The sequence below is a fragment of the Callospermophilus lateralis genome, chromosome 3 (assembly GCF_048772815.1).
Source record: "Callospermophilus lateralis isolate mCalLat2 chromosome 3, mCalLat2.hap1, whole genome shotgun sequence".
Classification (NCBI taxonomy): Eukaryota; Metazoa; Chordata; class Mammalia; order Rodentia; family Sciuridae; genus Callospermophilus; species Callospermophilus lateralis.
This window is the reverse complement of record NC_135307.1, coordinates 17,121,117-17,409,474: the sequence shown is the minus strand read 5'-3', so window position 1 is coordinate 17,409,474 and position 288,358 is coordinate 17,121,117. Positions and strand designations below refer to the sequence as shown.

Below are 288,358 nucleotides of genomic sequence, written 5' to 3'. Positions count from 1 at the left end.
AGTATCTGCTTCATCAAACCATCCTTTCTTGTGGTTATTTTCAGCAAGGAAGGAAACACTTCTACAGCTCAAGAAATTCATTCTATTGAGAACTTGATAAACTCTTCCACAATCATTTTGTCCATTGTATCCTTTTTTTTTAGAGGAAAAATGTAACTTATTGAGTAACATTGAGAAGGGGTACACACGGCCATCTTCCCACAGTTGTAATCCCGGTCCCATGGGAGAATGTTTTCAGGGTCCAAGTGTGTCAGCCTCGTGGGGAACACCGTGTGGTGTCTTCTTCAGGTTTCGTCTTCAGTAGCTTCATCAATTCTTGGTGCTTCTCAGACTCCTCTATGGTCCTTCAATTATATCCTACAGAAGCTGCTGAAGTGAGAAATTCAATGGGAGTAAATTTTCTCAGTGGTAGTTGGTCTTAAAATGTTCTTATTTTTTCTCCGGTTCTAACAATTTAGTTCTGTTGTGTACACAGCTATAGGTGACATATATTTTCTTAGCTGTTTAGGACTATTAATCCTCTGTCTACTATTATTGTTTTTATTAAATCCTTTGTCAGTCTAAATTTTATCCTCTGTAGGTGATCCATCTTTTCTCTCTGGCTATTTTTTATTAGTCTTTGGTGATCTGCAGTTTGATATAGATTTCCATTTCTGTTTGTTTTAATCCTATTTGGAATTTGTAAGTCTTCATAAATCTGAGGATTCCATATCCTTCATCAGTTCTAGAAAGTGCTGAAATATTATCTTTGCAAATATTGCCTCTTCCCTATTCTGTCTTCTCTACTTTTGTGCCACTTGAGTTACACACATGCTGACCATTATTCGCCATGTCCCTTTGGTGTTTTCTCATCTCTTTAACACTGACCATTTCATCTTCTTTCTTTAGTTCTGTCTTGCAAAATACTAATTCTCTCTTTAGCTATGTCTAATCAATTGGTTGATTTTCAAATTTAAAGTATTATGTTTTTATGTCTAGACACTTTATTTCAATCTTTTAAAAATACAACCGGTCATTTTTATCTTCTCTTGCTCCTCACTTATGTGTTCCAATTCCTTCTTTCATTTCTTTAAACATATTAAACACACTTGTTTTTTGTTATATACTAATTTGCCTCTAAATCTTTAGTGGATCTAGTTCTTTCTTGTTTCTGCTCAGTCTCACACGTAGTGCCTTATTTCTGTGTGGGTGTGGGCGTGGGTGTGTACGCACATGTGTGTTTTAGTGAGGTCATAATTGTTAGAACCCTATCTATGGGATTTTTTTTTTTCTTTTTTGGTACCAGGGTTTGAACGTAAGGGCCTTAAACCACTGAACCACATCCCCACCCTTTTTTTTTTAAAATTTAACTTAGAGACAGGGTATTGCTGTGTTGCTTAGGGCCTCACTAAGTTGCTGATGCTGGCTTTGAACTTTTGGTCCTCCTACCTCAGTTTCCTGAACCACTGGGATAATGTGTATGCACCTGGCTCTCTGGGCTTCTTTGAAGGGGATGTTAAGAAAGTTTTTCTCAAGGGAGGTTTTGTATTTACTTCTTCCAAATGCCTAGAATCTATTTATTTGTCATATCATAAACCTTTATTTTTGGTGAATTTATTTCCACAACTATTTAAATTATTTTTTGTTCTGTTTTAATTAATTTTTATGTTTTAAAAGAAGAAGAATCGTATTTCCTAGGAAGGCATACATACTCCACCCGCATGTGCAATAGATGTTGTTTGTCAAGGTGCCTCACATCTCATCTCACACAGCTTTCCAATACCACTTTTTCAGGCAGGAAAAAAAAAAAAAAAAAAGCACATTTCCCAAGCAAGCAGACTGATAAATTTTTACACACTGGGCGTGGAAGCAGCACTATTCCAAGAAACAGAACATCACCAAAATCTCAGAAGTTCCCATTCTCTCTTTGCATGGTATCTGGTCCCTTCCCAAATTCTAAATTCTAGCAGCATATATTAACTTTGCTTGGCTTTTATTAGCACATACTTTGCTGTCTTTGTCTTTCCTTTCACTCTGCATTCTTTTTGTGAGTTTCACCTATGTCATTAAGTGTAGCAATAATTTCTTCATTTTCATCAATATGTAGATTTCAATTGTATTAATATGCCAAATTTTACTTTTCTAATCTACTGCTAATAGGCATTTAATTTGAAGGGTTTTACACATAATGCTACTGTGAATATTTTAATCTTGTGCACTGCTGTGGTAAACACATATGCACTCATATATACCTAGAATTGCATGAACACTCAGGGAAGCATTCTTTTTTTATAGCTCCTCACAGAGACTAAGCTGAGATATGGAACTTGCCAACTTTTCTCTGCTGTCTGCAAAATGTCTGTGGAGTTTACTATTTTACTTTGTTTTCTGGCTCACCCTTCTGAGGGTGGAGGCTCCTGTTTACCAATGTGTGTGGGATGGTCGAGGACCTCCCTCCCTGCGTGGGTCCAAACAGTGTTTATCTGCTCCAGAGGCTTTAGCTATTTCCTCCAAAGCCACAGATGCCTTTAGATTCTCCAGAGCTTACCCTGCTCACTGACCTCCCTCATCTCAGCTCCAACTTTTATTTTTCCATCAGAATTATTTTTCTCTCTGGAAGAGACTGTTTTGATTTGACAAACTGTTTTTCACATTTCATTCATATTTGAGGTGTGATGAGACTGGAAGATCTCAGGAGGTTTTCTCCATTTTGTTTTGAGTGAGATATGTCATGTACCCTGGATGTGGCTTGCACTACAAGCAGGTTCCTCATGCCTTATGAGGGCAGGTCCCTAGTGTGCTCAGGTTCCATCGGCACTTGGAAGGCAAGAGATTTGATGCCCTGTCTGGTGTCCTCGCAAAGCTTTCTTTGAAGGCCCCCATCAGGTAAATCTTCCAAATCACCAAGAGGCACCACTAACAGAGGAATACCAGAAGTATTTCTCCACCCCAGGATGGGGAGAAGAATGAATCCTTTACTCCTGTGTGGATCCATGACATCATAGCTTCACAAAGAAACCACCCTAATAAATAACCTGTGATATCAGCAGAAATTGTTGATCACAAGATTTTACCTAGAATGCAGAACATTCTATCCTCTGGTTCATGGAAGTATAAAAGCCTTATGAAAGTTTCTCTTGATGGTGAAAGACAAAATGTAATAACTCACAAAGGAAGAAAAAGCTAAAAAACGTGGGCTCATCTATGTATTAAGGCTCAAAAAGCTGTTGTATTTTAAAATTAAACTTTATTGTATTTCTTAGGAAAATATTCGCTTGGCTAAAATGATTACTTTGAAAGTGCTTTACACCTAAATTGTATATGAAATTAAAAATGTAAAAGTGTATAACTACAAAGTGTGTCACACACTTGGAGGCATGTACTGATCACAACCAATAACTAAATTTTCTATTTTTAGCCACTTAAAATTGCCTGTTGGCTTTAGTTTGGGTTGTTATCTCATGTCTGGTGAGAAACATAATTCCCTTGGGTAATTCTTATTTGCAGTAAGTAAAATATCTCAGCTTGATTTTATTTACTAAAGTCTACTAAGTAATTTTCCCATTTAAGCACCTTTATTGTGATTTAAAGCATTTGCAAGATCTTCAATAATGAAATACAAGAATTCTTTAAAATCATGATTGTAAGGAGGTTATATATCTTGTAGACATCTAACCTATTCTAGTTCATCTTTCATTACAGACACAAAGGCATTTAAAAAGGGGTGTCAATCTGTGTGAAAATGAATCGTTTTTGCACCAATCTCTGTGAGATTCATGAAGAAAATTAAATAGAGACAATTCTCCATGGAAGTTGAAGGATATTCCAGTTGATCCTGGAGGGCTCTTTGCCAGCATTCTGTCCTTATGGACACATGGACTTGTCTTCATTGAATTTAGCTAACGGCCAGGAGTTTGGATTCTGACTTCCAACAATGCACCAACTGTGAAAACTGATCTGCACCCACCCTTCAAAAGCAGTGATGGATCAATTAGAACCTTAGAAACCAAAGGAAAATTGGGGAGAGGGGGCGTGGTGTACACAGTAAAAGAGAATTCGATGTTGAAAACAAACTACAAAAGACTCATTTCCCTGTTCTTACATCCCAAGAATTAATGTCATTGCCACCTGAAGAAGAAACAATGAACAGCACGTGCATTGAAGAACAGCACGACCTGGAACACTATCTGTTTCCAACTGTTTACATATTTGTGATTTTTGTCAGCATCCCAGCCAATATCGGGTCTCTCTGTGTGTCTTTTCTGCAAGCCAAGAAGGAGAACGAGCTGGGAATTTACCTCTTCAGCTTATCGCTGTCGGATTTGCTGTACGCCTTAACTCTCCCTCTGTGGATTGATTACACTTGGAATAAAGACAACTGGACTTTCTCGCCTGCCTTGTGCAAAGGGAGTGCCTTCTGCATGTACATGAACTTCTACAGCAGTACGGGCTTCCTCACCTGCATTGCTGTTGATCGGTACTTAGCCGTGGTCTACCCTTTGAGATTCTCTTTTCTCAGGACCAGAAGATTCGCCTTCATGGTCAGTCTCTCTATCTGGGTGTTGGAATCTATCTTTAATGCTGTCATTTTGTGGGAAGATGAAACAACCATTGAATATTGTGATGCCAGACAGTCTAATTTCACCTTATGCTATGACAAATACCCTCTGGAGAAGTGGCAGATCAACCTCAACCTGTTCAGGACCTGCACGGGCTACGCAGTACCCTTGGTCGTCATCGCGATTTGCAACCAGAAAGTCTATCAAGCTGTCAGGCACAATCAAGCCACAGAAAGTCGTGAAAAGATAAGGATCATTAAACTGCTGGTTAGCATCACCCTGACTTTCATCCTCTGTTTCACTCCCTTTCATGTGATGCTGCTGGTCCGCTGCATCTTAGAGCGCAACATGAATTTGGAGGACAAGTCTGGGAGGCAGACATACACCATGTACAGAATCTCTGTGGCCCTGACGAGTCTCAACTGTGTGGCGGACCCGATTCTGTACTGCTTTGTAACCGAAACAGGGAGATCGGACATGTGGAGCATACTGAAATTCTGTACTGGGATCCGCAATAAATCCCAAAGGCAAAGGAAATGCACACTTTCCATGTCTACAAAAGACACTGTAGAGCTAGAGGTCCTGGAATAGAAAGAAGGAGGGGGCAGGGAGGGGAGGTCTGTGGCATCATTGCATCCAGATCACATTTTGCAAAGGGAATCAATCGCAGCCTGGGAGGCGACAGGTGTTCTCCAATGGAAATGTTTGAAAGCACATTGTACATCTTCCTGCTTGCCTTTTATTAAATGAGATGGATTAATAAAACCTAATATTTTCCCAATGAATTGGGATCATTATTGTTGATGATAATTTTTTGGGGGGGCGGGGGCCTATCTGAGCTGTAATCCCTCAGAGGATAGTAAGATAGGTGCATAGGAATGTTAGTCCTTTAAATGAGTGCCCTTTGTGTCTATTTTTTGTTGTTGGTTTGTTTTGCTTGGTGCTAGAGATTGAACCCAAGGCTGCTTTACCACTGAGCTACATCCCCAGCCCCTTTTTTTATATTTTTATTTTGAATCAGGACCTCACTAAAATGCTGGCCTCCAACAACATGTGATCCTCCTCTCTCAGGCTCCCAAGTCTTAGGGATTACATTTGTACACCACCACCAAACCAACCCATGTCTGGATTTTGTGGGTTTTCTTTCTTTGGATTTTGGGCCATCAACCATCAGATCTCTCGATTCTGTGACTGTCTCCCACAATCCCAACTACTACTAACTACTGCTTCTTTTCTTCTCGTTTATTCACAAATATTTATTGAACCTACTCTACCACTAGATACTGGAGTCACAACAGAAACGATCTGGTGAAGCCTTCTGAGGTTTATGTCAGTATGGAAACCTAGTCACTGAGCTTGTAAGGTTTTACAAGAAGCAGAAACAAGTGAACTCCCAGTTTTGATTTGATTCTTTTTTAGTCTACAGCTGAGTATGTGGTAGTTGAAATTACCAGAAGTTCATCTTTAGACAAGTAGACAGTTATGTCAAATCTTCTACCCACAGTCTTCTTTGAGGACTTGGAATATTTGGAGTCTTGATAGATCATTTTGAATCTTCATTGAGGAAATTGCTCTACTCTAGAATTAGGTAGGCACTGGGTAAACATTTGTCCTAACCAAAGTGATTTTTAAGACTCTTTATCCTACTCTTTCCCTTTCTCCTTTCCTTCCTTCTCTTCTTTATTTGCTCTTTCTACTCCTCCAAAAATGATCAGACAGCTACTGTCATGATACCATGTTGTGCCCTCACTTTCCAAAACAATATCCTGATAATGAGATCAGCATTTTCTCAATAATGAATTTTTCAACATAAACTGACGGTGATACATGAGCACAATAGAAAACTGCCTGGTTTTGAGGCCATATGCCCCTTCTCTGTTCAATGCATTTTTCTGATTATAATGATGTTAGAGAATTGAAGAGATTCTGTGCAAGCACTCTGAGTGAGACACACTCACAACTGCTTAAGAGATAAAGATTCAGCATTAAAACAAATAATAAAATAGTGTGAACTGCTTAATTATGAATACGTTATTGGCAACCTTTGAGTCAAACACATTTAAAGGTAAAAGATCCAGAAAGGACCACACGGTTGACTGATAGTGTCACTGCTGTTTACTGGTGAGTACTTGCTTCTGGGAATGCTGGAGCATAACACCAGAGAAGCACGGCAAGGGTAGAGTGGAAAGTGGAAGCTTTATTCAAGGACAGCAGAAAAGACTTCTCCCCGAGGAAGAAGGGGACCCAAAAGGCGGAATCCGTGGAAGGGGGAGGTCTTCCCTTTTTCATATCTGAGGTCTTCTTCTAGTCCTCCCCCATTCCTGCCCTTTGTTTCCCTCCATCCTGCAGTGATAGAATGCAGGTGGGAAGGCCAGAAGGTCAGGGTCAGGGCCGGGCAGGAAGGGCCTGGGGTGGTTGATTAGCACCTCCCAGTTTGCTGTGAGCTACTTCATTAACAGTTGTTTCGGATGGATTTAGGGCCTTGGGGACATTAACATTTCAATTTCCCCAGTTGCTGTTCTGGTTCCCTGGACTCCATTCCCGATAATGATCTCCACTTTCGTTTTATACTCTACCTTAGACCCGATTTACCTAACTACACTAACTACCTATCTTTAAACCTGGCTTCAAAAGCAGTGTCAGACCTTGAAGCCAAGGACCCTGAATTGCCTCCAGAGTAGATTTTCCCCCTTGAAATTTTTTTAAAAAGATACTTCTACCCTTTCTTTCTGTAGGTGTGATGCAGACGTGTGCATAAAGAGTTGATCCGAGTCATTGTTGGGTTGAGGTCAGGATAAGGGAAAGGGGAGAGTTAATCTCATTAATTATTACCTCTGAGAATGTCATAAGTCTTATAGATAGTAATTAAAATGATCTGTTACAGATACCTGATTGGGATTTTTCTTCAGTTGGTTATGTGAGGAGACTGGCAAATACAAATTTGTGCCACCTTAACGAGAATGTCCTGTTGAACAACTGATAGCAAAACACTGTTAAGAGGTGGGATTAGTTCCCAAGTGAGTCAAGCTGCCAAAATCTTCTCAGAGGAGGACCAGTCAAGGAGAGGCTGAACTGGGAGGATGCTCAGGTGATTTAGGACAGAGGACACTAGACACAATCTAAAATTTTCAACAGTGGAGAGTGAACCCTTTCGTTTCTAAAGACTTTTAGGTTCCAAAGTTCTCCATTAAGATGAAAATAATTCTGAAAGGGATAAGACCTTCCAGCTATTATTGCCTGGATCTTCGTCATCAGGAGACCCAGATTGGAATACCAGATCATCTACCGACTAGCTCTTTGAAAAACTTTCTTGAAATTGTTTTTTTTTTTTTTTTGTCCCAAACTGCAGGGACAATTGTAACACTTGCTTTTTAACAAGTAGATTTGAAAATGCTTTATCCACTGTGTGGAGATAATGGTTCATTATTATGAGTTATTCCCATTTTATCAGGATACGGCCAACTACCTGAGAGAAAATTCCCTGGAAGGACACGGGGCATAAGGACATAGTGATGTGGACTGGTAGGAGCTGGTCCCAGGACACAATTGTCATGGTCACTTTCTCTGGAGGGTTAAATACCTCTGTTAAGGTAGTTCAAGAACCTTCATGGTTTATGGTTCTATAGGATATCCTCAGTGGCGCCTGCTCCTTGCCCACAATTCTGTGGAGACACAGTTGACATCTATTTTAAATTTATTTACATTTTGAGTTTTTATTTTCTTATTCAAAGTGTTATTTTTTAATTTAAGTAACTCAAAATAGACATCTTGGATAGGCTGGAAATGAGACCAAGTTCAGGTCTGGGGGATCTTTATGGATGAAGAACTTAAACAACATAAAAAATAATCACCTCATTTCATCCAAATTACACAGCATTATCTCCCCAGGAGCATCCAGAGCAAATCTGCTTACCCACAATGATTATGCCTTTTCCTCTTCTCAAGCTGAGCTGACAGATCTCTCCAGGATATTAGATATCTATTCTTTAGAGTAATGATCAAATAAACAATTATTTATCAATCACCTCCATTGACTTCCTTAACTTGTTTTTAGTTAGAGGCGTTGATTTTAAAATAGCATTTGCAATACAGAGTGAGCAGGCATTTCTTCTTACAGTATATTTTCCTTTTCGCCCTGCCATCATTCTGTTATCTATGCAGGGCCTCTGTTCTTTTCCGGTTAAACCGGTCCATGGGTTGCTATGGAAACACAACCGCTATAAAACCCCAACCCAATAAAGCTTTTGAGATAATAGACTTCTTTGTCGATGTCCATCCAGTGACCCTGCCAGGAACCAGAATTTCTCCAGCAGACACAAAAAGACTCAGACACACACAAACCACTTACTCCATCTCACAAAAACTAAGAAAAAAAAATCTCCCAAACCACTTGGTTCTTTGGCATGTGTTTGCACCATTTTGTAGGGTGTCTAATGCCAACCAGGGGAACACCTGTTGCCTCCTGAACTTTTGAAAACCACCTGGGCTTTTTATTTTCGTGTTTACTATATCAGCAGTCAGGGGAGAGATTTTATTTACATTCTTTTTTTCTCCCAGGAAGTAACTGCCAAGGGAAATGAGGCAGGAAAACTCACATCTGCCTTTTTCATTGCATACTGCTCTGAAAAAAATCTAGTTCTGACTGTGATGTTTATTTACCTCTACTAAATGGACACATCTGGGGGGGAGGTAACGAAAAATTAAACTTAAAATTTAGCAATATACAAATTTTCTTTATTCCTTAGTGTAAACCCCCTGACTTCATTCAAATAAAAAGATATTTGAGCATTGTATCTCTTTTATTCTTTGAGGTTTATAACAGCTTTAAGATGGAGCACACTGAGATTAGATTAGTGTAATTAGTTACATTTAGTTAATGCACCTGGTTTGAATTAATTAGCTGAAAATAACAAAAGCAGGTCAAATTGGAGGTGATATGGGGTTTAAGATTCTCTTTTCCAGAGGTCCTATTCTCGCCACATCATTTGTTGTTCATCTTACTTATGGCCACTAGGTGGCGATGATGCTCTATCATGGAACCTTGTAGTTCGCCGCTCCCTTCGTTACTCTTGAAGAGCCAAGAGTAGCCCAGGCTGGCATTTTCCTATCCAAGAGACTGCTCCCTAGGAGCTGGAAATGAAGGGAGGGAGATGCTGCAATCCTCTGCACCATTTATTCCTCTGCACTCTGAAAAGCTCAGCAATCATCAGATGCTTTCTCTTAGTTTAAACTCCAAATGTCTTTTCAGTATTTTTTTTTTTTCCTAAGCTGGTTACATACAATTGGTCGGTCAAGGTGTAAGAAAACTTAGGCTAAATTGTGTAATTTCTGCAAGATTGTGGCTATATAGCCTTGACAATTTGTCTTGTTTAGTTTTCCTACCTATGTAAGAAAATACTAGCTACCTTTCAAATAAAAAGCAAAATTAAGCTTTAATCAGTTTGTCTTTTTGTCTACTATAAAATTAATATCTATGAAAGCCAAGAAGTAATTCAATATGTATGGTTTTTAATTCTAATTTGATATTGTTAGATCTCTGCACCAAAAAACACCCCCACAAAACCTTAACATCTGTTGTTTTGAATTGCTTAAAACCCTTTTTCCCCAAAGAACATTGATACAATCATGTTCTAATTTAATAGCATTTGCATATCATTAAACATATAATGTCCTGTAACCTATTTTTCTTCTGCTTATAATTTTCTGAAGCCCTGTATGCAGCACTAGTGGAATTTTACACGCTAAAAAAATAGGTTGCGATTCCTCAAATGATGTTGCAATTAGGTGTTTAAAAAGCCAACCGTGTACTCATCCAATAAGGGAATGAACTGGAGACTTCTCCGTGTCGTTCAGAGTCAGTTATGGAATGGAAATCCAAATTTAATTATCCAAACTGTGATCAAGAAACCCTAATCCACATTGACTCGCCTAGCCCATGCTATGAAAATAATAACTTAGTTCTCTGCATTTCATTGAAAGTTCTTAGATAGTTAAATGGACATGGAAATCTTTTCAGAAGTGTCCTAAAAGTTCTGGCCCTGCCTCCAAGACTATTGACACTATTGAAACTCCAATTGAAAATTGGGTAACAACTATCATTCTGAGCTGCAAAGTGTTGTGCGTGTGTGTGAGTGTGTGTGTGTGTGTGTGTGTGTGTGTGTGTTGCTGGGGATTGAACCAGGGGTTGATCTATCACTGAGCTATATCCCCCCAAGACCCTTTTATTTTGAGACAGGGTCTCACTAAGTTGCCCAGGCCTCCAAATTGCAATCTGCCTGCCTCCTGAGTCACTGGGATTACAAGTGTGGGCCACCACACTTGTTCCAGAAAGACTCAATTCTTATGGGTATTGTCCCTAGTAATTATGATTGTTTGTTGAATGAATAAACAAACAATATGTTGATTAATGGAATAAACTAAGAAGTGAATTTCAATATCAGAGTTTGATTCTTGAAACTCTTGCAACTATTTTGTATTGGGGCTTGAACAATTTTAGGATTATATGGGAAAATATGATGAGCAAAAGAGAGAAAGAGTAAAACAATAGAAAAAGACACTATCAGTGACCTTGTATTCACTGTCACTTGGCAGTTATAGGAGTTCTCATGTGGTTTCCTGATACCACCCCTTATGAGAAACATTTTTAGGATGTTTCACCCCTAAATTTTTGGTAAGATGTTCATAAATCGACTTGATTTTGTTGCAGACTACGCAGTGGCGTCAATCTCTGTTGACAGTCAGTGCTACCAAAAGTACTGCTTCATTTTTTCCTTGTTAACTTCATCTTAACTGCCAGCCCTCGTGCCGACCAGCCACAGAGAATCCATCGCAGTCGTGACAGAACTTTCTTCCTCTTCTGGGTTCACACCAGCATCAGGGAAGTTTACTTAATACTATGAAAATCATGGAGAAATAGGAATTCAAATTTAAAAAAAAAAATTTTAAATAATTTAAAATTTTTAAAAAAGGTGGAAGGTATCCCATAAAAATAGAAAGGAGACCCAGAGAGTGGAGGAAGGAGATCCTGAGGGAGGAGGGGAGGGCAGGGGGAAGTTTACGAATAAAACATAATGAATCCCACTGTTAAGTGTAATTATAATGCACCAATAAAATAAATTATGAAATTGAAAATAAAATGGAAGCGTGGAGGGACTTTTGATTGACAGTCTCTGACACTCACCCACACCATCGGGTTGCCTAAGGTTTCAGTGGTCTTTGAATCATCACTGTGGTTCTATTCTCTTTGAATATTAGGGCACAGGGTTCATTGGGGGAGACTGCGTAGGGACCCAGTTATTTACAGATTCCTGTACACTGGGTAGACATCACATCCTCCAGAGATGCCTCTTTGGAGAGATGCCTAACTTCCAGACTTGTGAGTTTTTTGGCTTTAGGAATGGAACATGTTCCTCATTAGCTAACTGAAACCATCAAAATGGTCAAATCCCCTGACCACAGTGTAGGTTCAGTGGTGGGCATGTGACAACCTGCTTAGGTGCTGGTACAAAGGCTCTTTCTTGGCTCATGATGATGTGGTATGCAGATGAAGTGCCTGACTGCTTTGTGGGTCATTTTGTCATCATGAAATAGCCGACACATAGAAGTAAGGAATCGCAGAACTCTGGGGCTGTATCCTAGTGACAGGGTGAGTCTCTGCAAGTTGCAGTTACATGAACCAAATAAACCTTCTTATGATTTACTTTAATCTGAACCAGATTTTTTTTTTTTTTTGGTCTCCTGAACACCAAAGGTCCTAATTTGGACCTTTGGAGATGGAGTGACGTTACATTGTTGAGTAGGCAGAGATGGAGAGATCTAGCAGAGAGGGCAAGGAGGGCATCTCCAGCTGGTGAAAGGAGCGGCTCTCATTAAACAATAGCAAAATGGTTCGTTAAACCCCTTGGACTAAGACGATGTCTACCAAGACTCCATCAGAGAAATATTGGGGGAAAAAGTCAAGACATGAGAGTCTTTTGGTTTCTTCTTAGAGCTTTCTCTGTTTTCAAATCCAGAAGATGCTGCTTCCCTGAGGGGCCTGGGCACTGGAGTAAGTGTCTTTTCATGCTTCAGGAAGAGGGTGAATTTTTGCTAGAAAATAGGAAGTCAACATTGTGAATCACTAAAGAGTGAAGTCTCAAAAACCAGTCATTGTGGAGAAAGAAAAGAATTTTGAATACCCCCCAGGCTCTGGTTTCATATGAAGAAGCAGGCCTGGGCTTAAACTTGGAGTTTTCTGTCCATCAAAGGGAAATGAGGACCTACTATGATGTCCAAACTTGGATCACGCGGAATCTGCCTGTGCTCCTGATCCTGTGCACTGTGGGGAAGACACAAAGAACAGCCGAAAAGAAGAGTCAGAGAGAAATGTTCACCTCATGGTCTTCAGAGTAGTAGAAATTTCTAGAGGGGGTGAGATAGTTAATGCTTTTGCAAGACTTTGGGAGAAACCTCATGTTCCATCTGATGCACATCATTAAGGTAAAAAATAGGGAGACGGATGAAGAGTTGTGCAGACTGAGCACAGCACAAAAAAAAAAAAAAAAGAAAGAAAAAGAAAACTGCATCTATGGAAACATGATTCAGTTCAGACATTGTCAATTTTCACATTTACTGTGGCAGTTTTAAAGTATATGACAGTGATGTGTTTATTCCAAGAAAGTAAACATGACAATTTTCCAACAACTGAATAGAGTGTTATAAGGAACATACACCTTTTCCTCTTTTGCACAGAATGCCATGTGAACAGCATAACCCCACCTGCCCCTGGCACCACAAGGTCATGTAAGTCTCTCCTACCCAGAGCCATCATGGGAGGAGCTGGCATGGTTGGAGTTTATCTGAAAGGCTCAAAATTTCCCCCAAAGAGTTACCCTATAGAGATAGTTAAGGCAGGAAGAGGTGACAATGTCTTTAATTTACATGTGAAATAATTTTTGACACCCTACTACCCAGCAGGTTGGTCAGATAGGAGGAAGAAGAACAACAATAGAAATAAAGCTACGTTTTTGGTTTGTGCACAAGTGAGTTATAGTCTAACCACTGTCTCCCAGATGTCCAACCTTGGACTGGAGGTGGCCTGCTGGACAGAGAGAGAAGAAAAGTTCCCTTCAACACTATCCACCTCTAATTTACAATCCAGTGTGATTACAGGTCCAATCATCAAGTAATGGGTCTCCAATTGGCTGTTTATAAGAATCACTGCAGAATCTTATTTCAAAGTTCTTAGCAATAATCTCAAGTGGAGCCTGACACTCTGCATTTCTAAATAATTTTCAGGCAAGGCCAGTGCTGCTGAGCCCAGGGTTCAAGCACTGAGTTGCCTGGTTGAGAGTCTGAAGAGTGGTTCTCAGATTTAGGTCTCAGATTCAGGTCAGAATCCCCTGGGGAGCTTGTTAAAACTGAGTGCTGGGTCTTGTCCCTAGAGAATCTGATTTGATAGACCTGAATTTGGACCTCAGAATTTGTATTTTTTAAATCTTTTTTTTTTTAGTTGTAGATGGATGCAATATCTCTTTCTCTCTCTCTCTATTTCTTTCTTTCCTTCCTTCCTTCCTTCCTTCCTTCCTTCCTTCCTTCCTTCCTTCCTTCCTTCCTTCCTTCCTTCCTTCCTTCTATGTGGTGCTGAGCATGGAACACAGTGCCTTACACATGCTAGGCAAGCACTCTGCCACTGAGCCACAACCCCAGCCCCCGAATTTGTATTCTTGATGAGTCCTCTAACAACACTGATGTTAATGGACTGTCTGATTCTAGGAGGAAACCATGAGAAGACAGGTTCCTGAGGTCAGATCAAGAGAGGTCAGCAAAGAAATCTAGAAGCAGAGAAGATCCATGCCCCATTTTGATAAAGCTCAGGAAGAACATCACCTTTCAGTGACCCCCTGCACCAGAGCAGGAGAACTGAAACATAACTGAGAAGTAGACGTGGGGCACATTGTGCTTAAGCAAAAGAAGATAGTTGAGAGAAGGCCAGCTAGTGTGGGGCATTATCACACGCTCCCAAGGGTGGAAGGGTAAGAAATAGATGAGGGCTGGTGGGCTATCATGGATCATTGTAGAGAAACCTGGTTTAAATATCAAGGTAAAGGAGTATAACAAGAGGGGGGCACACCAGACCCCCACCAGGCCACCAGATCACGAGTTACATTATTGTGGGCATCAAGAGGTTCTGACCAGTGAATAGGAAGGACATCTCAAAGGTCATAGAAGACCAGGACCAGCAGGTAGACATCACTCTTTTTCTCATCACAAAATGTAAGATACCCTTTTCTCACCACCTAGGCGAAATCTAATGGAAGACTCCTGTGGAAATTGTCTCTCGCAGAAGGCGCCATCTTGTGGATGTCTAAGATGAGAAATATCACTCAGAGGGACATGAACTTTTAAAATTGCTTGATTATTTACCCAGAAGATAGTAAACAAGTCTTTAAAAGACTGCTTTAGCCAACAGAGAATGAAATGTCTTCCATGAGCTACTTTAGATACTTTCCCACCATCATCAGGAATGGGGTTTTTAGGGCTAGGTGACAAATAGTGTCTTTCCCACATCTAAATGTGGTGTGCAAATATGTGACCTCTCAACTCAACAAATGTTAGATAAATCACGCAAGACAATGCTGTTGCCCTCGTCTTCCATAGCCTAGTTTATTTTAGCTAAATTTTCATTCAATGGAAAGCAGTAGCAATCAATCAATCAATCAATAGAGTTAAAGTAAAGAGCCCCAAAGCAATGCCCTAGCCATTGGGTAGCGGAAGAATGAATGGATGAACAATGAAGAGGATTAAGTACTGTTCAAAAATTTCCTTCATCTTTTTACTTCAAAACTCATTTGTCTCCCTGGCATTCATTTGATGAAAATGAATTCCGTCCCTTCCAAGGAGGATACACAAAAAGACGGGCTAATAAAATAATCACAGTACCTAGCACCTCATTTTACTTAGGTTATGCATTGAATATTTATTTGGTAATTTGACATGCTGAGTAGATTTGAGGAGAGAGATCATTAAAATTACATAGTGTGCTTGGTTGGTTGAACTGACGTGAAGAAGATGAGATGAGATCTCCTGGGAAGACCAATGGGACTGACAAGAGCAGGGTGTGGTCAATGTTCACAGCAGCCTGTATTGCATGGTCAGCAGTGACTGACTGTCTGCTATGGTGAGTGTCTGGGAATAGAGAATGAGCTCACTTGGAAGCACAACTTTTGCCTTAGTTCCAGCTGAGCTGGATGATTGGCCGCTGTTTTCCTTCTTCATATTTAGCCCTAGAAAGACATTTGAAGAGCCTTCAATACAAAATTCTCATTTTGAACATGAAGTAGGTGTGCCCCGAGAGGCAAAGTAATTTGCCAAAAGTCACACGACTTCTAAGTAACAGACTGGGATAAACTTCCCATCTGTCTAATCAGGAGTTTTTCCTTTATTGCAGATTCTTCTAGATGAAGATGACAGCATACTGTCTATGAAAAAAAATGGGGGTCCAGGGAAGAAAATTCCAGGTATGGCTGAATACTCATGTTCACCCTGTGTTGCCAGGAAGAGATTTTTGATACCTTCTGCTCTTTGACTTTAATATGATGTGAAGGAGGATTACCAGCATTTCCCAGTTTAGGTTCCACAGCTTAGAAAACCAGGGGGAAGAGGGAGTTTCTTTTCTGGTGAAAGTCATGACTCTGGTTCACCTGCCCTGTAGTTCACCTCAGCAACCGATTGATCCATTGATAGCTGGACAGACGTCAGGAGGTGGTGGTGGAGGCCATGAGGTCAGCCTAGTTGGAGGAAGTAGGTCACTGGGGGAATGACTTGGAAGAGTATTGCTTATCTCTGGCTTCTTTCTTGCACTAATGCAGTTTCCCCTCACACTCTTTCTCCTTGTCTCTCTCTCTCTCGCCATGAACTGAGCAGCTTTCCTCCACCATGCCCTTCCATCATGATGTTCTGCCTTACCTCAGGCCCAAAAGCAATGAAGCTGGGTAACTGTGAACTGAAATATTTGAAATCGTGAGCCAAGGTAAAATGTTTCACCTCTACGTCATTTCTCTCAGGTATTTGTCAGATTGAAAAAAAAGCTAACACCTGACCACAGCATTAGGATGGTCCATTGGGGCTTCTTGATTTGGAGTTGTGAGGACATTGGTCCTCAAGACTAGTCGCTAGTGTTCTTTCATTTCCAAGCCATGGGACCTTGAACAAATAAGATAACCATTTAGAAACTGTTTTCTCAACTTTAATATGAGGATGATACAATTCCCTCATGCACCTAATGATATCTGTTATTCAATGCAAATGAGATACGGAATATAAGTATTTCTAGTGATAAAGTATTAATTTTATATTGAAAATATCAACTTCAATATGTGAGCATAAGAAATAGAATAACATGGTGTGTTTTTTTCGTTTTTGTTTTTTTGCAATTTTTATGTCAGGAGAAGTTCTACAGACCATTTGGCTCCTTCCACATGTGAAAGCTGAAATGATTTAATGACAAATCGACCTCCAGTTAACTCCAAGCTTACATTAAGGACGTGATTTACTATGATTCTGCTTATTGTGGAAAAACATTAATCAAGTTTTCTGTCTGACAGGTGAGTCACTGTGTTTATGTCTGTTTATGACTAGGCAAAAGCACAGAATGCCCCATGCATCCCAGTGAATTATGAAAGTCCTCTAGAAGACGTGCTTTGGCCATGGATCTTCCTGCTATCTCTCCCCTGCAGCAGACTGAAAATGTTTTTCCTACTAGAACTAGGCTCATCACAGTTCATTTCTGCTTTGCTGGATCCTAGGATGATCCCCACGAGTTCTGAACCCCAGATTGGAAGCTGTAGTTTAATAAAAAAAAATACATTGGAGAAAATGGCCATACCTACCCCTTCCCATCTCACCTCTCTCAGTTCCTTGACGCTGCCACCCACCACCTTGCCTCCTTAAATATTCTGGTTCCTAAGGATCTTTTAGTCTGATGTTCTCTTTGTGCCATGTTTTTAGAAATCCATCAGTGATCACTGCCATTTCTATACTGGAGTACACACATGCCAAGACCATCACATTCGATATTTAATTCCCCCCCAAATCTTATAAAACAGATATTATTTTTCCCACTGTACATGAAGAGTATGAAGGCTAGAGAGACTAAAAACAGCATAAGAATTTGAGCTCAAATGTTTGAGTTGAGAGCCTGTGAACTGAACACCAGACAGGTAGCCTACCTGTTTCCATGCTCTCTTACAGCACAATGTGGCTAATCACTTTTGAGCAATAGATCTTAAATGGGTTGAAGTGAAGAGGGAGTTTTGCTCCTATAATTTCAGGAGATCCTTGGATACACATACTATTGCAAATAGATGGCATTTTATTAGGAAAGGGGTTATCAGGACTCCCTAGAGACCTCCCTTTAACAGCCAAGAAGGGGAACAGTCTTATTTGACTGCCATTTTCTATCAGTCACTATGAAGTCTGAATTCTAATCATGATATCATACAAGGTTCAATGCCACCAGTGAGACAGATGTTTAAGAGCTCTGTGAGGCACTATTTGAGATTTTTAAAATACAAAACTATGGAAAGGGTAATAAATGGTTGTGAATCTATGTTTGAAACTTAACCTATTTTTCTGAAATTGCTGACTGCTGTGGTTTAAAAATGGTTTGTTTTCCCCAAAGGCTTATGAGTTGGAGGTTTGGTTCCCAATGCATTGAGGGGGTAGAACTTTTAGGAGGTGGGGCCCTGTATTAGGTCTTGGGAGCTCCACCTTCTTGAATGGATTAATGCTTTCTCTCTTGGAAGTGGACCAGATCCCACAGGGATGGATTAGTTTCCATGACAGTGGGTTTTATAAAAAGAAGGAGCCTTGTCCACCCCCCCCTCCCCGCCCCCGTCTTGCTTTTTCATTCACACATGTATCCCTCTGCCCAAGGCCGGCTCCCTTTCTTCCCTATCATATCATGACACAGCCAGGGGACCCTTGCCAGGATTCTAGCACCATGTTGTCTGGGCCCTGCAGGCACTATAATCATGAGTCAATAAAGGTCTTTACTTTTTAAAGTTCCTAGACTTAGGTATTTTGTTATTGCAACACAAAACAGGCAAAGATACTGATTGTAAGAGGTTAAGTCAAGTGATTTAAACTACCTCTGGTGAAGTTTCCAGTCAATTTCATATTGTTCATATACAATTTCATTTGCTTCTTAAGTATATAGGAGACATATGTGAGGGAAAAAAGGATACTTATCTCTTTTAATGATATTATAAAAGATGGTGAAATATTTAATAGGAAGAAAAACACATGATTCATTTATTAACTATTTCAACAAACTTTTGTCAAGTGTTTAATTTTTAAAACATACCAGTAGGATTGGAAAGCCTTCAGTCTGATAGGGGATCCAAAGATAAATGATACAAGAGAGTGAATATACCAGTTGGACAGAAGGATGAATGGAGATGGCCAGTGCTTGCTCAGTCTTGAAGAGTCAGAAAATGTCCCAGCACCATAAAAGGGGCGTAGGCCTTAACCAAGAAGGAAGAGCATTTCCTGCGAAGGACTTGAACGGGCGGAGCCCTGGCTCCATTTTAAGGAAATGAAAGTAGTTCACTGCTATTGGAACTGACTATGAAGGAGGAAGTAGCAAATGACAAAGGAAATAAACAGAAGTTAACTTTTAGCAGCGATTCATAATTTGGACTTTTATGTTAAGGTCACCAAGTTGCCATGAAAAAGTGCTAAGCAGCGAATGACAACAGATTTGTCCATTATGAAGATGACTCTGGCTCAGTATCCAGGCATGAAGGAAGGAGATGAGCTCTGGACACTGAGAGCTATCGATGTTGGGAAGGAGAGCCATGGAAACAGTGAGGCAAGACTTAGTGCAGGCCTGAGTGAGGCGGTGGCATCTGGGATAGCAAGAAATGGACAGATGCAAGAGGTCTTAGGAGGACCAGTGGGTATTTGGGCTCAGCGGCATATGCATCAAAAGTGTAAGAAAGAAAAAAAAATGATGTGGAAATAGTATCCAGACAGCCAGCAGCCTTCATTTGACCACACTGCAATTATCCTTAGAAAACATCCACATTTCACCTAAGGTGCAATTAGAGGGACTGTTTGTTGTGACAGTCAAATCCCCAGAGGGCACATGTGGATCAGGTTGGGAGGTGAGACTATTCTAGCCTGAATGAGGTTGCCCAATCCCAGGTAGTGAGAGTGAGGAGCGAGGGAATGGAGGAGAGGAAGAGAGAAAGCAATATGACACCAGATCAGAGAGCTGACACTGTTTAGTGTGACAGATTGCTCCATCCCACTGATGACAGGTGGGTCTGCTGAGAAGGTGTATAATTTCAACATGAAGAAATAAAAAGGAAAAATTCAACCACTGCCCCCTATCTCCTGCTGGCCAAAGCTTTATTTCATAGGGCACAAACCTCCCTGCACTTCCATGATGGAAGCATGTCATGTGGAGATATCACAGGGTGGCCCCAGGCAGGAGGTGAAAAGCTGAGGTGCTGTCCAGTTGCACCTTCATGAAAGTAGTCAGAACATACCTCAAGAGTGGGCTTTGAAGGAAACAGGTGGAACAAAGAACAGAAAGTATCACATAAAAAGCACCAAATACAGTTGTGCCCCTTGTACTGTCCAGGTCCTCTTTGCCCCACTGCTATATCCAGCTCTCCAGGAGGATTGGAAAGCATTAGTCCAATCTGGCACAAGGTCCCCTTCAAGGTTAAGGTCAGTCATTGTGTTTGAAGCTAAGTAAAGCAAACTTCAGTCTACACAATTCTAGCTGGATCTGCAGTCATCATTAAGATTTATCTCCAATCTCTTCCAATAGCCTCTACGTGCCTCACCATCATCCAGCACGTTAGCTGTATGGGTTAATGTCCTGGTAGGGCTGTATAGACCTTCAGTTTTAGGGGCTGGTGCCCTTATTTTCTTTGTTTTTAGTGGGCATTGTTGCAACACAACTATATGTCAACTTGTCAATATGCAACTATTGTCTCACTAGACATTGAATCACCAAGATGCACACATATTATGAAACCCTTGGGTTCCACACATGCTTCTCCCCATCTCCATAAGGTACAGCAGACCTAGTTCTTCAGGATAATCAAGGGCTATTACTTTTATAAGCAGAATATTTTTTTCTTAGCTGCTGCCTACAGGCATGCTGAATCCAACTGGCATCTCAGCTTCAAGTTCAGTAGATTTATACCTTTCTCCTGGTAGAATTGTTCTCTTCCCCATCCACCACTATCAAGACTTCTCATCCAATAGAGGCTAAGGTTGCAGGATAAGAAGCACAAAACCCTTAACCATTCAATTCTTGGTCCTGTGAAACTGAGCTACTGAGGACTTGGAGCTTAATATTTATCTCCATATATGTCCATAGCACATCCTGGAAATCTGCATTCCATCCCTCCTGTTGTCCTCAAACTGGCTTCTTAAGTGAGCTTTTAACAGGATTTCTACCACTCTATTAAAATGTCCACTTCTGAATGACAGGGTACAAGGAATAATTAGTGGATCCTGTGTGCAAATACCCACGGCTCTGCCTTTCCTACTAAAGAATATAACCTTTGGTGTGAGCAATGTTGTGTGAGACCTCATGTTGATAAATCAAGCATTGTCTAGAGCTTTGGATGTAACTTTAGACAACAATGCAAACCCCTATTTTCAATTAAGGATTAAGTCCTATAAAAACAAATTTTTATATACCCAATCCAGGATAAAAGATGTCTAATTGTAATCAACCTGATACCAAGAGACTGACTGATCTCCTCGGTCTGTGCTACTGACAGTTTGGGCATGCAAAAGTAACACAAGCTAGAGGAGAGGGATCCCATACAAGCCTCTATCCCTGCCAATGACCACCTTGTTTGGGGGCCGCTGTCCAGTACAGGGGCAATCAATGACAGAGATGGACTGAAATGTATGAGGCGTGTCCTTCTTAACCAGTTGTTGATTGACCCTTCCTTCAGCAGTGCATGTTCGCATGTTCTCTGGTAAGTAGTAATATCTATCTCTATCTCTATCTCTATCTCTATCTATCTATCTGTCTATCTATCTATCTATCTATCTATCTATCTATCTATCTATCTATCTATATAGTTTGCCTGCCTCTGATATAGAAGAATGAATTCTCCAGTTCAGTAGCTGCATATGAAGAGCCAGAGATTGTGTTGATCTGCTCCATTAATGGTTCCATATTTTGCATGTAAGCCAAAATGGGAATTATTATCCAATTAAATTTATAGTAGAGTTTACCATTGCTTGCCATAAGCCATATTTTTTTTTTCAGGACTCAGGCAAATTAACTGAATGGGGATATGGTGCAAACACCACCTCTGCATACCTACAGTCTCTGATGACAGTTGAAATGTCTGCAATCCTCCTGGATACAGACTGCTTCTCATTTACCATGCAGGTCAGGAATGTGTATGTAGGGTGTGTGTGTCTGTGTGTGTGTGTGTGTGTGTGTGTTTAGGAGAAGTTTTAGGGGTTTCTATTTGGCCCTTCTTACCATGATGACTCTCACTCAGGGAAATAATGTGTGTGAAAGTTCTGCCAGATGCCCAACATAACTGTATACTTGGTGACTAGGAAAAAAACTGAGATAAACTCAGGCTAAAATTTCATTTAGCAGCTAGACTCCATATACCACTACTCTAATCAATTTCCATACTTAACATTGCTCAAAAAAATCTATGTATTTTCCCTTCCCCAGAGTACAGTACTCTATCAACTGGCCTTGGGTCTCTCTGGTGGAAATATATATGCTCACACAGTGTGCCAAGGTTATTCTTCAAGGGTACTCAGCTTCCTTTTCAATAAGTGGATTCTAGGTCTTGAAACTGAAATAAGGGCCATAAATTTCCATTGTGGTGACTGATGTCGCACTTCTGCTCCGTGGTTCTCAATATTTATAAATATAACCACACAAGTCAGCAACCCTAGTTAGCAGTCTAGCCGTCTCAAGTCTAGGAACATCATGGTTTATTAGGCAACAACAAAGATCCCTGTTAAAGCATTTTGATTGACAGTCTGACTTTGCTGCCCATTATAGACATAATGTCTATAATGGATGGACAATCAGAGGCCCTCAGAGGCCCAGACTCTGCTCTTCTGGAATCCTGTCATCCCCAATGATAATGTGGAAACCAGTTTTATGGCAATACCTCCGACCACCAGTCCTGTTTATGAAGACAGCTTCTATCAAATTTCTAGACTGTCAGTACCCCTTCTCACCTTTGTATTCCTTATTGATTTGATTAAGGGAGTATTTTCCAGGTCCCCTCAGTGACCATAGCCAGGTAATAGGTTTCTAGATCTTACATAATATACTAATTCTAACAGCCCCATCTCCAAAAAAAACAAAAAAGTTCTAGCATCCCTTCCTCATTAACTGGAGCCCATTGGCACATACAAGCTTTAAGGACTCAGATTTTTAGAATTCTCTTGAGATATTTATTGCCCAGCATTGAAATCCAAGTCATGAATGAACTCTCCTTTGTCAATAAATGTTCCCTCTCCAGTCTTACCATCTGCTTTCCTGTTCTAGGTTAGCACTCCTGAGATCTACCTCCCTGGGTTCTGCAAATGCTTGGGAATGCAGATCAACCCTCCTGAAGCACAGATTGTGCTGATCAGACTGGGAGGCAGGCCTGGGGGTATTGAGGAGGGGGTGTAAGGGAGAACCAGTTCCATAGTGGGGGGTACCTCAGGTGGTACCATTTCACTGACTCGAGGAAAGGGGAGGCTGCTGCCTTCTAGCAGGACAGAGGTATGCTTCAGCCAGCCTGGAGAGCTGAGGGGAATCTGGGGCTCACAATTCCCATGCATCCACCCAAATAGCCCTAACATGAATCACATCAGGGCATTGACACTGACAGATAAGACTTGTTGGAGCTCTGAGCTGAATCACCTGAGCAGCTCTGTTACCTTTAAAATTAGAGACTTTTCAGCACGGTCTTCAGGAAATGAGAGTCTCCTTTGAAGTTACCACAGAACACACCGGCTTTTTAAAGAATGTTTTTCACTCAGCGTTTGGTTGTCATAGCATCTCATTTTCTGGTGCAAGTCTTCAGTGCAGTTATCCCAGTCAAAATGATCTTGTAATTATCTCAGCCCTCAGAAGGGTCAAGTACCTCATCTTCTACCTGTACCTCACCTCAGTCAATTTCAGGTGAATGCCTTGGTAATTGTATGTCACTGCAGGTCACAACAGGCGAGGGATTATCACCACCCCACTCACCTCCAGCAGCGGAGTACTTAGTTACTGCCACCAGATCACTGAGTAATCTAGTTGGAAAGCTCCATCTAGGTGGTTTGATTGATAGGGCACTCTTGATACTAGTTGTTCAAGCCTGGGCTCCCTATTGTGGCACAGCTTAAAGAGGTGGCTTGAGTACAATCCCAGAGGTCAGAAGTGAAGGACAAGAAGAAAGAAGGGAGCAGAGGAGAGCCCATGGCAGGATGTGTTAGCAAGCAGGTTGCCTCTAGTGTGACTGATTGCTTAGTGAGTTGTGTCCATTCCTGAGAAGCTGTTAAAAAAAACCCCTACATATCATCATTGTCTATTGATGGGGAGAGAAAAAGGGGAAGAGTGTATTTATTCATCTGTCTCCCACCTCCCATTGGTTAAAGCTTCACATTGGGGACCGCTGCACTTCCAGCTCTGCCTATCCGTGTGCCCAGCAGAGGCCCCAGCAATGTCAACAGGGAAGCCGCAGTCAGAAGATGAAAGGCCTGAGGCTGGCTATGCGATGAGGGCCTATCAGGCTGGCCTGCATGAAATCAGCCAGAATCCATGCCCCGTTGGTTGTCACAGGGGTGAAACTAGTGAGGCATAGAGGACCTCACGTTAGATAAGGTAGGAAAGTCAGAGAGAAGTGTGGGTGCGAATGCAGGAGCCAAATGGCTGCATCAATTGGACGTCTACGCCTTCGGAATACATTTGACAATAGGTGCATTTTGTCTGGAACACCCTGAAAAAAATTTGAATCTGAACGTCTTTAGACAGAGCATACATTTTCCCACTTACCAGGCTCCCGACTCAGCTCTGTGTGTGTTACACACTTCACACATTCCTGTTCCCTGCCTAACTCCTGAAGGCATTTGGGCTTAAGTCCCCTGAGGGTTGGGATCATAGCCTGCTAACAAGGCATGGCAGATTTAGCTGCTGCACATCTCCAGCTGGCTTGTTCTCAGAAGCCTGTGGATGGGACTGACTCAGGCCTGCAGGGGAAAAATAAGCCCAAGGCCTGATGCAAGGTTTGTAGTCCAGGTGAGCCGGAAAGTGAGGGGATTAGTTGGTTCCCAGAACACTGTCCACGTGCTGGAAAGAGCAGAGCCGCTGTCTCCTTTTAAGAAAACACCTGAACACTTTCCAGAGGATCAGACGAAGACATTAGAGTGTTTCTGATGTTTTTACAGTGTGGGGATCAAGCCAAGGGCCTCCACATACTAGCTACACTAGGCAAGAGCTCTACCCTGAGCCACATCCTAGCCCTGCACTAGAGTATCATCAAGCAGGCTTCTGTAGTAAAGAGGTTTCAACCCTGTTTTCATTAAACAATGAGGTTGGGCCTGGCTCTCTTCCCTTCCATTTTTCATGCTCAGCAGTGGCCTTCATTTCAGTAATCATTTTCCCTCTGTTTCAAAAACAAGTTATAGATGCTATATCATCAAAGCAGACCTTGAAGTCTGATAATAAGATAACTCCATTCTGTTAAGTGAACCGTCTGGATTTGTAAGGGATATTGAATTTCTTAAGTACATTATGAGGTGGACAGTAGATACTACAGACATTTTATCAGGAAATTTATGTCATAGAGATATTTGAGGCATTGTATCAAGCCCTGTTGATACAAAATGAGGTAAGATATGAGAAGCAGCCCTTGGGGAACTGGGAAGCTAGTAAGAAAACACATGACATCCTGTGAGGTCTGGGCAGGGTGTTGTGGAGGACCCAGGAAGGAGGGAAGGCTTTGCTGAGGAAGTGACGTTTGTTCCAAGTCTTGAAGGGTAACTTGCTCCTGAGGCTGCAGCGGGAAGATGGAATGACCATTCAGAAGGGCGAGGCAAGGACAAGATGTGGGACCTCTTGCCCTTCCGTCTAACGGGGCTGCCTTGACCACTATGGCCACTGCTCATCACCCCAGGTAGGGTGCTGCTATAGTCACCTTCATTAATAATCTCGGCCAAACTCTGCCTTCCCACACCTCAGAGGCAAGAAAGCTGTACCTGCTGCCTGCAAGGAGCAGGTTGGTCACCAATGCCTGGACTGGGTGCATAGGTACTGGCTGAATATCCATCCCTGGCTGGAAGTTTCCAAGTGTAAGATCACACCAACGACAGTTATCAGTAAAGTCATAAATGTTCTGAATTTATTCTCCCATTTTCACAAGTATGGAGTTCAATGGGAAGACATGAATTACTATGTTGTCACACTTTTCTGAGCATTCAGAAGGAAAGCTGTATCTGAAAAGCTGTGGGTGACCAGGTAAATAGCTGAGTAGGTGCTGTGGGTCATCAGGTATACGGATTCTTGGTGGAGTATCTGTTTCCTCTTTTTGATGATTTGATAACTGATGGCTATTTTCCAACTTCTGGATTCTGTTATTGGTGCTTAAAAAGTTGTTGTGTGGACTCCATCATTTAAATCAGTATGTCTATGAGCCCGGCTCTGATATTTGTATTTTAAGAGCTCCTTTGTAAAGCTCACAGGGTTGTAATGCGCAGCCAGAGTTGATTACCACACTTCTAGATCCAGAGAAAAAAGGAAGGGGTAGGGGAGCAAGAACTATTCAGTGAGCAAGAACTATTATCTTCCCTATATAGTTTCAATGACATGGGGACCTGTAATCAGGAGCAATCCATTAGTTTGAAACAAGTATTTTGATAAGCTGTTTGGAGTAAAAGTAAGTCCTCCCAAGAATATGTTTAAGAAGCAAAGCAGTTACCCAAATCACATGTATGTGACAAACCAGGAAATAGATGGCCTTTAAGCAGGGAAGAAAATGGGGGGAAAAATGGATAAGAAAAGAAGAGGGGGGAAATGAACTACTGTGAGCCTCTAGACCTCCCATGGCTGAACTCCTGGTGCTTGGGGAAAGGATTTCTTGTGGATACAATTTGAGTGGAAGGTTTCTGCATGATTGATGGGGGAGGTCATGGAGGCAGGAACTGGGTCAGCAGTCTGTATGGAAGTCCGAGTCTCATTATGTCATAGCCGATGTTCACATCATACATTCAGGAAGGGGCAAAGGTACAAGGTACTGTCACATTGTGACAGAATAGAATTTGCTGATGTCAAGAAGTCACCTTGGTGAGCCATGTTTATGAGTTTCCACAGAGAGCCACTGTGACCAAAATTTCCCCGCTAAGCATTAAGTGTCCAAGGAGGAGTCCTAAGACAGGACTCCCAAAGAGCATTCTGTGGCTTTCCAATTCTAAAGTTACATGAAAAAGAAAGAAAGAAAGGGTTCCACAATCAAAGAAATTAAAGGACTTCCAAAGCATTTCATTTGCTAATGTGCATAGTGACTTTCTAAGAGGTGAGGTATAGACACAGGTCTCTTTTTGTTCTCTTTCACTATCTCAAAGAACCAGAATTTCTTGAATCACTTTGGAAAACACTATTGCAGTTCTATATCTCAGTAACTCCTGCTGCATAGATTTTTTTCTTTTTCCAGAAATGACCAGGAGACACACATATATAAAGACACACACTAATACATTTTAAATGTGCTTATTTTCTTTTTAAACCAAAAAGTTGTTTTCCTTTTGACTATCCTTTCCTAGAAAGAACACTTAAAAACAAATAAAAGCAAGTTGTTGTTGCTGCCAGAGACATTGTGCAAGTCTCTGGATGTTTGTGCCCAAATCATTGTTCATGATGTAATGGCTCTGCGGGGTTTATTTCACTCCTTGAAAACAAAGCTCCCTCTAGAGAATTAGAACAAGACATTTGAGGACAGGAGGGAGCCAGAAAATTAAGGATTCATCCTGCTGCATTTCTTTTGCTGAACCTTCATGATGTGAATAGGTAAGTGAAATGCAGAGTGAGAAACAGTTGGCATTTCATAGCAGGAGGTTAGGAACAGAGTGTGCTACTGCATCAAGGTAACTTCAGTGAAACGGAAGTGTGTGACAGAGGTGGAGTAGAAGGCAGAAGACCCAAATTCTAGATCCAGGGATATCACATTTTGGGTATGTGACCTTGGCCAAATTCTCCATAAAATGATCCTGAATGCAAATGAATGTAAGTGTATCTGGATAATGACAGATTCATAAATGTAAACTATTTCAAAATTACTAGGAAAAAAATTCTGGAGAAACCAGAACCTGCAAAAAGGGCCCATCTGAGGGCTCCAGGATTTTTACAGCCATGATTCTGTGGGGGTGGGGTAGGGATAGTGCAAAGCCTTCTTCTCTCAGAGAGCTTTCCCACCCTGTGAAGTTTTTGAGGCATCAGCCACTCCTGGGCACCGACCCCTAATCCACTGGATCCCACAAAGTCCTGGGGTTACCTGTTGCTAGTAAAATGGTGGGAGGTCCTGGCCCTGGGCCTCCACATGATGTTGCTGTTGAGCTCTGGTCTTTGACTTAATTGCCTGGCCTGCTGCCCCTGCTCTTGGCTCTGCTGGCCCAGTGTCCCCCATGCCTGCTGTGTCCTCTCCAGCACCCTTGTGGCTGTTCCTGACATGGGACACTGTCCCTCTGCCCTTTATTTTTTCACAGATCACTGGGGATCGCACAATGAAGCAAAATATGTTTCTGTGGCTTGTGAAGAGTCCATTCTTTATAATTATAACTTTTCTCCCAACCCCCAAGAATAGTCAGCAAGCCTTTCCTTAGAAATACTAAGCCAACACTACGGTTGGATTTTCCGTGTGTTGTAATTTATTAAATGATCAATAATTCTCCCGATTTTGTCCCCCAGTAGAATTTCTGATATCTGAATTGGATAGTTAAGGTGTCCAGAATGTACATAATTTGAATGAAGCTCTCCCAGTCATTCTGGTATTCTATCTCTTCTTTTCCTTCTAAGCATAAGGAAGCAGGCCATTTTTTTAAAAAGTTTTTTAAATTTATTTTTTAGGAATAGATGGACACAACACAATGAATTTATTTTTATGTGGTGCTGAGGATCGAACCCGGGTCCCGCCCGTGCTAGGTGAGCGCTCTACCGCTGAGCCACAATCCCAGCCCAAACCACAATCCCATCCTGATCTTTTTTTAAAACTTAGCAATTTTTTAAAGATTGCTTTCATTTGAGGCTTTACTCTCTCTTTCTAAAATTGGGAGGAACTGTAATAAAATACATTTTTGCTCACGTGATCTTTTCCCATCTTAGGTTATTCCTCCAGAATGTCAAACTCTCTCCTAAGACCACAGCTACCTCCACAGTTCAAGCCCTGGGCAACTGATTAGCCTCCATGTGGTCTTTCCATGTGGACTCTTGTTCTTAGCCTTTCTTCACACTGCAGCTAGAGGGGTCTTTTTAAAAAATCTGATCAGTTCTCGTTCCCCTGAAAACTCTTCTGTTGCTCTTAAGAAGGATTCTTTCTCTTTAACATACATAAGTGCTCTTCAAATCTCAGAGAATTATTATTCTTTGAAAAATTGTTAAAACTTGCCGGTGACATCATCTTGAAAAGTAAGTAGTTCTGTATGTTCCCCCCATTCCTTATTTTCTTTTACATTTGCAGATTTTCTTCCTTCTTTCTGAATTCAGCAAGCATGTTTTCACTTATATATAGAATCTTGCATTTCTACAGGTTATATAAATCTTTGTATTAATTTGGTGTTAACTTGTATTAACTTAATATAAATCATCTGACCACTTGTTCCTATTCCCTAAGATTCAATGATGCTACACTTCATCCAAGCCTTGCCTGCTCTTTGTTGCATCAGGGTAAATGCTTGTCTTCTGTTCTAGAACCCTCTTTCCTGTACTTCTTTCTGTCACCAATTATAAATCATCATGTTGAGTTTAAGTACACCTCTTCATTAGTATGGGGAGCCCATGATAACCACTCAACGGTGTGAAATTTATTTTAGTGAGTAGTGTATGGTAGCAATCAAAGTTACACTTTTATCTTTTGTATTTGTCCATATGGGAAGCCATTCTTGGAGCACCATGGATAGAGCAGCCCACCTCCTCTTCCTATGCAGACACCCTTCCCGTGTTTCTTCATTCTGGTATGTGCCTAAGTCTGCACCTATGTTTTCCATTCTCTTTTATTCAATTTTTAAATCTACTCTTGCACCATTACTGCACTGAGTTAATTACCATACAACTTTATAATCAATCTTTGTATTTTACAAGGAGAGTCCCTGTTGGCCCTTACTAATTTTTCTTCTTCAGATTTATCTTTGCTATTCTTGGCCCTTGATATTCATTAGACTTCTAGGATCACTTTTTCAAGTTCTGTAAGTAAAACTTGCTGATTTTAATTGGAATTGCATGAAATATTAGATAAATTTTGGGCAATCTTACATTTTCCGATTTTCATCAAGGAAGTATGCATATATTTCTATTTTATATAAATCTCTTATGCCCTTCAAGAAAATTTTATAGTATTCTTCATAAAGACCTAAAGCATCTCTAATAAACGTATTCCTAGGTTTCTTATGAACTGACACTGTAAAAGGTATTTTTAAATTTATCTTTTAATTGTTGATGTATAGGATTGAATTCATTTTTCATAAGGTAATCTAGTATCTAGCAACTTTAGTGAAATCTTAATAACTCAAGTTTTTTTCTTTAAATTTGCTTAGGTTTTCTATGGAGATATTAATTTTGAGCACAAATAAAGAAAGTTTTATTTTCTTTATCTGTCCTCTTAATAGTTACCTATTTAATAAATATTGTGCTAACTGGGACTTCCAAAATAATAATGTTGAATAAAACTGACATGGTAGATATTCTTGTCAGGTCTCACCTTTAAATACAACATCTGCCCTTAGGGTTTTTTTTTATGATTTTCTTTCTCAGGCTAAAGAAACCTATCATAGTTTCTTATTATGAATTTTTATTGAATTTTACCAAATTCTTTCTCTATACCTATAGAGAAGTAAGATGGATATTGTTCCTTCTTTTTCTATTTACTGAGTTAGGATGCATGAGAGAATTATTATTCTTTGAAGAATTTTTAAAATGTGCCTGTAACATTAACTTGACTTGTAAGTAGTTCTATATGTTCACCTACCCCATTTTCTTATTTTCTTTTACACCTGCAGATTTTCTTCCTTCTTTCTGAATTCAGCATGCATGTTTTCACTTATATATAGAATCTTGCATTTCTACAGGTTATATAAATCTTTGTATTAACTTGGTTTTCTAGCTTTCTAAAATCAGAAGTCCAATTATTTAAGAAAAAAATATTTTAATTACTTTTGTAAATGAGTCCTGTATTACATATTCTTGCTAGTGAGTGCTGACAAAGAGAAGGCATATTTGCATTCTTGTCCCGTCAGTTCTCTAAAGTCCTCACTAAATACCCAGAATATTCCAGATTCAGTAGTCTATAAGTGCAAAGTATTCTTTTATTTTATTTTGTATTAAAAATGTAGAATATTTCTAGCTCATTGTATGGTCTATTAGAAATTGATGCTTCTTCAGGATTTCCCAGGAGACTTTTGGGAATCCCCAAGGAATATACCCGAACAAATAACTCTTTTCTTATTGAATTGCTTCTGCAACCATGTTCTGAACCACCACTTCTTCAGAGCAAGGAAAGTGTCCTCCCAGCACCTCGTGACGCATGTTGTACCCCTCTCAGGTTTGACACCATTCTGTCTCATAATTCCCAAGGTAAAATTAAGAACAGCCTCTTGTATTTAACAAAATGTATTGGTGAATATCTAGAGAAGATGTTCAAGTGACTTACGATGGAAAGAAAATTAGAATGTCATCAGACTTTTCAAAAAGTAATATACTTAAGATACTCAAAGAAGTGATTAAGTAATATACTTAAGATACTCAAAGAAGTAATTAAGTAATATACTTAAGATACTCAAAGAAAAAGAAGGTGAGCCAAAAGTTTTATAACCAGCCAACTGACTTTCAAAATTAAAGGCTGTAGACAAATCATTATCAACATCTGAGAATTCAGAGATCCTTTCCCCCTTAATCCTTTGCTGAGAAATCTGCTGGAGAACAAACTTCAGACATTCTCCAAGTAGAGATGGTTACATGAATACAGGTAACAAGCATGAAATTCATCGTCACTTACACAGAGCTAAGTTGAGGTTAAAGTTTAAAAGACAAGCTTATAGTGCGTAATAGTTATATGCTCTGATAATATAATTATAGAATCATTAAAAATGCAAATAGAATAGGTAGAGCATACACATAGTTTTTGAAATTGTTTTCAGTAATCCTTTGGTGGAGGGTATTGATATAGGTATTGTGAGACAACCATTGTGTACGTAATGAAGAAGAAAACAAATGATACTTGTGGCCTTTTCTAACTCTATAATACATTGTCTACCTGAGAACCAAGATTCATAATATGGAGGAAAGAAGATACAGATTAAACAGAAGAGGTTAAGTAAAAACTCACTTGTCCTGAAGTTGAATTGGATGAGGTTATCATTCATATTTATACTTATGAATATATAGGTAAGTGTGCATGGGTATTCAAGATGTCCTCATTTCAAGGTGGCAATCTAGGTACTGGGAATCTCTCTCAGTTCTGGACATGTTCACTGAAAATTTTTGGAAACAATCAACTCAGTAACAGAAAGCATCCCTAACACCCAGAATATTATTTGAAATGAAGGCTTCTTGGTGATACAATTAATTTTGAGGCAAAAGCAGGAAATATACAAATTGATCACAGAATGTGTTGTTATATCCCAAGAATCATGCCAAAAGCCATCAATTTAAAGGACCTCCCTATTCATCTTGAAGGGCATCTAGGTTGGTTCCACAGTTTAGCTATTGTGAATTGTGCTGCTGTAAACATTGATGTGGCTATGTCCCTGTAGTATGCTGTTTTTAAGTCCATTGGGTATAGACTGAGAAGAGAGATAGCTGGGTCAAATTGTGGCTCCATTCCAGATTTTCCAAGAAATCTCCATACGAATGGATGAAAAAAAGGTGGCATATATACATAATGGAATATTACTCAGCAATAAAAGAGAAAATCATGGCATTTGCAGGTAAATGGATGGAGTTAGAGAAGATAATGAAAGTGAAGTTAGCTAATCCCCAAAAACCAAATGTAGTTTTTCTTTGATATAAGGAGGATGGTTGGTTAGGGAGTGGAAGCATGGGAGGTATAGATGAACTCTAGATAGGGCAGAGGGATCGGAGGGGAAGGGAGGGGACATGGGGTTATTAATGATGGTGGAATGTGATGATCATTATTATCCAAAGTATAGGTATGAATTGGTGTGAATATACTGTGTATACAACCAGTGATATGAAAAATTGTGTTCTATATGTGTAATAAGAATTGTAATTGCATTCTGCTGTCATATATAAATTAAAAGTAAATAAAAATTTTTTTTAAAAATAAAGGATCTTTCTATGGCCAAAATGGAGCCATTCAAGTTTTAAGAAAGAGCTGGGCACAATGGCACACACCTGTAATCCCAGTGGCTCATAATACTGAGGCATGAGGATGGTGAGTTCAAAGCCAGCCTCAGCAATTTAGAGAAGTTCCAAGTAACTCAGTGAGACCTGTCTCCAGATGAAATACAAAAAAGAGTTGAGGATGTGGTTCAGTGGTTAAGCACCCCTGGGTACAAAACAAAAAGTTTTAATGAAGACATTAAAAGCAATGGATTGCTACATATCAAATATATTTAAATTCATAAATTTATACTAATTTTTTTTAAAAAAATGATTGGTCATATTTGGAGAAGGATTTGAGAACCAACTCATTATTATGAAAACTAATAAAGGGGAAAATCAATTACTCATTAGGTCTCCCTATATGAATTTTATCTCAGTAACCAAATAGTAGATGAGTAAAGTGACCCTTCATAGAAAGATTTCAGTTAACTAAGAATGAATGAAATCTCCACCTTACAGCTCCTATTCAAACCACAGATCTAAACACTGGGCAGCAGTAGCTGCCAACTTCACCAAAGGAAAGGCAACCAGACAGTCTAGGCTTCCTGATGAAACAACACAGTATCACCAATGGTCTTATCAAAGCAAATAAACCTGAGTCAGATGGAACTACCAATTGATGGGGAACGCAGAGGACAGAGGAACACGTTAAACTCCACCACGGTGGCATAACCAGTAGAACCCAGATCATGAGAAGCTCTGACATCCAACATTTCAACAAATACCTTGCAAAGGATAAAAGGGGCATGGGGCAAAAGTTGAGATTAAAAGCAAATTTTAAAACAAACACAATTAAACTACAGTGTTTTGGGGTGCTCAATTGAATGGTAAAACTACTTGTTAAAAAGGGAAGTGACTTCAATAAAATTAGGATAATGGTTTCTTTTAGGGAAGAGGGTCCCAGCATGTGAGGGGCTTCTTAGGTAGCTAGCAAAGTTCTGAATACAAGAGGATATGCCTCTAATGATTCAGTGAAACAGAATTTTGTATCATGGAGTTGTCTGTATTTATGCTTCATTTCATAGTGAAAAAGAGTTTTAAAAATCATTTGAACATGCTTAGGAGGGAATAATAGTACCACCATTCAAACTATGACTAAGTGCTATTAAAACTAATCAACTTTCAAGATCACAAGCCAACACCTAAATCTCAGCATTCTTGTCCAGCTCCTACTGGGTTTTAAGAAATAAAAACTAGTTTGAGTCTCACACAACCAAATGACCAAGCCTCTTTAACCTTCCACCTCCTGTTCTTTCATGTCAGCAAGAGGAAGTAGTCCGCCCTTTCCCTGGAAAAAAGCGTATTCATTCATCCCTGCCTTGGAATGATTGACACTGGGAACATCCAGTTCCTTTTTTAAAAACATCCACTTCCATTTACAAGGTGAAATCTGGCTTCAGGGTCTCAGAAAAAAAAAAAAAAAAAAAAGACTGTTGATGTGTTTCCCCACATCTGGGTCATTCAATATAAACAACAGCATGTGAGAGATGCCATCACTTGAGTCCAATCATATAAAGAAAAATCATTTCTTTACCCGTTTAAAAGAATATTCAGATTAAAGCTGACTTTATGTCATAACCAAGGCATTATCTTTCTATTCTGAAATGCATATTAAGATGTATAATGCACTGTTTCTCCTTTAAAATAACTCCCCTTTGGGGATTTCCCTTCCTCAAATCCTATCTTGAGATTTTCTGAAAATAAGTTCTCAGAACAAAGGAAATCTCAAATTTTATAAGAAGAGAGTTCAGCCCTCAGAAGAGAGTTCCCTCCATCCACTCCTATAGTCGCAAACTGGATAAAGTCCTAAGTTTTACAGGTACTCATTTTAACTAATTCCAGTCATCGATTTGAAAAAAATTTCCATCATTTAGCCCTTAGCTCTATGTATAAATCTTATAACCTCCTCTAATTTTCCCAGAGTAATTATGACATGGTGTGAATCCATCCTATAGGAAACATTTTCCCCTTTGTTTGTTCTCACCCTTTACCATTGTCTGCGATAGAAACCACAAGCTGGCCACAACATCCACTCTTTTTTCTCCTTCCTGGAGCCGAGGCTGAAGTAGATTTCTCTATTTTTGTTGCACTTATTCCAGGGGACTAAGTTCTCACCAATGGAAACTCAACAAAAAAATTCTCCACTTACAGAATTTGCCCATTAAAACCTCCCACTCACACTGTCCAGCTCTTTCCTCTTTTTGGCCAGCTGGACTTGTGACCTGAAGGAAACCTTGGCAACTGAGGGTCAACATGACAAATTCACTGTCCCATCCCAATCCCTGAAGACTGTGATGTGCTACTGCTGACCTGAACTGCCTCCTTGAGAGAGAAATACACTGATATTTCAGCTGCTGACTTTTTAAGGGTGTCTTTGCTTGTTACCTTCCTAATCAATATGGGAAGAGGCACCTAAAAGAGAATTAAAACACCTGAAGTACACAGTGTTGGCTTCATGTGTGGACTGAAGGCAGATAGGAGATGGCTATCAATGGCTATAGAAAGCCAGAGCCCCAAGTTAACCATGAAAAACACTTTTAAAACACTTCATCTCTGATAGCTTGGAAAGCAGACCAAGAACTTACTGAGTCTGAAGCTCTAGGGAACATAGCTGGAAAGAGTAAGAATGCTCTTACTCTTGTGTGTGGCTGAAAGCTGTTACTTTTAGCCCAGAAAACGCAAAAAAGAGAAGAGTTCAGGCAAAAATTGACTAGATTGTCTACTGAAATGGAACAATCACTAAAATAATAATAATGGGACAGCCACAATAATAATGATAACGATCACAACAATAATAATAATTCTTCAAGACTGCTCTGGGCTGGAAAAAAAATTGATGGTTTGTATAGCTCAAACAGTAGAAGATAAGATTTATAGGTTCAAAGAATAAAAGGAGATCCAGCCCAGTGGCAAAGATAAATATCAAGAGCGTTGGCACCCAAGCCTGTTTCAGACGTCAGTGAAGAGCCTGTGATGATTTGATCAAGGAAGACAAACCTCAGAAAAGATCAAGAAAATACTTTGGGGTTTATTTGCTAGCACATGAAACAGAATGGAAACAAGTAGGCCAGAAGCCCATCATATTTTTGACAAAACAGTAATGCCCCAGGAAACCACAAGCTTGAATCTGTAAAATCACCCTCATGCAACAGCAGAGAGTGAGCTCTGAAAGGTGTCAGCTCCTAAACCCACATTTCCCCATGTCCACCTCTTACGTGGCCATGGAGGATAGCGGACAAGATTGTTCTCCAGGAGGACAGAGTCAAGGGCCACAGAGAATGCAGGCAAGGAAGTACCTTGCACAGGACGACACTCAGTATATTGACATATTATTCTAGGGTTTGGAGGGTCTTTGCAATACCTACCCAGCAGGAGTTCATCAGTGCTATGGCCCAGGACTGCTGTGGGCATTTCTATTCTTGTCTGCTTTTGTATATTGGGTAGGCAGTTGGGCCCGGATAACTTGTCTTTCAGCTCACAGGGTGCCAGATCTTGAGGAACCGCATCTGGACCTCAAGAAGAGATCTGAACACCATCTGGAGACTCCAGACTTTGATATAGATGTAATAACTGGAGAAAAAAAAATATTTTTTTCATGAGAAGTAGGCGAATATGGCTTAATAAGGGATGATAGTGGCCAAAGGGACCACCTATGTTAGAGATGCTAGTTGTCTACCAAAAATACATTCTTCTTTCTGGGCACCCAGCTGGACTGCATTTCTCAGCCTCTCCTGCAGGGAAGTGACTAAGTTTTCTTCAATGGAATATGATTACAGGGATAAATGGCACTTCTACTCTTGGACCCATAACAGTCTCTCACAATTGTCCCAATATGTCCTTACCTTCTACTTGCTGACAGAAGGGGCAAAGCCTGGAATGACCTCCGGATACCACAAGCTAAGGATGACACAGCCATCATCACCTGGGTCTTTAACTGACTGTGGAGGAGCTCTGCTATCAGTCCAAATCCTATTATAATGACTTCTGATTTTTTAAGCCACAGAAATTTGAATTTTATTTTAACAGCAGTGTAGCATAATCTAATAGATCCCATTAAAAAAATAGCAATTCCTTTTTTTTTTAACAGAATTAACTGTATCAAGAAAGGCTACAGCTGACACATTGAATTGAAAACCTTGACATTGTCCCTATTGGCCAGATGAGATTGTGTGATCCCTTCTCAAGACTCCTACCTGGAATAACTACAATCCTAATCTTTTTACTCCTCTTTTGCCTCTTCTTTACCCCTTCCCTGACCCCTCTGTTGTACTCTCCTGGCAAAACCCCAGCTCTGGTTTCACCCAACCCTGCCTTCTCCCATGCTTGCAAGCTTCCCACGGCTGGTTCCACTTTAAATTCACGATTGCTGACGTAGTACTGATAGCCACAGTACTGTCCCAGCAATCTCACTGCATTCCCTTAGTTCATTCATTCATCGAATCCCACATACAGCTTTTCGGATGTTTTTTGTCTCTCTACAAATCTCCAGTTCCTTTCCCTTCCTCCTCACTGTTAGCTGATGAGTTTAAATTCTACTTCATTAAGAAAATAGAAGCCATCAGGGCCCGTTTCCATTAGCTCCCACCATCTTCTCCTCGACTGCCTACCTGCATCTGTTCCTGTGTAATGTGCCTTCCTTCTGGATGAATTATCTGTTTTTTCTAAAGCCAAAACCTCCATATGTGCACTGGGCACCATTTCCTCTCACCTACTGAAGGCTCTTACTCCAAAAACTCTCTCCTCTTTTTTGCATCTTCAAAATTTCTCTCTGAATTGGATATTTCCCATCATCACACAAGGCATCTGGAAATCCTCTTATGTTTCAAAAAGAGTCAAAAGAACTTGACTCCACCTTGTCACCAACTCCCATCCATATGCTATTTAAATAGATATATTTCTGAAAATAAATGTTCCAATCCACTCCTTCTTTCTTTCTTTCTTTCTTTCTCTAATCTCATTCTCTCTTGAGCTCACCCCAGGCAGGATTTTCTGTTGAAATAGCTTGTATGAAGATCATCAGTGACCTTCATGTTACCAAATCCAATAGCCGATTGTCCATCTTCACCTTTCCCAACCTGTCAACAGCAGTTGATACGGTACATCACTCACTTTTTAAAAAGTGCTTTATTCTTCTGGCTTCTCAGGGATGCTTCTTTCTTGGTTCTTTGATTTTTTTTTTAGTAGTTGCTCCTCTTAATCTTTGAAATTACATTTAACATACCGCAGCACCCCATGCTTACTCTCTTATGTTGATTCTTTCCCACCTGCACTAGATGATCTGTTGAATTTGATAGCTTTAATATGGTGTCTATTAAATGGATGGATTCCAAATTTCTATTTCTGAACTGAATATCTCCACTTAACTCCAAACTTGCCTATCTAGTTGCCTGTTGATATCTCTTCTTGGATGTCTAGTTATTTCAAAATTAACATTCCCCAAAATCAAATTCCTGATTATCTTTATCCTCAAGGATGCTCACTAAAAGTAACTCCATTTTTCAGCTATTTAAGCCAAGGCCTTCATCATTCTCTGTTTTTCCCAACACTCTCAACCGGTACAACAACTCATCCTCTCGCCTATACCTCAAACTAAATCCAGAATCTGCTCACTTCTCTCCACCTCCATCACCATCATCTCTCATCTAGATTACTGTGATAGCATCCTGTGGCCAAAACTGCCAATTTGCTCCCAATCTTCTTATCTCCTCCATCCTTTCATACTAGTAGAATTTCTACCTGGGCATCCGTCTACCAGAATGTACATGATACTTCCTAACATTTTTTGCAACTTGGTGTAGGTAAGGGTCTGTCTGTAAAAATGACTATGGAAACTTCCTTAAAAGATAGATCAGAGATACCCTTTGTTGTTTCTTCTTTATCTTTTCCTCCATCCTGCTTTCTGGTACAGACATGACTCCTTCCACCTGAAGAATGCACCCTTTGGTTAACTCTTTCTTCTCTGTACTCAAGCCCAGGATGAGTGCTTAGAGCCATGGGTTGGAATGTCTTTTGACTCACCAGGGGCTTGATCAAACAAAGCTGAATTCAGACCTCTAGATTCAGACTCCTGGAATTGTAAGTCAGAAACCAACTTCTTGTTAAAGTCCCAGTCATTTGAGTTTTACTGTCACCCTTGAATTTTATCCCAAATAATACATCCCCTAACTGGTCTTCTACTTCTGCTCTTGCTCCTTTCAAACTATTATTCCCACAGCATCAGTCAGAGACCAGGTTACTATACTACCCTTGAACTCAAAGCTCTCTGGTAGCTCCTCTTGCTAGTCCCGTGTGCTCTCTAACTGGACATGTCTGTGTGTCCATGCTCTGTCTCCTCCTCCTCCTCTTTTGTTCTTGTCTGTCCATTCTTCACTCCATTTTGTGCATTACAGACAGCATGGCCCATGCACTATCTTGCAAACACATTTCTGCTGCAGGAACAGGCATTTCTTCCCTTTTCTTGGAAGACTCAAAACGTAGCACCCAAAATGTTACTTTATCCAAAAGGTCTTTTCTGACCACTCAAGTCTACATCATTACTATCACAACCAGAACAGGTCTAATAAAAATTGGGATGCTCAGCTTCTTTAGAAGTGAAATTTTTTTCCTTCCTGACAATACTGGGCCTAATTCTCACAGGGCAATAATGAACTTAAGCCAGGGAAAGTTTTGGGAAGGGGCTTAGTGGAGCCTTCTTGGTATGGACAATGGATGTTGTTTATTTAACATAAACTTCTATGACAACTTAGCTTCAAACGCTACCATTCCCACTCCATCCTCTCCATTCCTCTTCCTCTACCACCCTCACCCACCCCTGGCTGGATAATCCTCCTAATAAAGTTCTACTGGCTATAAAATTGATGCATAGGTCATGGTCCTGCAGTTGCCTGTCATCTTATACTCACTTGCTTTACTAATTCACAATAGTCACCTGGTTCTGGAAGGCATATGATTAGTAAACAAAGACTTATGGTATTTTAGTTCTTTTAGATTTATAGGGAAAACCCCAAATGATTAAAAGTCTCTATGAAACCCAGAGGAAAGACTCTTCAGTATAGCATTCCAGGCATCTCAAGAGCCAGTCACTCCACATAGCAGGTTTCTGTATCTGCTGTCCTTAAAACTGACCTCCATCTACCAGGTTATTTAACAAAGACAAAGAATGACTCATCCCTGGGGAGTTGTTTGATTTGGTGCAGAATCAAAGTCTTTTTTCTTTTGAAATGTCAAAACAGGCCAACCAGGCTTTGAAACTGCACAGAGATTATTGAAAACAGATTAATCTTTCCCAGGAAGGAATCAAGGAGCTAATATTTTAAACAAATAAAAGGTGAATTGCATTACTTAGCTGTCAAATGTTATATTTAGAAGTTACTAAAGACATAAATTTGAACAACTGTCAGTTTGAGTGTAATTTAAATTCTTCAAACAGAATAACTCATAAGAGGTTTATATAGAGTTCAGTTTTCCCTATTACACATTTATGTTGAATTTTTATTCATGAAAACTGTTGCTGGTAGCTCTGGTACTTTACCAGTATTCTTTTTTTTTTTTTTTAATTAATTTTTATTGTAGGTTGTTCAAAACATTACACAGTTCTTGACATATCATATTTCACACTTTGATTCAAGTGGGATATGAACTCCCATTTTCACCCCATATACAGATTGCAGAATCACTTCAGTTGCACAAGCATTGATTTACATATTGCCATTCTTTACCAGTATTCTTTATGAATGCTTTCAAAACCAAATTCTAAGGAAATGGTTAAAAAAAAAAAAGGCAGGGGCGGACTTTGAATGGAGCTCATCAACTTTATTATTTAAAAGTTTGTCTGGGATTAAGAATTATGAGATAATTTCATTCATCCATTTATTCATTCAGCAAAATCATGTAACAGATGTTTATCTAGGAAAGACAGTCATTGTTCTAGTCACTAAGTTCACAGCAGAAACAAAAGATCTAAGTCCCTGCTCTTATGGAGATTATAGTACCATTCAATTAAAAAGTATGTGATATAAATGGACTAAAAAAAAAGTGCTCACAATGCCAGTATGCATGGAATTTTCCTCACATTTCTATCACCAGAATCTGGACTTTAAGGGGATGAACAAATTAACAATGTAACCCATTAAGTCCCACATTTTCAATTCTGTGACTATTTCTTTCTTTTTTTTTTTTTTTTAGGAGAAACTTTTTTTTTTTTTTTAGGTGTAGATGGACACAACACAATACCTTTATTTTTTATGTGGTGTTGAGGATCAAACCTGGGTCCCACCCGTGCTAGGTGAACCTCCATGTTGAGCCACAATCCAAGCCCAATTCTGTGACTATTTCAATGAAATTGACATGGATACATTAAAATGGGCTGGAAATCAGAATGTAGAATTTATATATATTATTATATTAACTAATATTAGCCAACATTATAACATTATGATTACTATAGTTATATCACTGCATAATTACATTATGTTATTATAATACAATGATATTGTTACATGTTATTATATTATTACATATTATAGCATGTTATGTTATATTATTATATAATATATATTAAATACTATTTCAGTTTTTATAAGTATTTCACATCTGGGACAAGGGGACCCAAATGGGCTAATATTATCAACTGCAGAATCTGTGATCTGAGAACATCAGCTCCATAATAAAACGGGGTGGTGTGGGGATACGCATGCTTTTAGCTATTTCTCCCACAAACTGCTGCCTTCTAAAAGGACGCATTTGGGAACAAACAGTTCATTTCTTGGATTTCTGCTCTTCTCACACACTGAGAGCTACAGAGAAACTTCTTTACCTCCTCTAAAAAGTTGAGACTCCTGAAAATTGAGAAATTCCCCCAGCTTGATTTTCTCTGTTATCTAAAGCAAATCAGACCTCTGTGTGAAGAAAAGGCTATCTTGTTGGATAAGCTTGCTTTCTTGTTTCTGATAAGCTTGGTTTGCTCTTCTGGGTTCCTTTATGGGGAAGTAATCATTGCCCGGGGGCCCTTTCGTTCTCTCTGAGTTAGCTTATTCATCTAGTCATTTCTGGTAGTTTCTAATTGCCTCATCAAACAAAGTCAGCACTTCTTGTTTCCAGCACTATGCTGCATTGGCGGAGCTCCACTGGGTGTTCTTTCCCTCAACAGTTTCAGGAAGATGTTTACGTGTAGACTTGTAAACTACCTGTTTACCCCAAGCAGAAGAAGAAACCCATCCAACGGCTGAACCTGACGTCTCTGTGAAAATCATGAACAATAATATCACCTTTAGCTTTGTCAGGAGACTCTGACAAATCCACCTACAATCATCTCCATCAATGACAGAGGACATAGTTGCCCCCCAGGTCAACCCAGGAAGCTGAGAAATGGGGTGACCTAATTCATGGCCAGTGAATCTCACAGGAGGGACTAGATTATAAAGTCAGCAAAGTTTCTCATGCATGCCCTGCCATGAGTACTTTTGCTATCACACCCTCTTTCTCTACTAAATAGCATTAACAATTATATTTTATTACTGTGCCCATATACAGATGAAAATAACCCTAACTGGATTCATTATTGTAGATTCCTTATGCCTATAGTCATTTTGTTGTTGTTGTTGTTGTTGTTCTTTTTTAAAAATAAGTGAAATTTAAAACATTTTTGCTGTTCCTGGACACTGTACCTCCTGTACCTAATGGAGAAGTGGCCGCCTTCTGCCACGGCTCTTTACAGAAAGATGCCTCAGGCATCAAACCTTTCCATTCCCATTGCCTGTCCTGCCCACTGACCTGATCAAAACATCGTGGTCAGCAGCAGTTAGCAAGGCTGTGACAGTGGAGATGGGAAGGTCTCTTCTTCCTCTTCAGCCACTTGGGACTGTCTGCTGTTGCATTTCTCCACTGAAATGTCCCCATGAGATCACCAGTGACCTCTAGGTGGACAAAACTCTTGGACGGGGGTCAATCCTTAGACTCTAGACATTTCTGCCTCATTTAATGGAGTGATCATGATATTTCAGACTGTGCCAGATTTTGAGGCAAAGTTATCAAATAAACAGACAAGATTCCAGCCCTCAGAGAGCTCTCATCTGCTAGGGGTTACAGGTAAATAAACAACAAAGATATGTTTGGGTATACTTGAGGCACACAGGAGTCTCTTACTTGAATTTGAGAAGCCCCGACATCCTTCCTAAATTGGCCAACACTTAAGACCTGAAAGGTGAATTTAGCCTGGTAAGGAGAGAGAAGAACATTCTGAGAAGGAAGAGCGGCTTGCACAGAGCCCCAGTGATAAGAGAAATGGCCGAACACTCTGTTAATAGAAAGCAATTACACCCAGCTGTGTGTGGGTATATGCTATGGTATGAATGCTGCCCCCAAAGTTCTGCTGTGGAAACTTAATCCTCAATGTGGCAAATTTGGAGGAAGGATGTTTTAGTCTGATTTTTTTATTGCGATGACCAAAAAACCTGACAAGGACAATTTCAGAGAGGAATATTTATTTGGGGCTCATGGTTTTAGAGGTCCCAGTCCATAGACAGCCAACTCCATAGCTCTAGGTCTAAAGTGAGGCAGAACATCATGATAGAAGGGCATGCAGGAGGAAAGCCTCTCAGGACATGACAATCAGGAAGCAGAGAGTGAGCTCCACTGAACAAGGACAAATATAATTCCCCAAGGCACACCCCCCAGTGACCCACCTCCTCCAGCCACAGCCCATCTACCTACAGTTACCACCCAGTTTAATCCATTCAAGTGGATTAGCACATTGATCAGGTTAAGGCTCTCATAACCCAATCATTTCACCTCTGAACATTCTTGTGTTGTCTCACACATGAGCTTTTGGGGCACAGCTCCCATCCAAACCATAAAAAGGTCCTTTTAAGAGGTACTTAAGTGGTGAGGTGAGGGGTCCATCCTCATCCATCCTGATGAATGCATTGATGCATTTATTGCAGAAGTGAGTTCCTCTTAAAAGGGTGGATTTCCCCCCATTTACTCTCCTCCTGCCCATGTGATGCTGTATACCACATTATGACGCAGTAGGAAAGCCCTCCCCAGATGTAGGCTCCTTGATCTTGAACTTCCTAGACTTCATAACTGTAAGAAGATAAATTTCTGATCCTTATAAAATTACCCAGATGGGCTGGGGTGGTGGCTCAGTGGTAGAGCCCTTGTCTAGCATGTGTGAGGCACTGGGTTCAACTTTCAGCACCGCATATAAATAAGTAAATAAAATAAAAGTCCATGAACAACAAATAATTGTTAGGGTCTGTAAACAAGTCAGGATGGCGCCTGGCATTTTGCCAGAGGGAGTGGTTTGTGAAGTAACGCCAGCAAGCCATTAAGGGTGGAGATTCCTTATTGGTTGACTGCTGTATCTAGTTTATGTTAATTAAGATAAGCTGTGTGGAATGTATATATACCCCTCCTGTTCTACAATAAACGGCTCCCACTCCTGCTGTATCAATGTACACAAGTTGTTCGTCACCCCCCGGTTATTTTGCTGCAGCCAGACTGCAGCAAATAATAATTTTTTTAAAAATTACCCAGATACTGGTATTTTATTATAGTAGCACAAAACAGACCAAGAAAGTGTGGGAAAGGAGTTTGTGCTGGAGTATGTCAGGAGAATAATGGCGTTTAAAAAAAGAGCTGACTCTGGCATCAGGGTGGAGAATTAATTGGACTAAGGTGATACTGAGATCAGAGAGAGTCATCAGGAGGCTGTTGAAGGAAGACTGTGGCTGGGACCTGGGTAGGACATGGTAGTGATTTGAACCAGGAAGCAGCAGAGGGAGGAGAGAGAGGTAGATTCAACCCCAGCTCCTCTTGCTGCTTTTTTATAGTTACCTCTTCACCTACTCTCAACTCCTGACCACTATTTGTGTGTTTTCTCTCTCCATAGTTTTCTAGTTTGGGTTTTGATAATTGAAACTGTCCTATCCATATTTCAGTATAGACACAATATAAAGGAGAAGAGAAAGCAAGAAATAAAACAGGTGGTCTCAACAGGTCCTGGGGATACATTATATTTGAGGGTGCAGGGGAAGAAAGAATTAAGAATGACACTTGTGTCTGGTCTTTTACTGGGAGAAAATAGAATTCCTTTAGCTAGTGAAGCAGAAAGAGGATCTTCAGACAACAGTAAGAGGCAACAGAAAATCTGATTTGGAAGACCCACAACCAGGAACAAAACAGTGGGGAGAAATGCCCGGCCACATACCACAGGACTTGTGGGCAGAATCACTGCTGCCTGTGGCTTGTCCACTGGGGAGAACAGGAAATGCACACCAGAGCTCTGCTACATGTACCAAATGCTTCCAGATTTGCAATTGCCACAAAGTCTGCAGCCTCTCACTCTGCAGCAGGGTGTGTTGCTCACTTCTGCCCCCTGGTCCCAGGAAGGAGCAAATGCTTGACTGAACCTGCAAGGGAGCTTGGGAAATGTGGTTTCTAGCTTTCCAGAAAGAAACCACAGAGCACTAGGGATGGGTCCTGAGTGAGCCCCCTTGTAACATCAGCCACAGTTGGCCTCTGCACCACCCTCTCACTAGAGAAATAAAAGGAAAATGTTAGTGCTGTCTTTCAGAGATGAGACTCAGGGTAGGTCATCCCAGGTCAGTGGTGGGTGCCAGCATCTGGATGTTTGTTACTCCCCAAATTCATGGGTTGAAACCTGATACAATAGTATGAAGAGGTGGGCAGTTAGGAGGTGACTAAGTCCTGAGGGCAGAGTCATGGTGAGGGGGATTAGTGCCCTTAAAATAGAGGCCTGAGGGGACTCATCTATCCCTTCTGCTATGCGAGGACACACCATGGAAGCGCAGAGAATGAGCCCTCACCAAATACCGAAGGTGCTGGCCCATTAATCTTGTAGCTCCCAACCTCCGGAACTGTGAACAATAAAATTCTCTCGTTAATAAATTACCCAGTCTGTGGCGTTTTGTCAGAGCAGGTTGCATGGATCCAGACAGTGGGGCAGAGATTTGAAGTCAGGTTTCGTTGACTCCACAGCCAGCCTCTTTCAGCTCTCCCCTGCTGTTCTTGACCTCCCCTGGAAAGGCTGTCCCCACTCCCAGACTGAATATTGGGTGAGATGTCCTTCTACTGAGCTTCCCTGATGCCCTGAACAGAGAACGCTGCGCACCTTCTATTACACTTTATTCTCTGTTTTAGTTATATGTCTGTTTCTCCTTTTAAGGTATCTCCTATTAAGGTATTAGGAGACAGTTGCACAGGTGTCTCTGAGGGGTAGATCTATGCATGCCAATGACAGTGCTAAATGCTGGGGAAACACTGCAGAAGGGAGGGCACAGAGGCTGGCTGCTTGACTCTGTAGAAAGAGGCTCCCCGAATTAGGAATTCGGAGGAGGAAATATGTTAATTGTGAAAGAACAAGTCTCGACACCCAGGGATCCCATGGCAATAATTCTTATGCCCAGCAATATTGTTTGAGCCAAAAGCCAAAAAATGGAAGCTCCAGGATCCATCCTAAACTTTGCCGAAAAGGATCATCTGGTTTCACTGTACCACTCTCCTTAACGAATGAGAAAGGGCTGAAAATGGAACCATAAGTCAAGGTAGAGTCTTCAGATGCTTGGAAAAAAAGATGGGGTGGGAGGAGTTTGTGTAGACAAGGAAGGAACACAGGTGGAATCTTCAAGCTAGTTTTTAATATGTCTTTGCATTCCCCAATATTTAATATTTTAATGAGGATTGAATGAGCATGCAAAGCTCTGGGTACAGTAACTGCTACCTGGAAATTGTTGTTAGTGCTTTTGTTATTCCTTCTGGCACCTAGTACTTAGTGAGCCCAAGGGACTGACTATGATAGATCTTCTGTCTCTTTCAGGTATATTGACCTATTTAAATGAGGGCTCTATTCTTCCTTGAGAAGGCTGAAGTTACAATGGGGCAATGCTGGGCTCTTGGGTCAGGTATGTATTTCTGAAGGTCTTCCTTGAGTCACTGCAGTCACACACCATCAGCTACCTGGATGGGAAGCTCCCTAGCTTTCCGTCCAATGCTAGGTTTTGAATTGTTCAGCTCTTAGAGAAGACAGTTAGCCAGCAGCATTTTCAAACACAAGCCCCACTGAGTAGCCCACGTCCTCAGGCTCTGCACCTTCCCAGTGCAAGGACCTTGCACAGTGGACTTCAGTCTCACCCACCGAAACTGCGCTGGTGTTTTTCTATTTATTGTTAAGAATTTCACATGTGCACGAAGCAGAGGGAGGCATGTGAGGAGCCCCTGTGCACAGCATGCAGCTTTGACAAGATCTACATTTTGCCATGTATGACGTCCCAGTGTTCTTTATTTTGCCTTTGCCAGGACTCCTGGGCTGGCCACTTTTCTCAACCCTTGTTCTCTGTTCTGTGAACCTTATATCTTGACTCTGCAAACCTTGGAAGCTAACAGTTCCTTGTCTACACAAACTCCTCCCACCCATCTTTTTTTCCAAGCATCTGAAGACTCTACCTTGACTTATGGCTCCATTTTCCCAGCCCTTTCTCATTTGTTAAGGAAAGTGGTACAGTGGGACCAGATGATCCTTTTCGGCAACAAAGTTTAGGATGGATCCTCGAACTTCCATTTTTTGGCTCAAACAATATTGCTGGGCATAAGAATTATTGCCATGGGATCCCTGGGTGTCGAGACTTGTTCTTTCACAAGTAACATACTTCCTCCTCTGAATTCCTAATTCGGGGAGCCTCTTCCTACAGCATCAAGCAGCCAGCCTCTGTGCCCTCCCTTCTGCAGTGTTTCTCCGGCATTTAGCACTGTCATTGGCATGCATAGAGCTTCCCCTCAGAGACACCTGTGCAACTGTCTCCTAATACCTTGCCTGCCACTCAAGTCCTAGGAAGCCAAATTCTTTGACATCTGGCAATAGGAAATCAGGTCCTACGGATGGAGCTGAGTCCCTAATTTGGACTAAAAAATGGTGTGGGCTTTGTTAGGGAAACATTTTCAATTCAGATGCAGAAATCTAGTTTCTAGGAAAAGATAGAAAGCAGTGAGCACTTGAACTGGGAACTGGTCCTCTCATCTACCATACCTCCAGAGCAATGGAGTGACTTTTTCACAGCTGAGGCACAGATGGGAGATGATACCCCACAAGGATGAGTGCCATCCTCCAGAATGTAGTGTGATTCTTAAATAAATGACCACTGGCACCACGACCAGTGTTAGAATCCACCCTCTATGTGCCAAGAAATAGAAGTAGGAGCACTCTTTGCTGACTGTCAGCTGATACCATGGTATCCGTAGCCTGCTGGGAAATGTGTGCCTCTACGCCTCAGTTGCCCAGGGTACACACACTCACTCTTCTTTTTACCCATTCTGGCTTCCTCCCTCCCTCGAGTCATTTCCTAGCCCCTTACCTACCACACTCCTGAAACTATCTTCCGGATAAAGTACTTGAACCTGAACTTTTGCCTAGGTGTGTTTTAGGGAGACCCAAACTAAGGTACAGGGATAATTCTAGTATTCACCTCACAGGTTTATCAGGAGAAACAAGTAAAAGAAGGAACACATTGGTTTAGAGTGTGTGCTCAATAAATGTCAACTAAATGCTGTCATCATCATCATCATCATCATCATCTTCTTAGAGAGCTGAGATTCTTCATTCAAAGTGCTAAGAAAGGAATATTAACACACTGGGTTTACTCCCTCCTTCTCTTCCATCCAAGAAATAAATTGCTGATAGTATTAATGTCTTTCATTTATTGAGTGCCTACTCTGCAGCTGGGTACAGTGCCAGTTGCTTTGCATTCACTGCCTGTAGCACAAGGTTATCTCAGTGACTAACCAGATTACAGTAATTAGAAGCATAATTATAATAATAATGGATAACGTATATTGAGATTTTACTTTAAACTGCTATGTCTTCTGAGTTCTTCACATGCAGGGAGTATCTTTTGATTTTAGGGAATAGAGTCAGATGGGGAGTGACTTGGGACAAGGGATTGGTCCCTTGTTCACTCAGCCTGGATAAGAGACCACAACCAAGGCCTGATTGACTCCAGAGGGCTTGCTTTTTCCACCAGACCAATCTTCTCATGACAGCTTGTATTTCTCTAAAGGGAGCTGTGTATGTGTGTGATTTATTGCCGCAGTCTCTGGCTGGGCACAAATCACGAGCCACCACACAGCTTGTAGATTCAAACAGCAATTCTTTATTCCCGATCTCACACCGGCCGTCTACAAACACGTTCTGGGGAAATCCACGTTCTCTGCCCAAATCCACACCTCATGGGCTTCTGTCTCCCAAATATACTGTCTGACCCTAAGAACTCAAGAGGAACTCAGGCAGCAGGATACGCCCTATTCTAAAGGGGGAACACCCTAATCTCCTATTATGCTAAACCGCCCTATTCTAAAGGGGGAACACCCTAATCTCCTATTATGCTAAACCGGGGACATCCTTGAGCAAGGTCACCTTTCAGGAGTCCTTCCACTAGACAGCATGGGAGTAGCTGGCAAGGAAATTGTCATACCTACTTGGCTGATGGCTCCCAGCATCTCCTTCCTTCTGATTAATTAAACAACAAGTAATGTGGCTTAAGGACCGTGCCTGGTAGGTTGTCCAGTTCAACATATGGTTCTTACCCGTCATCGGAAAACTGATCTTTAGGCGTCAGCCTCCTGTCTTAGGTTGATACCACTGCAATTGGATCATACCCGTCACTGACTACCGGTCCAGCATATAGCCATTGGCCCCCAAATTTTAGACCATCACTAGCAGAAGGGAGGAGGATACAGAAATGCCACGACACCAAGCCAATTGACAGTTCCTTTGGAAAAATTGTATCACTGGTGACACCATCAGCAAAGATATGCCAGCATTACCACAATTTAAACTTTTGAGGGTAAAAAACTTTGTTTCTCAGGAGCTGAAAGAAGACGACGACTCAGCCCAAGCAAGCCGAGTTCACCGGAAATCTCACCCTGAGACAATCACTTTAAGGAACAAGGAGACATGAGTCACAATCTAAAATAGCAAAAATAAAGCACAAGATTCTGCTTATGTCAAAACATTGTCTCTGTAATTTATACAGACGTGGGAACTTAGTTTCCACAGCAGTGGTGAGAAGAGGGAGAACCTCTGCTGCAAGGTGGGTGTCTGCAGAAAAATGGATACCACGGTCAAGGTGGATACTCACGGAAACGGTCAAGGTTAACACGTCACTAAGAGATGGAGATGGATGCATTTATTCATAAATTCTTGTCCTATTCTACTTAGAATAATTATACTTAATAAATTGTGCTGATACAGAATCATTCCTAGAAAATTAAAATCTGACCTTACAAAACAGTTCACTGAAATGTTCCAAGTTAAGATTATACCTGTCTGACCCTATCTCAAAAATAAAAACATAAATAAAATAAAATAAAAGGTCTGGGCAAGTAACTCAGTATTAAAGGATCCTAGGTTCAATCCCCAGTACAAAAAGAAAAATTATACACTATCCCAAAGCATTTTTAGTACATATAATTACAATAGGGAAACAGTCATTTTACCAGCTCTTTGGGCCACAGGAAACCAAATGTTATGAATTTTACTTCCCCCAATGATATTTACAATCATTGCAATAATTGATATTTTTCAAGAACTTGTTTATTGCCAACTGAGCTAAGAAATTTACACTATTGAATTCTTGTGATGATATTAAGAGGAAAGTACTATTATTATCTTCAATGTAGAGAAAGAAAATTATAGATAAAAGACATTAGAGTTTTGCATAATATCATTCAATTAGCATGTAGAGAAACAAGACTCAAAATATAACAAATCAATGTTCTGGCTTAAAATAATTATTCATTCAGTCAGGATTCTTTCTATGTGGACTAAACATCCAAGTTCCAAGGTGGCTGAATTCAGGGTAGACGAAAGTGACTCAATATACGACTGGGTTCTGAACACAAAGATGAAAGTCACTTCTCCAAGTGATGTCTAAATAAACTGCTCTGTGAGTCGGCTTCTCCAAAGCGTTCATTCTTCCTCATGGTGATTTTGGATAAGTTGCCACCCTGTCAGAATGAAAGCCATCACGACGGGCTCAAAATTGCATTCTTTTCCAGAAAGAGGCAGGATTCACTCCCACAGCATGAAGTTACAAATATCCTGCACCACCCAGAGACCCTGCACCAAAGGTACAAGTGATCAAAGATGACTCTAGATTGGCAGGATCCAGGGAATGAACTGTACAAATACCTCAACAACCTTGTCCCACCTGAGATGTGCTGTTTCCATGTTGATGGTTGAAAACGGAAATGTAAACTTGAAGAAGTAGAGGCACAAAATACACTAGCAGATATAAGGATCCCCCATTCGTCCACGACCATCACTGTTTTTCATTGTCTGTTTCCTTGCCTGCTCCTGTCTCCCAGCTACATGAGTAGTTCTGGATGCTTCCACTAGAGGGCTTCTGCTTATGGTTTTTGGAGTCCACAGGCAGATGGATGAACATCCCCCAAACAAAGTTTACCCTCCTTCCCATGGCAGCCGCTCACTGCAGAGGACAAAACCCATGACATACATCATCCATTAAAATCAGAGGTGGCCTTTTACTTTAAAAACAACAAAAGCTATCTCAGAGTTCTGTGGGTTTTGAGGAAAGATTGTTCACAAGAAGGCAACAGATTGCTACTCACAGCTAGTGATGGTGTAGTCTGCCCATTTGGAGAACAAATTTGTCTTCCTCGTAAAACTGTTAAATATCACGGCATGCTAAACCACTGATGAGATGATTCTAGGCCTGCTCAGAACCTTGAGGAAAATGATCCACAGCAAAATTCTTCAACCCTAATAATAAGCACAATATGCTCTGGGGTGATCAAATCTGTTTCCTATTCTACACAAGAGAGACTAAGAGACAATCAAGTTACTCATTTATAGTTCACCCTAGAAGGCAGAAGTGGAAATCCAGCAAAAGACTTTTAACAGGGCTGTGGCTGTGGCTCAGTGGTAGCGCGCTTGCCTAGCATGTGCAGGGCCCTGGGTTTGATTCTCAGCACCACATAAAAATAAGTAAAAAATAAAGGTATTGTGTCCAGCTACAACTAAAAATTAAAAAAAAAAAGACTTTTAACATCAAAGCTGTTCCACTTCATGCCTGCCAGATACATTGCTGATATCCCAACGTACTCCCTATTCAGCCATGACCCAAAGGTAATGCCATGTTCCCACAGGCCTTTCCTTGGTTGCTATCAGGCAGAGGTGAGATAGCTCTTGGATGGAGCAGTCTGGTGGCCCAGGGTCTTAAGTGAATGAATTTCTGATTTCTCTTCTAACAGGGCTCCTCTGTTAGATGGGCTCCTGTCACAGTCCTGTTGAAAGCACTGCGATCTACATCAAGGAGAAATGTCTCAAGGGGCATCCTAACCAACTCTTCTCTAACTCCAGCAGGTTTATCCCAGACTCTTCCACTACAATCTAGTTTTATTCCCTTTGTCTTCAGGAGAAAATAGTCACAAACAATACAAGATTTTTAGCGTCTCTAGTAACCTGTCTTTGGCTATTAGGGATACTAATAAAGATCATGCTTCATAACCTAAATTGCAAGAGTCAAAAGATTTTAGGTGAAACCTCAAATATGTAAGAAGGTGGTTTGAAAATCCCAGGAGAGTTTTTGTCTCCCCTCCCCCTTTTCCTTTTTAGATTTTTTGACTCGTAACTTGATCCCATTATTAGACTTACCATCTGCCAAGAATAAAAAGAGGAAAACAAGCATTCATACATCCATGTACCATACGTGTTAGGGTTTAGATTTGAGGTGTCCCCTGAAAGCTCGTGTGTAAGACAATGCAGGAATATTCAGAGGTGAGATGATTAGATGATGAGAGTTGTGACCTAATCAGTGGATTGATCCACTGATGGATTAGCTGGGTGGTGACTTTAGGCAGGTAAAGTGTGGCTGGAAGAAGGAGGTCACTGAGGGCACTTTGGGGTTTCTATTTTGTTGTGGTAAGTGGAGCTCTCTTCCTGCTTCCTCACTGCATGCACTGAGTAGCCTTCCTCCACCAAGCACTTCCACCATAATGTCCCGCCTCAGCTCAGGCCTAGAGATATAGGGTCAGTCCCACATGGATGGAGCCTCTGAAACTATAAGCCAAAAAATCCCTTCTTCCTGTAAGATTGTTCTTGTTGGGTGTTTTAGTCAAGTGACAAAAAACTGACAAAGACAATATGGGTTTTTAAAACTATGGGTCTCAAATAGGAGTGACTTAAACCAACAGGTGATCTCATGAGGCAGCCTTTGCAGAAATAGGACTGCTGGTCACCTGGCCACTCTTGGGAGTTCTACTGCTTGGCTGATGCTTCCTTTAACTGTTCTCCTGGTGACTTGCTAAACCATTAAACAACTGGCTGCATTTCACAGAGATGTCCCCTTTCAGTCATGACTGAATGTGAGGTCTTGGCCACAGGGAGAATTTTTCTGCTACTTGCGGAAAAAAAAGAAAAAAAAGTAAAATGTTGTTGACAGCATTTGAATGTCCTTCATTTAAGAATCTATGTTTTGAACAACCTACAATAAAAATTAATTAAAAAAACATATAAATGAAAAAAAAAAAAGAATCTATATTGTGGGCTGGGGGTGTGGCTCAAGCGGTAGCGCACTCGCCTGGCATGTGTGTGGCCTGGGTTCGATCCTCAGCACCACATACAAAGATGTTGTGTCCGTCAAAAACTAAAAAATAAATATTAAATTTTTTTTCTCTCTCTCTCTCCCCTCTCTCTCTCTCTTAAAAAAAGAATCTATATTGTAAATTCCACTTAGAATTTAGATCAGAAAACCTTAATATCCACAAATGTTTGTAATAAAACCGAAGTGTTTCTTGTAGTTTTTAGAAAAAAAAGAGAGAAACAAATGAAATCAGTATATCTTCCCTTTAAAACACAATTATTTGTCCATTCTCCCAAATAATTTCCAATATTCTTTTATTTTTGCTTAACTACCTTGTGTATATTCTATACATAATGGATGTGTTTATACAGCATATGTATTTTTTATTATAATCATCTATTAATTCTTCTGTAAATGATAAGTAAATGCCTATATACCATAGGTATTAGACCTCACCATAAAAAAATCCAGAGGTGGTAGAAACAGATCATTCATTTCTGGTCTCTCTAACTAACCCAGCTCCTGAGTTAATATCAGGTAACCTTGTGAAGACCTTCTTAATTCTAACCTCCTCCATTCCCCTCTGGTTATCTATTGCTTTATAATAAGTCACACCCAAAGAAGGGTTTAAAAGCAGTAACCAATTATATATTTCACTTATAATTCTGGAGGTTGAATGGGAACAGCTAGTCAATAGTTCTCAACTAGGGGTGATTTTTCCCCAGGAGACATTTGTAAATGTCCTGAGACAAATTCCTGAAGCAATGTGCAGCACTATCAGAGAGGTGGAAGTCAGATAAAATGCACCATTTAAGTAAGATTTAGATTCTTAGAACACCCAAAATGTCCTGATTTCATATGAAAACCACTTACACCAAGAACAAGGAAGATCTAGAACTGAATGAGAGAAGAGCATCATCAGATACCAGCACAGGATGACACAGATGTTAGATCGCCTGATAAGGGTTATAAATCAACCTTCACAAAAATGCTTCCCCAAGCAACCATTAAACACTTAAGACAAATAAAAAAGTAGAAAGTCTCAGCAAATAAATAGAATATACAAAGAAGAAAAAATGCAGATTTGGGAATTTAAAAAAATACAAAAACTGAACTTAAAAACTCAATGTCTGGGCTCAAAAAAAATGGAGGAAACAATGGAGAGAATCAGCAAACTTGAAGACACATAAAACAGAGAGAAAACAGATTGGGAAAAAATAAAACCTCAGAAAAATGGAAAGAAAAAAAAGTGGAACTGAAAAAGTACACAAAGAATGGTGGTAAAAAAAATTCCTAAATGTGGCAAAATATCTATATCTACATCTGTATATCTATATCTGTATCTATACCTATATATCTGCAGAGTCCAAAAGCTGAGTAAATCTCAAACAGGATAAATGCAGAGAAATGCACTCATTCATATCATAGTCAAATTTCTGAAAACTAAAGACAAAGAAAAAGTCTTAAAAGCCACAGAAAGAAACAATGTGTTATCAACAAGGAGAAAGACAATTGGCCCAGCAGCGGATCTCCCACCAGAAACCATGCAGGACATTGGAACATTTCTCAGGTGTTAAAAGAAAAGAATTCTCAACCCAGAAATCTGCATCTAGCAAAAACGTCCTTCAAGAATAAAGGGGAAATCAAGATGTTCTCAGAGGAAGGAAACGAAGAGACTTTGTCCCCAGCAGACCTCCCCACAAAAGAATGGCCAATAGAGTTCTCTAAACCCAAAACAAATAATAATAAGAATAAATTATAAGAAAGAGTCATGTAAATTAGGAAGAAGAAAGAACACGATGAAAAGGGAAATATGGTAAATGCAATAGAATTTATTTCTGTTCTTGAGTTTTCTGAATTATGCTTGGTGGTTGAAGCAAAAATTTAACACTATCTAATGTGGTCCTCGATGTATGTAGAAGAAGTAGTTAAGATAAACTTATTATTAGAAGACAATGAAGGGAGGTGATGGGAAGTAAAGTTTCCATACTTCACTGATAAAATGTCAACACCAGAAGGATTCTGTGTTATGTAATACCTGGAGGAACCACAAGAAAATGCTATACAAAGGTAGACATTTGAAAACACCATAACTACAAATGAAGTTCTCAAAATGGTCAAGTAACACATATGAAGCCAGGAAGAAAACTGAACATTTTGTTCATTATAAGTAAGGGAAAGTTGAACTGATTAGACACAGTCTCTGAGCAGAACAGAATATTGCTTTTACATTGTGTTTTATATTGGGTGTGGGGGTGGCATGGAGTTCACAGACTAGAGGTGTAAGGGGTTGACATCATTTGTAGAAGCAGGATTACTCAGGTGAGATCCTTGCTAATTGGGCTGCAGAATCCTTCGCTGATTGAATGGCTTTTAGAAGCAAGGAACTGACTGACTTGCTGGGGAACCCATGGTTCACTGAAGTGAGTTGCCTTGATCTATGGGATAGGTTTAAAGCTGGCTGTGGTAGTTACTTGCTATCACTGCTATAGGAAAAAAATCTATCATTTTTTTTGCCTTTTTGAAAGTATATATTTCAAGCCTAATTCCTATTTGTTCAAGACTTTGTCCCCTAATAAAAATACATCTGATATGGTGAAGTACCATGGGGCAGAGTGAGAGAAGGAAGAGACTTTGTTGCCACAATCAAATAACCTCACATTTGTGCAACTTTTTAGCTGACAGTGGGCTGGGGTTGTGGCTCAGTGGTAGAGCATTTGTCTAGCTTGCATGAGGCACTGGGTTCGGTCATCAGCACCATACAAAAATAAAATAAAGATATTTTTAAAAAAATGTGTTTTCACTCACATGGCTTCTTTTAATAGACTTAGAGATGGAAAAGACAGCTCCTAATTTTTCCAACTGAGCAGCTTCAGCAGCACGCAGCTGGCACAGGGAGGCCAAATCTCAAAAGGACTCCTGACAGATCCTTGTGGGGGTTCCCTGCCCACATGCTGTTGTACTGAACTTCGTGTGTTCATTTTCTTGTTGCTCTATAACAGTGACTACAGACTTAGTGGCTCAAAACAGAACAGATGTATTGTTTTTCATTTCTGGAGGTCTAACTGCACGTTCAGGGGGCCCAAGTGAAGGTGTGAGACGGCTGCATTCCTGCTGGAGGCTCTGGGAGGAGAATCCATGTCTTTGCCTTTCTCAGCTTCTAATAGCTGTCTCTGTGACCTTCACTTATGACCCCTTCCTCCATCTTCAAAGCAGATGGCTCCCATCTATGCTTGCGTGGTAACATCACATCCCTCAGACTGATTTCTCCTGCTCCCTCTTATATGAACCATTGTGGGGACACTGGATTCAGTCAGGGAATCCAGGATGTTCTCTCCATCTCAAGCTCCTTATAATCACATCTGCAAAATCCTTTTGCCATGTAAGTTAACGTCATCTAGAGTTCTGGGGATTAGGACATGGACACATCTGGGGGTCATTATTCAGCCTATCACAGCTGAGGAGCAAATACGCCTATCCTGAGGTCCATATGTGACCACTCTGACACCCACCCAGTCATCATGGGCTAACGTCTTCTTAGTAGTTGACTTGCTTCTTCCTTTATGTGGCATGCACAAGTTTGCCAAAATCAAAAGTAACAATCTTAATTAGTGGTTACTTAAACATGAGGAGATGCATCATTACAATGAAATCCCATAATTACCAGGTAAAGAGACCATTCTGGCAACTGCAAGGATCATCGGAGCCTCCCCAGTCTCTCTCAAGCACCTCCATTCTGTCACAACTGCTGGAATGGTGAGGCCAGTGACTGCCAAGTCCAGGGGGTGTCAGCCAGCTGCGTTATCTGGGACAGCTCTGTACTTTCTGCAGACATTAGGGCCACTGCCCAGACTGGCCCCGTATTCATAAACATTGGGCATTCTGAGTTACAGGCTACAACTGTTTCCCTAAGAACCCCCAAGCAAAAAAATGGGGTGTAACATCAGTGACCAGTTGGATAGACCTCAGATGTCAGTAACACTCTAAGCCTTTCTCTGCCTGTGCCCCATGGGTGTATCCCAGGCTGGCTGAACGAAGATAGGAGCTGAGGTTAGAATATCTTCCTAGGACCTCATCCCTGCTCAAAACTCAGACCAAGTATTAAAAAGCATGGGGCTAACTTCAACGTTTATAGCAGCACAATTTGCTATTGCCAGACTGTGGAAGCAAACTAGATGCCCTTCAATAGATGGATGGATAAAGAAACTGTAGTATAATGGAATGGAATATTACTCAGCATTAAAAGAGAATAAAATTATGGCATTTGCAGGTAAATGGATGGAGTTGGAGAATATCATGCTAAGCAAAATAAGCCAATCTCAAAAAAAACAAACAAACAAACAAGGGGCTGAATGTTTTCTCTGATAAGTGGATGCTAATCCATATGGGAAAAGTGGAGGAATTTTGGATGGGGCAAAGGGGAGGGGGCAAAGGGGTAGGAATGAGACACACATCATTACCCTAGGTAGATGTATGATTGCACGAATGGTGAGACTCTATTTCATGCACAACCAGAGAAGTGAAAAATTCTGCCCCAGTTGTGTACAATGAATCTAAGAGCTTTCTGCTGTCATACTGTCATGTATAACTGATTAGAACTAATAAGTAATTTTTTTTAAGGCATTGGGCTAATAGGAGTCAAGGTACTAGTCATTCAACTTCTCTGACCCCAGTGTCTTCATCTGAGAAATGAAATAGCCCTTTGCTGGTCTGATGCCCACAATTTTACCGCCTGTGTCACGATTGGAAAGTACGTGCAGTCTCAGACTATTGCTATGACCATGAGACCGTCCTAAGTCTGAGCATGGGTAGTCCCTTTCCTCCAGTCTTTTGTCTTCAGAACAATCTGCGTATAAGAGAGTGTTCAGGAGCTGTGAGATGAACTACATGAAATCCTCCAGTAATTCAGGGTCTGACCCCTTTGGAAATTATCAACTCCAAGCTCACTGACTGGTGAGAGATGACACTTTGGGATGGACTGGGCACATCAGTGACCGCCTGGCTCCAACAGAAAATGTCTCAGCTTTCAAGGTGTTTCCTTCCTATCCCTTCTTATGAATTTCATGTGAATTTTCCTGAAGGTAATATACTAACCAATATTACTGGCAGTGCAATTACACAGAATTGGAGCAGTCTTTGATGATGCGTTTTAATGAACAGTGATGATAAATAGTCACAGTCTTCATGTTTTATGACATCAGCCAAAGTTATCATTATGTTAAAGAATTAATAATGCTCACAAAAATGTATTTGAATGTCAGTGAAGAAAAATGAAGTCCACAGATGCTATCTCCCTTCTGGAAGTTATTAAAAATGTCTTTCTTAGGAAAAGATGCTGAGTTAAAAATCTTGTCATCCTTGCTTCTCTCAGATATGTATAAAATATAGTCCAAACTTGGTTTTTTTTTCATTCCTGAATAAAGAAAAATGGATTGTTGAAAGAAATAATGCAACATTACAAAATATTAGAGCAAAAACGGAATTCTCTGAACTGTAAAAGGAGTAATCTACACATAATGGTAATACCAAAAGGAGAGAAAGGTATAAGAGAACTGTCTGAAGCACTAATAACAGAAGTTCCTCAGAGTAATCTCAGACACCACACCACAGACGCACGAATTTCAAAGAACACCAAGCAGGGTAAGAGAAAACAAAGAAATGAAAAAACTATTCCAAGACATATCACTTGCACTCTTCAGAAAATCAAAGATAAAGAAAAAAATCCTAAAAAGAATTCAGAGAGAGAGACAGAAAAAAACACCTTATCTATAAAGGAGCTAAGAAAGAAATTATATCAAATTTCTCTTCAGAAACCATAAGAAATCCGTTAAGAATGAATTGAAATATTAAAATGTTGAAAGGAAAATCCTAGGTTGGTGAAATGGTCAATCTTGAATTCTGTTTCCTGTTAAATTATCCTTCAAAAAAAAAAAAGGGAAAAAAAAGAATTATCTTAGATGAACAAAAACTGAAGGAAGTCGTTCCTAGGAGACCTTCTATATATATAAAGTTCCTCAGAAAGAAGAAAATGATATAGGCCAGAAACTCATACTTACATCTAAAAAGAAGAAGAGCATCACAGAAAGAATAAATTAAGGGCTGGGGATGTGGCTCAAACAGTAGTGCGCTCGCCTGGCGTGCGTGCAGCCCGGGTTCGATCCTCAGCACCACATACAAACAAAGATGTTGTGTCCGCCGAAAACTAGAAAATAAATATTTAAAAATTCTCTCACTCTCTCTCTCTTTAAAAAATAAAAAATAAAAAATAAATTAAAGTAAAATAAAAGCTTTTATGTTTCTTCTTCTTACTTAATGCAACCAATAACAGTTTGTTCAAAATAATAATACAAGCCAGGCTTAAGTCTGAAGCAGGAGGATGGCCAGCTTGAATCCAGCATGGGCAACTTAGCAAGACCCTGTATCAAATTTTAACAAAAAGGGCAAGAATGTAGCTCAGGGGTAGAGAACTTGTCTAGCAACAAGGCCCTGTATTCTACCCCAAGTTGAACTGCAAAGATGATGATGATAATAATAATAATAATAATAATAATAATAATAATAATAATAATAAATTTGGCTACATGTACTTGTGTGTGTGTGTCTGTGTCTGTGTGTGTGCACACTCATGTGTGTGTGTGTGTACTCATGTGTGTATGTGTGTAAGCTTATGTACAGGTGAAAAGAATGATAGCTATGATATGAGGGACAGGAGAAAGAAATTAGTAATACTTTCTTTTTATTATAAGTTATTTGCATTACCTATGAAGTGGTATAGTGCTAACTGGATTAGTAAATGTGTGTGTGTGTGTTGCAAATTCTATTGCAATCACTAAAACCTGGAAGTATAATTGATATGCTAGGAAAGGAAAGAAAAAAATCAATCATATAAAAGGCAGAAAAGTTATGGAAGACAAAAATAAGGACAAAGCTCAAGAAAACACTAACAAATATGGCAAGTATTAATCAAACTATAATAATATTCATTTTAAATGCCCAAATATACCAATTAAAAGACAGAGATTGTCACTGTGGATTTAAAAAAGACCAAACTATATGTTGCCTACAAGAAACCCACCTTAAATATAAAGATATATGTATATATAAAGACATATGTAGATTATAACCTTCCTATGTACATATATGAATTCACCACAGTGAAACTGATCATATGTATATCCATAAGATGGGGAATCTGATTAGAATAAGTTATGTTCCATGTTTGTATAAATATATCAAAATAGATTCTACTGTCATACATAACTAAAAAAACAAATAATTTTTTTTTTAAAGTAAAGGAATGGGTAATAAATGCTGGTGAGGATGTGGAGAAAAGGGAATCCTCACATATTAGTGGTAATTAAGTAAATACAGCCACTATGGAAAATAGTATGGAGGTTCTTTAAAAAATTAAAAATGGAAGCACCATTTGATTCAGCAACCCACCAATGGGCATATGCATTCAAAGGAAATGAAATCTTTATATCAAAGAAATAGCCGAATTCCTATGTTCTTACAGAACTATTCTTACAAAACTATTACAGATGAGAAATGGAACAACTTAACTGCCCATAATTTGATGGATGCATAAAGAAATTATAGTGCATAGTCTAAATGGAATAATATTCAGCCATAAGAAGAATAAAATTCTGTCATTTGCAACAATATAAATGAAACTGGAGATTATTGTATTAAGTAAAATAAGCCAGGCACAGAAAGAGAAGTACTTTGTGATCTTACTAATCTGTGAAATCTAAAAAAGTTAATCTTATAGAAATTAGGAGTCAAATAGTGGTTACTAGAGGTTGGGAAGAGAAGGCAGAGGAGGGCAAAGTTTGTTAAATAGGTACTAAGTTGTAGTTAGATAGCAGCAAGTCATTTTGTCCTATTCCATAGCAGGGTTACCATACGTAATACTAATGCATTATACATTTCAAAAAGCTAAAGAAAGGATTTTAGCACAAAGAAATGATAAATCCTTGAGGAGATAGATATTTTTAAATTCATTTAAGCATTACACAATGTTTATGTATATCAAAACATGTTACCCACAGATATGTACAATTTTGTGTTTATATACCAGTTAAAAATATTTTTTTCAAAGACAGTAGAGGACTAGAAAAATAAATCCCAAGCAAGCTATTTTGTGGGTATCAACAAAAGGATTTTAAATGTAGGAAGAGGCAAAAGAATAGGAAACTCAATATTGAAGAAGAACATAGTTAGAATATTGCACTACCCAACTTCTAAATTAACTATAAACCAAGATCTCATGGTATTGGAGAAAAATTAGACAAATATTTCAATGGAGCAGAATAGACAGGCCAAAAATAGACCCATATAGGGTCAACCCATCTTCAGGAAAGGAGCACAGACAATACAAAGGGAACAAAGAGAGTCTTCAACAACTAGTGTCAGAATAACCAGAGATTTATATAAAAAGTGTAGAAAAATTGCTATGGTTTCCACATGAACTCATGTTGAAATTTAATCACATTTGTGAGATATTGAGTGGAAATTTAGTTCAAGTATCATTTTGACAGATGAGTCTTTGGGAGATGATTAGGATTAGGTAAGTTCATCATGGTGGAACCCCATAATGGAACCCAGTGTTTCATGGGAAGGAGAGACCAGGGCTCACCTGTCTTCCCTGTCTTTCACTATGTGATGCTGTTATGGTTTAGATGTGGTATCCCCCAAAAGCTCATGTGTAAGACAATGCAAGAAGGTTCAGAGGAGAAATGATTGGGTTTTAAGAGTCTTAACCCAATCAGTGAATTAATCCCCGGATAGGGATTACCTGAGTGGTAACTGAAGTAGTAGGGTGTGGCTGGAGGAGGTGAGAATTGGGATGTGGCTTGGGATATATATATATATTTTTATCTGGCCAATGAAGTCTCTCTGCTTCTAATCCTTATTTGAGCAGCTTCCTTCTGCCATACTCTTCCATCATGAAGTTCTGCCTCATCTTGAGCTGTGAGGAATGGAGCCAGCTTTCTGTGGATTGAGACCTCTGAATCCGTGAGCCCCTAAATAAACTTCTCCTCCTTTACAATTGTTCTGGCCGGGTTTTTCAGTTGCAGTTGCTAGAAAGCGGACTCAAACAGATGTCTTGCACTGCTTTGGAGTTCTGCCACCAAAAAGGTCCCTGGACTTTAGACCAGAACTATGAGCCAAAATAAACCTCCTTTCTTTATAATTGACCCAGTGTATGATATTATGCTATTAGCAACAAAGATGGACTTAGACCCACATACCTTACATCCTTCTCAAAACTTAACTCAAAATACATAATAAACCTAAATGTAAAATACCAAAATGGGGGCTGGGGTTGTGGCTCAGCAGTAGAGCAATTGCCTAGCATGTTCAAGATCCTCGGTTTGATCCTCAGCCCCACACTAAAATAAATAAATAAAATAAAGGTATTCTGTCCAACTACAACTAAAAAAATAGTAAATAAATTAATAAATAAATAAAATTCCATAATGGGAAATTCCTACAAGATAACATAGGATAAAATCTAGATGACCTTAGGTATGGCAATGACTCTTAGGTACAAAACTAAAGGCAGGATCCATGAAAGAAATAACTGATAATCTGGACTTCATTAAACTTATAAACTTCTGCTCTGCAAAAGACAATGTTAGAAAAATAAGACAACAGGTTGCAAACTGGGGAGAAAATACTTACAAATAAAGGACTTTTATTCAAAATATACAAAGAACTTTCAAAACGCAGCAATGCGCAAAGAACATGATGCTAGGGGAAATAAGCCAGTCTCAGAAACTCAAGGGTCAAATAATTTCCCTCATGTACAAAAGCTAGAGATAAGAAAGGAATGAAAACAGGGGATCTCACAAAATTTGAAGGGAGATAAGTTGAGAAAAAGCAGAGGAACAAAAGTAGAAGGAGGAGAGTAAAGGAATGGGAAGAATTAAGGAATAAAGTTGACCAAATGATGCTATATGCATATATTAAAATATCACCATGAATTCTAATTTTATATGTAACTGTAATACAACAATTGAAAAATAAACAAATAGAAGGAAGACGTGTTGAGTAGAGGAAGGGGAAGGGGAAGGAAATGGGAAGGGAAAGAGGAAGTACTAGGGATTGAAATGGAGCAAAGGATGTTATATGCATTTATAAATTATCAAAAAGAATCCCATTATTATGTATAATTATAATGCATTAATTTAAAACTCAGCAATAAGCAACAAATGCTTGTTTAAGAAACCTTTAGAGACACCTCACAAAACACGATACACAAACAGCAAATAAGTATATGAAAAGATTTCAACAACATGTCATTAGAGAATTGCAAATCAGAACAGTGGGTGGTCACTACATACCTATTGGAATGACCAAAATCCAAAATACTGATGACATCAAATGCCAGAGAAGATATGGAGCAACAGGAATTCCCATTCTTGCCTGTGGAAATGGAAACTGCTACAGCTACTTTGGAAGGTAATTTGGCAGTTTCTTAAACATTAACCATACTTTTAACATATGATCCAACTCTTGTGTTTATTTACCCAAATGAGTTGAAAACTTATATCCACACCAAAACCTGCACATAAGTGTTGGTAGCTGTATTGCAAGCAACCACGGTGCCCTTCACTAGATTAATGGAAAAATAAATTGTGATAAATTCAGTAGTCCACCAGCTTTTTACTATCACATCAGTTAATATGTGGGAATGAATCAAAGAAGAGCAGATTAAAAGCAAAAAGATTGATTAGGTGCCCCCACTTAAATAGTGGCAATAGAGGTAGAGAAAAGAGGATTAATTGAAAATATGTTTTGGAGATAGAGTCAATAGGATAGCTGGTGGATTAAATGTCCTTGCCTTCAAAGAATTCCCACTTGAACAGACCACTGGAGCAGAGACTGTCAAAAGGCCAATACAGTTTAAAAATATGAAATGCTGTTACTCCTTAGCTTCTACCACAATTCTACCGTGGAAGGACCATTTCAAAGGAAGCTTTTAACTCCATTTAATCACACCCTTCCTGTTGTGATTCCACAAAAGGGCCTGTCACTTCCATTTTCATCTATTAATATTTTTTTTACATTTCTTTTCCAAATGAGCTCATCTACTAAAAGCAAATGCAAACTCAAAATCATTATTTAAAACCATCTGGATAATAATGGAAGAGCTCAGAAGTTTTCAATTAGGTAGAAGACAATGTCCCCATATACAAAATTCACTTGAAGTTTGTGAAGAGGGTATAAAAAGCGCACACCGAATCCCATTGTGAGCTTTTCATGTCTGACACCCAAGATACCCTACTGACTTTTCCATTGAGAATCCAGGTTTGCCTTCAGAAACTATCTTTAGTTTCTTTTTTGAGCACAATTCTTGCTTTTCTTAGCTTAAATGAAAGTGTATTCTATCAGATGAAGCTCAACCCGTAAACCTAGCTCAGACTTTTTTCTTGGAAAAAAGAGGTCTACAGCGAGTGTGCACAGATGTCTGCAGCCTTCCCCTGCACTCCCACCTCAGGGCCACACCCCGCATGTCAGGAGTCACTGAAGTGCCTCCAGGAGGGGCACGCTAATTTGTGTCTAGAGAGGGGAGAATGAGCACCATGAGGAAAATCAGAACCAACAGCTCCACAGACATGGAAGAGACTCGGAAAAGAGAAGCCCCTCTGGCGAGGATGTTGGGGGCAGTGAGCTGTGTGTGGTGTGAGTCCCATCTCCACCTCACCATGGATTCTTTGGTGCTGTCTACATTAGCATGTTCTAGGGAATCTCCTTTCTCCTCCTTTTGGTGACAAGTCCAATGATCTTCTAATTACTGATCACTGGTATATTTCTCCCATGGACAATCTCTTTTTAGTCTTAAAAATTTATTTTCAGATACTTTAATGTCATGTCCAACCTAAAACAAAACTCTCTAATTCTATGCTTCACCCTTTTCTGTCTCCCTGTCACCCGCCTCCTCTGCCCACTCTTCCCCCAGCCAGGCCTCACTTTGGCTGAGGGACTGGCAGTGGAGGTTGATCTTGACCTGTTCCTTCACCTTCTCTTTTGGCCCTTTCAGAGCCAGTACCCAGAGTACAGGGACTAGGAGAGGAGGGAAATGTCTTTTTCTTTTTTACCCTTAGACGATCACTGGTATATTTCTCCCATGGCAATCCTAAGTACCACTTCTGTATGGCCCCCACTCAGACGCTGGCTTCTTGTGAGACATGGGAATGAGTTCTTCAGGGCCATGGTGGGAATCCTGCACTGTTCAACTCCTGGGTGGCTTGATGTGCTCTCCAGTTGCTTGCTCTCTGTGGAACACTTTTTAATGCCTAGCCTCCATGATACTTCCCACAGTGGAGTCCCTTCCCACATGTACTGCTCTATTGGGAAGATTCCTTCCAGATGGCTTGAACCTGGTTGACTTATATAGAGGGAAATGCAGGATTGATGCCATCTATCTCCTCCTCCTTCTCCTTCTAGCCATTGCATACAGAACCATGAACCCTCAGACATCCAGAATTCTCCAGGCTGAAATTAAGTCCTATTCTCTATATTCATGGAGTCCTTCTCCCAAACTCTAGCATCAAGGAGACAAGTCCTCCAAGAATTCTCTCCCCCCGTTCCCTGTTGGCAGAGCTGGAATGGATGCCATGTTTCTGGGCTCAGCCAGTATCCTTTCAGGAAGTGAGATAGCAGCCTCCCATTCTTGAAGACCAACTCCTAAACTCGATGACAGTTCTCTTGGAATCCTTATTTGGCTCTGAAGGTGAGAACTGCCTCAGCATTCCCCACTAAACCTGAATTCCCCTCATCAATGAACTGTTGGATAAGCTCCTTTCAAATGTCACATCTTCACTTTATATGGGATGGCTATGGTGTTTATGTGAGGGGGTGATATTTGTAGGATCAATGGATTATCCCAGAAAAGCCATAAAGAGCACATAGACCAGCTCCCTGGCAACCTCTTAAGAATGGGGAATGGGGGGTTGTGTGTTTTCCTCAACTTTGAGATTTTACAGGAAACTGAGAAAACAGATAAAGTCTAGATATGTGTAAACAGGCTGAGTACACTAATGCCTTGGTGTGAGTGACTCATTCTTGTCAATATATAGAGATGTGGAGGCTGTGTGTCAAGGTTGACTCTAGTTGTGAATCGAGACTTCTGGGGTCAGGGAGGCATGTACAATGAGTACTCACATAAAGATAACTTTATAGCTAGTTCCTGAGCATCCCCGTGTCCGATGGGTAAAAACACAACACTACATAATGAAGATATTTTTAATCAGTCAGTAAATATTAGCAATCCCACCCCCCACCCCGTGACAGCACTCTGGCAGGTGATGGAGATACAGAAATTAACATAACCCAGAGGTTTGGGGACTCATCTTCGAAACATTGTCTAGGCATCAAAAGGTTAAGTGAGAGCCAATGAAATCCCAATCATACTCTTTCCTAAATGGATTTGTAATGGCATTCATTGGGAGCAGATTGCAATATCAATAACTACAATATAATGAACTGACATTCTATTCAACTTTCATGTGGAACTTTGCAGCTTTTCCAATAAACTATGAATCATGTCTATTTGAAGACCAATTTCACCCCACCCAGTATCCACAGGAAGAAGTGCACTCATCAGAGAGGCTCAATTACTCTCTCCTGCTTCCCAGCACCAGTCTGGAGAAAGCTCCAGCACCACACATCATTGCCTCGGAACTGTGGCTAATTTCTCAGAGCGTTTAGGACTCATGCAAATGGTTATCTTTAAAGATGCATCAACAGGGAAGAAAATGAATAATATCCTGTAGTCAGGATGCTATCAATTCATTCAGTGAGCATTTCCTTTTGCTGGTTAACTCTTCAATTACTGTGATTCATACTATCCAATTTCCACACATAATGACTAGATTCCATTTGCTTGCACAAGAAAGATTGGGAGAATTTTTCCTCGGTATGGCTCCTTAGATATGAAATCCTATAAGGTTCTGGAAACATAGGTAATGTTATCCCCATTTAATAAATAAGTAAATGAGACAAAAAAAGTGTTCTTGTGTTATGCAATTAACAAGTGTTGACAGAAAATTTCAAGCTAGTTTTCACTAATCTAGAGCCTAGACTCTTTTCATATGCCTTCTCTCTATAGAAAATTAAAGAAAAATCTCCTGAGAAGTATCACCAAGCAATGGGAAGAAAATTCATGCACATCTACCAAGTAATCATCACACTCCACTTTAGATATGGTGTGTGACAAATACTCAGGAATTCTTCTCTCAAGAGCCCCAAGATGAGTAACAATGGTGAATTTCCACAGCTCTCAATGCTGCCATGTTTATCGTTCTCAGAATCAGTGAGTCACCTATTTAAGGTCAAGGCATCATCTGGACCCACAGCAGCTTCCAGAACCCTCTGAATCTCCCCCAAGAGGTCCTCAAGCCCCTGCTCCAGCACAGTTGAGGATAGGGTCATGGTGACTCCTCAACTTCACCTACCCTGTTCCTTCTTTGCACAGATAAAATGCTTTCTTCTTCTGAGTACAAGGCTCTACCCATGGCTCTATCTTTTGGGATTCAGAATAATTTTGGTCATCTTTTACTTGACAGACTTTCATAGTTTTGAAGGCATGTCTCATATTCCCAATTAAAACGTCTACACATCACTTGGCTTTTTAAAACACAAACATGACAGAATTTTAAATCCTTTCATTATTCTGATGAGTTACTGCATACTATGTCTAGATCCTAGCCTGGCCAATTACACTTTTGCATTGGCCTTCTTGCTTCATGCATACACTATAGTCTAGTAGTTAGGTATGGAAGTACATGTTGATAATCCCAGTGATTTGGGAGGCTGAAGCAGGCAGATCACAAATCCGAGGCAAGTCTGAGCAATTTAGCAAGACCCTGTCTCAAAATAAAAAATAAAAAGGGCTGCGGATGTGACTTAGTAGTAGACTGCCTCTGGGTTTAAATCCCTATACCAAAAGAAAACAACAACGGAAAAAGCCTATAAACTATAGTCTAAAGTCCATTCAGCCCCTGGGATATTTCTTTTAAGTGTTCAATAACTTCACATTCCAGAACAAAATCCCCAGTCCTTACCTCTCTACACAAGGAACTTACTCTTTTGTTTTCAGGGTGTAATGAACAACTGACCTGCAACAATCAAGCTTCACCAATGCCAGACAATTTTACAATTGCTCTGGATTTTACTCACATTTAGATAAATATGTGTGTGCAATATGTCCAGAGCAGATTCAAGGATTCAAAGATTTCAAGGCTCAACAAGACATGTAAGCATGTCCAAGAGTAAAACACCTTAACCTCTGACAAGGGAACATGTATGTATTTCCTGATCCCCTTGGACCTCCCAGTGCTTCTGACACAGACTCTAGCTTTCCTTTATCATAAACATCTAACATGTAAAAGGATTTTTGATCTTCTTGTTAAAGGACATTCTCCAGGTATTCTAAGTAAACTCAAAGTAATAAGCCCACAGATACGAGGGTAACGTGTTTTATGCTACTGTAACTAAAGCAGAGGTTCTTACTCTGGAATCCACGTACCCCTGAAATTATGCAGGTGTTAGTCAGCTTTACATCACTGTGACCAAAATACCCGACGAGAACAACATAGAAGAAGAAGAAGAGTTTATTTTGGCTCACGTTTTCAGCGGTTCAGCCCATGATCAGTGGACGCCATTGCTCTGGGCCCAAGGTGAAGTGCAGCATCATGGCAGAAGGGCATGGTGGAGGAGCTGCTCACCTCAGAGTCACCAGGAAGCAGACCTCTGTTCTGGAAGAGGGAAGAGCTACAGGGAAGATGACACCTTCCAGGGTATGTCCCAGTGACCTACTTCTTTTAGCCACACCCCACATGCCTGCAGTTACACATTTCAAGTCTATCCTTATTGTTGGCTAGACAGGAGTGAGTGAAACTGTCTTAGGCAAGCCCTGCCTCATCTTAGACTTGAGTCTCTGCCAGAGACTCCGCCAGTTTCTGCACAGCTGTGGTTTCCAAACCCTTTATGTAAGGATGACTCTCAGGCAGGTACAGGTGGTGTTTCTCTTTCTCCTGATGGGCAGTGTTATTGTCACAGTGGGCAGTGTTATTGTCAATTTCTTGTTTTTCAGGATCCAGTATTTGCTGGAGGAGACCCTCCCCCGCACCCCCACAAATTCAGCTGGTGTTATGTCCTTCCTATGAGTGGAAAGTGGGGAGCAAGGGAGCGGGAAGAGAAAAGGAGGAAGCATGTCTTGAAATGGGTAGGAATGTTTTTGTTTGCACATTTTCATTATTAATAGCCATGTTTAGCACAATTCGTTACCTTCCCAAGTTTACACACAACACGCAGTGTTTATGCTTCCAGTTGATAGCTACCCCATCAGCAAAGCAGTCCAGTTCCCTGAAGGCTGAGTGCAGGTGGGTCTGAGTGCTGCAGGATGCCAGTTGCTCAGAAAAACAGGATACACAAGCTTTAATGGTTGCTAAAAATATATTAGCTGTAAGAATCATACTCCTTCTGTCTGTCTGGAGTGGATAAAAGCAACCATGGATTTATCAGTCTTAAGAAAGGCTCCGTAGAACAAAGGAAAAGTTGGACAAATAGAAAGAAATGAACTTTATAAATGGGGCAAAACAGATAGCTAATACAGAACAATACTACTTCTCTTTATTCAGATAATTGGCAGTCCATTTTACTTGGATAATAACTATTGCTTCAAAATGTGATTTCAGGCTCAACAAAGTAGTGCAATTTAAGTTCTGTCATGCGTCCTTGTCATGCTTCATCGGGCAGCCAGGAGGAAGTAATTCAACATCCCATACAGAATCATAGGCTATTAAAGCTGAAAAAGAGCTTTGAGGCAAATGTATGCACTATATGATATATTAGTGTAGGATGTATTATTTGCATTAAATTATTATATGCATATTTCAGGGGCCTGAGTTCATTTTTCATCAGCTGCTAATTCATTACTCACAAAGAGCTATTTGTGAAAAAAAATAATCCATTTTTGACTTGTTGGAAAAGAGTCAATAGTAAAAGAATGTACACATATAATGGTGTATGATAGTGATTCTTCTTTATCTGTAGACTAGGACCTGTGGAAATTCTGGTCAAATAATATTCTCAGCAAGTACTAATATAATGCTTATTATGTGATGGAACTTGTCCTCAGTGTTATCTATGTATTAATTCACTTATTCCTTAAAAACGTAGGTACTATTGTGATCCCATTTGATGGTTAAGGAAACTGAGGCATAAAGGTTAAATAAATCACCCAAGGTCATGCTGTTGGTAATTGTCAGAGTCAAGTTTTGGGACCTGGCAATCCAGTGAAAACGTCCATGTGCTTCATCAGCCACACTTCACTGCCTCTCAATCCCAAGTGGGTCATTTCTATATTTATTAGTTGTCAGCCTTATTTTACCATAAAATGAATTATTACGTCCTTTTTTTTTTTGCACTTTCACATACGTTCTTTGATCTTTACATTTCACATAAGCTTTGAGAAGTAAGCACATCAGGAATTATCTTTACAATTTCCATATGGTGGAATTTTGCAGTCATCTTCTTCAACTTCTTTATATTTCTGACAAGGAAAGTAAAGCTGTATCTATAAAGAGTGCCTACAAATAAATACTAAAATAACACAGACAACTTAATAAAAATGGGCAAAGCCATAGATAGATATTTCACAGAAGAAACAACACATGGCCAACAAGCATATGAAGAGGTGTTTAATATTATCAGTGAGCAGGGAAATGCAAATTAATACCCAGAATAGGGTAACAATTTCCATGCCTTTTACAGACAAAATGTAAAAATATATGTATGCCAGATGTTAGAGATAAAATAAAGCCCAAATGTCTATATGCTGCTGATGGAAATGTGATTTGGGAAAAGTTTGACATTATCTATTAAAGTTGAAATTCATATATTGTGTGACCTGGAAATTTCATTCCTACATATATTCTCAAAATATATTCTTATACATCAACAGGAGAAAGATATTAAAATGTTTGCATCAACATTTCTCACAATAGCAAAAAATCTAGAAACAACCCAAATGTCTGTCAAAGTGATAGTGAGTAAAGATAGCATGTAAAATTCATTTGATGGAACATTAAATGATAGTTTAGAATGAGTAGAGTTTAAAACCATATACCAATATATATGAATCTTAGTAATATAATACTAAGGGACAAAAAAAAAGTACATCTCAAGATAAATAAACCTACAGAAGAAAAGGAAGGTGAGGGAATGGCACATGAAAGATTCAGGAGAAAAAGAGAGGAGTGCATGGGGTGTTGAAGGAATTCCATACAGGGAGTGGGGTGGTCAGAAGTCTAAAACAACCCCTAATGCCCCACAATATTGTAGAATCCCCTTTCCTTAAGTGTGGGTGGTACCTGTAACTTGCTTCTAACTAATACAACATAGCAAAGTTAATGGACTTTCACTTCTGTGATTCAGCTCTGTTGGATGGCAAAGGCAAAGGGATTTTTAAAATGCAACTGAAGTCCCTAATAGTAGACCTCAATCAAAAACCAGATTTTTCACCAGGCATGATGGTGTGTGCCAGTAACTCCAGCTACTCCAGAGACTGAATCAGGAGGATCACAAGTTCAAGACCAGATTCAACCAGCAACTTAATGAGACCCTGTTTCAAAATAAATATTTTTAAAAAGCCTGGGGCTGTAGCTCAGTAGTAGGGCACCTCTGGGTTCAATCCCCAGCATCTGAAAACAAAATTCCTGGATGGGGTTGACCAAATCAGTTGGGCCCTTAAAACAGGGTTTAGACATCAGAGATTCAAAACAGCAGAGACTCTTTTGTCCCCATTGCTGACTTCCAAAACTTCAGCTTCCATGACTTCTGTAGTCTAAAGAAAATAAATTTAGTCAGCCCTTTGAAGGAGCTTACCTCCTCAAGTCTCTAGAGATCACAGCCTGTCAGACAATACGCGAGACCCAGAGCAGAAGAGCCCAGACTCCCCACCTGCAGAACCTGTGACAAAGTGTATGGGTGCTACTCAAAATTGCTATGTTTGTGGAAATTGTTATGCAGCAACAGAAAACAAATACAAGTACATAGGAATGAGTGTCAAAAACTTAGTTTCTGGTTTAGAATGTCATTGGCCAGTGTGGTTCCCATAAGATCACTGAACAAAGCCATTCCAAATCAATCATAAGAGAACACCATAAGCCAAAGATTATATTTCATCTATTTCTGCACACCTGTAATAAAAATAAAGAAGGATAAGGAAATGAAAGAAAAGACAGGAAACCTGAAGCCTCTTCTCTTCCCTGGGCCAGCAGCTCAGATCAGAATTTCCAATCCAATGCAATTTTCTTTTATTTATTATTATTTTAATTGTTTGAATCAGAGCAGTTAACATTTCCAATGTTGTTTTAACAACTTTTTTGTTTGTTTGTTTCCTTTTGTCATAACAGGGACCTAACCCAGTACCTTCTGCATAGTTGGCAAGTGCTCTATCACTAAGTCACACGCACACACACATAGCCTTAATTTTTTTTTATTAACACATAATAATTGTACCACTCATCAGATACAAAATATATAACCCAAAGCCACTCCCCCAATGCCCACCTCCTCCAGCCTCACCCTACACATCTTCCACCACCCAATTAATCCCATCAAAGGATTAATTCACTGATTGGATTAGGTTCTCATAACCCAAGATCATTTCTCCTCTAAACCTTCTTGCATTGTCTCACATGTGAACTTTTGGGGGACACCTTACATCCAAGCCACAGGATACATTCAGATCAACCTTTTTTAAAACATCCACATGTTGTTAGTTTAATTATTTGAATCAGAGCAGTATTTTTCTGTATCTGATTTATTTCACTTAACATAGTGTTCTTTGGTTCTATCCATTTTGCTAGAAATTGCAGGTATCGTTCTTTTTATGGCTGAATAATATTCTATTTTGTATATAGATCACATTTTCTTTATCTGTGCATCTGTTGATAAGTCACTAGGTTGATTCAATTAGTAGAGTCACTATGGAGAACAACACAGAGGTTTCTCAAAAAAATGAAAAAAGGGAGCTACCATATGATCCAGTCATTCCAATTCTGAGTACATAGCCAAAGGAAATGATATCAGCATGCCAAAGACACGGGTGTATCCAGTTCTCTTTTTTACTGCAGTGGATTATCTTCTAATTTAAATTCTAAATAGCTAAAGTTCCTAAGAGTTCAGAAAATGGTGGTTATGCAAAAGTCTATTCAGCCTATGAAATCCTGAGTGGATATACCCATCTTTCCCCGTAGTCTTCCTCGCTGTGTTTTGTCTCCTGTTGCTACTTTCAGAGAAGAGTCTGTGAAGCAGTGTCTATGGTGCTTGGACAGACCAGAAGAATTACAGTCTCCATGCTTATTCATACCCAACTACTGTGGTCACAATAGATCACATCAGGGTGGTTATCGATCCAGAGACCCCTCACTGGGTGAGGGTGGTACCTGTGACTTGCTTCTAGTATAACATAGCAAAGTTAATGGACTATCACTTCTGTGATTAAGCTCTGTTGGATGGCAAAGGCAAACCACCTGTAAAGAAGTCTGTGCAATGGTTGAACTCGATGGAGGAGGTGTGAGTGAGAAAATATCTTTGGATGCATGTTCAAAACTCATTCTATATCCATTTGATGAGATATAGGAAAAGAAAGAGCAAAAGTTGAATATCCCATGTACATCTCTTGCTATGATGATAACGATTCAAACTGCCTCTCCTGCTCATATGTAAGAAAGAATAATGAGAAGAAAGAATAATGAGGAGAAAATAAGAGGGACAGCACCCTCCGACTCTCCGTGGGCATGCCTCCTGACTGAAGTGGGTGAGGAGTTTCCTGTAGCACTCTTGCTGACTTGAGAGACTGACAAAAGTCTTACCTAACTGTGCAGTGAGTACTGGAAATAGCTGGTTAATCCTGTTCAGAGAAGACAATGACGTCAATGGACGATAGGAAAGACAAACGGAGGAAGCCAAGGGGAGTGGAGGACCATCATAAGAAGATGCCATGTGATTAAGGGCAACGGGAGAGCAGATTCCCGAGAAGTGGTGACTAGCAATACAGAGAATAACAGTGACAGTAATGGTGGCACCAAAGTAATCATGGATGCATGCTGATGAGGGGACAACTAGACACCAGGGCACCCTAAGTGATCACAACGTCATCCATTACTTTTGTGACCTCTTCTTTAATTCTAAATGCAATCTTCCCTTGTTCCAAGTATCATGAGAATGTCTCTCGTCCTGTCCCTCATAACCTACTGCCCAGGGTAGTCATAAAACACATGGTCTCTAGAGCTGGACTGCCTGGGTTTTCATCCAAGCTCCATTACTTCCAAGCCATGGGATCAGGGTCAACTTACCTGTCTGTTTCTTCATCTGTGAAATGGAGATATTATTAGTAGCTACCTTGAAGGATTACTATGAAGATTAAGTTAATCAACAGTTGTCAAGAACTTAGAGCAGTGTTTGACAAGCGAGTGGAATACAATTATTTGTTGAGTGAATAAACTTGTCAGGATGGAGATTCTCTCTCCCTAATCCCTAATACTCCTTTAGTGTGAAGGGACAGCAGTCAGTGTGACATTCCTGCCCATTGTCACCTCCTTATCATTCCATCCCTCACACAGTTCTCAAGGATATTGAATGATTTGTCTGACTGGAGAATATGTCAGTTAGAATAAATCTCAGCCTTAAGGGACAGGAGGCCCAAAATAATAGTGGCTTAAACAAGATAGAGGCCTTATGAACAAAATCCAAGATAAGTGGTCCAGGGATAGAAGGACATCTCCAGGGCCCCAAGAGACTTCTAGTTTGTTTTCTACCCTCAAAATTCAGTTTCCATTCCATGGTCCAAAGGGGACACTTCTCATTCTTGCCATAAGGAAGGAGGAAACTGGAGGAAAACTCAGACCTTCAGTCTTCCTAGAAATTGGACACAGCTCTTGTCACCTGAAACCAAAACCCATCGCCACATCTGGCTGCAAGAGAGACTGGGAAATGCGATGCTTATTCTGAGGAGTCACTATGCCCCACCAAAAGGGGGGGTAGTTTATTCCCAAAGAAGAAGGAGGTTAGAAGAGATTTGAGGAGATAATTACCAGTCTGCCGTGGTGAGTTTGGGAGGAGAAGGCGAGCATATTTAATTCACACTCTTGCTAGGAGAAAGGCTCATCTTAATCTAGCAGGGCTGCGGAAATGTCGGTCTGATTCTAGGGCTCAGTACTAGGAAGCTGACTTGGCCACACATATAAGCCATATTCTCCAATGTCGTCTTTAACACCAACAAAGAGGATATATTTATCTCCATCTGCTGAACAGTTTTGTCTTATTTTCAATCATTTCAGAAGCCAGGTGAAGAAACAGGGTGGTGTTATGGAAAGCCTTCAAGCTTCCCAAGGTATCTCAATAAAGAAAAGACCTACATGAAACACAGAATGTGTTAACACACACAGGTGTTGTACAGAATTCCCCATCCTGTGAACTATGTCATAGAGACAACCCAGGGCGTGTTTACGGCTGCATTTCTATTACTATATTTTCAGATCCAAAAATCGATTTGGTAGCTAAATATATCTGGATGCAATCTTTTAAACAATATAATTTCATACCTTCCAATATGGAATAGTCTTATATGAGTAGGATCCAGGGCCTTATTGTTTACCCTTTAGCAGAGTAGTGGGTTTAAAAAAAAATCTAAGCTATTCTCTAACATGTACTGTTTTAACATTTAGAAAGCATCCATTTTTAGCAAAAATCACAGCTGTGTAAATGTAGCATATTGGTGTGGAGGAGGGTTACATTTCAACTTGCTATATTGGAAAGTAAGAAAATCACTGACTTTTAGATCTGGGAAAAACTTAGGAATAATTGGGCCAGTCCCTTCTATTGTGGATGAAAAAACAAGCCCAGGGAGGGAAAGTGGCATGTCCCTGGCTACTCAGGCTAATAAATTATAGAATTGCTGGAGAGTCCAGGAAGTGCCACTCCAATATATTTTCCAACGGGACAGTGTACAAAACTCTTCTCTCTCCACCATCCACTTTCCCTACGGTCAAGAAAATTAACTCTTCCAACTGTAAAATGAGAATAATAATTCCTACCTCCCCGGGGCTGTTCAGAAGAATTAAACAACTATGCTAATATTCTAACATAATCAGCATAAATGTGCCTCAAACAGAGTAAGTGCTCATTAGTCATTTTAATAAAAAGAGGAATCGACATAAAAGGTAAAAAGTGTAAAGTGTTAAGAGAATGCAAAAGAATCCTTATGTCACTTGCTCATTCATTCATTCATTCATTCTATGGAGACTGAAGGAGCAGTTATTGAACTGCTCTGTGGCAAGGGCTGTGCTGAGCTCAACAGGTGAACAGATAAACAACTACATGATAAGGTCCAAAGTAGAAGAGGAAAGAGTAAATATGGGGCAAGGAGTGACCAGTTGATGTTCTTGGTTGGGGTAGGGGATGATAGGCTAACAAAGGTTTCCTATTGAAAATGACTTAGAAGTTTAGCTTATCAAGTCAACTAGAAATTCGTTAGGTGGAAAACCATCCCTATATAAGGAAATATCATGTGCAAAACACTGAAGCAAAAGGCCTATGCTATTCATTAAACAGACCCAGAGAACAGTTAGAGAATAAAGCACAAAGTTGCTTCAGATCAAGCTGGGAGCTGAAAGTTCATCTGCAGGTAGCAGGGAGCTTGTCGAATGCTTCTCAGCAGAGAGAGGTATGGCCAGACGGCCTTTGGTGTCAGGTGAGGGAAAGGGGCAAATTTAATCAGGAGGAAGGGAAGCAGGATAGATAAAGCTGAGACCGCAGGATGTCTATCTGAATCCATTCTCCCGTCTCACACAGGGATGGAATTTCTACCTGGACACAAGGTGGCCCAGAATGAACTATCCCCTTCACTGAAGTACACGCCTTTGTCCTAGTCACACACATTGAGGTGAGGCTGTGTGACTAATCCTGCCCATTGGGATGTAAGTTCAAATCATGTGTGGAACCTCGGGTTTCATGGGCTTATGATGGTGAGCCATCTGGGACCATATGATGAGAGCAGCAGCCCAGCATGTTGGAGCAAAACAGAAGCAACGTGAGCCCCTGCGCAGTAAGAGACCCCACCAACCTGGATCATCATGTGACAGAGAAAAATCACATCCAGCTTCAGTTTTAAGCCATTAGAACCAGGTTTAACCCAGCCAAAATCTATATTGTACAAGTCCATGAGGCCACCTAGATGAAAGGAAATGGTGAGAGGCAAGGGCAGAGGGAGCAAAGGAAGATAACGAATTTGAGAAAATTTGCTGGATTTATTGACAGAAAGTAGGACACAAGACAGAGGAAAGCGACAGTTGCGCCCCATGTGCCTTTGTCTGAATAATGAGGGGTTCAATGGAGATGTCATCAAAGAACAAAGAGGACGGAGAATAAATTAAATTACTTTCAAAGACTTTAAAGCAGTTTGAAGCTTTCTGGGAAAGATGTGTTTTCAGTTCATGCATCAATCCATCCACAAAACCTTTTACTGGACTAGTACTGTGAATAAGAAACAAAGGATTTTTTTTTTTTAACAGTCACTGGATGGTCATTATCAATCACGATGCTGTGACAAGGGATTTTTTATAAGAGGTGTGCATTAGACACAGAGTAGGTTTTGTTTGTTTGTTTTAAGATGGGCATTTCAGTTGGAAAGGTAGTAGACTACAAGGCGACAGATGTGCAGGTGTGTTGGACCCTCTGCTGTTTGCACTATTAAGAGAAGACCAGCCATCGCCTGCTTTAGGGTTGTTTCAGGTTCAAAGAGCAGACAGCCTGGACAAGGGGAAGAGTGTGAGACACGTTTCTAAGATTTCATTAAGAGTCTGCTTGTTTGTGGTTGAGGTGGTGTGAGAAACAGAAGGTCCCTTGAGGGAGAATGATTCCAAGTAGCCACTAATGTGGTTGTTCTGCAATCCTACGTATCCTTAGGAAATTAATTCTAAATAAAGTGACAAGGACCAAAAATATGGATATACACACTCCATACATTTTAAAACAGAGCCCCATTTGAATCATCTTTGCACATTTTCATGGTAGACTTTCTTTTTTACACGATTTATCCTCCTCCACCAGCAGTTTAAATAATCACCCACACGATGTTGTGGACTTCCTGAGCAGAATAACTTTTGTCATATTCATTAAAAATTCAAAGTATATATATAAATCATGAAAGTCACTTAACATTCATGTTGGCATCCATAAATGTTAGGCTGCCTCAAACATATCCTAAAATAGGTTTCTTAAACATAAAATGTGCATGAAGGAAAAGTCAAATCCACTTATTTATTCTAAGTTTCTCAGTGGTGCTTCACTAAGGCGGTCAACAAAGGAATTTCCCAACTAAAACCTACCAAAGAAAAATATCGGTTTAACTAACTGGCATTCGGTGTGGTTCAAGGGATTATTTATAGAACACCTACTATGTGCTACATCCTGTCCAAGACATACGGGGATGCATAATTAAAACATAATGTTGCTCTGACACAGATACAAGCAATGAATCCTAGGAGCCTAAAGAGAGAGATGAGTTCCTTATGAATTTTGGGAGATTAGAAAAAACACTTTCCTAAGATTACATTTGGACTTTGGAAAGGAGGAAGGGTAGGACATTGCAGCAGAGCAGACTACTTTTCATGGGTGTTGGAAGAACAGTACAAAGTTCAGTAGGAGAGGGCTCTGGATGTGATGGAGGAGTGTCCCCACAAAATTCCTATGTTGAAGTCCAAACCCTCAGTGTCTCATAATGTGACTGATTTAGAGATAGTACCCTTTAAAGAGGTAATTAAGATTAAATGAAGTCTTTGGGGTGAGTCCCTATTCAATATGACTGGTATTCTTACAAAAAGAGGATGTTATTATTCAGTCTTAAAGAAGAATGAAATTATGGCATTTTCCTATAAATAGATGGAGCTGGAGTAAATCATGCTAAGCAAAATAAGCCAATTCCAAAAAAACTGAAGGCCAAATCTGATAAACAGATGCTGATCCATAATGGGGATGGTGGGTAGGGAAGAATAGAGTTACTTTAGTTAGAGGGGAGTGAAGGGAGGGGAAGGGTATAGGGTTAGAAAGGATAGTAGAATGAATCAGACATTATTGCCCTATGTACTTATATAACTACATGACCAGTGGGTTTCTATATCATGTACAACCAGAAAAATGAGAAATTATACTCCATTTATATATGAAGTATCAACATGCATTCTACTGTCATGTATAACTAATTATAACAAATTTTAAAAATTTTTAAAAAGAGAAGGCTAGGACAGACATGCACAGCAGAAAGACCATGTGAAGACAATTCACAAGCCAAGGAGAGAGGTCTCAAAAGAAACAACCCTCCCACACCTGATCTCAGACTTCTAGCCTCCAGAATTTTAAGAAAATAAATTTCTGTTGCTCCAATTGCACAGACTATCATACTTTATTACAGCAACCTGGAAATCCAAGGTAAACTATGGCTTGTCCACATTTTATACAGAATTGTCAAGGACACCATTTTTAATCCCCACATTACCCTTACAAGATGCATATTATGTATACATTTAAGGAAACTGAGGCTCATAGAGGATACGTAACTTGATCAAAGTGACATATCTATAAGTAGTAGAAAGATAGAGAACCACAGTGTACATATTTTTATCTGTTTTTTACAACAGTGAAATTTCATGGACATGTCCCATATTACTAAAAAAATCCAACTTTGGCAATTTAGGTCTGCCTATCTCCACTTTGAGTAAGCTGCCTAGGTAAGCTATAATGTTAGACAAAAACATCTTGAAAAATAAAAATGAACCATAGCATATTAAGAAATCGAGTACTCATCCAAGAAGTCCAAATGCCATAACTAGTGAGCATGTGACTGTCACATCTAGGACATTGGAAAAGCAATACTAGCTTAGGTGGAAACCCTGGGGAGGATTTTATCATCTTCCTGGACCCAGCAGGAGTGGGATCCCTCCCTAGCGGTGCATTTGCTAGAGTAAAGGGAATGATGGGGCTAGTGCTTATCTTGCAAATAAAGGGTTCACAGCAATAAATGGGAAATTTTGAAAATATAATTTGGAAGTTAAAAGTAGTTCTAGTCTTGTTTTTTACATGTATCCCCTTCCTTCTTTCCTTCCTTCCTTCCTTCCTTTCTTGGTACCAGGGATTGAACTCAAAGGTACTTAACCACTGGCCTAAGTTGAGTCATGAAAATGTCAATTGTAATATATATATATATATATATATATATATATATATATATATATACCTTGATGGGTTCCAAAATGGTGTCATATTAATGTATATAAAATACCTGGCCCATAGTCAGGGCACTATAAATGGAAACTTTTATTTTGTGTGAGATTCATTATTAGTTTCTTAGTATTCAAACTGGATGGCTAAGAGAACAGATATTTATTTCTCACAGTCCTGGAGGCTAGCAGGCTAAAATCAAGTGGTTGAGTTTTTTTCAGGAGCCTGGAGGGAGGATCTATTTCATGCCTCTTATAGTTATGGTGTTGGCTCCAACCCTTGGTGTCCCTTGGATAATAATCTTTCCTCTATGTCTCTCTCCTTTTCTTGTAAGGACACCACCCCTGTTGGATTAAGGGCTCACTGTACACCGATATGGCTTTCTCTTAACCGGTCTTATCTGCAGCAACACTATTTCCAAAAAGGTCACATGTCTGAGGTACTGGGGGCTGTCACTTGAACATATTGAATTGGGAATTGGAGGAGGGGTGTGATTCAAGCCACAATAGGGGCTGATGTCTCCAGTCTCATCCCAATCTATCACAAACCACCTAAGTGACCTTGAAAGAGACGCTGACTCCAATCCTCAGAGTCTTCACTTATAAATGGAGTTAATAATGCCACTCGTAGCATCATCCTAAGATTCAAAGGAGGCTATGAGTGGGATGTTTCGTAAAGGGCAGAGTACGGTTTGCTTTAAATTAATCATGAGCATTCCTTTAAATTAATCATGAGCATCCAATGCCTCTTCTACTCGTAACATCCAGTTCCTTTGAGCCATCTAATATATAGCACAATTTATTGTTTGCATTCAACAATCCCAAGTAAGACATTTTATTAATCATTTGTTCTCTTAACTCTAAGTGAACTAAATTATGCCTGCAAATGATTGGGCCCTGGCAATTGAGTTAACTGACAATTTCCATGTGAGTCACAATGTTAATGTAATGCGACGCGACAGCTTTTTCCTGCAGCACATTCTTGAAATTTAATTATTCTGAGTAAGAAAATATTCACAGGGAGGCTCATCAGGATTGCACAAGGTCTGTTTAGTATCTGACTGTAAATATTGAGCTTCGGAAGTAAGGGCCTGGAGAGCAGCCAGCCTGCTATCAATCATCCTTCTGGGGTTCCAAATTGAGCAGAATTGATACGTACCTGGTTCTGTAACCTTCCTCTGCGGAATTAGTCTATGAATAATGAAATCTGCTATTAGTCAGAAATTGGTGGAGACAGTCTATTTTGACTCCAAGGAATCAATTTAAAAGGAAATAGGCCCTTGACACTTTCATAGACCAAACATAGGAAGGCATTCAAAATAGCCTTCACTCGGATTCTTCATTCCACTGGTAATTATTAGATATGGCCATGATGTGTCCTTTCAGAAATGATTTCAAAAAGTAGTCCTCGGGATCTTGTTCATTCTTATTCAATAGGTTCTTCACTAGAAATGTGATACTATCCACCCCATACTCCATCCCTGAAAGCCTCCAATCAACCAACACTCCACAATGAACATTTAGTATCATAAAAATTAAGCCAGAGTATTTGCCAGTCTGAAATGAGTGATCCCAATGAGGAAAATTCGAAGAAGTGATTTCAAAGAATGGATCTCACTGGATACTAAGTCAAGGCAGAAAGACAGGGCTGGACACTGCTCCAACCCCAGCTCTTTTTTAAATTAACATGTAATAACTATACATAATAATAGGGTAAAGTACAACATTTCGAAGCATATTACAATGGGTGATGATTAGATCAGTGTACTTGGAATACCTGTCACCTTAATCATGTATCATTTCTTTGTTTTAGGAGCATTTGAAATCTTCTCTACTAGCTAATTTGAAATACACAATTAAATATTAACTGTGGTTATCCTGCTGTGCTATAGAACATTAGGAGCTATTCTTCTTATCCCCCTATCCCACACTCATTAGGCATCCTTTCTTCACCACTTGAGAAATACCAGGACAACAGCAATTGCTGTAGGCCATGTGGCCTGAAGTTCTACCACCAGAAGCCTCCCATGGGACCTTCTAAGTGTTAGGTGCAGGACAGGCTGAACTATGTTGTCTGCAGGGCAGGCTGAACGAATGTTAGCTGCAGGATAACCCATGCACTCAAACCCCGCTCTGTCTGGTCCTTTATCACCTGTTTGCATCAAGTCTGAACACTCAACCCCACTCAAGGCTGAACACTCGACCCCCTCCTGTCTGGTGCAACAGAAACCCACATCTGACCCCTGCCCCATCTACCTGAAGGCAGAAGATGACACCCTTAGCAACTACTGTATGATCCAATCCAACAAGGCAACTTGCAGACCCAGAGACCCCATTAGATTTGGGCTATAAAAAACTCCTCCTGCCGGGCCCCTCTCTCTTGCTCTTGCTCTCTGTCTCCCTCTCTTGCTCTTGCTCTTTGTCTCCCTCTCTTGCTTTCGCTCTCCCTTGCTCTCTCTTTCTTCTCTCACTCTCTCTCTCTCTCTCTCTTTCTCCTCTTTTGCACTGCTGCAGTAAAGCTCTCTTGGTCGCTCCGAGTGTTGTGGTCACTTTCCTTTCACTAAGGAAGCATGGTATCTTTTGTATACATTACTTAGCCTGAAACCAACTCTTTAAGGTCAAGGTTAGAGCAAAATAATGCCAGATGTCCATGTGAATTGTTCCTGAGAGATAGTCTTAAAACTCAGTTGGAGAGGTTCAAAATACTACACAGAGTCTCAACAACTTCAAACTATATGAGGGTTACAATCACCCCCTCCCCAAGGAGAATAAATATAGACCTGGGTTGTAACCAGCACAATTATTAAGGTACCCATCTCACTCCCACACCCAATTGCTATCCCCTGGTTATTCATTCAAGCATTAATACAGGCATTGCCTTGAAGGAGTCTTAAGATATAGTTCAAGTCCCACTACCACATAAGTTGACCTTAAGATAGGGACTAATCAGATCACAGGAGCCTTCTACAAGCAGAGAGCTTTTCTCTGACTGGTAACAGGAGTCAGGAACTTGAAGTACCCAGCACATCATCTGGCCGGGAAACCGAGGGGAGTACTAGATGAAGAAGGCAGGTGGCCTCTAGAAGCAGCAAGCAGCTACCTTCTGATGTGCGGTGAGTAAACAGGGGCCTCAGCTCTGCAAGTGCAATTCTGCTGATGACAGGCATAATCCTGGGAAAGAACTCTGAGCTGCAGTCAAGCACCTCATTGCACCTTGAACAGAGCAGGCAGCCACTCCATGCCAGAAGACTGACCTAGACAGCGACAAGCTAACAAATAGGCTTTCAACTTTTTTATGAGTGCATTATAATTATACACAATAGCGGGGTTCATTTTGTTATATCCGTACATGCACATGACATAATTTGATCGATTTTGTTCTCAATACCTCCCCTTTCCCACCTCTCCTCTCTCTTTCCCGGTCTCCTTCTTCTACTCTACTCTAATCCCATCTGTTTTTTGAGATATCTCCTCCCCACGATTTTTTTTTCTTTTTTTCTCTTTAGATTCCACATATAAGAGAAAACATCTGACCCTTGATTTTCTGAGTCTGGCATATTTCACTCAACATCACGTTCTCAAGTTCAACCCAACAAGCAGGTTTTTTAAAAAAACAGGCTTATTGATGCATATGTTTTTTTATTGGTTGTTCAAAACATTATAAAGCTCTTGACATATCATATTTCATACTTTAGATTCAAGTGGGTTATGAACTCCCATTTTTATCCCATATACAGATTACAGAATATTTTATTTACTAAAAAACTTGCCATTTTTAAAGTGTGCAATTCAGCGGTTTTCAGTATCTACTCAGAGATGTGCAACCATCACCACATCTAATTTCAGAATATTTTTTTTCACCCACAAAAGGAATTCCATATCTTCTAGCAGTGACTCTTCTTTCTCCCTACCCCTGGTGCCTGAAAACCACTAGGCCAGTTTCTCTTTCCATGGACTTGCCTATTCCGGGCATTCTCTATACTTGGGATCATACATCATGTGACCTTTTGCTTTTTGCTGCTTGTACTCAGCACAGTGCTTTCAGAATTTACCCGGGTTGCACTGGTATCAGTGTTTCATTCCTTTTCTGATTGAATAACATTCCTTTGTACAAATAAATCATATTTTGTTTATCCATTTATCAGTTAATGGACATTCATTGTTTTTCATTTTTTAGCTGTTATAAATCATGCTTCTATTAACATTTGTATACAAGCTTTTCTGTGGGAATAAATTTTGAGTCTCTTGAATATATACCTTGAGTGGAATCACTGAATGGAAGAGTAATCCTGTTTATTTGTGTGTGTGTGTGTGTGTGTGTGTGTGTGTGTGTGTGTGTATTATAAATATATATAGGATCTCACTATATTTCCCAGGCTGGTCTCAAACTTCTGGGCTCCAGAGGTCCTCCTGCCTCAGCCTCCTGAATTGCTGGGACTACAGGTATGCACTATTTCACCCTGCTTATGTTTAACCACTTTGACAGCATCATTTTTACAATTCCCTTAACAATGCTTGAGGATTCCAGTTTTCCTACATCCTTGCCAATACTTGTTCATGTCTGCCTTCTATATTTTAGACATCCTGATAGGTACAAAGGAATATCTTTTTATGGTTTCAATTTACATTTTCCTAATGGCTAATGATGTTGAGCATCTTTTAATGTGTTTATTGGCCATTTATGTATCTTTTTTTAGAGAAATTTTCTGCTCTAATACTTTGCCTAGTTTTTAATTGGGTAGTTGTAGGACATCTTCATATATTTGACAGTAATCCCTAACCGGAAATATGATTTGAAATATTTTCTTCCATTCTGTGGGTCATCTTTTCATTTTCTTAATAGTGTGCTTTGAGGCACAAAAGCTTATGATTTCCTCAAAGTACAATTTATCTAAGTTTTTCTTTTGCTGTTGACATATCATAGTTCATACTTTAGATTCAAGTGGGTTATGAACTCCCATTTTTATCCCGTATACAGGATAAAAATGGGAGTTCATAACCTTTTTGTGTCATACATAAAAAACTATTGCCTAATCTAAGGTCACAAAGATATATTTCCATTTTCTTCTAACCTGCAACATTTCAGTGTTTGGTCCATTTTTACTTAACTATTGCATATGGCGTGAGGTTCAACTTTATTGTTTTGCTTGTGGATAGTTGTCCCATCAACATTTGTTTGACTATTCATTGCTTCATTGAACTGTTTCGGATCCCATGTCAAAATCAGTTGACTGTGAATGTAATAGCCTATTTCTGGACTCTCAATTCTATTCCATCAATGTATGCTATCCTTATGTCCATATCACGCAGACTTAATTACAATAGCTTTGTAGTAAGTTTTCAATTCAGGAATGGGAGTCCTTCACTTGGTTCTTTGTTTTCAAATTTATTTAGCTATTCTGAGTCCCTGACATAGCCACATGAACTTTAGAATGAGTTTGTCCACTTCTGGGGGGCAGGGAAGGCTGGAGATGTGTTAAATCTGCAGAAAGATTTGGAGGGGATAACATTTTACCAATTTTCCAAAACATGAGCACTTGATATCTTAACAATTATTTGGGTCTTCTTTAACTTCTCCCAATAATGTTATATACAGTTTTCAGCATAAATAGTTTGCACTTTACTATAGTCTAAACTTCGTAAGTTGACATCCTTGCCCTCAAGGTGATGGTATAAAGGAGTAGGGGCACTGGGAGATGACTAGGTCATGGGGGTAGACTCCTCATGACTGGGCTTAGTGCCCTTCTGAAAAAAAGCCCAAGAGAGATTTCTTACCCCTTTCTTTATATGACATTGGAGTAAGAAGACAGCTATCTATTTAGAGGCAGGTCATTACTGGACACCAAATCTTCTGGCACCCATGGCTGGACTTCCCAGTGAGAAATAAATTTTTGTTGTTTATAAGCTGTCCCATCTATGGTGTTTCTTTGCAGTAGACCAGATAAACTAAGACACACTCATTTTTAAAAATTTATTCCTAAGCATTTCATCATTTTAAAGCTATTATAAATAGAATTATGTTTCTAATTTCATTTTTAGATTGTTTATTGCTAGCATATAGAAATGAAATTGATATTGTATATAAATATTGCATCTCACAATCCTGCTGTACTCATTTACGGGCACTAATAGTCCTGTTTTAATTTTTGTTTTTGGTAGACTCTTTAGGATCTTCTATACACAATATCCTATCATCTACAAATAGAGATAGTTTACTTTTCTTTCCAACCTGTACATAATTTGTTCTTTTCCTTGCCCCCAACATTATGAATTGAAGTAGTGAGAATGTACATCTTTGTTTCTGATCTTCAGGGGAAATTTTTCAGTCTTTCCCATTGTTTATGTTATCTGTGGGTTTTCCATGGAGACCATTAATCACATTGAAGAAATTTCTCTTTACTGCTTTGTTGAGTGTTTTATCATTAAAGGTTTTAGATTTTTTCCAACCATATTTCTGCATCTTTTGAGAAGATCAGAAGATTATGTGGTTTCAGTTCTTACTACAACATAATATTGTGTATTATGTAAGTTGATTATGTATATTGAAGCAATCTTATGTTGCTGGAGTCAATCCCATTTGGTTACTTATACTACTTCTTTTTTTTTATTATTTTTCTGGGGATGTGGCCCAGAGACACTTAACAACTGAGCCACATCCCCAGCACTTTTAAATTATATTTTGAGACAGGGTCTTGCTAAGTTGTTTAGGGCCTTGCTAAGTTGCTGAGGCTGGCTTTGAACTCACAATCCTCCTAGCTCAGCCTCCCAAGCAACTAGAATTACAGGATGTACCATCATGCCCAGCATATACTATATTTTGTATGTTGCTGAATTCAGTAATATTTTCCTAGTAATATTTAGACGAGGATTTTTTGTGTCTATATTTATAAATCATATTGGCCTATAGTTTTATTTTTGATGCTGTTTATTATTTTGGTGTGAGGATACTGCTTAACTTACAGAATGCTTTACAAAATGCTCCTTTCTCTTGTGCTTTTTAGAAGAATTTGTGAAGAAATGGTATTAAGTCTTTATTAAATGTTTGGAAGAATTTACCATTCTGAGCTTAGCCTTTTCTAAGTGTATAGTTTGTAAATTTATTATTATTCTTATTCTTATAATTATTATTATTAATTTAATCCCTGTAGTTGTTATAGGTCTATGCAGATGATCCATTTCAACTTGAATCAGCTTCAGTAGTTAGGTGTTTCTAGGAATTTGTCCATTTCATCTGAGCTTTCTAATTTGTAGGGATATTGTCTATAGTACCCTTTTATTGTTCTTTCTATTTTTGCAAATGCAATAACAATGTTTCCTCTTTCATCTCTGATTTTAGTAATTTGAGTCTTCTTTTTTATTGGCAAGTTTAGCTAAAGGCTTGTCGATTTTACTGATCTTTTCAAAGATTCTGTAGGTTAGTCAGCTTTCTTGTCAGTATGACAAGATGTCTGAGATAAATAAACTTAATAGGAAGAAAGTTCATTTTGGCTCATGGTTTCAGAGGTTTCAGTCCATGATCACTTGGCCCTATCACTTTGGGCCTGTGGTGAGGCAGAACAACATGGCAGGGAGCCCATGACGGATAAAAGCTATTTACCACATGGTAGAGGTTTTCCCAAGCTGCCAGACAGAGATGAGAGAACTATCTATAATAGTTCTACAATAATTTTCCACAATTATTCTGTCCTCCCTGGTAAAGGCAAGGCTGCTAGTGTTCCTAGTCACCATGGTTGTAAGGCTGTCGGTTTTCAAGGGTACTGTGGAACTTGAGAGCAGGAGATAGAACAAGCATGATTTTAAATGCCAAATCTATTTATACCATAATTCAGCTGTTATTCTTAAATAAATTATCCTCATATCATTGCAAGTGTTTGGTTAATATGCAGAGTTCATGGAAAAGGTAATTTTGAGGACTTTTGCCAATTTCTCTTTGCTTTTATTAGGGAAAGAATTTTCATAGGTGCTGACTCTGTCATTGAAGAAGTATTTCTCCCTGGGTGATATTTTAAACTATTGAGTATGTGGTGACTTTTTATGCAACAATAGAAAATTATACATGGGTCAAGGTCAGGGACAGAATTGGACACAGACGTGGATCTGAGGTTCAGAAATGTGAAGGGCTGTGTGTGTCTCCAGGGTGGTCTCTGGTTACCTCCTTTGTGGTTTTATCTTTAGGAGAGCTCTCGTGTGCCCTGATACACTTGCAAGTCCTTCTACCCTACTCCAAGGAAAAGCTAACCCTGACAAAATCTTCACGTTTTAGAAATACATGATTTGGGGTATATGTCTCCATGAATCTTGCTTCCAAAATGAAAAGCAGTTCTTTTGTTCGTTCATTCAGTAATGGGTGGGGTGACCAACCATACTAGTTTGCCCAAGACTTTCTGGTTTTTAGCAATGGAAATTCTGCATTCCAGAAAATACCTGAGTCCTGAAAACTTGGGATGGTTGTTAAACTCTAGGATAGCAGAGGCCTTATGATCCAGGGCAGCGGTCAGAATGATCTTTCCGTAAAAGGCTATATTTACTCCAGAAGTATACTGGACTCTGTGGCCCAAATGACACTCTTGCAACTATTCAAACTTCACAGTTATAGCACAAAAGCAGCCATAGACAATGTGTTAAAAAAAAAAAAAGCAAGACTATTTCAACAAAACTTTATTAAAAAATGGAAATGGAAATCTAAAAATATGCATGTGGGGAAATGCAGATCAAACCATAATGAGACACTGCTTCACACGAGAATGGCTACAATCAAGCAGAAAGATGATAACAAGTGTTAAAGAGGTGAGGAAATTGGAATCCTCATATTTTACTGAATGAAATGTAAATTAGTGGAACGCCTTTGAAAAACAGTGTGATAGCCCCTAAAATGTTGAACATAAAATTACTGCTTAACCTAGCAATTCCATTCCTAGCTATATATAAACAAGAGAAATAAAGACCTATATTCAGGCAAAAAATGTGTATACTAATATTAATAATAGCCTTATTCATAACAGCCAAATATTGGAAACAATGTATCCTTCAACCAATGGCTGGATACACAAAATGTGGCATTTCTAATCCACAGAATATCACTCAGCCACACAAAGTGCTAGTTCATTGAATGACGTGGATAAGCCTTAAAACCTCTTATGTGAAAAGAAAGGAGCCAGACATAAAAGGCGACATGTTGTAATATTCCCTTAATGGAACATCCAGAAAATGTAGATCTATAGAAACAAATTAGTGATCAGAAGTTAATAACTAACGGATACATTGTCTTTTTGGGGGTGGTAAATATGTTCTAAAATTGATTGTGGTGATCATGGTGACACAGCTCTGTAAACACACCAGTGGCCATTGAATTACACAGTTTTAAGTGTACCTGGGTGGATGGCCTCGTATGTGAATCATATCTCATAAAGCTTTGTGAGAAACAGATGGTGGACAGAATTTGCCCACAGATACAGTTTACCAACCTCTGGTCACAGGAAAGATGACCAGGAGGTCACTCTGTGTTCTTTCATTGCCTTTGTTCTATGGAGGGGGAAAGACACAAAGGTGTCTGACGCTCATATCAGACAACACAGGGGACTCATAGGTGCATAAAGATTTGAGACAAACAGGCTAATAAAAATGGGTTTGCATTTTTCTGATGTTCCCTCTGTATATTGTGAGGCAGAGAGACAGAGTTGTTCTTCAGTTTCTAGACTCTGGCCATAAAGCTTCTTTTCCTCATCACCAGGAGGAACATCAGACAGCATACAGTTGGGACTAGCTTTTATTATCCAGTCTAGCAATCTCTAGTTTTTAATTGGAGTGTTCTGGGGCTCCTACTTCCTGCGCTGCAACCTGGAAACTACTGTGGGCGGTAAACGGGACAATCCGAGAGCACATCTTCTTTGCCTCCCTTCCTCGCAGGTCAAAGTCCAGGGCGGCCTTCTTGCATTGTCATAAACCACTGAAGACATATTTTGTCTGCTTGTTTTGTAAGCAGGCTGGCTTACAAAATATTTTGCTGGCTGGGAGGGTGAATTCAATTTCTGCTCTTTCCATCATGGTGGGAAGCAGGAGTCCAGTTTTGCCTGTTTTTGAACTTTATAGAAATAGACCTACATGGTATATTTTCCTTTTGCCTCTGGCCTCCTTTGCCAAACGTGTGACTACTAACCATGTTGTTTTTTAAGTAGCATTTGTTCATTCATTTTCATGGCTGTTTTTGTATTCACAGTTCAAAAATATTTATTGATCTCTTATTATGTGTTCTAGGAACAGTGCCAAATTTGAAGGACATGAGTTTTTTGAAAATAGACATAATTCACACGTTTGAGAAATGTATGATCTAGTGCCGGATTTAACAAACTGCAGCTCATGGGCCAACTCCAGCCTGCTGCCTGTTTATTACATAAACTTTTATTGGGACATAGCCATACCCATTCATTTGTGTATTACCTACAGCTGCTTTTGTGCTACCTTGAAGGAGATGAGTAATTATGACAGAAACCAAATGACCCACAAGGTCAAGAATATTTACTGCCTGGCAGTTTATAGGAAAATTTGCTGTCCATTGTCTAGTAGGTAATATTTATAACTTCTTACTGCAACAGAGTGCAGATGTGAACACTGTGGCTTAGAAGGGCTGAATGATTTACCTAAATTTCTCATAATTTGATCCTCGATCTGTCCATTGGTGTGCCGGTAAATACCTAACAACTGGTTCCCCTATAAAAGTGATACATGGTATCATTATTATTACTATGTATTCCACAATATATGAATAATTATAAAATATATAATATTCTTTTTAAACAGCTGAAAATAGCTATAGCAATAGACTAAAATCTCATTGTTCACAGAGGGTCTGGAGTAGAGGCATTAGGGAGTGGCAATGGGGAATAATTGCTGGTGTGTATGACAAGGAGTTTCTTTCTAGAGCATTAAAAATATTCCAAGATCAGATGATGGTGCTATTTCCATAACTGTGAATATCCTGAAAAAAAAAAACATAACTGAGTAGTATGCAGGCAGACTACTTTCTAATCTCTAAGAATTTGTTCATTCTAGACATTTCACATAAGTGTAGTCAAACAAGAGGAAGTCTTTGGGGACAGATAATATTCTTTATTATGAATTCCATAGAAGAAATTGATTCTCACAAAATGCTTTCTTTGATCTTTGCTGAATTGCTATATCCACAGCCAACACATGGTTACAGCCGATGATTGAATGTAGCTCCAACCTGAGCATTTATATCTCAGACAAAGGAAGAAAACAACAAAAATGTAGGTCAGAATTCACCTGCGATATGAGCAACTGCCTTGCTGAATAGAAATAAACATTTTTGAATACTGAAAGTATTTTGAACCATTCTCGGTATTTTGAACCACTCAAACGTAACAGAGACAACACACTTTAGTTTATTAACATTACTTCATCATTTTTTTAAGATCAGGGATTATCTTTCTAAGGGCTTGTGACCCAAAAAGTCTGTGTTGCAAATCTGTGGTCCTCTCCTTTGTAACAAGAAAGTAGCCATGAACAATAAGGAAAAGAAGAGATATGGCTGTGTTCCAACCAGTTGTAATTCACAAGAACAAGTGGCAGAACTATAGGCCATAATTTGCCAACCCTTAGTCTAGACCATCAACAAAATAAATCAAGACCTAATTTCTATAGGTCATAATTTGCCAGCCCTTAGTCTAGACCATCAACAAAATAAATCAAGACCCAATTTCTAGTGTTTACCAGTTTCTGGGGTATAAATATTCCTACCACCCACACATGATTTCAAGATATCTGCATGACATCACTGAAAATGGAGATATTAAGAGGGAAGCATAGTAGGCAAACCATTACTGAGTATTCCTATTGTACCAATGAAATAGGCACAAATAATCTCAAGAACATAGTTAATAGGAAAAATATAGAAAAATAATTAGGATATGGGCATTGAATATTTCTTACCTTTGTTTTTCATGATATTTACTTAGTTTTAGCTTTATATGGTTTAATCTTAATAATGTTATTGTTAGCTAAAACTAGCTAAGTTCTTAAAAATTTAGCAGCCAGCTATAGTGAGCTGACATAGGCCAGCTCTAGACAATACTAGACATGTCTAATTTTGCCACCTGACCTTTTAACTACTGATATGACTAATTTTTAATTTTATTTTACTTTGCATAATGGTCTCTAGTTTCATTTTCCTGCAAATTACACAATTTTATTTTTACTTGTGGCTGAATAAAATTTCATTTTCTTTATCCATTCATCCATTGATTGTTTCCTAGGCTGGTGCCATAGTTTGGCTATTGTGAATTGTGCTGCTGTGAACCTGGGTATGCAGCATGTATCACTATAGCATAATGACCTTAATTCTTTAGGATAAATACCACAGAGTGGGATAGCTGAATCATATCATGGTTCCATGCCTCATCTTTTGAGAAACCTCCATACTGATATCCATAGTGATTGTATTAATTCACAATCCCACCCACAGTGTAAAAATCCTTTTTCTACACATCCTCTCCAGCATTTATTATTCATTCATTATTATGTGTATTATTAATGACTGATTATGACTGGTGTGAGATGAAATCTCAGTGTAGTTTTGATTTGCATTTCCCTAATTACTAATGATGTCAAACATGTTTTCATATGTTTGTTGGTCATTTGTATTTCTTCTTTTGAGAAGTGTCTGTTTAATCCATTTTCCCATTTATTAATTGGATTATTATGTTTCTGATATTAAGTAGCTGGCAAATATTTTCTCCCATTCTGTAGGTTCTCTCTTCACATTCTTATGTGTTTCCTTTTCTGTGTAGAAATATTTAAATTTGATGCCATACCACTTATTAACCCTTGGCATTATTTCATGAGCTTTAGGGGTCTTATTGAGAAAGTGATTGCCTATGCCTATATGCTGGAGTGTTGACTCTAAGTTTCCTTCAAGGAGTTGCACAGTGTCTTGTCTAATTCCTAGGTCTTTGATTCATTTTGAGGTGATTTTTGTACAGGGTGGGAGATGAGGGTCTAGTTTCAGTCTTCTGCAAATGGATAGCCACTTTTCCTAGCACATCTGTTTAAAAGGCTATTCTGTACTGTATGTTTTTGGCACATTTGTCAAGCATCATGATGAATGACTGTAGATGTATGGGTTTGTCTCTGTGTCTTCTATACCACTGGTCTATATGTCTGTTTTTATGCCAGTACAATATGGTTTTGTTACCTTAACTCTGTAGTGTAATTTGAAGTTAGGAATTGTAATGCCTCTAGCACTGCTCTTTTGGCTTAGAATTGCTTTTGCTATTCTGGACATGTTATTCTTCCAAATGAACTTTAGAACTATTTTTTCTTAGTTCTGTGAAGAACATCATTGGTATCTTTTTTTTATTAATTTTTATTGTTGGTTGTTCAAAACATTACATAGTTCTTGATATATCATATTTCACACTTTGATTCAAGTGGGATATGAACTCCCATTTTTACCCCGTATACAGATTGCAGATATACAAAGAACTCAAAAAATTAGACAATAAGATAACAAATAACCCAATCAATAAATGGGCCAAGGACCTGAACAGACATTTCTCAGAGGAGGACATACAATCAATCAACAAGTACATGAAAAAATGCTCACCATCTCTAGCAGTCAGAGAAATGCAAATCAAAACCACCCTAAGATACCATCTCACTCCAGTAAGACTGGCAGCCATTAGGAAGTCAAACAACAACAAGTGCTGGTGAGGATGTGGGGAAAAGGGTTCACTTGTACATTGCTGGTGGGACTGCAAATTTGTGCGGCCAATTTGGAAAGCAGTATGGAGATTTCTTGGAAAGCTGGGAATGGAACCACCATTTGACCCAGCTATTCCCCTTCTCGGTCTATTCCCTAAAGACCTAAAAAGAGCATACTACATCATTGGTATCTTGATGGGGATTGCATTAAATCTGTATATTGCTTTTGGTAGTATGGCCATTTCAACAATATTAACTCTATCTATGAACATGGGGAGGGACCTTCTTCTTAGATCTTCTTCAATTTCTTTCTTCACTGCTCTATAGCTTTCATTTTAGTGGTCTTTCACGTCTTTGGTTAGATTTATTCCTAGGTATTTCTTTTGGAGGCTATTTTGAGCAGAATTGTTTTCCTGATTTCTTTCTTAGCAGATTGTTGATACATAGGAAAGCTATAAATTTCTTGTATGTTGATTTTGTAAACTCCTATTTTGCTGAATTTATTAGCTCTAGCAGTTTTTTTAAATATATTTATTTTTAAAGTTTTAGGTGGACACAATATCTTTATTTTACATTTATGTGGTGCTGAGGATCAAACCCAGTGCCTCGTGCATGCTAGGCGAACACTCTACCACTGAGCCACAACCCCAGCCCTCTAGCAGTTTTTTGGTAGAGTTTTTTGGATCTTCTAGGTATAGGATCTGTTATGGTTTTGATGTGAGATGTCCCCCCAAAGCTCACATGTGAGACAATGCAAGAAAATTCAGAGAAGTGATTGGGTTGTGAGAGTCTTAATCTAATCAGTGAAATAATCCCTTGATGGTCTTAACTGAGTGGTAACTGAAGGCAGGTAGGGTGTTGCTGGAAGAGGTGGGGCATTAGGGGCATGATTTGAGGGGTATATATTTCTATCTGGCGCTCGCGCTCTCTCTCTCTCTCTCTCTCTCTCTCTCTCTCTCTCTCTCTCTCTCTCTCAAGCTGTTTCCTTCCGTCACACTTTTCCACCATGATGTCTTACCTCACTTTAAGCCAGAGGAATGGAGCCTGCTGTCTAAGGACCAAACCTCTGAAACTATGTGCCCCCAAATAAACTTTTCCTCCCCTAAAATTGTTCTGGTCAGATCTTTTAGTCACAGCTGTGAAAAAGCTAACTAAAACAGGATCATATCATATTCAATATCATCTGCAGATAATTTGACTTCTTCCTTTCCTATTTTTATTTCTTTTTCTTGCCTAATTGCTCTGGCTAGAATTTCTAGAACTTTATAAAATATAAGTGGTAAATGGACATCCTGATCTTTTTCTATATTTTAAAGTAAGTGCTTTCTGTTGTTTTTATTTTTCTCCATTTCTCACTGTGAGGTTGGCTTTAGGTTTTCATATGTATATCCTTTGTGATGTTGAGGTAGGTTCTTTAGATCTCTAATTTCTTTGGTGTTTTTATCATGAATCAGTACTAAATTTTGCCAAAGACCTTCTCTGCATCTATTGAGAAGACTAAGTGATTTTTGTTCTTAATTCTATTTATGTGATGAATAGCATTTATGGATTTGTGTAGGTTAAATCACCCTTGCATCTCCAAAATAAAACTAACTTGGTCATAATGTACAATCTTCTTAATATGTGGTTGAGGACAATTTGCTAATATTTTATTAAGTATTTTTGCATCTAAGTTCATCAGGGATATTGGTTATTTTCCTTGATGTGTCCTTCTGTGGTTTGATATGGATATGACACTGGCTTCATAGAATGAATTTGGAAGTATTTCATCCCTTTCTATTTCAAGGAATGATTTGAGGAGTATTGGCATTATTTCTTCTTTAAAGGTCTGGTAGATTTTCAGCTGAGAGTCAATCTGGTCCTGGGCTTTTCTTTGTTAGAAGGCTTTTTCTTACTGCTTCTATCTCATTAAAAGTTTTTGGTCTCTTAGGCTTTCTATGTCCCCTTAACTCAATTTTGTCAGAATTTGTCTATTCTAGATTTTTCCAATTTGTTGAAGTCTTCAAAATATTGCCTAGTGATCTTCTGGATTTCTGTGGTGATTTTGCTTTTTTCTTCTCTAATATTAATTTACGTGTTTTCTCTTTTTATTATTTTGGTTAGTTTGGCTATCAGGTTTATCAATTCTGTATACTTTTTCAAAGAACCAACTCTTTGTTTCATTGGTCCTTTGTATTTTTTTTTATTCTCAAATTCATTGATTTGGGCTTTGATCTTATTTCCTTCTACTGGTTTTATAATTGGTTTGTTCTTTTTCAAGGGCCTTGAGATGCATCATTAGGTAGTTCATTTGGAATATTTCTGATTTTCTTATGTAGGCATTCTTAACTGCAAACTTTCCTCTTAGACTTGCTTTCATAGTGTCCTAGAAGTTCTGGTATGTTGCATCACTATTTTTATTTGAGTCTAAGAATTTTTAAATTTCTCCCTTGATTTCTTCTATCACCCATTCATCATTCAGAAGTGTATCATTCATTCTCCATATGTATACATAGTTTCTGTAGGATTTTGTTGTGTTGATTTCTAATTTCATTAATTATAAGATGCACGAAATTATGTCAGTTTTGTGTGTGTGTGTGTGTGTGTGTGTGTGTGTGTGTGTGTGTTTGTACTTGCTAAGAGTTGTTTTATGGCCTAAAATATGGTCTGTTTTGGAGAGGGTTCCATGAGCTGCTGAGAACATGTATATTTAGCTATTGTTGGATGAAATATTCTCTAGATGTCTGTTAAGTCCATTTGATTTTTATTTTTCAGGTCCAAAGAATCTTTACTGAGTTTGTCTAAATGACCTATCTAATGGTGAGAGAGGTGTGTTGAAATAACCCAGAATTATTGTACCGGGTCTATCTGAGGCTTCCATTTGAGCAGTGTCTCTTGTATGTAATTAGTTGCACCCATGTTTTGGGTATAAATTTCATTGTTATATCTTTTTATTGGATTGTTCCCTTTACTAGTATGAAGTGACCTTCTTGGTCTCTTCTGGTTAATTTTGGTTTAAGGTCTGCTTTGTCAGATGTAAGAGTACTTACCTCTGCCTATGGCTGTCTTTTGACTGTAAGGTGCATCTTTAGCAAACCACATATTGTTGGGTCTTGTTTTTAAATTCATTCTGCCAATATTTTTTTTATCTTTTGGTGTCAGAGATTGAACCCAAGGGTGATTAACCACTGAACCACATCCCTAACCCTTTTTGTTTTATTTTTTGAGACAGGGTCTCGATAAGTTGCTGAGGCTAGCTTTGAAATTTTGGTCCTCTTGCCACTGAGATTACAGGCATGCACCACCACACCCAGCCACCAGCCTGTGTCTTTTAATTGGATATTTGAGACCATTTACATTCAATGTTATTATAGTGAGAAGTTTATTCATTCCTATGTTGAGTTTGGTCCTGTTTCTCATTTGCTTAGCTAGTCTTCAAAGGAGATTTGTTCATTTATGGGTTCTGGGATTTGTTTTTCGTTTCTTTAATAAGTTGTGTAGTGCCAGATTAGTAGTCATGATTTTACCTTTATCTTGAAAGGTTTTTATTCTTCAATTTTGGAGGATCGATTTACTGGATATACCAATCTAGGTTTACAGTCATTTTCTTTTAGGACTTGGAACACATTCAGAGTCCCCCTGGCTTTTAGAGTTTGTGCTGAGAAATCAAAAGTGCTTCTGATTGTAAATGTAACCTGATGTTTTTCTCTCAAGGCTTTTAAAATTCTATACTTGTTCTGTATGTTAGGCATTTTAATTACGTGTTTTGGAGATTTTTTTTTTGTCATGGCCTCTCTGGGGTTCTGAATAATTTTTGTATCTGGATGTCCATCTAATTCTCAAGGTCTGAAAGTTTTCCTGAAGAGGTTAGCCACTCCATTAGCCTGCATCTCACAACCCTCCTTATTCCAATGATTCTTGAATTTGGTCTCAGTGTTGTCCCAGAGTCCTTGTATATTCTGATCATGGCTACTCATTTTCTTTTATACTGTTTGAATGTTCAAGTCTGGCCACTTTGTCTTCCAGCTCTGAGATTCTGTGTTCAGCATGGTCTATTAGACTTTTACCTGAACACTTTATTGTATCTTTCATTTCCAAAATTTCTGTTTAGTTCTTTTCAATATCTCTAATTTTTGGTTCAATTTCTCATTAATATCCTTTATTGACTTCCTTAATTCACATAGTTATTTTTCCTATGTTCTCTTGAAATTCATTGGTCATTTTTATTATCATTCTTTTGAATTTTTTCATCTGATATTTCATATACTTCAATATCTTTGGGAATACTTGCTGGTGAATTATAAATTTTAGGTGTCATTTACCTTGTTCCCCCTCCCCCCAACACACATTTCTTGTACTCCTGTTTGGAGAGATTTCTCTTCCACTCTTATGTGGACCTTTTTATGGCACAATCTTCACTTGCCAAAGTGTTCTAGAGTGATTTAGTTACCATCACCCATAGGTATAGCATCCACAGCCTTTTTTTGCAGCAGTGGATATCCATAGTAGGACCTGAGAATTCACCCCTAACCATTTATACTTGGGGCCTGGTTATTAGTTTGGGGTTTTGTCTCTTCTATTCTTCAAATTAGCTGAAGTTGACTATTATTAATTTGGGTATACAGCAAGGTTAACTATCTTTTGGCTGAATTTAGTTCAATAACAGAGTCTCTACCCATGAACTTGTAGTGTTCCTATAGGTTCCCAGCACCTCACAGAATATGGGAAACAATAGAAACAACCAATGCAAATCATATGCAGCATTAAAATAAATACCTTGTTCTTTCTATGACATTTACAATGTTAATTTACACACACACACACACACATACACGCCAATAAGTCACCATTAACTAGATCTGCATTAAAGCCACCAACAGGTGTCAACTGTCATCCAGAGCCATAGTAATTGCAACAGCATAAATGGTGGGGGTAGGAGTTACCTAAACCAATAAGTCCTAAAAGATAGTAAAAAGTTAATTAAGAGAAAATAAAATGTGACAGAAAAGGTAGGAAAAAAGCTTACAATTTCAAAAGGTGAACAGAATTCAGAAGAGATGTAGCTGATGATAGTTATAAGAGGAGAAAGAATAGGAGAAACAGCAGAGGCAAAGAGAACAAAAGAATTTGGACGCCAGCAGGAGAAGAAAAAGGAGAAAAAAAAATAAATGAAAACAAAACTAAAATATATGAACCCCAAACCTAACCCTCAATGACAAGGCAAGGAAAAACAATGTTTTTCAAATGTTAAAAAATGAGAAAAGAAGCAAATATGTGTGTCCATTAACCAATCAGCACAGCAACACACACATTTTTTTTTTTGGTGGTGGTGGGGGTAACTGGGTGTTAACTCAGGGGCGCTCAACAACTAAGCCACATCCCCAGCCCTATTTTGTATTTTATTTAGAGACAGGGTCTCACTGAGTTGCTTAGTGCCTTGCTTTTGCTGAGGCTGGCTTTGAACTCGTGATCCTCCTGCCTCAGCCTCCCAAGCCGCTGGGATTACAGGCATGCACCACTGTGCCTGCCAGTAAATGATTCTTAATGAAAAATGAATTATTTCCACTGAGGTGATCCACAGGAATGGGATCCTAACTAGAATTAAGATTTAGTCCATGTTTCATAATTATATCAAAATGGATCCTGTTATCAAGTATAACTAGAAGAACCAGTAAATTAAGATAGTTGATGAGAATGGATGGTCTCTCTCTGTGCCCAAATGTCTTTTTTCCATTTCTTCTTGGGCTATGTACAGAAAGAGATGGAGGATGTAGGTTGTGAGCCCCTTTCTCTTCTTGTGTTTCACTGAGCTTCCAGGTGGAGTGGCCCAAGACTGAAGCTGGTAGAAATAAGTTTTGGCCTCTGGCTTCCTTTCTCACCAATATAAGGTAGATGGGATGGAGAACTGTCAGTTGTCAGTTTTTTCTGCACAGACCACATCAATACACTCATAATGGGACTGCTGCAGAGCTCTGTGAGGGGAGTTCAAGTGGCTGGGGCTTAGATCTAATCAGGTCTTAGGGGCTTGGTTGGGTGTTATCTGCTCTGGAGAGGTTAGATCAACATACCCCTAGGGCCTGGCAGTTGCTGACCTTGGTCTGGGATCTGGATCTCAGTAGCCTCCCAAGAACTCTACTCGTGGGACAGAGGAGCCAATCCTCCACACACTCTACTGCCCATGAGCACAGCCTTCCCAGAATTAGTATTCACACAACCTTTGTTCAGATTCAGATTCCCAACCATCTCCAGCTGGTTACATGAGCCACCAGATTCAAAGAAGCAGCAATTTGGGCTCCCCTTCACTTTTCCAACTTAAATCCTTCTGGGTACAATCTTCTCTGTGCTGGTTTCACTCACATTCTGCTAGGTGCACCCTAGGTCCTACAGTAGACACCTCCCAGCACAGTGGGGCAGTGTTTGCTATGATCCTCCAGCTCCACAGCAGCAGCTGCAGCATGGCCACCTCAGTTCCCTGAAGCCAGTTGAGAGAAACAGCACTTTCAAACATCAGTGCACGGTGCCGCCTCTGGATCAGCTAAATTCCACCTGCTTTTCTGATCTCAGATTTTTCTATACCCAATCTGCATTTCTCTGTGTCTCCCTCCGTGTTGAGCCAGTTCCACTACTGCTACTACGGCTGCAACTGGCAAGCCTCCAATGTACGCTTTCCCCTTTAATGTACCCAAATTTCTGAGTCTCTAAGATGCTCTGACTGTCCAGTATTGAATTAAGTGAAATGCCTCTTTCACTCACCTCTCTGAGAAGCAGAATCCTGAGCTTGAATCCTGAGCCATGGAGCAACTAGGAATGCAGCCTTCCTCTAATCTGCCATCTTAAATCATTATATTTGTTTCTAATTAATTTAACTGGGTTAAATCGGTCAAGGAAAAAATATCCTCAATAATTCAACAATGTGATTTTAGGGAGCTATTTTAAAATTGTAACAAAATACTGGAATATCAAAACATGTTGATAATGTTGGCATAATATTACTTGAATTCCTTGAGTTACATGAATGTAAGGTGTTAAGCCACTCTAAACAATGTGAAGGATACAGGAATTAGACGTGCCTTTCTCCCTTTCTTTTTCCACTTTTAACTACAAAATTCAGGCCATGGTCCCTCTCACAGAGACTGTAATTTCCTTCGAACTTGAATATCTAACACCACTTACTCTCAACTTACACTGCAAAGTACCCCATCATTATTCCTGAAATACAACTTTCACAGGATCATGACCACGTTCAAAAAATTCAGTGTCCATTATAACAAAGCATGAACTGTTTACCCTGGAATTCAGTTATCAACAGTGAAGCTCCTTTTCAACTTTGTCTTCCACTACACACATTTTGACTCCAACTTATCCTCATCTGTGAATCTATCTTCGGACTTGAAACCACTAATCTTCTGTACGAGTTTTTCCTGCCTTAAATACTCTGCAACCAAATGACCCTCCTCAACCTTCTAAGTCAGAGCTTTATTCAAGCTTCTCATCTTGACCTCTATCCATTAGTATCTCTCTAGCTTTCAATATCCTGTCACCTGATCCATATGGTAAGTTGTATTACATGTGACAGAATTAGCATAGACTCTATTAAAAACACAACTCAAAGGAGGATCCAAGATGGTGGGCCAGAGGGAAGCAGCATTCTGTGTCGCTCCATGACTTGGGACCCAAGTAGTGAGAATACTGCCTCTCTGAGAGAGATATTCCTGCTCCCACCCTGGAATCATGGGCACTGTGCCGATCCAGGGCTCCAGGCCTCTGCATCAGAGCAGGTCTCCCAACTACTCACCCATGCAGGACTACCAGGTACCCGATTGGGACAATCAGCACTCATGCAGAACTTTCAGTCACCCACCTGAGTAGAAATCACCGATGCTGCTCCCACGCAGGACACCTGGCAGCTTCCCACACACAGGAACTCCGGCTACCAATCCCCTGTGGAGACCCACCTACCAATGTGGGGCTCCTCCGGTGGCCGCCATCTTGGAACTCTGCAGCAGTGGACATGGTCCCCTGCACACAGCGGCCTGCCTGCACCGGGGAAGTTCACACAGGCTCTGAAGTCAGCAACAGCCACACACTGCACGCTACAGAGCTCCTCTCTGAACTCATTGTCCAATGCCATCGCCCAGCTCCCCCAACCCAACCTGACACCCCACCACTGAAAGCAGGCGCCTCCATCTTGGGTCACCTTCATCACCATCTTATGGGTATCCACTTTCTAACTACCCCGTCTCCCAGGCAGTCGCTAACCTGGCACAGTGACAGCCTGGTTACCTTCACCCTCCCAAGGGTGGAGATACCAGCTAACAACAGATGACCTCACCTATTGGATGAGAAGCGAAGTGGGAAAGATACTGATCTCCAACACAAACAAGCCCTGAGTCTTTCTTCAAGATTTTTTTTTCTTCTCCCTCTCCATTCTTCCACCCTCACATCCCCAACATATGTGAAACCAAGTACTTTGCATGTGAGAATTAGGATTTTGAGGAGAATTAGGATTTTGAGGACTTGCATGTCTAAATGATATTACATTTGTGTTGCATATTTTTTATTCTTTTTTATTTTTTATTTTGTCCCACCAATTTCTGTTTTAACATTTTTAGTTTCTCTATGTGTGTGTGTGTGTGTGTGTGTGTGTGTGTTTTATGTACTCTGTCTTCCCAATTACTTGTCTACCCCAAATTACTTCCTCTCCCTTCTCCTGCTACTAATTTTCCTCTTTATATTTCTCTTTCACACTTTCTAAGATATAACTACTCTATATCCTCACCTCCTACCTCTCAGCATATCATCCTACTCCTCACCCCTTGTTCTTTGTTCACCATCAGAAACTGTAACCCCTTTACAAACCTACTGAGTATATTGTAGGTAATAATTGAATTCACCATTTATGTACATTGTGACCAAACTGTAAATGTCTTATTAGCAAACATTTATTTTTAGGGTGCATATTGTTTATATTGGGATCTGATAACATTGTCCTTCACCTCAAAGGAGAGGTATTTGATTCCTACAGGGGCACTATAAGCCTATAAGGTAAAAACAGTAACACCTAGGATCCACAGTGCTAGAAGGGAAGACTGATCAAGCAATATGAAAAGACAAGGGAAGAAAATGCCTCCAAACAAATCAAGATTCCACATTATTAGAATCCATGGCCAGCCCAGCAGAAGAAATTACAGAGAAGGAGTTCAGGACATTAAACATTAAAATATTTTATGAATTAAAAGGATGATATAAGAGAGCAAATACAAACAGCAAAAGATCATTTTGGCAAAGAGCTACATAAACAAATACAGGAAGCAAAAGATTATTTCAATAGGGAGATAGAGGTTCTAAAAAAACAAACAGAAATCTTTGAAATGAAAGAAACAATAAACCAAATTAAGAGTTCAGTTAAAAGCATCACCAACAGATTAGACCACTTGAAAGTCAGGACCTCAGACAATGAAGACAAAATATATAATATTGAAAAGAATATAGACCACACATTGAAAATAATAAGAAACCATGAGCAGAACATTCAAGAAATATGGGATAGCATAAAAAAAAACAAATTTAAGAGTTCAATAACTCTTAAAGATTGAGGAAGGAATAGAGTTGCCAACCAAAGGAATCAGCAATCAAGCTATTCAATGAACTAATATCAGAAAAGTCTCCAAAAATGAAGAATGATTTGGGAAGCCAAATTCAAGAGACATACAGGATGCCAAGTGTTCAAAATCACAACAGATCCACACCAAGACACGTGATAATGAAAATGTCTAACATACAGAATAAGGAGAGATTATTAAAAGCTACCAGAGAAAGGAATCAGATTACATATTCAGGGAAACTACAATTAAGATATCTGCAGATTTTTCAACCCAGACCCTGAAAGCTGGAACAACATATATCAAGCTCTGAAAGAAGATGGATGCCAACAAAAAAAATTTTTTTTAATCTATTTATTTTTTTTTTATTGGTTGTTCAAAACATTACAAAGCTCTTGATATATCATATTTCATACATTAGATTCAAGTGGGTTATGAACTCAACAGTTACTAATAGGGCATTATGTAAAAATGTGGATGTGTAACAAAAAATCTTATATCCAGCAAAATTAAGCTTTAGATTTGATGATCAAAAAAAAAAAAAACCTTCCATGATAAACGAAAGCTAAAAGGATTTACAACTTGAAAGACTGAACTACAGAACATCCTTGGCAAAATATTCCATAAAGAGGAATTGAAAAATGACAATGAAAATCAGCAAAGGGAGGTATTACACTAAAGGAAAAACTAATGAAAGGAGAAACCAAGTCGAGTGAAATACAAAAAATATCAAAACTTAAATGGCTTGGAATACAAATCATGTCTCAATAATAACCCTGAATGTTAATGGCCTAGACTCACCAATCAAAAGACCAAGACTGGTAGATTGGCTTTTTTAAAAAAGACCCAACTATATGCTGCCTCCAAGAGATTCATCTCATAGGAAAAGACATACACAGACTGAAGGTGAAAGGTTGGGAAAAATCATACCACTCACATGGACTGTGAAAGCAAGCAGGGGTTTCTAGCTTCATATCAAATAAAGTAGATTTCAAACCACAGTTAATTAAAAGGGATAAAGAAGGATATTTTATACTACTTAAGGGAATCGTTCATCAACAAGACATAACAATAATAATGTATGCCCCAAACAATGGAGCATCTACATTCATCAAACAAACTCTTCCCAGTTTCGAGAGTCAAACAGACCACCCACAATAATTCTGGATGACTTTAACACACCTCTTTCACCACTGGATAGATTATCCAAACAAGGCCCGAACAAAGAAACTATAGAACTCAATAATACAATCAATAACTTAGACTTAACTGACATAAATGGAATATTTCATCCTTCAATAAACAAATACACTTTCTTCTCAGCAGCACATGGATCCTTCCTAAAATAGACATATATTATTCCACAAAGAAACTCTTAGCAAATATAAAAAAGTAGAGATACTACCCTGCATTCTATCAGATCATAATGGAATGAATTAGAAATCAATGATAAAATAAAAGATAAAAGCTACCACAACACCTGGAGACCAAGTAATATGCTACTGAATGAACAATGGGTTGCAAAAGACATCAAGGAAGAGACTGAAAGACCCTTAGAGGTGAATGATAATATAGATACAATGTATCAAAATCTCTGGGACATTTACCAAGAGGAAAGTTCATTGCATGGAGTTCATTCCTTAAAAGAAAAAGTCAACAAATAAATGACTTAACATTACATTTCAAATCCCTAGAAAAAGAAGAACAAATCAATACCAAAAGCAGTAGAAAACAGGAAATAATTGAAATCAGAGCTGAAATGAATGAAATTGAAACAAAAGAAACAATTGAAAAATTGACAAAAAATTGTTTCTTTGAAAAAATAGTCAAACTCTTAGCCATGCTACCAAAGAGAAAGAAAACTTAAATCACTAACAAACATGATGAAAAAGAAAATATCACAATAGATGCTACAGAAATACAGAAAATAATTAGAAATTATTTTGAAAACATGTACTCCAATAAAATAGAAAATATTGAAGGTATCTATAAATTTCTAGAGTCATATAATTTTCCCAAATTGAATCAGGGCGATATACACAATTTAAACAGATCAATTTCAAATGATGTAATAGAAGACGCCATCAGAAATCTACCAGCCAAGAAAAGCCCAGGACCAGATAGATACACAGCTGAGTTCTACAAGACGTTCTACAAGACCTTTATAAGAAGAACTAAATACCGATACTTTCCAATTTATTTCAGGAAATCGAAAAAGAGGCAGCTCTTCCAAACTCATTCTGTGAGGCCAGTATCACTCCGATTGCAAAACCAGGCAAAGACACACATCAAAAAAGAAAACTTCAGACCATTATCTCTAATGAACATAGTAGCAAAAATTCTTAACAAAATTCTGGCAAATTGAATACATAAACATATCAAAAAGATAGTGCACCACGATCAAGTGGGATTCATACCAGGGATGCAAGGTTGGTTCAACATATAGAGAGATCAATAGATGTAATTCATCACATCAATAGACTTAAAGAACCATATGATCATCTCAATAGATACAGAAAAAGCATTCAAGAAAATATAGCATCCCTTCATGTTCAAAACACTAGAAAAATTAGAGATAATAGGAACACATCTCAACATTGTAAAAGCTATCTGTGCTAAGCCCCAGGAACAAGACAGGGATGCCCTCTTTCACCACTTCTATTTAACATAGTTCTTGAAACACTGGCAAGAGCAATTAGACAAAAGAAATTAAAGGGATACAGATAGGAAAAAGAAGAACCAAATTAGCACTATTTGCTAATGATATGATTCTATACCTAGAATACTCAAAAAAGCTTCACCAGAAAACTTCTAGAACTAGTAAATGAATTCAGCAAGGTAGCAGGATTCAAAAACAACACCCATAAATCAAAGGCATTTCTGTATATCAGTGACAAATTCTCTGAAAGGGAAATGAGAAAAAACTACCTCCATTTACAATAACCTCAAGAAAAATAAAATACTTGGGAATCAACCTAACAAAGAGTTGAAAGACCTCTACAACAAAAACTATAGAACCCTAAAGAGAGAAATCAAAGAAGACCTTAGAAGATGGAAAGATCTACCTTGCTCTTGGATAGAGAGAATTAACATTATCAAAATGACCACATTACCAAAAACACTATACAGATTTAATGCAATTCCAAGCAAAATCCCAATGGCATTCCTCATAGAAATAGAAAAAAGCAGTCATGAAATTCATCTGGAAAAGTAAGATACCCAGAATAGCTAAAACAATCCTTAGCAGGAAGAGTGAAGCAGATGGCATCGCTATACCAGACCTTAAACTACACTACAGAGCAATAGTAACAAAAACAGCATGGTATTGGCACCAAAATAGACGGGTAGACCAATGGTACACAATAGAGGACACGGAGATTAACCCATAAAATTAAAATTATCTTCTATTAGACAAAGGTGCCAAAATAAATCATTGGAGAAAAGAGAGCCTCTTCAACAAATGGTGCTGAGAAAACTGGAAATCCATATGCAACAAAATGAAATTGAACCCCTATCTCTCACCATGCATAAAACCCAACTCAAAATGGATCAAGGACCTAGGAATTAAACCAGAGACCCTGCATCTAATAGAAGAAAAAGTAGGCCCAAATCTCCATCATGTAGGATTAGGCCCTCCTTAATAAGATTTCTATAGTGCAAGAATTAAAATTAAGAATTAATAAATGGTATGGATTCAAACTAAAAAGTTTCTTTTCAGCAAAAGAAACAATCAGTGAGGTTAATAGACAGCTTACATCTTGGGAGCAAATTTTTACCCCTCACACATCAGATAGAGCACTAATCTAAAGAATTCAAAAAGCTAAACACACACACAAAAACTAAATAAATAACCCAATCAATAAATGGGCCAAGGAACTGAACAGACACTTCTTAGAAGATGATAAACTATCAGCCAACAAATACATGAAAAAATTCATTATCTCTAGCAATTTGAGAAATGCAAATCAAAACTACTCTAAGATTTCATCTCACTCTAGTCAGAATGGCAGCTATTAAGCACACAAATGACAATAAGTGTCGGTGAAGAGATGGTGAAAAAGGCACACTCATACATCACTGGTGGGACTGCAAAATGGTGCAGCCAATATAATATGGAAAGCAGCATGGAGATTCTTTGGAAAACTTGGAATGGAACCACCATTTGACAAGAGCTATCCCACTCCTCAGTCTATACCCAAAGGACTTAAAAACAGCATACTATAGGTATACAGTCACACCAATGTTTATTGCAGCTCAATTCACAATAGCTAAACTGTGGAACCAACCTAGATGCCCATCAGTAGGTGAATGGATAAAGAAAATGTGGGATATATACACAATGGAATATTACTCAGCAATAAAAGAGAATAAAACCATGGCATTTGCAGGTAAATGGATGGCGTTGGAGAACGTAATGCTGAAAGTGAAGTTAATCAATCCCCAAAAAACAAATGCCGAATGTTTTCTCTGATATAAGGAGGCTGATTCATAATGGGGTTGGGAAGGGGAGCATGGGAAGATTAGTATGGGAACTCTAGATAGGGCAAAGGGGAGGGAGAGGTAGGGAGGGGGTAAGGGCTTTAAAAATGATGGTGGAATGAGATGGACATCATTACCTTAAGTACACCTATGAAGACACGAATGGTGTGAATATATTTTGTATACAACCAGAGATATGAAAAACTGTGCTCTACATGTGTAATATGAATTGTAATGTGTTCTGCTGTCATGTATAACAAATTAGAATAAAATTTTTAAAAAGCACAATTCAAGCAATTATTTTTTTGACCAAAAATGATATTGACTGAAAGAACACTGGGATAACTTACATATTAAAGGACTGAATATTCAAATGTCACATTTACAGGTGTGGCTGAACTTCAAGAGCAATTGAAGTCGACTCTTCTTGTCTTGCCTCTGCTTCTTGTAGGTTGATCTTGTTTCCTCTCAAAGCAAATGGCTTCCTCCACATGTCAGGAAACAGGGAACCAACCATAGCTGAATATTCCACTTAGCAATGCCCCCTTCACCCAGACTAGAAAGAAATTTGTGTATTTTCAGTTAGAAAAATACTAAGGAAGGATTCAAATTGGCCTGAAAAGGGTCAGGTAACCAACCATTCCTGGATCACTCAACCATAGACAAAGGGGCAGTATTATTTAGTACATATGTAGGACCAAGAAACCAACTCCTGTGTGTCAAGGGCTGTTCCCAGAATACAAGGACTGCTTATGATTAAGACAATAATCACACAAGGTGTCCTGTACAGTTCACCCCCCTGCTTCCTGATGGTTATGTGCACACATGCCCACACATACACACAAATGTACACATGCACACAGAGTTCTCGGGGAATCTGAGTGCTATAGTTATTTTTAAATGAGGAGAAAGCTCTCCAGGAAGTGCCCATAAATCTATCCTCTGGAGTATTTAACAAGGTATTCCAAAGTACCCCACAGTCATTACCTATGTTGCCACTCGTCCCCTCAGACCTAGTACTCTGGATTAACAGTCTCAGACTCCTCACAGCATATTCTCGCCTACACCCATGCTCCCTCAATCTCTGCATCTCTGCTTCTATAGAACTTTAGGACCGTCTTCAGTGAGTTCTGCTGGAGCCTTGGCTCTTCCTAGTCCCATGCTATTTAGGCCAGTTACTCTCCAGTTCATTTCCAAGCTGCTGAGCTCTGAGAGGCCAATACAAATGGACTAAATTAAAGGGGTCAGCTTTTTCTGAGTACAGCTAAGGGGGAGCCCCTGAAGAACACTGGATAGAGGAAGAAGAGTAAAATATTCTATTTCTCCCCCAGCTCCCTCCCTTTGCCATAAACTGGCAGCATCCACAGAGTGAAGGTCATGGTACTCTAAGAGTCTCTCTTAAAGTTCCACTAACAACTCATACTTCTTTTCTCCCTTCCCCAATTCTTGCCTGGAGCCATTACATGTAACAAAGCCAGAATAATAGTGAACATTTGACAATTCAGCTCAAGATGGTAGGAGAATCAGACTCTTTGAGCATAATTCTACCGGATTATGAAAAAAAAAAAAAGGAGGCTCATGTTGGCAGTGCCAAAGAGCTCCTCGTCTTGTAGCTCATCCCAAAAGATCTCAAGACCTCTCTAACTATTCCACATGTATCACCATCAACATCACTTCATTCTATTCAGGAGAAAAATTGGGTGCAATTATTAGCCAGTGGCTGATAAGAAGTAGAGTCCCCTGGGGCCAAAGAATTAATGGGAGTATGGTTGAAGTATGGGTCTAAAAATGAGAGGTGGTTTCCCAATGTACTGCAAGAGGACTACACATAGGAGATGACCCAGTAGGCTGAGGACAGAGGACTTGGGACCATGGAAGAGCCTGGGTTAAATTGGATTGAACAGGAACCACTCATGAATCCTTCTTCCCACCATGGATCAAGAATAGACTCAAGAACAAGACTCCGGCTTGGAGTAAATAACTCGTGAACATTTTTCTAAACTCTGGCATGCTTGATCTGCCAAGAGACAAGGTTGTTAAATAATGAAGTGTTCCACTTTCCCTTTCTATGCTAAAGGACCTTGTTCTTAGTTAAATTGACTCCAAGGGTCAAGGGACTCATATCCCAGGGCTCTAGCCACTGAGCTTCTACACAGTCTCCCTTATTCTCCACTCAAATTGGCCTGAAAAAGGTCAGGTAACCATTCCTGAATCACTCAACCATAGCCAAAGGGGCAGTATTATTTAGTACATATGTAGGACCAAGAAACCAACTCCTGTGTGAGCCTTAACAAATAGTTTTTAAAAACCAGTATCTCCAAATTTTGTTTTATATTATTTGAATGTTACTAGTATCACTACAGTGATGCAACAGAGGCCCGCAATGTGACTAAGACACAGTCATGTTTCTTTATTTCAGTACTACTTTCCCAGGTGAAATAAAATAAAAAATCATCAAGTCAATAACCCGGTTGCAGGAAAGGCATCCTCTTGACAATTAAAAGGGCTAACAATAATTAAGGGAAACAGATGGGGTTAGTAAACATGCTTAGGTCAGGGTATAAGCAGATAGAACCAGACTTGACTTCCCCTTTGGACATCACAGGTATAATGCCTAGCGCCCAATCACTTGAGGAGCCTGCAAAATGGTTTTACCTTCTCTTAAAAGTCCCAGAAGAAAAGGAAATGTATGTAATTCAGCCTGGCTGTATTCATCTTTAATCCAGTGAATTGTAGACTAGAGTTTTCAGTATTTCTTTACGGAGGAGGGGTCCCAGTAAGGCTGTTTAGTGCCCAGAAAGCCCAGATAAGACATCTTGAAACCCAGGGTGGAAAGGCCCCACCACCCAGCCCTTGGAGGTCACACAGTGTTCACATGCTGTTTTTTCCTGCATTGACCTTCCCCACTGGGGTTATAAAGGCCAGAGTTGAGGTTTGAACAGAGGTAAGAAACCAAAGTGCCTGGATCCAATACAAACACTCGTTCCATCTGAGAGACTCAGGGCCAAGAATGCCTGGACACAACCATCTCTTGGGAATGAGCCTGCTCAACAGCAGTGGGTTACGACTGGATTTCTTGGTGCACAGGTGGGATCACAGTAGAAGGCTACTGGGAAGTCACCAATGGATAGCCAATTTCATGATAATAATTATAAGCCCAGAAGCTGCATTACCATGTCTTACTGTTATGGTTTGGGACAGTGAGAAAGTACAAGGGGGTTTAGAGGTGAAGTGATTGGGTTGTGAGAGCCTTAACTTAATGAGTGCATTAAACCACTGATAGGGATTAACTGAGTGGTAATTGTAGGCAGGTAGGGTATGGCTGGCAGAGGTGGATCCTGCGGGTGTGCTCAAGAGGGTGATGCATGGAGATATGAGAAGGAAGTTGAAGCTGTAGTGGAGACCCCCAAGTACCATGAAATGTCAGCCAAGGAAAGCTGCACAAATTGAGCAGAGATAAGCCAACAGAGAGGCCATGTGGGCTACAATTGGCAATGCCATATTTGTAGGAAACAGACCAGTGGAGAAGCACCAAGCATCACTCGGAGAATGGGAGAACTCTATGCCGCTGGCCCAGAGGAGCCTCTGTTCCAAATTCTGAGCACAGTTCTTTGTTCTCAGTATTTTTTTTTAATACAGTACAGACCCCTTGGTTTTAAGACTTTCCAGCTCAAACAGCCCAGATCCCTCCCCCTTCCCCAGACAGCTCAAGTTCTCACCACAGCAGCTGAGCAAGCAAGTTTACAGTGAGCAGGAGCTCACTAACAGAGATTTAAAAATAAATAAATAAAAGGAGAAAGAAACATCCCAGATGAGTTCACCACTTTAGTTCTCTGTATTACCCTATATGAGGTAATATATAGATTTCTAGTTAGGCGTTCTATTTCTATACTACAGAGTAGCAGCAATGTTACAACTGAGTTGTGGAAGGCTCACATTAATACTTTGGGCATCATGTTATCTTTCTCTGTGCTCTGAGAGAAGCTCTACCACACCGTGGGGGTGGAGCTATACAAGCCCTTTGGAAAGAACATCACAATACCACGTGCCCCAGATGCTGGACATGGAGCTACAGGATTTGTTTGTGCTTAGCTGGATTTTGGCCCCATCCCTTCTTTCCATTTCCATATTTCTTCACATGGAAATATTTACTCTGTGCCTTTACATATTGGATGCATGTAAACTTGCTTTCGATTTTTACAGGAGCTCACATTGAGAGCTGGCCTTGAGGGGATTTTGGACTTGGACTTTTGGCAATACCGTAAGACTATGGGGACTCTTGGAAATGAGCGAAAGGTCTTTTATATTGTGAGATAATCATGGGCTTTTGGGAGCCAGAGCAGATATGAGGTATCCCCCAAAAGTTTATGGGTGAAACAGTGAGAGAAATTTTAGAGGTGAAATGATTGGGTTATGAGAGTTTTAACCTAATCCGTGCATTAATCCCTTGAGAGGAATTAACTGTAGGCTGGTTGGGTGAGACTGGCAGGGGTGGGTCATTGGAGGATGCCTTTGAGTATTTGTCTTTGGTGAGAGAAGTTTCTCTCTACTTGCCGGTGCCATGTCCTGAGCTACTTTCCTCTCCCACACCTTCCTGCCACGGTGTGCTCACCTCTGATCCAGAGCAATGGAGTTGGTCGTCTGTGGACTGAACCTCTGAAACTGTGAGCCCCACATGAACTTTCCTCCTCTACATTGCTCTTGTCTAGTCTTTTGGTCACAACCATGAAAAAGCTGACTAAAACAACCATCAATTTCATTAAAGATTGGGATCAAATTTGCTTTATGTAATAAAGAGTTCCACCCCAAAACTGTGTGGTCCATCAACTTTTCATCATGCTTTCAACTCTATGTTTTTGTCAAAAGGTAGAAAACAACAAACATTTTATAGGGTGAAAAAGGATAAACAATTTCAATGTATGTTTACAGTTAGGGTTATAAAGCAAAACAAAGAAATCACAAGGAATGTGTCCACAGACTTTATCCAAGGTAACTTGAAAATTTGATAGATTTTTAAAATATCTCAAGTACATATTTTCAATTAACCTCCCCTAACCTAGTCTACTTGGCTGCTCAAGGGTGCTTTTCTCTTCAGCTCATTATTTTACAGACAGGTCATTGAGAACAACTAGAAAAAAAATCACTTCTATAAATTTTCTCGGGAGGAGAGTGCTTTCAACTTTTCTTAACACTCTTTCCTTTAACTTAGTCTGACTTTCGAGAGCTATGCATCTCTTCTGAGGGATGAAAGAATGGGTCATTAAATGAAAGTCAGGCCCATGGCCTACAATTAGTAATATCTGGGGCTTTAGAACACGCCAACAGGAGCCAGAGCTGCCATCTTTAATACCACCTCTAATACCATGGCTCATCTTTAATGGAGACCTGTACAAGACAGGAAAAGGCCCTTGACTCGGTCAATTAAAATGACTCTCCCTTCAAGTCAGTCTTTCAAATTATCTATGCACTGGGGGAAGATAGCCCAGAGCAATGAATGGGTCATAGTAAGGATCGGGAAAGACGAAGTCTTTATCTTTCCTGGATGAAGTGGAAAAGGGAAAAATGAGAAAACTGTCTAATGCCAGGAGAGGTACCCCAGGGATCTGGACAATCCCGATTGAAAGCCACGGGTCTACACCACACCAGTCAACTGACAACATTATTGAAATCATCATCAAAAATGTTTCACCTCGTGATATTTTAGCAATGTGAAGTTCAAGGCCTTCTTTTTATGCTCCATCTCTCACCCTGCCTCACATGTGACAGGGTCATTGTAATACCTGTTCATTTTCACCTTGTCATTCATTAATTTGTCATGGGCCTATTATGAATCAGACCCTGGTATGACAGTCTAATGATCATTTAATGTCACTTATTCTGTGACAGGCACTGTAACTGGACACAGGAGATAAAAAAATAAAACTCTTTCCTTGAGTAGTTCATCCATTAACACCTCCAGTCGATATCTTTATGCTAACGTCCTGGGTCCTCTTTAAGAGAAACTTTCCCATTTCCACTCCCCACCACTTTTATGCCTTATACATACAAACTGAGGAAAGTCAAAGTGAGACCTTTCTTAGTTCAAAAGCCACACAAAAAGATGTGTGTGTTGGGCCACATCTGGTCCATTGGCTGGATTTGCTGACCACTGATGTATCAAAGGTAGAACGAAATCCAGGGAAAATTTTTCCAGAACAGCAGTCATTTTTATGTACTGATATACCATGAGCAGTTTTATAGTATTTTCTTAAAAGAACCACAACTGTGATATTTGACTGATTCAAGAAGAAACTATCGACAGGGATGTCATTCTTTAAGCCATCTGTGCAGGTTAAAGGTGCTGTATAAAGATGGGACGAAGTCAGACAAAGTAATGAATCATTTGATTGCCAGGACTTCTTCATCCCTCCAACACAAGAAGTCTCATTTATTTTAATAGGTGGGCTGAAGAATGGCCACCATCATCAAGGAGTCCACACAGAGTTATTGAGAATGGTACTGTTTTAAATTCTTTCTCCTTTGACAAGAAAGAATGTCAGAAAAGATTCTTTACCATTTGTTCTTTTGTTTTAAGGAAATCATATCCAGGAATAATGTGCTATTATTGCTACATCTTCTTTCTTTCTTTCTTTTTTAATCATTGATTTTTGGCTTTCTTGTATGAAAATTAGTCTCATTTCCTCTTCTGTTCTTACCAACACTTGCATGTTTCCATCCCTCTCTCCTTTTCCTGAACACAGTTATGTTAGCACTTATAAAATTAGGACTCTATATGATATTTATAAGTGAGACATATAGCACACTATAGCTTCTTTTCTTCTTCTTTTATGGAAAACATTCTGCTTTCTCCTGGAGTTTCTCTCTCCCCATCCTTAGTTCTGATTTAGTCTCCAATTTTTCAACAGGACTGTAAGTCTTCTCTGAAGACAGGCTCTCGGAACATCTGTCAGAGTCCTCTGTTGAGAAGGCCTTGGCAGGGCCTTAGGATGGGTCCTGGGGTAGACAGATGACCCTGAAGTCCTTGGCATGCCCTTTTCACCTGGGGCGTTTTACACGAGTAGCTATCATTGCCTCTCCCAATTCCAATGTCTCGTGTGTCTCAGAGTAAGAAGTGCTGGCTGACCCCCACCCTCAGCCTTTCAAGGCTTTGCACAATACATTGTCATTTCTCACACTTGTCACAGTCAGCTGTGACTGTGGCCATGAGTCTTGTGCATGGATTTCCAACTGTTCGCTACGCCCTCCGGACCTTGTGCCTCCTCAGGGCTGTATGAGTGGAAGAGATCGCTGGGGAGCTGTGTGGATTGTTAAGGGCCAGCCCTAGAAATGGTTCTCATACTTCTGCCCATTCAGTCACAAAACTGACCAGGCCAGCAAGCGGGGTTGGGACACACGCTTTTCCTGCATGTTGAGAAGAGGAAATGGTACGGGACAGCGTCTAGCATCATCTCTGGCAAATCTGACTTTCTGTCACCAGATTGTTTCATTATTTTTCTAGTGTGTAGACAGAAAGACAACCCAAAGCCCCATCCTTTCACCAGGTGACAGGCAATACCCTGTCTTCATTCTGACTCTCTTGGTCCAGCAATCTATATACTAGAACCCCAAATCTTTGGCTTCAGAAACCCAAAAGTAAAGGAGTAGCTTAAGAACAACAAATACTTCTACTCAAAGAGCTGAAGAACGAGAGACCTCAGAGAATCACAGCCTGTAGCAATCGTGAGACCCCTTTAGGTACTGAGAATGACCCCCCAACCTGCCCTCAGGAGTGGTTCCGGAGCTGGGCTTGATTCTGCTCTCTGGGAGGAACTCCTCTGGCTCTGATGCTCTGTGACTCCTTCCTCTCCTCTCTGAAAGGCCATGATTTTTACTCTCCATGGTCTCACGTGACCTGAGTGCTGGCACATACCTGAGTACCCAGCCCAGGTATGCTAAGGCAGTGAGATAGACTGCCAAAAGACCGAAGGAGGTAGGTACCCAGAGTAGCATGTGAGGCACAAAGTTTATTGAAAAATGCTTACAGGGAGGGTCCAGGGGCAACTTCCCTCCTTTCTGTTGCTTCCTGGAGTAATGACTTCGCCAAGTAAAGGTTTTCCTCCAGAAAAATAGCATCTCTATGCCTCCTGATGCCTTATCCAGGGCAACCCGCTGGAACAATGACTCACGTCCTCTCCAGAGTGCCCTCAGTCCTGCACTAATTGCCACAGGGGTTTACAAGGTAAGCTACAGAAGCAATGTGGTCCTTGATTTGTTTAGTTTGCTTTGTTCCTTGTATGACCAGCATCCCAAGGAGCAACTCTCCCAGCATGTGTACCAGAAAGCAGCTTTCTACAGATAACCCTAACTTGCCCTACCCACCAGCATGCACGAGAGAAAGCCAGTGTCGCTTCGAGACAATATTTATCTGGACCTACTTGCCCAGACTCACTCTCACCGTTCCCCTCATTTACTAGACTAGGTTCTTGAGAAAGGAGAGGGACACTTCAGGGCCATGGCGTTTTGCTATCCTCCTTTTCTCCAAGGTTGAAAGAGTGTCCCATGTTGAAGGAGACTCACAGAGCCCTGGAAAGCTTGTTCCTCTTATGGAAGTTGGGCCTTGGGTGGTGTTCTAGTTCTCAAACAGTTTGAGGTTATAAGATTCATGGTTTCTCCAGCAAACCAATTCCCTCAAAACCTAAATGTTTCTGATGTATTTCTCAAATGGGCTCACATACAGCAACCACGCCTAAAGTCCCAGACACAGCTCGGCTTTCTCAGACCCAGACTCCTCCCATGGCCGCCGCCACCTCCCTCTGCAACTTTCTCCCAAATTGATGATACCCTCACTGCAGCTGCTGGGCTTGAATGGAACCATCACACTCAAATCACTTTTTCTGAGAAGTTGTAGTGTAGTATAGCTTACAATCAGATCTGGCCTCAGATTTTTGTCTCCTTTTTGTTTCTCCTTGCAGACCAACCGATCATCTCTTCTAACAACTTGCCAAGTGAATCCCAGACTGTGCAACACTCACACATACCTTTTTTGAAACAAATCTTGGGCTGCTGATTCACATATGAGAGCAAGTGACAGTTTTGTCCTGTGTTAGTCACTGTATAATTTGGTTCCTTGTCCTTCATAATTTCTGATATTAGCTCCCTCACTGCCCACCACTGAGTTGCTAAGCAAGTGACACATAGTTTAAATTTCCGTCCCATCATCACCCACTGTCTATGAGCGGGAGAAAGCAACACTAGTTGTTACAAAAGACAAGCCCCAAATAATGGCTCAACTTAACGAGTGTCTGTTTCTCACTCATGTCACAGTCCAAGGCAGATCAAGTGACTCTCCTCGTAGAAAGTCATCCAGAACATGAATCTTCAAAGTGACCACAGAAGGGAGAGAGAGACCAGGAAACCATTCAGGATATTTTTAAGGGCCAGACCTGAAAGAGGTTACATCACTTCTTCCCAAAACCCATTGCCCTGGATTCAGTCCTGTGGCTCTAACATGACTAAAAGGAATGCTGGGATATGGCATCTTCCTGTGTTGCCTGGAAGAGGAAATGGTGTTGTGAGCACTTAGAATTGTCTCCCATGGACTATGTCTTCCTATTTTTTCTTTTTTTTATGATAAACATCCTCTACTAGGTTCTTCAAAAGAGTTATATAGAAGAAAAATTTGGCAACCACACACACGTTGCCTTCAAATGTCTTTATTTTAGCTTCACATTCATGAATATCATGGCTAAGTACAATATTCTTGGGTGGAAAATTTTATATCCTTCAGAATTTTGTAGTCATTGTCCAAGTTTCTTTTAGTTTCTGGTGTTACTATTGAGAAATATCTCATCATTCTAAATCTCTTGCAAAAGATGTACTTTTTGATTTTTTGAGTCATGTACATGCGTGTGTGTGTGTGTGTGTGTGTGTGTGTGTGCGTGCGCATGCGCACACGCATTATGTGTGTGAGTGTCCCTCTCACTGGAAGTTTGTGGAATTTGCTTCTTGGTGCTCTAGTAATTTTATATTTTCCATGAGTCATCTCAATAGGACCTAATTTCTAATTTCTTTCCTTTTTCTGGACACTAGTGAGCTTTTCAACATGAAAACTCTTTCCACTTATAGAATTTTCATTGGAATTATTCAGTGGATTGCATTTTCCCATTAATATTACTGATATTGTCCATTCTAAATGCCTGATGTTCACCAACTAGAGAACCCGAAGAACTACTTTTATGATGTTGTTTCCTATCTTTTTTATGTTTGCCATCTTTTTCACTTTCTGGAGAGTTTTTCTCAATATTACCTTCTAAACTTTTTGATTTTATTTTTTACTATAAATTTTTCTTTAATTTCCAAGAGCTCTTTTATATTCTCAAAACATTTCTTTTTATGGAAATTGTTCTTCATTCACAGGTGCTACCTTTTAAAAAAATTTCTCTGAGTGTATTATTTGTTCAAAGTCTTTTTCATGCACAGTTAGTTTTCTCTATTCTTACTGCTTTTCTTATTGGAAGCCTTCTTCAGAATCTGGTAATTGTTGGCTGTCTGCTTTCATGGAACACTGAAAATCTGACTGGAAGCTCTAACCACATGAGGGGTACTTGTTGATTAGGAAGATCTGATCATATATTTCAGATTTTCTGCCTCAGTGCTAATAATCAGAATGGGGGAAGACAGCTCCAGGTGGGTGTGGAGCCTCTCACTCTCCACCCACCTACCTTGGTTGAACCCTCATATTTTAGCATCCCACCTTCCATCATGCCTGGTCATTCCTAGCACACAGGCCCTTTTTTCCCTTTCCAAATAATGTCTTTTGTTGTTTTTGTTGTTGTTGTTGTTGTTGTTAAATAGTAGAAGAATGGTTTGCCCTATAGGTGCAGAGCAGAGGAGTAGTCCTGAGGGTCTCACCACTTCTTAAAAGGCTCTTAAATCGTCTTCATTGTTGCAGATTCTCATTTCCTGAAGTCCCTGAACCAATACCGGCCTCCCAATTCCAGAGCCTCTTGAGAACTTTTGTGGTATAAATCAAGTGAGTTGTTTCCTTTCTCCACTCTCCGTTAAGAATTTAGCTTTCTTGTATCTGCTGAATCAGTTACTGATCATTCATTTTCCAGCTTCAGAAATTTTGTTAGTCTGGGCTTCCTTTTCATCCCATCAATATCACTTCACATTTGGCAAGGGTGGGTGTTGCACCAAGCAGCTCCCTCCTGAAGAGGCAAAGATTTCTTGAAGCAAGGGACATGCTTATCCAGAGTCTTCACCATCCTCTTTGGAATCATGCTGTGCTTATACAGGATCCCCCAATTCCCTTTCCAAGTAATCTTCAGGACATCCAGGGCCTGCAAGGATTTCTTCCTGTGTCACTCCAACTGCATTGCCAAGGTGCACACCCTCAGCCTAAGGGCATGTCAAGAAAGGCCTCTTTGCACAGGATGAGAATGAAGCTGTATGTGTGCTGGGGTTGGGCTGTTCATGTGTTCACCACTGCCGCTTGTCAAAGCAAGTAACAGCTTTGACAAATGTGAAATCAACTTTAAAGTTGCACTCTGCAGTTATTTGGTATCAACAGGTTTGAATATGCACAAATATTTCCATTTTGTCAATATCCTTTGCAAGGTGAAAAAATACACTGCAACAGCTTGTTAGCTTGATTTGTAACTTTTAAATGTTTAAACATAGGGCGTGCCTTTGCTTAAGGACTTTGCAAATGTTAGGTATGACCCATTCCTCACTTTATAAACTAATGTTACTGATTTAATGTTACCATAGTTTGGGGAAGTTTTTCAAGAGGGAGAAAAATTAGACATGCGTGGCTTGTGCATCATCATGCAACGAAAGCACACCCTTGCCTCATTCTGCACTTGAGACATTTCCATGGTATCCTGTATCTTACATCTGCTATGGCACTGGCTCCTCCCTCCTTTCAGATATTTTTTTTTCTTTGTCACTCTCATCATCACTGTTGCTCACTATAATATGAACAAAGAGGAATCATGAGAATATTTATTCTTGGGTTTTTGAACAAGCATATTTCTGCAGGTTTTCCTCTTGTATGGGCTCATTTCTCTGAGAAATTCAATTTTCTGTGAAATTTTTAGGTCTTCTAATTTCTTTTTTTTCACCCGCCTCACCCCTCCCATACTGGAGATTGAACCAAGGGCTTTAATGTGGCTTAAAGATTGAGCCACATTCCCAGCCCTTTAAAAAAAAAATTTATTTAGAGACAATGTCTCACTGAGTTGCTTAGGGCCTTGCTAAGTTGCTGAAGCTGGCTTTGAACTCTCAATCCTCCTGACTTAGCCTCCCAAATCACTGGGATTATAGGCGTGTGCCACCAACTCTTTCCTTTCTTTCTTTCTTTTTATTATCTTAGCATGCTGCCTGTTCTTCCTTGGCTTTCATAAAATCTTTACCATAATTCCTTGCCCATAGTAAACCTAAGGAACATTTGTTCAGCTGTGCCATATTGAATTGTAAACACTTCATGTCTGTGCCAGGGGACGTGGTCATTTGCATGCTTCCTGAAAAAATGAGTAGTTAATTGCATTGAGCGGTTATCCCAGAACTGGTTGGATAATCTCTAAAGTACATAATCAAAAGAATGAAATTCTGCCTATGCAATCTTATGATTCCAGGAAGCATGCCAGGGCCATCCCGTAGAAAAGTTCTGATGTTCTCAAAAATTTGTGTTCCTGGAATATGTTCCTTAGCACATGTCCCTTAAGTGTCACTCCTCTTACAGAGGTAACGTCCAGGCACACCGTATGCCTTCAGCTGTGGCCTGGTGGAACTCTAAGAGCATAGCAGCAGCTGGAACTCTTAAGAACAGAGAAACTGACCTGGTGTAGAGGCCAGCAAACCCCTAATAGGAGAAGCTGTAGCCAACTGCCAGGACACAGCCCACAGAGGGATAGAATGAGTCCAGGAAAAGATTTCAGCCAGGATTACTACTCAAGCTGTCAGACCCGTAGGTCAATTCTGGGCAGAAGTTCCCAGGGAACATGACAATGGGAATTCAGAAGGCCTGCTCTGCTATGAATGCGGGTCACTTATTATCTGAGGTATGCTACTCCATCAGGATTTGGGGACATGTGGATGCATCCATCGTCCCAGAAGAATACGAATATCTAAGAAAATTGTCAGCTGTCCCAGAAAGCTGCAGGCTCAGTACAAGATTCTGATCCCGGCAAGGAGAGTGGGGGAGCCCATCATGAATGCAGGGAACTTCTGCTATCAAAAAACATTGACCTGGTTTCTGGCTGTTGAGAGGTCTCTGTTCAAAAGACTTGTTCTCTAAGTCAGTTTCCTCCTCATTCTCAACTGCATAATAATAATAATAATGTACCAATACACTGTCATTAAAATGAAAGGAGATGTAGTAAATTGGGCTATTAAAGAGACGTTGCTGTAGGAATTTTTTGCATGAACAAAAGCCCAAATCTAGGTATGAGCTGGCCAAGCAGCCTCTACAATTGGGGTTCAGGCTTCTGCAAGATGAGAGAAAAACAGACCCAAATCCTCAGTCAAGAAATTCTAGCTTTAAAAAGGGGGTGTTTGCAAGTATCATTCTGTGGTTCCTGCAAAACCAGGAAATGATACCCAAGATGTCCTCATCCGCTGGTCTTTTCTGAGCAGCATTTCCTCCAGTTACTAGTTTTTTTCTATTTGTGAGAGCTGGGTACATGTTCCCGATACCATCAAAAAAAAAAAAAAAAAATGGAGGTTCAACTCAAATTTATTTAAATCAATTTAAAATAAAATATTGCTTTAATAATGAGAAATCTGACCAGGGTCAGGGAAGGGAAATAAACAAACGCCAGATTTTAGGGGTGAGGCTTGAAATGAGGAAAAGACCAGATAGACTGAAAGTTGGGTATCAGGGGTTGACTCTTTGCTAAACAAGGATAACATAAGCCTAACTCCCAGAAAGGCTCTCTCTGCCACAAAACAGCTCTCTCTAGCTTTGAATGATTCAACAACAGATTTGGTTTTGAGGGCCTGGGTTTCATTTGAAATCCCTGGCAGAGTTGAAAAGAGAACCCTGATTCTTCTCTCTGAACCCTGCTCATCTGTTTCTCTTGTCTCTGCAAAAAGAAAAAAGACTTGAGCAAAACACCATCGACAGAAGAAAGGCCTATCCCCCGAAAGCAGCTCCAATAAGTCCCTGGGGACCTTATAGCAGCACCTCACTATTCTTTGGAAAATATTTTGAGACATTTAACATGAAACTGCCAGCAAACAACCAAGGAAAATGGTTGAGATGTGGTCAAGTAGAGCAATTTGTGGGAAAGGAAGAGACCCAACCAAGACCATTAGCATGAATGATTACGGACTTCTCATTTATGAAGGAACAATTGAGTGTTGGATGTTGGACTTCTTTTTTTGTTTAACTCAAGTAATAAGCCTTCTAAAATGAACCCTGAGAAGAAAGAAAATGTTTTGAAACAGATGAGACACAAATTTGCCTGCTTTTAATTCTTAGTTTAAATACAGACGATGGCAGGGACTTTCTGGATTCTTCTCTAGAGCATTAAGTTCCAGATGTCAGAACAGCTTCCCAAAGGCTTGATTAACTTATAGATGACCATCTTCCTATTAAGAGCCCTATTTGATACTTTAAGGCGAGTGCTTCCTGTGGAGCAAGCAGGTTCGGTAAGCATGGGACTGGTCACCCATGGTGCAGAGGAAGGGGCTGCTTGGTACAGAGAAGGGGTGAAAACCATCTTGGAAAAAACTCCAGCCAGATCCTGACTTCAAAGAAGACAAAAGAGGTCTGGAATGGGTCTTATTCCTGATACTCTTGCCTGGAAAACATTATATTTTTGTCTCCCTTGAGTGAATCCTTGTCTATCCTTAAACACCCAGAATTGAGATAGGCACTCGATGCCTAAAACCACCACTTTTTTGGTAGGCCTTTAGATGAGGCAAAGCCAATGTAAGCAAGTTACACTGGTACCTTTGGAAAGCACGATTTTCATCAGGTTTATACAGGCTTTAACTAGGTGTGATATTATCAGGAAGTGCCTGTGTATTCTCCCACCAATTCCTGGGTCAGATTCTACCCCATATGAGTCAATATCAGCCACTTTGAAAAAGTTCCATCTTTGGGAATTAAAAAAATCTGGTCCACACCATTCTAAATCAAAATCTTAACCTTGTACTCAGCTAGAACTTTCTCCACCCGGCTCTGTTTTTATTTCGGGTTTGAGAATCGGTATCTGGGGAGGAGTCATCTCTCTTTACCTCCTGCCCCAACTCCTCCCCCCACTATGTCCTTCTGGATTTCCAGGTGCAGAGGGATGAGAAAACAAGATTAAAGGAATGTCCACTCCAGTGGTGCTGTGTAAGGTGCTCTCTTGGCTTTTGAAGAGCCTCTTATCATGCAAATACTGGCTTTGGTGGGGGGACAGTTGTAAGTGCTGAAGACCACCTGAGGTTGGTCCTGGGCACTGTCTCTAATCCAACAATGCTTCCCCTGGTGGAGTTCTTGGGACCCCCCCCCCACCCAACAGCTGCTTCCCCAGTAGTAGTAAATAGTCTTCTCAAGACAGTGTAATCCTGGATCCTTTCCCACATGTGCCTGATGCCTTGGGGGAACAGTTCTGCCCCTCAAAAACCTCAAGCGCAGCCTGCTTAGCTGCCACCCCTGCTGCCTTACCCTAATACCACAGGCTGCCTCTGACAACCTCTCACCTTTTGACTTCCCTGGGGACACCGTCAACCTAGTTCTAGTAAACTCTGTGCTCTTACACCAAATTACAGCATGTCTGAACCCCCAGGAGACATTTACCCAGGGGATGTGAAGTTCCCCCCTTGAAGTAGACAGCCCCAAGTTTATAGGACCTTGCTGTGGCTTCTACTGCACAGTCTTGTCTGGCTAAGGAACGAGAGCCAAAAGAAACAACATCCACCGCTCTCCTTCTAGAGAGGGAGGCATATGGCTGGCTTCACTTCTACAAACTTCCTCAAAATAATTCACCCAGTAAATTCCAATCTTGCAATTTATGAGGTAAATTTAGATGATGGGTACAGTTGTTCCAAGGACAAGTCTGTTCCTCCTGGGAAGTTCTGAATTAACGTTGAGCAAAGTTTTGCTCGTTGGCTTCAGCTTTAAGGTTTTAGCTGAAGTTACCTTGAGAGAGAGAGAGACGTCTCACAGTGGCATATACAGATTTGGCCTCCTTGTGAATAAAGTCGATGCCAACTATGGGAGAAAAGTCATAAGACGAGACGATGGGCCTCCCCTTCTCTGCTGGGCTTCTCTTTGGTCAATGAAAGAAGCCATTAGCTCTGATCCTGTCTCCAGAGTGATGTGTCTAGTCCCACCCCATGTATCCTGATCCTTCTATGGGAGGTTGGGTATCATTTCCCCGGAGCAACACCAACCAATTTTCAAGGGGCTTTCAGATCACCCGAGTGGGTCTGCAGCCTTCACTTCCATAAGGCACTGAAGCAGCACATTAGGAACACTGGCTGCGTACATACTAGAAAATGAAGATTCTTACCCAGTAGCATTCATTAGCTCATTAAACATGAAATGCTTCTTCTAATCCCCCCAAAACAGCAGCATCAGAAGCAGTCAATCTAAGGCTCACCAAAAGATAAGAGATCACGTGGAACTTTACGAATAGCCTCCACTCTCAGTTATCCCCATGGGCTTTACTGGGAGGAAAATGTTCATCTTATCCAAGTTCAGTTTGTGCTTGTTGCGCCTGCACTGGGGTAACATCAGGGAATAAAATACAACCTAATATCACACCTTAAAATGAAGTAGACAGTTTGCTCAAGGAAAAAAGCTACACAGAGCGTCCTGAAATCAAACACCTATCATTTCCAGAAATCCAGTTACGTGTAATTGTCTGAGTAGCATAGTGAATCTGATAGGAAAAACCAAAGCAATGATATGCCTGAATTTTTTTACACATCACAGCTGTTGAAGGTTGAAGGGATGATGATATACCATAACCACAGCCCCAGGACAAGTTTGGCTGCTGCTCTTGAGATCTTGGGACCAACAAAAGGAGGGCATATATGCATTGTCAACTCTGGTTCATTCTAAACCCTCTCACAAGTAGTGAAGGTCATGAGATGAAGGTCATGGGGAGGAGGAGAGGGGAAGGGTTGGCCCTCAGCCAGGGCGCACCATAGGACAGCACCCCTCTGAGCCAGCCTGCTAGTGGGAGTGCCAGAGACAAACAGCTGGGAGGCCAGGGTACCCAGGCGCTATCTCCAGTGCAGTCAGCTCCCCTGGCCACAGGACTGGTGGCCAGTCCCAGCAAGAGATTCACACTCCAGCTCTGTCCATCACGCTCCCTTGGGCACCTGGCTGCACTCACTTTCCAGCCCATTCCCCCTTCCTGGGCTCCACACGTCAATGTGTTTTCCATACTCGGATCTTTGAAGAACGGCTTCTAAAGGCTTAGATTTACTGATGCCCGTTTGGGGCTGTCCAGTTAATTCCCACTGACCATTCTATCCCTCTGCCACAGAGTGGGACCTGTTCCCCTCTGGGAGTGTCACCTCTGCCCCCATTCACATCCTTTCAGATACTATTCCTTTTCCAATTCTGCTCCAGACTGGGCAGAGCTGATGTTCAAAATATTTAACACCTGGCCTGTGGTATCAGCACCGACCAATCAAGAGGAATTCCAACCTTAAATTATCATCACCCAAGGGCTCGAACACGTGCACCAAACTCAGACTACGAAGAAAGGATGAAGAAACCATGGCCTGTATTTGGGGGCCAATGCTTTCCTCCTGTGGTTAGCTCTCAGTGTTCTTCCTGAGGTTGTTTACAATTACAGTTCCTTGCCTGAGCACACAGCGCTCAGAAATCCCTCCCTGTGAAAAGAAAAGGCATCATGCCTGTAATTTGGGAGTATTTTTGTTTCTTTGTTTGTTTACACTCAGGTTACATGTGTACACTGCCATATAAATTTCAGTTTCAACCAGTATTTTTCTAAACATTTGTCCTTCCAAATGACAATCCCCTTCTACACTGCCATCCTACCATGGAGTTACTAAGAAGTTCTGAGGGAATCCCAAGCTGGGGCCTCTTCAACATTCAGGGGTTCAGGAGGAACCCTGATGAGTTGTCTTCTTTGCCACCCCCAAGGGGAATCTACCGGCTGTTTCACTCCTTCCCAAAGAAGGTAGCCTGACTGGCATCTGAGGAAGAACCTCCCATTAAATATGACTAAATATAAATTCTATTTTAGGGGGCAAAGATGGCTCCTTTACATTGTCATGATTCAGACATCAGCCATTTCCTGGAAATAAAAGCCCCTCAGAGGTGTATGGAACCCAAAGTATCATCAACACCAGCTGGCAATTCGTCTCCAAGGAAAGCTCTTCCCTAAGTCTCCCAGTTATGGGCTAAAAATACCCTAAATGGAACCTAAATTTAGATGTGCTATCTATTCTTCACATTCACCTGGGGGCTGCCAGCTTCAAACAGGGATCAGCCCAGCAGCAGCTACCATTTCAGGCCTTCAGGGGGGCGGGCACTGGCTTTATTAGCTCATATGCTCAACTGGCTCAGACTCTGCATATCAAAAAAGAACCTATTTCTCTTCCCTCCAAAAAAATTCCCTGAGTGTCTTGAATTTTCTTAGAGTATTGGTATAGCAAACTTTATATAAACACTAATATTAACTGTAAAACTGCTGTTACACATTTCCCAGTTTTTTGTTTTGTTTTGTTTTGTTTTGTTTTGTTGCCATAATATCTTACCACTTTTGAAGCTTTGGACTGAAATAGATATACTCAGGTATGATTTAATCAAAGGACTTAGCACACAAGGCCAAGAACTGCCACTGGGAAAAAAACGTCTCGACAGAGGAATGAGGTGACCTCATCGGAGGTTGAGGACCTTACTCATCCGACTATTTTGTAGGCCTCCCTGGTCTGAAAAGAAAGCTGCTACATCAACTAAGGAATAAAACAACCACAAGACAAGGGTACTGGGCACGATTTTTTTGAGTCCAGAGAAACACTTAAGTGCATAATCCGAGTATCACAAATTCTTGCCACCCACAGTGTATTTCTTTAGTGAAAGAAAAGGGGGACAGTAAAACACCATGTACCTGAATGCCTCCTTTCTGTTCCCCAAAACCTAGCCACGTCAAGGGAACAATGAGAGCAAGCCTGGGCCAGAAGGTCCAGATACATATTATCATGAAAGACACTGGCTTTCTCTTACGCATGCTGGGATTGAGCGTGAGTTAGTGTTATCTGTAAAAAGCTACTCTCTTGCATGTACACCAGGACCATGACTCCTTGGGATGCTGGTCACATAAGCAAACTAAGCAAGCTAATGCTAATGATGTCACTGCTTCTGCAGCCTAACACATAAAACCCCTCTGTGAGTGGGGACTGGTGCGAAATCAAGGGCACAGTGGGAAGGATACATGTCACTCATCCAGCCAGCCACGACTGGACAAACCCATGAGGAAGAGGAGGTGCTACCTGTCGGTCTGTCACCACTGAACTCTTCTTGGAGCAATCTCTGATCTCTTGTAAGCTTTCCCCAATAAACCACACATCTCCCCTGCTGCCACCAGGCACTTTCTTTGACCCATCTGCAACCAGCCCCACCACCCTGGCACAATGGGACTGTGAATGAGACACATGGCAAGAAACAAGAATGAAGCCATCCACCACTGGAGTCTTAGAACATAAAGAGAAACGCCACTTCATACCAGTTTGGATTGAACCAAAGGAACAAATTTTATACATATTTCAAGAACCTGATGCTGCTATTAAACAAGCCGTTTTGCCCTGATTCTTAGAAAATGTATCTATGAGAAATGCTCTGGCCCTGAGTTCAAAATTTCACCCCAAAGGCAGTTATTACTCTTTAAACTCTCTCTTCCTCAGAAGTTATTCATGTAGGCCAGATATACAATATTTTTCTCTGAATATGTGATTTTCCCCTAGCAGAGGTTTGGCTTTGAGATTTGCCATTGGTGAAGCTATGACCAAGAGCACAGTTGGGATTAGAGATGGGCGGGGCCAAGCTGGGCTCCCCGATCCAGTGTCTGGGAGGGGCAGGAATAGAGAAGCCCGTTAAAGAGCAGTCAGGATTGGAAACAAGGGCAAAAATGCTCAATTCCCTTAAGGCAAAGCTCTGGAGCCAGGCATCAGAACGGAGCCTGAAGGCAGGATTCATTAAGTGCAGGTAGAAGTGGACCACCTGATTAAAGGAGGTTGGGGGAAATCAAAATAAAGGGGCAGGAAATTATGAATCAATCTAAACATAACTTGCTGGCTTCCATAGTCTCCCAGGAGGCACTCTGAGTAGAGAGAGGCATAAGCCAGAGTCAGGGCCATTCTTGGACGGAGGGTTTGCCATTGGTCCAAGTCTGATTAAGGAAACTCCTGCTCCACTTTATGGTCAAGTTGTACAAAAAAAAAAAAAAAATAGGCACATATTCATATATGACTGTTCTTGTGCAGCCCAACTCTCATCCAGAAAAGCCCCAGCTTCCTAAAATGTGAGTTCAAACTGTCTCTCAGTGGACAGTATTCCCCATCAGCTCTCTGCTCCCCTCTACCGGGTGGGCCCATCAAAGGCCAGCGCCTCCTCCTGGTCTAGTTCCAAACCAAGGCTGATGTGAGGAGGGCAGTCATTAGGTTGCTTCCGCTCCTTTTTCCCTCCTGTGTCTCCTGTTCTCACTAATAGGCTTAGCTTTAGGTCCCCTGCCTGCAGCTGGACAGAGTAGTGGTGCCCGGGCTACAGCATTGTCTGGAACCACCCTGGCTGCCAGTGGGACTTCTGGGACCCAGTACCCACACTTGAGCTCCCACCTATTCCCTAGTTGTCTACCTAATAGGGCAATTGGGGCTCCTTCACCATGGGAATCCCAAGCTGATTGCCTCAATGTACCTCAGGTCATAGAACTGGGTTTACGCCTTGTACACTGTTGCAAGTTTCTTTTCTGATTCTCCCTTCTCTTTCTCCAGATTGTCTGCTCTGGTTTTTCAAACACTAAAAGGACAGAAACCCTGACACCCAACCATAGCTCAGGACTGCACCACCCAGCAGTGATCACCCTCGGCTGGCAAGTCAAGTTCCATACCCTTCTGCCTGCAACCCCCAACATCTGGGCCAGACCCAGATGCAGAGCAGCAACCCCCTCCCTTTAGGTACCTTCTTTCCTGGATCTCCCCACCCCAACAAGGAGGGAGCCTGAGATGGCAGTGGCTCTGTGCCTTATTTCATCTAGTATGGTATTTTCATTCTGTTGTAACTGTTTTGCCTTGATTACCTTCGTCTAGAAGGCTGTGACCTCAAGGCAGGGACCAAGGTTTGACCATTTCTAAACCCTTAATACAAACACAGTGCCTAACACAGAGGGGTACAAAGGATTCCTTGATACAAGGAATTTTGGATAAATGAGATTTCTTACCACTAATAGCCACTCAGCCAGGAGTTCTTAGCATCCTCTGAATCCTCAGGACCTAGGTCCAACCTCACCATGAGAGCTTCCTGGGTGTCCCAGGAAAGCTGAGCAGCTGTACTCACTTCCCCAAACCTCAACTGTCAGGAGCTGTTGCCGGACTCAGTGGCCCTTAGCCTACCCAGTTCTAGAAGTAGTGCTACTGGCAGGATATACAGGGCCACCCCAAACTTTGTGACCACTCCCTATTATGACTGTATCTCACAGAGAGTAAATTGGGCACACTACCAAACTCCGATGTGTAGCCCAGCACCCTTTTGAGTGTAAACTGGTACCATTTTTAGAATGGCATTGACATGTGTCCCCTTAAATAATATTCCAATAGCAACTGGTTCATGTTTCAGAAACAAGAGGTTCACAGGCTATGGAAGAGAAGAAAGAAAGAGCAAAAAGCAATGTTTTATAAATTCTTCAAACAAGTGGCCCCAAACCTTTTAAATTCTTAATCACTGAACACTAGCTCCATGTGGAGAACTTGCCTTTTAACCATGACCCTAGAAGGGTGTTGGTGTGTTTTGGTGTATTTGTCTCAGCACCACATGAGAGCACACAGATAATCAGGGGACTTTGTTCAGGTCCCGTTCCCGTGGGGGAGATTTGAAAAGGCACCCGAGCTGTGACACAGGACCCCTCCTCCACGATGGAATTTCCAGAACAGCCCTGATTTCAAATATTTGGTCCTGTTGTGCAACAAAGTGATACTCCAACAATTCCTCATCCAGAATGCTTCTCCTGACCATCCCACCCACATTGGAGTCCCTGTGTCCCAACTTAGAGGGTTGGAGAAGAATTGGTGCCCACGGATGGGTTCCAGTAGAGATGCCCCTCCAGCTTAAGGTTGCACACTTGTGTAAAGCTGTTGAGAGCCACAGCCGAAGGGGCCCCAGCAAACTTCCAGCTGCCAGCAAACTTCCAGACTGCCGGCTGATGACTGGCTCACAGCGGCCCCAGCAACATCTAGCTGATTGGCTCCTCTGCGGTGATGCTCATTGGAGATGCTCATTGAGCTGTTTCCCTGCCCTTTCAGACTACCAGCTGATGATTGGCTCACAGCGGCCCCAGCAACATCTAGCAACATCTAGCTGATTAGCTCCTCTACTGTGATGCTCATTGAGCTGTTTCCCTGCCCTTTCAGACCACGGAGCTGCTCATTGGGGGACTTTTTTGGCTCCACCCATGCGACCCAGCCAATCGACCTCAAGAGCAGGAGGATTGTGGGAGGAAGAGGCGGGGTTGGGGTGTGTGGCTTGGGGGAAGCCAGTGGTGGCAGTTGGGCTCTGAGGGTTTTTTCCTGAGGAGCTGTTTTGTTTGACGTGTGTAGTTCAAGAAATAAAGTTTAGTTTCTTTTGACAAGTGGCTCCTGAATTGTGCCCAGCCAGTCTGTGGCATAAAGCCCTTTGCTGGATAGGTAGGAGAGAGCATCTTTAGCTTCTCTTGAGAATCCTCAGTCTAGTCAACAGGAGTGGGGAAGCCTGAGAGCAGCAGGCTCTAGAAAGCACTCACACCAAGGAAGGCAGCGGCGGGGTGGGGGTGGGGGGCTGTGTACCTGGGACAAGGCTCGTCAAAAGGGGCAGGATAACAGAAAAGATTCCGAATATTGCAAACCAGCAGTCACTAACAACTTAAATAGGACTGTCTTCTAGGGCCATTTCCATTCCTCTTTTTGATCAACTGGGATCATATTATTTCAAGTGTCAAGTACCATTAAGCTGTCCCATAGGATGTGACCACAGGGTTTTTGAATCAGCTTCCCAAACACACAGGACTCTAAGAGCACTATGCACAAGACCACCTGGCTCTTTCTTCATTGTTCAACTCAAAGCCCCTGGCCTTGGCTGTGTTATTGCAGCCCATTCTTTCCAATTCATGAACTTGGCACTTGGATCCTTCTGGCTCTGAGTGCAACCTTTACTTTTACAGGTTTCCCTCTCAGCTTCATCATCCTCCCAAATATGCATGGCAGCCAAAGGACCAGGTAAGAGGTGTCCCTCCTTCTACTCATTTTTGTTGAAGTTCACCTGCTGGTAAGGTCACACCATCCAGGACCACCAACTTTGACCAGGAATTCTTCAATTTCCATCCACCACACTGTTAGTTCCTCTCCAACTCCCCACTGCACAACAGGAATGAAAGCATCTGTCTATCCATTGTCCTCCAGATGCAATGCAGCTGTGCTATAGGTAGGCAGCACATGTTCTAGGCTCACCACCCTCCTCCATCTAGAACATTCCTCTGACATCAGCTCAGTCACATCCCAATATTCCCCTCAGCACTTTGGCAACTGATACCTTATGAGATTCCCATATACTTTCTGGTATGCAAAACAAAACAAAACAAAAAACCAAAAAAAAAAGTAAAAGGCAGTTGTTCAAATTAGGACCCACAAGTGAGCACCAGGGTTTCATAAACACATCAAAATTGTATGCAGTGCTTTCTCTTTTTTTCCTGCAATAATGACCTGTGGCTTTTATCAACTGTCATGGAAATCTACGACCCAAGTGATGCTAAGCTCTAGTGCTTACAGTATATTCCTTCCAGAAAGTACAGGAGTTATCATCTGACTCTCCAAGGAAAATTGGAGAATACATTTTCTTGTGTTCAAAATGGAAAACTACCACCAGGAAGCTTTTGATGTAACCAAGGCCATAACCCCATAGCCTTCAAGTGTTATCAACCTTCCTTCTCAGGCATGTGCCCCCATCTCTCCATGGCTCCTCCTGTGCCTGGCTCACCAAGTTCCAGGCTCACTGCCCACATACCCTGGAGACCCAGGGTCCCAGAGTTCATCACTGGGGAAGTATCTATCTCAAGAACACCATGGCCAACTTCGGTACCTATTTCCACCAAGAAGAACATAAACCAGAACAATTTATGGGTGCCTCCTTTCTTGCCTCCAGCATGTTCTTTCACCAGGGGATCCAGGAGCAGTCTGTCATGATCAGTGGGTATGAGGATACCCAAAAGTTGGGGGAACCCACCTGTCCCTGACCATCAAAATACAGCCAAGTGCACCTATGTATTCCTTTACAGAGTGCATATAGAAGACCAATGCATGCAAGAGTACCACTAATAGATCCATCCAGGACTGCCTTCCTACCAATACTTCACGAAATCATTTATTCCTTCTTCCTGTGGCCCTTGGTCCCAGGCAGGGACCCATTGGAATCCTCTGCTCTGGCTCAACAGCTCTTTCAGCTCTTGCTTTACATGTTCCCTCAGTTCTGGCCCCTATAACACTTTGGTCACAGGGAGCATTCCCCACCCACCTCCCTCACTTTCACTTCCCACCACCTTAGGTCTGGCTGTGCAGGTTCCTGGAAAATTGTCATAAGATTTTCAGATATTGAACTATTTAGGGGTTAAAAAAAAAAAAAAAAAGGCATTTTGAGCACCACTCCAGTCAGTAAATTTGCCCACATTTTTGTTATGTAAAATCTGTGAAAGCAAAGAAACTAAGCATCATGTTGAAGCATGAGTTTTTCCTTTTCCTCAGCAGAAGGCGGGGATGGATGTTCTAATGTTCCCTTTCGGTCTTGAGTGATGCCATATTCAGGGGAAGGCCTCGCTCTCCCCTGCTTTCTGCAGACCGCCCACCAGACCAGACCTCAACCTGACAGTCATCCTTTCTCAGACAGCCTTAGTGGCTCAGGTTGGCTGTCAGAACACATACTGATAGAGCCATGGGACCTGAGTTTGGGATTTGGCTTTTTAAATCAGAGTCCCTGAAACTATATTTCACCTTGTGCTTAATGACAGCAATAATCAAACAAACTTCTAGACCTATCACAATCCCAGGGGGCCTTCAAATATGTTGAAATGCAAATTCAAAAAAAAAAAAAAAGGATCAAAAGTTTCAGAAACACCTGGCCTGCCCATCACGCAGGAGTTTTCCAGCAGGGGTTTTCTCCCTAAGAAGTAAACATCTTTACTAAAGTCATGGCAGCATCTGTCCGTCAAATTAAGCAGCCCATTCACCCTGGGGGGAGTGAAGGTAGGAGGACCTGTCCCTGTGGCACCACAGAAATAGCAGGGGAAAAAAAAAGGCCACTCAAACGCAAGTCTGACAATAGCTGCAGTGGCAGGAGGTCGCAAAGAGGAGAAGCAGAGCCAGAGCTTAGAAGCCACCTGTCGGGTTCATCTTGAGTCACTTAGCAAAAGTTATCATTTCCTGCAGGCCCAGCACAGAGGCCCTGCCTCAGAAAACACACACTGTCTATGAGAAGGCATATCTGTTGAATGCAATCACCAAGTGCAGCATGGGAAGCAGGAGGCAGAGAGGGGACAGTCATGAACTTGTGCCTTCTGAGACACCAATAATGAGCAGAGCCTCTTATAGAAAGGCTTAAAAAGGGAAGGCTACTGTGTTTGAAGGACCATTTTTCTTTTGAGTAGGTGCTCACCCAAGTTCATGTTGAGCTCCATGGAATAGCCAAATCCATGGCAAGTCCAAGTTGCCTGTCCAGGCAGTGCCACCACCCTCAACCCACTGGCCTTCTCCTGGGGTGAAGGTAGTAAGTCCCAAAGAAATCCACACCAGGAATTCACCAGCTCCTTGGGTACCAGCATGTCTGGAACCTGATGGCACACACCTGTCATCTCTATATTCTTTACATTCTCTCATATGCACTCTCAGCATCTGAGGAAGTGGAAAATGCTCTTTAAAATAACAGGGTTACAATTGCTTCTGCCTCCATGGGCAGTGCAAGGCCAGTCTTCCTGTAGGTGGTTTTTCTGTTCAGATGCCAGTTTGATGGGGCTTTTGGGGATGTAAAAAGTGAGCTAGTCTAGATGGGTGTGGATTAAGCCAAAGTGAGCTGGAAATTGCTCTGCTTAATAAAGCAACCAATATTTTGGAGCTGTCTGCAGATGCAGCCAGTTGTAGGGAGGCGGGTAAAATTGGGATCTTGGAAGAAATGGGCAGGTAGTGAAGACAGAGCAAGAGAGGACCTAGGGAGACATGTGGCTTGTGAAAAAATCCCTATAGCCTGGAGGAATTAGTGGGTTTCCTTTCCTATTCTTTTAAGGTGCTAAAACCTTTTCTGTTAACCCAAAATTTTTAGCTACACAAAAAGAAGCAGCTGTTTCAATCTGGGATGACAAAGGCAAAAAAAAAAAAAAAAAAAAAAAAAAGTCATGAGAGCCCAGGACAGTGAAAGAGGTGACTTCAGTACCACCCAGAAAATGGAGAAAGAATGAACTAGAGAAATTCAAAGCTCATGGAAAATTTGGGGCTTTTGTATTTGGGAGGACAGATTTCCCAGAATCCAAGAATGGGGACGACGGGCAGGTAATTTGGTTACCAAAGAAGATTCCACCCAGAATCTCCTATCTCATCAGTCTTCCTCATGTCACCTCCTCTGCAGCTACGGAGTCAGGCATTCTCAGACTTTGTCAGCATCCTGCTACGGGAACTATTTTTCTAGCCCTAAGTCTCTTGCCTTCCCAGCACAGGTTCTGGCCCTGTTTGCAGTCCAGACATTCTTTCTCATGATCTCAACTTCCTGGAGCTCCCCTACTTGGTTTTCATGGTTCTCTTGGAGAAGCCCCCTTTCTCCCCACTTTTTTAACGAGTCGAGCCTTTCCAGAGGCAGATGCACTGCCTGTCAAGCCATACAAGGCTTAGGTCACTGGTAGCCCTTTCTCTCCCTCTTCCTTTGTTTGAATTAGTTGCTAGGAATCCCCCTAGAAATCTACCTACTCCTACAGAATAATTTTTAACTTGCCATTGTATGCAGCAAGTATGCTCTGAACACTCCATTTTCAGTGTTTAGACCACTACTTAATGGGAAATTCTACTTATTCTTATGGCCATTTAAAAAAAAAAAGTGCAAATCATTTCCCAGTTATTTAGTGGGGAATCAGATGCTATTTGCCTTTTGCAATCCTCACAGGCCTAATGAGAAGCCCGAGGAAGTCAATACCACCTTCAGTGGAAAAGCAGCAGAATAAATCTTTACTCAACATTCTTTTTACAAAGACTGTGCTAAGGAGATGCCCTTGTATTGGAAATCTTAATAATACTTTGATATTCAAGTGCTTCTGTCTCAGAGAAAGCTTTTGGTGGCTCCTGCAGCCTTCATATAAGAGCACGAAGAGCTAGAAGACCAAGTTTCCCTGTATTTTCTTTTTTCCTTTGTATTTAAGAGTTCTGATACTTGTTTTTAATTTGATAAAATGTGGAATTGGTTCTTTGACTTATTCCCATTAAACAAGGGTTACAATAATCTGTGTTAATAAAGAAAAATGAAATCTTACAATTTTTCTAAGTCCCCCAGAGCTCTTGAATTTCAAGAGATACCCTTTTGTTAACCTTATTAAAAAAAAAATGTGATTAAATTGATACATTTTAACTTTCTTTAAAAGCTGCATTTCAGTTATGTTTTTGAGGGTGAATCTTACTGCCTATAACTAAAGGCATACTTTGAGAAGCTTTGGCTTACTTTCTAAATGATTTTAGTCTGGCTGAGCTTCGTAATAACACTTTTAAAGTTTTCTTGCACCGTGCCAATAAATGTCTTGTAAAAAATGAACTAACTGGGCTCCAAGTGATGAGAACGTTCTCAGTGGAGGTAAATGTCCTGCCCTCTGCCTCCCAGCCTCCTTTCTGCTAACCAGACTGTTTCCCTTTATCCTCTGACACGAAGACCATGTTCCAACCAGGAGGAGAGAATGATTGGGAATCAGTGTTTCTCTTTTCATCCCCAAATGTGGCACTAAGTGTCTTCCTAACTTAAAGTAAGGAGGTGACCTGGGGCCTTCCAAGTACCTGACAACCAACTAATGACCTCATCTTCTAGCAAATAGAAGATGTGTCCATCCTTCCCTAGCAGTTCTGCCTGGAGCACTTGGGTTTCCAGTTGGCCCCAATGTCATCTGAGCGCTTCAGTCACGTTGACCAAATCTCCCATTGTCTCCTTGAATCCTTTGACCTTGAATTGGTAGGTCTGCTGGTGGGCAGAGAAGGAATACAGTTTGAGACCTCAGTGAAGCCCTGGAAATACAAACTGGAAAGAGCGAAGTTGTTGAAGAGGGTCACCCAGAGAATGACAAGTTGAATGTCATGAGTTTACATAGACCCCAAATGGAGACACTCTCTAAAAGAGAGATGGTATGACTTAATTCAACAAGTATTTATTGACTGCCTGATTTCTTTTCTTGGGCTTTGGAGATATAAAAAAGTAAACAAGAATCAAACGAGGCCCCTGTCCTCATGAAGTTTACAGCCTTTTAGGGGAGACAAATACTTAAGCAGATAGTGATAATGGCAGAACTAAATACAATCAACCGAGTAGCAGGAAACAGAATTACAGGTAAAAGGAAAAAAGTAGGAGTGCCCACCTGGAATGTATAAGAACTTTAGTGAAGGTGAGGACCATGAGCGGCGGGGGCATGACTGCAGAAAGACCTGACACCACAGATGTCATAAACTAGAAAAGGGTGGGGGCCAGTGCATCGGCTACGAGGTTCACACTCTAGATAAGGAAATCTGGAGAACAAATGCCTAAGGTTGCCTGCCCAGTGACCTTCGGGAAATAAGGGAGTCTGTTTTGCTGACTACTCTTTAAGCTGGAATAATAATAATAATTAATAATAATTTAGTTAAACCAACACCGAGTCATTCAGATGATGCCCATATTGGCAAAATCAGCACGTTTCCATCTACCTGTCCTTCTGGCCAATGTGAATCCAAAGAAATCCACCAAGGCAGCTCTTGTCTCAATGTGTTCAGGCAATAGGGCGAGAGACCTGACCTGGCCTCCTAGGCATGCCAATATGGAGCATCCACCCAAGGAAAGTCGCTGGACACCTCTGTGATCAGAAGAATGGACCAGAGAAATAGGAGACTCTCTTCTATTCTGACAGTTTATTATCTATCTACATGCATGCAGAGAAGGCAGAGAGTGATTTAAAATTCACAGAAATGGTTCTCACTGAGAAGTGCTGTCTGCTAAGAAATGGGGTGAGAGGAAGCTTGGAATGGGAGAGGAATCCCAGTGCTCTCCTGCCTGAAGGGAAGGCCACCAGAAAGAGGCCTATGTACTGGGAGAACCCTTAATGCCAAATGGAAATGCTTTGATATCCACTGATTTTAATCAGAAGTGAAATATCCATGCTAACATGGAGAGGGGATTAGAGATTATCAATACCTGGGAAGCAAAAAGCAACTTCCCTCTCCCTAAACCCAAAGGAATCATCTGGGACTTTGGTTTCCACTTTACCTATGTTATCTAGAGCCCATTTTGTGTACTACCAAAAATAATTCCTTTTGCCTCTTTTTTGGGAAAGGATGCCCCAAGGGTCCATCTGTATTTGATGCTCCTCCTTATCAAGGGCAATTCTTACCCTCCCTAGAGCAAGCACTACCTCAAGGTTGCTAAGGGGCCTTGGCCCTGGGCTCCTATACCTACAGTGGAACCTGTGTGGCAAGGGCTCTTAATGAGGTACCCTCTTCTCAAGCCCACTGTCTCCAAAGAAGGCAGAACCTCCTTATGGAAATGTGTGATTTTAGGAAAGTTGGCAGCTGGCAGGTCGTTAGGATAAGTATACCAGTACCACTGTAAGCTTACTAGAAGCAGATTTCCTCGTATCCTATTGCTCTGGATGCCTCAATCCATGTCACTGGGCAGCTAGCTACCGTGAGTAAGGACTTAGTTCCCAGGTACTACTGGGAACACAGGAAATAAACAGCATGGCCCTGTTATTAGGGTCTTACAGTTACACTCTACGGGTGCCCCCTTGGGTCATGAAACACCCATAGGCAAATTTCCCTTTTACAACTTGTTCCCAGAAGCTCTCATGGAAATTTAAGGGTCATATAAAGTTATGCATTACCCCAGTAGACATAAAGCAGGCTTGAGCAGATGAAAACCAAGGAGAGAGGGAAGGGTGAAGGAGAGGGAGGCTGGATTTCAGCCCCATGTTTCCAAATCATCTGGATTCTTCCTTCATCAGCTCACATTATTTCTGTATCCTGTAAATTATTCCCTCTCCCCCTACCTTCATGCACATTGTTATTGCATTTTCATTGGGATTAGATTACAGTTCAGGCCAATGGCACAAATCTCTTTTGAGGGCATAAGAAAGAAAATACAGAGTTCCTAATTCATTCTGTGACCAGCCATGGCTGATACAAGAAATGAAAATGCATGGCCATCTTTATGGTGACCAAGTGATTTGTGAGGCTTCTGAGCTTCTATGCTCCCTCATCAACTTCTGGGAAATCTGAATTGTAAATGAAAACAGTTTGCTTCAGTTAGGGACGTGTTTAGATACACGGGCACATAACCAAGTATACACACATAAACACATAATCGAGTGACCAAAATGTGTGGAATACCAACTGGGAGGTGCCCATTTGTGGTAGTGAGCTTCCAGAGCTAAGAAGGATGGGAGCCCGCATGGCTACATGGAAGAGCTGAGTCTTGAGTAAGAATGGGTGGGATCAACAAGGGGAAGAAAAAAGAAAGCGGCTCCTGTGGGAGGAGGAAGACTGCCAAGAATTTCTGTAGAGCCAAAGGAGCTAGTCCCAGAGAAGTGAATGAACCTGTCTGGATGCAAAATTAATGTAGGTGAGCACCAAGAGATAAGGGTGGACAGGCAGGATGGACCCAGGATATGTAGAGCCGCATGCTCAGCAGTTTCTCCAGTGGGAAGCCAACGGCCTCATTCAAGTGCTTATCAGGGGAGACTCATGGCAGTAGCTGTGCTTCTGGAAGCTCATGAGGCATGAGACACAGTCCCACTTGTCCCAAAGCTTCAGAAACACCTGTCAACTACTATCCGAAGTGAGCGCCAAAGTTAAGAGAGGTCAACTCACTTTTTACAAACTGAGATAAGAAAGAACCAATTGTTCTGTCCTCAGCTGGTTTCTCTCCCTACTCCATAGGAGCTTACATATTTAGGCTTTGCCCAAGCACCAGTCAGGTAGCTCTAGAGACAGATGGAAAGCAGAGGGTTAAGGCATCCGAAGAGTCTTGGAGCAAGAAAACTCCAAGAGCCACAAATCATTTTCAAAAATGAGCCGTGGAATCAGCAAGAGACAACAACAAGAGAGACCATACTAAGAATCAGGGGTGTGCAAGTTTACACATGTATTCACAACAAGGTAAGAAACCAAGAAGCCAAATGGCCATCTGGGCATATGATTTCCAATGGAGACAAAACGTGTTTCGTGAATTTCAATGCTCCTCGGTTTGGGGGATTTTTTGTTTTTGTTTTTGTTTTTGTTTTTTTGATTTTTTTGTTTTGTTTTGTTTTCCTTTTGCTCCCCATTTTAATCAGACCCATGCCCATAGTGATTTCCATTCCTTAGACCCCATTCAAAATTGCACACAAAATACTATCAATGTGAGCAATAAAATCTATTGCTTATTGCAAAAGCAGACCAAGAGGACAGATGTACACAGCACAGTGACATTTTTGTAAAAGCGACATCTCTAAATATTATAAGTGCTCCTATTTGTTTAATTTTGGGGAAGAAGTTATATATAAACCACAATACTGTTGTTTTTTCATAGAGAGGACCGCAGGTGAGTTGTTCAATGCTTTTCTCCTCCTTAATACTACTCACAATGTCACATTGAGTGTGTATGTTAAAACTAATTTAGAAATTGTTTTTTTTTTATTGCATATGAATCGGGGATGAGACAAGACCTAGGCATTATAGTTTCTAATTGTTAAGACATTCCTGAGCCCTTTACTGTTGACCTTTATAGCAATTTAACAATATAAAGAGTTAAAGGAGGCCCCACAACTGCCAAAGCAGTCATTTTCCAGAGACTTGCTCTGAAAAAAATCCCATCATTTCCACAAGTGATTAAGCTCATCTAGCTAGAGCAGGGAAGTGTGATGGATGCCTAAGAGAAAAACAAGATGCTTTAAAAAGAAGATGAATGATAAGAATGAATCCAAGTTCTTGTATGCTCTCATGTGCCCCCCAAACAGTCACTTCCAAGCACCATCTCAGTGTACGGCTGCCAGAGGAATCTGGGTTTCATTTAAATGATGGCTCACTTTTTTCTCTTCTCCTAAATCAGAAACAGATGGAAATAAAGCATCTCACTCTGCTACTGTGCAATTTTGCTGAGGTCAAGGGCTTCTTGGAAATGGGCTGTTCTGTTACTATCCTAGGTTGTCACCTGCCTTCAGTAGGGGACTACACACACACACAAAAGGGTCCTGCCTGCTTCAGAATACCACAAATATTCAATGGCTTCTTCACAGTGCTGTACAAAATGAATTTGCTTATATGTCATAAAAGGTATCAAAACAGGTTTATGTTTTTTCCTTAATTCTCATCCTGAAAACTCATTGGTAATTACCATTATGGGGCTACATTTTGCATCTGTACATTGTAGGGCAGAAATTAGGGACAGCATTTGAGGTGTGTTTCCAGCCACATGCTTTTCCTTCCCCAGAAGAAAGTGCCATCTGGATTCACAAGAGCTTGGCAGCAGAATAACAGACAGGCTCCCCATCAAGACAAATGAGACAAATTCCCACGATGCCAGAACCTCCAACAAGTGTTTCCCTTTGTCTTCAAAAGATTCCCTTGGTCTCCCTTTTATATGATTTTTTTTCTTAAAGAATCATAAAGCCTCTGAGGGTAAACCAACCCTGGCAGTCATAATCCAAATATGGTGAAGGATAAACCTTGAATTATCTGAGCCAATGGCTTTCTTCCTGTTCCCTCCAGCTACTCAGGTGGAGCCATTATGTGCTCTTAACATATCATATGACTGGGTGCTTTTCAATCTTTCAGTGTGCATATGAATCATCAGGGGATCTTATAAAATCAAATATGTGGGCTCGGGTCTATATGCCAAGGGGTTTCCTGATGGTGCTTGCTGGTGAGATAGTTGGCCTGTGGTTTATTCTTTGAGTAGCAAGACCTTAACCTTTATATAGCCTAGACATTTCCAAAGTTCCACTGAGATAATTCATTAAAGCCAATTTTGCCGGATGGAAATCCAAGCATCATTTAATCCATATTTTATCTGCTGGTATAGGGTTCATCCCTGCCAGGAAATATTGTAAGGTAGTCCATGTCCTTCCCACCATGAACACTCGGCAAAATGGGAGAAGGTGAGGAGGAGAACACAAGAGGGGCAGGAAGTGACATACAGTAGGAGAATAAATCTGCAGTCTCTCTGGAAGTTCAACAGGCTAAAAAAGGAAATGGCAAAGCACATTCTTTACTGAATCCAAAAGAAAACCAGGCACCGAAACAACCCAAGACACAGAAACAGAACAACACTGAGACGGAGCCACTGATTTTCCTAGCTACTTTCTCTTGGAATCCAAAATGGTGGGAAATAGGGGGAAGACTTTTCAGAAGAGAAAGGGGACCATATTGCCACTGCCTCTGCAGGTGTGTGGGTGACCTGTGCCTGCAGAAGGCAAAGCAGGAACTTACCAGGCTCTCCCTCCATTCAACACTAGAAGGATAATTGTACAAACACACAAGCTCCAGAGAAGATCAATTAAACAGGTCGCAGTAAGGAGACTCTTTTCTAATTTCCAATATTGCGTGATTACAGAAGATACATGAAAGCACCCAGGAAGAAACACTTCCTAAATGGAGCATTTGTACTTACTTTCCCCCCATATCTCTCAAAGATGCTCATATCTTCCTGATTTTCATTTATATAAAATGGATAAGAGTGTATGGGTGTGCTCAGATATCCCCACACCATAGCACTGCGAGGTTGGAAGGTGTCATATACTCAGATTCTCAGATTCACAGAGGGCTCTGAGGCCCAGAGTGACTTGCCCAAATTCAACTCTCAGTTGAGTAAATACTCTATCCATGCCAGAAAAGGAGAGTCCTTTATGCACAGAGGTGCCATACAATCTGGATGTATGGATTCAGTGTGGCCCAAATTCCATCCACACTTTTAATTCCTTTGCCTTCCCACATTGTAAGGTTCAGGGAAAGAGCAAAAGGCTTAATGAAGAAATTTTACCAAGAATGAATTCTTCCTCTGCAATGACTGCTTATAGAAAATAGCATATTCCCTGAAAGAGGCACAGAATCTGAGAATCCAGCTATCTATTTTATCCCAGGGTGTGTATGGGTGGTAGAACTGAGATCCAAACAGCACATCCCCCAGATAGCTAAAAAGCCTCATCTTCTGGCATCTGTGTGAATGACTGCTGTCACTCCAAGGGTATTTTGATTGTCCTGGATTACCACAGCCAGAAGCAAACTTTTGGACCTGCCCAGCTAGGCAGGAACCTAAAAATTGAGATAGTGGTGTTACCATATATCTAAGTCTATAACTCCTTATTGTCTGACTGATCTATTTAAAAAGTAACTCAATATCATAAAAGGAAGTGAAGAGAGAAAGACAAACAAAGGGACCCAGACTCAGAATCCCTAAATACCAAGGAAAGAAAGGTGTTTTGGATGCCCTCACCTACACAATCTACGCAAATGGACTCTACTTCCAAGACAAAGAGAAAAGTGCAGTTATAGTACTGACCTGAACAATAAGCAAATTTAACAAAGGTCTGCTGGAGAAGTCAGACCTCTCTTCCTCGATCAGCCAGACCACCCCCTAAAACGGCACCATGTTTGAAATATTAAATCCCAAGACCTATCTACCATCTCTCGTTATCTTTCCAACTCCTCTTTCTTTCCTCACTTACACCAGCTCTTCAGCCCTCATTCACCCTATAAACAAACCCCTCCCTTCCCTCCCTCCCAGCTTGCCTCCTCTTCGTGGGCTTCCCTTCCTATTCTGAAAGGACTTCCAGTGAATCGAATCCCTTTCTCACTCCCCCCTGACATCCCTCAATGCCACAAAGCCACTTGTCTTCCAGCCCCAGCTGGCCTATGGCCAACCTTGGATCGATCCAAACATTCTCCCCCTCTCTGCTCTCTACCCCGGTGCTGCTGAGCACTGCTTGAGCAGAGTCGCCACACCCAGGGTCTCTGCACCTCTCCTGGGATCACAGTGTCTCATAATGACCCCCCTTCCCACATTCCACCACAGCCATCCCAAACCTTCACCACTCTTACCAAACTCCCCATCCCATCCCTGACTCCCTGTTTGAGCAGGAAGTTGGCCTTGCCTTCCACTTCACTGAGTGAAACTACTCAAGGGTCAGGTAGGATCCTTTATGCCTGTGAATGAATCTAAACTGATATCCATCTCCACCCCATCTCTTTTAGAGAATGCCCTCTATTCTTGTGTTCAAGGAAATCCCCCCACCAATGCTATGCCGACACCTCCCTCTTCCCTCCTCCTAGCCCAAGACCCTGTTACCTCCCCAGTGCCGCCTCTCTGCCACATTCTCAACTTCTCTCATCAGGTTCCATTTGTGCACAGCTCAGAAATGTGCCCCAGGACCTGCCATACTCTGGGAAAAAGCGAAGGTTTCCCTTGATCTTCCGTCCTCTCCAGCAACCACTCTGTCTTCCCAACCACTTCGTCTGAAAAATCCACCTACGGGCTCCCTTTGCCGCTTTCTTCAGCTTATCCCACCCAAGCTCCTCACGTCTTCACCGCTGAAAATGTTCCAGCAGTGGTTACAGATTGCCTCCCAAGTCACAAAGACAGGCTCAATGGACGCCTTTCAGACTCTACCTCCTGTGAATACTACTCTCGTACTCCTTCCTCAAAAATCCCTCTCTAACCCCGGCTTCCACTGACTTCCATTCTTCCATTTTGCTACCTCTACCCCTGCTTCATTAACTTCCCCCAAGACTCATTGGATGGTCTCTTCTCTTCCTTCGGCATGCTCCAAGGATCTCATCTTCTCAGTTCACATGCTCAAGGAAAGGGCTCTTCCCTACACTCATGGCCTTAGTTCATGGATAAACAAGTGACGACATCAGAACTTAAGTCTTTTTCTGACCGTCTCCTGAAGACACCGTGGGTACCTCATTTCCTGACTGATTTCTTCTTTTCCCACAACTTCCAAGTTACAAAAAAGGAATTCACTAAGTGTGGGTGCCTTAGTATAGAAAAGGATCTCAAAATTAGAAAGGTTGAAAAATGCAAGAGACACAGGAAAGGCCTCTTCAAAATCAGGAACAAATAGGATAATTGAGGACACTGACCAAGAACATAGCTTTGAACATAAAACACTTGTTCTTTTGAGGAAGAAAATTAGCATTGATCGAGTGCTCATAGATGCCAACAAATACTAAGCACTTGGCATTTTTAAAAGCTTGATTTTTCACTTATAATACCCACATGGGGTGAGGATTATCATTCTTTGCAGGAGAAGAGATATACACCAAACAAGGTTAATTTGCCCAAGGTCACAAAGCTAGTAAGTGCCAAAATCAAGACTCAAACCCAAACCACTTCTCTCCAAAGTCAATGACCCTGAGACATGAGAGAAATAAGACCAAGATCATAAAGAGAAGAGAACTACTAAGATGGGAGAAGGGGAAATTGAGATCTCTGAAAAGCTGATATGTAGGGAAAAGAATGTCACAAAATTTAATAAACACAAAAGCTTAGGGAATATTTTCCTATATTCAATCTCCCCTTTTTTTAAAAAAATAAAAACATAAAATTCAGTTTTCTTCTCAACAAATAGCGCTTGCCTTCCAAACAGTGTTTTTGAAAATATATGTTAACTCTTCATTTCTGATCTTTATCATTATACTGAGTTTTAAACAGAAAGAAAAATTCTTTGTATAGCCATCTGGTGGCCTTGGATTGTTTTTCTTCTTCCCCGGTCCCCCCTCCCCTTGCCACTACCTATGATGAAGGAGTCTGGGGCTCTCCCATCCTGGTGCCATCAACAACATCCAACACTCACAACAGCAGTGTACCTGGGAGCTCAGGCACATTTCCTGGAGCCTTAATTGGGTTCTCACAGAAGTGGAAGTGCGAGACAGAGTAAGAACTCCATATAACTGTCTCCTTGGCTTTTTATCTAAACTTATTTTCATTTCCTATCAGCCAAGTGAGTAATCTCTTTCTCCTTTGCTTAGCTGTGGAAATAAATTTTGAAGAACAATAGGAACCACATTTGGATGGTTCAGAGGTGGTTGGCAGGTACATGTGGGCTCTGTATGTACAGCGAGAGTTTGGAAGGTGGGCTGAAGGCTTTGTCCCTAATTGAATGCCAACAAAAAATCATATTTCCAGGAAAGTTATCTTCCTCTAGGAGAATCAAAAGCTAGGAGGCCCAGTATTCTCTTTAAATATTTACATTGAGAAAGACAAAGTGATTCTGGTCAACAATAAAAATCGCAATGTTAGTCCCATTGCTTTAAAGTTTACTCCTAAACATGCCATCGACTCAATGAACCCTCTACAGTGCAAGAGCAGTTCAAAAATGTTCTATTATTTTTCTCCTTGTCTAATATAGGTCTCCAACTAGACCTCGAGGTTTCTGGAGATACACAGGCAACAGCCCTCCAAGCCCTGCTCAACCACCAATGGTTGCCTAAAAAAATTCACATTTGTGCCCACTCAACGTAGCTTTCTCCTCAAGTTTGTGTTAAGAGAACAAACAGGCCACCTGTTCCTCTGGAGAAACTCTGACCCCAAGTCATTGTGAAATTCACAGAGAAGGATGGAGCAAACCCTATGAAAAACCACAGGTAGAGAAAAAAGTAAAGGAGAGTCGGAGACATGAGATCTTGACCTTGAGATTCAAGGTGTCAGACACACACAGAGAGAAGCTGAGGCTGTGTCTCTGAGGGAAATGCAAGTGCAAGTGGCAAGAGGATCAGCCCATGGACAGTTTAACTGAACGGAACCTTGGAAGAGGTAAGAAGCCACCGCAGCCCCCATCCTGGGGGAGGGCCTTGGGGGCTCTGGAGTTTCAGACTTGGATTGCTCTCACGTTCCAAGTGAACGCTCGCCTCCTCTTCTGTAGTTGCTACTCGTTTCATTTTCTTGTTCATCTCCCACTTGATTGTAGGTCATTGAACTTAGCATCCCAGTTAAGCCTAGCCCATAGCAGAGCACCAATGAATTTAGAAGGAAAGAAGGGATGGATGGATGGAAGGAAAAGGGGAAGGGAGGGGAGGGGAGGTAACTAAAGAGCGGGTATACCAACACAGATGAAGCACTATCTAAAATTAGCAGTAGGACTCTCAATAGATAGTGGAAAGACACAGAAAGTTTTTTAAAACTCCTGAAAAATTCAGCGAGCGCATCTCAGTGAAGAAGTTATTTTGTGGTCAAAATAAACAGGGTAAACTGTTGTCTCTTTTGTGTTCTCATGTAATCCAGGGGCAGAAGTTAACACCTGTTAGAACCTGACCCAGAGGTACTCCCTAAAAACATGTCAAACAGATGTGACACTCACCTCTAAGGCTGTTTCTGCGCTCTGATGTGGTGGGGCTCTGCCTTTTAATGTGTCCTATGGCAGGAGAATTTCTGCAACTCTCTTGCTTGGACTTGATAAAACAGAAAAGAATAAAACTGAACTGTTGAGGCTAGAGAGAAATAGAAGTGAAAACTTGACTTTGAGAAGCAACCTTACTGGTACAGCTTGAGAGGCTTGCTGCTATTGCTGACCAAACGGAGGTTTTCAAAAGACTTTAAGCAATTCTTCCAATGAATGGCAGTGATGCTCCCTTGGAAGAAGAGTCAAAATCCAGCATCCACATCCTGATTATCCACTTGAATGATGTTCTACATCATGGATTTTTCTTGTGGTTTCTCCACTCTGGACCCCTTCATAACCAGACTCTACAAAGAGGAGCTGGCTCGATCCTGATTTCCAGTACGTTTTCACTCTTTATTCTCTTCTCTTCTGCGCTCACTAACAATGGAGTTCTGCCTGGTTGGCCTCACTTAAGGATGAATGATGCAGGGAAACATCTTTGTGCCTTAACTAAGAGACACATGGGTCAGAAGATCCCAGGATGGAAAGAATAAACTTTTGCCTGCGTTTAGGAATGGACAGTTGATCCACATGGAAGGGAAGAAGGAGGGAAGGCAGGAAAGAGAGAGGGAAGGAAGAAAAGAAAGAAGGGAAAGGGAAGGGAGGAGGGAGGGGAAGCAAAGGAGAGAGGCTGGAGTACGAGTGCACAGTCACCAATAAGTATGTACACAGTTGAAGATGGAACAAGGACTAGAATGAGCTATAGCTCCTATCTCAAGTTCACACTAAGGGGGAAAAGAAAAGACCTCAGAAAACATTGTAGAATCAGTTTCTAAGGAGAAGCCACCAAGTCAAAGCTCTGAACTAGGACTGGGTCTCAGCGCTGCTCTTTTCTTCCTGGTCAAGAAGTTCCTTTAACCCCATTATCAAATGCCTTTTCTCCCTGACACACCTGGAGGCACATCCCACCTCCACGGTACTGTATCTCCCTTGTGGTTCTGGGCTTCTGTTCCTAGACAGAGTTCTGATTGGACTCCTTTCTTTGGCCTCATCCTTCTTCTCATACCTCCAGTGTTGCCCCACAGCCTGGAGGATAAAGTACAAGTTCTTTAACATGGTATTTTGAGGAGGCCAAGGGCCTGACTGCTCCCATGTGCCCATATTGGTATTTCCACATGGCCCATAGCTCCTGAGCCCACCCCAACACATACTCTGTGCTTTTGCCCATGGTTCTGCTCTGCCTGGAACCTTCACCCACTCCCACTCTCAGACCAAAAGCTACCGGGGGTCCTGCCTCCTTCCCCTGTGTATGACACACCTATATACCCAGGACAGGCCTCTTTCATTTCAGTGGCCACATTCTTTGGCATTGATCAGCTGCGTGGTTTCATCCCCCAGTAGACAGTGAGGTGCTTTGGATGGAAACAACGCTTTAACTCTTCTCTGGAACTCCACTTTGGGGTACCACGCCTGGCACACAGTAGGCACTCAATAAATGTTTGTTGGGTAAAGCGATGATGAAAAAATAATTATCTCCTCCCTCCCTGCAATTGAAACCCAGCCATCCCTTAGAAGAAGGAGCCATAGGTTTGAAACCACTCCGTGTGTTACTGCTTCCCTCCAATCTCTTGGCGGTTGCCTATCACACTGCAGGTTTTTTCTCTCCTCGTGTCTTTTCTCCTTTCTCTCTTATTCCCCTTTGTCACTTTTAGTGGCGTGCCAGCCGGCTGAGCAGCTAGAAAGGCCGGATGCCACAAGAAAGTTATCAACCTCCAGTGACGGGCACAGGTCAGCTAGGGGACATGAGGAAACCTTTCTGAAATCTCTTCCCGGGAGCTCAAAGCATGTGCCAGAGACAATGCTTTCTATGTTGAGTAAACCCAGGCAAACCTGGCACACAAGGCTAGGTGCTCCATCGGGAATACTGTGTTCCATTCTGGATTCTTTCCCGCTCATGTGAGGAATATGCAAACTGCAGCTGAGGAGAGGGCCATTGATCAGTATGACTGCAGAGGCCATCTGGGCTCTGTGGAGGTTAGATGGACTAAGTCACCTCAAACCTCTCCGCCTCCATGTTGGCAGGTCTCAGTCCTTGAGTTGAGTTTGGAGAACCTGCAGTGTGATTGGAGCTGTGATTGGGTCTGATTATCCCCTCCCCCTTTCCTTTCATCCCTGCCCGGACTGGAAAGTGTCCTTGCATATCCCTTCTCCTAGCCCTACCCTGGGAAAGGGCTGAGACATCCCCTCTCCTGGTTTCTTGCAAGGTTCAGCCTACGAAGAGAAAAGTGAACATTAGTTATAGAAGCCGTGAGCAAAAGTTAAATGACAAGAAAGATCCACTCCTGGTCCCCACTGCTACACAGGCACAGGACATGTGGCAGCTCCCTTGTTACTCAGGGTGCTGTGGACAGCAGCAGCAATAGCAGCAAGATGGATGGCAGTGTTTTCAATGCCTTTGGCATAAGCACCCTCTGACCCCTGCCTTGGACGTCTGTCCCATAGCTAAATATCAGACATGGGAGCTTCTGGCATCTTGTCTGTCCTGCCTGCCACTTTGAACATGGGCAGCATCACCCAGCTGAGCAAGTGAAGAGGAGAATGATGAGTATTGCCTGAGAAAGTCATTCTCAGGGACCCCGGGGACTCCTGGAGAGAAATCTGAGGGGTTGCAGCCCTGGAGAAGAGCAGAGGGGACTTTTGTTTTGTGACTGTTGCAACCATTCTAACTTCAGGGAAATGGGAGTCCCCCCACATGGCTTTGTTGAATTCAGACCAACTGGACTGAGGTAGCTGACTCCTGAGGAAGAGTTTGGGAGTAAAGAGGAACAATGACTTGATATTGTGAAGACACCCGGAACAGCAGAGAGGCCACAGGAGCCTGCCATGGCTGAGGTTTCCATGATGGGCCCTGGCAGGCTGCAAGAGTAGAAGGAACCTGGATTTTGATTGCAGTGAACTTCAAATGACAGTGCTAGGGGCAAGAAAATGCAAACCACATTTTTTTTTTTTAAAAAAATTGCTTTATTGACTTTCCTAGATTTTAATAGATGGAGTTATGTGTGAGTCGTCTTTCTATTACTATAACAAAATACCTGAGAAAGTCAAAAGAGGAAAGGAAAGGTTTGTTTGGCTCATGGTTTCAGAGGTGTCAGTCCGTGGTGGTTTGGCTCTGTTGCTTTAGGGCCTGTGGGAGCTCAGCACGTCATGGCGGGTGTGCCCAGAGGAGGGGCCACTCACCTCAGCAGCATCTGGGCAGCAGAGAAAGGAGAGATGGTGTCCCTTGAGTACACACTTGCAGTGACCTAACCCTCCCCTCTAGGCCCCACTTCCTGAAGGTTCTACCACTTCTGTATTTAATAACAAACCTGGGCCTTTGTGGGAATCCATATCCAGAGTTTAGTAGGCTTCCCAGTCCCTGGGCTGGGCTTCTCCAGCCTCTGAGAGACAAACCACTTCTTTATTGTAATTATCCGATGACTGGTGAGGACAGGCTTTCCTGGCTCACGGGGACCCAAGAAGGGGCCTCTGGGGACTTGGCTTGGCCTGGCAGGGCCTGCAGGCTCTGGACGAGGCAGGGCCTTGGGATGCAATGCTGCTGCTTATCACAGCCCTGCCTAAGGAAGGGCACGCCCTTGAGACCCATCCGACCAACCAGCGTGTATTTCCGCACTAGTCATCACTGCTTCTCCCAGACCCTGAAAGACTTGTGGGATGGACTTTTTTTTTTAAAAAAAAAAAAAGAAAAAAAAATGAAGGAAAAATTAGAAGCTTTCACAGAGCAGACACTGATTTCCAAAGCACACACAAATTCTGTTATAACCCCCAATTTTCACTTCCCGGCCTCCAAAGATCAAATGGAGGTCGGCTCTTCCAAGGAGAAATGATGCTCATCGTACGCCAAGAGGTATTTTTGAATAGAATCATAGGACGCTTAAAAGGGTGCACTCAAAACATGTGACAAGGAGAGACAACAGCCCTGACTACAGCCAGGTCCTGTCAGAGTGCAGGAGAGGAACCTCTGAGTGAGGCCCGTTCCTTGGCATAGGGGACATTGATCACAGAGCTGACGCCTGGTAAGAAGGGAGAACCCGGAAGGAGGGAGAGGGGGAAGGAGAGCCTGCTGTGCCTGTTCTCTCTCTCCAGGAGCCACACTGGGTAAAAGGAGCCCACGGAGGGCAGGGGAGGTTCAGGGTGGCCTAGGGATGGCATTCCAAACGTGATGGTAAAGTCCCCTCCAGCACTCCGTAGTCCTTAGCTGCTTCATCTTTTTCCTTCGGCCCTGTGTGCCCATCCCGGGTGCTCACATTGGTGGCTAACAGGGACAGCCAGCAATATTGTGATGTCCCCTGGCACCACTCTGGCATTACAGCCATTCTTACCCTGAGAGCTGACTCACCCTCCGCTCCTCAGATGGACCGGCAGGAAGGGGGCCTGAGTCCTTAGGAGGCACCAGGCAGCTCCAGCCCTGCTGCTAATTCAGAGCTTTCCTCCTGGGAGAGCGGAGCTCGGGAGGAGGTCTCCACGGGCAGAAGATGCCCACCTGGCTTGATGCTCATCTTCCTGCTGAAGGGAAAGAACTCCTAATCCCTGAAGTTGGTGGTTGTCGTCCTGGCCTTAAGAAACTCACCCAAGTGACCTTGCAGAGAGATGAGAACGACAAAGAGGTGGCATCTCTCGGAGCCCCCATCACTTCTGTTAAGGCCTGGATTTTGTGTTCGGATCAAGGGCTTCATGGCCACAAGAAGAATGTGGGAAAAATTGAGTTAAGCAAGTCTTGATTTTACACGGCAGCCCCGACACCACCCGCTAGTGGTGGCTGTGACCTCACGCATGGGTGTGCCTAGGATCCCCTCCTCAGCAAATAGTAACAATTGCATTTTTGTTTTTACCCCCCAGACACATGGTAGAGACACATGGTTGAGCTTGAACTCCTCAGCAAGCCAGCAATTGTTGGTAGACTCTTCCTTTTCTCTTAGGGTTAAATTAAAAAAAATAATAATTAAAAATAAAATAAGAGGCTCTTCCCTCTCTGTTTTCTCTCCCCATGTCTGGCCTCGAATCTTCAGATATCTCCAGGCATAAGCCCAATGGTTTTCTCACGTTTCCAAAAGTCTGCAGTGGCCAAATACGGAGTTACTTATTTTTTTTTCCCACTAGATCAGTTGTTTTTTTCTGTGTAGATAATAGCAGAGGATAAAAATAATAATAGTAGAAGTAATAGCAACAACTCACATTAAATATTCAATAAATACTTATGTAAGTATTTAATAACACAGTCATTAGTTTTGTGCACGTGTGCAAGTATCTGTAGGGGTTTCTAATATAAAAATTCTAGCCTCTTTATTTTTTTAAATATTTTTAAGTGGCCACCTGCTGCTTTGTTCTAATTATCTTTGGGATACCTTCTAGATTTCTGGTCTGAAAAGGCTGGGCAGCCTAAGTTAAAGATACAGAAGCTGGGGAGCCGTGAACATAGTTTTTATTTAACAGGGAATCCCACGGTACTTCCTTGCCTCTCTCATCTGCCAGTTCTCTGCATCTTTGGTAAAGTCCCATTTATTTGCTCTAGGTTTGTCTCCCTTTTGGTAATCACAAACAAAAATTTTTCACCTCACCTTCAACAGATGAGAGCTGTTCATGCAGAGGCACAAAATCTGATATATTGCTTGGGTTCAGCATGGAGTTTCGTGCTAACTCACCCGCTCTGTCCTTACGTGGCTTGAGGTGACCTGAGATGGGCCTAGTTGAAGCCGAGCACTTCTGTGTCTGGCCTCAAATCTTCAAGTGGGCTTCCCCTCCCCGGTCCCAAACAGCGGTAGGTGATTTGTTTGTCATAAATGCCTGGCCAGACCTTGGAAGGGCTAGTCCCCCAGGCTGCCTCCTCTACCTAAGGAATCCTCCTTCCTCTTGCAGAGCACAGGGCAGGACTGGCTGTCAGAAATTCCAGCAGAAAAGAGACTCCTGGAGCCCGTCACCAGGCCCCCAATGCCCTACTCCGTCCTTGAAGACTCTCCCTCAGCTCTGTGGTCACGGGGGTCAAGTTCCCTTGGGGTCATTTTTTATGGTCATTAATCACCTCAGGACACCTCTTCTTGCTTTAGACTGTTTCCGTAGTCTTTCTTCCCAATCTTCTCACCTGGCCCTCTCCAAGCCCAAGGCTACCTTTTCCTTTCCAACATGCCTCCCCTGTGACGTGCCAGGGTGAGGTGAGCTCGGTGGGGACTCCCTGAACCCTGTTGTACAGTGGGTTCCGCTTACCCTGCCATGCCCCTCTCTGACACACTGAAATAATGCCCTCTGGCCCTTGCAGAATCCCTGCCCCAGGTGTGAAGCAGAACCCTGGATTCCATCCTCCCACGTACGCAACTGCAGGCATCTCTTCTCGGGTCCTGCTCCGGCCCTCTTTGCTTCTTTCCGCTTTTCTCTTCCCAGACTGGGGTATCCCCCGCACCCAGTGCAGCTAAATTCCTTTGCCTTTTTGCTTGTATAAAGCGTTTTCTTGTGTACCCCATATCTTTTCTCCTCGGACCTGTCTTACTACGCTATCGGTGTTGATAGGAGCAGATAGCATGAGCGGCAGGATCATGAAGTTAAGGGGATAATTCTATAGACTGGGCCTAGGTGCTCCCCCTCCCCCGACACACACACACACACACACACACACACACACACACACACACACACACTTTCTTGCGAAAAGCAGTTTATCTAAGGCAGTTCTGGCCCTGCCCTGGCTCAGGTCAATAGGATGCTACATTGCTTGACAAACAACCTGTTATCTTTAGGATTTTCCTCTGGACTGAGGAAATTAATACTCTTCCTTACTGATAAGAACACCAATTATCCTAAAAGGACAGGGAGTGCTCTCATGGCCTTGACACAGACCAAAGTTTCCAAGACCCAAGAAAACAAGATAATTAAAAGCAAAACCTACCAACCATGAAATCTGGGTAATAAGTTCCAGTTAGAACCAGTGAGGCCAAGAGTTGCCTTTAGATCTTTAATTTGTCATTTTAATCTCATTGTAATAGTAAAATGCTCCCCCACGGGTTTCGCTTGGGTACCTGTGAGTGAGACCATAGCAATACGGACTTAGATGTCTGATAACTCTACTGTCAGTCAAGAGGCAAGAAATGGGAGGTCTGTGGGACGCTCTAGAAACTTCCCTGAGACCCTAATAAAACTTAGAAACAAAGGGGGCATGATGTCTCTCTCCTCTCTGAGAGGATCCACCTTCTCCCTTGAGGGTGTCTTCCTTTCTTCCTCTAATAAACTTTGCTCTACTTTCACCACTACTTTCATGTCTTGCTTAAAATTTTCTCCTGCAAGAACACAAGAGCAGAAAAACCCTCAGATTCCTGGGACCACTTTCAGTACTGGTGTCCCCCAAGGATTCAGGTTTTTGATGAAATAAAAACCCAGGGAAGTGTTGAGCTATTTCTGCTTTTCTCCCAGTCACCTCCTTCTCTCGCTTGTGTTGGGGCCGGTGGGGTGTTCAGGGTGTGGACTGTGAGAAAAAGAAAGAAAATTCAAGAAACAAAAATATTTGTACCTTGCAATATTATCCAGCCCCTTTCACAATGTATGAGTTATTGTGATTGGTTCAAGCTTATTTCTCCTAAGAGCTCCTCAGAGGCCCGAGGAAGAGAAAGGGGAAGAGAGGAGACAAGGGTCTACCCCATACCTCTCCTCAACACACCCATTTTCTGGAATAAGTCTGCCCATGTTTGGACAGGAAATTGGTCCTTCGCCCCGGATCTCACAGTGCCAAACTGGGGAAGGGCCCCAAGTGTGGGCGTCAAACCCACATCTGGCTTCCCAGAGGGCACACAACCCTGGGTGGGCCTGGGGTGGAACCTGGGCCTGCTTTGGTCACAGGGCTGGCTGGATCCTCTGGCCATGAGGATTCCCCCGACTCTGCTCTGTCTTTCTTTGTCTGAAGGCAGGAGGCAGGCAATGCTAAGCACTTGGGAGGTCTCTTCCCTGCCCCACCGATATAGCCACCTGCCAAGGCAGGAGGGATTAGGCAGCAGAAGCTCAGCTAGGGATGTTCTTGGCCTCCAGTTCCAGGAAGTTGCCTCCCTCAACCCTTCTTTGAAGAGATTCCCTGTCCCTGGCATGATACAGGCATACAGAGTGTCTCCCGGATACAAGTCTTCCACATGTTGCATATGGAGGACAAAAGGGATGAAACAAGATGACCCCTGTCCAAACCAAGAGGAACCACCATTTAGCTCAGAGAGGGACAAAAAGAGGTCAGATGTGCAAGAAGTAATAAAGCCCTTTATTTCTGTAAATTCACCTGACTCCAGTTTTCCAGAGCCTTCTACCAAGGTGGTGGAAGATTTTTACTTCCCTTTAAGTTGGGGGCCAGAATCCCAGGGCCCTTCACCTGCCCGCCCTACTCACAAACAGGCTGCCAGGGCCCACTTGAGTCTCCTCTGCTGGAGTCCAGGGCTCTGTCCTTTCTCTTCAGGGGCTGTGCACAGGCACCCCTCTATGGGGGAACCCGGGCCTCTCCACACTGTCCCTGACCTGCACCAGGGCCTGTACTAATCAGCAACGTGTTCCAAGTCCCACTGCTCTGTGTCAAGGGAAATCCTCCTGGGGGTCAGGGTTTTGAAACATGGAGCCCAGAACACTCCTGCCTCTGTATTCCTCTCTGGAGGAAATGAAGTGGGAATCTGAGATCTTCTTGATGCAAGACAAGAAAAGGGGGAAATACCGGGAGAAGGGAGAAGCGTCAATACTCGGCATGTGCCGTCACACTTGCTTTCAGGAGGAGTTACTCTTCCTGTGGCAACCGGTGACCAATAGAGTTGATCTTCTGTGTATCCTTGAAGTTTGGCTTAGAGTTTGTGGCTCGTTTCAGTCATTTTGAGGCATTCCCCGCTTCACAGCAAATGTCTCGCGACAGCAAAGTGATCCTATATGAGAACGTATTTAGAGTATTCTCAGGACAAAAGGATCAACCTTGAAAATTATTACACAGAATTGTGCTTTGGAGCCATTCCTATTCCTCTGCTCCCTAAAGGGCCTACATTTGCCTGAGGATCCTCCACCACCACCACTTACGGGATCCTTGACCGCACACTGACCCTCAAGCCCTCTTGATTCCTGTCACTCTAGTGATCATTCCTTTTAGGGACTTTTGAACCTAATCACATACTATCTTACTGACAGTTTTGTGGGGTTTTTTTTTTGAGCACATAGCACAGGGCTACCTACCCCTACAAGTGAGATCCTGAAGGTCAGGGGACACAGCCCCATTGTCCCTGTCACTCTCGCAGGGCCTCATGTAGAGCTCCCTAGACTGTGGTTCACTGAATAGGTGGATTATACATCTTTGGCCAATTACCATTGCCATTAGTTATTTCTCTCTTCCCCCTGCCCTGCCCCACCTGGGCAATAATTGAGTGGAGAGATTGTTTTGTATTCATATTCACTAGTAGAAATAATGGAATGGTCCATTACTTTTCTTCTTTCTATGGATTCAAAACAACTGAAGAACAGCATGTTCTTTAAGGCATAGATGAATGTTCCACATAAAATATTGAAATGCATAGCCATAAACTGTGCTAGCATTATATGAATTTCCATTCCCTTACATTTGCAACTGGTGCTGTTGGTTCCAGGAAAAGAATTCTCCAAGGTTCTTCATTAGAAAATAAATTCATACTTACTGAGAGGTCCTGTAGTTGTTCTTTGCCTCAGGCATTTGCAAATAATTCAAAAGGGCCATTGATGTGAGCAGTTTTACAGATAAGAACATAGATTATTATGTTGGGAAATACTTAACATGTTATCACATTCTGAGTGAAGGAAAATCCTTAGGTATCCAGAATGATTTCAAATAACAAATAATACAATAATGAAGAGTATAATGATCTTTAAAATTCATTATAACAGGATTCTTCCATATGGGTTGTGTGAGAAAAGACTTTCTTTTTTTGCTTTAGAACTCTTCTAATGACATTTTCTTTACAAGAACAGCTAGCTCATGAAAACCTAGACATAGGGGCTGAGGTTGTGGCTCAGCAGCAGAGCGCTTGCCTCGCACACGTGAGGCACTGGGTTCAATCCTCAGTGCCATAAAAAAATAAACAAAATAAAGATATGTGTAACTAAAATAAAATACTTTGAATTTTAAATATTTCACATAAAGACAGTGGCTGGATGCTGACCTGTGTGCCATCTCAAATTCATACAGTCATCTCAAAGTTGGAATTGTTTTGTTCCAAGGGTGTTTACATCATTCTGGCTCCAAGGTCGAGGCAAGTTCATGGAAGTAGCCAGGTAAAAGTGGCCATTGTGGTCAGTGTTCTGATTGAAGAAATAATCCGAGGTGCTGTTTGCTGGACAGCGCCCCTTGTCTGAGACTCCCCTCACATGCTGCATCTTTCTCACCTTCCCTCCAGCTCACCCACCCCAGATTTGAGCTCTCTTCTTTTTCTCTAACTGTCTGCAGAGCCCCTTTGCTGAAGACCAAAGGTTTGGATTTGCTGTTTATTCAGCAAATATCTTTTGCGCTCCTATCATGTGCTATGCTCTGTGGTAGGTCCATGAAAAGGATGGGGGGCGCGGCGGGGGGCAGGGCAGCGCTATCTCCCTCTAGAAGTTCCCAATATGGGAAAGATGGGCAATGAGAAAAGCAGAGTGACTGTTGTTGCCAGCAGATCATTGAAAAGCCATCTTATCTGCTCTAGTCCCAGAGCACCAGAGAGGCTTCTAGAAAGTTTACCCCCATGGCACCGTGGTCAAGAATCAGGGCACAAGTGAGTCCCCTTCAGGGACTCTTGGAACTATTAGAAAGGAACTGAAGGGCCACATGGCCCATGGAGTAGCTAGGACAGGGCCAGAGAGACACTGTTCATGACCACATTCCTGTGGGGTTAAGCAGGAAGTGCTTTCTAAAAAAATTATTATATTTAGGTACTTCTGAATTCTCCAAGAAATGCAGGCACATTTACTATCATTTTGGAAAATTCTTTTCATATTCAACAAAAGGTATCAGATCACCTTGCCTGTGTCCTCTAAGTGACTAATGTTATTTGAGTCTAAATACTGTATTCTTAGGAGAGACTGAGAGCGGAAAAGCAAGCGGTATCTTGATACTATTTTGAAAATAACTCTGACCTCATGGACCCTTGAAAGAATCTCAAGGATGTATAAGGGCTTGCAGACCATATTTTGAGAACTTCTAACTGGGAGTATGATCTTAAAAGGTATTCTAAGAATGCACCTGGATTAACAGGGAAGGAATTCTGTGATTGATTGAGGTCTACCTTGGGCATAGAAGTAAAAAATGGTGGCACACTTGCCTTGTATTTGACGTCCCCACGAAGCATAATCTCATATGCAGTGCATCAACATTCCAACTCACTCTGTCATAATAAGATTGGCTTGTAAATAAACATACTATTAGCTATATATAGATGAGAGCTGTTATTCAAAGCAGGCATCTTTCCACGGTCTAGTTGTTTCAACAACTATCAATAATGAAAAATTTGGAGTTCTTTGTAAATACAAATTAAACTCATTTTGTTGCAGACACACTTGGCTTTATTAAAATAATACTTAGATGTTGGATAAGTTACTTATGCCATCAGCCTGGGCTCCAGATGATTTCCAAGTTGTAAAAAAAAAAAATTAAATCTGCATTGAAAGATGCAAATATGTTATCAACGAGGGCATTAAAATTATTCACCAAATCAGTGGTCTATATATAGTGTCAGGAAATAGGGGCTGAGGTTGTGGTGCTGAATAGAAATGAAAGGCACATTCCCTGACCTGAGGAATTTATAATCTTCATAGCAGAAAGAAAAAAAAAAACAGTTTAAATCCCACCTAACTCGCACTCCAGTCAAGGAGCGCTGGGGCTGTGTTGAAGGCAACTGACTCACTCTGAAGAGATGGGAAGAGCAAGAAACAGCTTTCCACTGTGTCCCAAAGCACTTGAATAAGCTGGGTGGTAGAATAGGAAAGGGGCCACAGAAGTGATCAGGACTTCCAAAAGTGACAGTGGGGGGCAAAGACCTGAAGATAGAAGAAATAATGGACCAATTGAGGATTTTGCAAGTCATTCAGAATGGTGGAAGCAGAGACGGGTGCATAATGAAACAGAAATTCATGCAGCGCCTGAGAGGTCAGTACTCTTTGCTTTTACCCTAAAGGACAAAGAGATGCACTGACCTATTGGCAATTTGTAAAGATCACTTTGAGCTCCTAACATGTGCTCTACATTGTGCCAAGACCAGGAATACAATAAAAATATGAGCCAAATCTGTCCCTGATCAGCTCATAACCAGCAGTCTGATTGTGTTAGCCAAGGCATTTGATCTTGCTCTAACTCACAGCCAAGAAGGTACCTTTGACATCATGGCACAAATTGGAGGGGAGAGACGATGAGGACAGGTCTGAAAGAACCCCATCACCTTTGCTGGAGAAGTGATCAAAGCAAATGTGTCGTGAACTCCACGACCCAGTGAGACTCGGATTTGAAACTTGAGTTGGATAGAGGTTTCTCATTCTCTGAGTCTCAAAGTCTTTACCTACACAATGAAGGTACTCCGTGTGTTCTTTCATTGGGAAGGCTAAATGAGATGTTTGTGACCTGCCTAGCAGAGTACCTCATACACAACAGGTGCTCAAAAGTGGTAGCTGTTTTTATCTCTGCCCATTATTAATAAGCTTGTGGCTGACGAACAGACATAGCAATAGCAAAATCAAACACAATTAGAAAGAAAGATCAGCACACAAGCAGCTGTTCCTGTCACAATGTCCAGTTTTTCACCTAGAATATGTGATTTATCATGATGTCCACCCCCAGCAACATGCAATCAAGTTCAAGGACAAATAAGGATATTAAAGTAAATGTGCAGCGACAATACTGGGTTATTGAAGATGTCTCTTCTAGGGGAGTTGGGGCTCCTCCTCCCCCCAGTGAGTCTCTGCTGATAACTGCATGTAAGGAGTGAGTTCAAGCTAGGACCGGGGCCTCACCTGTGCTGTCTGGCCAGCACACCTGTCCTGAGCAGAGCTCCCCGCCCAGCACCAATGAGAGAAAGGAACACAGGAGAAGCATTAGATTGGATCTTCCAGAAGGTCTTTGTTGCAATTTTCTCCATCATTTAAAAAAAAATACATCATCAAATAAAGACAATAGCAGCACAGCTTATTGAAATGACACAAGCCAATTCGCTTTTGTACTTTTCCTAAGAACATTATGAAATCCCCCCAACACACATTATCTGTAAAATGCCTTTTTTTTTTTAAGCACCATGAAATCCTACAAAGAGAAAACAGGTAAAAACTCCACACATAGGTTTATCATCATTCATCACTGGGTCCCCTGCCTGTGACTGGCGACTGGGGTGGGAAAGGGGCTGGGGCTGGCACACTGGGTAGTTTGCATATCACTTCTAGGCACCACCGCTGCACCTCCCCCCTTGGAGCTCAGAACCCTGGTAGAGAAGGAGAGGTTCTGAAGTTATTCTCTGCAGCACAGGCCCACTGGCTCCCGGGGGCAGGGGTCCTGTGAAGGAATTTTTGTTGTTGTGGTTTTCCAATGCATGGGGAACTATTTGAGATTTTTTACTTAAGAACCAAGAACCCAAAGGAGATTCTAAACCTCTGGCACCTGTGAAAATGAAATCATTCTCACTAAAACCAGACACCTCTCTCATTTCTTCTTCATGCCCCTGCACTGATGTCTGTGACCACAGACTGTCTTGGAAGGGCCCAGGTTTACATGGAGCATGGTCAGGTCTGCCAAGTCTGCCAGCTATCACACAGGGCAGGGTGCACAGGAGCCATATAACCAGCATGCCATTTCAAAGTTTCCATATTGCAGAATCAACATGCCAAATTAGGGTGACTTTTGCTTCAGAGAATTGTGTTTTTCTTTTAAAGGCCGTTACTAACTAGCCCTTAAGCTTCCTCTGCTCATTCAGCCACTGGCTTTGCACCCCACAGCATCATAACAGTGAGGAAGAATAGCCCCACTAGAAATCTTGGCAGAACACAAGAAGCAGGGATGTGGGGTGAAAGGTAGACATGTTCCTCCTTTCTTCTCTTAGAGGGCTCTGCGTGTTTGTCGTCCTGTACCCTCCTTGTGGTCCCTGAACTGTGATACCCATGGTGTGGTTCACATTCTTACCTGATCCAGCAAGTCCAAACCTGCCTCACCCACACCCTGGCCCTCCACATGGTCACTGATTCCCTAAACAAGCAGACAGACATGTGGCCTTCACTTAGCCAGGAAATGACATCATCTCAGAGGGAGACCAGGGGGCGGGTTGATAATGTTTAGCACAACGAAGACTTTCAACATGGAATAGTCCCCACAGAACTCAAAATAGCCATTTCCTGTGTGTGTGTGTGTGTGTGTGTGTGTGTGAGAGAGAGAGAGAGAGAGAGAGAGAGAGAGAGAGACATGAAAGTACATGAATTCATGAAGTAATTAAAGGGATAATTTTAGTACAACTGACTGCAAATAGCAAGGCTTAAAATTCTTTAACTAGTCTTAACATCATGCAAAAAATGCCCGTGTAGCATAAACCCCCTTCTCCCCCCGGGTAACAGTGTGCCACTGAGCTACAGGGGAAGGTAGAGATACTACACAGGGCATAATCTAAATTTGGACACCAGTCTCTGAAATATATCTGGTCTCCATCTATCACCCAGAAAACACAATCCAAAAGGGCAGAAGACTAAGTTCTCACCTTCCCTTAGAATGGACGAGACCGTTAGTCAGTATTCATAAATCCAACTCACAACTTTCTTAATTGGCTCACAGATGGGGGGCGGCGGGGGGGGGAGAATGTTTCATGAGAGAACTGCAGAACAAAAAGGGCCCTTGATGACTGTCTGCACCCCCCTCCCCTGAGGTGCCGATGTGGTACAGGAACTGATGTGCCCACAGTGACAGGCTGTGACTTGTGGAGCACAGTAGTCCCGGGCACCCCACACACTATGCAACCCTACCCCAAAATGGCACCCTGCTGAAATCACTACTGGGCTAGGACCAAATACCAGGTTGCATTGGTCTCCCCAAACTGTCCCTTGGCTCTCAGCAGCAAACCGCCACATAAGTTTTGAAGGAAACACTGAGTACCCAAGTGCCATGTCAGCTGAGAAACACGGCCACCCACTGAAGATGCCAAACATGCTCTTCCCGTGTGCAAGGTGAAGGTGTTGATTAGAGGTTTGTGGTGGGGCAGGGGTGCAGACTGAAGGGCCCATGGTGCCGATGCACCGTACAGAACACGTGGCAGGTTTGCACTATGGCGTGTGCTCCATGGGCTATCCAGCCCCATCTCAAGAAAGGTAACATTCAAGTAACTTCTAGACCACTGACTCCTCAAATCTTAGTGGGAGGAATCCAACCTCTTATTCCCTCTGACCTGCTCCTTTGGAGAGCAGAGTTTTCCAAACATGCCCATGGGAATTTAATGGATCAGTCTCCACAGAGGTGGTCTCTGAGGTGATTTGGCAGGGCCTGGTACCCATCGTACACAGGGAAGGGGTTCTATCAAAGGTTCCCAGGCTCCCAACTCAAGGCAATTTTTTATTTTCTGTGTTGCTGAGATTGGACTCTTTGGGGAAGCATCTATGCACACGCCAACACACGCACCTGTTCCATTTGGTAGAGCATGCAGCTTGGTGCTTTGAACTGTTTTATTCCTGCTGTATGCGGGGTTCCTGCAAAGTAGGCAAATAAAGTGCAAAGAGTACCTTCAAAGGGCATCTGTGACAGTACAGAAAAAGTGCCATATACAGTATTTTCAAAACCAAACCATAACAGCACACAGTAGGTGTCTTCAAGAGCAACCCTTTAGGCCCTTGGTGTAAAACACAAAGACCTCATGCCCTCTCAGGGGTAAAGATTATTCCACCTCTTCCCCTCATATCTGTAAACTGTGTTCATGAAACTTGAAGAATACATGTATACACACACACACACACACACACACACATACACATACTCACAAGAGTGCACGAAAGACATTGTAGCAAAGTTGAAAGCAGACTTTGGCCATACTTTTGAATACCAGCTCTACTGCCTTCTTGCTGTGTGCCCTTGGGTAAGTTACTTAGCTTTCCTGAGCCTCCATGTCCTCATGTGTAATGGTTTGCAAATACTTCATGTGTGGTGTAGTGAGGTTTCAGTGAGCTAACATCCATAAAGTGCCTGATTCAGTATCTGGCCCACAGAAGACATGGGATAAATGACACGGGGGGAGCCTCTTTGCCAGATCTGGCTGTAGGGCCTGAAATTTTAACACACAAAGAGGTACCGAGGTACTATGGGGTAGAAACCCACATAAATGAGATCCATGGGTAGGTTGATTGGGAAACATAAACTTGTCAGAATAAGGAAGTTCCAGTTATCTGCCATCTCCTTATAACACCCTGGGCCTGGCTGGACTGAGTCCCATGGTAAAAACCAACATCCACACCTGCACACACACGGTTCCCCAAGCATCTGCTCAGGACCATGAGAGCAGTAAAGGTCTCTCCATAGATGATCCTTATTTGGCTCTTTCTCAAAAGCGATGCCAGAACTTTATAACTAGAGCCTAAAGGTTTTGGGCTGGGCCAGGGGGACTGTGTGTGCTGCAGGCAGGGAGAGCCGAGCACGTGTGGGAAAGAGGCAGGGATGGGTCTTCAGTGGTACCGACAGTCAAGACTGCCCTGGGCATAATTTTCCCCTGAAAGTTGGAAGTGCTAGACGGTTTCTGTATGTCTCCATTTGTGTCGTGTGATCATTGGGAAAGTCCACTTTGTGGAGTAGTTATATAAAATCCCATTAAAAAACCCCCAAGGGTGTGACTGTGCCTGGAAGGCTCACGACCAGCAACTTCCTGAAGTTTTCCAGGCCCATGTGTGGCCCAAACGACTAACTTGAACCAGTAGGACAGACAGCTAATTATGACACAGACTGAGGCACACACAGAATAATGACCTCATGTATATTTTTCCCTTTCTGATTAAAAAAAAAAAAATCTATTTAAGATCATCCTCTCAAAACCTGTGACTAGCCATTTCTCCACTTTGCTTGGCTGAAAGTTCTAGCCTGGGGAACAATCATTACTTTTCACACGTTGGTCGTAGTTTGCCTTGAAATGATCAGTAGAGCGTTGCCATTTCAGTGAAAAACAGACATGAGATAAAGAAACAAGCAAAGAGAAAAGAAGCCAGGCTTCCAGAACAAAGGAACAGCCAAACATAAAAATGAACAAAATACTTTAAATGTTTCCTTTAAGTATTACTTTTTAAATGACATTAATGGCACTTAACTGCAAGCAATTAAAACATTTCAATCTTACTATGCAGGGGGTGGTTGAGGGATTATTTTTCCTTGTGTTTGGAAGTAGCAAGATTGGGTCTCAAGACTATGTCTACCCTAAGACACCCAAAGGGACAAGAAGCCCTGAGATGGAAAGATGCCATGGTCCTCTTCGGTACGTCTCAAAAATGCAGGATGTCTATTTTTATAAAAATTGAGAATCGGCTAGACAGAACAGCAAGCCACTGGCATCATGCAAGGCAATAGTTTTGGTATTTTCCCCCCTCTTATCAAAACGAGTTATCACTGAAGTCCCCGTAGAAAAGTGAACATCGACATCTCAAAATCAGTTCATTTTCACCATCACACCCACTGAGGAAAGCTGGTAACCATGCAGTGGTTGAGGCTAAGTCTCCACCAATGCAGCCAGGTGCACCCGGGCGACCCGCCCCTGTGAGAAGGACACTACTCAGTGGGCTTCTGTCAGCGGATAAGGTGATCTCCACAGTGTGATGGGTTTGTGGTTGTTTTTTTTGTTTTGTTTTGTAATGAGAAAAAGCAATTGCACCTTTTAATACGTGTGCTCTGATTCACTTCCAACAAATTCCAGGTGCTCTTGGGTCCCACGGACATTCATTTGGAGCTCAGAAAGAGTAGGTATTACGCACGGAATGGTTTGTATCAAAATTCAAGCTCAGAGCACATGCCAAAACGTCAACTCTAAACCTAGTTGCAGTTAGTTACCAGCTCACCAGCGAACAGCGCCCCCCACCACCGTGTGACATATCACGGATGGTAAGTTGAGGAAACCTAAAAGACACAACTGTTCCTGTCAGAGGCTGGCCTAAGGAACAGCTACCCTTGTCTAGGTGTTGTGTCAGGGCAGCGCTACATGGTGGTACTGCATCCACCTTCCCACCTATGGTGGACCTGCCATGTGCACCTGCTTGCTGTGTGCAGGAGCGCACGCCCCCATGTGTCCTGCGGCTGCTATCTGAAATGAACCTCTTGTTCGTCGACTCATTTTGGCAGAGCAAGCTTTCAGTCGTTTATGGCACAGTGAAATATATTCTTCAATGCTATGTAATTTTGGACTAACAAGAAGTCTGTTTAAGGCACGTGTCTCAGTGTGAATATATATATATATATTAAAAAAAAAAAAAAGACCACACAATGCTTAGTCCAAGTCCAACATCTTTGACGTTTAGTTTCTGTCTTCAAGTAACGAGTTGTTCTCAAGCTCCCCGTCTTTGGTGTCTGTGGGTACCATTCCGTTCTCCAGCTCAGCCTGAGGCTGGATGCACTCGGTCAGCATGGCTGTGCTGGAGTTGTCTGAGTTACACATCTTTTCTGTCTCCTCCTCCTTCTTCTCTTCATCCAGAGAGTAATTCCGGAAGGTCTTGTAGATTTTCTGAACATCCTCAGGCAAGGTCTTTTTGAGGTCTTTGTTTTTCCTCTTGGTGAGTTTGGACGTGGACCCGAACTTGTTGATGATGTTGTCCTCAGAGGCCCCTTGTCCGTGCTTATTGAGCTGCTCTGACCCCTTAAGGCGCAGGTTGTTCGGCCGGTTGTTGATGCTCTCCTGGGATGAGGCCTTGAAGCGGCCACCGTCCAGGGCAGCAAAGACGGAGCGTTTTTCTGGAGACAGCATGTCCAGCGAGTGGGCCCGCTGGTCCAGGCCCAGGCGCCGGCGCTCCATGCTCCGGATGGTGGCTGCCCGCTGCAGCTTGTCGTGGATCTCCACGCTGAGGCGCCGCCTGGTCTCCCGGAACTCGGCCGTCACGTTGGCCTTCCACTCGGCTGCGTGGGCCTTTATCTCACCGACCTGGCCAAGAGACAGAAGAGCAACAACACTGAGAAATTCCTCTCCTCCGGGGGCCCCCCAGCACCCACAGCACCCCCAGGGGGAGGTGGTCTCTGGGGAGCCCAGAAGGGGGTAGACCATATGCCCAGGGAAAGGGACCAAATGCAACTTCTGCCATAGTCCTTTTTGCCACCCAAATGCCTCCCACAAATTGGCTAGAGACTAAAGTGGCTCTAGGAGGCACATGGGCAGAATCCAAAGGACGCCTGAGACTGGGAGATGGTGGCTGGGTAAGAGGTGCCAGCATTTTGGAGGAGAGGCTGATATATGGGGTTCTAGTCATGTCTCCCAACTTTTAAAAAATTATATGGCCTCCTTCCTCCCACATAAGCAGAGGTGATCAGATCTAACTCAAATCTAATCTTCTCTCTTTACCCAGAAGAAGGAAATGTGCCTAACTCAGTCCTGGACCCAAAAAAAAGGTGCTGAGCAAGACCTTTATCCTTCCCTGTCCTTCCAATATCTATATCTGGGTAAGATGAGAAACTCATCCCAGTTTGCCTGGGACTGTCCTGGTTTTAAAACAGAAAGTTCCTATGTCCTAGGAACCTCCAAGGTCCTGGGGAAAATGTGATGGTTGGTGCTGACCCTATATTTGGACAATGCATAGGCTTCCGGGCTTGCCCTGGCTAAAGAAGACCCTCCTGGGCAAATGGTGACCAAATTCCCCTGTTCAGGGTGCAGGAAAGGGGACCTGTTTTGCCAACGTCCTCAGAACCTATATTCTTAGAAAGTGAAGTTTTGCCAGAGGATCAGCACCCCAATTTCTTGGCCTTTCATCAACAGGGCAGACGGTCCTTGTGCCATCCGTCCTTCCCTATAGAGATAAGTGGCTCAAATTTTTGCATTTAGGAAAGTCAATATTTATGTCATTCCCTCCTCTTTGGTTAGCTGATCAGTTAGCCATCTGGGGAATCAGACTGCATTGACAGTGTTTATGCAGCCAGGAAAAGGAACATGTGGGCCCAGGAAGGAGGGGGAAACATTCTCCTTCAGCAACTTTCTCCTGGGGCCCTTTATGTAGAAGGAGGACAGCAGTTCCCCTTAAAGGCACCGTCCCTCTCTTGCTCCTCTCTGTCTTTTCTTCTCTCCCTTCTTTCATTTAGCTCTTTCTTTCTCCTCCGTTTGTCCTGCTTTCTTATTTCTTTTCCTCTGTTCCTAGAGAACTACATGATTTTTTTTTAAAGCCACAAAATTCATCTTTCCTTTTCTCACTTATGTGTGGGTTCTCACATAAATTTACAGGAGTAAAGACTGTGCCCGCCCGTGGCCATGGGGATAAATCTGTCTCTGTGGGTCCAACAACTGGGGCAGACACAAAAGACAAATGAAAGGGGACAACGGGTTCCACTTCCCCATGGCAGGCCACTGTTGGACAACTTTGGTCTCCTAGAAAATGGACCCAGAGACACCTGGGCTGCACTCCCACACCGACCTGAGCCCTGAAGGACAGGCCAGCTCTCCTAGGCTCCTTATGAGTCTGATTTGCTGAAAAGGGACAACTGCACATCTCCCTCTGCCTGAGTCTGCTTTTATTTACTCCCCCCCCCTTTTCATTTACCTTTTTTTAAAAAATCAGTTGTTGTTTACAAGAATCCCTAGGGTTAATGGAATGGTAAGGAATCACCATATTTTCTTAGTTGCCAAAACAAGGTTCTCGAAATAATGGCTCTTCTAGTCAATTTGAGGTAAAGATTCAAAACTGGAAAGCCTTATGAGACCTGCCTGGAGCCAAGGACCCTCTAGCCCACAGAGAGGAGGCAGTTCCTGATGGCAGCTAATCTGATGTCAGGAATACTTGTAGTTTGGAAGGGGGGGCCTACCTCTTCTTTTGTCTTTTTGGATAGAACCCGAAGCCAGTCTCCGATCATACTGAGGACAGCTGCAAAGTAGGCAAGGCCGACCAGGATCCAAAACCACACTAGGGGCTTATACCACTCCCGGTAATTGATGCCAGCGTTTCCCCCTGAAAACAACCAAGCGTTACTTTAGCCATCATCTAGCATTTGGTCTTTGCACAACAAATGTATCCAGCCCATGCGGCAGAGATGCTCTGACACCGTCATATGACACTCAGCAGTTGAGCTTGCTGTATAACCGACAGGATGGCTGTGGGTCCCTTCCCCAGGACAGCCTGACTTGGGTCTCAACTTTGATTCTTGATCACCAACCTTAATACCTGTAGCAGACAAATGTCAGCGGCCAACTTGACCCTCCTCTTCTCCACCTGAGCATGGAGGAGGAATGACTTCAGCCTAAGGCACCTCAGCCCAGATGCAGTTGTCATTCTTTTCTTTTACACTTCTCTGAATTTATTTTAATAACAATCAAATACTCCTCAAATGATCCCAGGTGGTTTTGAACTCTTAGAACCATTTCCATCTGAAGTGCACATGAATCTACCAAGAGATGGGTGGAATTAGGCACCATGGCCTTGCAGAGGCTTTGATCTTCGAATTAGCGATTTAATGCTAAGAGATGGTGTTTACATGATGCTAATCCAAAGGGTCAATTAGGCTGAGCAATTAGAATCACCATAAACTCAAACTAAAAGGGACCTGTGAGGCCAGCTAGTCCAATCCCTTTATTTTATAAATAAGGATTACAGTTAAAAATCCATCAAACCAAATTGGCCAGTTGCCTGATGGTATTGACTAGCTGTTTCATTGAAAGAACAAGTCATTTATTCCAAATAATTAGCCCATTTATTCCAGCCTTCCTGCAAGCACTGTTGAGGGCAGCCATGCAAAACAGGCTCCAAGCCCAGCCCACTCTCCTAAGGAAGTGAGGAAGCTCAGTGGAATGCCTGACAGCAGCCTGGTTCTCACTCTCGGCAGCACTGTTACCCAGCAAAGCAGGCAGGAGCTGTTTCCAAGGTGACAGGTACTAGCAGTATGTTAGGAATTACAGTATTAGGTGATGAGTGATTGCTAGGCTTTCCAATTATGTCCTTTGTGACCACATCTATCACCACCGAACTCATACTGAGTACCTACAGGTGGTCAGACACTGGGCCTTGTGGTTCTTCTAAACACGCTCAGACCCACACCACAACACAGCCCGAAAGAAGGATTGACAGCTACTGCCAAAGCACATGGCAGGAGGAGGGAAGGAGATGGGAAGCAAACCTCCGGAACAGCAAGCTTTCTTTTATTCTGCAGTGAAGTCTACCCATCAGGCACAGGAGGGCTCACTTTCTAAGTGTGGAAATGACCCCCGGGTTACAGAAGGAGTCTGGGTTTTATAGTTTACAATGAGGTCATGAATTAATCCTTCGAGAATGCGGATGTGCCGTTTGGACAGTCAGGGACCTAGTGGTTCAGGTTAAAATTTTAACTCAGGAAGGCAGTTGTAAAAAGTTTGAAACTCCTTATCCCTGGGAAGGACTCAGACTCAGTGTTCACTGTTTATTGTCTTCCTCTGGACCCACTGGTACCTAAAGCTTCACTATTTGCTTTTCTCCTTCCAGGACTCATCTGCAATGGGAAAGGGTGAAAGTCCAGGGCCCAGTGTTTCAGTATTCACCGGCTCCCTTTAGGACCCATTGTGGTTGGGAAGGGGTGAATGTTTGCTTTTGGTGGAGGTGCTGGGGCTGCACCCGGGAAGGGGTGAAAGTTGGCTTTTTCCCTCAGGCCCATTGTCACTGGGAAAGGATGTACTGGGAGAGGTTTAACGTTTGGCTAATTTCCTCTCCCTCCTGCCAAGCCACACTGTTCCTCCATTTTCCCCGGGGGTGGGGGCTGTCTTGTAGGAATATCATTTTCCATAGCCCTTTAACTGCCACCTCCCAAGGTGAGAATTTCACTGCCTCCGGGCTGTGTGTCCAGTCCCCGGTCATCAGCTCTCCTCCCAGCTTTCTTTAGGATAGAATCTGAGTTTCTATAACATTGAGTGATTTTTGAGGTTTCTTTTGTTTCTGTGCTAAAAAGCTAGAGCTTTCTCCATTGGGCTGAGAGTAAATATTTACCTTTCCAAGTCACTATTGCCCAACCCAGGGTGTCCCCAGAACAGTGCAGGAACCACCCTTCCCAGATCCTTTCATCAGCTCAGTGGGAACTTGAAGTTTGGCGTGTGCTCCCAGTATGTCCCTGGGCTGTCCCAGAGTGGGTCAGCTACAAAATAAACCAGCTCATTCCTGGGTGGGGAGGTTCTGATTACATGTGACCATGCCAGATCGCTGCAACTCTCAACCATCAGTCATGAAGATTGTTTTCATGATTGAGCCGGCTTCCCAGTCACTCTCAGAGTTACAGCTGGCCCTCCAAATCTGCGCATTCTGTATCCATGGGTTCTACCAAAAGTGGATCAAAAATATTTGGGGGAAAAAAATCTGCATCTGACCTAAATACGTAGACCTTTTTCCTTTCTTTATGCCCTAAACAATATGGTATAACAATCATTACATGACTTTTACATTGTATTATGTATGGCAAGTCATTTAGAGATGTTTTGCATGGCTTTTACATTGTATTATGTATGGCAAGTCATTTAGAGATGTTTTGCATGGCTTTTACATTGTATTATGTATGGCAAGTCATTTAGAGATGATTTAAAGCCTATGGAAAGGTGTGCATAGATGGAATGCAAATGCTATGCCGTTTTTATGAAAGGGACTGAAGCATCTGCAGAGTTAGCATCTGCAGGGGTCCTGGAGCAATTCCTGTGGATGCAGAGATGACTGTATTCATGAAAGCCTAGTGAGATGTGCGTTCTCCATACTGGTATATGTAAGCCCTGGAAACTGGAACTTAGAAAGACCTGATTTAATGACATTCAGCACTGTGAATGAATTAAGCACCTGTTCTGCAGAAACAAAGGAAATATGGCTCTGTAGTCACTGATAAGCAAGGACATTAAAACCATGTGGATGCCCAGGACTGTGTAAGTTACACATTCACTGGGCAAGTGAAGATGTGGTAAAGTGCTGGTGGGTACCATTGCTCAGTTCAAGTGGCTAGTAATTCATACCTGAAGAGCATTTATTTCAAAATCTCACCTTCCTCAGGATCTGCTATTTGTGCCCCCAGGTTAACAGACTGAATTGAGCTAACTGCTTAGAGAGAAAGGTTCATCACAAATATTTGATAATACCTAGTCCTTGGGACAGCCCAGTGGTGTCTCTGAAGCACAACCCATTGCAAATTATGCTTGGGGATACTTAAAATACTTTTGAAATACTTCTAAATTCCATCTGTCCTTACACAAATTTACTTTAGATTGGAACCTCAGTTGAATTTTCCCATGTTCCAGCTATGGACGATGCTAAGAAATTATACTTAATACACCTACAATTGTTCCTGTTACTTTTCTCAGTTTCTCTGTGTAGTTTCTCTCCAAAGCTTAGGGCCTCTAGTCAGCAGTGCTTGAGCATTATGCACAAGGAAAGATTGCCAGGCTCTAGGCACTCTGTAATTTTTTTTTTTTTTTTGTACTGAAGATTGAACCCAGGGATGCTTAACCAGTGAGCCACATCCCCATTCCCCCAGTTTTGACCACTGAGCCATATCCCCAGCCCTATTTAGTATTTTATTTAGAGATAGGGTCTTGTTGAGTTGCTTAACACCTTGCCAAATTGCTGAGGCTGGCTTTGAACTCGAGATCCTCCTGTCTCCGTCTCCCGAGCTACTGGGATTACAGGAGTGTGCAACCATGCCCAGCCCCCAGACCCTTTTTATTTTTTATTTTGAGACAGGGTCTTGCTAAATCGTTTGCTGAAGCTGTTCTCAAACTTGCAATCCTCCTGCCGTGGCTTCCAGAGTCACTGGGATTACAGATGTGCACCACTGCCCCCCCGGCTCTGTAAATAACTTTTAATCGCTTTGACTTTGCTAATTCTTCACCTATAGCCCATAAAAAGGAAAGAGAGGAAAACACTACCATTTCTACAAAGTGGGCCTCAGTCTTCATCAGCACAGTTTGAGCTGTCAGTTATCTATGTTGTAGAATTAACATGGAGGCACCCATACTCCTGTTGACCAGCCTCCAACATCTCTTATCAGATTCCCAGAGACTAGTTACCCATCCTCCTGACATTCACTACACCACAAGGAGAATTCAAGGCACTGATGGGAACACACACCAGACAAAGTACAGCCTGCCTGGGAGCTCAGCCTCCAAAATGTGAAGGCTGCTGCTGACCAGGAACTGATCAAAGAAACATGCACACACACAAACACACACACACACACACACACACACACACACACACACTCTGCCCAACCATTTCGAACTTATGATGGCATTGTTTGATCAAAGCGTTCACTTCTTGAAGTAGAAAATGATCAATTGTTGGGCTGGGGTTGTGGCTCAGTGATAGAGTGCTTGCCTAGCATGTGTGAGGCACTGGGTTCAATTCCCAGCACCACATATAAATAAATGAATGAAATAAAGAGGTCCCTCAACAAATAAAAAAAAAATTAAAAAGAAAAGAAAATAACCAATTGTCTGAACATCTAGAATCATGCCTACAGGGAAGAAGGAGGAGGTGGAATAGAAGCCTCTTGGTATTCCTGCCTTCCTACCACACCTTGGGAAAGCACTACGAAGCCAAAATCTCGATTCATTTTTAAACTCCCCATCCCTGGGTGAAATTGATGGTGGTTTTCTTTCACTCCCTCAAACGTAGTTCATTGACTTCTATTTTTACAATGAAGATTAAGGAATAAATTATGCTCCCTCTAGACAGTGCTCATCTCCCAGCCCTAAATCTTGCACCTGAGCATACCCAGAACGACTTCTCCAGAGGCAGCGGTTCTCATGTCAGTATCAGGAAGCTCAGCCTGCAGGTCACCCAGGCCATCCTCCATGCTAACTTCTCTCAAGTTTCATATTTGCTTGTGGAAATACAGCCTTCATGAGTTGATTCAAGCTCTCTTAACACAACTGATAGGACCTAGAGTCCTGAGAAATTCATTCTGCTCTTGCATAATTCATATATGGGCACTAAGCATCCCAAGAAGAAGGAGGCTGACTTTCTTTTCTTCTGCCGCCAAGTGTGGTGGTGTCGCCTATAATCCCAGTGGCTCGGGAGGCTGAAGCAGGAGGATCATGAGTTCAAAGCCAGCCTCAGCAAAAGCGAGGTGCTAAGCAACTCAGTGAGACCCTGTCTCTTAATAAAATATGAAAAAGGGCTGGGGATGTGACTCAGTGATTAAGTGCCCCTGATTTCAATCCCTGGTACCCACCTCCCATCCCCACCGCCCCCCCCAAAAAAAAAACTCTGCTCTTTACATCACATAGGACAAAGTGGTTTGAAATGAACCTGTACCCAGCAGTGGTGACATGGAATCATTTTCATTGGCTTCTCCGCAAATATCCACTATTGTGATTTTAAAAAACAAGATGATTTTTTCCCACCAGGACCCCAGTGACTGGGATGCCCAGGGTGCTTACCTGCCACAAAATCACCAAATCCCACTGTGGTCAGAGTGACCACCACAAAATAAATGGATTCCAAGGTCGTCCATCCCTCGATATATTTAAAAATGACAGCAGGGATCGTCACAAACACAACACAGCCAGCCAAGATGAACAGGATGGTTGAGATGACCCGGATCTTGGTCTGACTCACTTGCTTTTTCTAGGAAGAGCAAAGGAGAAATACCGATAGGCAAGTCAGTGGCTTCACCCTGGATTCAGAAGACAGATGCACAGGTCAGTGGCTTTTAAGCTTTCTTCAATCATAGGCCGCTCTGAGGGAAGCTCGTGAAAGCTGTGGTCTCTCTCCAAAAAAAATACATACATACACAAGTTTTCAGGTGATCCAGGTGGATCTGAGGCTCCTCAAAATTGACGCCTTTTTTGCACACCACGTCACGCTTAGTTCACACTTTGAACTCTCCTTTCATGACCCTACAGGTGCAACCCCGATACTGATTCTCTCTTTCTCACTAGTGCGAACACAGTTCTTTCTCAAGAAAGGCTTGCTGCCGTGCCTCATGGGGCTTCACTGACCCCTCCCTCAGGGAGAAAGGGGGAGGGGGATGGAGCTCTTTCCACACTGGCAGTGATGGATTACATCTAGTTTTCCTGACTAGTTTTTCAAAGAATATGCTGGGGGAAAGACAGACCTGATTGGCTTATGAGAGGTAATGGGACGGTCGCCAACATTCTTCACACACACACACACACACAAAATGGAATCAGGCCCAAGTGTTTGCATGAAAGGGAAAACATAGCCACATCCATCCTCATTTGTGACAACTGCAGCCAAGCACTGGTGTTTTTGCCACCTCTTTCCCCACACAGAGGCTGTACATTTATCACACACTTTTGTTTTAAATATAATTGTTTGAGCTGGTGCTGCGTCCTTCACGTATGTGGGCCCAGAAGAAACAGGACAGGGTTCAGAATGTCAGGGTCACTGTCTAAAGGGGCAGAAGGAGCTTCAGCTCATGGCACCTTTTGAAAAGTCAGCAGTTTGGTGGCAAACATACTTTTAAGAATGGGAATTAGACTGATATGGGGGCAAAGGACTCATGCCAGGGGTGAGAGGTAGACAGACAGACAGCATCACTGGGAAGCGCCTCCATGCTCCCAGAACACAGTGCGGCGTTTTGGTGGAATGACCCTCCGGGTCTTTTCCAAACTCTCAGAATTGGCACTGAAGATTGTCATCAGGGGTCCTTGGAACCACATGCTGTCATAAATAAATGAAATATATGTTTAACGGGTGCATAAAGAAAATGTGATGTATATATACACAATGGAGCTTTATTCAGTCATAAAAAGGAGTGAAATTATGTCATTTGCTGGAAAATGGATGGAACTTGAGAGCATCATGTTCAGCAAAACAAGCCAGACTCAGAGAGGACTGTGTGTCTGCTCTCATAGGTGGATGCTAGAGAGAAAAGAAGGAAAAAAAAAAAAAAAGATGAAGGGTTATCTCATGAAATTAGAAGGAGACCAGTAGAGGAGAGGAAGAGGGAGGGGGAGGGAAAGGGAATTCCGACACTGGGGAATGGAATTGACCAAGTTCATGTTACATGCGTATCTGAATATATCACAATGAATCCCACCATTACGTACAATTATAATGTACCAAGAAGAAATTAATTTTAAAAAGAAATGTATGTTCAATACCAGAGTGCATGGTCTGTCTGTATTGCCTAAATTGATTTTAGGAAAAGCAACTGCACTTGGAGCTATCGACACAGGAAATCTTTATCAGACAGTCTGCCTATTCATGGCCTTCTGGTGAGTCAGAAGGCAAAGAACCACAGAGCAGAGAAGAGGCTTGCACATTCAGGAACTTTACTGATACAAAACGAGTGCCCACCGGGGTAAGAGGACTTGCATGAATATGCTGCTGCTACAGAGAGACAGAGCTAAGATTAGAATTAGAATTCCGGTGGAGTTAACCCTCAGTCTGGTGCACAAAGATGGAAACAGTTTTCCAAGTTATTCAGCAACTCGGCAAACCAAGCCAAGCTGGGCTCCCTCGCACGGGACACCAGACTCACTCACACTGAAGAGCAGGCCACTGGAGCTCCTTCTGGGAAGGAAGACTGAGAGTAAGAACTAGCCACTGGATGATCCGTCCAGGAAAGTCAAAGAAGTATACAAAGGAGTCATGCGCTTGGACTCCTGGCAGGGCGCTCAGTCTATCAAATGGGATCTGTACTCTTCATTGCCCCTCCTCATCTCCTCAAAAAAGCCACATTAGAAAAAAAAAATCACAATCTGTTGATGTTGTTGAAACTACATATGAAAATATCAATTTTCTTCCACACATGAAAGAATCGTGACAAGATGAATTACCTGAGCGCCATATGGAATGTTCTGCCCTCTCATGAATTTCCATATCAGATACTAAGGCAGGGCTTTGTGAGGGCAGCTGAGCCCCTCTGGGGACCCAGGAACTTATTAGGCTGGTTTTGTTTGTAGACATGCAGGCAAAGTCCAAAGCCCAAAAGGAGGCTGCGCCGTAGATCATTAGGCTCATCTAATTGCTGGCAACGGGAACATCTCCCCTTCTATAAATCGCCCTCCTCAAACGCATAATGAAATTAAAGTGAATTAAATGTTTGTGAGACGCTTGTTAAGTCATAAATTAGGATGTGAGTGCAATTGCAAGCTCAATGAGGTTGAGATTGGCAAAGAAGGGCGTGAAGCACACAGGAAGCTGACGTTCTGCCCGGGCTTCCTGGGATAGGCCTGGGAACGACAGTGACTGGCCGGAGTGGGTTTGATTGGAGGAAGAGAAAGTGTCACCAAGGCAAGAAAGATGCTGGTGTCTTAATTGCAGTGTCTACTGGAGAATTGATCAGCAAGGTGAACTCTTCTCTGCTCTCCACCCGAGCCAACCAGTGTGTCCCTGGGCTGCTTCTCCCAGGTACCCAAGGGCGATGCTCAGAAAATGCTTGGAGCATTTTAATTATCTGGGGTATTTTCAATGTCTTTATGTTTGAGTCCGCTTTTTCACTGCTGGGACCAAAGACCCAACAAGAACAACTTAGAAGAGGAAAAGTTTATTTTGGTTCACAGTTCCAGAGGGTCAGTCCGTGGTCTCCTGACTCTTGCTCTGGGCCAGAGCAAGGTGAGGCAGAGCAGAACATCATGGCAGAAGGGTGTGGCAGAGGAAAACAGCCCAGAACATGACAAGACAGGAAGCAGAGAGCTCAACTCACCAGGGACAAAATAAAAACCCCAAAGGCTCATCCCCAGTGACCTACTTCCTCCAGTTACACCTTACCTGCCTACAGCTACCACCATAAAGTAAATCCATACCAGTGGATTAATCCGCCGATTTGGTGACAGCTCTCCTAACGTGATCATTTCACCCCTGGACATTCTTGCATGGTCTCACACGTGGGCTTTTGGGGAACACCTCATATCTAAACCATAACAAGAAATATCTCACACCTGTGTAGATGCATGAAAATATGTGTTTCCCCGTACTTCATTATAAAAAGATAATGTGTGGGCGTAGGCTTGATCTGTTATTCTGGACACTCTTGCTTTTTGCTGCCCACCTAGACATTAACAACAAAACTGTTGCCTCCATCAAACGTTTTAAACTGTAGCTTTCACCACAGAACCACAAACCATCTCACGTGTTGTGTTCAGGCCACTGATTCCCATTAGCTCCTACTGTGGAACGGTGTTTGAGAACATGGAGTCTAGGAGCAGACTGCCTGAGACAGTCCTGTCCCTGCTGCTAAAGAGCTGGATGACTTCAAGCAAGGTGCTCAGCCTCTCTGTGCATTAGTTTCTTCCCCAATAAAATGGAGATAAACGAACCCAACCTATCCGGGAAGTTTGGAAGATTAAATATGTGTAAAATAAAATATGTGTAAAAAAGCTTAGCACTGGGTCTGGTAGGTGGTTGTAAGAGGCATTTTTATTGTAAAAGCTGAACTCTTGCCTGAGATGTCGGCAGTTCCAGATTAAGTGTTTCTCTTTGCTGCTAAGGAATGTTCCCTCATATCTGACTGAAGAGAATCTCTGTGTAGCTTCTGGAGATCCATGTTGGTTGTGCCTTCCTGGATCATTATCTTCTATAAGTACCTCCTTTTGGGAAGTCCTCATTCTTCCCTGTTCTGTCAGTGCCAACTCCACATTAGGCTCTCGGACACTCTCAGCTCACCATTCTGGAAGCTTTTGTATTTGTCTTTCAATTTATTTCCCCCTCATTTTTTAGCATCCTTCTAAAACCACTCAGAATTGAAGTCAATGCCTGGACATCAGGAACCAGCTGCAGAGGACCCCTGAGAGACACGGGTCGTGCGTATCTTCTCTGCCTCCCCCAGCCCAGAGGCCCAAGCCACTTACTAACAGAGCAGGGCTCCCCCGCCCCCCCCCCCCCCCCCCCGCACAGTTGCTAAGCAAAATCATGCTGCTCGTTTAACGGTAAGCAGAGCATCCCACAGAAGTCTCAGGAGCCCAGATCTAAGAGAGCTAAGGTGTCCTCGGGCGACCATCTTTGTTGTCTGGGTTTGGTATGATATTCAGGCAGATGCGACAGGCTCCTTGTCTCCTGCTGCCCCAATCTTGTCCTCACACACTTTGTTGATTTGGTTAGAGCAGATGATGGGTTCTTTCCTGCTCCCTGCACAAATAATACCAAGCAAAACCATCTCCCATGCCTGACCTACGCTGGCTGTAGGCATTTCTGAAGAACTCAAAATCCATCTCCCGGAGAGTTTATTTAGTTGGCAAAAAATTATATATGCAATTATCCCAAGGAGCAAATAACCAGCACTCAGAGGTCCCCTTGGAGAGAGGGATGTAAACATGGACAACTCAAGCTGTGTTTACTCGTTCAGACCTCAGAGGGCTGAGCCACACGGCCAATTATCACCGAGCACAATTCCCTGCCTGTTTGTGTTGACTTACCCGTCTTATTTTAAAGAGCACAAATATATCTGTTCCTTTGTGGGCTCTTTTTTTTTTCCATCTGATTTTTACTCTTCTCTAGTACTCTCCCCTCTTCGCATCTTTGTGGGATTTCTTAGAATTCTAACATTAACGCTCCAGATGGTTTTGTCTGGTTGAACACTTTGGGGGTGGTGGCTGGGGGAGGGTGTGATTTTCAGGACACTGGAGAGTTAAGATTCAAAGACACAGCAATAAAAACCCTAGGACAGGAGCTAGAGAGGCAGAGCCCTAGTTTATAGTTTGGTCTGGTCGAAATGCAAACTTGTCACCATGGTAATACAACTGAACCAAGGATAACTTCTCAAAATGGAAAGATAATAGGGACAGGGACTGTCTCACAAAAGAATTGAGTTTGTTTTCTTACAATATTATGGGTTTTTTTTCTAAAAGGTCCCTTTACAGCTAATAGTTTCAGCATCACAACCAGCAATTCTATAAACTTGAAGCGAGCTTTTAAATGTCTGCTATTCATCTCTGTGGTGGATAAACACACATCAGTGAGAAGAGTGTAGTAAAATCTCCATGGAGACCGCTGGATATGTCCTACTCCAAAGCTGAGTACACAAATGCAAAATATCTCCTTTTTTTTTTTTTTTTTTTTTAAAAAGGAGTTATATCCAGCCTCTGAGTCACGCTGCAACATGTAGCAGATTGGCCAATTCATCACTGGTCTAACAATGTAGGTACATCTGGGATGAAGTTTAGGTTCACAGAAATTAAAAACCCTTGAGCTGTTCCACTCTGGGAAGACTTTAATGAAAATCTTTGAAAGTCGGTGACTGTTAACATTTGAAAATAATATGTTACTGGAACACACGATTTTGCATTCAAAACTCAACTGGTTAATTCATCTAGCACAACATCATTGTTAAGAATTTCATATGCCACAGCCTGCTCCAGTTGCAAAGGACGTGGCAATGGAGAGAGAAAAGTTAAGATCTTTCTTCATGAACACCAATTCCAGAAGCCAAGGGAAGGCTAGCAACACCTGAGTCTTCAGCTGAAAATCCTGTGTCAGGTTCTGATCATGACATTCTGTCCTGGTAAATACTGAAGGCAAAATTTAGTATCTAATGACATTCCGATGTTTTTTTTTTTTTTTTTTTTTTTTTTTTTTCTCCATCACCTGGGAGAGACGAAGAAAAGAATACTATTCTTGTATCTCTGGTGTGTGCCAACTGTAGTGGATGACCTGTGGAGCATTGTTAACCAAGCATCTAAAGCCACGTCCCAGAGGCTGGAATGGCCCATGAGCCAATCATATTACATGTAGGAAGCATGCAGACCAGGCCTCCGTGGAAGAACAGGCCTTCTCTGTAGCTGATGCAAGAAAGGGAGGTCCATGGAAAGGAAAGAATGCCATCTGCTGTTGAGCCATGTGGACCAAGTCCTGACGGATGTCCTGCCCAGCTGCTTGCCTATCCAGACTCTTAAGCGTAGTCCGCCCAGATTTCAGCAGCAAGAGGAACAATGTCCCTCCCCCCCTTTGAACACACAGCATACAATAATACTATAGTAATAAAACCACAGCTATAGACAGCTGAAAGGTGGACTCACTCTTCTCTTCCATTGGCTAACAAGACTCAAGGCCACAGCTCACTGGCTAAGTAGGGCACCACAGAGAGGGCACAAGATCCCCCACAGGACAAATGCTCACCCCCCGCACCTCACTGTTTCCTTCCTTGTACAGGAAGCTCCACCCAAGGCAATACCCAGGCCACTCAGCTCTTATTTTGACCCAGAAACTGTGCATTCACCCTCTTCCTCTCTCCTTCATTTTGGGGCTGAAATTTTCCCCCCAAAGTGCCCTTGTGGTCTCCTAATTCTAGGGTTGAATTAGGAAACCCATCTGGCCAGATATGTCATATTCTCTAGTATTGAGAGTAGAGTAATATTATGCTTCCATCTGTCATCTCCTTTATCTTATTTCTAAGCAACTCAGACCTGGGATGGGAAAGAGGGGACGCTACCTATGGGGCCCTTTCAAAGTCCCAGATCATCTCAACTCCCCTGCCCTACACACACACACACACACACACACACACACACACCAGTACTCCTGGTATGAAGATTCTTTTTTTTTTTTTTTTTTTTTTTTTTTTTTAGCAGAAAGTCTTCCATCAGCTTCTAACTCTGCAACATCTGACAGACTGACCAAGTCAGGACTCTGCTGATTTCACCATGCAAAGTTCTTGAGAGTTTGGATTATTCCACTGTGAAGGAGGGAACAGTTCAGACCGTCTGCCACACAGTAAGTTCCCCTAAAGGGAAGGCAACCTGCCTTATTTATATGGTGGTTGTTCACCAGGAAGGAACAAGTAATTAAAAGCAAAACTGTAAGAACAAGATTGAGCGAGTCTGCTGCTGAGGATGCTCTCCTACAAGGAGGTATGGCATTTGGGAAAGCCCGTAAGGAAGCCTGAGCCCTGGGTACAGCAGTCTGGGAGGGACCAGACCCTTGCACAGGGATTGGAGTGAGCAGGGGGAGCAGGGAGAGCAGGGCTTGGCGTCAGGATAGAGTAGCAAAACTCACCAGGTAGAGTGAAAGGCTCACTTGCTCCACAGTGAATTATCTAGGAATGTTCTAGTCTCTCTCATCCTCTAGCTCCTCACTCCCCACACTCAGGTATGAGTAACTCAGAGGGAAGGCATTTGTGAGTTGCTGGGCTGCCCAGGAATCAAGGTAAGGGAAGACCAGGCATGCATTTTCTGTATCCTTGTTTATTTTGCCTATTAGAAGAGGTGTTTTTTTAAAGCCTCCAAAATGAGCCATATTTAGGTCAATAACTACAAAAACGCCTAGGAATTAAAACAATATCCCCTACCAAATTAGCTCCTCGTTTCTTTATTTCTTTTCAAATACTTTTTTAAATTTTTGTTCTGCTTAGATGACTTTGGTATATATCAAAATAATGTAAAATCAGCATACCACAGTGACACAGCCACATCAATATTTCTAGCACTCAATTCACAATAGCTAACCTATGGAACCAATGTAGGTACCCATCAATAGAAGAATAGATAAAGAAAATGTGGTATATATACACAATGAAATATTACTCAGCCATAAAGAAGAATGAAATTATGGCATTTGCCAGTAAATGGATGAAACTGCAGACTATCAGACAAACAGTTTTAATGCAAGCACATAGGGATGCTTATGCATACGAAACTACAAAGAATAATGAAATAAGCATTAAGAAATCTTACAGGGAAAAGACATATGAAGTAAAAGAGAAAGAAAGCAATGAGAAACAAAATTAAGAAGTCTTTAGGAATAATTTAGGAACATAATTGAGGAAAAATATTTCAAAGTATAAAATGCACAGGCAGAACATCTGCCGCATAGTAAGTTCTCCTAAAGGGAAGGCAACCTGCCTTCTGTAGACTGTGGATGTTCACCAGGAAGAAACACGTAATTAAAAGCAAAAATGTAAGAACAAGATTGAGCGAGTCTGCTGCTGAGGGTGCTCTCCTACAAGGAGGTATGGCATTTGGGAAAGCCTTTAAGGAAGCTTCAGTCCTGGGTGCAGCAGTCTAAGAAGGACCAGACCCTTGCACAGGGATCTAGAATTTTCCTTAAGATGTAAGAAGGCCTCTCGCCTAAGCTTGTACTGATTGTTTCAGAGATAGAAATAAAATGGAGAGAGGAGAGAAAGAGCTATGCATGAGCTTTCTACTTCTACTGGGAACAGGTTAGGTAAGAAGAGAGTACCGCTTTGTAGATGGAGAGAGAGTGTAAACTGAGAATCTCTGCTTTGAGGGAAATCAACAGAAACATCCAGAGCTGACAAAATTTTTAAGCAGGATATTTTTCCAGCTATGAAGGCAGTTGAGCTCTGTGACTTTCCTTCAGTCGGTTCATGTTCTTCATGCACCATCCTCTGCCGGGTATTGTGCTGACTTCAGAATGGGCCCCAAGCTCACGGAGCTGGAGGAGGCAAGATAAGCGTTAAATGTCACAAAGGCAAATGCATAATATGTAATTTCCTATGAAATGACCTCACAAAGTGAGAGAAGAGGCCAAAAGGCACTGTTGAGCTGTTTTCCCATCACAGTGCCTGTATTCATCATCCATACCCCAAGATGCCACCACTGTGGGAAAGGGAGTAGCTACAAATGATCCAAGGTTCAAGACTAGTGTTGGAGAGAAACAGCCTTGCGAGGAGACCAAGAAGTTCCAGTGAACTCGCATTTTGTTTACACTGGCTGTTTTCTGCTCCTGAAATCTGCATTTACAGCCTCACGGCAGAATCATCCAAGATGGAGACTTTGTCAACCGGAGAGGTCTGTCCTCTTCGAATCTCATCCAAGTTGCTTACAAATGCCTCAGGGAGGTTCTAGGTTCCAAGTTTGCATGGATTGTGGACAAATAAATAAACACATAATGTATCTGTTTATTAACCTTTCATTCATCTGCTATTATTAAAGAGTATCATTGTTCTTATTTTAGAAGGGATTTGATCAGAGTGGCTAGGCAGAAACCTATCTGAATCATTGAACACGCATAACAGAAGTCCCGGTTTTTAGTTACTGAGTATATATATATTTTTTCTTTTAAAAGAATTAAGTTACATACAAACCCTGTTAAAGAATTTAATATGATTAAAGTATATTTTTACCTTCCACGCACATGAAAGCAAATGTGGGCATTGCAAAACTCTGGCTCCAGGATACAGACTCCATGAGACAAAGCAGTCAACAGTGGTCTACCCTTAGGTATTATCATTGCAGATATTTTCTTCAGAAAAGTATCCCAGTTTTAGATCACTCTGTTCCTACAAAGCGTCTAACAGAGAGGTACAGGTTCTGTTAAACAGCCCTCTGCAGAAGACCAGAAACTGAGACCCTAATGCCAAAGAAAAAGACACCCAGGCCTCCTGATAGTCACCTCATGTTGAAAGAACAATTAGAAGAATTAACTGGCCCTGGTGGACTTGAGCTTGCAGTCTGCTGTTAATGAACTTCCGTGATGCCGCTATAGGTCACCAAGCCATACGACTACCGAGCTCACGAGATCACAGAGCATGACCCCTGGAGAGGATGCTGATCATTCTTTCCACCGACCCATCATTTAAACCCCCTTCTGCAGACTGGTGAAAGTCAGAGGCCTCCTCCCAGCCCAAAAGCTAAAAAATAACCAGCTGCTCACTTCCCCAGTCTCTCTTGCTGTGAGGACACGGACCACGCCCCAGGCACTCCCAAAGAAAGAAAAAAGTCCAACTTAGAGCCACACAGTGACCAGATGTGACAGGGCTATGTCTTAAAGTGTTCATCTGATGTTTCTCCATCCCCCTCCCCCTCTTTTCACTCCTGGTCCCGCGAGGACTTCTCCTCAGTGAGGGGCGACGTTCACTGCGGGAAGCTTGCAGAACCACATTTTACCCCCAGGGACGAGGCGAGACTGGGCTAGGGGTGGACAGAGAGAAGGCAGAATGGCCACTCAGCCTGGACAGGAAGGACGGCAGAGAGAGACAGTCTTCCGAGGCACCCGCAGAGCCTCCAATCTGGAACACTAGAGAGAAAGCGGAGGAGACCAGGTGCAGAGCTTGTCTAGTGTGGGCGCCACGCAAGCCCCCTTCTCCAGGGCCCTGGATCCTCCTAAATCGCCTGAATAGAAGACGAGAGACTTGGACTCCTACGTGGGGTGGAGACATGGAAGGGGATCTGTGCCCATGATAAAGGTGGAGTTGAACAGCACCAGGTAGGAGCTTCTGTGTGAGAAGGGCTGATGGTAACAGTAGACAATCCACCAGGGACATAGAAAGAAGCGGGGACCAAGTGGCATCCCTTCTGGGGCTGGTGGCAACAATGGTTGTGTTACATCCCATTTTACAGGTGGGTCACCCAGATTTCATGGAGTTGCTTGGGCCAACGTTGCTGAATGGCGGCTACCTTCCAAATTTGACTCCCCAGTCATTCCAGGGAGATGACAATTGTCTAATATCCTCTTTAAAATGTTTCCTTTCTGCTTAGATTATGCTGCCTAAGTACAACAGCCACTCGGATGGTTTCAGTCACTTGGAGGCAGGTCAGGGACACAGCCCAAGTGAACATCTCGGTGACAGGCCTGGGATCCTGGTCTCCAAGAACAGCCACAACTATAACCAGATGTGACAATCACTGTGGGTAATATCCCTCTGCCATTCCTAAATCTTAAGAAGTCTTGTGAAGAGGCACAGCTGGACTCATCACAGTGTGGAAGGGGTTGTACCTGCCTCAGGGATCCAATGTTATGGGGGATCAGGGTCCACAGGCCAGCAGGCAGTAACATCGCCTGTTAGCAGCACTGCCAAGAAGAGTCTGTGGTTAGAGCCAAGACCTGCAATCCACAAGCTGATGGAGTAACCTAGAGGAGGCGCAGGCTGCAGCCAGAACTGGCACTGGTGCACACGGTGAGGAGTCCTGCCATTCCCCGAGGGCAGGGGAGCGTGGAAAGGGAAGTGGGAGGGGGACTGCTAGCAGGCAGGTAGACGCTGGGGAAATCCAGAGGCCCAACGCTCAGCACGTTCATGGTGGATCTCTGTGGGAAAAGGATAGTCCTGTGATTTGATTTTCTCCTCTGTACTCCTCCCTGCAATCCCCATGCATTCTCTTTGGAATCTTTTATGAAAGAAAAGTAAAAGCACAAGGCTAGAGAGGAGGAGGAGAAGAGGGAAAGAGAAACCAACCACCGTGTCCATGAGCATCCCAGTGGCTCCCCCCACGAATCAACAGCACCAAGCCCTTGACTATCACACAGCTGCGTGTTCCTTCTGGGAAAAAGGGTGAGAGCCGCACCCTTGAAGAGAGCCTACAAAAGAAAGGGGTTAGATACTCCCTGTGGTGCCATAATAGAGATGGGCCCTGCCCGAGCCTTCGGAATCCCAGAAACATTTGCCAAAGGTGGCAGTAGAAGCCATGAGCACCTGGTCTTGTTCCATCTGAGTAATTGCATCCTGCCCACCCCTCTGTGCCACCTCCTCTTCCTACAGAAAGCGGCAACCCCTTCCTGAGCAGAACTGTTGGGGAGCCCTGCTCTTGGCAAGCACTTGCTATCCCTCTCTCTTGTGTATAATCGCAGTTATTTTGCTTGCTCTCCGGAGGGAGGGGGTTGTTCACTGGAGCCCAAATAACAGCACCATCACATGTTTCTATGCCCTTCATTTTTTAAAGATTTTTTTGGAGCAGTTTTAGGTTTGCAGAAAAATTGAGAGGAAAATACAGAGCTACCCCATTTACTCCCTGTACCTACACATGCATTGCCTCTTCGTTTATCAATATCCCCACCAGAGTGGTACATTTTCTGCGACTGATGAATCTACACCGACATATCCTGCCACCCAGAGGCCATAGTTTTCATTAGGGTTCTCTTTTTGTGTTGTACATTCTATGGATGTCTTAGATTTCTGCTACTGTGACAAAATACCTGAGAAAACCCACTTAAAGGAGGAAAGATTTATTTGGGCTCATGGTGTCAAAGGCTTCATTCCACAGTCACCTGGCTCCATTGTTGGTAGGCCTGTGATGAGGCAGAACCTCATGGCAACAGTGCATGGCAGAACAAAGCTGCCCACCTAATGGCAAAGCCCCTGCCCCCAAATGAATCCATCAATGGATTAATCCATTGACCACTGACAAGGTAAGAACCATCATGACCCAATCATCTGTCAAAGTCCCCACTTCTGAACACTGCTGCACTGGGGACCAAGCCTTCGGCACATGCACTTTGGGGGGACATTTCAGATCCATTTCAGATCCAGGTGGGTGTGGATAATGACATGTGTCCATCTCTACAGTATCACACACAGAGTTTTTTACTGCCCCCCAAATCTGCTGAGCTACACCTGCCTATCCCTCCCTCCTGTCTAATCCCTACTGACCACTGATTTTTTTTACCATCTTTACAATTTTGCCTTTCTTAGAATGTCAGATGATGGGAATTGTACAGTAGGCAGCTTTTCAGGTGGCCTTCTTTCACTCAGAAACAGGCATTGATGTTTCCTCCGTGCCTTTTCATGCATCAAGCTCCGTGTTGTTTAGCTTTGTGCCTCCTTAAAGGCAGTTCCCTTTGTTAGAATGTTGTGGGTCTTCCCTTGTTAATGCTTGTCAAACTCATTCTCATTCCTCAAAACAGAGTTCTGACATTTCTTCCCCCCCCGCCCCCCGCACACACGCACCTTCTGGTTGAAGTTAGGGTTTCTTCTCTGCCCTCTGTGTTCATGCGTGCTCCCTGTCAGCACAGCCACTCAGTCTGTGTTTCTGTCTGTCTACCTGTTTGTGTGTCTCCCCGTCACACTGTGCACTCCTTCATCCTTGTGCCCTGGGTGGTTAGCACAGTGCATTTTTTTTTTTTATACTTGGCCCTGTATTTTAGCACCTCAAGAATACGAAGGCATGATTATTTAAGATAAACTATTCTGTGGAGAAAGTTAAACTATGCATCCGTCAAGAGATAAACTGTCAGAATTTTATAGTATCAAATGCTAGTGCAAGAATATATGATAGACACAGGCAGATGGGTGCATACATACACACACATATGCTCAAACACACACACACACACAGCCACACATAATAAATATTTGTTAAACTGCATGGAATATTAATAGCACAGGAACTTCTTCCAGGAAAGAGTCATATATATATGTATATATTCTTGAAAGTTGTGCAGGGGCTTCCTGGAAGTTTTTTTCTAACATTATTTAGAACACCCTACGAGGTAGTTTGCAAATCCTTCAGGGTGGTTTTGGTCAACTGGTTTTGGGCACTGCTGAACTGAAGTGGGTGGGGCAAGGATATTCAGACATCCTGCAGCTAAGAATCAGTGCCACGAGTCAGAATGATTCCACGCTTAGTATAAGTTTTGAATATTCCATGCAGAAAAAAAAAATCTAAGCCAAGAGCCTCACTTGCTCCCTTGACTATATAAATACACATAAAAAATTTTTGTATTGCTTCAATATAGCTGAATTTTATAAGAAAATGACTAATGTAAAATATGAGGAGGCTGAATCTTGATTAGTTGGATCTCGCTGAGAGTTTTTCTCTATTTTGGAAAGCCACATCATGGGAGGAAAGTCCCTGGTGGCATCTTAGTCACCAGGACAACACACCTGAGACAGTCTGCTTTTGGTGCTATGCTAACACATTTGGAACTCCATGTAGATTTGAAGGCTTGCTACTTCAACAGCCCTCCCAGGGCTTCCCAGCCGAGCACCTATTACGGAAACCTGTTTTGATTACAATTCGCTTTCTTTTTATTTCTCCTTCCTATTACAGCTAGAAAAATGGTTTCGAATTTTTCAAAAATTATGTGTCTGGGTAAACAGCCTTGTCTATAGTGGTTCATTTCAATGTAGTTTAAAAACTAATAAATATTTGCTAGTAAAGGGGATATTGGATGTTACAGGTTTCAGAACCACTGGGCAAAAGCAAATTGTAGATTGTACTTAAGAAGGTCGTCTTGAGAAGCCTACATGGTCACACTTCAAGGTGTCATCCCATGAACTAAAAGTCCTTATGCCGATAATAAGCATGATCAGGGGGCAGCTCCCCTCCTGAACCACCTTTTCATCAAAATAACTGCACTTCAAAGGTTAATGTCTTTTTCCTCTCCGCTGACATTTAGTTCCAAATAATACTACTGTTGGTTTCAAGGTCATTTCCTATATCAAGATGTACGGGGACACGTCTGGTGATGTTCAATTCATTTATTCGCCTGGTTATGGGTTAAGAATTCCTGGCTGCCAGGCCCTGTGCTAGCACCTGGTGATACAGTGGTGGCCGTGCAGATGAGACCCGACAGCACACAGCTCTCAGACCAATGGGCGGCAGGTGTCAAGCAAAGGAACTCCAATACAGTGAGATGAACGTTATTCTAGGTGTGTGCAAATAGCACTGGAGGTGTCGGGGGGTGCCACCCTAGGAAACCGACATTTGAGGTGACAGCAAGAGGGTGGGGACACTGAAGCATCATAAATATCACACATGAAAATCTGGAGAAAAGAGTGCAAACAGAGTTCCTGTGAACTTCCCACAGGAAAGCAGAGATTTCTTCCCAGACATAATCGCAGAGGCTCTTGACCCCCAAAAAAGAATATACACTATGAAAAAAAATTTTTTTTTGATCATTACAGCTTTTCACAACACTTGCTAGGTGGGTTCTTTCTTCTTTTGTTTCTCTAACAGGACAGAATCTGAATTCAAGACATTTCCCCAAGTATCTCAAAAAAGACATGCGATCATTTTTTTCAAAGCAAAAGGAGGCCGGGAAGCAATGCATGCTCATCTCCCAGGCAGGGGACAATCCCATCAGCTCTAAAACTTCCGACAGTGGCTCATGGGAGCAGGTGTCACACATTTATGTGACCATCTGGACAGGTCCTCTTCCTCCGTGGGGAGAAGGTTGACAAGCCTCCACAAGGTGGGTAGGAGAAATATACCTAATACAGACACAGAACCAAGGCTAAGGGAAACTGAGATTTTTTTTTTTTTCCCTAAGAGCAGTGGGGACAAGAAACAAACAGCAATGTCAGGGAAGGGATGAAAGCCAGAAGCAGCCAGTAACAACACTGCGAGAACACCATATGGTGCTCACGTGGTGTGCTTTTCATTTCAAATGTTGATATTTGCTTTCTTGTTCGTCCTGGTGCCAACTCTGAATCATACTGAAGCTCCCTGTACTCTGTGCTTAAAATCATACAAAAAAAATTTTTTTTTGACTACACAATATAGATTTCCTGTTTCTAATGGCTCAAACGAATCCGCAAAGCAGTGTCAGAATTAGGAGGCAAAGTCCTGATACAAGATGTCCAAAGCAACGATTTACACCTACTCAGTGGTAAGAAGGGACCTGGGGGGTGTGGGCGTGGATCGGCGGACAGCCCAATATTAATGATGATAATTCTGCATCCGTCCTCACCACCATTCCCCGGGGCTGATGTTGCTCACAAATTTCTGCCAAAGAACAGGAAAAACGAGCAAAGGGAACATGGCTGGAGTCCGAGTGGATAGACAGCAGAAGTAACAGCATCTAAACAGGATGACAGCATTTGAGCTCAGCAAGACCCATCTTCTGAGGGTCCCTTGTTGAGATGTGAGGCACCAGCGATCTTTGGGGAGGAGGTGTCAGTCTCCCTTTGGTATCTTTTAGGACCACTTTGATGCTTTACGAGCACACAAACGGACAGGCGTGTTCTGGACTCAGTAAGAGTACAGCAGACGGACAGGCAATCAGCAAGCAACTGAAATAAATGCTTTCTCATTCTTTGATTTTGTTTTCTTTTCTTACTAGAATCTCTGTAGGCGGTGGAGCATCTGTGTAAACAGTGGCAGCCAGGGAAGTGCAGCCCAGGTTGGACAGCATGACCTTCCCCTCCGTGACAGCAGGGCAGGGGCACACTCGTAGGAGCCCCCGGAGGAGCCAACCCAACCCAACCCACCATCTGTATTTTTCCTTTTTTTATTTGACTTTGAAAAGGGCTCGCTGAGTCATGGCCAACGCAATGACTGATGGCTGGAGTTTTGTCCCAGACAGGCCCGCCCACTTGCCCCTGTTACTGTATTCCTTGTGATTCCTTCCTCTTCTCCAGTGCCATCCACCCCCGCACCCTCTCCCAGGAAGGGTAGGACAGAGGGTGGCACCAGCATGCATCTCCCGCTCCTTTGGGTCTGTCATGGGTGCTGGGTAGTCTACATACCCTGAGTGCAGAGAAACAAATCAGGACCGTGTCTCCAACCAATTCACAATCAATTCACCTCCAGAGTGCTTAGCACCAAGCAGGTACCACAGGGGTGCAAGACAATACAGGTACAGCCACACTTAGCTTCCAAGTCTTACACTTTTTAATTCCTTGGAAAGATAAAACAGGTGCCCATGTGATGTCTAATTTACAAGTTAGAATTCACAAAACCCTTCTCTGGGCTCCCAGAGCTAATAGAGCTGTAGTAGTGGTGAGTGTTTCCTGAGAGTAACTCTGCAGCACGCAGCGCTCTCATGCATCAAATAAGCAGCAAAAGACACAGGCGCTATGATTACCCACCTTTTCAAGTAAGAAAATGGGGAACAGACTGAGGTCACGTGACCAATAAGGGTGGGTCAGGGCTTATGCACTGAAGCAGTGTGAATGCAGAGCCTGCTTGTGCTAGCCCTGGGGTTAGTCTGCATGGTATTTTGGACACTGGTCTTTGTACATGTCTCTTTTCTCCCTGGGAAAGAGGACAGTCTCTTGTTTATTGCCACATGCTCCCACAGTGTTGAGAACACAGTAGGTGTTATTTGATAATTGCTTATTAAAATGACCTGAGGAGAGGTAGCAAGGAGCAGCCGCAGTAGGGAGCTGGAAAATGAGTCATTGTGAGCTGAATAAAAGGATTTCAAAGTCAAGGAAAAGCCTGGTGGAAACTGAGTATCATCAATATGCAGAGGCCCAGGTGTGCCTGGCTTTGAGCCACCTCCCTCCTACCAGATCTGCTGCAGACGAGGAAGCTGAGGAAGAAGAGGGTGGGAATAAGCACAGTGACACAGGTGGAGGTGAGGGCAGGTGCCCAAGCAAGATTCAGGGCATGGCCACTCTGCCCTCCATGTAACCCAAGGGCAGCTGTGAGAATGTCTTGGGGACAGTCAGATCACAATTGATCACACACTGTCTATGTGGCTTACACAAGTTAAAGGGAAAAAAAAAAAAAGAAAATAACAAGAGGTGACAAGTAAGTGAAGCTATAGGGGTGCTTGCACAATGCTGGCAGGAATGTAAAATGGGACAGCCACTATAGAAAACAGTATGGCGGCCCTTCAAAAAAAAAGGAACTATAGAATCACCACATGGTTCAGCAATTCCATTTGTACAAATATGTACAAAATAATGGGAAACAAAGACTCTAACAAACCCATGTTCATACAACATTATTCACAATAACCAAAAGGTAAGAACAACCCAAAAGTCTATCAAGAGATAAATCAAGCTGGGTGTGGTGATGCATGCCTATAATCCCAGCAGCTCAGGAGGCTGAGGCAGAAGAATCACAAATTCAAAGCCAGCCTCAGCAACTTAGGCTCTAAGCAACTTAGTAAGAACCTGTCTCTAAATAATTTTAAAGGGGGGTGGGGTGGGGCTGGGGATGTGGCTCAGTGGTTAAGCGCCCCTGAGTTCAATCCCAAGTACCAATAAATAAATAAATAAATAGAGATAAATTGATAAACACAATATGGTATAGGCATACAATGGAATATCACTTAGCCTTAAACAGGAAGGAAATTTTGACGCATGCTAAAACACATATGAATGCTTAAAGACAGCATACTACATAAAATAAGCCGGACACAAAAGAATTCACACTAGGAGCCTGGCACAATGGTGCATGCCTATAATCCCAGCAGCTCAGGAGGCTGAAGCAGGAGGAATCACAAGTTCAAAGCCAGCCTCAACAACCTACCAATGTCCTAAGCAACTCAGCAAGACCCTGTCTCTAATTAAATATTTTTTAAATGGCTGGGATGTGGCTCAGTGGTTAAGCATCCCTGGATTCAGTCCCTGGTACCAAAAAAAAAAAAAAAAAAAAAAGGATCCAGTCTGGTTCCACTTATGAGGAACCTAGAGTAGGGAGCCTAGTGGCTGCCAGGGGCTGGAGGGAAGAGGAGGGTGGAGAGTTGTTTAATGGGTACAGAGTTTCATTTGGGAAGGAAGAAAAAGCTCCAGAGACAGGTGGTGACGATGGTGAGGGTAACTCTGCAGCACTGATGTGAATGCACTTAATGCCCCTGAACTTGTGCTTAAGAACGGGCATGACAGGGTTTTTTTTTTATGTTGTGTGTATTTTGACACAATAAAAAATAGGCATAAAGAAAAAAAAAACGAAGCTGGGGTCATTTTATAGGAAAAAAGAACCTCTTTGTAACAGTGACTATGACCAGATCAAAATTGCTAATTCCATGGGGAAAAACGGAAACCCAGAATGACATGGAAGCAGAGCACTGACTTGAAAACTCAAGTGTTCTCAACTTCCCCTAGTATGGGAATCCCTTTGGAACATTAAAAATTAACAATGATCCTTCGATTCCTCCTGTAACAATAGAAATTTTGGTCCCAAATGATGCCGCAAAGGGAGGCATGAACCTAAAAATTCTGTCTACCAGCCATGCCTGATGCTCAAAAGGATTCTCTGATCTTTTAAAATACCACCTCAGGCCCCTAGGGAGCCGCCACACACAGGGTGAGAAGTGCAGCTCTATAACAAGAGCCTAAATCCCAGCAGTCACCTTCCCAAACACCCAGAAAGCCAGTAGGTCCAAATATACTGTGATGCACAAATGCGGCTCTTCTCAGAAAATAAGCCGCAATGCACGCAGCAGAGTGTCTCCTCAACAGGAAGAAACGTGTCCTCAACTGGGCTCACCTGGGAGACTGCAGCTCAGGGCCAGCCCTTCCCTACACAAAGCCCTCAGAGCCCTCAGCTGTGTGACCACACATGTCTGTCCTGCTGGCACTTCCCTCTTTGAGGTGATGGTTCAGAACATCAGCTCCCCTCTCATTAATAATGTGTATCCTTACCACCTTCCCTTCCCTAAGGCAGAAAGTCCTGAAGCTATTAGGGATTTATCAGTGACTCCAGACATGACAGTCATTCAGAAATCATCCTTAGGGTCAACACTCCAGCATATGGCCACAGGTCACAACTTTCTCTATAGGACCCCTAAAGCTCAGGAAATAATGCCAAGGGTTAATAAATGGGATAGCACCCAGTTGAAAAACTTCTGCACAGCAAAGGAAACAATTAGGTATGTGAAGAGAGAACCTATAGAAGGGGAGAAAATCTTTGCTAGCTACTCTTCTGTCAGAGAATTAATATCCAGAATATATAAAGAACTCAAAATCTTAACATCAAAAATCTAATAACCCAATTAATAAGGGGCAAATGAATTAAAGAGACACTCCTCAAATAAATAAATACAAATGGCCAACAACTATATGAAAAATGTTAACATGATTAGTAATTAGGGAAATACAAATCAAAACTACACTGAGATTTCAATTCACACCAGTCAGAATGGCAGTTGTCAAGAATATGAACAATAATAAATGCTGGAGAGATATGGAGGGAAAAAAAACACTGTTAGGGCTGGGGATGTGGCTCAAGCGGTAGCGCGCTCGCCTGGCATGCATGCAGCCCGGGTTCGATCCTCAGCATCACATACAAAGAAAGATGTTGTGTCCGCCAAAAACTAAAAAACATAAATAAATATTAAAAAATTCTCTCTCTCTCTCTCTCTCTCTCTCTCTCTCTCTCTCTCTCTCTCTCTCTCTCCTCTCACTCTCTCTTTAAAAAAAAAAAAAAAACACTGTTACACTGTGGGTGGGATGTAAATTAGTACAACCACTGTGGAAATCAGTATGGAGGTTCCTCAAAAGACTAGGCATGGAACCACCATATGACCCAGCTATACCACGCCTCAGTATTTATCTTAAAGATTTAAAGTCATCAAAACTATAGCAGCATAATTCACAATAGCCAGACTTGGTGTTGTGAACAGCCTTGGTGTCCACTAAGGGACAAATGGATAAAGAAAATGTGGTAGATATACACAATGGAGTTTTATTCAGCCATAAAGAAAAATGAAATTATATCATTTGCAGGAAAATGGATGGGACTTGAGACTATTATGTTAAGTGAAAAAAATCCAAACTCAAAAGGTGAAGGGTCAAATATTTTCTCTCATACGTGAAAGCTAGAGAGGAAAAAGGGAAAGAAAGGTGGGGGGTGGTGATTGCATGAAAACCAAAGGAAAATCAGTAGAATAGAGGAAACGGACCAAAGAGAGGAGGGAGCGGGGAAGTGCTAGGGAGGGATATTGGTCAAATTATATTATTATTTTGTGTGCATGTAGGAATAGGTAACAATAAATCCCACCATTATGAACAACTATAATGCACCAATTAGAAAATGTGGGGGAAAAAATCATTTGCAGTTGCACCCTAGTGTATGTAAACACGTAGATCATATGGCCAGCTGCCCAATGGACAGATCTCACTCAATAAGAGTGTCTGTCAGTTTTCAGAAACCAAATTTGTTGGAATCTATACCATAATGTTATGACTTGCTTGGCTCACATAAGTAGCATGAAGCTAAATGTTAAAAAAAAATACAATGAGAAGTATAATTTTATAAGAGAAAAGAGTTCCATAAAAGAGAAAAGGATTATTATTCCATTAAATCAGTACCTTCCAGAAAAACCAAACTAGCCTGTGACAATTGGTGATAACGTGTGAACATGGGAAATCATACACCTATTAAACTGATTTTATGATCCTAATAAAAACATGAGTGCTAATAAAACTCTTGCATTAAATTCATAACTTGAAAGTACCTATTAATTTTAGATGTGGGTAATCATGTGGTAGACCTAAAGCAACACTGGACTTACAGTGGCCCTGAAAGGCAAAGCAATAAAATATTTCAATTAATAAAACTCCTGGAATTCTAGGAAGCAATTGTCTCCTCAATAGACAAGATCTAGCAGATAATGAATAGCCATAAAATTTTCTGGATAGTTTCCTCTATTGGACAATACTTACAGAAAAACTTCTACAACTTTCTTTTAGGGCTTGGCTAACAGAAAGTGAAAAGAAACAGATAAATCAGGTTACCAAATTCCTTTTGGACAATGGTTTAGACTTGGGTGAAGGTATGGAAACAAAGTTGGCCTGAAAATTTAGACATGGATCTCAAACCACTCCCTGGAGCCAACAGGACATGAGGCACAGGACTTCAGAGCAAGCGGTCAGGGCATTAGGGTTGGAGTTTCCCTGTGCTCTTGAGGGCAGACCATGGACCTGTTACTTAACCTCTCTGTGCCTAGTTTCTTACCGGCAGAATGGGATGACAGTATGACCACCTCATGGGGTTGTTTTGGGAGCTCATAAGGGATGCTGAATATAAGGCATCGATCACAGGGCCTGATACCTAATAAGTGCTCAATAGATGCTAATTATCATCACTTTCAGCAGTTATTGATGACTCTTCATTGTTGAATCAAAGAACAGTCTTAATCTGTTTCTCTCACACAAATCTCTTGCCCCTCATTCCCCAGATTTTCTCAACTCTGCCCTTCCGACATAATCCTCCACTGAATTAAGCAAAACTGAAAAAAGTTTTTGAAAACTATTTTAGAGAAAATGATAAAAAAAAAAAATGAAAGGCCCATCTTGGATCTTCCCCATCTTCTCTTTCTAAATAAGGTAGATATTCTTCAGTGCATCTTGGATTCACTTGTAAAGAATCTAAATCTCGGGGCTGGGGTTGTGGCTCCACCGTACAGCACTCACTTGGCACAGGTAAGGCCCCGGGTTCAATCCTCAACACCACATACAAATAAATTAATTAATTAACAATATTGTATCCAACTGAAACTAAAAAATAAATATTTAAAAAATAAAAAAGAATCTAAATCTCGACACAGTAAAAGAAAGGTATATGGAGGAGGTTGGAGGAAGGAAACTGGTAGTTATGGAGCACTTGGTGTGTTTGAAGTATTCTGCTTGGTGTTTTCACAACAATCCTGTAAGAATGGTATTATTAACCCATTATACAGACCAGGAAACTGCAGTTCAAAGAGGGTAAGAGCCTGTCCAAGGTCACACAGCTAGGAAGCATGAGAGCAAAAATACAAATCCATCACTTGTGACTCCAGCCTTGTGAGCTTTCAGCAGGGGATGGAAGCACAGGAAACCTTGCTCTAACCCATGTACATCTGACACACATACACACACGTCCTGCTGGTGGTTGATCCTTTACAGGAACGCTATCGATCATCACAGAAGCCAGTCACCCTAAAAACTAACTCAATGAAACTTGCAGCCCTTTAGGTTCTCTCCTCATGGTGCAACAGATCTTCGGGTTTGGTGGGTTTTGTACAGTCGTCAATACCTACTGACTGTTGGAAAGGACTTTACTGCAAGAATGAGGATCGAGGCCAGGTCTCTGGGGCCTCAGGGACAAAGAGCCATGTCACCTGCTTTCTGTTAGAAAGAGACTATTGCAGCCATTTGTTTTTCACCTCATCATCTACGTACTCCATATTTCTTCTAGAAAAGGTAAAGAAGGTTCCAGAAGCTGTAAAAGCAGAGGTTGGAGAGATTATAAGGATGTCAGAAGTCTCGGGGAAATCCAGCAAAATCTGAATGACCCAATGAGATAGCCACATGATTTTAGAAAGGAAGAGACATTTCAGGTTATCAGCAAAGCAAGCATTGCATTTAAGACTGAGTTCCATCCCCAGTGGGAATTAAAATTTTGGTGTTGACACCCTCAAAATCCACGTCCTCAAAACCAAGGAAACAAGTCACTGAGGCAAGTCATTGAGTTTAGAAATGGAGACTGTTTGGGAGGACAAGGCCAGCTGCCTCAGCTCCCCTGAAGGCTTGGCTTTGAGCTGTTTGTTTCCTTCTGCTTTCAGCACTGAGTTGCACCAAGTGATACAATGGGGTGGAGGAGCAGAGGGCGGAGAACACCCCTACTGACAACTGCTCTTGTGCAGGTAGGGCAGAGTAAGTCAGCCACCGGGGCACATTTGGCCCCTCCTTTATAAACCCACCTCGTACTAGCTGCATGGCAGCATTAGACATGAGCAAGGGGCCATCTAAAGCCCAGATTCACCTCCAAGAATAGAAAACACCAAGAAAGAGATGTTTGCTAATAATGAACCAGGCTTAGGAAGATACAGCAGGTGTGTGAAGAAGAATCAGAGGTCATGATCCAATGCAACTCACTGATAGAATAAAGTTAAACCCTGTGAAGGCAGATAAAGACAGGGCCAGTATCAACTTTCTCTCCACTGGCCATTTTTATCTGTCCCCAGGTGATCAAAATTTGCCAGAAAGAAAAAGAGAGATGCTTTTAAAACTCCCATAAAAAATGTTTAAATGTTAAACACTATCCAGTCTGTATTTTAAGTCCTTATATTTTAAGCATAGTTTGATAGCTTGACTGTTTATAGATAACAGTGAAGATGCATTTTCAAGGCCATTAAGAGCTCTTTCAGTGATCTCAGAAGGCAACAGGGAACACCAAGGGGACTCTGGCCAGGCACTAAAGAAAAGCGGAGAAAAGGAAGAATTCTACATTAAATGAGTCCCTGAGGGCCAGCTAAGGGAGTGCAGATAATTTTGCCTGCTGAAGAATGACAGCACAATATCTATCTCTATGTATATTCATTAGAGTCCAGACTCCAAGCATTTTCTCTTCTTGGTAAAAAATGATCTTATTCCCAGAAAATAAAATCTCCAAAACCCTCTCAAAGAACCCAGCTGAGACAGGAGAGTTCTGAGGGGCAGTGGTGCTGGCATTGGAGGAATGCGTGGAACCACCGATAGAGACTCTCCAGGGTTCCAGTGGAAGATTCGCAAGTGCAGCTGAGGGCCTGGGGAGCCATTCACCCCTACATTCAGGTGAGGTCAGGATTCTCACTGCCCCACTGCCTGGGGCTAGGGATTGCACCCAGGCATTGCATGGGCTAGGCAAGTGTATACTGCTAAGTCACACCCCACACCTTTTTATTTTGAGAATGGGTCTCCCTAAATTGCCCAGGCTGACCTCAAACTTGTGATCCTCCTGCCTCAGCCTCAGGAATAGTGGAATTACAGGCATGTGCCACCATGCCCAGATGAGCTGTTCTTAGCTGGGGCAATTTTACCCCCGAGAAGACACTTAGTAATGTCTGGAGACCTATTTGGCTGTCATGTCACAGATAGTGATGATACTGGCATGGAGATACTGGCTAGGGATGCTGCTAAACATCCTACAATATACATGACAAAATGTCAATCATACCAACACCGAGCTCTTTGTTAGAGGAAGGCAGAAAAGAAGGAAATATTCATGGAAAAACTGTGTCACTCTTTAAGAGCTTTTGTGGAGTCTGCTTTAGGGATATCATTTATGTAGGTCACTCCAAATGTACATTCTGGGCCTATCATTAAAGCTAGAGAATATCCCTGAACTAATTTAGAAGAGATCTGGTTGATAAAGCTTTAAAATTATTTGCTTTTATTTTGCATTTTAAAGCAATTATCTCCCACCTCCTTCTAGTCCCTTAGGGAAAGTAAGAAAATAGTCATTTACATTAAAACCAGGGCTCTTCTCTCTGATAAAAATAAACTCACATTATCCATGTAACATTAATCTGACTGAATTATTTGTTGTGAATTTATAATATGCTATGCACTAGCACAGCTGTGTTATAGGGACAGACAGACTCACATGTACACATAACCAACCCATGGGCACTCTCACCAAATTGGAAGCTGAAGTTCACCAATATTATATCTTTTCTATGCTATTGAAATGGAGCCCTTAGACTGAAAGCTCAGCCCACCACTAGCCCTCCCGCCCTGCCTATCTGGGTACAACACTGGTGTGAGTAACTAATCGCCCAATGAACGTTTTCACAGCTAATAGAAATTGGAAGCTGTGGTCAAACCCACAGTGCTGAAAATAAAACCCAGTTTCCAAAACAGGGATTTTCATCGGTTTGAAATAATAATAATAGTTTCAAGTTAACTCTACTACTGGATGCAAGCTCAGAGACACCTTGCCCAAGACAGCCTCCTGCCAAGTGAATTCTTCCAAGTTTTCCCTTGGCTCACGCCAAGTATGTGGCAGAGGTCTCCAGGAGCCCACCTTCCACCACCTGTCACTCCCCACAATCCAAAGCAATGGGTGAGCCCACTAATTGAACATCACTAGCAGACTGAGATTGTCATCACCCTGTCCTGAGCAACTGGCAACCTCTAAAGTCACCCAGTGATCATGGCACAACCTCTAGGGCAATGTGTTATTTGTCAGCTACACCAGATTCCTTGGATCCAAAGCAAATTAATCATTTCTGCCATATCCTTGGGGAGAAAAACCCAAGGGGGAAAAAAGAAAAGATTGTCCCTTGGCTTTAGAGGAAATATCAGAAAGCCTGCTGCTCAGCCCAACAGAAAGAGGTAGCAGCCTCCTCCCAGAGGCCAAGGTCCAGCTTAGAGCAAGCAAGTGGAATCTGGTTCAAAATTTGGCCCCGTTTTTCTATAGGATGCTGTCAAGTAACAGTCAGCAGGGCCCAGAGAAAGAGCCAGCCCACAACAGGGGAGAGAGAACCTTCTCACTTCAAAACCTACTTTGCCATCCGGTGTTAGCCCTGTTTTATCCCAAATAATTACCCTCCCCTGATAACTGCCCAGATTTCCCTCTAGACACCCAGAAAGAATTGTTTTGAACTTAATTAACACAATATGCTTAAAAAAAATGTCCAACTCCACGCTGGTTTCATGATATGGAGGAATACAGTATATCTGACAGTAAATATTTTCAGCCCACCTGGAAGAGGTAAAGGCAGGATCACTGGTTCAAATCCAGGCCTTGCCACCAACTCACTGTGTGGCTCGAGGCAAGTGGCCTGACAAGCCACGGGCTCCATTTTCTCAGATGTGAAATGAATGACTCTCACAATAATAGTGTTCCCCAAAGAGGGGTGCACATACCATCGGCATCTAGGCTCCCAGGGTGCTTGTCACTAGGGTGGGGCCCAACAGTGCATACCCAGGAATATACATATGACTAATACTCACAAATTTCCCCATCCACTCTTGTCTTGGAGACCAAATAATCCCTCTGCAGTTGGGCAGGGCCATGTGGCTAGTTCAGGTCAATGGGGTCTTTCCAGGTACCAAAACCCTTGTGAAAACCAGTTTGCAATTGCCAGCTCTCTCCCTGCCTCAGCAAGCCCTAGGGAGTTGTCTGGCCCGAAGCAGAAATGGCAAGGAATAGAGTAAGGTGGGGTAATTTGTTACCACAGCATGAACTAGCTTCTCCTAACTAATCCAAGGATCCCAAAGGCTACCTTGTTGATGATGGGAGGAAGAGAAGGCAGCTTCCCCATGAGTGGTCCAGGTGGCCAGCTGCCAGTCAGCCCTGTGGAGATGCTATCATTTGCCTACTCTAATTTCTTTTTTTGCTAATAGAATTCTAATTTTATTCATCAGGGCAATGTGTTCAGTCCCAAGAGAAGAATATCGTTCCTCTAGTCCAGGGGTTCTCAAACTTTAGCAGGCTCTGGAATCACCTGGGGAGCTTGGAAAATAGATTGCTGGGCCCAACCCCTCAGAGACTTTCCACATTTAATAAGTTCCCAGGGGACACTGATGCACATAGCTGAGGGACTGACTTTGAGAATCACTGGTCTAAGTCAATCCAATGGCCCTTTGTCAGATATTTGCTTTCCTAACCTCCACTGCAGGTGGGAGTGGTCATGTTATCCAATTCTGGTCTCGAGACAGAAGGAAGTCGACAAGGTATTTTCTAAGAAATTTTTCTCCCACAAAACAAGTCCCTACCAAAACAATACTGAAGAAACAGAAGTCAGAGAATTGACACTTCTTGACTTCAAAGGTTAGCTGCATTGAACAAGAGCGTGTACTGTTGTCGAAAGAATAAATACATTAATAGAATGGAATAGGGAGTCCAGAAATAAATACATATAAATATGGGGGAAGGTATGGGGTACCAGAGATTGAACCCAGGGCACTTTACCACTGAGCTACATCCTCAGCCCTTTTTATTTTTTTTATTTTGAGACAGGGCCTCACTAAGTCACTGAGGCTGGCCTTGAACTTGTGATCCTCTTGCTTCAGCCTCCAAGCCACTGGGATTACAAGTGTGTACCGCCATGCCCAGATAGTCGACTTATTTTTGACAAAGAAAAGCCAAAACAAGAAGAAAAGACAGTCATTTTAACAAAAGGTGCTAGAACAACTGGACGATCACATACCAAAAGAAGAAGAAGGAAGAGGAAAGACACAGACCATATAATCTTCACAAAAAGGATCACAGTCCTAAAAGTAAAATGTATAATTACTAAACTCCTAGGTAACATGGAAGAAAATATAAATAACCTTGGAATTGGAATTGACACAATCTGTGAACTGGATTTCATTGAAATTAAAATGTTCTTCTCTGCAAAAGACACTATCAAGAGAAGTAAAACACAAGACATAGATTGGAAGAAAATATTTTCAGAAGACTTATCTGATAAATATGTTACCCCAAAATATACAAGGAACTTGTAAAACCCAACGACAAAAAGAACCTCAATTATAAAGTGGGCCAAAGGCATTAATACTTTATTAAAAAGATACATACATGGAAACTAACCATATGAGAAGATATGCCACATCATCTGTCCTTAGGGACAGATTAAAACAACAAGGAACTGGTGTACCTCTATACACCAGTTAGAATGACCATTATCCAGACAATGCCAAGGTCTGGCAAAAATGCAGACCACAGAGACTCTCATTCACTTCTGGTGGGAATGAAAAATGGCATGGCCACTTTGGAAAACAGTCTGGTGGGTTCTTACAAAACTAAACATGCTCATATTACAGATTCAGCAATCATATGTCTTGGGGTTTACTCAAAAGAGTTGAAAACTTATGCCCATACACAATCCTACAAATGGATATTTATAGCAACTTTTACTTGCCAAAAGTGGGAAGCTACCAAGGTGTCTTTCAGTAGGTGAATGCAGCAGTTAACTGGGTACCTCTGGAAAATGGAATGTTACTCAGCACGAAAAGGAAATGACCTGCAAGTCACGAGAAGACATGGAGGAAACCTAAATGCATATGTGACTAAGTGAAAGAAAACAATCTGAAAAGACTAGATACTGCATGATTCCAGCTATGACACTCTGGAAAAGGCAAAACTATAGAGATAGTGAAAAGATCAGTGTCCATCGGGGGTTAGGTGAGAGGGAGAGATGACTGAGCACAGCACAGATCATGTTTAGGGCAGTGAAAATACTCCGTATGATGCCATAATAGTGGATGCATATTATTTCATATTTGTCCAAACACAGAATGTACAACACCAAGAGTGAACCCTAACATAGACTATGCACTTTCAGTAATAATGATGTGTCTGTGTAGGTTTGTCAACCGTGACAAACGTATACCACTCTGATGAGGGATGTTGATAATATGTGAGCAGGAATATGTGGGTATATGTGGGAAGTCTATGTACCTTTCTTTCCTTTTTGTGAAGATTTTGCTGTGAGCCTAAAACTGCTCTAAAGAAATAGTCTTTTTTAAAAAAATGTCTCTCTTCTATCTTGCTTTAAATGTGGTTGGTTAAAACCAGGATCCTTGGTCTTATGGCAACTATCTTGCAACCATAAGGTAACAAGAAAAAGAGAACAGAGAACAAATGGGGGTACACCTGACACTGTGGGGCTGACGCACCAACCCTGAATCAACCTACCTTCAGGCTTCTTGCTAGGTGAAATAAATAGGTGTCCAAATCCTCAGCCCACTGTGAATTGGTATAAGAAGGCATGACATTGTTCTGGCTTCTTGCCCCATATGAAGGGACTTAATCTAGTTTAACACTCTGAGCCTCTATCCCCACTGTTCAACCACACAGGTGACTTAGAAGCTGAGCACCTGGAGGACTCAGAAGCTGAGCACCTTCAGGTCTGGGACCATCTTCCTACAAAGCAGTGCACTCTGCTTTTCTCTCCACGATGTAGCAAGATTAGAGGAAGAGCTGCCTTGTGAAGGAGGTCTGTGCCCTACGACCATATGACTCAGTGCATGAGAGGGGGAATGTCAAAAACGGCCCCCCAGGACAAACCACCCTAGTCCCCAGAACCTGTGATATGACTAGATATCACCCCCCCCTCAACTGCATGATAAAAACGTGGTACAGTTGACCCCAAGGCAGGGAGATTATCCTCCCAGGCCTGATGTGATCACCTGAGCCTTTAAGAACAGAGAACTTCCTCCAACTCAGCCTGAGGGGAGTCAGACAGAGTCAAAGCATGAGGAGGATTTTGCATCTCAGCTCTACAACCATAGAGGCTATTTTTTTTTTTTTTTTTTTTTTTGCCAAAACCTGCATGAGCCTGGAAGCAGATTCTTCCCAGGATCGAGAGCCCAGTCTGGCTCACACCTTGATTTTGGTCTTGCGATATGTTGAGCACACCTATCATCCAAGCCCACAGGACCACTGACCTACAAAGGTGAGACACAACCAATGGAAGTTTGAAGCTTCCATGTCTGTGGTCGTTTGTGACACAGCAAGAGAAAACTAGTAAGTCCTTTGGCAAAGAGACAAAGTTGTATTCTCTGGTCAGCTGGTCAGCTGGTCAGCTGTAGGCTGACATTTTTATCTCTGTCTGACTCCTCTATTTCTCAGTTCTCAACTCCAGGGGAGAAGAAAGAGTTTTTATTTATTCACTCCATTAAAAAAAAAAAAAAAAAAAAAAAAAAACATTCAGGCATTTGATCATTCTTCAGCCAAAAGCATTCCTGAGTCATGCAGTACCCCTCAGCTACTCTTCAAAATGAGGCTCGGACCTGGAATATGTTAAAAGGATCGAAACCAGAATCACCTCGGAACACAGATACTTGGAAGGTTGTGCTCATAGTATACATTTTCTCCACAAAAAAAGTCCTCTCCTCCCAAGAGCTGAAAGAAAACCTAGCAGGCAAAGAAAGAGACCTAATAATCATCATGCAGTTTGTTTTTGTTTTTGTTTTTGTTTTTGTTTTTGTTTTTGTTTTTGTTTTTTTTGTAAACAAGCCTTCCCCATGGGAACTGGGAATTCCCAGCTCCAAGTTTTGCTGGTTTGTACAGTTTCATTGCCCAGCCACCTACCTAAGCAACTGGCCTTTTAAATGTAGCTTACAGGAATGGCCAAGAGCTTTCAGATTTTCTGCCACAATCTCACGCACAACAAGGGAACCACTGTGTGTTCGGCAAGTACGCAGCCCTCCTGGGATTTGGTCAGCCCTGCCAACAGCCCCCTCCGACATTGGTCAGTACATCCGTCGCGTGCTGCCCATTCAATAGCAGACGTCTGACTCGCCTTCCTGCAAGACGTCCCATCTCCTGTCGCAATGCATGGACCAGTGCATAAAAATGAAATGGCTCTGCCCCCAAGTCCACTGAAGGATCCAACCAGATCATTCCTCTAAGGGGAAGGACACACTCAGTGTGTGTTCCACAGCACACGCTGCTTGTCGTCTGAAATTCATTAGGGAAAACTCAGTCCCCCAATCTGGTAGCAGATGGATTAAAATGACTGAAACCTCTTCTCTCATTTAGAATACAGAAACTAATTTTCTTCATTTTACTTTATTTGCTCAAGGGAGTTTTGAGAAACATTTAGTCCACCCCTTTCTTCTACAACTAAGGAAACTGAGAGCCCAAGAAGCTACATAAAAATAAGCCTACCAGGTCAGTCATTGCTCCATTTCATCGGCTGGATTCATTTTTTGGTGTGTTTTTTTTCTTTTTTTTCCCTAACTCAAAGGGCCATTCGACAATGGCTAAGAGGCCACTCTGAGAAGTTCAAAATGGCTCTGGGAGAGAGGGCCGCCTTGGCTCAGGGAGCCCTAAACATCTGAGAGGCCGAGAAGGCCAGTGTGGCGGTTTCCATGGTGACCAGCGAGGAGCCCAGGTGCTTGTTCTAATGAGGTTGCTGGGCAGCCAGCACCCGGGCAGCAAAGACTGCGGGACATTCCAGGAAAACTCACACACACAGAGCTACGCAGATAAAACCTGAGCGAGTGAGTGACTAGCCTGCCAAGGAGCCCTTCTCTCAGAGCAAGCAGAGTGTCTGGCCCTGTGCCAAGCTCTTTCCCACACATTATTCTATTTAATCATCACCAAAACCTTCTAAAGCAGATTTGAATTTGTTCCCTGTAGCCAGTGGGTAAACTGAGGCAACTTTCCCAGAATCACGGGGCTTCTCAATGCAACCCCAGACCAGCTACGGTGCCTCAGTCTTCTCCCTCCTACTAAAACACAACACGCTATCGAACTGCTGGCCAGTAGCTTTTCCTGCCTTCTGCTAAAGAAAAGTATAAATCATGATTTCAGAGACAAGTGTAAGGTCAAAATCTGAGAGTTCTTATCCTGTGGGGGCAAGGGGAGCACAGCTTTAGGGCTCACCATCTACGGTCTTCACCCATCATTGCCAGATTCTAAAATGGTCAACAAACATGTGATAAAATGTTCAACATCTATAGCAAGTAGAGAAATGCAAACTAAAACTAGACTGAGATTCCATCTTACTCCAGTCAGAGTGGCAATTATCAAGAAGACAAGTAACAATAAATGTTGGCAAGGATGTGGGGGAAAGGTTGCTAGCGGGGGATTCCTAAGAAAAAATAGGACTGGAACCACTATTTGACCCAGTTATCCCACTCCTCAGTTTATATCCAAAGGACTTTAAATCAGCATACTACAGCAAGGCAGCCACATGAATATTTATAGCAGCTCAATTCACAATAGCTAAGCTATGGAACCAACCTAGGTGACCTTCAACAGATGAATGGATAAAGAAAATGTGGTATATATACACAATGGAATATTACTCAGCCACTAAGAAGAATAACATTTGCCAATAAATGGATGGATCTGGAGACTATCATGCTAAGTAAAGTAAGTCAGTCCCCAAAAAATAAAGTTTGAATGTTTTCTCTAATAGGTGGAAGCTAACCCACCATAAAGTCGGGGGCATTGAAGGGAAGAGTAGAAGTACAGTAGATTAGACAATGGGGAATGAAGGGAAGAAAGGGAGACAAGCAAAGGAAAGACAATGGAATGAATCTGATATAGTTTTCCATGTACATCCATAAGAATGGAACTCTAACTAGAATCAGATATATTCCATTCTTGTATAATTATATCACAATGGATTCTGCTATCATATATAACTAAAAAGAATCAATTTGAAAATCAAAATAAACCCCCCAAAAAATGTTATTTTAAAAATTAAGTCATCTGCCAGTGGCTCACACCTTTAATCCCGGTGACTTGCGAGGCTGAAGCAGGAGGATCACAAGTTCAAGGTCAGCCTCAGCAATTTAGCAAGAACCCCATCTCAAATATAAAATTTTAAAAAGCTGGGATGTAGCTCAGTAATACAGTGCCCCTGGGTTCAACGTGCAGTACTGCCAACTAACAGAATGATAATAATAATAAGTCATCATAAGAAAGATGAAGATCTAGGATATTTGAATCAGGCCGACACTGAATAAGACAGTAGAAATGACCTTAAGCCTACGTTAAACAAGAGTCTCAGGAAAGCATATGAACAGGTGACAACTAAAGGTGTTGGGAAACCTCAGTCCAATAACAAGCACCTCACATGCCTGTCACTGGTGCTAGGCACATCACCTTTAGTAAACAAATTCCATAGCTTGAGATTTCTGTCCATCGTGTAAAGGTAAATATTTCCAAGAGGGAAAAAAAGAAGACTCACTAAGGTCATAACATCCTATACCCCTTAGCATGAAGTAGGCTCCGAGTGTCATTACTGAGGGAACACTCAGCAGTGGCAGGCAGAACAGGGAGGAGCCCCAAGGAGAGAGGCACAGGACAGAGTTCAGAGAAGGCTGGCCTCAAAGAAACCAGAATCCGCCTAGAGACACTGTGCACAGGAATACAAAGGAGTGCAGGAGCTCCTGTGGCAAAGTGGATGGATTTACAATTCTCTGCTTCATGGAAAAAACACTAAGGAAACCATCTTCCATCTTTAAGGAGAGCTAAATGCTATGGTTTGAATGAGTCCCCTCCAAGACTCAGGTGTTGAAACTTAATGGTCCATATGCTAGTACTAAGAGGTGAGGCCTTTAAAAGGTGATTAGCTTCTGAGGGCTCCACCTCACGAATCAGAATAAGGCCCTTATACAAGAGGTCTCATGCAGTGTTATATCCTTCTCACCTTCCATCCCTTCTCCTTTATAAGGACTCAACAATCTTCTCTTCCAGAGAATGCCACTAGAAGCCACCACCTTGAAAGGTGAGAACAGGCCCCTCACCAGACAACCAAACCTGCCAACACCTTGATTTCAGACTCCAAGCCTCCAAATTATGAGAAATAAATTTCCTTCTCTTCAATTCACCCTGTCTCAGGTATTTTGTTATAGCAGCATAAACAGACTAAGACACTGAGTATGCCTCATCTCTTCATAAAATCTGGGTTGGCAAATTCATACCTAACCCTCTTGTCTCTTCATCCCTGAAATACCTCTCTATAGTAGGAAGCTACTCAAACAACAGGGCATTTAGGCACAGCTACCTATGATTGCCATTGGTCAAAACGGAAAACACAATCTTAACGTTACACATTATTTCGGTAAAAATGAATGGTGCCCCTGATAAGGCCTTCTGCATCCTACTGGAGTGAAGCCACCAGATGGCAGACGTTAAAGTTAAATAGACGCAGTACTCACTCGAAAGACCTTCTCCACTCTTGCAATGCTTTTCCCAAAGATGGTTCCAAGTTGGTCTCCAATTCCAGCCAATAAGAAACCAAAGAGTGGAATCCCAAAGATGGCATATAAAATACAAAAGATTTTGCCTCCTTCAGTGCTTGGTGCAATATTCCCATACCCTGGTGAGAAATATCAGAAAGAGAGAGGAAGACAGGTGAAATGGAAGAGAAAGTAGACTATTGACCAAAGAATCCACAGACTTTTTTTTTTAAAGATTTGTTCATCTCCCCCACTTCATGAGTCTTAGGGAATAGAATTCCATTTTGAAGGCCATATACGAAACATTGTTCCAAGTTTAAATAGTTTTAAGTTTTCATAAATCTTAAGAAATTATTTGTGTCCACCCAGAATTGCATTTCTGATAGTGAATGTTGCTCTTCAGAAACACCAAACATCATGGACACGATTGGTTTGGGTAAACTGAACATCTGGAAAGGTTTCACCATTGCCTGTTTAGATTAGACAGGGCTTCTTCTGTACAGTACTATCTGGTGGGCATCCTCTTCACCTGGACGGACTGTGGCTGTCTTCAACATCTGCTTTTGTAGAGTAATTGGTGCTAACCATTGGAGAGGAAATCTAGTCTAGTTCAAACTCAGATAGGACCTATGATTTCTACAGTCCTATCCTGGGAAGCCGGGCAACAGTAAACAGAAACAAAGATTTTGTACCTCTTTCCCCATTGATGGGGAAGTCTAGCTGTGCCTGGCTCTTTTTTTCTCTTTACTGGGAACTCCACACCATCTCTGAGTTCTGCCTCTCCACCCCTGAGTTCTGCCTCTCCACCCACCACTTCTTGCACCAAGGGCAAGCAGTACTCGATAAATGTTTGCTGGTGAAGTGGAGGTCTGAATACAAGCGAATCCTTCTATGAATGTGAATTTTGAAAAATGCTTTGAAAACACCAATTTCTGCATGCTTAAGAGTTTTGCATTTATATAAGTAGCTAAACTGTATACTGGGCCCATTCTATATGAATGGGGCTTAAAAAAAAAAGTATTACTGGGAGACAAAAGCTTATAGGGTTAGTACAATTTACATAGGACGAGAGCCTCAATTATTTGTTTTTTATTTTCATGCCAGTTAGCATCACAATCTTTTTTTAAAAAATATTTATTCTTAAGTTTTTAGGTGGATACAACTTCTTTGTTTTACATTTATGTGGTGCTGAGGATCAAACCCAGTGCCTGTGCATGCTAGGAGAGCACTCTACCACGGAGCCACAACCCCAGGCCCCAGCATCACAACCTTATGCTAACGAGTCTGGTCCAAATTTGGGTAGCTCCTGTGGGGCCTGTTTCTGAATCTAAGCCATGTGTAAGTTATTGGGTCCACAGTCATGAACACACTGGGAATGAAGCGAAGCATAGCACAGAATGAGGCTGAGGACTGTCTATCAGTCCTTCTCCTGCAGACCCCGAGGGCTTCTGATGACTTTGCCCTTTGCAGATGAGTCACTCGGCTATTTTCCTTCTCAATTTTCTGTCCAGAATCACTCAAACCTCTTATCACAAATTATTTAAATTACAGTTTTCATTTCTTAAATGAGTATTCAAGCAAGACTTTCTAATCTTATATTTCTTTTTTTCACCACCGTTTTGATTAAAACGGGCAAAAAATAAACAAATAAATAAAGTTTGGTAACTTTTCTCAAGTGTTTTCAGGAATTTAGGAAAAATAATTTTTCCAAGCACTCTACTCTAGAATACTCTGAATTACATTAATCGAGCCCTGTTGGAAAGAAAAAAACATTGTGCTTCTACCATGTCACTTTGTACTGGGTTCATGATGACCCTTGGAAACATTCTAGAAACTTGTGGAGATATTGAAGACTCTAGCTTGGCGGTCTCACAATTGCTCAATCTTAGGGAAAATAGATTTCCTTTTAGTCTGAGTGTTACAGAAAGAAACATATTGCAGATGCAGGCAAATTGAAGCTTTGAATCTGCTGCAAATGAATTGGCATATGAGGCACAAGAGCTATGTGCTTCCTCCAGCATTCAGAGATGACCCCTTATCTACCTCTTGGGTAAAGAACTGTGCTCAGGGCACATCAGTGTCGCCCAAGGAGCCTCAGATAGAAGTGAGGAGATGGAGACTTATTTGACTGTATGCTATCAGGTTGTCCTTAGACCCACTCAACTTCTCCTAGTGGTGGAGAGATTTTTTTTTTTTTTAATGCAGGGAAAATTCAGCAAACTGTAAAGTACTACGCCAATGCAAAAAACATATATATATATCTCATTATTATTGTTACAATTGCTAGTGTTTTCAGGCTAGAACACTATAACAAAATTAAAGGAAGTTCTTAGACACGTGCACTCGTAATTATAAGTCTTTAAATATATTTTACAGCCTCTTTCTTTGGAGACTTGCTCCATAGGGGACAGAATGTGATCTCCATTCTTGAGCAGTGCTACATCTCAGGCACAGGCCTGTGTGCATCTGTGTTCCATGCCTCTGGTGATCTATATGGAGGAACTGTTCGACCCTCCACACTGTCACTCTGGGAAAATTCTAGAATTTGCACTTTGGAGCTTTTCTCAGAGGCAATGCAAGTCTCCATTCCTGGATTTGGGGCTCTAGTTGTACCAGGCCTGCTGAGCTGCCCTGCCCATCCTTCCAGAATGCTTGGTGAAATTCTGAAGTAAGGTTTGAACATTACATTGGGGCTCTAGAACTAGAGATGGCATGGGTTCCTGCTCCGACTTTTCCAGTTACTGACCCTAGATCTGGGCAAGTTATTCAATCTCCCTGCCTCACTGCCTTCCTCTGAAAGATGGAACTATTAAATCACCTACCTGTAAGCCTTTAAAGATTAAATGAGTTACATGTGAAGCATGAGTTACACCTGAAGATTAAATACAAGCAAAGCATAGTAGAAAGCAAGCACTCAGTAAGGGTTCACAGTTATCATCTGGCCCTGAGGTTTTATGTGGGAAGGGATCACTCCTAATCAATACAACTACAGAAAAACTAAGCAGCCCCAGGGAAAAACAGATGGTTGGTTCCTATTTTCCTTCTGGCAACCCCACTGTTCTCCCATAGCACCAGGACAAGGGACAAAATGTCTGTACCTTGAGCTGAGCTGACTCAATGATTCAGGTGGGCCCATGGCTGGATCTGAGGTATGGGTGTGTCTTGGACAACTAGAGGCAATCAAGGCTGAGAAATAAGTGGGGTGACAGCTGCTGGACATGCAATTGTTCATAGAACAAGCCCAGAACACTAGAACTGGATTTAAGTAAAGCACAAGGTATCCAAGAAGTTCCTCCATCAAATGTCTTATGGTGATTTTTAGCAAAAGACACCATCCCAGCAGGGACACACCCAAAGAAGCTGTTACCAATGAGCAGGACCAGGGGGGCCTCGGCTCTGTCACCATGAGCTAGAAGACAGTCCCAAGTCTTTTGTGAAGAGAGCTGGTGTTTGAAGAGGATTCATGACCAAGACACACAACACACATAGAAGCTTCCATTTGCTATTTACACACCAAAGTTAAATCTTTACCAAGCTATGTAGTATTCAGCCCCCGCTGTTTGGTTAAGAGTGTGCAGGCAGTCTGCCTGATGGATGTGCAAACTGCAATCACACCAGGCCTCACTCTTAGAAGGCCTTCATGCTTGGTTTAATGCTCTCCTGTCGCCAGCTTGACGTTCTTTTTAACAAGGGAATGTATTTTCATTTTGCACTGGGCCCCATAAATTAAGTAGCTGGTCCTGGTGAATGACCCTGGGTTCCATTGCTTACTAACTATGAGATAATGGGCAAGTTACTTAACATCTCTGGGCCTTAGTCTTCCCAAAGATAAAAGTACAGAACCTACCTCGTGTTGTTATTGCAGGATTAAATAAGATCATGTATGTGCAGCATGGAGCCCAATACCTGGTAAGCATTTAGTAAATATTAGGCTCAATGACTGCTGTTTCCATTGACCCTGAGTTAAACAGCCAATCTAAATGCTGGATAAGTACAAGTAGCTGCCTCGATTTTTTTTTTTTTTTTTTTTGAGGTATAATCCTTAACAGAGGCTGCAAGTGACGCCATCATAATATTGTTATTCTATATTGTTTAGGGAATAATAACAAGGAAAAACCTTCTGTACACATTCAAAACAGATGCATTTTTTTCTTTTGAATATATTCAATCCACCTGGGACCTGACCAAGGGCTCTGTTTGATGCAGGTAGAGCCAGCTGACCCAATCTGAAAGTGCCTCAAAGACTAAAATATAATTGCATTTCATAGCTATTGATAAGAATGAAATAATTTGCTGCCCTTCTACAAATTGTGGTTTATGGAAAAGCATCTTCACAAGGAATGAGCATCGTTGCTCAAGTTTAGAAAAACTACTTGCTAGGAATCCAGTAGCAGAGTCAACAATCAAAGACAGATGGGACTTTCTTGCATCAGAATTAGTTATGGAACAAAGAAAAAGGGTGCAGGGTACTCTCGGCAAAGACTGAGCAGAATCTGGTCTTCCTTCTGGTATGGCTACTAGTTTCAGAAATGTGAAAATATATTCTCTCTGCTTTACAGTTGTTCCTCAATTTTCACAGGGGATTGAGTCCAGGACCCTCTGCAGATAGCAAAATGCACAGGTGCATAAGTCCTTTCTATAAAATGGCTTAGTATTTGCACATAAACCTATGTACATCCTCCAATATATTTTATTTTTTAAAATTGCTTTAGTTGTAAATGAACATAATACCTTTGTTTTGTTTAATTATTTTTATGTGGTGCTGAGGATCAAACCCAGTGCCTTATACAGGCTAGGCAAGTGCTCTGCCACTGAGCTATAAGTGCCCAGCACCTTCCATATAATTTAAACCACCTCTAAATTACTTGTAACACCTAATGTAAATGCTATGCAAATAATTGTTATTCTATATTGCTTAGGTAATAGTGACAAGGAAAAACCTTCTGTACACATTCAATATAGATGCGTTTTTTTTTCTTTTGAATATATTCGATCCACAGTTGGTTGAACCCATGGATGCAAACCTGTAGATATGGAAGATCAACTCTACAAGTATAAATCTTTCCAATTTCTCAGCATGAGAAAAGCTTTTTTAAAAAGAAGTATTTGATATCCTCAGATAAAAGAAACCTCTGAAATTGAGTAGTAGTGCTGCTTTTCAGAAAAGACCTTATTATTCCTGAGATATCTCTCTTCTCTCTCTCTCTCTCTCTCCATTCTAAATAATGAGCATTTTTTTGCATATGGAAAGTATCTAACCTCATGCTGCTCATGAGAGTCTTTCTTGAAAGCAATTTGGTGAGGTCTTAAATGGTCCATGCCCTTTGACTGGGCAATCCCATGGGAATCTTTCCAAGGAAGCAACCAGAGATGAAAACCATACTTCCTGCCCAAAGATTTTCATTGTGGTGTTAAGAGTATTACAAGAGTAGAAGAGCTTAGGTCTCCTACAAGAAGTCATTACAGTGGATAGTGGATCCAAAGGAAACCATCAAAGACACACTTTTCAAAGAACTCTAATGTTCCAACATCACTAATAGTATGAGGAAATACAAACATCATTATGTCACAAACTATATGAACTCAGGCAAGCAGGTTGATATTTGTGTATTTCACAATTAATGAGAATACAGTTCTTCACCGCAGCTGCTCCATTTTCCTAGCTCCTAAGTAGTGGAAATTCCTTATGAAGAACTGGAAAAATTACTGGGCCCTGAGTTTTCTTATAACCCTTACTATCACATGCAATGAGTGAATTTACCACTCAGTAATTAGAAAAACAATTATTTCTGAACCTCATTATTCTTATTTATGTTGTACTACGGTTCTCTTTGGAATTCTCTAACTTTACGACTTTCTTAAGATCCTCTACTCTGGGGGTAAAATTAGCCAGTTAAGTGGTGTTCAATTTGTAATACTTTATTTTTTAAGATAAAGAGAGTAAGGAAAAAAATAGAATGAATAGAACAAAGACTCAATCTCCAGTGCTAACTCTGTACATGATGCTAAAGTATACTTGAGTAGGGTTTTATTTTTGTTAGCATGCTTGTTTTATAATAGCTTCCTGTTTGTGTACACAGCCCTCTGAATTTGGGAAAGATTCCCATCCTGCACATAATTTGTGTGACACAATATCCTTCCTCCCACATAGTGGGAACAGCCTCCCAGGTAGCCAGGATATGGGTACATGAACCTAGAGGGTCACCAGCTAGGATGGCTTTGCCTAAGACTTTAAATCAAGAGCATATGACCCAAAGATGGTGTAAGAATGCCAGCTACAGTGGCCAGCAGCACTGGTCATGAGGTCAGAAGAACTGACTGGACCTCTACGAGCCCTGACCCGTGACTGTGAATTAGTTAGGACATTTTTTCTGGGGGTGGGGGAAGCACAGGTAGTAGAAAATCCAATGAGAACTGTCTTCAGAAAAAATAAATAAATAAGAGAAAAGAAGATGAAAGAAGAAAGGAAAAAGAAAAAAAGGAAACACATTGACCTTAGGAAGTAAGAGATTTAACATCTATTTATCAACATTTCATGAGCAACTCCATCCAGAATTCGAAGGAAGTGAGCAGGACCCATTTACCACTGCCCTTTTATTACTGTGTTTGTTTAGTATTAGAAAATTCTAGCAGAACAATCTATCAAGGCAAGAAAATGAATGGCAGTTACCTAGGCTTCTGTCCAGATTTACCTCCAATAAGAAAGAGAGGAAGTCAGCAAACACAGTTGGATAAACCAGGTTCCCAGTTCCTAACAAGTTGACCCGATAAATACCATGAAGAAGGTCATTTCAGTGTAGCTATAATGTTTTTCAGTGCATCAAAGAGACCAGTAATTTTGCCATGTCATAAAACAAGAAAATTAAGTTTTCTTCTTCTGTCTTCTTCAACATATACTATTGTCTCATGGGTCCAATATCTGAGTACTGGATAACATTTTTCGAAACGTACCTCTAAGAATGACCCAGACTTTCTCAATATTGCTTATTTTACAACAAATCTTCCAAAATGCAAGACACATTTCCCCATCTTAATAACCAGACTGTCAAACACAACCCAACCTGACATTCTTCTCCATCAACTACAGAGATGTCCTCAGGGGTTGCTGGGATCTATCACACTTGATGCCCATACATCGAGTGGTGTCAGGCCATGTAATTCCTTTCTTGGGTGCTGAGCAGTCATGTACTAACATGACCTAACTTGGACTGGGGCGTCAGAAAGTCCCACTAGTCCACACATCCATGGGTGTAAAGGACACCGAGAACACTTGTAATTGTCGATGTTAACGTATTTTCAGATTTGCAAATGTAAATCTAGTATGCCATATATTTAGATCAAGAGACAGCGACAGCTAATTTTAATTGTCAACTTGACTGGACTAAGGAACTGGTGAAGCATGATTTCTAGGTGTGTCTGTGAGGAGATTGGCATTGGTGGGCTGAGTGGGAAGCTCTGTCCACAAAGTGGGTAGGTAATATTCAGTCAGCTGGAGGGGAGGGGCATAAAACAGAAAAGACAGAGAAAAAAAGGATTTCCACTCTGTCTCCCAGGGCTGGACCACACCCTTCCTCTCCTGCCTGTGGACATCAGAACTATAGGTTCTCCAGCTTTGGGATTCCTGGATTTATACCCACAGCCCCCTAGTTTCTCAGGCCTTCAGCCTTGGAGCCTTGGACTGAGACTGACACCACGGGTTTCTCTGGGTCAATGAATGTGAGTCTATTTCCCTAGAAAATCCATAAATCCGTACATATATGTATATTATACACACCAAACACACACACACACACACACACATACACACACACCCTATTGCTTCTAACTCTCTGAAGAACCCTGTCTGACACAAAGACTTTCTAAGTAAGAATGACAGTTGTCTTTCAACCTGAACATTCTTGTTGCATGTAACTTTCTCAATTTCACCAAGGTAGAGGCGGCTAGGTCCTAAAGGCCGGATTTAAAAACAAAACCAAAAATTTGTGCCTCTAAAACATGTATGCACCAATAAGAAGTCGACAGACTAAGCTGTGCATCAAAGGAAAGAACTTTCTGGAAGGCATAGCTGAGCTCCAGAGAGAAACAGGATGGGAAGTTCCTCCCAGAAAGTATCGCAGGTTTTAATGAAGGAGTCCTCCCACTTGGAGGACAGAGGGCTCCTGGAGGGCGAGGGCGGGCCATCACGGGCAGGGGCGGGTGGGAGCTGGGCCTCCCTGTCTTCAGAATGAGAGCCCCTTCACCGTGGTATGGGGCAGAAACGCCTCAAACTCACTTTCTACAGAACTGCAAGAGGAACAGAATCCAGAGATTACAGAATGAGTGTAAGGACCACCCAAAGAAGCTGAGAATGGACGGAAGCCAAATGGGCAAAAAAAAAAATAGAAAAAAACACAAAGAACCATGAAAGGGCCCGACCCAGGCAAACCTCAGAGAGCGCCAGCACATGCCCACGTACAAAGGTGAGGCTCGGAGAGGCTCGCAACTTGAACGTTAAAAGAGATGTCGTTGGTTGCACCACGTGTGGAGTAAAGGGTGAAGAGGGAGAGCAGAAACCACCCTGAAACTGACCTGGTTCAGGAAACAGAAGCAGCGGGACTCTACAGAGAAAAACATAGAGGGGCCACACTTGGGAGAGGTACTCTGTCTCAGAAATGAGCAGTGGAGACGAAGAAAGCTTGGGAAGTGCTATCTGCAGGCCCCGCCTCACCTGACCTCCTCACCCAGCCTCCAAAACATGTGACAAATCGCTGGCCCAGGATGGCCCAGTTTGGAGGGAGGGGTTTAAGTGTTTTAAGAAGAAGCTGAGCCAGCATAAATATAAAGGATTTATAAGGGAAAATATGAAAAGAGTAACAAAACTCTCCAGTGGATTAAAGACACCAGAAAAATGTTGCCCAAACTAGACAAAAATGGTAGCCTTCACGGAGAAACTATGGAGCAGAGTGTAAGAAATCAGGGAGGGAGTGTGAGAGGACAAGTGAAAATTGAATTCAGGAACAAAATAGGAAGGGAAATATAACCCCTGATGCTCCCAGAGCATATGGCAGAGTAGGCATTATGAAAACACACACACACACACACACACACACACACACACACACACGGTAGTAGTAAAAAAAAAAAAAAAAAAAACACATCTTCAGAGTTACAAACAAAGTAGAAGAAAAATGATAGACACAGAAGTCAGACACGAAAGACGTGTGGTTGGGGTCCCTGAAGAATAAAACCAAAAGCACACAGCAGAGAAATTGTTTAAAAGTGACCATCAAGAAGACTTTCTTGAAATAAAAGGGACAAAACCCAGTAGGGTTATATAAGGAGATAATCTTTTAAGAAGCTCAACTAAAATATCAAGATCAAAATAAAAGGGCAAGCCGGGCACGGTGGCACATGCCTATAATCCCAGTGACTCGGGAGGCTGAGGCAGGAGGATCAAAAGCTCAAAGCCAGCCTCACCAACTCATCAAGAACCCATCTCAAAATTCAAAAGAAAAATAAGAAGATGAAAGGAGAAAAATAGGGCAGGCCAGCCTCAGGTTACTCCACGGACACTAACATCAAAAGACAGCACAAGGACATCCACAAGACCAGTGTAAATGAAAAGGTGAGTCAGCCAGTCGTCTCCCCCAAGCTGTCTGTGAAGCCTGCCACCCTAAGCACTGCAAGATCCCAGGGAATACTGCATCCTGAGCCACTCATAAGGCAACTACTTAGAATGACTGCCAGCCAAGTAGGTGATGCTGAACAGCGCCAGGGCCGCTGGGCTAGAGAGGAACAATTACATTGTTTAACAAGAAATCAGGGAAGGAGTGAGAGATGACAAGTGAAGATTGAAAGTGACCTAAGAAACTCAGGAACAAATTAGGAAGGGAAATATAACCCCTGGTGCTCCCAGAAAGAAAAATAAAATTAGTAGGTGTACGTGGCAGAGTAGGCATTATAATAAACACACACACACACACACACACACACACAGGAACAGAAAGGGTAGTAGTGAAAATATAAAACTACATCTAAAGCCAATGGGAGCATCAGGGTAACAGAACAGAGTGTAAACTGTTGTATGTTGAATGACATGGCAGTTGGTTCAGGTGGGAAAGGGACTTGAGATGCTGAGTAAGTTCCCTTAACTGCATAATATGGAAGAGCTGAGAGCCGAGAGTTATCCCTTAAAGCCAGCAAATCACATAATAGAAGCATAAGCATATCTAATCATTGGATAGCAAACATTTAATAGGTGGTGTTGACTAACATCATGTCATGGGAAAGGAGTGGAGGAAAAGGTGCCATCTCCTATAACAGGGATCTGACCTATCCTAGCTAATGAGTCGAACACTGTGGTTATTGTATACTCTTATAAAGCTAGCTCCTAAGACAAAAGTACAAAACTCCTCAAGTGTCAAAACACATACACTCACTCACACACACAAATAAAATAAGACAAAAATTGGTGCAGGAAAGAAGTAATCATAGCCAGGTGTGGTGGTGCACACCTGTAGTCCAAGCAACTCCAGAGACTGAGACTAAAGAGGATCACAAGTTCAAGGCCAGTCTTGGCAACTCAAATTTAAAAAAGAAAAAGGTGGGGGATACAGCTCAGCAGTAGTGTACCCCTGATTTCAATTCCTGGTACTGAAAATAAAAAGAAGGACGAGGAAGAGGAGGAGGAGGGATCATAGTTCACCATGTGACTAGTTGCAAAAAGCATTTACCTAGTCAACCCAAGGCAAAGGTTCAACTCTAATCTAATCAAACTGTATCAGGAAGACAGGAAAAGAGCCCTTCTGCAGCCATGTGGAGAGGAAGAAAGTGAACTAACTCCTTCTCCTCCACTTCCACGTGGGAAGTCCAGAAATAACGGCTAAGCCCCAAATTCCAGAGGTCTCAATACAAATGCGGTATTTAAATTCAAGGAGATGAACACTGAAATCATCAAAAAGACATGAAAGTAGTTGTCTCTTGGAAGGTGAAAAAATGGGACAGGAACAGGGAGTGTTGTTTTTCAAAACAAACTCTGTAGAACTTTAGTAAGAAGTACAATCATTAAAAAGAAAATTTGAGCTCAACTGAGCAGACTGAGTTCAACTAACTCATATTTTCCACACTAGCCTTTTCCTTCAGTGCTTTCAAACTAAAAGCTCCCTAGCCTCTCATTCTGAAAGGAGATTCTTATTCCACTTTGCTTTTTATTGAAAGCCACCACAGTGCCTCTTCATTTGGCAGTGTTTCATGAGCCTCTTTTCAACCTTGACTACTTGTACCTTGAACTACTTGTACTCAGGACTGAATGCTGACCAGCCATCACTAGGGACAGCCCACAGACAGAAGGACAGTAGCAAACGAATGGATACCTATGGTGGTGATGACGGTTCCAGCAAAGAAAAAGGCACTTCCCAGGTCCCAGTGACTGTTGCTGTTGGAGGAGTTTCCTATGGGACTGACTCCCGCATTGTCAGCATCAAGGGCGTGCTGCAAAGGAAGGGGAAAAGCATGAGACTCATTGAAAATGTTTTGTTTTGTTTTTAATCTTCCAATAAATTGCTCCCCTGCTTAAGAATCTGCAGTGATCTAGCAATACTGGTTAAGTGAATGAGGGTACCGTCGTAAAGCGAAATATCACGCATCCATTTGTGAAAATTAGAAAATGAGTTTTAAATGGAGGGGGAAACTAGGATATAGGGCATGGTGCCATTTATATTAAATGTGCAGACACATAGCAGGCTGAGTTATGCAAAACATCTACATATTGTCATGCAGACACATAGAATGCTCTAGAATGTTCACTCTGATCATTTTTGAAAGGCAGGTTTCAATTGCTTCTCTCTTCTCTTCTCTCTCTCTCTCTCTCTCTACCTCTCTCTCTCTCCCCCCTACCTCCCTCCCCTTTTCCTGTCTTGTTAGAATGTTTCATACTGAATTAGTTTCAATAGCACAGGAGTTAAGTACTTAGGCTCTAAGGTCAGGTCATATTGGTTCGGCCTATTATTAACTTTACAACCTTGAGCAAGTGAATTCAACCACTCTAAGTCTGTTAAACCAGGGAGGAGATCTTCCTCCAAAAATTGTTGAAGGATTAAGTGAGATGGATGGCCCATGTAATCAATATCCTTAGCCCAATGTCTGTTTGTTAAGGTTTAACAAAGACAGTTGCGCTTTTTAATGACAGGGACAGTTCTGAGAAATACATTGTTAGGTGACTTTGTCATTGCATGAACATCATAGAGTGTACTTACATAAGCTGAAATTGTTACAATGTCACTGGGTTTTGTAAGCCAATGGGACCACCATCATCTATGTGGCCCATGGTTGCCTGAAACATGCGGAGCATGGCTATAGTATGTACACTTCCTCTCTCTCTCTCTCTCTCTCTCTCTCTCACACACACACACACACACACACACACACACACTTTGTTCTTTTCTAAAATAAATTCCAATGTTACCTACTGGATTTGAAATTTCATGTCTTTAAAATGTCACTAAATTGGCCCGAATTATGGCCCATTCTCATCTCTCACCATATTAAGTCTCCACTCCAGTCAGGACACCTCGTGACATGCTCCCTTGTTCCTCTGTTCCTTCACTTATGCAAACTCTGCCCATTTTTTCAGAGTCTAACGCAGGCCCCACTGCTGAGAGAGTCTACACACTACAGGCTCACAACTGCCCCCCTCCCTGGGCTGACATTTCTACACCAATGACATACACACCTAAAAGCCCTCCTCCAGCTACGGCAGGAGCAGAACAAGATGAAAAACTCCTCTCCAGCCCTTCTGGAGCTGACCCTGCCACGCCCCTTCAGGCCAGTAGGGAGGAAGGAAGTGCTGTCATTCCTAGTTCAAGTCCACGCTGTCTACATGGGTTAGCTGTGTGAGAGGGGCAGGTAGAGAGGAGGTGGCAGACATATAAGCTACGTTCTAGAACAACAATAGAGACTCAGAGCCCAGGGCAAAGCTGGGATAACCCTACGCAGAGAGGGCAAGATACAAATATTGAAATGTGGTTATCAGCAATATCCACTAAGCTTTGTTTAAACAGGCACACACACGGTGGCTGTCACAAACCAGATTACAACTGAAAAATCCATACCATTACATTTCGCCTTCAACAATGATATTGGATGAGCCATTTCACACTCTCCAGACCAGGGAAAAGCAACCTTTTCTATAAAGGGCCAGAGGGCAGATATTTTAGCTTTGGAAAGCTATATATAATCTCTGTCATATATTTTTCTTTTTTTATCACCCTTTAAATATTCAAAAATCATTCTTTAACAAAGCAAGTTACAGGTACAAAAACAAGTGACAGGCTAGATTTGGCAGTCAATCAACTGGATGACGGGTGGGGGGGGAATCTGTTGTGTAAGCCTTTGGACTATTCTTTCTTGCCCCTAAGAACATGAAATATTATGAATAATGTAGCCACCACTGTTTCTAACACAAGCTCTGGAATCCCGGAATTTAAAATCCAAAAGAAGTATACAAACTGCCGATAGTTTAAATCAGCCTAATTGACAAGAATATCAATAAGGACCACTTACTCATTCAGACCTATATTCTACTCAACTTTTGAGGAGAAGCATATGGTGAGTCCTTTCCACTGGTAAGATATCCATTCTTCACTGTGCTGTGTGAGGGCCATCAGACCAAGCCACAAAGCCTCAGCCTGGTGTTTATCTCCTCATTATCCATACAGCTCCCAATGGGCCCACTTCAAAACAATACCTCAGGGACAGTTACAAGCCTCATCAGTCACTCTTCAGTCACTCCAGTTGTCTCAAATCACACATCGAAACCCAATATTTCCATCACCCATAAGGCCGCAAGTGTCACACTGCTGAGAATCACACTTCAACACCCAAAAGCAGACCCAGTCCAGCACATTAAAAATACAGACTTGCACAAAAGGCAAATGAGATGATTATTTTTCATCAAAAATCTAAAGTTGTCTTTTCGAGTTTTATTTTTCTTGAATTATGCAATTTATAAATATTTAATGTTTGCATAGGTAACCCTCAAGGAAAGTGTTTCTCCCTTAAAAGGAAAAGGAAACTAACATTTTTAAGTGCCTGCATTTAGCCAGGTGCGTTAGAGACATCATTCCATTTTATTCTTTTCCAAAACTTGCAAGACAGTAGTATAATTCTCACTTTAGAGAGAAGAAACAGGCACAGAAAAGTTAACTAATTTGTCCTAGGTCACACAGCCAGGAAGTAAAGCAGCCATGATTCAAATCCCATTAGCTCAAAGCAGGGAGTTTTGCCCTTTCTTCTACATATGGTACCCAGAACACACTCTACTTCTCCCACCTCCATTGTGGCCATTGTCTGAGAATTTAGGTCAAAGGGATTTTCAAAGCATCATTTCTGATTAGACCACCCTCTTGAAGCTGCAAGTGGAGATCCCAGACTTCACTGGGCTGTTGGAACTGGGTGTTAGAAATTTAATGCTCTGCATTAAAAACAAGATTTAAAAAAAAAAATAAATACAGTAAAATGGGGAAAGGCTGATTTCATACTCTGAAAGAGAGGGGGCAAAGAAAATAGAAAGAAAAGCCCGAAAAAGGAGGAAGAAAAGAAATGGGTATCAATTGACAAGAGGGAGGTTCAAGTTCAGGAGCAGCAATTTGGAAAATTGGGAAGAACAGCTGTGTCTAGTAACCAATTTGAATTTGCTTCATATCTGCGATATAAATTCCTCTCTCCCCGCCCAAATCTTCAGTAAAGTGGGCAACACACCCAAATGTCTAGAGGAAGCAGCTTTTTGGAAGTATATATAAGGGTTGCTATGGGCACGGGGGAATCACTGAAGATCCGAAGTAATTCACTGGGAGAAAAATATATAACTAGAAGCAAGGAAGACAAAAATAAGCTCTCCTAAAACTCCCCCAAACTTGTAATAAGGCTTTGGATAAACCCCAACTCCAGAAGTCTAGTTCTATCTAAGATTAAAATGAATTGGTATAACTGGATATCATTTGAATTAGGAGCATTGTTTTTTTAAATTTTAACAAATATATAAAAGTTATGCATATTTATGTGAGGTACTATGTGAGATTTTGATAGATGTAATAAATTGTGCAATGTTCAAATTAGGGTAAACACTATCTCCTCAAACAACGATCATTTCTTTATAATAAAAACATTAAAAATTCTAGCATTTAAATATATATACCTGTATAGTAGGGGAATCACTTCTAACTTCGTAAGTATAATTCTAAAAGAGTTCACAGTTCTAACTTCTATGAATTTTATAAAGTATTTTCCAATGATCTGAATATTTGAGCTCAACTAAAACATTTTAAAACTAAATGCATTTTGCTTTAATGCTTTAATCTCTCTGTTTGGGCTGCAAAGTGAAAATAAGCCAGCTCATTAGGAACATCTGAGCATCCGTATAATGAAATGACTCAACCGAGTTGTGTATGGCGAGCTCAAGGGAGGTTATAGGGTAGAGTTTCAACCAACATCAACATCAATTCAGGTCACGATCTCAGGTCCAATGAGCATCAGCTGTTCACCAACAAGTTCAACCACTGTCAAGTTCAGAGAGGTCTCATGAGCACCAAGATAGATAGATGAATAGATGGATGGCTGGGTAGATAGCTGGCTATAGGGAAGAAAGCATTACTTTACATTTTAATGCTATTCCTTCTTGAATTTCTTTTCTAGTTGAAATTTCCAGCACCACCCAGTGGCCTAGCATTGAGGAGTGAATAGAATGTTTAAGGTAATAACAAACGAATGAACAAATTAAAGTAACAAATATAAGTAAATATCTTCCCAGGGGTGTGAGAAGTAAACTTTGTACCTTTCAGTAAATATCAGACAAATGCAAAAGTAACCCCCCAGATGTGTGTGTGTGTGACTTTTTTTTTTTTTTTAAACAAGTGGAGAAATGACTTGGAGAAGGGCAAGATCAAAAAGAATCTGTATCTCTCTCCTCTCTGCTTCCTCCCTCCTCCCCAATACCCTGCATTAAGACCACCTTGAAAGTATAAAAGAGATACTGCAACCTCTCACAGAGTCAGCCAGGTCTGAGGCTGATGGGAAGGGAGAGAGGAGGGGGAAGTGACTCTCTTCCTCGCCGGACCCCTCCCAGGTTCCTCCCACAAGGCAATGCTGGCTGCATAAATCACTGCTCTCCACAGCACAAGACACCATCATGAGTGTTCACACTGCCCTGGGATAAACGATGGCCCACATGGGACCACTAACTGTCTGGGGCTTTTCTCCTATGATCTGTGTACTCAGTGAGATCATCCATTTCTCCGTGTCCTTATGGGGCACCAGAAAGAAAGACAAACAAAAGTGAAGCGACCATCACTCAGTTTTTCTCAGATTAGCTGAGGAATACAAGGGACCCGTGCCACATGCATGGGCATCCAGGGCCAGGGGAACCGCTGGATTTGCTGTCAAAACCAGGTCACTTGCAAACCGAAAGGTAGGTCACTATCACATCTCAAGTGTAACCCAGGATGCACAAAAAGAAAGGACCTCGTCTGACACACAGGGGTGGCTCTGTGCTCCCAGCATTCTTCACCCCTGCAGGGCCTGGTCAGCAAAGGGATTTATGAGTGACATACTGAGTCAGGACTGAGGCGGGGCAAGGGTGTGAGTGTGGAAAGTGGCTCTGTAAGTATATTTAAAGAAGCACGTTTTCAGCTCTTAAGGCACAGAAAGAAAGCCACGGATTCTTTGATAAAGGCATGGTGGACCGCATACACTATAACTCAAAAATACCCTTAATGATTCAGAACCCCAACAACAGGTGGCAACCTCTCTCCATTCCTCTCTCATCTGTGGCAGAAAAGCCTCAGGAGAAAGTGGAGGCACAATATTAATTTGTTTGCCGTGATTGCTTTTTCCTTCTGCTGCTTCCCAAATACTTCACATAAAAAGATTTCACTGACACAGAAGTGACTCTGCGGGAGCTGGGGGAGGGGGAGCCTTGCATCCTAGTGAGGAGCTGCATGGGAATATTTCCAACAACGGTGGGAGAGAGAGAGGAAGTCGGGAACCACCCCAGTCAGCACTTCTGTGTGCTGTACAAAGACGTCTTGGCTCCAGTACAGAGGGACAGAGTGTCATGCCTCAGGTATTACTCTTGCAACAGAGAGAGTTCTTGGATAAAGTGACAAATGTTCAGCCTGTGGAAGTTACACAGTTTCTCTGAGCCTCAGTTTCCTCATCTATAAAATGAGGAACTAAAACCTTCCTCATGAGGTTGTCGTCAGAAATATTTTTAAATTTCAAGTAAGACCTTGGGCATGGTGGACTTGCCATTCTTATATGGTAATAATAATGATAGGAATCTTTTGAGGGCACCTACTAGTGCACAGGTGAACTCATACCTCATGGTGAACATGTTGACGGGTATTGTTACTGACCTCATGGGACACGCGAGACTTGGAATAGTACCTGGTCCACAGCACACACCTGGTCCTGGCAGAGCTAGCAAGCAGTGCTATTAGAACGGTAAGCTGGAAGACCACCACGCTCAACTCTGGAAAGGCAGCTCCTCTCGACCCTGAGTTCTTCTCTTTCCCCATTTCAGACACTCCTGACCCAGCTCTCCACTCCTGTGCATACTCAACGGTGTGTGAGAGGACAAGGGGAGGCCACTCTTCCTGACCCTCCGCCAAAGTAAAATGAATAATATGGCAGTCAGGTCCGTGCCGACCTAGGTGGACCTGCCATAGTCAAGTCACCATCCTAACCCCACCTCAGAGTCTTCAACAAAGAGACGCTCACATAAAGGCAAGGAGAGAGGAAACATTAATGCCATGATGAATATTAGAATGGTGTTTACTTCCCGGCTGCCCTGAGTATTCAGTTATATGCAAATGTTAGCCTTTCCTCAGGTCCCCCAAGGGAGCCAGGTAGGAGGCTTTCATCAGAACTTTACAATCTAGTTATAAAGCTAAAGTGAAGGCCACCTGCAGAAGGGACAGATGAGCAGACAATCTGGAGAATAAACGGAACCCAAGAGGAGCTAGCCTGCACATCTGAAGCCCACGATCTTAGGCCGTCTGGCTTTCCTTGAGACCCCAAGTTCATCCTTTGGGTAGGGGGTGTTCTGAAGGTATATTAATTATTAATCTATCTAAACCCTGTCATGGGGATCAAGCCACATTTAGGGGAGCTTCCAAACTGTGCCTTATCATGTAGAATTAATTATATTTCTTTGACCATATGGAAGGATAAAATAAGAGGAATTTTAAACAATAAGGAAGGCGTCAAGTCCACTAAGAAAGCAAGAGTGTATGCATCTGCTGTGATACGATCAATAACGATCAGACTAACTAACCACCGCCCTGGACTCAACCTCTACAGACTGAATAACAAATTTCCCAAGTGATGGTGAAAAATCACCCTGGTCCTGAAAAGAGGGTTTGATGTCTATGTGCCGCTATCTCTGCATTTGAAATTATTCCTATTGCACATGAAGCTATCCAATTTCTGTTAATAATAATAAAAAAATTAATAGACTCCAAAGGCAGGTATAGGAATGTTGATTCATTGCAATGTGAGCTAAATGAAAGATTATTATTCCTCTACTGCCGCTGCTTTGGAGAGAGCCTGAAAGTTTTCAGATCACTAGTAATGTCATAAAAAAGAGATGCTCCTTCTATCTTGGTTTTCTTGTGGCTATTTACTTAGGACTCTTTATAACTCTCGAGTGCTCAATATTAATCTCAGATTAATATTTCAGAGCTGGGGATATAGTCGGTTGTAAAGTGCTTGCAACACATGCACAAGGCCCTGGGTTCAATCCCCAGCCCCACAAAAATAAAAATTATTATTATATTATTAATATTATTATATTATTAATAATTATTATTAATAATAATAATATCCTGTGACTCTGCGCCCCCCCCTTAGAGAATGAGTCAGCACCCACTACTAGCCTATCTCTGAAAGCACAGTTTGATAAGGGGACGGACAAGGAAGTGGAGGCAATTCCAGAGACTTTGAAAAAAAATGTTATAAAATACCCATAACAATAATCACAGCAGCCAGCACCTACAATGTGATAGAATCTTCTTATTTTACTCATTCCTCATAAAAAAGGCTGGAATAGGGGATGGGGTTGTGGCTCAGTGATAGAGTGCTCGCTGGCATGTGCAAGACCCTGGCTTCAATCCTAGTACCACATAAAAATAAATAAACAAAATAATGGTATTGTGTCCAACTACAACTAAAAATAAATTTTAAAAAAAGGCTGGAATAATACATCTCATTACTATTTTATTTTATAAATGAGACAACAGAAAAGAGAAGAAATTTACCCATGGGTATAGTAGTTAGTGACAGAGTTGAACTTGGTTAGTGTCCTCCGTTTTAACCCTAGTCTTCTCCTATCTCTCACAAATAGCCCTCTGTCCAGCTCTTAGACATTTTTCTAAAGTTCATTGATTATGTCACCTTCTAGGACAATAGAGAAAAAATCAGAATTTTGTTCCCACTTAAAAACAAGAAGTAAAATCCTCACTTATTAAGTCAGTTAACCTGCACAAACAAGCTTTTCATCTCTCCCCATTTCCATCAAGAAGGAAGGGAAAATAAATGTTCTATATATAGACTGATAAGCTACCCTTAATTCCAGACTGAAAGATAACTCATGTACTTTGGTTTTTAAATAGAATATATTGACTCAGCCTCCACACCTTATGGAAAGGCACAAAGACACGTCCCTCCAGGGGACAGCCGGTAAGCAATCCAGAAAGCAAGCCTCACTGTCTATACTCTCCTCACAGGTGGACTGCATGCAAGCCAAGTCAGTCTTCGCAGCCAAGGAGTGGAGCATCATGGGCAAAAAGCATAGATATAGAGCCAGACTTCCTTGTTCAGGTCTCAATTCTCCCTCTTACTTAAGCGGCAAGTTATTCAATTTCTCTGTTCCTTGGTTCCTTACACCTGTTTCAAAGGAACTTGTTGTAATGATTGAATGAGCGACTGTACATAAAGCACACATAGCAGTAAACATTGCAAAGTTGGTGACACAATCAATGCTCTACTACAAGCTCCTGAAGGACAGGGTGATGACATCTCCCATGTTTTGCTACTTTTTGTCATCACTAGAGCCTGATATGGCACCTGCTTCATGACAGGTATGCAGTAAATATTAGTTATCTCAATGAATACATTTGATCATTAGTAATAAGAATAGTTGTACAAGTCATCCACCCTCAAAAGCTTGTTATTTCATTGCATTTGTATAGAAATTTGGACACAGTATCATTCATTTCTGAGGTTTGGTTTTATTTTGTGGGAGTTTTGTTGGGTTTTGCTGTTGGGAACAGTGAGTTCTCATTTGAAAATTCATTTTCCAGTGGCATGCCAATTTCCATTAGCTCTTTAATCTCTGGCTTAAAAGCTTTAAATCTTCTTCACTAAAGAGTGATAGAGTCAACAACCCTGGGGATAAAAACAATAATAATAATGAAGTGGAGGCCTGTAGGGGCAGGCCAAGGGCTGCAGGCCCAATCCTGCAAACACTGAACAATCTTCCGCATGATCAATTCCCTAACAGACAGACAGAGCCTCTAACTTCAAGGCAACAGCCAGGAGGAATCGCTTCAGCCCCTCAGAGCTGTGTCCTTGGGCACTAAGAACCCAGACCTGCACTCACCAGAGGTCACCTGCTGCCTGGGATCTTGCCTAAACTTCCTGCACAAAAAGCTGCTTGGAAAGAGGCCTCCTGGGACAGGAAATGGGCACTGTGGAGTCGATGCATAACCATCTCAGGTGCCATGCTTCCTGACAGACTGCTTTCCTTAGAATCCCACATTCCTAACTATGTAAAGTTTGGGGAGTTATAAATACCTCCAAAGAGAATCTGCTTATGCATAAAGAAGACAGAAACTTCTGAGGGAAGTACTGTTAACAACCAGACCAAAAAGAAAGGGCATTTCTGTTCCATAGAAACAAAAGAATTTTCAACTTTGCTCCTGTGTAAGTTCTCAATGAAGGGCTCTTGGTCTCCAAAACAGATATAAAAAGGACCATTTCTTCATTCCTCAAAACTTAAGCCTCTTCTGTTCACTCACCACTGGGCTGGGCATGTGGATGCATCAATAAGACACAGAGAGCTCACAGTCTTGGGAGAAGGAAGATGAGAAAAGTGAAGATCACCCAATAGAGTCTTAATAAACGTAGTGGCAAATAGTCTTAATAAATGTAGTAGAAATAGTAATGTCTAATCTGTGGGGCCAAGCAGGAAAGGCATCACCCAACATGGAGGACCCATGAAGGGTGTCCCCAGGAATTGAGTTTCTGGCTGTGTAGCCTTGGACAAGTTACTGAACTTCTTAGAATTTATTTATTCTTTGCTAAAATGGAATGATGATGAAGATAGTGACTATCTGAAGCCTAAATGTGCTAAAGGACAGGAGCCCTGCGGACAGTGCCCAGAGGAAAGCAGGTCACTAAGTGATAGACATTCTTTAGGATTCCAGCAATTCCCTGGGAAGTCCCCCTTGTAAGATGCCACTAATGGATGGATCTTCTATGGGTGTGCTGAACACTGAGCCCCGACTCAAGTTAAGTGGACCCCTAGGACACCAAACACAACCTAGCAGAATTGGATTAGTGTCTCCTTTTTTCAGAAGGGTTCATGTGAAAGGGGCCTGACCCTACATAGAAGATCCTCAGGCCTCTCTTACAGTTAAATAGCTATCAGGCTCAAGTCCCGGAGACAGAGTAACTTGGTATATGCAGTCAGGCCAGCACTGGGGGCAACTTCTGTGAAGAGAACTTTGTACTTCAACAAGACAAGCAAAATCTGTCAATTAAAAAACTTAGGATTTAAAGTCCCAAAGGGCATTTCAGGAGCCTTCTTTTCTTCCCCTTAGGAGAACTCCAGAATGCACGTAATTTAGATTTCTGGTTTCTTTGTTCCCTAACAAGTATAGCTGAAGGTTACTGAACCTTCCATCCTCACCTCCACACCTTAGACCACTCTCACAGGATGGTCCATAATCACAATCTCCATTTTACATTAAAAAGGGGTACCAAGGTCAGGAGTGACACTTGCCCAAGTAACACAGCCGTAAGTGGAAAGAATTTAACATGAAAAGGTTAGCCCCAGGATCCGGTGTTCTTGGCAGGCTATGCATGGCCTACTTGGCCTCTGCCTGAACAGTCAGGGGTATGGAGCACAGAGCAGCACTCGAGAAGTCTTTGCTGAATGCAGAATGAGCCACGCTCAAGTCTTTCTGTAGCCCTTTCTCTGTCTTTTAGCCTCTCCCACCTATGAGGTTGCAATATTCCTCTAACTGGTCTTCTTGCAATAGCTCTATCCTCCAACCTAAAAGGTTTTTTTTTTTTCCAGTAGGAATTTCCCATCCTGTCTCCACCTTGCTTAGATGCTTCCGTGATTTTTCCACTTTCCAAACTCCGCAGCAGGCCTCTCAAGGCACCTTCCAAATCCGACCCCACCCCTTTCCCAGACTCACTTCCTCCCCTTCTTCCCATCTCTCTCAGCTCAGGCCACATTGGCCACTGCAGCTCTCTCAAGGGGTTTCATGAAAACCCCCGGGGATGCCCTGCAGCCAAGGCCTACCCAACAAACCCCCTCCCATATCTCACGTTTCTCTTCAAGCATGAGGTGATTCAGACCTGGACTGTAGGGTCAGAGCACCTGGCAGTGAATTCTGGATCCTTCACTTACTAACCTTGAGCATTCCTCATCTGTAAATGGGCACCAAAGACCCTCTTCATGGGCAGATGTAGGGACTAAAGGAGATAAACAGCCACAAAAATATCCCTTGGCCTCTGATTGCCTGGCTGGGGCTCCTGTTCTTTCACATATTTCAAATAACTATTCCAGTGAATTGTAATTACTAACTGATATACCTCTTGCTCCAGGGCTTCTCCACCTATTAACTTGCTGGAGCCAATTATAGTTTGGGGGGCGGGGAGCATGTCATGCATTATAGGAGATTTGGCAGCATCTCTGGCCATCTCTCCTCTTGAGGCCAGTAGTCACCACTCAATGTGACAACCAAAAAAAGTCCCAGAGACTGTCAGATGCCTCCTGCAGGCAACCCTCAGCCCATCGAACCAACCCCGTAAGGAACGGCTGCTTGAAACTTGGAGTTCCTCGAACAGTAGAACAAGCGCTGTGGCCACAGCAGTGACAGTTACCCATTTTGAGTGCTCACTGTGTACCAACGCAGTTCAAAGTCCTTCTCGTGAATGATGGATGTACCCCTCCAATACCCAAAGGGGAGGGGTTTTCACATTTTATCAATGATAAAACTGGAGCACAGATAGGTTAACTAACTCAAGGTGTGTCTGCCTCTCATCTTGTCTATCCCCTGCATCATGGGAATGAGCACATGGGTGGATAAATGAATGCTGCTGTCTCCTCCATAACAGTCATCTATCTCTTTTCACCTCTCAGGAACAGTGAGCCATCAGTCTCCTCTGGTGTCCCATGGTACCCCATAAAGTGGTTTAATTTGTCAGAAAATCACTCACCAGCTATGGCTCTTCTAAGCTATCCAGGCATTTTGTGGGGATCATGCTGTTCTGGTTACTCTGTTTTTGTTATTAATAATAGGAAGCACACTATCCAGCTTAGCTCTATGGTGGTTTCACTCAGTGTAGATAAGAGACATGACCAAATAAATACCATCTATCTCATTTTCTACCCAACAGTCACTCCTTTCAGACTCTGCTAAGATATAGTGACACTATTTTTGCAGCTTAGACCACAGTACACTTAAATCCTTCCAAATGTGTATAGACAAACTATTTTTAAATACCATTTCCCAGGTCACTACACACAGTGCTGCTCACTCATAAAGAGTGAGAATGTTTCCCTGGTTCATAAGTGTGAATGCAAGAGCAAACACTAACAATTTGGTTCTTTATTGACACAGATGCAGCAAATAAACCTGTTTAACCTACGTTGTGATAAAGAAAATAAGGTAAACTGTTAAATCATAATATTGGAGATCCGAAAGTGTCCTAGGTCCAGAACGAACATTCAGTGGATAAAGGGAAATCAAGAAATGCTTCCTGTTAGGGAACAAGGAACACCAATGATTTTTTGATCAGTAAAATTCTGGAAAGTACTAAATATAAAACAAAAGCTTAAGAGAGGTTGAGCATTTTATAAAGCATCCTACATAAAGGGCTCATAAGCTGAATGGACGAGGCAGTTTAGTGTCAGACAGACCCTGCTTCCAATCCTAGCTCTGCCACTCTGGAGGTTAAAAAGTTACTCAACCTCTTGTTCTATCAGTTTCCTTACCTCTAAAGTGGGGATAATAATACCAACTTAAAGCATCATGGAAAGATTAATGAGATAGTGGGTGTAAGGTGCCCTGCTCACCACAGGTGCCTTATGAAGTCGCTTTCTTGAATTGTTATAAAATTATCTTAAGTGCACACACACGTACACAGGTACACACTCATCATTTCAGAGAAATCTTTGAGGTCAAAACAGGAGACAAAAATTCAATGCAATCCCTATCAAAACACCAACCATGTTCTTCACAAAACCTGAAAAAACAATACTACAAATCATATATATACATATTTTAAAAAAAGATCCTGAATAACCAAAGCAATACTAAGAAAAAAGAATAATGCCTGATTTTAAGACATAGTTCAAGCCAGACACAGTGGTGCAAACCTGTAATCCCAGTGGCTTGAGAGGCTGAGGCAGGAGGATCACAAGTTCAAAGCCAGTCTCAGCAACTTAGCAATGCCCTGAACAACTTAGCGAGATCCTGTCTCAAAATAAAAAATTAAAAATGGGCTGGAAATGTGGCTCAGTGGTTGAGTGACCCTGGGTTTAATCCCTGGTACAAAAAAAAAAGACATACTTCAGAATAATATCAAAACAACAACATGGTACGGGCATAAAAACAGATAGGTAGACCAATGGGTGAGAGTAGAGATCCCAGAAATAAACCCACACATCTACAGCCAGCTGATTCTCGAAAATGGCACCAAAAAACATACATTGGGAAAAGGACAGCCATTTCAATAAATGGTGCTGGGAAAACTGGATACTCACCTGCAAAAGACCCCTATCTCTCACCCTATACAAAAGTCAACTCAAGATGGATCAGATACCTAAATATAAAAGACCAGAAACTCTGATACTACTGAAAGAAAACCCTTCAAGATATTGTTATAGGCAATGATTTTCTGGATAGAACTCCATTAGCTCAGGAAATCAAAGTAAGAATTAACAAAACAAAAAAAGGATTACATCATATTAAGAAGCTGCAGAGTGAAGGAAACAATCAACAGAGTGAAGAGTCAACCAACAGAATGGGAGAAAATATCTGCTAATTATTTATCTGACAGAGGATTAATGTATAATAACTCAAAAAAACTTAAGAAAAAACAATAATCCAATTTTAAAATGGGCTAATTATCTGAATAATTATCTAACACTTCTCAAAAGAAAAGATACAAATAGCCAACACATGTATGAGAAAATGCTCAATATCATTAGCCATCAGGGAAATGCAAATCAAAACTACAATGAGATACCATCTCAATCCAGTTAGAATAGTTATTATTAAAAAAAAATGCTGGCAAGCATGTGGAGGAAAAGGGACTATTCTATACTGTTGGTGAGAATGTAAATTACTATAGCCATTATGGAAATCAGGATGGAGGTTCCTCAAAAAACTAAAAACAGATCTACCATATGATCCATCTATTCCATTCTGAGCACAGATCCAATGGAATTGAAATCAGCATACCAAAGACATCCCTGTATCCCCACATAGTACTTACTTACTATTCACAATAGCTAAATACAGAATTGAAATAGAAGCCAGTCAACAGATGAATGGATATAGAAGATGTGATATATCATATGTGATATAATGTATACTCATATGTATGTGTATATGTATACATATCATATATGTATATACCTACATACATATATATCACATGTCAATATCATATATATACTTAATCACATACATATATCTGTGATATAGATATATGTATATATGCGATAAACATATAAATTTATTTATACATGTATACATGTATAGATATACATGTATACATATACATTGCATGTATTATATATGTATATATAATACATGCAATAGAGCATTGTTTAGCCATAAAGAAGAATAATACCCTTTCACTTGTGGCACAATGCATGGAACTAGAGGAAATTATGTTAAGTGAAATAAACCAGATACAGAAAGGCAAGCACCACATATTCTCTCATTATGTGGAAACTGAAAAACTCAACTCAAAAGCAGAGGAGTGGAGACTGGAAAGGGAGAGATGGGGTAAGGAGGTCAGATATGATCCATGTGTGCCACATGCATGTATGGAACTATCACACTGAACTCCATTGGTGTGCACAGTTAATACATGTTAATAAAGTTTTTAATCTTTCTGAGAGTATAACCATGTCTGCGTGGTTTGACTTATGGTAGATTTTTTTTTTTTTTACACTGGGACAAGGGGCTGGGGTTATGGCTCAGTGGTAGAGTGCTTGCCTAGCATGTGTGAGGCACTGGGTTCGATTCTCAGCACCACATACAAATAAATAAACAAAATAAAGGTCCATCAACAACTAAAATATACATAAAAATAGTAAAAAAGACTGGGACAAGCCAGGCATGGTGGCACACGCCTGTGCCTTAGTAGCAGCACCATAATTAGTACATCCACACTCCCCCCACCACAACTATCCTTTGCTCTTGCCCTGCGCTCTTTCAGAAAGGACGGGGTCAAGGAACAGGTAACAAATAATTACTGACATAATCAGTAAATTCATGAATAAGCTCAGTGACATCACCAATGTTAGAGATATACTCTGATACCTCACTCCAAAAGCATTTATCTAGTGGGCAGCAATAAAACACAAAGCAATGTAGAGTTATGAAATCCTATTATACCTGGGGTGGAAGGATTTATAGTTCTGTTTATTAAAGAGGCAAATCAGATTATCAAGACTAATTTAAGCCAGGCACAGTGATGCATGTCTGTAAACCCAGCTACTTGGAAGGCTGAGGCAAGAGGACAGAAAGTTCAAAGCCAGCCTCAGCAATTAGCAAGACCCTAAACAACTTAGTGAGACCCTGTCTCAGAATAAAATATCAAAAGGGCTGGGGATGTGACTCAGTGGTTAAGTGCCCCTAGGTTCAATCCCCAGTACCAAAAAAGAAAAACTGAATTTAAAAGAATATGAATATGATTATGAAGGTGCCAGGCTATAAGTAGCATACAAATTCCCCTGTCTCATCAGGGTCATTTGAAATAAATAAATGAATCATGAGTCATCCCAGACATGTTGATCCTACACAATGCTGGGCTGTAGAATTGTTTTTATACAGTTATTTTGTTTGTTTGATTGATTGTTTTATGTGGTTATGAGGATCAAACCCAGTGCCTCACCCATGCTAGGCAAGCGCTCTATCTACCTGAGCCACAGTCCCGGCCCAGCCATTAGAATTTAATGTGTGTGACCCCCCAGACTTATAAAGAATTGTGGAAGCTGTCTTTTCCATCTCCCTGCCTTCCAAACTTTAGAAGCCCCATACGGATGAGACTGTCCCCTGCTTTCATGAAAGTCACTGCCTTCCACCACCTCCCTCTCTCGATGGTTCAGGAAGGCCTCTAAAAGAGGAAAGGTTAACCTCAACATTGGGCAGCTGACCTTCACCTCCAAGGCAGAGCCCTGCACGGAGCTCTCAGCCAGACTTTCCAAACTCTCAGGCCTCCCAGATTCCTCAAGCCTCCTGCTCCAGTCCTCCCCAGCTTACCACCCTGGGTGACCCTCAGCCCTCACCTCCACAGCCCACCCTGCCAAGCCCACCCCGCCCTTATGGGTGTCCACTTGCTTCTTCAGGTTCCACCCCAAGTTCTTGGCCTTCATGTTCTCAGGATCTCTTCTCACTAATACCATACCCGGGGTCTGTAAAGGCCTTAGCACCTGACACCTCAAACGTGTCCAAAAGCAGCAAGGTTCACCATTACTGTTACTGTGATCATTATTATTTCCTCGTCCAGAAACCACTGAGATGACTCTCAAGCCTACAGCAGCTCCCTCACCCACACACCTGGAGGCCTTGGATAGGTTAATGCATCCCTGCTTATTTAAAATTCTCCTTTCTTTGGCTTCTAGGGCACCGTCTTACCCCAGCATTTCTCAGAGTTCAGATCCACGACATCCGTCAACACCTACGGGTGGACTTGAATTAGAACATCCAAAGCCCTTTCTCCTGCGGCTGCGTCTGGCCACCAGATCCGAAGTCTGGTGACAGAGGGCACAGCCTGCTCCCACATCAGGGCCCTTGCATTTGTGGTCTCTCTTGCCACACATTAACCCAGGTGTCACTCTCTGGTGCCAACTCAAATGTTGCCCACCCAGAGAGGACTTCCCTGACCACCAGGAGCATGGCCACCCAAGCAAAACTCAGTGACAGACCAAGACAAAAATCAACACTGCCATCCCTCCCCACAGGTGGCTCCGTGCTTGGATTGCGCCTGCTTACCTGGATCAACGTCTCCAGCTCCTGAGGACTCACGCAGATGTGATCCCGCAGGAATTCCGCCTTCTCCAGGGCGATGGTGTTCTTCTGGCTGCTCTCAAAGGGCTGCTCCAGTGCCCGGAAGACGAGACCTCCCGTGACGAGGTAGACCACCACGACCACAAAGATCGCAACCACGGTTTTCCACTTCATGACGGTCTGCAGGCCCCCCTGGGAGGCACCTTCCATTCTGGCTACCACCGTGGCGCGGGAGGAAATGGAGAGGCGAGGAGCCGGGTGGGGTGGGTGCCCGTTAGTGGTGCTCTTGGGCTGACACACCGGCGGGGCTGCTGCAGGAACGGCCACTGAGGGTGGGGTGAGGGGGAGAGAGAGTGTTGTTTATGATCACAAAGCACAAAACTTGTCAGCAACAAAGCCCAGATGTCCTCCTTAAGCCAGCTCTCAAATGTGAGGATTAAAAACTGGTTCACCGAGGCTGCAGGTAGGGAATTTGATCCCTTGCTAGGTTCCCATTTTGAGTTCTTACAAAGGACCACCAGGAGTCCTAATTTTGAAGACAAAAAAATTATTAATTGAATTTTGAAATGCTTATATTTTTCTGCAAGCATCCAAATTGGAAAACCACTTCCCTGTTATTTATGATTCATCTCCTCCCCTAGCTTCCTTGTTTAAACAATGTGTAAGAAACGCCAAAAAATAAACATCTTTGAAAAACAGGCATAGCATTCAACTGGAGAAAATTAAACAGGAGAGGGATACCCAGCTAGTCTATCCAAGTACAAGTACAGAGAGGAGATGAACATCGATGACTAATAAAAGACTGTCTCATCACCCACGTAGGGTGATCTTGCTGGATGCAAAGAGAGTCAAAAATCAGACACAGAAAGGAAGGTTTGGGTTTCTGAAATCCAGCAGTAATGAAGATAAAGACAAGACAGGTGGTCAGAATGACGGGTGGAAACAAAGGCAATGATTTATGTTAATTAGCGTAGCTTGTGGCAAAAATCATAAGAATAAAATCAATCCCAAAAGTATTTCCTAATAGAAAATGAAATGGCTTACTTAGATGTAACTGTCCCTGATCTGTTAGTAATAGGATTTGGCTTCTATTGTCTTCCAATAAGAAGTCACTGAAAAGGAAATTTTCCCTGGTTTTCAGAACACAAGGAATTCTCTAAGGTCCCTGGTTCTCTATGATGGCAATTTCATTACCTTGGAAATAAATAAGTTAAGCTGGTGGCTCTTCTGCAACAACAGAGAGTTCAAGGTAGTGTCCCCCACATAGTGCTGCTATGCACTGCGGAAATCTTGTACAGCAGTGACCCATCGTGGCACTTCCATTCCGTCGTCCCTTATTATTCTAATTGTTATCATGGCCTCTGTGGTGGTGCAACCTGGCTGTTATGTAAACAAGGTATTAGGAGACGGCAAACCTAAGTGAGGCCAATGATCCACTCCAGCGGGGCTGAACTGCCCAATCTCTGCACTGAGGGAGTCAAGGTGAATCAAAGAGCCGGAATCTCACTCCTAGTTCAAAATATCAATGATCCTACCAACACCTGGCTGTTGCATGACCGATTGAAGAACCTAAATCTGCCTCTCATCCTAGACCCTCAAATTCAGTTTTTCTCTTTGGAAACTAGGCTGAACATCGATCTTTTACTGTATATGATTCTTTACAATAGAATCATTCAATGCTAAATTACCCTGGGGTTTAACATGAATGCAAAATTCTCTAGGATCTCAGATTGAACTATGTGTATAAATTAGAATCGCCACCACTCTGTGGAAACTGGAAGGATAGCCTCCAAGGTACCCCCAGGCAACCCCCAGAACTCGTGATTGTCACTTTACATGGCAACCAACACTCTGCAGATGTGGGTAAATTAAAGATTTTGAGATGAGGAGATTATGGTGGATTAAGGTGAGCCCAACAAGAAGATCACAAAGAAGGAGACATGAAGGAAGAAACAGATATGGTAATGATGTGACACCACAAACCAAGGGATGTAGTCCCTCTGTAACTGGAAAACCCAAGGAAAAGATTCTCCCCTAGCACCTCCATAAAGAATCAGCCTTACACCTTGTCCAGTAAAACTGATTTTGAACTTTTGACTTCCAGAACCATATTATTATTAAGTAGTGCTGTTTGAGGCCCTGAAGTTTGTGGCAATTTGTTACAGCAGCCACAGGAAACTAATACACCCTCCATTAGATTAGGTCCCCCTTGCCTAGAGCTCACTGCACTATGTTACTGATGGAGTCTGGTCACTTTTTCAGAAAATTCATTAGACTGAACATTCCATGAAGACAGACAGGCGCTGTGTCCACTCCTCACCTCTAAATCCCCAGTGTTCTGCATGATACCTGGCACACAGCAGGTCCTCAAACACAGCAGTGCTCTGTTCGCACCACCACCCTTCTTCATAGGTTCTCAAGGTCAGGAGCCTCCTCCCCACCCTCATCTGCCTGGCCAACCCCCATCCTCCTCAATGCTGGCCTCCTCTGGGAGGTCCTCCTGGACACTTCTTGGCAGATTCAGCCTGAGTATCTCCCTCACTAGCCTATCAACCTCTTGGAGTCAGAAAGCTCATCTTTTAATCACCGATCTCCACTTCTTGGCACAGGGCCTGGCCAAGCCAATGTTAAACAGCAAATGTTTATTTTCTGTTGTTATTGATGTTGATTACTCCTTCAGACTACATGCCGCCCTGAATTGCCACTACCCTCAATAGGAAGCATTTATATGGCACTGATTGAATGGAAATAAGTCACAGTTCCCCCCAGCTTTGGGGTGGTGACAGTCCACTTAGGGAGCACACCCTACAGTACCAGGTAACTAAAATTGGGATAAAGTCTCATCAGGTGACCAAGGATGGCCTGACCATGGAGGCTAGTTGGAGCTGAGTCCCCTTCACTGATCTCCATCACTGATCTCCCGAGCTTCTAGCATCCCCGAGGCTGAGCAGAATTGGGTTTGAGAAAGGTCTTTTTAGGCCAGTTCCTGGTGCCTGCTTGCTAGGAGAATGTCCCTAGGAGAGAGTTTGGACAGAATCCAGCAACTCCTTAGTTTCCAAAGCACTGGAGCAAAAACTAGAACTTCAATCCCAAACCTCTCAGTGACTGGCTGACCTTGAAATGGTCACTGGGCTCCTCTATTTGCTTATCTGTGCGATGTGAGTAATAGATGCGGTTTTCTTGTTGTTTTTAACCTGAGGATTGTCACGAAGAGCAAATAAGCTGCTGGGTTTACTGACGGGAGCATATTTGTAGAAGTCAAGAGTACTGGCAGGGACCTGAGGACACTGCCAAACCTTTTGTGCATTTGACCAAAGATGAAGTTGCCTCTTTAGCATATATGAGTGCACTTTTTGAGGGCTGGAAAGGAATTTGGACAAACTCCTTAAATTGAAAAAACTTTGAAAACTTCCAAAGGGTGTTTTAATCAGTCCATTTATTCTCCTCAGGAACCATAGTTGTTCTCCCACTAACAAAATTGTCCTGTGATCTGGGATGAGCCTCTGGAGGTCTCTGTGCCTGGTGCAATTGAAGAAGCAAAATTAGACAGATGACACTGATGGTGGTGATGGTTGCTAAGGTGGCAGGAGCCCCTACCACACAGTGAGCACTTACCTGTGCCAGTCACTCTGATAAATGCTTTGCTTATATAGCTGCCTTTGGACCTCACCATGAAGGATTATCACACTGTGTGCATCTGGGTCCTCCCAGAAGCAGATGTTGAGAAGGGATTAAACGAGCATGGGTTTTATTAGGGGAAATGTCTACGTGAGAGAAAATGAGAGGGAGTCAGCAAGGCCAGAAGGGTCATCAGACACTGTGTCAGGCTGCCCCTGAGTGAAGAAAGGGGACGAGAGAGGAATCTAAGTGTCCCTCATCACCTGCACACTAAGGAAGGTTCAGAAATGTTATCAAGGAGCCTTGAGCCACGAGCCCTGGGTCTCCCAGGACATCCTATTTTAACTCAGCCTGTGAGGCCCATAGGAAATGACCTACCATGCAAACCAGCAATGGATTTATCCCCCGCACCCTTTTGTGTGTAGTAATGGGGCCTGAACCAAGGAGTGCTCTACCACTGAGCTATACCCCCAGCTTTTTTAATTATTTTAATTTGAAACAGTATCTCACTAAGTTTCAGAGGCTGTCCTAAACTTGTGATCCTCCTGCCTCATCCTCGACTGTTACCGGGATTACAGGCATGTGCCACCACACTTAGTTCCAACAATGGATTTCACAGCAGCAGCAGTGGCTCTAGGTCACTGACACTCCTTCTAATGGAATCCTGCAGGCACGCTCACTGTCACCACCCAGCCCCACTGCACAGGTACAGAAACTGAGACCCAGGCAGGTTAAATGGCTAAGCCAAGGTCAATACCCAGAAAGCAGTGGAACAAGGATTAAAATTGGAATACTCTGACTTCAAAGTCCGTTCTCCTGTGTGTCATTAGGAACAGGACAGTAGGAAGCAAGGCAACTTCAGGGGGAAGGGCATTTGTTTCAGACTGGCATTATAGCATTTCCTAGTCTATGAGGTTAACTACTTCATTTCCTAGTGGTAATAGAGTTCTTTTCCATAGAACATATCAATAATGGGTGCATCATAAAAAGTAATAGCCTAGAATACCTCACAGTTCCAACAGAAAAATATTTGGCAGAAAGATGACTGCAGAGAGTTGACAAGAAAGGCAATATTGGGCCTGAGGATGTAGCTCAGTGGTAGAGTGAGGCCCTGGGTTTCATCCCCAGAACTGCAAAACAAGAAATGTTGGAAGACAATGCTCTTCAGTTATTGGTCATTTTTAAATGCTTCCTCATACATGTTAGTACATTTCCATTTTACCTAAATATGGGTGGATATGGGGGTAGCCATGGAAATCAGCTTTTTCATGGTTCAACCAATTCTTAGTAATTCTATATTCTCCAGGTTTTCCCATGCTCCCTAGACTCCACTGCATCGTTAGTTCATGTCTTCAATCAGCAAACCTTTGAGTTAGCCTGTCACCGTGTTTGGCAGTGGGGGGGTTGTAAATGAGTGACACATCCCTGCCTTCAGAGTTAGTGGGAGAATTGACAAAGCTCTTAATGCAGAAACCCGTTCTTTTCACACAACCATGAGTGGAAGGCAGGCACCATTATCTGCCCTCCTTCATGGGTAAAGAAATTGAGACCTTGAATCACTTTTCAGATGTCAGTGAGCGGGCGGTGGCATGCTTGAATCTGTCTTCAGACACCTAACCCTGAGCTGCCCTAAACAGATGGCATCCAAAGGATTCAGGGTCTCCTGGAAACCTGAAATGCAGCCACCTCAGAGGTGCCACTGTCACACAGCAACATGACTTTGCCTGTTGACCCAGGAAAAGTACAACTGTGACTGCAGATGCAGGGGCAGGAGGCAGGGAGCACCGCCTGTCACCTCCTACCCAACCCCAGCTCTGGAATCCTTCCAAAGCCACCTGCATTGATGTGTCTCAGCGCTTTCCAACAGCCCCACTTTAAGGCCTGCCTAGAGTTCCCGGTAGGCTTCCCCAGGCTGGTGGGGAAGAGAGAGTCAGGAAGAGGGCAAGAGAGATGACAGCACACAGCCCCACCTCAGAGGGGACCACAGATGCCTGCAGCTGTCACCACAGCGGTTAGAGCAGAGTGTTTGCCTGCTGAGTCCAGATACCCCAACAGCCAAATCCCACTGTTCCTATCCCCCTGTGGCACCCCCACACACACACCCTGCCTTCAGTGATCAAGTTAGTCCCTGCAAGAAAGGCAGCAAGTCTTAGCTCCACAAACTGAATGAGTAAGCCCTATTCCCTAAACGCCACAGGAAGGAAGGCTGTCCCCGGGGCTGGGCATTCCTCTCTCCTCCCAGCCCTCTTGGAAACTTTGCTTCTGGATGGAAGAAACCAAGATACCATAGGATGACTGGGACCCTCCAGGACTGAGTGAAAGGCACTGGGGTGAACAGGCTGTCCGTCTCCCGACTGTCCTTCCACCTCTCTGTGGTGAGACCTTGCACTTTTCTCACCTGAATCACTGCAACAGCCTCCGGTCCTGTGCCCCCTAAATCCATGCTGCACATCCCAGCCACCTGGAGCTCTCTGGGGTGAATCTGATTGCTGGCCAGTGCCTAAGATCCTGAAGGCACCAACGATTCAGGATAAAGGTCAGGCTCCGTGGCTTGCTCCAAGAGTCTCCCTTCCAGGACCTGGCATCGGCCTATCTCCCCAGACTCACCCACTGACACACCCCCACAAGCAACCTTTGCCCCAGTCAAACCCTGTGGCACCCAGGCTACAAATGCTGAACCACTAACTAAGCTGGCCTCTGGGCTGTTCTGGAGAAACAGCTCTATTCCCAGAATCTTTCTCCTCCTGACTCTCTCATTTTAGCCAAGTTTCCTTCCTCATTCTTTGAAACTCACCTCATTGTCACCACCTCCAAGAAGTCCCCCATGGCTGCCCCTCTCCAGGATGATCATATGTCCTTTTTCTCTGCCTCATGATGGAGCTTAGTGGAGCACCTACAACTAGGAGGCTCCTCGTGACAGTCAGTTCCGTTGCTGACTTGGTCCATTTATCCCTTCATACATTTGTCTCAGGTCAACATTTATGATATCAAGTTCACACACTTGACCCAAAGAAAATGTGGCTGCAGCTCATCTATCATATAGAGTCAGCCCCAGGACTACTGTGTTTTTTCCAGAGACAGATATCCAGAGTCAAGGTGTTCAACTTCTCAGAAAATGTACAGTCCAAGGAGAGCTCTTCATGGTATGTACAAATGCTAGAAAGCACCCCAACACTCAGATGTGGGTTTTCTTCTTCTCTTCATAAAGGGATAGAAGGTTTTCTTTTATTTATAGGTGCAAAATACTTGTTAGATTAAAAAAAAAATCCATTGAGTGTTCCAAATCATGAATGGTGAGGCACCTCTCTGCTACCAGACAGGGAAAATTTCCCTACTGTCTGCCTTTCTTAAGTCCCTCTGACTAAGGCCAAACTGTGTCACCTTGGATTTGAGAACCTCAGAGATTAAAGGGCTTTTTTGGCCCTGTCCCATCATTGGACAGTCCAACATGAGGAAAATATAAAGGACCTGGGTTCATTTGGGACTCAAGGCACCAGCAACGTCCATATCAGGACTAGTAAGCAAATGGTTTCTTTTGATCTTCTCCTGATACCAGAAGAGAGTCTTGTATTTGTAAATCAAGGGCATGGTGCAAAGTCAGGATCCTCTCCACCAGCAGATGGAGCCCAGAGAGTGATTCTCTTAGGGAGTTGTAGAGTTTCAGGAGTCTTCCAATTCAGCCCAACCACAGGTTTAAGCTCCATTGTGACCCAATTCTTCCCAGGAACCATTAGGGAGAGCAGAGAGCAAGAGTCCCCTCTCTGGCTTTACCTTCCCGTCCTCTTGGAAAGGTACAGAAGGAGCAGCACTAGTGGGAAGATGCATGCGATGAGGAATTGTGGCTCAGGTCTAGTTCTAAGCCCGTACTTGGTCAATGTGAGCGATCCACATCATCAGGGGCAAGGACCACTATGAGATCCTCACAACAAATGCTACCAGTGAGCAAATTCCATGCTGGACAGAGACCCGGGGTATAGACAGACATGAATAAGGAGCGGCTGACTCTACCACAAAGAAGATCAGAAAAGGCTTCCCAGACAGGGAGCCCGTGATATAGCAGATGAGGGTTCGGTGTCTGTCAGACGGCACAGGGAGGAGGGAAGACCTGCCCAAGAGTCCACAGGTAAGACCCAGGCGTCGGGGAGCCTGGGGAGTTTGTCAGCCTTATTAATGAGTGTGGGAAGCCATTAAGGCCAACACAGAGAGAAGAGCCTGGGATCAGATTTGGGTTTGGAAAACTGACTCCAGCCACGGTACAGAAGCCGACTGGCAAAGTGAGAGGCCATCAGAAGGGAGTGTAGCCAGGAATTTACTGGAGGAGATGATGAGGGCCTCGATGTGGGTAATCACAAGGGGTACTAAGGAAGAAAAATCTACAGATCCCATGATGGATGGAGAGAAAGACGTGTTAAAGAGGGAGGGTCTGGGCTGACTCCCCTTACCTCCTCCCATCCTTCCTTCTCCTAATCCTCTTCTTCTACCCTAATGGTAGCTAACAGACCCAGCTCTCTCCCCTTCTGTCTCCTCCTGGAGCTGCCAGGAGGTCCCACCCTCTCTGCTCAGAGTCCACATCCAGGCTGCTAAAGAAATTGAGCAGCCTTGGGGACTGCTGTCACCTTAAACCCACGGTTTCCTTCTTCAACTGGTCCTCAGTGCTCCAGAGTAGTCCTACCCTATTTTCCTGTCCCCGTCTCCAGAGATGGCTGTCAGGATAAATGTCACGAAGACATTAAGGTGGGACTCACTACAAACAAACCTGAAATCACATCTAGAACTCCTATTCTACGTGATAGACATTTACTTTCCAAAAGGGCTTTCTGTAGAAAGCATTTAAACATCACACTCTGTGTGCATCTGAAACGGGCTTTGATTTATGTTTGCATGTTTTTAAGAATAAGCCGTTTACATAGAATGACGTGTGCCTTCCCTGTTGCCCTCCTCCTTGGGCCACAGAGACAGAGGCTCAAGAGCCCCAGCACATTCTGCTTCACAAGCAGACTCTCAGCCACCTCTGTTTGCCAACAAAGCTGCTCAGTGCTCCTGGCTCATTTCACAGTTGCTACAACCTCCCACCCTCCCCCCCAAAAAAATCAAATGGAAAAAAAAAATTTAGATGGTTCTTCCTTTACTGAGCCTACCAAGTCGCAAAAATAAACAAGATCCGTCAAAGGGAGAAGACAGTTTGTACAAAATACCCTACAAAACAGCTCTGCATTTCAGCATTGCCCTCTGGGTAATTTCCTCTAAAGTGGCTCCTCTAAATGCACATCAGTGCTGCTGACATCAGCAAGATTTCCATGATTTACTGCAAATGCAGCTATCAGAAGCTGGGAGTGAGCAGGTTGGAGGAAGAGAGCAACCTAAAAGGGAAAAGAATACCCTCGTGAGGCTGGGGAGACAGTGACGTGGGGAATGTACAAATCCATTCATCTGAAGGCTTAAAAGTGTTTTGAAATATTAACCATCTTCAAGGAGTCAACAGATTTGCTGAAATTTTAAAGAAATAAAATGGATAGCCGGATAGCCAGCAACACCTAGGTTGGGGGTTAAAATGGGATTGAATGAACAGTCAGCTCTGCCTGGGAAAGTGCAGGGCTGAATCAGGCTCCAGGACAATTTTCAGCTCCAAAAAGCTGCTGACCAACACCTCATTCCACTCTCAAAATGTTCGGTCCTTACTAGCAATTCCTCCTGTTAGGAAACTCCTGGAGATGCCCTTTAAGTTGCACCCTTTCATCTCTTTCTGAATCCTCCACAATCCCAATCCTAGCGAACTGCATGTACTAAGTGCTCCATTAAAGTTCAAGAAAGGAATTTGACAAATGTTTGCCAAGTACCTATTGTGCTTCAGGAACCAGGGGACACAAAAGTGATGAGCAGACCCTGCTATCCAGGAGCCAGTCAATGAAAATGAAATGGAAGAATTGGGTGTGGAGGACAAGGCGCCAGACTGTCCCCTCCCTCCCAAGGTATGCAGAAAAGGCATACCTTGTACCTTGATCTAGAAATACCATACCTGTACCCTTGATCTAGAAAAGTCATCCAGCAACTTCAGAGGGCAAACACATCCCCATAGGGACCACAGGGAGGTTTGCCAAGCTCCTATGCTGGGCCTTAAGCTGCACCTCAAGTAGCAGTTCATAAAGCAAGCAAGGGCAGGAGTTTGCTCCAGTGACATTGTCAAGGGCTCAATTCTTCTTCCCTATGAATGAGGGTCCCTGCTCATCTCCTACCCAGGCAAAATCTTTATGTAATAGGTAAGTCACAAGCAGCTCCTGTAAACATATTTCTTTTCCAAACACTCCCCAGTTATAAGGACCACAGGACCGTGTTCAAAAAATCTAAGACATTTAGATATTGAATACTGGCCCATAGCAGAGTTCCATATATCAGTGTACAATGAAAGAACCATCTCCGGCTTGCCATGTAAATGCAGTTAACTGTCGATGGATAATCCTTGTAAATAGCAAAGGTTGGGGAAAACCACAAGAGGGGGAAAAAAAAAAAACATTTTCATAGATAGTAAAATCTAAACTTTGGGTTCTCAGGTTTCAGCCAAGGAACAGAGTCTTCACAGAAAATCCTAGCTGATATTTAATGCATCATACGCTTTCAATTCAACCCATACTTAATTTCCTTGAGATTGCCTCTGAAGAGGTCATTTGAAATCGTCTTGTGGTTCCAATTCCTCCATCTCATAGAAAGGAGGAGAGAGAGAAAGGCATGGAAATTGTTATGAACAATTAAAATAGCAAATGAGCTGCTCAGCCTGGCCGTAGCGGACTTTGTGGGCATTTCCAAGAGTTCCCTACTATTTAAAGATGATTAATGGCCCCCAGGAAGCCAGTTGTGCTTAAGCTGCCATAAATGAGAGCACTGAACTTAGCAAAGCCATTTGCACCACGGGAACGTGGAGTAAATACTTGATTCCACACATGCGGAAGTGCCTCGCCTCCCAACTCATTGAGAACATCCACATGAGGCCCACTCCACACTTCTCTAAGTTGGGCCACAGGTACAAGGGTAGTTCATTTCTTCTTTCCAATCAGAGATCAATATTCCCTGATTTTTTTTTTTATCCAGTACACAAGCAGTTTCTATCAAATTAGTATTTGACACAGATCGACTATGTGCTCAGTGCTATGAGGTGCACAAAGAATTCAATGGAAACATTAACTACATCACCAGAAACACCTTCCCAAAAAGACTGGCTTCCCTCAATCGCCCTGGTGGCTAATCCTAGAAGTAGACCACGTGATAGCTTCTAGATGAAAGAGTTTAATTAAGGTAGAGTTTCCCGATTTGTATGTATGTGTTAAAATGCACAGAACATAAAATTCACTGCTCTAACCTGTTTAAAGTGAACAATTCGACGTATGCCATCAGCAAAGATATAGGAGCCCCAGTTAAATTTGAACTTCAGATAAACAACAATATCTTTTAAAGTATAAGCATTTCCCCAACATTATATGGGGCATACTTAATCCTTAAAATCTTTTTTATGAAAATCAAATTTATTGAGGATCTGGTATTTTATCTATCAGACCTAAGTTAGGGACAGAAAAAAAAAAACACAACCATCAACCACCCAAACAACCAGCCAAAAAGTGAAGTACTAACTAAACTGGGTGACGTGGTTTGAATGTGTCCCCCAAGGTTTATGTGTTGAAAACCTAATTCCCAACCCAACAATGTTGAGAAGTGGGGTCTATAAGAGGTGATCTGAGGTCAGGGGTTTAGTTCAATGGTGAAGCATGTGCTTGGCATGAATGAAGCCCTGGGTTCCACCCTAGCACCAAGAAACAAAAGGTACATGGGCCACAAGAGCTCTGCCCTGGAGGGTAGATTAACGTCACTATCATAGGAGTTGGCTTATTGCAAGAGTGGGTTTGTTATAAAAGCCAGTTTGGTCTAACTCACACATTTTAATTAAAGAAATGTTATCAGACAACTGTTGTAATTGATAAGTACAAGGTACCATTATTAAGTAAATAAATTCCTCTGGAGTGAATGTGTCCCTTCCACTAATTGATGAAGCAGCAACATATACCAGTTTAATTTCATTAGTAGATGATACACTGCTGCACATGCTAATTCTCTTATTCACCCTTATGTCTATTTTGTGTATATGCATGAGTTGACTAAAATGTACCATCAGTCCCCAGATGAGCTATATATACTTGGTCTCTGACTGACTCATTCTCTCTCTCTCTTTCTCCCTTCCTCTCTCTCACCAGATGCCAGTACCTTGATCTTGGACTTGCCAACCCCCAAAACTTTGGAAAATAAATTCTTTTCTTTATAAATTATCCAGTCTGTGGTATTCTGTTATAGTATCAGAAAATAGACTAAGACCCCGGGTTTTACTAATCCCAAACATATATAAAATAACAAGGCTTCCACTCCTGTCACTCCACCAAACTGCTCTCCTCTGGATCTCCATGATCTTCACATTGCCAAGCCAAAGGGCCACCACCATTGTGGCCACAGGTGAATTGTTTATCAACAGCATTCCTCACACCATCTCAAAATGCTCCCCACTTTCAGCCTCTGTGTCTTCACACCCTAGATTTCCCTCCATCCTCTCTGGTTTGGCCTTTTTGGATCCACTCTGCAAATGATTCTCCTCCCTCCCAAACACTGGGTTTCCATTAATTGATTCCTGGACTCCTTTGGAGTAATTTCTTTGAGGGCCATGATTATAAAATGTATACCACCTGAGGAGGGATAGATTAGGGACCCGTCCCACGCCTCACCTCACCTCAATCAGCAGAGCTGATGTGAGCTTAAGAATCTCCCTTTCATCTCATCCTGTTTCTGTTAACGTCCCCCAAATGTAAATAGCAAGATCCTGTTTTTCAAGAAGATAACTTGACCATCCTGAGGAGCACTGCAGAGACCCCCAAATCTGACCAAGAAGGAAGACTCCCCTACTTAAGACCTCATCCATATTACTTGCATGTTGTGCATCCAATTTAAAACCTGGGAAGGAGCATCTGGCATCCGCACAATAAGCATGATGGGCAAGACACAGGAATCTGTCCGCCACCCCTCATTTATCATAAACCACTCCTAGCAGAAAGCCCACTAAAGGCACACAAAGAACTCAGAAGGGCACATAAGCCCAGACCCGCTCTAAGTTCATGGCAGACGTCTTAGTTGGGTCCTTGCTGCTTATTTGCAGCATATCTTCCTCCAATAAGCTCTCTATCTGCTTCTCTTGTCTTGGTGAATTCTTCACACCAGATTTTTATGCCCAGAACTAAAAGGTCCCTGGACCTCCAGCCTCACATTGAGATACCTCAATGGTATCTCAAATTATAAAGTCTAAGTTGTACTTGATGGCCAACCCCACCAAAGAGAAGGCTTATCTTCCAGATGATATTAACAGCCAACCAATGTTTTATGTGTTTTATTGGTACAAATACATTATAAAGAATAGGGGGTTCATTGTGCCCTACTGGCATATGCACAAAACATACTATGATCAATTTCACTCCCACTTACCTCCTCCTATCCTTCCTCCCCCCCAATCCCCTTCTTCTACTCTAATGGTCTCCTTCCTATTTTCATAAGGTACCTTTTTTCTTTTTATTTTCCCTCCAGCTTTCACATACAGAGAAAATAGATGATGTCCGTCTTCCGTCTGGCTTATTTTGCTCAACACTTCCATACTCTCCCAGTTCCATCCATTTTCCTGCAAATGGCATCATTTCACTCTCTTTCTTTATGGCTGAATGAAAATCCATTGTGTACATGTACCGCAGATTCTTTATGCATGCATCTGTTGGTGGACGCCTGGGCTGGCTCCATAACTTGGCTGTTGTGAATTGCACTATAAACATGGGTATGCATGTCTCTCTAGAGCCTAACAGCCACCAGTGTGCTCGAGCCAAAAAGGCAAGATCCTAAGAGCCAACCTTACTGTCTGTCCCTTTCCCTCTGTCCCCCTCCACATAGTTGTGTTATCTAGAAACAGCCCACTGCCCTCTATCTCACTACTACTACCCTCAGTCCAGGCTACCGTCTCTCTGGAGGCTTAGCCACAGATCCCTCACAGCTGTCCTCACGTCCTTGGGACCCCCTCCTCATCCATTCTCCACACAGCAGTCAGAAAAGTCTGTTTAAAACACCACTCGTCTCACAGCCCTCCCTGCTTCAGAGCCTCCCACAACTGCATCTAGAATGGAATGCATGCCCCTTACCATGCCTTCCAAGGTCTGACCACAGGGCCTCTGCCTGCCTCTCTAGTTCCAACCCACACACACCCCTGCCCTCTGCCTCCCAGAAAACTTCACTCAGTTTCCATTTAGTTCCTCTCTTTCTGGAAGTCTTCCCAATCCTTCCAAAGCCAGCTTCTTCCTACTTTTAGGTCTCAGTTCAAATATGACCATATCAGAGAGGTCTTTTCTGGCCCATCTAAATAGCCTAGGTAATTTTATATTAACTTGACTGGGCCACAAGATGCCCAGATACTTGATCAAATGTCATTCTGGGTGTTCCCGTGATGGTCTTTGCTTGTGGATGAGATTTACACTTGAATCAGCAGAATGACTAAAGCAGACTTCCCTCCCTCACGGGAGTGGCCACATCCAAGCAGTTGGAAGCCTGAACAGAACAAGAAGCTGACCCTCTCCCGAGTAAGAGAGACTTCTTCCTGCCTTCCAACTGCAACTGAAATGTTGGCTGTTCACGGATCTAAAGCCTGGTGGCCTTCCAACAGGAGCCAAATCATCAGCTCTCCTGGGTCTCCAGCTTGCTGACTCACTCTGCAGATCTTGGGAGCTGCTCACCTCCATGATGATGTGGTGAGGAGGGACAACTTCCTAGAAGACATCTCTTTCTTTCTCTCTTCCTCCCTCTTTCTCCCCCTCCTTCCTTCTGTCTCTCTCTATATACATATATATAAGAATCATATATGATGTGATATATGAGATAAATATATATATATATCCTATTTGTTTGATATATATATATAAATACATATATATGATATATATCTTATTTGATATCTATATACGTGTGTGTATATATCAAAAATATATGTATCACACACACACACACATATATATATATACACACATACATACATAATACATATGATAAATACATATCCTATTTGTTCCTTTCTCTGGAGAACCTTGACCAATACATAGGTCTTCCCCATCATCCTCTACCCCAGGCATCCTGACTGTAAGTATATTACTTCTATTTGCTCTGAGTAGCCATCATCCCAGCAGCTTCCCCAGTAGACTATCAGCTCCCTGAGGGCAGGTGCCTTGCTCACTTGGTTTCCTCTTACACAGTCAGTTGCACCAGGCATATGTCAGTCATTCAACAAATACTGTGAATGAATGAATCAAATACAAAAAGAAGTTTTCTGTCAAATAATTATATCAAAAATTAATGATATAGGGTCTGGGGTTGTAGCTCAGCAGTAAAGTGCTCACCTAGCATGTGTGAAGCCCTGGGTTCAATCCTCAGCACCACATAAAAATAAATAAATAAAATAAAGGCATGTGTCCAACTACACCTAAAAGATAAATATTATTATTAAAAATTAATGACATGATTATTCACTTAAAGGGGGTTTTGGATATCAACCAGTCCAATTCCCTCAACCAGCATCTGTCCAACTCTACAGTCTGACTTCCTGCCACCTTTGAGCTCTGTTACATGACATTCTCTGAAAAAAGCAGTTCAAGTCATGATTTCATATTAATTTTGCAAATTGAGCTTGTGCTCATTAATTTGTTACTAAGTTCTTTAAAACCCCCAAATTTCAATCTTTGGCATTCAGGACTGTATTTATCTCCATGAGAGCAAAAATCAGCCACCATCCATACCTAAGAGTTCAAACACAAAAGTTTAGAAGACTTCTATATGGGGGAATATCTCAAACAAATCAGTGAGCTAAGCCAGTTAATGCCAGACACGAAGGGTGCCCACATCTGTCCCCAAGCCCCTCCATGTCAACACAATTGCACTCTATCTCAAACCAAGTACTTTTTTATTCCTGGGAATCTACCAAAGATTCCAGTAGAAATACTCTTATAAAAGTATAAGTACTAGAGGCACAGAAAGGCACTGCCTTGGAAATGACAGCTGTAATACCTTGATATCCAGCCCTCCCATGCTAAGGAATCAACGAAAGCTGGGATCCATGGCCTCCTGACAGTGCTGCCACATTGTACAATTCCAAAAAGTACCCTTCACCATTGCTCAGTACACAACCTGCACAGCCATATGTGGCAACCCCCATTTTTTAAAGCTAGCTTCTTCTCTAGGGCAAGCTTCTTTGGGCCTGAGTGAGAAACATCCTCGCATCAGAAAATTCAGATTTATCTTTTATCCCAAGTGAAGAACTACGGCAAGGGCCTATCAGATTTTGCTATCTGCTAAAGAAAAGAGTGATGATCACACTCTAAGATTATCTTCTATCACGTTCCATCAAACAAACTTGATCTGAAAAGGAAAACTGAACACAGCAATCACTGTATGATCACTCACCCTGGGGCGTATTTGTGTACAACATCAGGCAGGTAGCCCTCTCAGGCATATAATCTAAATCAAACCAACGTCTTAAAAATGGAGGAAACTCTCTCTCCCTTTTCTATGACACTTAATCTTATGGACTTGTGCTTGCGTTGGCACTTTGAAGGTTGCAGCGGATGGCAATGCAGGTTTTGCCAGGAGAAAACACTTCAGCTAGTGACTGAGACCTTGAGCCTGAAGTTTGAGTAAGGACACAGACACTGCTTACAGACAAAAACCTTTGAACTAAAAATACCCAAGAGCAGTGTGGAATAGATCAGAGGTGTTCGAACTTTTAGAACAGAACCCTTCCTTGAAATGCTCTAAATGTTTGGATTTTCAGTGGAAATTCAACTGAACAAAATTCAAACTTTAGCAATTTTAGATACAGACAAAAATTTCCATTTGAAGACAGAGTATTGTTCTTCTTAAAGTCTGAATATCTTTTGGTGTTCCATGTTTCTCTTGGATATACAAATATATCAAGTAGACTTTGCATTTTGTTGCATATTGCATTGTGTTCCATATAAAATATAATCTAATCTCTCTAAAAACAAGCTAGGTGGTTGAAATTGAGAGGAGGAATGCAGCTCATGTGAGCTTTACTTCCTTCTCAACCCCATCCCAGGCCTAAGACCTCCTTAGGCCCGGAAGATTTATAGGACACAGTTTGAAACTCCAGTGTGGAGGAAATAACACCAGAGAGAAAATCCTGGCCTTGGATTCCAGTCCCAGCTCTGTATCAATTAGCCCTGTCCCCTTGAGCCTGCCCTGTGGGACCACAAGATCTGGGTACAAATGTCACCCTCTGTGACTTAAAGTATTACTCCCTCCCTCATCTACAGAGTGGATACCATAAAGTAGCTGCCTGTGGTAGTCAGGGTTTCATGGCTGTGACCAAAATACCTAGCACAAACAACTTAAAGGAGGAAAAGTTCACTTTGTCTCGTGGTTTCAGAGATTTCAGTCAATGGTGGGCTGGTTTCTTTGCTCTGAGCCTGAGGTGAGGGCGACCATCAAGGCAGAAGGTCAGGGAGGAGCAAAGCTGTTTGGCCTGTGACATGCAGGAAGCAAAGACGGCATGAAGAAGGAGCTGGGGACAAGAAGTACACTCCCAGGGCATGCCTCCAGTGACCTACCACCCACCTCCAAGAGTTCGCACCAACTTCCAATAATGCCGTCCTACTAGGAATCCTTCAGTGGACCGACCTCATGGATTAACACACTCATGATCCAAACACTTCCCAAAATCCCCACCTCTGCACATGGCCACTTGGGGGCTAAGTTTTCAGCATAAGAGCCTTTGGGGGATATTCCAGGTCGAAGCCATAACTCTGCCTCACTGGATCATGCTGCAAATTCAATATATGATATTGCTAGGGCACTTAGTATATCGAATGGCTACCACAAATACTTAGTAATTTCTACTCGTAATAAAGATTGATTCGTCTATAGAGTGGGAAATGTACTCCTGAGCAATGAGTGCAGTGCTAACTGAATAAGTTTGCATTAGACCCCTTTTGAGTCTTGTTTTGACTAGTTTCCTTTTAACTGCCATTATGGATTCTCAGTAGCCTCCTTCTCTCCAGAGGCCAGTTCACTGAAAGCCAACTGTGTTCGTCTTCACCTTTTAGCTTGTTGACTTCCCGGGCCAGCAATTAGCACAGAATCTTACACAATCTACCCCACGCCACCTTTGGAGAGTTTCAGTTCAAAATTCGGGTCCTGAAGCACTACCTGCGCCATTATTCTCATTTCAAGTTCAAGGTCACAGTCACAAGTCAACACTCCATGAAATTGTTTTCTTCCTTCCTCAGCACTGACATTGTGACCTAGATTGCCACAATGACTGAAATGAGAGATATGCCCCGCCTAAAGCAAAGTGCCCACCCCTGATGTGGAATTTCACTCACTTCCACTGTCCACCCAATAACTCCCCTTCAATGTCCACTTAAGGGCTCACACTGAACATGAGCTATAAAGAAGTCTTGGTTGCACTCACATGACACACCCCAAATCAGCCTCTTCCCCCTAGACTCCTGAGCTTCGGTTAATGGGACCGCCATTCATCCAGGACCTCAGCTGAAAGTTCAGAGTCATCTTTGATTCCATTCTGCCCTGGTGCTCACAACCAGCCAGCCTACTCTACCTTTCAAATATCGCCTTTTTCACTCCCACCTCGGCCGCCCCAATCAGTTGAGTCCCTCCAATGCTCTGCTGAAAACCCTCCAGGGATTCCCTCTACACTCCAGGAACATCCAAACTCCTGCCCTTAGTCCTCCACATCCTGGCTACTACCCACCACTCCAACTTCACCTGCTACCATTTGTCCATCTACACCCTTCAGTCACCTGGGTCTTCCAGTTTGTCCAACCTGGCTTCCAGGATTTTTGTACTTATTGCTCTCTCCACCTGGAACTTTCTTGCCCAGGTCCAAGCAGGGCAGCCCCTTCCCAGTGCTGCCTCCTAAGGTCGAAGGTGTCACAAAAGGGTCTGAGAGAAAGCAGCTGCCTCAAGAGAAACTGAGAAGGTATAAATACAGTCCCTAAGGCACCAGCAGACTGCCCAGCCCATGTGTGACACTATCAAGGTTAGGAGGTGACATCAGCACCTCTGCTTTCCTCTGCCAGCCTCTGGACACACTCTGGACAGACCCTCTGGGTAACCACCCCCTCCTCTCCTTGCCCCACCAGGTCTAACATGCAGGTGGACGGGTACCAGCCATCCTACGGCACCCAGCAGCCAGGCCAGTCTCATAACCACTCCATCTGGTGGGACCTAGGCTTGTCCTCCACGTAGAATTTCCATGTCCACTACAGGAAATGGAAAATGATGTGGCCCTTAGGATTTAAATGTTGCCGTTCCCTTCTCACTCACCTGAATGTCCCTTCTTTTGTTCTTCTGAAAATCAACAGGTGGTTTTATATTAATCTTGAAAACAGAATTGCACCATCTCTTTCTATCCTCACACTCCCTCTGGTGGAAGCAGACCCCATCAGCCTGGTGACAAACAATCTTGGGGAGGAATCAATTGGGGAATGAATAACACATTCTGTTCTCTTCACTTGAAGAAAACATTGAACTGGCTCCCTTGGACCCTCCCTGGAAGGGCTGGGAGAAATGTAGCACTTGCCTGTCCTGGGACCTCTGCCCATCGGCCCTCCATCAGGGATACTTGTGGGATCTGCTCTACTCAAGCTGGTCAATCTTTATTTACAACCCTGTTAAGAAGAGAGCCCAAGGTATAGCCGCCTGTCCTTCAAGAAGCCGTGTGTATTGCCATGATTAGTTATGTGAGCTTGGACTCAGAGCTAAGCTTGTGTCTTGACTTCAGAAAAAAACACTTCAGCTTTCTAAGCCTCAGTGGGAATACCTTTCCTTTAGTGTTGGGATGAGTCTTCGGCAAGCCTATGTTTATAGCGGCACAGGTCACAAGAGCCAAGTAATGGAACCAGCTCTGGTGCCCATCCACAGATGAATGGATAAAGGAGATCTGGTATGTCTACACAATAGAATCTTACTCAGCCATAAGGAAGATTGAAGTTATGTCATTTTCTGGTAAACTGATGGAAATAGAGAACATCATGCTAGGAAATAAGCCAAACTCAGAAAGTCAAGGGTTTAATGTTTTCTCTCATATACAGAAGCTAAAGCAAAACATACATATAGAATTTTACCTTTATGTATATCTACAAAGCATCAACAGAAGAAAGACCAGTAGAATAGAGAAAGAGGAAAGGGGGAAAGAAGGAGGTGGGTGGAAGGTAAGTACTGGGGACTGAATTGGAAGAAACATAAAACTTATGATTATGTCAAAATGACCTCACTATTATATATAATTATAATGCACAAACAAAAATGTTTAAAATTTTAAAAATAATAATAATAAAGGTCAGGGCAATGCAGTGGGGAGCCAAGGAGTGTGGACAGCCTTTGGAAGCTGGAAAAGGCAAGGGAAGCTACTTCTCTGGAGCCTCCAGCAGGAGCACAGCCCTGTGGACACCTGGACTTTAGCCCCATAGCAATCATTTAGATGATACAACCTGCAAAATAATGTAAGGATAAATTTGCTTTAATCCATCCAGTTGGAGATAACCTGTCTCAGCAGCAATAGGAACCTGGTGCTTCAACTGAATGTTTTCATTAAGCCTGCAGGGTCCAGGACCCAGGTCCACTCTTGCCCCAATTTAACACATGGAGAAACTAAGGCCCAGAAAAGTAAGGTAATTTAGCAAATATCCTAGAACTTGTAACTGATGGAGTGGGACAGACCTCCTGAGCACTCCACTGTCTGAGAAAATGAAAGCCTTTACAGAAAAAGCTTTGTAGAGAATTCCTGCTGATTTTTCTACAAAGCACAAAACTCTAAGCCAATATAGCCATAAGAAAATGGTTAAAAAAAAAATCTGCACATAGTACAATTGCTACACGCAGAGACAGAGGCAGATCTTTTCATTCACAAAAAAAAAAAAAAAAAAAAAAAAAGCAGGACTCAGCAAGTCTGCACAGAAGCACAGCAGTCTCAAGAAAAACACCTTGGTCAGTGTCCAGAGGCAAGGAAGCAGGTTTTCACCTGGCAGAACTGTGCACTGAGAAGAGGCCCACAACCGTGGCCCAACAGGCAGTCCTTTCAATGGAAATGGGCAACACCTGGGTTATTTTCATTCCCACATGACCGGCACAAACTGTTGTTTCCACCAGAAAATTATGAACAATCCAAACAGAGCAGAACTGTCAATAGTGGGAAACTCTCCCTGACATGGCGGCCCAGCTTGGCTTTCCCAAGCACAGTGGTTTGTAGACTATGCACAGGAACCAGCCTTTGGCATCCTATCCCTCTCTCCCTGCTGTACCCCACAAAGCACCATATCTGTCTGCATCATGTACTTCATCTGAAGGAAGTTTCTGGATCACAATACAAAGTTAAATGGGGCTTCTTGTTGACCTGGGTTTCATACTGAGGCCCTGATGCTGAAGACTGAGCTTTCATCTATGCAGAACCTGCTAAGAGGAGGTCAAACGAACTCAGAAACCACCTGCTGCCTTCAACCCTTACAAGAGAACTCACTGGAGAAAAGGTACTTTCTAGAAGAAAGAAACATAGTGCTAGAAAACGTGATGGCAAACAAAGGGACATCAAGAGGCTTTCTCAGAGAGACCAGGGTAGTTGGCAGAAAGGGTCACCAGCCTCTGGGACCGAAGCTGGGTGCTTGCCAAGCTGCATGTGTCACAGGGTTGGCTTGCACTGTTCTGGGTAGGAGCATGAGAGGCTTGTGCTAACTCAGGGCACAGAGTCATGAATTGCACAACTCCAGGAGAACATTGTGAATGGTGCTCTCTGGGGGTGTGCATTGTGACAGCCCTGGGAAAATCAGGTCTGGGTTCTCAGAGCTTGGCCTGCAATGGCAGGTGGGTAGGAGTCTCAAGCATTTGGAACAGGTTCATTGATCCAAGAGCGGTGAATGTTCCTGCCTGAGAGGCTCAAGTCTCAATCAACTGAAGCATACAAATGTCCTCATGGGGCTACATGGGTGAAGTCCACAAGATAGTCAGATCCATCTGCAGAGGACCAATTCCAGCAGCGAAACGTTGCCTTTAAGATCAATTCCTGACCCAAAACATCACGAGCTTTCTCCTCCCCTCCTACATTTAACATGAACTTCAAGGATACTGCCCAGCCTTCTCTCAGGCATTGATAATGTTGCTTTTCCCACTCTTGGGAAACATTTAAATACAGCCACCTATAGCCTTCATATAAATTTCTCACTGTGCATTTATTAACATGCTAATTTAGAATACTCTAGTTCTCTTCAACATAAGATAATTGTCCTGACCATTAATTAGAGACATTTCCTCTAAATTAATAAAAATCATGGAGCTGGGGTTGTGGCTCAGTGGTAGAGCACTTGCCTAGCATGTGTGAGGCACTGGGTTCAATTCTCCGCATTGCATATAAATAAATGAATAAAATAAAGGTCCATCAATGTCTAAAAAAAATATTTTTTTAAAAAAATCTACTTGGTTCTGTCGCCTTTGTAGGGAGAAACTACATTAGGCTGAAGTGGATAGCTTAGAATTTGTTCTAGTTCCCAGATTTGAATGACTACCAATGGCATTTGAAAGCTTGGAATCTTTCTTATCATTTGTAAAATTCTTCTTGGTACAATATCTCATAGCAAATCACCTAGTGATTTTAAATAATGAACAAAACATTTTAAATGTCCTTGATGTCCACATGGGACCAAAACCTAAAGGGAATTCACTGACAGGAGAACATCTTAAATCTTAGAAACTTAATTATAATTGTTCAACTATGGACTTGCTCATCTCTACAGCAAGCTCCTCTCAGGATTGTGAACTTTATTAAAATACCCAATTGCTGAGTCCTGCAATCCTAGCTACAACAGCACTTCTGTTCTTTGGGGGTCTGATTAGAGTAAAGTAAAAATTTTAAACTTAGCACTTATCTCACCATGAAGTGAGTTAAGTACTTCCCTGGGCCCACTGAGCATCTGTCCCTCCCAATCTGGTCCAATTGTGCACTTGACCCACAATACAGGGAAGTTATTCAAGACATCTGTAGAATCTTGCTCGGTGGTCCAAATTTTAGATTCTAAAGTACTTTATGTAGCTCTTCATAATCTAATCCTGCTTGGCTTCTGAGACCTCACATCACTGGACATAAAAACAAGTCATGTTCTGAAATTTTGGATATCTTGTAGCATGTTGGAAGTGGAGAAGACGTTGATACCCTGTAGACCAAAGCCTGGTACTCCCACTTACTTACTGTGGGATGTTAGGCAAGTCACTCATCCTCTCTGAGCCTCACATTCACATAGGAAACAAGGATAAAAACAGTGCTCAAGAAAAACCTAATTTTCAGAACTGTTATTTTTTAATGATGTATTTGAAATGGTAGTTCACTTAATAAATGGATGCTGCTGTATCAGGGTAGATGTGTTGCTGGCCTTACCATCATTAGGTACACACACACCAATCCTACTCTCTCTTGGTGAGAGTCCCCATCTCCTACACAGCAGCCCTTCCAGCCTTTCTCATTCCTTCTGCTCTGTTCTGCTGTCCGGTAGAGTCACACTACAATGAATTTATAAAGCAGGTCAGAAAAGGAGAGAAGATGCAGACACATGAAGCACAGGAGAATTCCTCTCCATCCTGTTGCTCCTGCCTACACAGCTTGAACACACTGGCTCTTCAACCACCTTCTGATTTTTCTCCCCTAAACCAGACATCCAGGCATCGGAGTCCTAGTGTCCTGAATTAAGCTTAATGCCTAAAATTAGAGGCTTAACATGTGTACTGATTCCAAATGAGGCCATTATATTGGTCAAAGTATGGTGTGGATTTGGTTTTCTGCAAATATTCCTAGCAAATCCAATGCACCATCAATTATAAAATGCATTATTCTTCATGTACCTCTCAAAAATTAGAAGTGCCAATTAAACTATGGCATGTCATTAGTAGTAAGACACATTCTGATTTCAGAAATGTTAAAGAATCTTTAAAAACTGTTTTATAATTAATGTATGGCACTAGAATATTTATCTTTTTTTAAATATATATTTTTATAAATTTATTTATTTTTTATGTGGTGCTGAGGATCGAACCCAGCACCTCACCCGTGCTAGGCAAGTGCTCTACCACTGAGCTATTGTCCCAGCCCCATAATATTTATCTTGATGAAACAGAAAAGTAAAATCCACGGATCTTATTTTTATTCCTTTGAGTTCCACACAGAGCCTGGCCACCAGTAAACAAATATTTGTTTAATGAATAAATACATGTATAAATAAACGAATTGCATAACAGCCACATTACTATGGGGTTTTATCATTTAAAAAGAAAATTGTAATGCTTTAGGAAAATCATGATAAAAATTAAATATTTACCATTTCAACAACCATCCATCCATCTAAAACCCATATTTTTAAAAAAAGAAAGAAAGAAACTTCTCTCCAAACAGTGTGTTGCTGCAATATTGGAGACCTAGATCCAGTAATAGATTCCAAAAATTTAGTATCTTCTTAATAGCCAGTTTCAAAGTAGATGCTATTTTAAGGTTTTCAGCATCTGAGACCATCAAATATAAGGTGGTTATTCAGAAACATCTGGCAACATCCTCAGGGCACACTTTGGGTTCCTATTAACTAGGATAGCATTGGCCTTTTTGATAACAGGGTATACAGATTCGTTCAACAGCACCTTCTCTTTTCTTTGGTAGCACTAAATTGGCTACAGACTTCCAGCTATTTCTGGAACTGAACCAATCCCTGAATGGGGATGGGAATGAAGTCTCGTGAATCACGACCTCAAAAGAAGTTTCCATTAGGAGAATTCAGCCTCCCCTTCCCGCCCAGGGCAGCTCCCAAGAGTAGCTTGGCTCTATTCATTGCAATTAACATTGGTGCATTTCATCCCAGGTATACAGAGGCAGCTATTATATAAAACAGATAAAGAACTCTAGAAGCAAAGATGAGATGACAAGGGCATGGATTTTGGAGATCCACAGTTTTAGAAGGTTCTCTGGGGAACTTTCAGAGGCCCCCACTTCTCTCTGCCCTGCAGTGGGAACATCAAATCCCAGCCTGCATTGGCTCTTTGCTTAAACAGATTCTCATTAGAGCCCTTTTGTGTGAAAGCAGAATTTCATCCACAGCCACTGACTGTCAGATCCCTTTCAGGTGAAAGACCTGGGATCAAAATAGATGAATCATATCATGCAAATGTTCCTACAGATAGGGAAATTGAAGAGGAAATACCTTCTTTATGGATAAAAATGATTCATTCAGCTGACTTTTTGCAGAATACAGTGGGTCCTTCTCCCAGGACACATTATCCTTGTGCAAGTCAAGAGTCAAAAATGTCCATTTTCAGTACAACCTCCATGCCTCTTGAGCATGCAGGTTCACAAAGAAATCATACAATTATTTATCCTTGAGTATGCTTAAGGATGAACTAAAAGGAATTAATTATAGCACAGCTGCCTCTATTCTTTCACAGCAAAGAATAACAACCCCCCCCCTCACCCATCATGTACTGGAACCACGATCATTATCTTTTTCCTCTATCAATCAACATCCCCCATTATTCCAAACCTACAGATGACTTTGCTCTCCTCCTTGTAATCAGAGAGAAACGATTGATTCCACTGTGCGAGAGGACAGTGGGTCCCAGCCTTCAGCACTGATGATTTAGACCATTCTTCTCCCCTCCCCCAATAGTCCCTCTGACCCAGACCTGTGTCACAGTGACCCTTCACAACCTTGTTATTCCTCACCTATATTGCTGCAGTTTCTTCATAACAGTCTCCAGCTTGCACTTATCTCTCCCCCTCACTTAGATTATGTACACCCACCTGGCTGTTACCTGGAATGCAACTTGTATCCTACAGTTTTCCAAGGCTCCTGATTGCCTAGGAAATAAATCAATACTCAACCTAATAGCTCAGGTGCCTGCAAGAAGCCAACTCCTTCCTTCTCACCTTCACCTCCCCAGGAACTGGAGACTTGCTCTTTCTCAAACAGTTTTCCTCCTCGGTGCCTGGTTAATAGCCTTCCCTCTGCTGGAAACCCATGCATGACTACGCTTTGCATCTCAGCCTTCAAAATCCATCTGAAATGCCACATCTTCCAGGCGGCCTTGCTGGACCCCAGAGCTGGCTATTCCTCCCATAATCCCTTGGCATACACCAACTGCATCTCTCCTGGGGTCCTTGTCCCACTCTGCCTCCCACTCCATCTTTTGGTTTCTGGTTTATCACTTCCTAAAACATAATCATCTCCTTCATATTCCCAAAAGTACCACCTGGCAAAAACTCTCCAGAGTGAACTGAATGTGAAAAAAAGCTTCTCTAACCCTGGTTCTAGACTGAAGCTCACTCAGTCACTCAACCGACAAAGCGGATGTCACACGGCATATGTAAAAGCTGCTCCACGGGGCGGGCACTGGGTTCAGCAATCCTACATCTCACTTTCTCACTGGTGTGCTTCTCTCAGCCTGTTTTGCTACCAAACTACTGGGAGCAAAAAAAGATGACATCTAATTCATGTTTTCATTTTTTCCAGCACAAGGGGTGAACATGCTAAGTATTCAATAAATTCAGGCTGAACCCCATTCATTCAGTTTCATAGTGTCACAACAACAGAGTTCTAACAGCACCCTGGGTTCCCAAAATGATGTGGTTGGCAGTCCATGAGATAACCTTAGGTGACACACAGATGCAACCTTTTTGCAATGGTCATGGGTTTATTTTAACACACACTAGGAAAAATAGAATAAGCATAAATTACCCATGTTTTCAGAACTGCTATTGCTTGTGTTAAAACTATGATTATTTAAGTTTTTAAGTGGGGATAGAGCTGGGGTTGTGGCTCAGCAGTACAGCACTCACCTAGCATGCATGAGGCACTGGGTTCGATCCTCAGCACCACATAAAAAATAGAATAAAAGTATGTGTCCACCTATAACTAAAAATAAATATTTAAAAAATGGGGATAGAAGTTTAAGGAAAAGTCTGTAGTAGATATCATAGCTTCTAGCAAAGCTAAATTTGTTTTAAGTTTTTAAAAATGAAATCAACCACTAAGTATATACTGGTATGGGTGATATTTAAAATATAGCTTCCCCAAAATTAAAAAGTAAAGGTGATATAGGAGCTTAATAAAGCCTGTCCTGACCAGTATTTCAAGTTTGAAACTGGTTTTGCTACCAAATGCACTTACTGCAAGATTATCCCTCACAAATGTTCCTTCAAGTCCCATCAGATCTCAGAAACCCCAAGCAGCTATTACTACCAGCCTAATCTCACCTCCTCTAGTGACAGTTTCCCTAACCCTCTTTTCCAAACTTCTCCTGATTCCTTCCCAACACGTTTCGACCCTTTATGTCCCTTGGGCAAATCTTACAAATGTGCATGAACTTGCCTGTGCTTAGCCATCTTCCCCTCTTTCTTCACCAGACCATGAACATTCCTTCCCCTGAGCAATGGAAATTCAAAACCACCAGCTTCTTCCACTTCATTCTTGGCCCACACCACTCTTCATCAATGACATTAGTGGTCTTCACTTGTAACTTTGCATTTACCCGCATTTATGTTTCACCCCCCAATTAGACTATGAACTCAGCAAGGGCACGACTGTGTCTTTAATGTTGCATAAGGTCTCGAGCGGTCTCTAAGAGTGCTGAGCGTACCACAAGCACTGCACATATGTTTCATATTAGAATAAACCAAAAATCAGCGTGTCCAGAAAATATCTAATGCCAGGTGCTCTGCCTGATTCCCAAACTCTGAACTTGGTTTAGGAGGCACCCACCCTAGCACCATGCACATGGATTCTTCCCTCATTCATCACATAAAGAGCACATCATCAGGGTATTTTAATAAGAAAATCATTCAATGTGGACTTATTCCTTTCCCCAAACTCAACTACGCCTTCAAATAAAGTGGGTGGAGCTCAAAATGCAGAAATATTTGGCCTGAAAATTCATTTTACTCCTCATAACTTTAAAATAAGTAAGAAAACACCTATGCTATATTGTATTTCCCTTCAGTGTGGTTTCAGACATCATCTGAGCAAATATAGAACAGTGATGATAAACATGGACTTTGGAATTACTCAGACCTAAGTTGGTCTCTCAGCTGAACTGTACCAGCTCCAGGATCTTGTGAAAATCCACTTATTCACATAGAAAACATTAATTGGAAACTACTATACAACAGACAGCGTGACTATTCTCCCTAAGTCTCAGTGTTCCCCTCCATAAAATGGAAACGATAACATTCTCTGACAATAGAGACATTGTCGGGGTTAAGTAAGAAAAAGTATGCAAAGCATCTGGCACTGTTTCAAGTTCATGGTAACCACACATGATGGTTGTCCCTGTCATCATCACATCACCATCAGCAGCAGCTTTGCTGTCCTCGTTATCATTACCATTACCATTATCTTCAGTCTTCGCAAGAGCATTTAACACTGCCAATTAAGTTCAGCTTCCTAAGACTCTCTCCTCCCTTGATTTCATGATGATATCATTTCAGGAGTTTTAGTTTATTAATTTTTTAGTTTTAGTTTATAAAATTAACCAAACAGACATTTTTTTCCAGGGCATAATGCAGAGAATTGTAACAGGGTGCTGTGACAGAAGGTGCTTGGCAGGAGTGGGTGGTTACGGAAAGCTTCTCTGAGGACATGGCATTTGGGATGAGATTTCAGAGGTGAGGAGGAGCTGGTCACATGAAAACTGAGTAGAAGAAAAAAGGAGGGGAACAACGGGCCCTGCAAAGGCCCTCCAGGAAAGAAGAGCTGATCTGTTCAAGGGACAGAAAGAAGTCCAGACAGAGCTGGACGAGGAGCCTCAAGACAAGGTTGGGAAAGGGGTTAGGAGCAGCCACCGCACAGGGCGTGGCAGGCCAGCAACAGGACCTCAGCTGGTGCGCCAAGAGGAAGAGGCCCAGTGCAGAATCGTTAGCTCAAGGGTACAGAATTCTGACTTGATTTCTCCATGGCTAACCCACAGAGAAACCATTACTGGAAGCAGAAGTAAGGAAACCAATAAAATTATATGTCAGCCATCCAATAGGAATACGCATGGGGGCCAGGGTGGTGGCAGCAGAGGCAGATAGAGAGGAGGGAGTCTGGGGTTCCTCAGGCAGATTTGGGATGCAGAGTCCACAGTTCTGTGTTAGTCCTGGTAGTGGGAAGGAGCCCGGACACACAAGTGGACACACCAAGGAGGCAGCTGGAGATACACTCTTAGAAGCATTGTCATTTTTGTGGCACTAAGGAGCCACAGAGATCACCTAGGGTAATGTACGGTCCAAGGCCAGAAGGGCCTCCATCTAAGCGTGTGGACCTTCAGCCACGTAGAAATGGGCAACATGACAGGAACTGACAGGAAACTGAGAGGCCAGGAAGGTGGACAGAAAACCCAGAGAATATAGTGTCACAAAGAAAGTGTCAGATGGAGCTGGTGCTGTGGCTCAGTGGTAGCGCACTTGCCTGGCATGTGTGAGGCACTGGGTTTGATTCTCAGCACCACATATAAATAAATGAAATAAATGTCTATTAACAACTTATATATATATATATAATAAGAAAGTGACAGAAAGGGGAAATCCTGGGGAATGATAGTGGCCAAACTATATTGTTATATCATGTGTATATGAGAATATGTAACAATGAATCCCACCATTATATGTAATTATAATGCACCCATAAAAAGTATAGAACATTTTAAAAATGCAAGTGAAGTGACAGAAGGAAGTACTTCAAGAAGGGCAAAGTCATTGGCCATTTGTGGGGTGAAGATGTGCAAACCCTGCCTGTCACCGTCACACTCACCCTCCTCCCGTCCTACTAACAGACCCGATTGTACTTAAACATTAGTTAAATGACAACATTTCAAAGAACACAGACTTGAAATGAATCTTAATTGGTCCAATATAATAAGGATAATATCATTCCCTCTTGCTCATGATTGGCTTAAGGGCTGAAATAAGAAGTGTGTGCAGGGGTTCCCAGGGGGAAAATAATCCTCCGTGATAAAAAAGGAAGAAAGGAAGGAAGAGAGAGAAAGAAGAGGAGAGAAGACAAGACAAAACAAGGCAAGGCAAGGCAAGGCAGAGTGCAGTGGCACATACCTGGAATCCCAGCCGGGGAGGCTAAGGCAGGAGGATCCCAAGTTCAAGGTCAGCCTCAGCAACTTAGTGAGGCCCTAACCAACTCTGCAAGACCCTGTCTCAAAATAAAAAATAAAAAGGGTTGGGGGGGGGTGGCTCAGTGGTTAAGTGCCCCTGGGTTCAACCCCCAGGAAAGAAAGAGGGAGAGGGAGAGGGAGAGGGAGAGGGAGAAGGAAGGAAGGAAGGAAGGAAGGAAGGAAGGAAGGAAGGAAGGAAGGAAGGAAGGAAGGAAGGAAGGAAAGAAGGAAGGAGAGAAAAAGAAAGGAAGAAAAGGCCACTTCAGTTCCTTCCCTGATTTGAGGACATAACGGCTGCTGGAGCGCTCTTGCCGCCACCTGGGAGCCTTTCCTGATGTGATGAAGGCAGACAGGGCAGGAAGCTGAACAAATCTGGGCCCTTGATGGCATTACAAAACCGCTGAGCCAGCCTGGAACACCCGGGCTCAGTGAGGACACCACTCTCTTAGCTGTCAATGCCCGTGTTGTGTGAGCCACTTTAGCAGGACATTCTGCAACATATGGCAGCAAGCATCCTAATGGACACTTAAGAGAAAGACCAGAAAGACTTGCAGTGTCTACTGCTGACCTGGATAGGAGCAATCCCCGGGAAGTGGGCTGGCTCAGGAAGAAGGTGAGGTGAGGAAGTGAGACAGTATTCTCAGACCCCTCTCTCCTGCGATGTTGAATGAGATGCTGGCTGGAGGGGAGGGGGCCAGGGGAGTGGGGGGAGATCCATTTACATGCTGAAAGAAATTTGCAAGAAGAGAGGGAGAGACTGATGGTTCAGCAGAAGACAGGATGTCCCAAAGAGCAAATGTCCCCAGGCTAAGTAGAGGGATTGGCCTTAGGGGGAGAACCAGAGGGTAGGGATGCCACAGGTAGCCTAGCAATTTGATCACAGAAGATGAAGTCGTTCTTGCAGATCGCATCTTTTTTTAAGTCCAGTCTGAGTGTTCAAAATGTCAGATGCTTCTCAAGATCCATCCAGGACTTCCCTCCAGTCCTTCCTCACTCTTACTCTCAATTCCCTTCTTCAAGGCCCCACAGAACTCTTTCTCTCTTCTCCAGTACGTATTGTGTCTTGGGTTGAAGTTGGCATCCCCTGGGCCACCAGAATGGATGCCCCTTAAGGACAGGGACCATCCCATGAACATCTCAGTATCTGTCACAGAACCTGGTCCACTTGTTTACAAATATACTGAATCAAAATAGTCTGACTGTGGTGAGATAAGAAAGAAACTCGAAATTTGGCACAGTGGGGCACACCTGTAATCCCAGCAGGTCAGGAGGCTGAGGCAGGAAGATCGTGAGTTCAAAGCCAGCCTCAGCAACAGCAAGGCACTAAGTAATTCAGTGAGACCCTGTTTCAAAATACAAAATAGGGCTGGGGATGTGGCTCAGTGGTCGAGTGCCCCTGAGTTCAATCCCTGATACCACGCCCCCCCCCACCCAAAAAAAGACACTTGACCTACATTATCTGACACTTGATAAAATTTACTTATAACCCCTGAATCAATACTCATGGTATTTTTGTGGCCATTCACAAGCCTGGGCAGCATAGTGAAAATGTTTTAAATCACCTGATACATACATCCAGAGCTAAGGTGAAAGCTACATTCTGATTTCTTGTTCCTGCTCTATGCTACCAGCAAGTGTCCTTTTGAGATATAGTGAGTGCCATCTTTTCCACATTTTTAACTTTTTGTGGGTGATTTAAAATGAAGCGGTGTCTAGTGTCCCTATATGCAAGAAGACGTGAGGTGTCTTAGAAACATTACATGTGTTAGATAAGCTTCCTTCAGGCATGAGTTACCATGCTGTTTCCTCAAGCTCAGGGCTCAGTGAATCAACACTACGTGATAAGGTGCTTCAAACAGGAACACAGATAAAACAAGGTTATGTCTGGATCACTGGATGAGCCTGCTGAACCAGAGGTTTGCAGAAAGCTTGCCTGGTGTTACCCTGGAAGAAACAGTTTGCATTTGCTAGTTCAGTATTTGCATCAAGTGTGTAGAACATAGTAATTATCATAAATAATGAGAATCAACTGGACTTCACTTTGCCCTCTTTTGAGAAGCAGAATTAGGGAAACAAACTGGGAGGAGCCCCAACAAGCCTTAACCTCTCTTTGCCTGCTTCATGGATCACCTACCAGCACCAGGATTCGTACTGAAGATGTCTTGGGGAGAGAGCTGCTGAGTAGCTAAGATTATGTCCCCTGAGGTCCATTTAGCCTGCCTGAGAAGTCAAGCAGCTTGGGGCACTGAAGCCTCTCCCCTCACTCCCATGAGGCAGAGAAGCAGGGAGGCTAAGCTTTCCCACATGTCTTCATTTGGTTTCCCCAGAAACCGAACCTGCAATAAGGATTTGAACACACGTAGCTTGGAAGGCAAAGAAAGTACCAGGAGGGGACTGGAGAAGAGGAGCTAGGGATGGCAAGGCAGCCAGGGACACTGAGAAAAGGTCTAGCATCGAGCTAGCCACACTGTGGGCAAACGGAATTTTTCCTACCTGGAAAAACATATTCCTGAGTTCTCCGACCCAAGACTCGGGAGCTGGGGTGGTCATGCACTATCTCCCGTCAGTCAGTGTTTGAGGGTGCACCAGCTCCCCACCACTTTCTGCCTCCCATAGGGCATCAAAGTTGTTTCAGCTAAAAAAGGGGGGGGGTGGTGCAAGAATTGGCAGTCAGAAGTTGGCACTGTGTATAAGAGTGGGAACAATGAGGACAAGGACAGGCACTGGACGTCCACTACATCATACAGAGCTGACACTGAAAGTCCCACATCAGCTGAGACCAGGGCTGGAACCACTGCATGAGATGCCTACAGTAGACCACGTTCCCCTACGTCACGCACATACCAGCCGTCACATGCTTCCAGACACCTAGCTAATTCAAGGGCCAATCCCCATCAGTTTTACATCAAAGCAAGGTGTCGTGTTTCTAAAGGAACCTGGAAGTACACAGGGTTACTGTCCTTCTATGGTAGAAGGAAACATGGAAAACTCATTTGCACTTTAGATGATCCAAGGAGGCCTTTTCCCTAGAATAGCCTGGGCTAGAAATGTGAGGGAGGACTAGTACTTGGTGGATGTGCTGCTATCCCACCTTCACAGCCCACTTAGTTCCCTGATGATCCACAAAGACGGGCATCCCTGCCAAGGGAGCACTGGAGCTCAGCCTTTCCCTGCTCCCACCACCCCCGCTACTGTCTCAGCCACTAAGGAATGGACACTCCATCTCATATATCCAGAGGAGCCCTGGGGTGTGGCGGGGGTTCAGGTAGGAGGGGAGCAGGGAAGATGTCTTATACTCCAGTGTTTCACCACAATCAACTACTAAAGAAGAGCAAAGAACGAAGACCTTTCCTCCATCACACTGGTGACTAGACGGCTGGGCTGCAAACCCAGAGAGTATGTTTCTCCCATCATTTGCATTTCTGTCACTTTCCCAGGTTTAGATGTGAGGTGTCCCCCAAAAGCTTACGTGTGAGACAGTGCAAGAAGGTTTAGAGGTGAAATGATTGGGTTATGAATGTTTTGACCTAATCAGTGCGTTAATCCCCTAACAGGGGGATAACTGCAGGCAGGTAGGGTGTAGCTGGAGGAAATAGGTCCCAGGGGGTGTGCCTTTGGGGTATATATTTTGTCCTTGCAAAGCAGGGCGCTCACACTTGCCCCCCACCCCCTTTCTCTCTCCCTCTCTCTCTCTCTCTCTCTCTCTCTCTCTCTCTCTCTCTCTCTCTCTCCTTCTCGGCTTCCTGGTACCACGCGCCCAGCTGCTTTCCTCCACCACACACTTCCACTATGACATTCTGCCTCACATTAGGCCCCGAGGAATGGAGCTGGCCATCTATGAACTGAGATGACGTGAGACCCAAATCAACTTTTTCTCCTCGAAAATTGTTCTTCTCAGGTCTTTTGGTCATAATAGTAAAAAAAAACTACCTAAAACACAAGGTCATAGCATAATCCTTGGGAAATGGACAAAAGAATAACTGACCACTGCATGTCTCAGAAGCCACCATATAGTTGTATAGCCACAGAGCCATGTCCTCTGTAGATGGAGAATATCAGGGACTCCCATGACCCCAGCAATGAGGACCAGGCAGGCCTGGAGCAAGGCAACCTCCCAAGTGGGCCTCACTGGCCTACATAGAGATGAAGCTCAGCTGGTACAGAAGCCCAGCCAGAGACCAGAGTGGGCAAGAAGAGCCAAGGTCTTGCCTTGAAGCCAAATCCCAGCTCAAGTATTTCCAGGGGGGATGACCATGTCCAAGTGTGTACACACACTCAGTCCCTGGTTGTCCATTTCTTCATTCAGAATAGATATGGATGCCACAACATGAGTGAACCCTGACAATATTACACTAAGTGAAAAATGCTACATGGTGTTCCATCTATATAAACTTCCATTTATATTGGCTGAGTGGCTGGGAGAGGCCATCCTGCCAGAACCTCCCAGAGATTTCTGCTGTATTTGAAACCAGTCCTGTTGGTCAGTGGTATTCATCAAATCCATAGAGTAGAAAGATCTGTGGTTGCCTGAGGCTGGGAGAGGCTGAGGGGAAATGGAGAGTTACTACCAACAGGTATGGATTTCTTTTTGGAGTTGTAAATATTTTCTAAAATCTGATAGTGATGATGGTCACACAACACTGTGAATAGACTATAAAAACCACTGAATTATACATTTTTAAATAGATAAATTTATGGTATGTAAATTACATCTTATAGAAGCTAGGGCTTTTTTTTTAATAGATATAGATCCCTCACTACATGCAGGTTCTTTGAAAGCCATGAGTAAATATCTAGGTTGGATGGCTAAATATCAGGATATTAACCAGAAGGACAAGCAAAGTGTCACAGTCCACTGGAAAGAATAAATTATAGCTTTTTTTTTTTCATGTGGGCAGGAAGATGAGGGACGTTCCAACTGAGCATGACCACCAAAAGTAGCCAACCATCTCTTAAAACAAGAAAAGGGTCTTGCTAGGAGAAATGAACAAGGAGAAGCTCATGCAATACAAGAACATTGGTTTGGACTTCAAGATGCCCAAAGAAGCCATTGAGGGTACCATCATAGACAAGAAACGGCCCTTCCCTGGTGGCAGACCCTATTAGGCGTGGTGATCAAGATGAAGTGCAGAGACCATTATAATCCACTGGGACTATCTCAGCTACATCCACAAGTACAATAGCTTTGAGAAGTGCTACAAAAACATATTCATGCATCTATCCCCTGCTTTTAGGTCATCCAAATCGGTGACATTGTCACAGTGGGGGAAGAACAGCCCCTGAGCAAGATGGTGTGCTTCAACCTACTCAAGGTCACCAAGGCCACTAGCACCAAGAAGCAATTCCAGAAGTAATCAGACTGGATGCCTGTGCACTTCCTGAAATAAAATAAAGATATTTTCTCCCTTCCAAAAAAATAATAAATTATATCTTATGTGTTATGCACTTATGTGTTATGAGTACTTTGCTTAATGCATTGAAGATCCTCAGTAAAGATCTGCTACTAGTTACATCATCGCCATCATCTAATAGGTGCCTCCCATGCCCAGCACTGAGGATGCACAGTCTCACTTCAGTCTCACAACCGTACCCATCCCCAGAGGTGGGTATTGCTACCATTTCTGGATCTCAGGTAGGATAACCTGCACTCAGAGAGGTAAGTTAGCACCTAAGGTCAGAAGCTTGGAAGTGGCAGAGGGGGGCCACCTACACCTTCTCATCACACATCTCATCTCTAGCAGCAGCCAGTCAGAAAATGTGGTCATCAGTACCACTGACCAACAGGACTGGTTTCAAATACAGCAGAAATCTCTGGGAGCTTTTGGCAAGATGGCCTCTCCCAGCCACTCAGCTAAGAGCCCTGGCAGCATCAGTGCGGCCTCACTGACCTGCCTCAAGCTTCAGGTACAACACTCAGGACCCCTGGATTGTTGGTGGACACCACAGCCAGTTCAACCATCTGATGCCTCCTTCGGCTCTTGTGACTCAGGCTGGCCTATTCGCCTGTCTGCTCTAGCAGCCTGGAGATGGCCAGCCTCATCCCAAACAGAAGCCCATCCCAACCCCCATTTAGAAGACATAGACACTCTGGAAATCCTGTAGAGCAAAATGTTCCCGTCTGCTAGAGTGTGTGCCTGTGTGGGGGCACGTGTGTGTATTTAAGTACCTCACACTGCAATTCCTTAGAGATCAATTTACGTGCCACTATCATGGGGGAGACCCAAACTCTCCTGTCCGCTCAGTGTACATGCACAGCACACACAGTCCTAATGAACAGGAGTTCTTCACAAAATTTAAATACAAACTAGCCAGTTCAGAAGCCTTCTTTGAAGTCACTGAATTTTCTGACAGACTGTTGCTGACTTCAGCAGGATGGATATTCATTTTATACTAACTTGTCAATGGAAAGATTTTTTTGCAGAGCAATGTGACATCAGAATACCTTCATTTTCATTCTGTGTGTAATATTTTTTGAACCCTTTTACTTATCCAATATGTGCCTGAAACTGATTTCTAGAGCGCAGAGGACGTCAACTTGAGTGTCTATAAGGGACGCTGAGCTTTGGCAATATGGGGATGGAGACTTCGTCTTATTCATCACTGTACCTGGAGGGCGCAGAACAGTGCTGGCACAAAGAAGACATGCAGCAAATGTCTGCTGTTGGATGGATGGATGTCTTCTCCAAGAGGCTGAGGACACATATAAATCAGCACTTGCTGCCGACCAACAGAAATCTCAACATCAATACACTCCAACTCTTAGTTGGGTCTACTTCATTAATTCTTTTTTTTTTTTTCCTGTCCAGGGGTACTTAACCACTGAGCCACATGCCCAGCCCTTTTTATTCTTTATTTTTGAGACAGGGTCTCGCTAAGTTACTTAGAGCCTGACTACATTGCTGAGGCTGGCTTTGACTTGCAATCCTCCTGCCTCAGCCTCCTGAGTCACTGGGATTACAGGCATGAGCCACTGTGCCTAGCACTCATTTATAATTTTTTTTCTTGGTACTCAGGATGGAAGTCAGGGGCACTCAACCTCTGAGTCACATCTCCAGCCCTACTCTGTATTTATTTAGAGATAGGGTCTCACTGAGTTGCTTGATACTTTGCTGTTGCTGAGGCTGGTTTTGAACTCACAGTCCTCCAAGCTGCTGGGATTACAGGCATGTGCCACTGCGCCCGACCCAATAATTCTTTTTCCCAAAAGAAGAAGAGAAAAATGAGCTCAGCACATGTTGGCATTGCCAGAAGAGGCACCTCTGGATAATGGAGGTGACCACACAGGGTTCAAACACTCACTCTGTCCCTTCTTCACTGTCTGGGCAAGGGCAGCAAATCTAGACTTCAGTGTGCCTTCTGAGAAGCTTTGTTGGGCTTAGAGATCTTGAAAGTCCCTCCCAGTTTCTGAAGAGAGTTGAATGTGAGCTGGACGAGTCCTGGACATCTGCACTACGGAAGTGTGCTTTCAGGGCCCTTTCCTGCTCTTCCCTGACACCTGCGCCCTCCAGAGCCCTCAGTCTGTCTCTGCAGAGCACCTCTAACTTTTCCCCTTCTCACCTGACGCCATCCCTCAACTTGTGACACCTCTGTTCCCGGTCCTGTTCCTCCTGGCCCAGCTTATACACCTAACTCTGCTGTACCCATGGGCCCTTGAGAGAGTGTGTTACCTGAGAAACTCCATTTGCACTAAGACAAGTTCTGCAGATGAAGTTTTAATCCCTATCTCCTTCAGTGCATTTACCGTGGCACCTCATAATTCTTTGTGCACCTGGCTCAGTGCCAGGCCATGACTTCTCTGGGCGCATAGCCCCGGGAGTTGGGGAAGGTGGGGTTCATCTTTCTGTGCTCAGCGCCAAGCCCCATTTCCATGGGCACTTACTCAATAAGTGTTTATACAATAACCAGATGGATGAATGGCAACAGCTGGTGAATGGAGTAACCAATGGATCCTAGGCCTCCTGGTGGCCATGGGAAGGAGCAGTGTGGGTCATGGAGACGGGAACTTAGAAGGCTCCTCAAATCCCACCCCCTGTGGCTGTGGGCTGTGTCTGTCTTTAGAGCTGAGGCTGAATGCAGAGATTATCTCCCGACAAGCAGGCATTCATGCTCCCACAGAAGCTGTGTTCTCACCCTGGCAGAGAAAGGATCAGGGCAGACAGTCTCTCATGAATGCAGGCTCTGGGGAGGCCCCCTGAGCTGAGGCCACAAGGACAGGACTAGCAGGGGTCCCATGATAGTTGAAGGGGAAATACCTCAGTGTTACAATGCCCCCGACACACCAGGAACAAAGGGACAGCAGGCGTGGAGAGGTCTGTGGCAAGTGTAATAAGCCCATTATGCTGGACTCACAGCCCTATGTTTCCAAGAGGAGTCTGAAGTACCCAAGAATGTGGACATGCCAGTTTCTGGTTTATTGATTTGTTCACACCAGATATGCAGATTATCACAGAATCAAGGACTGAGTAACAAAGCCAGGGAAAAGATTATTTTAGCAAACAGAAATTGAAACGCAATCACCATTGCTTTAAGATACACCTCCCACGTGCAACTGGAGGTGTGGAATTGGTTATCATAAACCAAAGATGTCAAGAAAAGCTTCTCTCTGCCCAGATGCTTTTCACCAATTCCTAGAAGAAGACTCAGACACCCCAGGCGACTCCAGCACCCAGTACTGTGCCTTCATTCTCCACATACATTTGTTGACTCCATTGGTGGACTTATGAGCGGCTTAAATAATCTTTAAAATAAAAACTTAATTGTGTCATCTTTCTATTTTACCCTATTCCAAGTCTTCCCATTAGGCTCGAGGGTGGGGGGAGACAAACTCCTTAATACAACTTGCTATACCTTGCATAATCTGACCACCTCCCACCTCCCAACCTCATGACACCGTGCCACATCTCACTCTCTAGCCAGTAAAAGATCCAAATCTTCTGACCAAAGACCAGAGCTCTGGTTTACCATGCCTCATTGGCTCTCTCTGTTCTTTAAGAACACATTCAAAAATTCAAGATCTAAACCAAAGAGCTGTCCAAAGCATGGAGTGCCAGGAGCCACCATCTTTAAGCACAACTTAAGTTACAGCTGAAGTCTGTACACACCAGGCCTTACAAGCCATTTTTCATAGTAAAAATGAAAATGCGAAGGAAATTATGTGCATGTGGCTTGCTCTGGGTCACAATGAATACCAGTGTGGATCCAGGAATTGAACATGGAGTCTCAGGAAGGGTAGAGTTACTTTGAAACTAAAAGGCGCTGTGTAGAAGCTACCCTCAAAGCCGGTCACTGAGGGGAGGGGGATTCCAGGATGAAGGAATAGAAGAGGAAGTGACAGAACTAGAGGTTTGACACAATGGCACATTGGCATCCTGAGACTTCATCTGCCCTTGGTTGCCATGGCTACAGACACCATGACAGCTGGCTCTGGAACGTGAAGGGGCCCCAGGCAGTCTCATTTGACCCTCTCCCATGGTGCCCTAGACTCTGTCTTTGTAATTTTGTGCAGAAAGTGACATATCCAACAATGTCCAGCTCCCGGTCATTCTCAAGTCCACAGAGGCACTCAAAGGAAACCCTATTCACTCTTCTCTGCCCAAACACAGAGGCTCCAAAACTTCCTTCAGAATACAAAATCGCCCCCAGGAATAAGCTAAGCGTGTAACATTGGGAAACGTGGGAACCCTAGGCATCAAATGAACCCTGCTGCCAGTAATTTTTTTTTTTTCAGGAATGTACAGAAAAAGCAATAAGGACATTAAAAAAAAAAATGTTTACTCGAGACACGACAAGGAGTGCTAACAGTCCTCTCTCCACCGGTCCTGGGTGAGATTCTGACATGTGCTTTAGTCACAGGATTCAGACCCTGGCCTGCCACCACCACGGCAGGGACACCCCAGACGCAAGACGCACAGACAGCCGTCCCCAGGAATTCCCACTGCTCAGCCCAGATGCTTTCATGGTCTATAAAAGAAGGGAGCTTGCAAAGTAAGAGAAGGCAGACCATGAGCTTCCACACTCAACCTCTGGTTTTACAGGGAGGGAAAAATAGGGCATGTTGTGTGGTCATTTTTTGTTAATGTTTTAACAGGCTTAGACTGCACGGGTCCCACAGAAGACAGGTTCCATGAATGCTTTTTGTATTGGAATAATACAAAAAGTTTGGACGGCTGGGTATCCTGGGAGCTAGCAAAAGACCATATATTTGTGTTTTATATAAATCATCATCAGGCTCACTGTCTTTCTAGGATAATGTAGTGAGTACAAGGAAGAGGAAATGGAGTTAAATCAATAAGTGTTCTGTAATTCAGTTGAAAATGCAGGGCCAAACAAAATTAAGCAGATTTCTGTCCTGCAGGATCATCAGGAAAAAAAAAAAAGGACAAGGTGGAGTGAGACAGACCCAGATTCAAGTCACAACACTGCCCATAATGATGGGTGACTTATTTAAGCCTACTCACTTGAAAAGCAGGGAGAATAATTTCACCTGCTTCTTGGGATTATAAAGAAGATTATATGAGATAATGACTCGAAAGCACTTAGCACCATGCCTAGAACTTAATACATAAGCAATAAATATACGAAGAAATTGCCCACGGGATATTAAAATATGTCCTCAAATTCTCTGACACTCCTCCTTTCCAAAGTGACCTCCTTCTCCCCTTCCCCTCCCCAAATGTGAACTGAACTTAGACTGGCATCTAATGAGCAGAACACAGTCATAGTGACAATATGTGATTTCTAAGATTAGGTTAGAAAAGACATTGCCAGTTCTGCCTTGTTCTTTCTTGAATCGCTCGCTCTGGAGAAAGCCAGCCACTGTGTACCCTGTGTACCGCATGACACAAGCAGCCCATTGAGAAGCCCATCCTGGTGGGAAATGAGGCCTCTCCCTACAATCTGCAGCAGATTGCAAGTCCCATGAATGAGCCATCTTGGAAAGAGACCCTTCAGCCCCAGGCAAACCATCAGACAACAGGCCATCAGACGACAGGTCACTGTGGACATTGACCACGATGTGGTGACAGACTCCTAGCCAGACCACCCAGTGGATCTGTTCTCTAGTTCCTAACCCATGAGGGAATAAGTATTTATTGTTGACTTAAGCCATTGGATGCTGGGGCTATTTGTTACCCAGCAGTGTGGTAACACACTAAGGTACTGGGAGACCCTCCATGCAGGACTCCGCATCCCCCCAACACACACAGAAAGTGTCTTGACCACAGTGATTTTTGCTTGTTTGTTTGTTTTCCTCAGAGCACTTATTGAGACTCGCGTTCTATATCATAGAACACACTTGGGGAAATGCTGGTCTACAATTTAACCATTTATAAATCTTTATCTCAATTGATCACGTTAGCAACTATAAAGTGTTACTGTGATCTGTATTTTACTCAGAAGAAAACTAAGGATCAGGAAGTTAAGTGACTTGAGCAAGTTCATGAAGTGGTATGCTGTAAATGCATGTGACCTTCCCAAAATTCATATGCTGAAATCCTAACCCCTTCAGTGATGGTATTAGGATTAGTGTCCTTCTAAAAGAGACCCAAGAGAGACCCCCTCACTCCTTCTGCCATGAGAGAACCCAACAAAAAGTCACCATCTATGAGCTAGAAAGATGAGCCCTCACTAGACATCACGCTAACATCTACTGACACCTTGATCTTGGACTTCCCAGCCTCCAGAACAGGGAGAAATAGTTTTCTGCTGTGATAAGCTACCCCATTTATGGTATTTTGTTATAGAGGCTCAAATGGACTAAGACACACAGCCAATAAAATTAGTCAGACAAGGGGATGGGGTTGTGGCTCAGGGGTAGAGCACTCGCCTAGCACGTGCAAGGCGCTGGGTTCTATCCTGAGCACCACATAAAAATAAAATAAATATAATAAAGGTGTTGTGTACAACTACAATTAAAAAAAAATTTTTAAAAAACAGACAATAACTCAGGCTGAAGCATTGTGATTCCAAATCATATTCCTTCACTGGTCTTTTCTCCGGTTTATCCAGAACAGCATAGGGTTTTTTAAACCTGGACCAACAACACTGGGAGCCTATTGGTCTCAGGAGTGGTAGGTCTGCTATGGCCCACCCCCCGCCCCAGATGATCCAGACAGTGACCCAGATGCTTCTCAAGAGGTTAAGCTGGAGCCTGCTCCGCATCCACAGACCTTCACAACAGCACGACACAGGTGTCACGCGTGGGTCCCTGACCTGGCTCAGGCACTCTTCCCAGAGCTTTGCATGCACCACCTCATTCAATCTGCACAACAGATCAAGGAAGCACTGGCTCTGATCATCTCTGTCTTACAGAGGAGACCAAGTCACAGAGAAATGAAATTCCTTGCCCGAATCAGCCACTAATAAATGATGCAGCTTAAATTAGGACAATCAGGAAACAAAGAGACCTTAGTGATCATGATTCAACTTCCTCCTCTTCCAAGTAAATGTCAGAACCAGCCTTAGAACCCAGGGCCTCCCACCCTAGCCTCTCTCTCACACAGTACAGAAGGTGACATCTTGCTAGACTCAGGTTAAATGACTACCACATTCACTTAATCTCCCACCAGGGTATTGTAAAGTATACACTGAACCAGATTTACCAGAATGGTTTCCCATATCGCCTCAAATTCCACCACAAAAAAAAAAAAAAAATGAATGTCATCAGCCTAAAGCAACATTCTCCACCAGTAGATCCCAGGAGCTGCTCCAGATTGGTCCATAGTCAAAATAGTTAGCAACAGACTGTCCCCAATTTGTAAAGAAAAAATATATATGTTAGTGGATATAATCTCCTCTCTAAGCTTTTCCCTGAACCCTTTTTCTTCAACACTTGTTGCCTGACTTCTTGTCTCACTTGACAAAGTGGGTGATGTTCAACCGTCAAATATCTCACCTGGCACACAGCTTCCTGTTCAGCCTGTCAGACTCGCATCACATGAAAGTCACTAAGTTATACTATTTATCTTTATGCTGCTAAAATATTTGATGTGTTGTTATTCTGAGCACCTCCAGGCCTGCCTGCACATAAGAAACTCATTTCCCAGTAATGGTGAGATGGCTGCTAGCTTGTATATCAGAATTTAAAATATTGACATTTTTGACCTGCTACAAAGGTCACTGTGACTTCCAAGTTCTCTATCATCCAAGCAAATCTCATTGCCTCTTCAAGGGTCATTTTTGGTTTTTTGTTTTTTGTTTTAACTGAAAACCTCACTATTACTCCCAATGTTGGGTAATTGAATGGGGAAAAAAATTAGGAAATTTTGCAGAAGAAATAGAAATTGAGATGAGAATTCTGTAGGAATGGGGTGTGGGGATGAAGGAAGGAAGGAGAGAAGGAGAAGCTGCCTGTAACCTGCTGGTTTTCTTCTCCAATCCTGTTTTCCCACCATCCCACTCAGCTTCAAACCTCCTTGCACAGGAAGGGGAAGGGACGGGATCGAAAGCCACTGGAATCCCCTGATATCCTACCACCCCCACAACCTCTAATGCCTGAACCTAGGTGTGGCAAAGGAGGAGAACAAGTGCCTTCACGTCCACACCCTCCTTGGCCAATGGCTGTGGCCCTCACGCTGCCCCCCGACATACACACACACACACACTCCCACCTGCTTCTCCAGGCTGAAGTGATGGACTGGGAGTCAGGTTTCATTTTCCACCCACGGGACTCACAAATGCGAAAGAAAAAAATCTCAAAACTGTCAAACTGAGTCCACAAGACACAAATAAATGTTCTAGAAAGTAAATATGAGGTGCTCATTCCCACCATTGTGAGTGATGGCGGTGGGCCCGGCCCAGGCCAACCACAAGCTTCTACTGAGAGACTCCAGAGGATCCGAGCCTGCGAGCGGATGGGCCCTTTGATTCTCAAGGACAGCAATCAGCCAGGGGGTGTGGCCAACCTGGTAACCTCACTCCTAATGTCACATTTAGGTCCATTCCCCAACCAAGCCATGCAGAGCTGAGCCCCTAACCTACTCTAACCCTCACCAGTTCACTAGTAAATACCCTTTATAATAGTATCTGAGTACGGGGCGTGGGGGGGGGGGGCCGTGGGGGAAATAACTCACTTTTATTCACTTTTCTACTTCACCAAGGGAGCTGTCCAAACTGAAACCTCCTAATGGACCATGGTATAGTGGCTTCTTTCTGCTTCATCGTTATACTTTCTGTGTATAATTCCCTATAGGTTAAGTAAAAAGGAATCCACCAACTCACTGTCCCTATATTAAATATACCTTGCACCATATCTCAGTGGTGGGGGGAGTTTCCCACTTTGGGGCAAGAATATACTGTATTTGTTTTAAACACACCTGCTTTAAGAAAAAGCCAAAGCACAGATGTTTTGGAAACAGGAAGAAGAGCAAAAGCAACCCATCCAGCGGCAGGCTTTTGGGGTTTTTTTTTGTTGTTGTTGTTGTTTTGTTTTGTTTTGTTTGGTGCTGGGGATTGAACCCAGGGGTGCTTAACCACTGAGCCACACCCAGCCCTTTTATCTATCTATCCATCTATATCTATATATCTTTTTTGGTGGGGGAACAGGGCCTTGCTCAGTCGCCAAGGCTGGCTTTGAGCTCATGATCCTCCTGCCTCAGCCTCCCAAGCCACCATGCCCGCCACCCATCCACTCTGAATGATTAGGAGGGTGAAGAGAAGATGAGTTCCCTTAGACACTACTGGAAAAGAGCCCTGAGCCAAATCTTGGCCCAGAACATCTTTGGAACATCCTTCCTCTGTACTTTCTAAGATAATTGTGATGATTTGGGAACATTATTAATCCCGTTTGGAATGCTGTTCTCCTGAAAGTTGGATATCATAATCAAAAATAGATTATTTTCCTTCCAGAAAATCTAAGCTATGCAAATGTGTGTTTGCAAACACATGAATAAACACAGCACTTCAGGGACTTAGTAAGTTGAGCCTGGCTCCCATTCGTAAGGAGCTGAGATCTCCTCCCCTTAGCCAGCACAGCAGAATGGGCACCAGGGTCTTCCCTGTGACTCATGGGGTAATGACCTTGTCAGCCTGTGGGAGCCTGGTAAACACAGCCATCAACCAAGGACTCCCTGATCAACAGAGAGCCAGTTCCTCCACATCCCTCAGAGGAACTTCTGAATACACGCTGGGGTAAGGAGGAGTGGGAGACTGTAGGAGGGACAGAGCCTGGGGAGGGGGAAACTGGAGGGAAACTGCTCTGGATGGGAGCATCGGAAGTCCTGGATGAGCCCCGGTTCTGCCTGTTTGCACCTTTATCCTTTCTACATCTTAGTCTACCCATCAGTAAATCTGAGACTCTAATACCTACAAAAATAGGGTTGTTTAAAGAACAAATGAGATCATTTGTGAAGAGCGTTCTGTAAACTGAAATGTGCTACTCACATACACCACAGGCCTGTCTGGAATTCTGCTTTAAAGTATGCATGGGGGGAAAAAAAGTAGGCACAAAAAAAGTGAGGGTGTTTTTTAAAAATCCAGCTCCGGTGTCGTGATTTCGCCTTTCTGATGCCCCGCTATTTGAGGACATTCTTCCTTTCTCCTTATTTATACGTTGTCACGTGTAGAGAGAGGGGGACCTGGAATTTCCCAGATGTTTAGAGCCCTCCATCCTCTCTGATCCACCCCTCATCCATTCAAGTGAACATTCATTATGAACAGCAAAAAGTGCAAGCACAAAGGCCCTGAGACAGAAATGAGTGTGACTTGAGAAACAAAGGGAAGTCGAGTGGTCCAAGATCAGATAAAGCCAGGTCAATGGCCCCTTTCTACATGGGAAGATAGTGAAGACCAGAGAGGCTAAAGGAGAAATCCAAAGTCACACAGCTGTCACTCCAGCTGGTTCTGGAACCTAATTCCTTTGCTCCCCAGTCCACATTATTTTTTATATTATACTGATCTGTCTGCCTCAATCCATGTGAATGTCGTTTGCTCATCTCCTGGCTTTTTTCTTTTTCTTTTTCTTTTTCTTTTTGAGATAGGGACTCAATAACTGCCAAGGCTGGCCTCAAACTTGCCATCCACCTGCCACAGCCTCCTGAGTAACTGGGATTACAGGCATGGCACACAGCAACTGGTTTCATTTGGCTTTTAAAAGTTTTTAACACAGAGAGGCAGCAAACAAATTCTAATTTCAAGCAGAAAATCACCACTAAATGATCCTGGTGATCAAAAAATGCATATGAATTCTGCTTTGAAAGCTGAGACTTCAGTGCCAATCTACCTTTGTGTGGATTCTACCCAAACAGCACCCCTCTTAGTTGAAGGCTCAGTTCTGTGACTATGGAGGAAGGACACAGCCCACCAAAGACTAATCATTTCATACTTCAGCTTCATTTTCGTGCGTACACCTCTTGACAGTGCTTTGCTTAATTCATCTAAGAGCAATCAAAACCAATCTGTTCTCAAACCACCATCATTTGGTGCTATTAAATTGTCAGGCAATGGGGCTGTGAGCAAAGCATCATAATTACAACTTCCTTCCATAACTCCTAAGCATCTCCACCTGAGGGTTCCACACTCAATCCTACAGTTCCTGTGTTACGGTTTAGATGCATTGTCCCTGTGAAAGCTCACATTGTGAGACAATGAAAGAAGGTTTGGAGGAGAAATAATTGAATTAAAGCCTTAACCTAATCAGAGATTTCATCCCTGATGGGATTAACTGGAGGCGGGTGGGTGTGGTTGGAGGAAGCAGTTCATTGGGGGTGTGGCTATGGGGTATATATTTGTATCTGGAGAGTGGTGTCTGTCTCTCTGCTTACTGGTCATGATGTTGAGCCTCACCTTGAGGCCAGAGGAAGGGAGCCAGCCGTCTATGGACAAAGACCTCTGAAACTGAGAGCCCTCAAATCAATTTTTCCTCCTCTATAATTGTTCTTGTTGGGTCTGTTAGTCCCAGTGGCAAAAAAGCTGACTGAAGCACCCCATTACGTGAACTGTGCCTCACTTTTCTATTGTATGTTACATCCTCCTTTATTGCTCTGATAAACACACTTGGTGTATCAAACTGAACCTCTGCAGAACTTAACCAAAGTCTGTCCAGTGGCCAGTGACTGGTCCACAAGATGGAGAACTGAAGGTGCTGTTACCTAGAGAAGTTGGTGGAGAAAACAATTCACAGGGACAGCTAGTTCATTCAAAGACTTGTCCCTCCCTTCTGTTCCTCCTTTCCTCCTGCCCCTTCTCCTCCTCGCTCCTTCTCCTTCTCCCAATGAGCTTCTCCTTTCCTGGACCAGGCAAGAGCCAGAGGTCCCAATAACTTAAGAGACACAGACTGAAAGTGTGTTTCAGAGCCTGGATTCCAGTCCAGTCCCAATACCTTGCAATCTTGGGCAAGTTACTTCACCTCTGTGTTCCTCAGTTCTCTCGTCTATGAAATTAGGACGGTACCTTCCCCCTAAGATTTTTGCAAAGATTAAGTTAATTAATGTATGAAAATCAGAAGTCCAATGTCTGGCACATAATTCTATACAGATTTAAGATTCGCTGTCCTTAAGCCTCACTCTCCTCCTGCCTCTGTCCCTAGCTAAGAAAGACCATGGTCACCTCCACCATCAGGAACAACCTTGAATAAGTCGAGCACCTCACTTAGTGGAAGGCAGCTTCATGTCATCCCGCTGGCCATCGAGTGTCAAATGGGATGATAACATACATCAGATCCGTATTTTGAAACTATGAAATAACGTACATAAAACACCTGGTAGGCAGTGCTTGTTTATTGAAGCCTTTTTATTTTTAGCAGCAACGCTAGTAACTGTGGATGCTACTTCCATTCTTTCCTTCACTGTAACAAGTGGAAAGATCCTCCGTATGTCACTTACGCCAGGACATGAATCTGTAGAATGATGATCCCACAGAAATGTATTTTAAAAGTCAAGGCCAACTAATTAGAATAAACTTAAAAAGTCAAGGCCAGCTTCACAAAATCAGTTCCACAGTGCTCCTTCCCTACCAGAGGAGACCTCCACTCTGACAACTGCCCACCCTTGGTGGTTCCAGGGCATCTCCCACTGGACCAGACCTAGACTGAAGTCAGGAGCCTTCTCAACGGTGGTCCCACTGTGGCTGCCTTCCAGTAGCTCCAGGGGTTCCACCTCCACACCTGATGACGTCACGTTCTCCAGCTCCCTCCTCCATGCACTTCTCCTTTTCCACGGCCACCACCCAGCTCCATGCACCATTGCATTTCATCTCCTATATCCACGAGAGCTGCACGACCTTTATTTTAAAACTCAGTTCAGATCATGTCACTCTTCAGCTTGAAACTCTTCAGTACTTAAAGACTGCACTCCTCCTCCCCCCCATAATCCTACTCCACCTCTTACACCACCAGGGCTTTGGAATTTGATCCACCATCACCCACCCACCCCATCCCCTGTCACATCTTAAAATACAAGCTCCCTTGCTCTCTGCTCCAATCATGAACCTCTTTTCAGAGGGTCTCAAATACATGTGCCCCAGGACTTCTGTACTTGCCATTCCCTCTTCTGAAAAAAATTCCCCTTCTCACTGGTCAATTAACTCCTACTTCAGGTTTCAGCACAGGTGTAATCTCCTCAGGGAAGGATTCCCTGGCTACAAGCCTCCGTTGGTCCTTGTCAATCTCTTCTATCAAACACTTCCTTAAAATCCTGATGCTCATGGTGCATACATAGACTTTAATTATGGACTTCTCCAAGCAATGATTGCTTTAGATCTGTCTCCTTTACTGTAAACTACAGGAAGTAGAGTCTTTTGTCTGCCCTGTTCTGACCATATCTCCAGTGCCTAAGACTGTGCTTGGTATTCAATAAATATGCTCTGGAGGAATTTAAAAAAAAAAAAAACACTTTCATATTTCTAGAGATTTAAAAACAAGGTAAGTCTGGATTGTATTTAAGGTGTTTAAAAAAAAAAACTCAGTGTATTTGAAGGGCAACACCTCTCCATTCAGTCTTAAACTACCTGTCAATTCATAAGTCATTTACTTAACAAATTGAGTGGGTTTCCTGTTTCCATTCTGGAGAAGAAATGCTCCTCATAAAGAACATTAAACACAACACCCACCCACCAAATAAATTCCAACCCCAAAACACACCCAGAGGCCACTCCTAGCCCAGTTCAGCCTTCAGATGAGCTAAGAACACGCTGAAGAGCTTTCTGGTCACAACTGGACACGTGCTATCAATGTGTTCAGCTCCCTTATTAATCACTCAGGAGAAACCTTAACATCTGGATGCTAATTTCAGTCACCGTGACCAACACTAGGCACACACAAATCTACCTATTTTGCAGGGAAGGCACATAGACAAACATTTGTAAAAAGCATGTAAATCACACCATTGCCTGCAGTGGGCACACTGTGAGACCCCTCCCAGAGCCTTTGCCAGCCCCACCCATCTCGAAAACCACTCCCCCCGCCCGCTTCTACTCCAACCTGAACCAAACCAGCTGCCTAGTTTGGTAATAAGATTGAACGAAGACTCCAGAGGCCTTAGGGGCTCCATTATTATGCTTGCCCTGTGCGAAAGGCCATCCCCAGGGACAGTGGCTACAGATCAGAGCCTCACTTGCTGCCAGGAAACCTTTCCCACTGAGGACACCCAGGGCTTGCTGTACAGCTCCAGGTCCAGGAGAAGCACCCCACCCATCTGCCAGAGAGACAAAGATCAGCAGAAACAAAGGACACACACACACACACACACACACACACACACACATGCACACCCAAAGTCAAAAGCAAATATCGACACTTGGTGCAATTTCAAACCAAGAAGTCAGCTTGGTGTATCATTAAATAGATTTTTTTTTAATCCAGGAAGGACAATGATTATGTGGTAATGACAGGCGCTATGTGGGTTCCGAACCCACGCTGCCTCCGCCCTCCTCCCACCCGTGCTGCAGTCCCCAGGGGCATTTCCCAGCCTCGGGACACACGCTGCCAGGGGCAAGAGTGCTTTCACTCATGGAAGCGCGCACACGCCAGGCAAGGGCGACCAAAAGTAGCAAATACCAACCTTTAGGATCCCAGTTCACCTGCTTTCTTGGCGTCTCGATTGGAAATTTCATTGCTCCGTTGCCCAGAAGGGGGGGAAATAAAAAGAATCAGAATAATAATAAAGCCCTCGAGCTTCACACGCCTCGGTACAGCAGCCCAACAAAACAATTTCCAAGGATGGGGGAGCCTTGGACTGGCTCGTGGAGGGGGGCTCCAGAGAAAAGTGGGGAAATATTGGCTTAGGGAAGAATTAGAGACGGCTTGGGTGTCTGCACCGGTTGAGGGGCGGTCTGCTGCGGCCGGGTGGGTAAAAGAAAAAGTAAGGTTGGCCAGGCGTGGATGAAAGGATGGAGAAGAAGGCTCGGGAAGACGAAGAGCCACCAAGCTGCTTTCCAAAAGCGGTGCGGCAGGTTGGGGGCTGAGCAGCCGGAAGGCCGAGGCTAGGGAGAAGCCCACTGCAGTGTCACTCGGCCCCCGAAGGCGTGTACGTACACACTCTCGCACACACTCTCGCACACACACTCCCGGACGCGCGCTCGGGCGGGCACGTCAACCTAGCTCCGCGGCGCAGAGCGCACACGCCCCACCCCAGCCGCGCTCCTCGCCCCCGGGCGACGCCCCCCACTCCCCACCCCCCGAAAGCCATTGGACAGAGGGGTGGCGCGGCGCCGGGGGAGCGCGCCGCGAAGCCGACCCTCCCCGTGGCGCGCCGCAGATGCCCAGCCGCGGCGGGAGAGCGCAGGGCGCGCGGCGCACAGAGGCTCCCGGCCCGGAGGTGCACTAAGCCCGGGTGCCAGGCCCCAGGCGGTGGGCGGTGGCGGACCTGCCCGCTCGGCGGCGGGAGGCAGCAGGAGCAGCGGCGAGGAAGCCGGGCGGGGCGAGAGCGGGCGGCCGGCGCGCTGCTACTTACTGGCAAGGCCGACCGGCGGCGGGCTGGGAGGCGGCCGCGGCGCGCTCCGTGGAGTTGCAGCCGGAGACACGCTTGGCTGCCTGGAAGGCTCCGCAGGAGGCGGAGGAAGGGCTGCTGCGGCCCCGCCGCAGACCTCTGCCTCGGGGATCACCTCTTCTCACCGCTCCCACCCTGGGCGCCTCCTCCCCTTCTTTTGTCACTTCATTTTTTCACTCCAGTCCCCTCCCGCTCCTGGTTCTCCCGCCTGAGCCCCGAACCCACGGCCCCACTGCACTCCACGGAGGCCAGTGCCAGTCATGAGCCTTTTGTTCTGGGACTGCTCGGCGTCAGCTGCGATCTCCCCATCCGGGGAAGCTCGTTCCCCAGGCGCAGCCCGGTCCCTTCCCCAGCTACCTGCAGTACGACTTGGACTCCCGCTCGGAGGCTGGGGAGAGGGCTGGAGAGAGGTGCCGTGGCCCTGGAGGAAAGAGGAGTTGCCAAGGCCGGGCGGATCCAGGGAGCAGTAGCCGGAGAGCCCAGGGATCCAGGACCGGGAAGTGCAAAGAGACCCCCAATCATGTTCCCAGAAAGTGGCTAAACCGGGAACACTATCCCCACCCCTAGTCTCTAGCTCTGCGAGAAACCACAGGGGTTTGTGTTGAAGTCTCCAGAAAAGCCTGTACTGAGGTTCTCAAAGAGGCACTCTGAAGTATCAATATAAAATTCCCTAGGATGCTTAGTAATGGGGCC

General features: G+C 42.4%; 2 protein-coding genes and 1 pseudogene across 2 annotated transcripts; 2 read left to right on the top strand and 1 right to left on the bottom strand.

The window, feature by feature from the left end:
* The first annotated feature begins 4,120 nt into the window (after positions 1-4,120).
* Gpr65 (G protein-coupled receptor 65) lies at positions 4,121-5,129 on the top strand. Its single transcript, XM_076848043.2, has one exon. The coding sequence runs from the start codon at positions 4,122-4,124 to the stop codon at positions 5,127-5,129; it is 1,008 nt and encodes a 335-aa protein (XP_076704158.1). The 5' UTR covers position 4,121.
* Positions 5,130-166,048: 160,919 nt separating this feature from the next.
* Kcnk10 (potassium two pore domain channel subfamily K member 10) lies at positions 166,049-286,790 on the bottom strand. The gene is made up of 7 exons (XM_077109013.1): positions 286,739-286,790; positions 236,868-237,208; positions 219,720-219,837; positions 208,348-208,508; positions 174,101-174,287; positions 168,532-168,674; positions 166,049-166,669 (listed from the first exon to the last, which is right to left on the bottom strand). Exons 1-7 carry the CDS (start codon positions 286,788-286,790, stop codon positions 166,049-166,051), a joined length of 1,623 nt encoding a protein of 540 aa, XP_076965128.1.
* LOC143393647 (small ribosomal subunit protein uS17 pseudogene) lies at positions 271,650-272,101 on the top strand (annotated as a pseudogene).
* Positions 286,791-288,358: the final 1,568 nt, after the last annotated feature.

What these genes read in the sequence shown, in the direction of transcription:
- Gpr65 (XM_076848043.2), top strand. Translation starts at nt 4,122, where the DNA reads ATGAACAGCACGTGCATTGAAGAACAGCACGACCTGGAACACTATCTG.
- Kcnk10 (XM_077109013.1), bottom strand. Translation starts at nt 286,790, where the DNA reads ATGAAATTTCCAATCGAGACGCCAAGAAAGCAGGTGAACTGGGATCCT. An exon ending in GGTGAACTGGGATCCTAAAG is followed by an intron (nt 237,209 to 286,738) that starts GTTGGTATTTGC and finishes CCCCACCCTCAG; the next exon opens with TGGCCGTTCCTGCAGCAGCC. An exon ending in AACCGTCATCACCACCATAG is followed by an intron (nt 208,509 to 219,719) that starts GTATCCATTCGT and finishes ATTTCTCACCAG; the next exon opens with GGTATGGGAATATTGCACCA.